The sequence below is a fragment of the Rhinoderma darwinii genome, chromosome 4 (genome assembly GCF_050947455.1).
Source record: "Rhinoderma darwinii isolate aRhiDar2 chromosome 4, aRhiDar2.hap1, whole genome shotgun sequence".
Taxonomy (NCBI): domain Eukaryota; kingdom Metazoa; phylum Chordata; class Amphibia; order Anura; family Rhinodermatidae; genus Rhinoderma; species Rhinoderma darwinii.
The window spans coordinates 264,484,960-264,773,317 of record NC_134690.1 but is presented as its reverse complement, the minus strand read 5'-3'; the positions used below and the strand labels follow the sequence as shown (position 1 = coordinate 264,773,317).

The following is a 288,358-nucleotide window of genomic DNA, read 5'->3' as shown; positions in this document are numbered from 1 at the left end:
TGGGATAGAATTATGTGTTTTTTAAGCCTTATATACTAAGTTACTACTTGATTTACTACATAATAACAGTAATTATACAGACAATACATACAGTATACAGTACAGTACTACATGGACTTTAGGTTCATATACAAATATACATGTATATTACATAGACAGATATAATGTACAGGGTATAGACATGTGGATGTGATATATGTAAACAAACAATCTTACGGATTGCATTTCTTCTTTTTCTCGTCCCCATGAGCTAGGTTTTTACATGCTCTGATTAATATCTCCAGTGTGCAGGTCTTCAGGTTATATGAAATTGCAAGTTCAATTTCTCCTGTCACACTGGCATTGTCAATACTGCCCACATCCGTGCCAACACTGTCGATGCTGGTCATACTAGACTGAAATAAAGTTCCAAAAGTCAGCAACTTCATGGTATTCAAGCCATATTAGACAGTCTTTACACTATGGGGAGAATGTATTAAGACTGGCGTTGCATACGAAAAAAGTTGGAGTACGATGCAACACATTTATTAAGAGGCGAATGCCTATAAAAACTGTGTTGCATCTTTTGGCCGTCCACCATAATCGTGGCGGAACTACTGTGGCCGTGCGCCATTTATTCTTCCTGCCAACTGTAAAATAAAAAATAAGTATACTCACCTCACCTACCTCCCCTGCGGGGGCCCCTCAGCAAGCTGTGGTTCATACAAGGTCCTGACGTCGAGCAGCGTCAGGCCCGTTATGCGACGCAGCACTCAAAGTCCTGATGCTGCCCGGCCCTTGTATGAGCCGAAGCATGCTGAGGGGACCTGGAAAGGGAAAACGGAGCAGAGAGGTGAGCATTCCTTTTTTTTTTTTTACAAGATTTGTTACCTATTTTGTAATGGGAGCTTGCATAGATTTCTGTGAAAGTGATTAAAATATGTTTAATTGATTCCATTATAATAAGTATGGCTATGTGACTCCATCTTGGATGAAGTCTCCATTTCGTATTTTAAAGAATCAATATTAGTGCTTAAGAAGTCATTGTTCCTTTAAGACAAGTATATTAATGCTGATTTTTTTCCTCCTCAACTAGATATGTGTCTAGCTTTTATCTAGAGTTCGATACGGACAAATGTGTGTTTAAAGAGGCTCTGTCACCAGATTTTCAAACCCCTATCTCGTATTGCAGCAGATCGGCGCTGCAATGTAGATTACAGTAACGTTTTGTTTTTTTCAAAAACGAGCATTTTTGGCCAAGTTATGAGCATTTTTATATTTATGCAAATGAGCCTTTCTTAAGTACAACTGGGCGTGTTTAAAGTTAAGTCCAAGTGGGCGTGTATTGTGTGTGTACATCTGGGCGTTTTTACTTGTTTTACTAGCTGGGCGTTGTGAATAGAAGTGTATGATGCTGACGAATCAGCATCATCCACTTCTCTTCGTTAACACCCAGCTTCTGGCAGTGCACAGACACACAGCGTGTTCTCGAGAGATCACGCTGTGAAGTCACTTCCTGCCCCAGGTCCTGCATCGTGTCGGACGAGTGAGGACACATCGGCACCAGGCGACAGAGGCTACAGTTGATTCTGCAGCAGCATCAGCGTTTGCAGGTAAGTCGATGTAGCCTCTGTCGCCTGGTGCCAATGTGTCCTCGCTCGTCCGACACGATGCAGGACCTGCGGCAGGAAGTGACGTCACAGCGTGATCTCTCGAGAACACGCTGTGTGTCTGTGCACTGCCAGAAGCTGGGTGTTAACGAAGAGAAGTGGATGATGCTGATTCGTCAGCATCATACACTTCTATTCACAACGCCCAGCTAGTAAAACAAGTAAAAACGCCCAGATGTACACACAGGGCCGCCATCAGGAATTTCAGGGCCCCCTACAGCTAAATTTTTTGGGCCCCCCTACCGTGGCACCGCCTGTTAACGGTACTCCGTCCAGCACTATATCATGGTACCCAGGGCGGCCATCAGGGGGGGTATTAGGGGTACTGATGTGAGAGGCCCGGCCAAACCTAATTGAAAGGGGGGCCCGGCAAACTGCCGCGACTTGCCTTTGGTAGAAAAAAACCAGGCCCCTGCAATGGGGCCCGTTTTTTTCACCAAAAGAATGTTGTGAGCTGCGGGCCCCCCTTTCAATTAGGTTTGGCCGGGCCTCTCACATCAGCACCCATAATACCCCCCCTGATGGCGGCCCTGGGTAGCATGGGGGTCGTCATGGGGCCGTCAAACACCGCCGCCCGTGCGACCGATCGCGCGCACCCGCAAACTCCTGCGCATGGGCACCCGCGACCGCCTGGAACCGCGCACCGAATTTTGAGGCAGATATTGACCTGCCCACACTATCTTGCCGCGTTTTTTGCCCGCGGCGATTGATGACAGCAGACAAAAAAACGCAGGGAAAAATGCATTTTCTGCCTCCCATTGATTTCGATGGGAGGTCAGAGGCAGAACCGCGGCAAGAAAGGACGTGCTGCTTTTTCTTTTTTCCGCGACTGGCTCCCATTGATTTCAGATTAAATCAATGGGAGGCGGTTTTGGAAGTTTTTTGGTGCTGATTCTGACGCAGTGTCCGAGTCAATATCAAGGCCCAAAAACTCTGTGAACTGGGCCTTATTGTTAGGGCTTATTCAGACGAACGTGTAATACGTCCGTGCAACGCGCGTGATTTTCACACGGACCTATGTTACTCTATGGGGCCATGCAGACTGTCAGTGATTTTCACGCAGCGTGTGTCCGTGTGTCCGCTGCGTAAAACTCACGACATGTCCTATATTTGTGCATTGTTCGCGCATCACGCACCCATTGAAGTCAATGGGTGGGTGAAAATCACGCCCAGCACTTCCGCAGCAGTATAAACTATGAATGAAAACAGAAAAGCACCACGTGCTACAAACATACAAACAGAGTGTCATAATGATGGCGCGAAAATCACGCAGCCGCGCATCATACGCTGCTGACACACGGAGCTGTTATGGACCTTTTGCATGCGCAAAACGCCATGTTTTTGCGCGCGCAAATAGCACGCGCTCGTGTGAATCCGGCCTTAGGGTAGGAACACACTAGGCATGAACACTGCGGATTTTATGCAACACATTTTATTGTGGAAAATCCGCAGCGTATCACAGTCGCAGCAGAGTGGATGAGATATGAACAAATCTCATCCACACTCTGCAAAAAAAATTGACCTGCAGTGTGGCTTTTGGCTTTTTAAGCCGCAGCGTGTCAAAGTATTCTGTGGAATCGCCGCTCCTCTGTTGTGGAAATGCTGCGGTTCTGCCGCAAAAATCACACATGAGAAAAAATAAAAAGGCACTTTTTTAAATTTATAAAAAAGTTTAGACTTGCCCCGGCCGTAGTCCTGGTGACGCGATCCTCTAGTCTTAGCGCAGCTCAGCCTTCTGTCATGACGTTTCATCCCATGTGACTGCTGCAGCGGTCACATGGTCTACAGCGTCATCCCAGGAGGCGGGGCTACGTTCAGAAGAGAGAGATGCGTCACCAGGACTACGGCCGGGGGAAGTCTAAACTTTTTTTTCCCTGCAGGATTCCCGCAGCGGACACGCCTCACGAAACCTGCACCACTACTTGGTGCGGTTTTGCTTGCAGAATTCCCTGCGGCTACCGGGGCGGATAAGCTGTGTAGTTTTACTCAGCATATCCGCCTAGTGTGTCCCTTATGATGTCGCTCCTGGAGCTGCTGCCGGTCTCTAAATAGGCAGTTGGTCCAGTAGAATTTGGAATTATTTTTTTTTGTGAACCAGCTTAAAAAAATACAAAACTTTTGTGTTAGGGCCTGTTCACATCACTGTTCGCTTCCGCTCCGGGGTTCCATCTGAGGTTTCCGTCGGGTGAACCCCGCAACGGAAAGTGAAAGTGACAGCACAGCTTCCGTCACAATTAGCGCAGTCGACTGCACTATTGATTCCGTCCGAAAACCAGCCGGAATGGTGACGAACGGAAACCATTAGCGATGTTTCCGTCACCATTGAGATCAATGGTGACTGAAACGGAAGCTGTGCTATCACTTTCACTTTCCGTTGCGGTGTTCACCCGACAGAAACCTCAGATGGAACCCCGGAGCGGAAGCGAACGGTGATGTGAACAGGCCCTAACACAAAAGTTTTGTATTTTTTTAAGCTGGTTCACAAAAAAAAATAATTCCAAATTCTACTGGACCAACTGCCTATTTAGAGACCGGCAGCAGCTCCAGGAGCTGCGCTAAGAATAGAAGATCGCGTCACCAGGACTACGGCCGGGGTAAGTATAAACTTTTTTATCAATTTAAAAAAGTGCCTTTTTTTTTTCTCTTTTGTGATTTTTGCGGCAGAACCGCAACATTTCCGCACCAGACGAGTGGCGATTCTGCAGCATAAATTGACATGCTGCGGCCTAAAAAGCCACACTGCAGGTCAATTTTTTTTGCAGCGTGTGGATGAGATTTGTTCAAATCTCATCCACTCGGCTGTGACTGTGATACGCTGCGGATTTTCCACAATAAAATGTGTTGCATAAAATCCGCAGTGTTCATGCCTAGTGTGTTCCTACCCTAAGGCCGGATTTACACAAGCGTGTGATTTTTGCGTGCGCAAAAAACGTGGCGTTTTGCGCATGCAAAAGGTCCATAACAGCTCCGTGTGTCAGCAGCGTATGATGCGTGGCTGCGTGATTTTCGCGCAGCCGCCATCATTATGACACTCTGTTTGTATGTTTGTTGCACGTGGTGCTTTTCTGTTTTCATTCATAGTTTATACTGCTGGGAAGTGCTGGGCGTGACTTTCACGCACCCATTGACTTCAGTGGGTGCGTGATGCGCGAACAATGCACAAATATTGGACATGTCGTGAGTTTTACGCAGTGGACACACGGACACACGCTGCGTGAAAATCACTGACAGTCTGCACGGCCCCATAGACTAACATAGGTCCGTGCGAGGCGCGTGAAAATCACACACGTTGCACGGACGTATTACACGTTCGTCTGAATAAGCCCTAACAATAAGGCCCAGTTCACAGAGTTTTTGGGCCTTGATATTGACTCGGACACTGCGTCAGAATCAGCACCAAAAAACTTCCAAAACCGCCTCCCATTGATTTAATCTGAAATCAATGGGAGCCAGTCGCGGAAAAAAGAAAAAGCAGCACGTCCTTTCTTGCCGCGGTTCCGCCTCTGACCTCCCATCGAAATCAATGGGAGGCAGAAAATGCATTTTTCGCTGCGTTTTTTGTCTGCTGTCCTCAATCGCCGAGGGCAAAAAACGCAGCAAAAAACGCGGCAAGATAGTGTGGGCAGGTCAAAATCTGCCTCAAAATTCTTTAAGGAATTTTGAGGCAGATTTTTTTGGCCTGCAAAAATACTCTGTGTGAACAGGGCCATACATAAACAGCACTTTCAGACACTTTACTCACTGTGTCAGAAGAGCTGCTCCCTCTCCAGTCCTCGTCAGGCGATGTCTTCGGTCCAGATGTCGTCCTTCACCTCCAGGCTCCAGAAAATTGCGGGGATCGAAGAACTCCTGCCGTCGCGCAAGAACTGGACTCCTCCCCCTCTCCTTACGCAGCTACGCTCTGGAGGAGGAGAAGAAGGAGGAGGCGGAGGCGGAGTCGGACGAGGAGGCGCTGGACGAGGAGGCCGAGGAGGAGGACGAGGAGGCGGAGGAGGAGGACGAGGAGTCGGAGGCGGGCCAGCAGGTAATTAGACTGTGCGCCGCTGTTCTTCCCAGTTGATTGGTCGCTGTACTTTTGGTGCGTGCGCACCGCATCCCTCTCGGCGGCGGGCACGAGCGGGTTGCTTTCCAGCCTTCCCCAGGTCGTTCGCGCGTGAGCGCGCGTTTGCGGTAACGAGCGCGCCGGCGCGCGCTTGCGGTCGTTCGCGCGCGCGGTCGCGCGCGGTGTTTCGCGGCAGTGTTAGATGAGAGGGGGGCCCGCAGCTCACAGCGGTGTTTGATGAGAGGGGGGCCCGCAGCTCACGACATTGCTTTGGTGAAAAGAACAGGCCCCATTGCAGGGGCCTGTTTTTTTCTAACAAAGGCAAGTCGCGGCAGTTGCCGGGCCCCCCTTTCAATTAAGTTTGGCCGGGCCCCCTACAGTAGTACCCCTAATACCCCCCTGATGGCGGCCCTGTGTACACACACAATACACGCCTACTTGGACTTAACTTTAAACATGCCCAGTTGTACTTAAAGAGGCTCTGTCACCAGATTTTGCAGCCCCTATCTGCTATTGCAGCAGATAGGCGCTGCAATGTAGATTACAGTAACGTTTTTATTTTTAAAAAACGAGCATTTTTGGCCAAGTTATGAACATTTTTGTAGTTATGCAAATGAGGCTTGCAAAAGTCCAAGTGGGTGTGTTTAAAAGTAAAAGTCCAAGTGGGCGTGTATTAGGTGCGTACATCGGGGCGTTTTTAATACTTTTACTAGCTGGGCGCTCTGATGAGAAGTATCATCCACTTCTCTTCAGAACGCCCAGCTTCTGGCAGTGCAGACACAGCATGTTCTCGAGAGATCACGCTGTGACGTCACTCACAGGTCCTGCATCGTGTCAGACGAGCGAGGACACCGGCACCAGAGGCTTCAGTTGATTCTGCAGCAGCATCGGCGTTAGCAGGTAAGTCGATGTAGCTACTTACCTGCAAACGCTGATGCTGCTGCAGAATCATCTGTAGCCTCTGGTGCCGGTGTCCTCGCTCGTCTGACACGATGCAGGACCTGTGAGTGACGACACAGCGTGATCTCTCGAGAACACGCTGTGTCTGCACTGCCAGAGGCTGGGCGTTCTGAAGAGAAGTGGATGATACTTCTCATCAGAGCGCCCAGCTAGTAAAAGTATTAAAAACGCCCCGATGTACGCACATAATACACGCCCACTTGGACTTTTACTTTTAAACACACCCACTTGGACTTTTGCAAGCCTCATTTGCATAACTACAAAAATGGTCATAACTTGGCCAAAAATGCTCGTTTTTTAAAAATAAAAACGTTACTGTAATCTACATTGCAGCGCCGATCTGCTGCAATAGCAGATAGGGGCTGCAAAATCTGGTGACAGAGCCTCTTTAAGAAAGGCTATTTTGCATAAATATAAAAATGCTCATAACTTGGCCAAAAATGCTTCTTCCTGGGAACCAGCAACCGGGATGGTGAAATGTGCGATTTAATTTTGGAATTGTTGCAGTATATTTTGACTCACAATTTCTTTGTGTTTAAGGACCATTTTTATCTACAGACCAGAGGCACTGCCATGGGGGCGGCCTGCATGCCATCCTATGCAAACCTGTTTCTCGGACTTTGGGAAAGGCAGGTTTTCCTTGGGGATAGCGCTCGGGCCGCTGAACATGTGCAGTGCTGGCTTCGGTATATTAAGGATGTCCTTTTCATCTGGCAGGGGTCCGAGTGTGGTCTGGCAGAATTCATGCAGCAGTTGAATTCCAATTCTTCTAATATCAAGTTGACCTACAAGTCACGCAAACATCAAATAGACTTTTTAGATATTCAAATTTCTGCTGATCATGATGGATTTCTTCAGACAGATATCTTTCGTAAATCCACATCAGTTAATTCACTGCTGCATGCCACATCATTTCACACTCGTTCCACTGTCAAAGCCATCCCGGTTGGACAGTTTCTTAGGACGAAGCGGATCTGCTCCACTGACACACTTTTTGAACGACAATCTGACGAACTTAAAACTAGATTTTCAGATAGAGGATATAGCGCACGTGTTATTAAAGCGGGGTACAATAGGGCCAGAAGAACGTCTCGCTGTAACTTATTGCGGACTAAAATCCATTTAACCAAGGATAATAATGTCCGCTTTATCACAACTTATAATAATCAGTGGGACAAAATCAGGTCCATTCTTGGGCAACACTGGCCAATTTTGAGATCAGAACCAGCTTTAGCACAGTGTTTGCCTATGAGACCCATGATGACAGCTAAGAGGAGCAAAAACCTTAAAGATTTTTTGACTAAGAGCCATTATGTACCCAAACATGTGAATCCCTTTAGCTCGAGGGAACCAAGAGTGGGATGTTATCCATGTGGTGACTGCATTGCCTGTCCTAATATCAGCAGAGCAAGTGACTTCGCAACCACAGATGGAACACGAACCTTTAAGATTAGAGATTATATCTCATGTAGAACTACTCACGTAGTGTATTACGCACTCTGCGGTTGCCCTAAGATTTATGTAGGCTTGACCTCGAGACAGCTGAGGATACGCACTAGGGAGCATGTGCGGGACATCATTGGAGCAAGCACCATCAGTGATCCCAAACAGCTTAAAACACTGCCGAAACATTTTAAGCAGTATCATGGTTGCAATCCAAAATCTCTCCAAATCCGCGGAATCGACCATATACACTGTGGCATCAGAGGAGGTAATTTGAGGAAGGTCTTGGCCCAAAAAGAATGTATGTGGATCGTTAAATTAGGATCCATGACACCCGGAGGTCTTAATGAACAACTTAATTTTGCACCATTTCTCTAAAGTCCCTACCCCCAACATGTTTTTATTTGTATTTTAATTTTGTGTCTTTCTATTATGGTACATAGGTGTTTGATGCATTATCTTTTGATATCTTCCTCGTGACAAGAATTCGAACCGCTGAACCGGATCTTCTATGGAAGATACACAGAGATATTCAGTTGGAATGTGCCCATCTACTAATGGCCCACAATCATGTCCTCTCTTTGTACATTATTAATTGTTTAATTATATATTTCTTGTTTTTATTCTATATTTTTGTAACTATTTATAAATACACTTGTATGATCATGGTATTCTTTGATAAAAGTATTGATCTGTTTATTATATTCTTGTGGCCCGTCAATTTAAGCACTCCCTCTTTTTCCTACTTTGATATCTTTATTGGGAGATCTATTCTTCCTCGTATCCAATTCTGCAAGTTTATACTGCGGTATTGGTCATAAAATCATTATTTTTTCACATTTTTTCTTCTTTCACTTTCTATGAGCTGTCACTTTAGTTCATTTAATTCTTTTACACAAATATATACTTTTGTACTTCACAGATCTATATAGCAATATTTATTTTTCTTTGTGTCTGTATATTTGAGCTATATAGTAACATTCCTAGAAAAATTCTTTTAAACTGATTTTAAAATATGAGGATAATGATAGGTGTCGGCATATGCCGCGGGCCATTGCCTGTGTTTTTGCATCTCTACTTACCTGTATCGCTCATGTCTGTTCCTTGTCCAATGAGGAGCGCACGTTTTCTGTGTGTTTGCCGGCGTGTGCCTGGCCTCGTTCCCGCCCCCTGTAGCGCACTGCGCATGCCTGGGATCCCTGTACGCGTCGGGGATCCTGGATGTGCGCTACGGCGCTGGGGGCTGGAAGTGGGGCCTGCCACACTTCCGGTTTCGGCAGAGTGCGTGCGCCGCAAAAACTCCTGGCATCAACAAACATTCATGTCAGCTGCTGCTTATCCTATTTAAAGCAGCAGCTCAATAGACACTACAAGCCCCTTGAGAAAGCTCATTGCGAAACGCGCATTGGGGTCCTGTGCACGGCTGTGAGACTTTCCTACTAACCACCAAATGGGTAAGATTTGTTATTAATGGAGGGAAAGGGTGGCTGCAATTGTTTTTTGAAACGACTCATACACTAGCACTCTATCATATCCTTACTACTAGTAACTACTACTGACATTGTGTCATGGCATGATATTTAGTGCTTTCTATTTTCATTTAACCACCCGTACCTCATAGCTATGTATATCTGAATTTGATATCTCTTCCCACATGCTATAAGTAGTCTGTTCATAACGTGTTTTCCCTGGAATTGTAACAGTGTCCTCATGTCCATTTTGTACCTTTTTAACATTTTTTGTACGTATGTTATTATGTGTCATTAAAGTAATATTTTAATATATGGCTTCTAAGCTCCTTTTCTTTCTCCAGTCTATAAATGTATATAACAGGAGTGCCTTATTGTTATTTGGGGAGTATGCTTTACTTGACTGCATCTAGCCCCCCCCCCCCCCATTCTTCGAATTTGCAGTAGGAGTTAAACTGTATGTATAATACGAGATAGGGGTTTGAAAATCTGGTGACAGAACCTCTTTAACCTTGGTGGGGTTGCAATTGTATGAAAAGACTATTCACAGTGAAGAAGGGGAGTGAGATAAGAGTTTGATACTTTTGGTGGGAGAGAACAAGGCAAAGGATGGTATTATACTCCTGTCTGAGAATTTGCAGGTGTTATGTCTGATGTAAGCATCTAATGAAAAATTATAATATTTCATTTGAAATGTATTGTATGTCTGTGATTGGTTCAATATGAAATATTCTCATTGTATGCTATTGGCTGAATCAGAGTTATTGTCATAATGTAAATGATTGGTTAACCTCAAGCCTACACCCTTTTTGAAAGATATTATTGTATTTGTTTGATCAATAAACGTCATAGGAGTATTTTGAGCATACAAGCAGCGTCTGCATGTCTTACTTCTCTCCGATATATCAATATAATCTATGATTTTGATCTGGATAAATTCCCTGGGGGTATCGGTTGACATACCCATTACAAATTTCAGTTTAATATATTTTTGGGCCATGATTCCGTCAACAGTTTTCCCTATAATTTATGCAACTTTTCTGGTGTGAATTATAATAAATTTGTTGGGCCGCCTTTTCGGTGAAACCATGCCCCTTTTGTAACTTTTCTATGCCAGAAAACAGCAGTACAAAGGTTGATAAATTCCCTTCTATGTTTGGGAGCAATGCAAAAAAGCAGATCTCCAGAATGTAGGCATTATCAATCTTTAAGGCTGCTTTTAGGTTATGAGGTTCTATTACAATTACATTTAAATAATCACCCATTAACTGTATTTACTTTAGGGTTATATCAAGTAAACCAGAGTAAATAATGATAATAAAAAAAGTTTTTTTTATTAATAAGTTTAAATTCTCAGCTACTACAAGTCAACATATCTACAGTAATTAGTATTAATTTTAGGAATCTAAATGTCCTTTGCTTTAAGGTTGCAATGCCTACCAGCCAAGCTTTGGTCAGCTTTGCTCTGTCAGCCAGAGTACTGAGACGCAGAGTCAGTAAGGGCTCTGACTCTGTGTCCAATCCTGAGTTAAGGCGCGGTATTTAAGCCTGGTTCTACCCTAAGGGTCCTTTTACACCGGCCCATTTTGGCCGCAACAACTAGCGCTGATCAACGAGACAGCTCGTTGATCGGCGCATGTTTGCTCTTTTCACAAGGAGCTATTATCAGTAATGTATGGGGACGAGCGCTCATTACTACGATCTCTCGTCCACATACATTTCTATCATGATGGCAGCATGTCTCCCTTGTTACACAGGGAGACGTGCTGCCGACGACGATAATATTTCATGCTGCAGAAACGATACAGTCAGCCGATGAACAAGCGTTTGTATAGCGTTTACACAGGGCAATGATCGGGAACAAGCATTCTGTGAACACTAGTTTGCCCGATAATTGTCCTGTGTCTTTGTTTGTGATTGTTTATACAGTGCTGGCTTAAACTTTGCTTGCTGACATGGCTATATCTGCACTGTTCTGGATTTGACCTCGACTCGGACTACTGATTATACCTCTGCTTGCTGATTTGGCTATCTTAGTTTTATCCTGGTGATTGGACCCCGCCTGGTTTAGTTAACTCTCTCCCTGCTTGTCCTGGGTTTTTTGGTCTGGTCATTGCCTTCAAGCCACACCTGTACTCTGACTCCACACTCTACAGATGCAACCTGGGTCCCTAGCAGTCAAGTCTATCCTGCCTCGCTGTGGGCTCTGGTGAATACCTAGGGATAGCCTAAGACTCTGCTAACCAGAGTGGTGTAGGAGTATAGGTAGGTTGTTTGCCTGTTGGTTTTTGTTCCTATCAGTAACTTAACTGAAATTAGGGAATTACCTAAATAGCAATTCCATAGCATAAAGGTTGCTAGCTTTAAAAAAAGAAATGCACCCAGCCCATATTAAAATTGTGGGGTTTTTTTTCTGTTTCACAGGGTAGAGTCCTTAGAGCCTGTCTCTTTCCAGATACAGAATTAGGCAGCTCTCCCTTCCACTAACAAAGCAGGAAGTCGCAGAACGATTTGAAGCACCAGCGAGCAGCTGAATTACATCTATCAAGTAAGTAGCTCGTAAAAAACTTGTCTTATTACAACTCTTAAACTGGGTCATAGAATTATATTTAGTTAGCAGATCCCATTGATTTGGAAGGGAACAGCCAACAAATACATTTTTGGGGTGTCTGCCTCCTAACAGCTTGTTTCCATTCATAAGTGTTTGACAACTGCATATCACCGCACTCTACTGAAATAACATGTGCATGCCAAATGTGGAGGTAAAACTGGGGAGTCATAAAACAAGCCCCAAGCTGACCATACACATAAGGTAGCTGACTCCTCATAAAGCTTGGCTTAGCCAAGCGTGCATGTTTATTTCAATGGAGAAGGGAATACATGCTGCTACTGCCAGACACCTCTAGCAGCAGGTTATCACCCATACACAACAAACGATAGGCCAAGTTGAAATCCAACTTTCCCGTTCCCCCCACATCTGCCTCGGGAGGCCCCCATACATATTAGATTATCTTCGAACTCCCAACATTAATCTAATGCGTATTAGCAGTTTCAGTAATGATAAACATTTCTGCGCTCTTGTGGATTGCTGCACATTATGAAAAAATGGAATATTGGATTTTATTTGCAGTTTACAAACTCTTTAATGTAAGTGATAATAATGAGTAGTAAATGTGAAATCAGAAATGATAAATTAGCTCTACATGGAAAATTATGAATATCTACTATACATACTATAATTCCATATTTGCAATATATGATATTACAATATAGGTAACAAATCTAGTAACTCAACTATGTAATGAATGTGTATCAAATTAATATTGTTAAATGTGACCCTTTAGATTGCTTTATAATTAATAACATAGCACATATTAGTTATTTACATATATATTATAAATACCCGTTTCAAACTCCCAAAGAACATCATCTTGTTTGGATCATCACACTCCTTTGTCTCTTGACTTGTATAATTTCGGACTTCATTTACTTCCTCTCTGGCTTTGTGAATAAGATGGTGTAGACTGCTGGACTTTTCTAGCTTTAATAAAACATATTTAATATAAATAAAGCTAATATAAATAAGATGTTAAGGTTAAGAAATCTTGAAGTAATCTGGCTATGGCATTTGTCTTTAAAGAGTTATTTTAATCTTATAAAGTGAAAGCATATCACTAGGATATGCCATCTCTTTATAATCAGTGGGGGTCCGACCTTTGGGAATGAAGTGGCCGCAGCGCTAGTTTAGCGCTGTGTCCACTTCTAAGTATTGACTGCACAAAGGCGCTCTCGACTGTGCAGAGAACTGTAACCGGTATCATTTACCTTAAATGCCGGAGTGCCACTGTACAGGGAAAAACAGTAAAGGAGACGCAGCACTAAATCAGTGCTGCAGCTCCTTCATTCTTAGGATTGGTGGGCGTCCCAGGAGTCAGACCCCCATTGATCATAAAGTGATCACATATCCTGGCAAAATGCCATCACTTTATAAGATGGGAATACCCCTTTAAAGTGAACTTTCCAAATTGCACTCTGCTGTGGGCAGCATGTTAAAGAGCGGGATGAACAGACAGATTAAAATAGAGTTTTGTGGGAAAATCATCATATCTTGGAATTAATTGATTAAAATCCGTGCTACTCCGGGTTTAGGAGTCCAGTAGGCGGTCCTACACAGTGATTGATAGGTACCCCTGTATGCACACTCAGGGTATGTTCACACGATGAGAGGCATTTACGTGTGAAAAGACAGACTGCTTACAGCTGCCTCGTTTCACACGTAAATGCTCCTCCTCGTAATTTACGAGGCGTCTGAGACGCTCGTAAATCTTGAGCTGTGCTTCATTGAGTTCAATGAAGAACAGCTCAAATTACGTGGCAAAGAAGTGCCCTGCACTTCTTTGCCGAGGCAGTCCATTTACGCGTCGTCGTTTGACAGCTGTCAAACGATGACGCGTAAATTACAGGTCGTCTGCACAGTACGTCGGCAAACCCATTCAAATGAATGGGCAGATGTTTGCCGATGTATTGCAGCCCTATTTTCAGACGTAAAACGAGGCATAATACGCCTCGTTTACGTCTGAAAATAGGTCGTGTGAACCCAGCCTCATACAGGGAAGGTTGTCAAACATTAAATGAGATTGTCTACTGGATTACTAAACCTAGAGTGAGCAAGGATTTACATAAATAAAATACAGTACAATGTGCTAACATACAATTTGCTCAATGCCTTCCACTCGATAGCCTGCTTGCCAATATGCCCTTTAACTCATACCTCACTCGCTATATTGATGGCAGTGTCTGAATGACTTCTCCTTTCTTTTCTTCTTTCTGCAGTCTTCCCATAATCTGTACTTAGGTAAAATTTATCAGTCATATCATTCTGTGACTTGGAAATTTCTAATGGAAAAAGAGAGATTAGATAATTATTGATTCACTTTAGCGGACAATGATATTCAATACACAGTGATAGTAAACAGGGCGGCTTTTTTAAATCCATAGGTGTCTTTGTATATGAAATATAAACTGCAATTGTTTTTATATTAGTCACATTTTCAGGTGTATTCCTAATCGATTGTTTTGATGTTTTCAGTGACAAATCAAGCGAACTAGCAAATTGACAGACAACAACATTCAGGAAAATGCCATGGCTGCTTATCAACTCGCATGCCCTTAGAACTCAACCAGTAGGCCTATATTAAAATGTGGCATTCAGTAGCATGGACAATCCAGCTGGATGAAACCTACAAGAAGCTGGGGATGGGGATTTATAAAATTTGGTCAAATGTATTATTATTACCAATCATGTCATTTTCACAACTACCGTAGATCATCAATTTTCCAGTGATTGCTTTAATCTACACTTTACAGTAGGAGAATGGCTGTGGCATGCGCTTTCCATGCTTCATCACTTACACTACAGTATTTATGGATCATTGGTCATGATTTAAAGACTATGTAAATCTCTGAAAGGCATTTTTTTAAAATAAAAAGGTCAACCAGTGGGATTAGTGCAACTTTATAATTAGTTTTTATTACAAATTATTTTTACTTTTTAAGATACAGCTGCTCTGTATTCTCTATACAGAGCAGCTGTATCATTTGCTAAGACCTGAATATGTCAGTCCCACGAGAGTCAGTGGGTCCTGTGTGTCTCTGGCATGCAGGATCCACCTGTAATCTATCACATCTAAATTCATAACTTAGATGTGATAGATTACAGGCAGATCCTGCGTGTCTGACCTGCTTCCACTGAACCCGTCAGTCTCGCGGGCCTGACGGGAACAGGATTTAGCGCACGATACAGCTGCTTTGTATAGAGAATACAGAGCAGCTGTATCTCAAAAAGTATTTTTTTATTTTTATAAAAACGAATTATTAAGTTGCACTAATCACACTGATTGAACTTTTTATTAGAAAAAATCCCTTTCAAAGGTTTACATAGCCTTTAAAGCACAGTCTTTGGAACCGTTTAGACACGGACTATATTCAATTAGATACTTGGAATTTTTGAATGATGTAGACGCATACTTACTTTTTACTTGGGTGGTGAGGGAAAGGAAGATATTTTCAACAGATTTATTAAAACCTTTTGATTTAGTGAGCTCCTGCAAAACAGAATTAAATTCAGACACTAACAAAGTAATCTCCAAATTTTAGTTAAGTGTTTTAGGGATTTTAACAAATATGTGTTTTGAACTGAAACTGTTGGCAACATGCTCAAATGCTTTAATAACTGTCATTATGAGTCATATTAAAATAACTAAGTGAAAAGTCACAGTACAGTGAGACAAATTCTAAATATATACATACATACTGTATATCTGGCCATATACACCATTCAGCCATAACATTAAAACCACCTGCCTATTATTGTATATGTCGCACTCATGCTGCCAAAAAAGCTCTAGCTAATTGAGGCATGGACTCCACAAGACCTCTGACGGTGTCCTGTGGTATCTGGCACCAAAATATTAGCAGCAAATCCTGCAACTCCTGTAAGTTGTGAGGTGGGGACCAACAAGGATCGGACTTGTTTTTACAGTACATCCTACAGATGCTCGATTGGATTGAAATCGGGGGAATTTGGAGGCCATGACAACACCTTGAATTCCAAATCTTGAGAAAGTGCTTCATAGGGACAGTTGAAAAAAGACATTACAGTGCGGATTTAGTAGAAAGTGTCCCCTCCATATATTACACTTATCTTATATAACCTTGGATTTGTTTTTCAGCTGCGGCCTTGTTGCCCCACCGGGTTGGTTTCCATCTGGGGGGGGGGGTGCATTTTTAGGTTTACACATAGAAGAAAAATCTGTTTTTTGTGGCGTTTGCTTGCAGTGAAAATACTGACCAGAGAGGTAAGTTTATTGGTTTGAACGCGTTTTGGGACCAGACCGATCCATTCTTCAGGGGATAAAGGACATCTTTGCATATATAAAAACATGCAATTTTTTAAACACAAAAAAAAGTGTCAAAATGCGGGCAGGAGGAAGGGGCGGGGTTGACGGAGTTACAGAAAGTGAGGGGGATATTTGATAAACATCACTAGATACATGATGAATAAGTATACATATTGAGAGGATGTAATGAAATAAAAACAATGCATAGGGTTGCTATACATAACAAAATACACAGTTTTCTAAATCAAAAATAGTACAATTGATGTCATATACAGAGAATATTATGATATAAGGAGTAGACAACATTATAATGCATATAAAAGATATATTATTATGCATATAAAACATAGCGGTTGAAAATGCTGGATTAGGGCGGAATGCTTGGTATTGTGTAGATTAAAGCACAGTGATCATTGTTTTATCAGAGTAATTTAACCCCTACCCGACATCCGCCATATATATACGGCGCTGTCGGACAGGGCTTCCCATAAAGCGCAGTGCTATTACGTTGCGGTGATAGTGCAGGCTCAGTAGCTGAGCCCGCATTATAACCGCCGGGTGCCAGCTGTATTTTACAACTGGCACCCTGATGTAACGTTCAGGACAGCGACTAGCATATGAACCAGCCGATTAACCCCCTCAGATGCTGCGTTCAATAGAGATTGCAGAATGTGAGGGGTATTTAGCCACCGGCACTCCAGAAAAGTGATTGCTGGGTTGCCGTTGGCTGCAATGGCAACCGGAGGCCTAATACTGGCCTCCTGGTCTGCCAGCAACGGAAGTCTCCTATGCCCCGCTCGGAGGCGGGCCTAAAAGGCTTCTGGTACCATCGGCAAGATGGCGCAGGCTCAGCTTCCGGCTCAGAAACTGAGGCGGCGTTATCAGCAGTAGGTGTCCACTGCATGTTACAGCGAACACCCTGCTGTAACGCCAGGAACTGGAGATAGCTCAGATTCCTGCCATTAACCCCTTAGATGCAGCGATCACTGCATCTTAGTGGTTTGTAGCAAATCAGCAGCCCTGCCATGCGATGGCAAGGCTGCAGACTGCTACTATGGCAACAGGAGGCCTAACAATGGCCTCCTGTCTGCCATTACAGAAGCCGATTAGGCCCCGACCGGAGGCGGAGCCTGATCGGGCTTCCTGTCAGTCAACAACTGACAGTTCTAATACATTGCACTACATAGGTAGTGCAATGTATTAAAACATCAATCTAAACAGTTGGACCTTCAAGTCCCCTAGTGGGACAAAAAAAAGTGTACAAATAAAAGTTGTAATAAATAAAATAAAATAAAAGTTTTGAATAATAAAATAAAACACAATCGCCCTTTTTCCCTTATCAAGTCATTTATTATTGAAAAAAAGAATAAAACCATACATATTTAGTATCGCCGTGTCCGAAACGACCTGAACTATAAAAATGTAATGGTATTTGTCCCGCGCAGTGAACGCCGTAAAAAAAAAAACAACTAAAAGATACTGCTAGAATTGCTGTTTTTTTGGTCACTTTGTCTTCCAAGAATTCAAATGAAAAGTGATCAAAAAGTTGCATGTATCCAAAAATGGTACCTATAAAATCTATAGCTCGTCATGCAAAAAACTATTTGGGAGAGAGTCTATTATTTAGTCCTTTTCCACCCAGGGTTGTCTCTCCAACCAATCCTAGGCTCTAGAGCTTTTTAGGCTTTTGGGGACACAGACGCACAAAATGGCCTCCAAGGCAACAATACAGAGAGAGTCCCGAAGTGCGTCTGCGCTGTTTCTCCTAGATAGACAACTTAAGATGGTCCATTTCAATAGTGTCCTCTGATTGGACAGGTGGTGAGCTTGGCATGGGTTGCTGGAATGTAGGAGCCGGCCTGGGCAATCTCCTGACCCGGTGAATCTCTTGAGACTGTTCCTGGATCCTCATGTCAATCCGGTTGGCTAGAAGAATGAGGTCATCTAGGGTAGGGGGCAGATCTCGAGCAGCAAGCTCGCCTTTGATATCGGAGGAAAGACCTTCCCAGAATATAGCCACTAAGGCTTCGTTGTGCCAGATCAGCTCTTCCGCCAGGGTACGGAACTGAATGGCGTACTTGCCCACGGAGGTGTCTCTTTGGTGAAGGGTCAACACGGATGCAGTCTCTGAAGAGACCCACCCAGGCTCTTCAAACACAGTGCGGAAAGATCCCAGATGGGGTTCGCCCATGCCAAAGCCTTGTCAGTAAGGAGAGAAATTATGAATGCGATCCTTCCGCCATCGGAAGGAAATGCACCGGCATGTAGACTGAAGTGGATATGACACTGGTTCAGAAATCCCCTGAAGGTCCCGCTGCGTCTCCGTCGTAATGGGGAGGCAGTGGCATAGAGAACCAGCGCTCACAAGTCCATGGCTGCGGTCAGAGCCGGACTAGGAATTAAAATTAGTACACAGGCCCACCGCAGCCGACAGATGGGCTGGAGTATATGGGACCACCTTTCAGCTATACAACACATGGGGAGATTTATTAAAACAGGTGTAAATGAAAGAGGAATAGTCCTGATAGCTCCAACTCCAACGAATCCACTGCACTGCCACGAGAATAATGAACATGCTCATTATTCTAGAGGATTCTTTTTTTTTGCAGTGCGGAAAAAAATTCAAACAGACTTCTTTCCTCTGCATGTGAATGGGGTATAAAATAGCCCATTCACTTGTAATGGATGCAGAATGTTAGTGGATTTGAAAGTGATTTAGGTGTGGAATCAGGGACTTAGTCCTAGTCAAATCTTGATTGCGTGATCATGGCCTAATACTGACGTATAAAGATTGCAAATCATACCATTATACAATGCTAAAATATTACCATACTGTAACTAAATAGTATGGTTTAGATTTTATTTTCAGCCATATACACACACACACACACACACACACACACACACACAACGCACAGATGCAACCCAGAAGCTGGACACATGCTGCATTTGTGCCACTCACACCTAGGACACATGCGCACACACACCACTAACACCTAGGACACATGCGCACGCACACCACTCACATCTAGGACACATGCGCACGCACACCACTCACACCTGGGACAGATGTGTGCGGATGTGTCTTTAGGTGTGCGTGCGCACAACTCTTACACCTAGAATACATCCACCACTCACGCCTAGGATATATGCCACACATGCACCACTCACACCTAGGATATATCCTCCACTCTCGCCACTAACACCTAAGACATATGCCGCTCTTTGTCAACCAACACGAAGGACACATTTTGAACATGCACTACTCGCTCTCAGCACAGATGCTGCACACACCACTCACATACTAGACACATACCACTCACACACTAGACACGTGCCAGACACTAGACACATACTGCACAAACTACTTACACTGGACACATACCACACACACAAATGCTAAACACATACCTCACATAGAACTTAAACACTAGACCTATACCACACATACCACTCGCACTGAAAGCAACACGCACACAAATACCACTAATACATTAGAAAACGACACAAAACTCACACAAATGCATATTTGTGCTCAGGGGGCAGTAGAAAGAGCAAGCCCATCACTGATTGGCTGATGCTCAGCCAACCAGGGTTAGGTTTGATTTGTACATGCAGACTGGGAAGGTACTGATTCTCCTTTTCCTCTGCGGCGCCATAGTCGTGCGCTAATGAGCGAGGCATCAGTGCAGAAAACAAGTCTAGAGCTGATTAGCTGTGGCTCGGCCAAAAAGCACTATACTTCATTTCTGCAGTGCTCCTTCCCATCATTGCAGAGTACCCAGAAATAAATCTCAGAAAGATGTGGTTTCAAACACCAGAAGGCAGCAGTTATTGTAATGTTGGTGCTTGTTTTCACCACTGTCTGCATGGCCGATTTTAGCTTTTCTGCTGCCTGAGGCGAAAATTGAAATGGCGCCCCCCAGATTTTGATTGACATCCCCCTGGCTGTTCTACATCACTAGCAGCCTCCTCCAACTCTTGCGGATGCGCCGTTGCCTTGTACTGGCATGCGTGGTGCAGCCAGCAGAGTACACCTCGCTGCATGGTGTGTGCCCAACTAGTACAAGGCAATGGCGCATCCGAGACAGTTGGACAGTTGGTTGGTAGTGATGTATAACAGCCAGGGGTATGTCAATCAAGCATGGAAAGGTGAGTTTGGAGGCAAGACTCTGACTCTTCAGGATAACGGCAACGCCCCATGACCCTTTAATGAGTAATTAGCACTGTAGATAGTGCCCCACATATAGCACCCCCTGTATATAGTGCCCCACATATAGCAGCCCCTGTAGATAGTGTCCCACCTATAGCCTCCCCTGTATATAGTGCCCAACATATAGCCCCCCTGTAGATAGTGTCCCATGTATAGCCTCCCCTGTAGATAGTGCCCCACATATAGCCCCCCGGGAAATTGGTGTCCCACATATAGCATCCCCTGTACATAGTGTCCCACCTATAGCCTCCCCTGTATATAGTGCCCAACATATAGCCCCCCCTGTAGATAGTGTCCCACATATAGCCCCCCATGTAGATAGTGACCCACATATAGCCTCCCCTATGGAATGTGTCCCACATATAGCTCCCCCTGTATATAGTGCCCCACATATAGCCCCCGCTTAGTGTCCCACATATAGCCTCCCCTGTAGACTGTGCCCCACATATAGCCTCCCCTATAGTTTTTGCCCCACATATAGCTCCCCCTGTACATAGTGAGCCACATATAGCTCTCCCTGAGGCCCCATGCCCACTTCAGTTTTTCCCTTCAGGGTGCTAGCCGTTTTTCTGACGGCTAGCACCCTGACCCATTCATTTCAATGGGGCCATGCAAACTTTAGTTTTTTTGACGGTCCGTTGCTCCGTTCCGATCCAAAGTAGAGCATGTCCTACTTTGGTCTGGGATTCCATGACCGTGAGGCCCATGCAAGTCAATGGGGCCGTCAAAAAAACTGAAGGCACACGGAAGGCATCCGTGTGCCGTCCGTGTGTGACGGAGCCGCTGCCTAGCAACCGCCAGGCGGGCAGTAAAACATAACAGAAATATTACACTAATCGGCAGCCACTTGTCTCTATCAATCACTGATAGAGAAAAGAGGCTGCTGATTAAAAATAAAATAAAAATAAGTTCATACTTACCCGGTCGTTGTCTTGGTGACGAGTCCCTCTTCTTCCTCCAGTCCGACGTTCCAGAATGACGCGGCAGCCTGTGATTGGCTGCAGAGGCCGCTGCAGCCTGTGATTGGCTGCAGAGGCCGCTGCAGCCTGTGATTGGCTGCAGCGGCGACATGGATGAAACGTCATCGCTGGAGGCCGGACAGGAGGAAAGTAAGTATGACATTTATTTTTATTTTTTTATTACATTAAAATTTTATTTTCCGAGCGCCAAGCATGGTACTGCCCAGGGTGCTAAAAGAGTTACCGCCGATCAGTGCAGCCCATTAACTCTTTCAGCACCCTGGACAGTACCATGCTCGGCGCACGGAAACGGAAACACGGAGTGCACACGGCCGATAAAACGGACAAACGGATCCGTCAAAAACGGCCGTGAAAACCGTGTCGGAAGTGTGCACGAGGCCTTAGTGTCCCACATATAGCCTCCACTGTAGACTCTGCCCCACACAAAGCCTCCCCTGTAGTGTCCCACATATAGCTCCCCCCACTGTACATAATGCTACTGACATTTTTAACTGGAAAAAAACTTTAAAAACTCACCTTGGGTCTGCTGCGGCAGAACGACGGTGCTGATTGGCAGGGCAGAATGACTTGCCCCGCCAATCAACGCCTTTCAACAACGGAAGTTTTGCGATGACGTCATCGTGCTGCTACCAGCATTGAAAGGTGCTGATTGGCGGGGCAAGTCACTTTGCCCTGCCAATCAGTGTCATTGTAAGGCAGGTACAATTAGTGCAGGAAGGGGTGGCGGCTGGTTTCAGTGGCATCACTGCCCCCTGAGCGGCACAGCGGGCTGCTGGCATTAATGGTTTGGTCGGCCAGAAGGCAGCCCACTGTTCACCGGCCCATCTGGCATTTGCCAGAACTGCCAGATGGCCAGTGCGGCCCTGGCTGCGGCCGTCGAGGGGTGAGTAGTCCCGAAGGTCCGCGGCCGTGGATGATACACATGGTAGCTGGTGGATGGTAAGGCCGCACAAGCACAACATATGCCTTCGTATTACGCAAATATGTAAGCCACCAGAAAGAATGAGGGATTAATCCACCTAGGTGACCTGCCAATACTGAATCATGCATCTCTTGAAGTTCATGTATTCTAAGTGGAAGTGGAACAGAAAATGTCCTAACTGGAGGTGACTTAGGGGCAAGATATTGAGAGTTTTTATTTTCAGCATATTTTATCTCTTTCGGATAAAATTGGAGCAACCTCCATGACTTAGGATCATTCAGGCACATAACTTCAAGACAAGGCATCAGCCTTAAACCTTAAAATTTTTACTGCCGGGTCTAATTGTAACAACTAAATCTAATTAAAAAAACAGTGCCCGTCTAGCCTGTCAAGGGTTCAGACACTTGGTGGATTCTTGGTACAAGAGATTTTTATGATCCGTGATAACCACCAGCTGATGTTTCACCCCTTGCACAAAATGTTTACATCCTCAAAAACCCATAATATGGCTAACAATTCCTGGTTAACGATAACATAGTTATTCTTAGCTTAGAAGTAGGTTGGTTATAGTCAACGGACCCAGAGACAAGACAGCTCCAACACCAACCTCAGAGACATCGACTTCAACAATAAAAGGTTTCTGTGGATCTGGTTGAACCATGACTGGGGTTATTACAAAGCATCTTGGTTGCTAAATAAAGAGGGGTCCATAGCTCAGCAACGAGGGGACGCACAAGTACAAAACAAACATCACCGGATTCTTAGACACAGCGGCTATTAGGTGAGGCTACTAACTCACTTTGTAGGACCTAGTGACAGGTCCTCTTTAATAATTTATGGGGTAAGAATCTCCAGTGGGACAAACTGGGCACAACTTATTCTGCACTGAAATGGCATATCTGGGGAAAAATTGAAATTTTTACTCTGCCCAATCCACAGTGCATTTATTTATGGAAAACACCTGTGGGGTAAAAATGCTCACTACACCCCTTAATAAATGCCTTGAGGGGTGTAGTTTGCCTAAATGGGGTCACTTCTCAGGGGTTTCTTTTATTGTTTAACATCAGAGCATCTACAATTGTGAACCAATACTTTGTAAGTTGCCAAATTAGGCCTCAAATTCGCATGGTACTCTTTCACTCCTGAGCCCTGTCGTATGTCTAGGCAAAAGAGTAGGGCCACATGTAGGGTGTTTCTAAAACCAGGAAACACAGCATAATAATTAAAGAGCTGTCTTTTCATGGTGGCACAAATTGGACACTAAAATGGAATATCTATGGAAAAATTGCCGTTTTCAGTTTGCAACATCCACTGCACACTAATTTCTGGATAGCACCAATAGGTTTAACATGCTCACTACAACCTTAGGTGAATGCCTTGAGGGGTTAAGTTTCCAAAATGAGGTCACTTCTGCTGGGGTTTCCACTGATTTGGTCTGACAGGGGCTTTGCGAATGCGACATGGTACCCAGAAACCAATCTAGCAAAATCTGTACTCCAAAAGCCAAATAGCGCTCCTCCCTTTCTGAGCCCAAACAACAGTTTATCATCACATATGGAGTATTGACGTACTCGGAAGATATTGCTTTAGAAATCTTGTGAAAATGAAAAATTGTTAGCTTAAACGACATCTTATTGGAAAAAAATGTAATTTCTAATTTTCACGGCCTCATTCTACTAACAAATTCAGCAAAACCCTGTGGGATCAAAATGCTCACTATACCCCTATATGAATTGCTTGTGGAGCGTAGTTTCCCAAATGGAGTCACTTCTTTGGGGTTTCCACTGTACTTGTACCTCAGGGGCTTTGCTAATGCAACATGGCGCCTGAAAACCAATCCAGCAAAAGCTGCGCTGCAAAAGACAAATGGTGTTCCTACCCTTCTAAACCCTGTCCTGTGCTCAAACAGCAGTTTATGATGACATATGGGGTATTTCTGAATTCACTGCCCAATTCTAATAAACTCTATAAAACACTTGTGGGCTCAAAATGCTCACTACACACCTAGATTAATTCCTTTAGGGGTATAGTTTCCCAAATGCAGTCACTTTTGGGGAGTTTTCACTGTGCTGGTCCCTTAGGGGTTTTGCAAATGCGAAATAGTGGCAAGAAACCAATGCAGCAAAATCAGCGCTCCAAAAGCCAAATGGCGCTCCTTCCCTTCTAAACCCTACTGTGTAGCCAAATAGCAGTTTATGACCAAATATGGGTTATTTCCGTACTCTGAAGAAATTGCTTTACAAATGTTGGGGGGCTTATTCTCCTTTATTCCTTGTGGAAATGAATTTAAAAAAAATTGACATCTTATTGGAAAAAATAAAATGTTTTATTTTCACGGCTAAATTTGAATACAGTCTATGAAACACCTGTGGGGTCAAAATGCTCACTATACCCCTAAATTAATTACTTGTGGGGTGTAGTTTCCAAAATTGGGTATTTTTTGGGGTGTTTCCCTTGTTTTGACACCACAAGCCCTCTTCAAACTTGACATGGTGCCTAAAATATAATCTAATAAAAAGAATGCCCCAAAATCCACTAGGTGCTCCTTTGCTTCTGAGGCCGGTGCTTCAGTCCTGTAGCACACTAGGGCCATATGTGGGATATTTCTAAAAACTGCAGAATCTGGGCAATAAATATAGAGTTGTGTTTCTCTGGTAAAATCTTTTGTGTTATAGAAAAAAAATGAACTAAAATGGAATTTCTACAAAATAAATAAAATGTGTAAATTTAACCTCCACTTTGCTTTAATTCCTGTGAACCCCCCTTAAGTGTTAAGAAACTTTCTAAATGCTGTTTTTAATACTTTGAGGGCTGCAATTTTTTAAATGGGGTGATTTATGCGGGTTTCTAATGTATTGTCCCTTCAAAGCCACTTCAGATCTAAACTGGTCCCTAAAAACTAGGGTTTTTAAATTTTCTTGAAAATGTGAAACATTTATGCTGAACTTATAAGCCTTGTAGTGTCCTAGAAAAATAAAAGGATATTCAAAAATGATGCCAACATAAAGTAGACATATGTGAAATGTTAATTAGTAACTCTTTTGTGTGGAATAAATATCTGTCTTATAAACAGATACATACAAATATAGAAAAATTATAATTTTTTCTTATTTTCTTAAAATTTAGTTTTTTTTCACAAATAAGCAATGAATGTAAAGACCAAATTTTGCCTCTGACAGAGTCCAATGTGTCATGAGAAAATAATCTCAGAATCGCTTGGATAGGTAAAAGTATTCCAAAGTCATTACCACATAAATTATATGTACGATTTGAAAAATGAGGCTCTGTCGGGAAGGTCAAAAGTGGCTGCAGTAGGAAGGGCTTAAAGGACCAGTGTCACGAAAAAAAAATCTTTTAGATCAATTTGATTTTAGTGTTTTATTAAACATTTTTTTATTTATTTGTGTGTTTGTGTTTTACTTTTTTTTATTTTTTCACTTTTTCTTCCCTATGGGGGCTGCCATTTTTTTTCCATCTCTGTATGTGTCGATTAACGACACATACAGACATGGAATACGGCACATACAGTCCCATAGTGAATGCGAACGGGGCCCGTTCCATCCACTATGCTGTACGCCGCCTGTGTGGGAACGGCGCATGCGCCGCTCCCACACAGTCCAAGTTGAACTGTGCGACGTCCGGCGCCATTTTCCTGTGGACCGGAAGTCGCGGCCGGACAGTAAGATTACTACTTCCGGTCGCGGCTTCCGGACTTGTGCACTTGGAGCGGCGGTAGCAGACAGAGCGGACGGACCGGAGGGAGTGGCGGCGGCAGGAGCAGGTAAGTGATTTCTATGTATGTTCGTGTTTTAGTGTGTGTTTACTACTGTATGTTAACCTACTACACTGTGTGTTAGCTCAAAAAATGGCGACACACAGTGTAGGAGGTTTGACCGTTCAATCCCCTCGTTTCTCCCGGCACTAGCCAGGATAAAGGAGGGGGGATTCTGAGAGCTCACTAGAGCGAGTGAGTTTTCTCAAATTTTGCAGCATAAAGCAATGTGGTTGCTTTACCACATGCAATGCTGCAATTTTGGGAATTGCTCCATCTAGTGACCAGCGCTGGGAAATATTATAAATTAGAATCTAATTTATAGTATTTCCTGACTCGTGAAAAAAATTAAAAAAATTAGAACAATGTTTAATCACCTATACACTAATTGTTTAACTAAAAAAAAAAAAAAAAATTTTTTCTAGCGACACTTTCCCTTTAAGATTTGTTGCTGTTTAAATAACTCAACATTTCTCACTTATAAAATAAGTTCAATTTTGTACATTACCACTGAGTTGTACACTGGAGTAACTTCAGAGAATGGAGGTGGAGTAGGTGGAACAACAGATATCTTACTAAAACATAAAAGTTGAAAAATACAATGCAACAATTTAACATGAAGTTTTAAACATTTTAATAAAAAATACACAATGATAATTATTTAGCGTAGGAGTAGAAATCTACAATTAAACTACATTTAATACATTTAAAGTATTTAACAGTCACAGAGGTAGGGTTTTCTGCTGCGAGTGCTATCTGCTGCTAGGGAAGCTCCTGAAGTCCATATAAGGACAGTGATGTCAGGAGCTTCCACAGCGCCGGAGCCCCCAGGTCAGAGCGCTAGATGTTTTTCCCCAGGACGTCCTTATACGGACAGTTACTTCAGGAGTTTTCCCAGGGCCAGTCCCCGGGCGACTATCCCACTCTATGACATACAGTGGGATACATTTGAGCCTTTCGTCTGAGGTATATGTTAGGAGTCGTAAACCTCCAACGGAAGGCTAAAATATGTTGTGAATGGGGCCTACGGTACAAATTCTCCAGCAAATACAGGGAGTTTTTAAAGGCAGTACTCCATGGGAAAATAATGCAAAATAGATATTTTTCAAAGGAAAGAAAACTGTCTCTCCAGTGCCAGGAAGTGTATAAATATAGCCAGACTTACATGGAGTTTTCCCCTCCTTCCACCCCATCTCCCTCAAAAAAAAAACAAAAAAACAAGGCTTGGATAAAAAAAATGCCAAAACCCAGGAATTCATGAGTTCTGTATAGAATGATAGGGTGCGTAGCTCTGTAGTTAGCACTAGGGTCCTGAGTCCTGATAAAACCATAATCTTGTACAAATAAAACAGCTCAAAAGTAAAATGGAGAGTGCTTCATAGTGGAATAGGGAAAAAACAACAACAGAAGAAGGTTGTTGGAGCGTGAGTTCTGCTCACCTTTTAAGACCCCTGTACATGCTACATATTTTGTTGCAGAAATCCACACACAGCAGAAACAAGTCCATTCAGACGAATGGAACAAATTTTCAGACGCAGAAATTTCTGCAACAAAAAACAATAATGTTACTTCGGATTTCAGCCCTTTTACATTGAAAAGCGTGAAATCCGGAGTAAACATCCAGGACAGAATCAGTGTTTAGAACACGTACCTACAGAGGCTTGTAATATGTAAGCAGCTGCCTTCTCAATCCTCCAGACACTGGAAACTGTGTTCATTGGATCAATATAGCAAATACCAGAGGAACATTTTTTTTTTGGGTGGGGGGGCTTCGCTGATATCGATTTTCACATAACACGGAAGATGCGTATTATCGTTTTAATTCATTTACTTTTAGTGCATAGGTGTACAATAAGAAACCAGTCCGTTCTGCAAGGTAAGTAACACCATATCATATGGTGTTTTATTTGCAGTGAAGATGAGACCGGTTCAGTCCCGAAACCCATTGATTACTGTACACCTATGTAGTAAAAATAAATAAACTGTTTATAAGCACCTCCAGTGTGATGCGGAATAGATTTTACCAGCATCTCCAGAGTCCCCAATTTTCCAGTATTTGCTACATAATCTGCATGGGGCATCTATGTTGTTTGCTTTTCCTACACTAGAAAAATGTCCTTACTATTTGTGTATGCTCCTTTACACTCGCGGAGTTTTTCAGCATACAAAGGTTGATGAGAGATTTAGGCCTCCTGCACACAGGAAGGAAATTCTGTAGAATTTCCGTCCAGAATTTTCACATGGAAATTCTGCAGTGTATTACAGTAGCAGCAAAGTGGAACAAATCTCATCCACACACTGCAGAAAGAACGCAGAAAACACATGTGGAAATTGACCAGCGGTGTGGATTCTCAATCGGCAGCATGTTAAACTCCGGATAGCAATTCTGCAGCATTTCTGGTCAGTGTGCAGGAGGCCTAAGTAATTGATAAGTATGTGGATTTTGTGATGTAGAAGTCCAAGCATTGCTTAACTTCTCCATCAACTTATGCAGTCCTTAAAGCTAAACTTCAATAGCTAAAGACAGAAGTCAGTGGAGGTTATTCTAAACTATATATTCTTTTCTTATTTATTGAAGCATTAGTTTTCACAGATGTTTTTTAAAAAAGGTTATTACTCACCTCATCTTTTGATAGGACTTAATGAGTTTTGCACCCGTTGTTTCATGCTTCCCTGCAAGACACATGATACTACATCATATTTTTTAGTTATTTGAAATAATAGTATACTATACTATATTGGAAATTCCTCCTTTGATCAAAATTTACAGTTAAAGAGTAACTTTTACAAATAATTTATTATGTTTACATCAATTTCAACATATTACTTGTTGCGTTCTTCATTCATATACATAACTGCTTTCAATACCCAACTCCGTTCTACGTGCGCAACTGTCATCTGAGCCAGGGGTGGGATCTTCCAGATTCTACTAAACCAGATGGTACCATTTTTTTTGTAAAACAGAAGCTCCCAGCATATCCTCATCATTGTTCAGGCCCTACTGTCATTTCACGCCATACAAATGTAAATGGCATGGGCTAACCTGACTGCAATTGATCTGTGTACTGAGCTGTACTTGTGCTAGTGCTGTATATCTAAACTGAGCTTGGTGCTGTATTTATGTAATGAGCTTGGTTCTGGTGCTATATTTATGTCATAAGCTTGGTTCTGTTACTGTATTTATGTACTGATCTTGGTTCTGGTGTTGTATTTATGTACTGAGCTTGTTTCTTGTGTTGTATTTATGTAATTAGCTTGGTCATGGTGCTGTATTTATGTACTGATCTTTGTTCTGGTGCTGTATTTATGTACTGATCTTGGTTCTGGTGCTGTATTTATGTAATGAGCTTGGTTCTGGTGTTATATTTATGTTATAAGCTTGGTTCTGTTGCTGTATTTATGTACTGATCTTGGTTCCGGTGCTGTATATATGTACTGAACTTTGTTCTGGTGCTGTATTTATGTACTGAGCTTGGGTCTGGTGCTATATTTATGTACTGATACATATAGAGGGGAGAAAAAAGGAGAGGAAGTGGCGCTCCTCTAAGGTGATATTGTTTCGTGGATGGCATATACACCTAAAAAAATATAATTTACTCACCTAGTGCAGTTGTGCTGTAGTAGGCACAACACTACTGCATTGCATCCGTGAGTATATGTAGTATTGATGCTGGCCGGTTGCTACCCACTGCGATCCCTTGGAGGATAAGTGCTTGGTTCAGGGATGAAGATGTGGTTAGGAGAATAGGAGAAAAATGCATGCAGTGTTCTGGTCACAGCGCCAGGCTGGTAAGTATTGCTTAGATGTATTTTTGCATGCATTTTTCTCCTATTCTCCAAACCATATTTATATACTGAGCATGATTCTGGTGCTGTATTTATGTACTGAGCTTTGTTCTGGTGTTGTATTTATGTACTGTGCTTGGTCCTGGTACTTTATTTATGTACTGAGCTTGGTTCTAGTGCTGTGTTTTTGTTATGAGCTTGGTTCTGGCACTGTTTCTATGCCTTAGACTTTAATCTGATACTGTATCTTTACACTAAGCTTTTGTATTTAGGAGTTGTGTCAAAAAGCTGGAAGATTTGACGAAACGTGCTGCCCACACCACACCCTGCTCACAGTGCACAGCCTAAATAAATGGACTGTGGACACACTATAGTAGGCTACATATATATCTATATGCAATGGGCAGGGGTGTAGCTAAAGGCTCATTGGCCCCGATGCAAAAGTTCTTCTTGGCCCCACCCAGACTTCTTCTCATGGCCAACGGCCCCCAGCTTTCAGCTGCATCGCTGGGTCTCCTAAATGACTCAACGGTGCAGCACTAGCAACCAGGGTTGTCGCTAAGGTCTTAAAACGTCAGGGGCAATAGCCACAATACATATGTCTCGCCCAAAAAAATGTGTGTGCATGTATGTATATGTGTGTATACATATATATATATATATATATATATATATATATATAAATATGAGACAGCATATTTATAGCACTATGACCCTATAGCTATGGATAAGATTAGATACAGTTGCTCAGCAGACTTTATCACATATGATAGGCTTAGATATGGGGCCCAGCTTGCTGACATTGCAGCTCTAGTGCTGAACCCAGGAAAGGTAAGTATAATAATTGTTTTGCTTTTTTATGTGTTACAAAAAATGTTTGTGTTTGTGTTTTTTTACAGATTCGGATGTTGGACTTCTTTGGATTAGAGGACTACTTCGATGACGGCGTTTTTTTAATTCTCAATAAAATTGTTAATGAGGGTTGTGTAGGTTTTTTTAATTTCAATAAAATATTTTTTCTATGTCCTTGTATTTTTTAAACTTTATTAATACCACCTTAGTAATGGCCGATTGATAGCGTCCATTACTAAGGCAGAGTTTAATGTTAGCCGGTTAAAAAGCTAGCACTAACCCCCCATTATTACCCCGGTACCCAGTGCCACCAGTGGTAGCAGGAAGAGCCGGCTGTGATCTAGTACACGACCATCTGTAGTGATGGCAAGGTAACGGGGCGGCCGCAGGCTAGAATTATTAGGCTAGGAAAGGCCAGAAACAGTGGGTCTTTCCTCCCTGGTAATGTTAGCCTGCTGCTGCTATGATGTTGTATCTGGCTGGTTATGAAAAATGGATGAACCCCACATCATTTTTTCCAATTATTATTATTATTTTTTTTAAATGACCTGGGGTCCCCCTTCCATTTTCATAACCAGCCAGATACAACATAGCAGCAGCAGGCTAGCATTACCAGGGTGGGAAGGCCCACTGTTTTTGGGCTTTCCTAACCTAATAATACCAGCCTGCGGCTGCCCCGGTCCCTAACTATCACTACAGATGGTCTGGTTCTGAATCGTACCCAGCTCTTCCTGGCACCCCTGGTGGCGGTGGGTACCGGGATAATAATAGGGGGTTAGAGTTAGCCTTTTTTACTGGCTAACACTAAGCCCTGCCTTAGTAATGGACGCTGTCAATCAGCCAGCGGCCATTACTAAGGCGGTAATAATAAAGTTGAAAAAAAAATACAAATAAACATAAAAACATATTTTATTGAAATAAAAAACCCCCGTTAACCTTTTTATTGAGAATAAAAAAGGCCGTCATTGAAGTAGTCCTCGATTCCGATGTAGTCCAACAACCGAACCTGTACAAAAACACAAAAAAAAGATTAGTAACACATGTGGTAGGCTTAGATACAATGTGTGATCCTGTCTGATGGGCCCTGTACAGAAGCCTAAAACATGGTAGGCTTAAAGGGATTGTCTAGTCCCTAAAGGATAGGCCATCAATAGCTGATGGGTTGGGGTCCGACTGCCGAGACCCCCAGCAATCAGCTGTTTTGAAGGGGAGGCAGCGCTTGTACTAGCGCTGCTTCCCCTTCATTCCGGTCACTTGCAAACTATGAATCGCGGTGTGTCGACGTGTATAATAACTTTTTATAGATGTGGGGCGGGGGGGGGGGCTGCAGGTCCCTCTGGCTTCCGGGCCCGGTCGCAATTGCGACCGCTGCGACCCCTATAATTATGCCACTGGTAATGGGTGAGTTTAAAATAACAAGTGTTGGTACGAGTGTATGCTTATGTTATTATATACATAGTGTGGCAATCCAGTTAAAAATTCTTAACAGGGAGCCTCACAAGTCTGGAAAGTTTATAGTATATTACTGTTATGTAAAAAAATATTTGTTTAGAGACCACATTAATGTACAGTATATTTGGAATATTGTAATTGCTGAATTTGTTTATTAGAGTAGGCATAATTAACCCCGCAACGTTTATCTTTGTCAGTCAAGTATGGAACCTGTTTGAATCCAATCCCTGATCTGATCCCTCACAATGCACTGCAAAGTAAGTAAATTTTCTTAAGGAGGAGTTAAGTAACTTAAATTTGTATGTAGACTTTTATATACAACATTTAACACTATGTCATTTTAAGATCAGCATACTTCGCTGATTCATTATTATTACATCTTTATAGCAGCTGGGGGTCTATTGAGTTTCAAATCATCTGCATAGACAGAATGGTTAAATTGTGGCTGACTTCAGCTGCCACTGGAGGGAGCGTATTGCATACTGTTTTATTATTGAGTTTAATGTATAAATAGTATATAGTAAGCTCCTTAATTCCCATAGGTGTGAATAAACACAACCAGAATTTTATTTTTTAATTCAGTCTAAGCAGGGGATTTGGAGCTCAGTATTGAGCTCTCAATATTGGCTAGAGGTTCAGTAAAATTAACCTCTAGCCAATATAAAAATAAATTAAGAAATAAGCCAAAACATATTTATGGACCTATTTAGATTTAAAAATTAAAATTGTGTGCTAGGGTGGACATTCGTTTCAAACATTGTAAAATGTCAATTAATTAAGAGAGGAGTTCTCCTTTAAAATGTTCCATGTTTTTTACGTTTTTTAAAGGAGTTGTCTAGAATAAGAAAAACATGACTGCTTTCTGAGCTGCAAAACCACACAAAACCTGTGGACATTTTTTCTAGTCCGGGACAACTCCTTTAAGTTCAGTCCCCATGCCTCATCAATCAACTTATTTTTTCTTGGGGGGGGGGGGGATGATACTATAAGAGTCAAAAAATAATGTAACAGTCAGAGTAAAGTATATAGCCATAAATGCAAGTCACACTGTGAAGTGCCAAAGCCAGAGTGGTGAAGTAACATGAGAATAGTGTAGTGTGACCTGAAATACAAGCTCAAGTACTCTAGTGGAACTATTTTCTTTCATGTCACTTTCACATGTCAGATGATTGTTTCTAGGTGGATTTAGGTACATAGAAAGGGCAAGGAGGCTTGTAAGGTACTGAACACGTTTTTATCTATCTCTTTTTTTTGCAAAAATATACTTTAGATGCAGAATCTGTAATACATTTTAACTGTATATACAGACTATCTATTTATCTATATATACATATACACTTTTCAACATTTAAATTGCAACACCAAGAAGGAAAAGTTTTGGAATTGTGGAAATCACAGGATTGATAGACATGTTAGGCCTGATGCACACGACCGTGTTCGGTCCGTGATATACGGTCCGCATGTCGGCCGCATGTCCCGGACCGTACAAAGTACAGGGAGCCGGGCTCCTAGCATCATACTTATCTATGACGCTAGGTGTCACTGCCTATCCACGTAACTACTGTCACACACTAAAACATGATTACAGTACGGGACAGTAGTTCCGCGGACAGGCAGTGACCCCTATCGTCATAGATAAGTGTGATGCTAGGAGCCCGACTCCCTGCACTGTGTTCGGTCCGGGACATGCGGCCGACATGCGGACCGTATATCACGGACCGAACACGGTCGTGTGCATCAGGCCTTAATGATATGCAAATTATAAAGAAATGGAAACAAAATATTCCAAACATCTTGATTTATTCAGTATCGAGTATGAGCGCCACGCGCAGAAATACACGCACTTACATGCCTTGGCGTGCTATCAATTAAGTTATTAATAGTTGTCTGAGGAATGTTATGCCATGCTTAATGCACTTGGGCACGCAAATCATCAAGATTGTCTGCTGGCAGCTCCCTTTGCAATTGCCGACCAATGACGTCGCAGATGTGCTCGATGGTAGACAAGTCCGGAGATGCTGCAGACCATGGTAGCACGTTTAGGCCACGCAGGCTGATCACAGAAGCACGAGCAACATGCGGCCTGGCTTTGTCCTGTTGAAAAATGGCTTTTGGGACACTGGAGAAATGGCCGTACTGCTGGTTCTGCGACCAAATCAATGTAACGTTTAGCTATGTTGCTGGATTCACACGAGCACATTACGTCCGTAATGGACAGAACGTATTTCAGCCGCAAGTCCCGGACCGAACACACTGCAGGGAGCCGGGCTCCTAGCATCATAGTTATGTACGACGCTAGGAGTCTCTGCCTCGCTGCCGGACAACTGTCCCATACTGTAATCATGTTTTCAGTACGGGACAGTAGTTCCACGGAGAGGCAGGGAGTCCTATCGTCGTACATAACTATAATGCTAGGAGCACGACTCCCTGCAGTGTGTTCGGTCCGGGACTTGCGGCCGAAATATGTTCCGTCCATTACGGACGTAATGTGCTCGTGTGAACCCAGCCTTAGTGCTCCTCAAATGAAGACTAGAGGGGTCCGGCTGCCGTATATTATGTTACCCCACACCATAATCCCAGGTGTAGGTCCGGTGAAACATTCCCTTATGAATGCCTCTTCATGGAGTTGCCCACATGGTCTCCAGACCAGTCGTCGCCTAAACAAAAGCGTGACTCATTGCCGTCTTGCTGTGTACCATGATAGCCTTTGAGAGTGGTGGCGTGTCTTCAATGAAACACCTGTAGATGGACGTCTTGCTCGTAGCAAAATGTTGTGCCAACACGTTCTGATAGTTTATGTCGACACTGGTTGCCACCCTAGGCTTGGGATGTGTCATGAATCACTACGCGCCATTCTTCCAATCAGACGATTCCTCCATGCAGAGGTTCGCCTCCACACACCTCTTGCTGTCATTCCAGTTCGTTATTATTTTCCCAACCTCTGGAACAGTGAACAGTGCTGACATCTCAGCCTAGGGGCATTACGATCTGCCGGAGTGATAAACCAAGGTCTCTCAGTTAATGAATTCTGTCCCTCTCAGTTTGTGACAAGTGGCAATAACTGGCACGTCGATGAATAAGAGGCATCGCACAATCACCCCACACCACTTGATCCGATTTTTGAGGTTTCATGTAGCTAAAAAATGTTGCTTTCAGGGCTGGTCCTCTTAAAGAAGATGGCCTGTATGTAAGGTATATAATAGAACGAAAAATCTGTCACAGGATATCTGTTTTAGATAAAGTGGTGATCTACTCAAAGAGGTGTTTTTTTGGAGTGATTTCAATGTACACATGTATCAGAGCTAGTCATCTCATTTAAAGTGTAAGTTTAACAAAAAAACATTTGATTTATGTAACAGATACAAAATCCCATGTAACATCACTTCAATAATTTTCCTGTGTGATATCTCCTTCTGCTCCAAATTATGTCAGCGCTGCGGAATATTTTGGCGCCATATATGTAAGAGAAATAAATAATAAATGTCTTCCTGTCTGCATCTGTCAATCAAATGTCATCACTCTGATTTTAGTGACCATGGAATCTAGTCTCCATACCTACCAGTCATGGTCAACAGCAATTGAAATTGAAGCTGGGGGACGACGACAGGTTGTAATGTCCAATAGGGTTTTGGAACCACTGGGCTACTCCGCCGTAAAGAAGTAGCAGCTGGCCAGATAGGTGGGATACAAACACTGGTAAATGGTACCTTGATGGCAGCTGGACACAGACAGATTGCAGGTAGCGGATACAAGCGGTTGCTGGATTACTGGAAGCAGGCTGGTGCCGTATTACTGGACTCAGGATACAGGACTGGTCACGAACACAGGACTCAGGATACAAGACTGCTCACGGACACAAGTCTCAGGATACAGGACTAGTCACGGACACAGGTTTCAGGATACAGAACTAGTCACGGACACAGTATTCAGGAAACAGGACACGGAACCTTCGCAGGCTAACACTGGGTTAGTAACAACATTGGTCAGGCACTGGCAAAAGGGGCAGAGTCACTTAAAAGGGCCAGGATGTGCAGGGATTGGCTGGCGACATTTTTACTGGTGCACGCACTGGCCCTATAAGAAATAATACTAGCATGTGCATGCACCCTACAGGCATAGTCCGCGAAAGGAGGCAGAGATCGCACCGGCGTGTCTGGGAAGGGAGATGCCAGCTGGAATACACAGTCCTGCAGTCGTGAATGCCGATAAGAGGGGGATGCTGGTGGTCAGTTGCCGCAGGCATAACACAGGGCACAAGCAGGAATCACCTACGAGGCCTGAAACAGTTAAGGAACATGGCTCCCAGTCTTGAGCTTAGTTGGTAGGAAGTGTGTTTGAACCATGGGACGGAATGAATATATGTAGAGGATAAAAAAGGTGATGATGTGCATAGAGTGAGAGGTTCTGTTAGGACTAATGTCCACGACTGTCCCATTCACCTGAAATCCATGCACATGCTGCGGAAACAGTCAAATTTAGATGTATGGAATGGACTTTTAAGTCGCAGAAATTTCTGCACCAAATCTTCTACATGTGAATTAATCCTCAGGTTGGCAAAGGGGAGTTTTGTGGGAGAATTAAGCTTTAATTGTTTCATTTATTCATGTGAATAATGCTGGGTTAAGATAATGCAGTAGGCTTACCTACAGTACAGTCATATAGAAAACCACAGAAGGCACTTTATAGTATCATAGCACATAATATATACAGGGAAGGAAATAAGTATTTGATCCTTGCTGATTTTGTAAGTTTGCCCACTGTTAAAGACATGAACAGTCTAGAATTTTTAGGCTAGGTTAATTTTACCAGTGAGAGATAGATTATATTTAAAAAAAACAGAAAATCACATTCTCAAAATTATATATATTTATTTGCATTGTGCACAGAGAAATAAGTATTTAATCCCTTTGACAAACAAGACTTAATACTTGGTGGCAAAACCCTTGCTGGTAAGCACAGCAGTCAGACGTTTTTAGTAGTTGATGATGAGGTTTGCACACATGTTAGATGGAATTTTGGCCCACTCCTCTTTGCAGATCATCTGAAAATCATTAAGATTTCGAGGCTGTCGCTTGGCAACTCGGATCTTCAGCTCCCTCCATAAGTTTTCGATGGGATTAAGGTCTGGAGACTACTCCATGACCTTAATGTGCTTCTTTTTGAGCCACTCCTTTGTTGCCTTGGCTGTATGTTTCGGGTCATTGTCGTGCTGGAAGACCCAGCCACGAGCCATTTTTAATGTCCTGGTGGAGGGAAGGAGGTTGTCACTCAGGATTTGACGGTACATGGCTCCATCCATTCTCCCATTGATGCGTTAAAGTAGTCCTGCCCTTAGCAGAGAAACACCCCCAAAACACAATGTTTCTACCTCCATGCTTGACAGTGGGGACGGTGTTCTTTGGGTCATAGGCAGAATTGCTCTTCCTCCAAACATGGCGAGTTGAGTTAATGCCAAAGAGCTCAATTTTAGTCTCATCTGACCACAGCACCTTCTCCCAATCACTCTCAGAATCATCCAAATGTTCATTTGCAAACTTCAGACGGGCCTGTACATGTGCCTTCTTGAGCAGGGGGACCTTGCGGGCACTGCAGGATTTGAATCCATTACGGCGTAATGTGTTACCAATGGTTTTCTTGGTGACTGTGGTCCCAGCTGCCTTGAGATCATTAACAAGTTCCCCCCGTGTAGTTTTCGGCTGAGCTCTCACCTTCCTCAGGATCAAGGATACCCCACGAGGTGAGATTTTGCATGGAGCCCCAGATCGATGTCGATTGACAGTCATTTTGTATGTCTTCCATTTTCTTACTATTGCACCAACAGTTGTATCCTTCTCACCCAGCGTCTTACTTATGGTTTTGTAGCCCATTCCAGCCTTGTGCAGGTCTATGATCTTTGTCCCTGACATCCTTAGAAAGCTCTTTGGTCTTGCCCATGTTGTAGAGGTTAGAGTCAGACTGATTAATTGAGTCTGTGGACAGGAGTCTTTTATACAGGTGACCATTTAAGACAGCTGTCTTTAATGCAGGCACCAAGTTGATTTGGAGCGTGTAACTGGTCTGGAGGAGGCTGAACTCTTAATGGTTGGTAGGGGATCAAATACTTATTTCTCTGTGCACAATGCAAATAAATATATATAATTTTGACTATGTGATTTTCTTTTTTTTAATATATAATCTATCTCTCACTGGTAAAATTAACCTAGCCTAAAAATTCTAGACTGTTCATGTCTTTGACAGTGGGCAAACTTACAAAATCAGCAAGGGATCAAATACTTATTTCCTTCACTGTATATGAGATCCTATATTACAATCCTGTGTTTTGCAATGTAATTTTGATAGCAAACTCTATATAGACATTGAGCCAGAAGAAAATGCTGTCAGAATTGACCAATTTTTGTCACTGTGAATACTAAAGCACTAGAAAGTAGGCTGTAATTCCAGATCAGTACACGTTAAATACAACATTTACAAAAGAAAGGTTTAGTAGCTTTACAGATACGTTGCATTTCTTAATAATGATCAAATAAATGTAACATAAAATAAAAGAATAAAGACAATTATTAACAAGGTAACAAAAGTTACTACTATATATCTGCTAGTTAATATATAACCACTGATTATTTCTATATGTAATCTGTAAAATTATGTCCATATACACTAGTGCCGGAACAGAAGTATTGACCATATTACATTATAAAAGTTATCATTCTTTTTCCTCAATAAATAAACTTTGTACAGTTACACTTAATCATTTCTATTTTATCTACCCAATTTATCTTACAGGAACCACACAGTGTAAGGCTAATCTTACTTGTTAATATAAGGTAAAGCACTATATAAGTCAAGGTGTCAGTACTAACATTCAAAATAAGAATTTTTATCTTATTCCCACTTTGGGTATTCTCACAGTGGGTATGCAAGCTTGCAACAGAGAAGTAAGTTAAAACTCTTGGGCCCTAATGCTAAATCAATCATGGGCCCCGCATCTACCATTTATAATATTGGTATCTTCTTATTTGGCGGATTGGCACCCTCAGGCACCAAAGCCTGGGTGCAACTGCTACCTCTGCACCCCCTATAGCTATGCCCCTGTCTGAAAAACAGAATGAATATGAAAATCTGTATCAGCTTATACTTTGTGATTATAAAAAATGTAATGATCTTAGTGGTCTCAAGCACGCGGCCCGCGGGCCCAATGCGGCCCCTGAGGCTGTCATCTGCGGCTCGCGGGACACAGAGCCGCTAGGCTCTGCTCCGGGACTCTGTGGAATTCCCTGACATCGCTGTCCATATATGGACAGTGTTGTCAGGGTCTTCCCCAGAGTGAAGTCCCGGGCAGAGCGCTAGTATAGGCTCTGCTCCGGGACTCTGTGGAATCCCCTGACATCGCTGTCCATATATTGACAAGCGATGTCTGGGGCTTCCCCAGAGCCAGAAACCCTGGCAGAGCGCTAGTATAGGATCTGCTCCGGGACTCTGTGGAATCCCCTGACATCGCTGTCCACATATGGACAGCGATGTCTACGGCTTCCCCAGAGCTGAACAGTGATGTCTGGAGCACAGCTGGAGTACCAGTAGGAGCGCTAGTAGCGCTCTGCCCGGGACTCGAGCTCTGGGGTTGCCCCTGACATCTCTGTCCATATATGAACAGTGATGTCAGGAGCAGAGCTGGAATCCCAGGCAGAGTGCTAGAAGCGGCTCTACTCCGGGACTCCAGCTCTGGGCAAGCCCCTGACATCACTGTCCATAGATGGACACTGATGTCTGTGGCTTCCCCAGAGTTCCGGAGCAGACCCTATACTAGTGCTCCGCTCTGGGACACGGGCTCTGGGGATGCCCCTGACATCACATTCCGGTCCAGGAGGATCCGCTGATGTCACTATATATGGACAGTGACGTCAGGGGCTACCCCAGCAGAGGAATCCCTGGCCAAAGCGTCAGCAACGCTCTGGCTGGGGATTCCACTCCTAGAGGGAGCCCCAATGGAGCTATCTACAAGGGGTGTGTGTGGCATTATCTACAGAGAGCACTGTGGCAGCATCTTCAAAGGGCACTGTGGCAGCATCTACAGAGAGCACTGTGGCAGCATCTGCAGAGGGCACTGTGGCAGCATCTGCAGAGGGCACTGTGGCAGCATCTGCAGAGGGCACTGTGGCAGCATCTGCAGAGGGCAATGTGGCAGCATCTACAGAGGGCACTGTGGCAGCATCTACAGAGGGCACTGTGGCAGCATCTACAGAGGGCACTGTGGCAGCATCTGCAGAGGGCACTGTGGCATCATCTACAGAGGGCACTGTGGCAGCATCTGCAGAGGGCACTGTGGCAGCATCTGCAGAGGGCACTGTGGCAGCATCTGCAGAGGGCACTGTGGCAGCATCTACAGAGGGCACTGTGGCAGCATCTACAGAGGGCACTGTGGCAGCATCTACAGAGGGCACTGTGGCAGCATCTACAGAGGGCACTGTGGCAGCATCTACAGAGGGCACTGTGGCAGCATCTACAGAGGGCACTGTGGCAGCATCTGCAGAGGGCACTGTGGCAGCATCTGCAGAGGGCACTGTGGCAGCATCTGCAGAGGGCACTGTGGCAGCATCTGCAGAGGGCACTGTGGCAGCATCTGCAGAGGGCACTTTGGCAGCATCTGCAGAGGGCACTGTGGCAGCATCTGCAGAGGGCACTGTGGCAGCATCTACAGAGGGCACTGTGGCAGCATCTACAGAGGGCACTGTGGCAGCATCTACAGACGGCACTGTGGCAGCATCTACAGAGGGCACTGTGGCAGCATCTACAGAGGGCACTGTGGCAGCATCTACAGAGGGCGCTGTGGCAGCATCTACAGAGGGCACTGTGGCAGCATCTACAGAGGGCGCTGTGGCAGCATCTACAGAGGGCACTGTGGCAGCATCTACAGAGGGCGCTGTGGCAGCATCTACAGAGGGCACTGTGGCAGCATCTACAGAGGGCACTGTGGCAGCATCTGCAGAGGGCACTGTGGCAGCATCTGCAGAGGGCACTGTGGCAGCATCTGCAGAGGGCACTGTGGCAGCATCTACAGAGGGCACTGTGGCAGCATCTACAGAGGGCACTGTGGCAGCATCTACAGACGGCACTGTGGCAGCATCTACAGACGGCACTGTGGCAGCATATACAGAGGGCACTGTGGAATTATCTACAGAGGGCACTGTGGAATTATCTACAGAGGGCACTGTGGCACTAACTACGGGTGGGTGTGTGGCAGTATCTACAGAGGAGACTGTGGCATTATCTAGGGGTGTGAGGCATTATCTACAGAGGGCACTGTAGCATTATCTACAGAGGGCACTGTGGCATTATCTATAGAGGGCTCTGTGGCACTATCTAAAAAGGGCCTGCCTAATCTTGACATTTGTGGGTCTGCCAAACGCTGCCAACTGAACAGCCGGACTGCATTTAGCGACACTTAAACTGGAAAACTGGATTGTTTAAATAAGCACGTGGAGAAATCTCGCAAATTTACGTTAAGTTTAAACCTAGCAGCATTATTATAGTAATGTAGTATTGTTATAGTAATGTAGTATTATTATAGTATTGTAATACCGTATTGTTATAGTAGTGTAGTAGTATTATAGTAATGGAGTATTATAGTAATGTAGTATTATAGTAATGTAGTATTATTAGAGTAATGTAGTATTGTTATAGTAGTTCAAATAACTAATTGATTAACAATAATTTAGTATTGTATCAAATTTAAAAGTAATGCGGCCCATCAACATTTTTTTCTATATGTGGCCCACTTACCCGGCCGAGTTTGAGACCCCTAATCTAACATGACTTCTAGCAGATATAATTTATTTTCCTGATATACAGTATCTTAATACCTGTATTAATGCTGTAGAAGATATGATTTAGAATTATAGTAGAAAAACCCCAGCACTCTGTAGAAATAATGGACGTAGAGGTAGATTTTCTCCAATTATTATTTTTTTTTTCAAAGTAGTTGAACGCTTTTGTTGTTTTTTGTCTTTTGTCAGGCGATTTTTAAGAGGACGTTTCGGCCTATACAAGCCCTTTGTCACAATCGCAGTTTTATAATACAGAAAAATAAATATAACATAAATAAAATAGCATGATCACTCATATTGATATCGAAATGATATAATTAATTTCAACATAGTTATATATTAAGACATCATGCAAAAAAAAAAAAAAATTATGACAAGAAGTTTCAATGACAATAAGGGTATTTTCAATGTAAAACAGCTCCTGATTTTCAGACTTTTTTAAGCCACTCACGATTTTCGCAGCGTTTTTGGAACTGTTTTCAATAGAGTCTATGAAAAACAGCTCCAAAAACGTCCCAAATAGTGACATACACTTCTTTTTCGCGGCCGTATTTTTACGCGGCCATTTTTCATAACGTAAAAAGAACGGCCCGTCGGAACAGAACGCCGTGTTTCCCATTGAAATCAATGGGCAGATGTTTGTAGGCGTTCTGCTTCCGATTTTTCTGCCGTTTTTCGTGCATTTACGGCCCAAAAAACGTCCGAAAATAGGCCGTGTGAACATACCCTAATATGAGATTTTTCATAATTAAGATTTTCAATGACAAATGCAGAGAACATGAGTTTGTCTGCTTAAAATATTTATAGCGGATGTCATCATAAGTTATGAGCATTGGCGGAGTTCAGAGAAGGAGAAACTCTATTTAACCCCTTCGCGCTCAGCGATGTACTATTCCGTCTCGCTAACCAATACATTTCGCGCTCAGCGACGGAATAGCACGTCGCGGGAGTAACAGCCATTTCGGCCGTCTTCCTGACACATGCAGGAGCTGTGACGGCTGCTGTCTCGTACAGCAGCTGCCGCAGCTCCTACAGCGGGGACCGATCGCTGTGTCCCCGCTGATTAACCCCTTAAAAGCCGCGTTCAATACCGAACGTGGCTTTTTAGGGGTTAAGCTACACGATAGCGGCCGGCGATGGTGACTATGGCAACCGGACACCTAACAATGGCGTCCGGCTATGCCATCGACAGAAGCCTAGTGGGTTCAGGACCCACTGCGCTTGCTGTCAGTGAGTAGCTGACTGCTCTAATACACTGCACTACGCATGTAGTGCAGTGTATTAGAATAGCGATCAGGGCCTCCTGCCCTCAAGTCCCCTAGTGGGACAAAGTAATAAAGTAAAAAAAAAGGAAAAAAAAGATGTGTAAAAATAAGAAAATAAAAGTTTTAAAAGTAATAAAAGTAAAAATCCCCCTTTTTCCCTTATCAGTCCTTTATTATTATTAAAAATAGATAAATAAACAAATAAACTATTCATAATTGGTATTACCGCGTCCGTAACGGCCTGAACTACAAAATTATTTTGTTATTTATCCCGCGCGGTGAACGCTGTAAAAGAAAATAATAACAAACCGTACCAGAATCACAATTGTTTGGTCACTTCACCTCCCAAAAAATGGAATGAAAAGAGATCAAAAAGTCGGAAGTACCTAAAAATGGTCCTGATCGAAACTACAGTTCGTTACGCAAAAAATAAGTCCTCGCACGGATTTATTGATGGAAAAATAAAAAAGTTATGGCTCTTAGAATAAGGTAACACAAAAAGTGAATGATTTTTTACAAAAAGTATTTTATCGTACAAATGTCATAAGACATAAAAAAAACTATAAACATCTGGTTTCGCCGTAATTGTATCGCCCCGCAGAATAAAGTGAATATGTCATTTATAGCGCACGGTGCACGCTGTAAAAGAAATAGAATGAAAAAACAATAGTAGAATTGCGTTTTTTAGTCACCACGCCACTTAAAAATAGAATAAAAACGGATCAAAAAGTCGCATGCACCCTAAGAAAACTACAATGAATTCCTCAAGGGGTCTAGTTTCCAAAATGGGGTAACTTTTGGGGGGTTTCCACTGTTTTGGCACCACAAGACCTCTTCAAACCGGACATGGTGCCTAATAAAAAGGAGGCCTGAAAATCCTCTAGGTGCTCCTTTGATTCGGAGGCCGGTGCTTCAGTCCATTACCGCACTAGGGCCACATGTGGGATATTTCTCAAAACTGCAGAATCTGGGCAATAAATATTGAGTTGCGTTTCTCAGGTAAAACCTTTTGTGTTATAAAAAAAATGGTATAAAAAGGATTTTCTGACAAAAAAAATATGTAAATTTCACCTCTACTTTGCATGGGATTTGGTGCACCCACTGCTGGACCAGGGTTACCACCTCTACCTGGATAATTTTTATACCAGCTTCCGACTCTTCAACTGCCTCGCTTCCAGAAGTACTGCGGCATGCGGCACTGCTAGAAGAAATCTGAGAGGCCTCCCTAAGACTCGCTTGGGCAAACACTCAGAAGGGGTGAGAGCAGGGCACAATCCAGCAGCAACATATTGTGTGTCAAGTACAAGACAGGAGAGATGCCACACCAGTACCCATGTACCTGTACGAGGTACCAGTACAGAGACCCCCAAACCAGACTGCATCCTGGACTACAGTAGGTACATGAGAGGGGTGGACTTGTCAGATCAAGCCCTGAAGCCCTACAGCGCCATGCGGTGTGGTATAAGAAGCTGGCCGTGCACATCATACCGATGGCATTATACAATGCGTACGTGCTACGTCGATGTACAGGCCAGAGGGGAACTTTCCTGGAATTTCAAGAGGTGGTTATCAAGAAACTAATTTTTAGGGACCAGGAAGGGGGGGCACCCAGTACTTCTGGAAGCGAGGCCACACGCATCGTACCAGGGCAACACTTTCCAGGAGAAGTTTCCGAAGGGAAAAAGTCAAAAGAGGTGTAAAGTCTGTTATAAGAGGGGGATAAGGAAGGACACAATATATCAATGTGACAAGTTCCCTGAAAAACTAATGCTCTGTATGAAAGAGTGTTTTAAAATTTATCATACATCCCTTGATTTTTAATCTACGCCAGTTTTACTTACCCTGATGCACTCCGCACAGCTTACCCCCCTCATCTTTCCATTCTGAGCCCTGCTGTGTGCCCAGGCAGCTGTTAACAGCCACATGTAGGGTATTGCCGTACCCGTGAGAACACACATTACAGTTTATGGGGTGTATGTCTCCGGTCAAAATGCTCACTACACCTCTAGATGAATGCCTTAAGGGGTGTAGTTTTAAAACGGGGTCACTTCTCGGGGGTTTCAACTGTACTGGTACCTCAAGGGCTTTTGCATACATGACTTCGCACCAGAAAATCCCCAGTAGGCCAAATGGTGGTCCTTTCCTTCTGTGCCCTCCCATGGGCCCAAACGGCAGTTTATCACCACAAATGGGGTATTGCGGCACTCAGAACAAATTGGGCAACAAAATGGGGTATTTTGTTCCCTGTGAAAATAAGAAATTTTGATGAAAAATTACATTTTATTGGAAAAAATGTCATTTTTTAAATTTCACAGCCCAATTCAAATACGTGCCGTGTAAAAACTGTGGGGTCAAAATGTTAACAACAACCATAAATGAATTCCTTGAGGGGTGTAGTTTCCGAAACGGGGTCACTTTTGGAGGATTCCTACTGTTTTGGCACCTCAACACCTCTTCAAACCTGGCATGCTGCCAAAAATGTATTCTAATAAAAAAGAGGCCTCAAAATGCACTAGGTGCTTCTTTGCTACTGGAGCTTGTGTTTTAGTCTACGAGCGCACTAGAGCCACATGTGGGACATTTCTAAAAACTGCAGAATCTGGACAATACATATTTAGTAGTGTTTCTCTGGTAAAATCTTCTGTGTTACAGGAAAAAAAATTAATACAATTGAAATTCAGCAAGAAAAATTTAATTTGTAAATTTCACCTCCACTTTGCTTTAATTCCTGTGAAATGCCTAAAGGGTTAAATAAACTTTGTAAATGCTGTTTTGAATACTTTGAGGGGTCTAGTTTTCAAATTGGGGTGTTTTATGGGGGTTTCTAATACATAGGCCCCTCAAAGCCACTTCAGAACTGAACAGGTACCTTAAAAAAAAAGCTTTTGAAATTTTCTTAAAAATATGAGAAATTGCTGTTTATATTCTAAGCCTTGTAATGATGCCAATCTAAAGTAGACATATTGGAAATGTGAACTAGTACTATTTTGGGTGGTATAACCATCTGTTTTACAAGCAGATGCATTTAAATTCTGAAAAATGCTATTTATAAATGCCGTTTTAAAAACGGATGAATTTCATTCATATATTTTTTGCCCCACTTCCCTCTGTAGGTAATGCCACACACCTCCCTCTGTAGATACTGCCACAGCCCCCCTGTAGGTAGTGCCACACAGCCCCCCTGTAGGTAGTGCCACAAAGCCCCCTGTAGGTAGTGCCACACAGCCCCCCTGTAGGTAGTGCCACACAGCCCCCTGTAGGTAATGCCACACAGCCCCCTGTAGGTAGTGCCACACAGCCCCCTGTAGGTAGTGCCACACAGCCCCCTGTAGGTAGTGCCACACAGCCCCCTTTTAGCACACCCCTAGATGGCACCCCCTACCTTCCTGTAGATAGCGCCACCGTAGGGGACCGTTCCAGGAGAAGTCCCTGACTTCAATGTCCATATATGGAGAGTTAAGTCAGGGACTTCTCATGAATCTGAATCACTGACGCCTCTGAAGTCCCTGACGTCACTGTGTCCATATCTGGACAGCGAAGTCAGGAACTTCTCCTGGATCGGAATTACCAGCCACAGAACACCACAAAAACACTCCCACCCCCTTTGGGCAGTGGGGTAGGCAAGGGCAGCAAAATCTTAAATGGCACAGGGGGTCGAATGGGGGCTCATTTGAAAGCTCTTTTCAATACAAAAACAATGCTGCAATCGATTTTGAGATAGGATTTTTTTTTCGCTGAGATATTTAACCCCTTTAGGACACAGCCTGTTTTGGCCTTGTGGACACAGCCTATTTTTTCAAATCTGACATGTGTCACTTTATGTGGTAATAACTCCGGAATGCTTTTACCTATCCAAGCGATTCTGAGATTGTTTTCTCGTGGCATATTGTACTTTATGTTAGTGAAAAAATTTGGTCGATAAATTCAATATTTATTTGTGAAAAACTTCAAATTTTAGCAAAAATTTGCAAAAATTTGCATTTTTCTAAATTTAAATGTATTTGCTTGTGAAACAGATAGTAATACCACACAAAATAGTTACTAGTTAACATCCCCCATATGTCTACTTTATGTTTGCATCATATTTTTTTCACGTACTTTTATTTTTCTAGGACGTTACGAGGCTTAGAACTTTAGCAGCAATTTCTCATATTTACAAATAAAATTTCAAAAGGCTATTTTTTCAGGGACCAGTTCAGTTCTGAAGTGGCTTTGAGGGCCTTATATATTAGAAAGTCCCCATAAATCACCCCATTTTGAAAACTGTACCCCTCAAGGTATTCAAAACCACATTCAGAAAATATTTTAACCCTTTAGGCGTTTCACAGGAATTAAGGCAAAGTAGAGGTGAGATTTACAAATTTCATTTTTTTTGCCGAAATTCATTTGTAATAAAAAAAAATCTGTAACACAGAAGCTTTTACCAGGGAAACGCAACTCAATATTTATTGCCCAAATTCTGCAGATTTTAGAAATATCCAACATGTGGCCCTAGTGTGCTAATGGACTGAAACACAGGCCTCAGAAGCAAAGGAGCACCTAGTGGATTTTGGGGCCTCCTTTTTTTAGGAATATATTTTAGGCACCATGTCAGGTTTGAGGAGGTCTTGTGGTACCTAAACAGCCGAAACCCCCCCCCCCCAAGTGACCCCATTTTGGAAACTACACCCCTCAAGGCATTTTTCATGGGGTATAGTTAGCATATTGACCCCACAGTTTTTTTGCAGAATTTAGTGGAATTAGTCTGTGAAGATGAAAATCACCTATTTTTCTGTGGAAACATAGAATTTTTTCATTTTTACAAGGAATAAAGGAGAAAAAGCACCCCAAAATTTGTAAAGCAATTTCTCCCGATTACGGCAATACCCCATATGTGGTCATAAACTGATGTTTGGACCCACAGCAGGGATCAGAAGGGAGGGAGCGCCTTTTGGATTTTGGAGCGCAGATTTTGCTGGATTGGTTTTCAGTGCCATGTCGGGTTTGCAACGCCCCGGAGCGACCAAAACAGTGGAAACCCGCCAAAAGTGACCCCATTTTTGAATCTACACCCCTCAAGGAATTTTTCTAGTGGTATAGTGAGCATTTTGGCCCCTCAGGATCTTTTTTAGAGCTAGGGTGACCAAAAAACAGCGATTTTGGCGCTTTAAATTCTTTATTTATTACAGCGTTCACCGTGCGCAATAAATTACGTTTTAATTTATTCTGCCGGTTGGTACGATTACGCCGATACCATATGTGTATAGTTTTTTTTTACGTTTTGCAGCGTTTGCACAATAAAATTAAGTTTCTATAAAATAATTTATTTTCTGGGACACACTATTCTGAGCCGTAACTTTTTTATTTTTTCGTCAAAAAAGCTGTGGGAGGTCTTGTTTTTTGCGGGACGGGTTTAGTTTTTATTGGTACCATTTTGGGGTAAATGCGACTTTTTGATCACTTTTTATTCTATATCTTGGGAGGGGTGGTGACCAAAAAATAGCGATGCTGACAGTTTTCCGTTTATTTTGTTTGCGGCGTTCACCGTGCGGAAAAATTAACATTATAGTTTCATAGATTGGGTCGTTACGAACGCGGCGATACCAAATATGTGTACTTTTTTTTAACGTTTTCATTTTTTCCCTATAATAAATGACTTATTATAGGAAAACAAAACCTTTTATTTTTACACTTTTATAAAACATTTTTATTAACTTTTTTTTACTTTTTACACTTTATATTTTTGTTTATTAACTTTTTTTTAACTTTTTACACTTTCTTTTTTTGACCTGCAGCTTTGATCGCTGCTAGAATACATTACACTACCTAGGTAGTGTAACGTATTCCAACTGTCAGTGTGACGTCACAGTCACTCTGACAGTTGGTCTACGAGGATCAGCAGAGGCTAATCCTCATAGGCTGACATACATGGCAGACCTGGGGGCCGTTGTCTGGCCCCCGGGTGCCATCACATGCATCAGAAGCCCCCACGATTGCATGGGGGCTGCTGATGCGCTACAAACCCGCTACATGCGGAGATCGCAATCGAGCCCCGCATGTAACGGGTTAATTGCCGAAATCAGCGGTGATGAGCCGCTGATCGGCAACACTGGAGAGTGTCAGCAGTCGGGGACAGCTGACGATCTCCAAGTTCCCGATGCACACTGTCGCCGACAGTGTGCATCGGGAACGGCACAGTGACTTTCTGTCACTCTGACAGGAAGCCTATCAGGTCCAGCCGAAGGTTGATCCTGATGGGCTTCCGTCCATGGCAGACCCGGAAGCCATTGTTTGGCTTCCGTTTGCCATACTAACTATGTTAGAAACCCCTAAAATTCGGCGATTGCACCCGATCGCCGAATTTAAGGGGTTAATGCGCCGAAATCAGCGGAAAAGGACCGCTGGCCAGCAAGAGGGGAGTGTCAGCTGTCGGCGACAGCTGACCTCCTGGTTCCCGGTGCACACTGTCGCCGACAGTGTGCACCGGGATTAACTCAGTAACTGTACGTCCTCGTGCGGGAAGTAACTTCCCGCAACGACGGACAGTTACGTCCTGGTGCGGATAGGGGTTAATTCAATTTATCATCTTCATTATCGGCTACCGCCGGTGTTAGCATTACCCAAAATGTACCGCGCGGGTAAAATCCTAAATATGTGTGGGTGTGTTTTTGTGAACTTCGGAATCTCACATCAAGGTGACTTTAAATTACGTATTATTACAATCGGCCTCGGCGATACAAAATGGACCTGGTCTACGATTGTAATATGATTTCATAGGTATACATTTCGGTAGTCGCTTGTGAATTTCAGAGAGCGCTAATTCGGAGAGTAATTTTCATTTTTGTACATTTCTATTGTCATATCACAAAATGCATTTGACCGAAATGGAAAGAATCACTTGATTGATGATGAGAGGGTATGGCGAAGAAAAAATAAGATCCTATCGAGAGTGATCCTTTCCGTTTCGGTCAAATGCATTTTGTGCAAATGCAATGCGCTTTCAGAAATTCACAAGCGACTACCGAAATGTGTACACATGAAATCATGTTACAAACCGTAGACCAGGTCCATTTTGTATCACCAAGGCCGATTGTAATAATACGTAATTTAAAGTCACCTTGATGTGACATTCCCAAGTTCACACACACACGCACGCACACGCGCCCACACACATTTAGGATTTTACCCGCACGGTACATTTTGTATAATGCTAACACCGGCAGTAGCTGATAATAACCTTGTTAAATATCTCAGCGAAAAAAAAAAAACTATCTCAAAATCGATTGTGGCATTGTTTTCATATTGAAAAGAGCTTTCAAATGAGCCCCCACTCGACCCCACGTGCCATTTAACATTTTGCTTCCGCCTCCACCCCAACGCCCCCAAGGGGGTGGGGTGTTTTTTATTTTGCGTTAACAGGTAGATTTTATGACCCCGATTAAATCCCACCAAATTTCAAAAATCTACCTCGAGCCGTTCAAAAGTTATGAGGGTGTTCCGGAACTTTTGGTGGGCACTTTATAACCATGTTGAAATTAATTATATCATGACGATATCAATATGAGTGATCATGTTTTTTTATTTATGTTATATTTTTCTGTATTATAAAACAGCGATTGTGACAAAGGCCTGGGATAGGCCGAAACATCCTCTTAAAAATCCCCTGACAAAAGAAAAAAAAACAAAAAAACAAAAAGAGTTCAACAACTTTGAATTTAAAACAAATAATTTTAAAAAAATTTACCTCTACGTCCATTATTTCTACAGAGTGCTGGGTTTTTTCTACTATACTTTATTGTGGGATATCCATCCCGAACCCTCATAGCACCTGAACATTCCTGTCTAGGAGTGCAGCCCATCATTCTTTCTATGATTTAGAATTAATCATGTATATAAATATATTACCTGCAGATGGAAACTTTTTTTCTCTTTCTTCATAGAACCATTCGCCAGTCTTTATTTTAACTTGACTGTAATATATAGGAAAACAGTATGGATGTTATTAATGTTATATATATATATATATATATATATATATATATATATATATATATATATATATATATGTACTTGCTAAAGTAATCATGGTAATCATGGGCCGGGTTCACACGGGTCTGATACGCTGCGTAAAACTACACAGCGTATCCGACCTAGAACCCAGAAAACATTCAGTCTGAAAAACCGCACCACTCTGTAGTGCAGTTTTTTGGGCGGAATTTCTGGTGTGGAAAGCCGCGCTAGAAAAAAAACAACCTTCATACTTTGACGTCCTGCAGCCCGGCCTCCTGGGATGATGTTTCATCCCATGTAACCGCTGCAGTCTGTGATTGGCTGCAGCAGTCACATGGGATGAAGCTTCATCCCTGGAGGCCGGGCTGGACGCAGGAGCAGAGAATTCTGGGTAAGTATACTTTTTTTCTGAGTTGCGATTTTTGTGGCGGAATCGCAGCATTTTTCCGCCGCCAAAAAACAAAAGCTTTTGTTGCGGGGTTGACCTCCCCATTGAATTCAATGGGAAAAACCCGCAAAAGAAAAGCAGCAATTCCGCAACATAAATTTACATGCTGCAGATTAAAAATCAATTTATGAATGCTGCAAATTTTCCGCAATGAAATCCGTTGCGGAAAATCCGCAGTATTTGCGCTACGTGTGGACCTGGCCTAAATGTCCGCATATCAAGCAAGGGTCAAATTTTACTTCTTTACATGCTGCCTAATTCTAGAGCTTTATCATTTTTTTTTTTCGATTTACTAATAGATTTATTTATTCCTCATCGCTTATATAACGCCAACATATTCTTCAGTATTGTGCAGACATTGTCACCATTTTTCTCAGTCCCTCTCCCTAAAGGGGCTCACAATCTTATTTCCTTGTCTCACATACTGTCTAAACTAGGGACAATTTTATAAGAAGCCAATAAACCTATTAGAATGTTTTTTTAATTTTTAATTAATGTTTTGGGTGGAAATCATCTTTATACTTTCATTAATTTGTCTAAGCAGAATTAGGCCTCTGGTAGCATTCTTTTATGTTTCAAGAGCTGTAACAGTATTCTACCATTTGCGTGAATTACAGAATATAAAAATAATTTTTACAAGGTTTTCAGCAAGGTCTTCATCATGTGAAAAGGTATTTGTGGTTTGTTTTTTTGAGCAAATTTATGATGCAGGCTCGGTTTTTTGTCCTGTTTACGAAAAGGCCCGATGTAGGACATGTAAACGAGCGCCGATCAACGAGACATCTCATTGATCGGCTTATTTGCCTCTTTCACAAGGAGCTATGTATGGGGAGGTGCACTCGTATCTAGGAACGTTCGTCCCCCATACATTTCTATCATGTTGGCAGCACGTTTCCCTGTTTACACAGGGAGATCGGCTGCCGACAACAATAATAATTTCGGCATTTAAAATACATTGGCTAATCGTTGCCCTGTTTATACAGGGCAATTATCGGGAACGAGCGTTCTATGAACGCTCGTTTGCCTCATAATTGGCCGGCGTAAAAGAGCCTTTAGATGGAGGCAGATTTTTTTTGTACAATGGAGATCAAAGGTAACAGGATGCATCCTGTTTTAAAGCTACATTTTCTTCTAATCTTGAAAAAATAACGTAGTATCCTTTTAAGAAGGTGCAAAAATATGGTATGAACAGTGCCTTATTTAAGCCATGGGAGCATTAAGGTGTATACACGTGCCGGTTTTGAGAGAAAATCACAGCAAAAAAATCCGTAAAACTATCATTTGTGAATGCACACTAAGTCCTTATTTACACGAGCGTGTTAAACGTCCGTGGGATGGCCGTTGAAACAGCGGCCGTCCCACGGACCTATGTAATTCAACATGGCCGTTCACACAGCCGTTGTTTCAACGGACCGTGTGAAGGGTCCGTGGGAAAATAGGACATGTCCTATCTTTTCACGCATCCCTCCATAGATTCTCATCTATGGGGGATGCGAGACATCGCGTCCCGCAGCGCCGAGCACAGATGCACCTCCGACGTAAAAAACGATCGTTTTTCATGTCCAAGGTGCTCAATGCTCGTCTAAATAAGGCCTTAAAGGGAAGCAATGTAATTACTCATTAGCGATAAGTAGGTTTAAAAGTTTAATCAGTAACAGGTGAAATGTACCAGGGTATATGCACACACAAAATCAAAAACGTCTGAAAATACGGAGCTATTTTCAAGGGAAAACAGCTCCTGATTTTCAGAAGTTTTTTTAATCAAAGTCGCGTTTTTCGTGCCGTTTTTAATGGCAGTTTTTGGAGCTGTTTTTTTATAAAGTCTATGAAAAACGGCTCCAAAAACATCTCAAGAAGTGACGTGCACTTATTTATCACGGCAGTTTTTTTACGCGGCTGTTTTTCAAAACGGCCGCGTAAAAAACGCTGCGTCGGAACAGAACGCTGTTTTTCCTAAAAATCAATGGGCAGATGTTTGGAGGCGTTATGCTTTCGATTTTTCAGCCGTTTCTCGGGACGTTCACGGCCTGAAAAACAGCTGAAAACACTGCGTGTGAACATACCCTAAAGCATATGCATTGGTGGAGCATACGTAAGGCTATGTTCATACTTGGGTTTTGGCTTCCGTTCATAATGGAAGCACCAATGCTCTGTGAAATCGATTGTACGATAAATACAACCGGGGCCCGACAGAACCTATTGACCCACAGTGGGGTCTGCTAGGTTCCTGTGGGGTGTTTTCTACTTAGATGGTAAAATAGCACTACATGCTTTGCTATTTTTCCCATCAAATTTCATGGAATCTACCACTGAGGCTCCGAATGGAGTTTTTTTATGCAAAAGTGAAAAAAAGCTAAACAATACACGGGGAACGTACTCGCCAGTACATAATGCTGATACATGTACAGTTTGGTATTTTTGAAGGTATTTATTTTATGTTGCTGCTTTGTAGAAGGAAAGGACTGTTCCGAGAGGAGGTGGCATTGAAATTGTCCTTACGATTCACTAAAATAGAAAAAGTGTCTGAAAAACCAGACAAGGTGGATTATTTTTTTTACTGCGTAACTGTTTGGGTATGTTCACACAGCATATATACACGGCAGAAAAATACGAGGCTGATTTCAAGTGGTTGATTTCGATTTCTGATTTCGGTGAATCCATCCGTTTTTGGAGTTGATTTTCTTAGCATATTTGATTTTTGCAAATATTTTTGAAGCGTAATTTGAGGTGTATTTTCAAAGCAGTTTTTTGTAGTGTTAATGGAAATTCAGCTTGTAAAATGTTTCAAGAAGGCGTTTTTTAAATTAGCAGTGTAAAAATACGCCTCACATAAACTACACAGGTGTATTTCCTATTTAAATCAATGGAAAGCTGTTTGCAGGCATATTTCAAGTGTATTTTGACCGTTTTATGCTTGGAAGTGAGCCTAAAAATAAGCCGTGTGAACCTAGACTTACTGTGCTGTGTTATAATTTATAAGGCCGGATTCACACGAGCGTGTGCGTTTTGCGCGCGCAAAAAACACAGCGTTTTACGCGCGCAAAAGGTCCATAAAAGCTCCGTGTGTCAGCAGCATATGATGTGTGGCTGCGGGATTTTCGTGCAGGCGCCATCATTATGACACTCTGTTTGTATGTTTGTAAACAGAAAAGCACGTGGTGCTTTTCTGTTTTCATTCATAGTTTTGACGCACGGAAGTGCGTCTGTGTGACGTGCGCGGTTTTCACGTACCCATTGACTTCAATGGGTGCGTGATGCGCAAAAAACGGGCAATTATATGACATGTCGTGCGTTTTACGCAGCGGACATACGCTGCTTGAAAATCACGGACAGTCTGAACGGCCCCATTGACTAACATAGGTCCGTGTGACGCGCGTGATTTTCACACGTTTCTCTGAATAAGCCCTTAGAGAGACTGTACCTGAGAAACCACAGAATTGAGTTACTATTGGTAAAGTAACCAGCCTTTAGTAAACATAGTTCAGATCACAGAATTTGAAGAGGTTTTTTCTTCACGTGAGGGATAAGAGAATGATTTAGCTGGCACCACCTGAGAGATAAATCCTCATTTTCCTCATTATACATATTATATCATTATTATAAATTTTGTATTAAAATGTTCAGCTGAATGCAAGAAGAGATTAATTCAATACCCATAAGCATTGCAGACAGTACACTTCCATACAATACTGCAGCGGGAAACCTGGCATTCCTGGCACACTCGGTGACTGCAGCCATTGCAGACAGCTCCTCTGTTCAGCAACCGTCCAAGGGCTTTCTGGCATCGGGCACATGATCGCTCTTGGTATTCTCGGCTTGAACTTTTTGCCCCTTTCCATCGAAGTTGTTGTAAATGTGTTTTCAGTTTCCTGCGTCAGTCAGCAAAAAAAACAGACATATAGCTGAACACTAGGAATGTGTCACCATATTAACCACTTATTAATACAATTTGCAAAAGTGAAAACCAAACCTTCCAGTCCTGCGTTTACTATTAATATCATTGATAAGAAGCTGTAAGGGCTCATGCCCTGTGCACAGTGCCGGTACAGCATTTCCCCACGGCTTCTTAGTACAGCAATACTTCTAGCGGAGAATACTTCTGGACATACCGTACATACGGAATCCAACAGGAAAAAACTCTGTATAGCTCTTCATGAAATCGGAGGCATACAGAGGTACAATAGAGGCGTCATGCAACTTTATGGCTGCCCTTTTACGGCTCCATACATGAGTGGGCACGAGTAACAATGCAACAGTAAATGTACAACTAAAGGATAACACAATTCAAATAGATTTTTCTACAGCATTTGTAGGCTGAGAAACTAAGGCTGGCTTTATAGGTTACAATTTTTCAAAGTTATGATGTTCAATGTAATTTTTCATGTATTTCATTTAGGATAGTTAGTCATTGTTTGCACACAACAATTTTTCAATTAATAGCGATTTCTTTGCATTGGTACTTAAATTCTACCATTTAAAACAACCTTACAATCATGTTTACACGATTAACCTATCTAATGAGCAAAAATAGCATGTACAATCACTTATCACACCAATAATTGCCAGTCGGGGAGCACATTAACACGCTACTACAATTGTAAGTTACGATTGAACGTGATGGTATCATACAAAAAATTGCAAAATGTAAAGCCACCTGTAATGACGGGGGGTAGGGAAACGGACAAGTGAGCCCTAGTCTACCCACCACTCTGTCCCTGCCTACTTGCAACGACCCGCCCTAGGCGACGGGGTACAACTGGGCGGCGGTCCCTGCGCTCAGTAAGTGCACGACAAACACGACAAACATACAAGGGAATACAAGCAAGGGAAAGGGGCAGTTGCCCACGGGAACACCGTGAGCAACCAGAGTGGTGAACGAGCCGAGTCAAGCCAGGAGTGTGCGAGGTACCAAACGAGGAGCAGAAGAGTAGTCAGTAAGCCAGGGTCTGTATGGAGCAGGATCAAAATAGAAGGAGCTGTAGCTGGGCCAGGAAACCACACGAAAAGAATCACAAGCACCGAGGGACAGGAAGGGCAGGCTTAAATAGACTGAGGGCGGGAGCTAGCTGAGTCTGGCCAGGTTGCGATAGGCTCTCCCACTCCTAAGCCTGCCAGCCTGAGTGGTGGAAGCTGGAGTCAGTCTCAGGGATGTAGATTCAGGTGCTGACTGATTAATTATGGGAGTTAACCCCGAAGCTGTGCCTGGCAGATCCTTTACAGTACCCCCCCTTTTATGAGGGGCCACCGGACCCTTTCTAAGTGGACCTGGCTTACTGGGGAAACGCAGGTGGAACCTCGTGACCAATACCCCAGCGTGAACATCCCGGGCGGGTACCCAAGTCCTCTCCTCGGGCCCGTATCCTCTCCAATGGACCAGGTACTGGAGGGAGCCTTGGACCATCTTGCTGTCCACAATCTTGGCCACCTCGAATTCCACCCCCTCAGGGGTGAGGACGGGAACAGGAGGTCTCCTCGAGGGAGCCAAGGACGGGGAGCAGCGTTTAAGGAGGGAGGCATGAAACACGTCGTGTATACGAAAAGACGGGGGTAACTCCAGCCGGAAGGAGACAGGATTGAGGACTTCAATGACCTTATACGGCCCAATAAACCAGGGAGCAAACTTCTTGGACGGGACCTTAAGACGCAAGTTCCTAGACGATAACCACACCAGATCCCCGACCATAAACAAGGGCTTAGAAGAACGTTTTCTATCAGCCTGAGTTTTTTGTACGCTCTGGGACGCCTCTAGGTTCTTCTGAACCTGGGCCCAGACTGTGCACAGTTCCCGATGAACGACCTCTACCTCGGGATTGTTGGAACTACCAGGTGAAACGGAGGAGAACCGTGGATTAAACCCAAAATTACAGAAAAAGGGGGAGACCCCTGACGAGTTACTGACCCGGTTATTAAGGGAAAATTCGGCGAGGGGAATGAATGAGACCCAATCATATTGACAGTCAGAGACAAAACACCTTAAATATTGTTCTAGAGATTGATTAGTCCTCTCAGTTTGGCCATTGGTTTCAGGATGGAAGGCAGAGGAGAAGGACAGATCAATCTCCAACTTCATACAGAAGGCTCTCCAAAACAATGAAACAAATTGTACCCCTCTGTCCGAAACAATATTGACAGGGACCCCATGGAGACGCAGGATGTGTTTGACAAACAAGGTAGCCAACGTCTTGGCGTTGGGTAGTTTCTTGAGGGGCACAAAGTGGCACATCTTACTGAAGCGGTCTACTACCACCCACACCACCGACTTTCCTTGGGATGGAGGCAAATCGGTGATAAAATCCATGGAGATATGTGTCCAAGGTCTCTGGGGAATGGGCAACGAACGCAGTAAGCCCGCTGGTCGGGACCTGGGAGTCTTGGACCTAGCACAAACCTCACAAGCGGCGACGTAGGCCTTAACGTCTTTAGGCAACCCAGGCCACCAATAGTTTCTAGTAATGAGGTGTTTGGTACCCAGGATGCCTGGATGACCAGATAGTGCGGAGTCATGATTTTCCCTAAGTACCCTTAGCCGGAATTGTAGGGGAACAAACAGCTTGTTCTCAGGAAGGTTCCCGGGAGCTGAACCTTGATCAGCAGCAATTTCAGAGACTAAATCAGAATCGATCGAGGAAATGATTATACCTGGAGGCAAAATACAAGCAGGATCTTCCTCCGAAGGTGGGCTGGCCATGAAGCTACGCGACAGTGCATCAGCCTTAATATTTTTAGACCCAGCCCTATAGGTAACCAAAAAATTGAATCTGGTAAAAAATAACGCCCATCAAGCTTGTCTCGGGTTTAGCCTCCGGGCAGATTCTAGGAAAACCAGATTCTTGTGGTCGGTAAGGACCGTTACCTTGTGCCTAGCCCCCTCCAGGAAGTGGCGCCACTCTTCAAATGCCCATTTAATGGCTAAGAGTTCGCGGTTGCCAATATCATAGTTACTCTCAGTTGGCGAAAACTTCCTGGAGAAGTAGGCACAGGGGCGGAGATGGGTGAGGGACCTGGTACCCTGGGACAAGACAGCCCCCACTCCCACCTCAGATGCGTCAACTTCCACGATAAATGGCTCCATTTGGTTGGGCTGAACCAGCACCGGGGCCGAGATAAAGCACCTCTTAAGGACCTCAAAAGCCTGGACAGCCTCAGGAGGCCAGTGGAGGAGATCAGCTCCTTTGCGAGTGAGGTCCGTAAGAGGCTTAGCGATGACCGAGAAGTTAGCAATAAATCTCCTGTAATAAATAGCGAACCCCAAAAAACACTGTAACGCCTTCAGGGAGGCAGGTTGGACCCATTCCGCCACAGCCTGAACCTTGGCGGGGTCCATGCGGAATTCATGAGGAGTGAGGATTTGACCCAAAAATGGTATTTCCTGTACCCCAAACACACATTTTTCGGTTTTGGCAAACAGTTTGTTTTCCCGAAGGACCTGGAGCACCTTCCTGACATGCTCAATGTGGGAGGACCAGTCCTTGGAAAACACCAGTATGTCATCAAGGTACACTACAAGAAATATCCCCAGGTAATTTCTCAAAATCTCATTTATGAAATTCTGGAAGACCGCAGGGGCATTACACAACCCAAAGGGCATGACGAGGTATTCGAAATGGCCTTCGGGCGTGTTAAACGCAGTCTTCCACTCATCCCCCTCTTTGATGCGGATAAGGTTATACGCCCCCCGTAGATCCAACTTAGAGAACCATTGGGCCCCCTGATTCTGATTGAAGAGATCAGGAATCAAAGGAAGGGGATACTGGTTCCTTACCGTGACCTTATTCAGGCTACGGTAGTCAATGCATGGCCTAAGACCACCATCCTTCTTCCCTACGAAGAAGAAGCCAGCACCTACCGGAGAAGTAGAGGGACGAATGTAACCCTTGGCCAGGCATTCCTGGATATACTCTCTCATGGCTTCACGTTCGGGACAAAAAAGATTAAATATCCTACCCTTAGGAAGCTTAGCTCCTGGTACCAATTCGATAGCGCAATCGTATTCTCTATGAGGAGGTAACACTTCGGAAGCCTCCTTAGAGAAAACATCAGCGTGTTCGCCTCCTCAGGGGGAGAAATAGAATTAACAGAAAAACATGACGTAAAACATTCATTACCCCATTTGGTTAGCTCCCCAGTATTCTAGTCAAACGTGGGATTATGCAACTGCAACCAGGGAAGGCCTAGAACCAAATCGTACGATAATCCCTGCATCAACAGTACAGAGCACTGCTCCAAATGCATGGAGCCAACAAGGAGTTAAAAAACAGGGGTATGCTGTGTAAAATAACCATTAGCAAGAGGAGTGGAGTCGTTACCCACTACCGGGACAGGTTTAGGCAAATCAATCAGAGGCATAGCAAGAGACATAGCAAATTCCACAGACATGATATTAGTAGAGGACCCTGAATCCACGAAGGCACTGCCGGTAGCAGACCTGCCACCAAAAGAGACCTGAAAGGGAAGCAAGATCTTAGTATGTTTCCTATTTACGGGAAATACCTGTGCGCCCAAGTGACCTCCCCGATGATCACTTAGGCGCAGAAGTTCTCTGGCTGCATTCTTACGCTTAGGACAGTTGTTCACTTGATGCTTGTCATCCCCACAGTAGAAGCAGAGACCATTCTTCCTGCGGAATTCTCTACGTTGTTGGGGGGACACGGAGGCCCCGAGTTGCATAGGTATCTCTGAGTCTTTTGGGGAGGAACGAAGCAACGGAACTTCGGGAGGCATCATGGGGGAGTCGGAGGAGAAAACACATAAACGTTCACGTTGTCGTTCCCTGAGACGTCGGTCAAGTCGTACCGCTAAAGCCATAACCTGGTCTAGGGAGTCAGAAGAGGGATAGCTAAGTAGCAGGTCTTTCAGGGCATTCGACAGACCCAACCTAAACTGGCACCTTAAGGCAGGGTCATTCCACCGAGAAGCTACGCACCACTTCCTAAAGTCAGAACAATACTCCTCAACAGGTCTCTTACCCTGACATAAGGTCACCAGCTGACTCTCGGCAAAGGCAGTCCTGTCAGTCTCGTCATAAATAAGTCCGAGAGCAGAAAATAAACAATCAACGGAGGAAAGTTCAGGGGCGTCAGGAGCCAAGGAGAAGGCCCACTCTTGGGGCTCTTCCTGGAGCCGGGACATAATTATACCCACCCGCTGGCTCTCAGAACCTGAGGAATGAGGCTTTAAACGAAAGTAAAGCCTACAACTCTCCCGAAAGGAGAGAAAAGCCCTCCGGCCCCCTGAGAACCGGTCGGGCAACTTGAGGTGGGGTTCAAGAGGTGAGGTGAGGGGAACTACCAAGGTAGCATCAGGCTGGTTGACCCTCTGAGCCAGGGCCTGGACCTGTAGGGAGAGACCCTGCATTTGCTGAGCCAGGGTCTCACGGGGGTCCATAGTGGTGTCAGGGACCAGGGTAGACTAGGTATGGGCTTGTGATTATGTAATGACGGGGGGTAGGGAAACGGACAAGTGAGCCCTAGTCTACCCGCCACTCTGTCCCTGCCTACTTGCAACGACCCGCCCTAGGCGACGGGGTACAACTGGGTGGCGGTCCCTGCGCTCAGTAAGTGCACGACAAACACGACAAACATACAAGGGAATACAAGCAAGGGAAAGGGGCAGTTGCCCATGGGAACACCGTGAGCAACCAGAGTGGTGAACGAGCCGAGTCAAGCCAGGAGTGTGCGAGGTACCAAACGAAGAGCAGAAGAGTAGTCAGTAAGCCAGGGTCTGTATGGAGCAGGATCAAAATAGAAGGAGCTGTAGCTGGGCCAGGAAACCACACGAAAAGAATCACAAGCACCGAGGGACAGGAAGGGCAGGCTTAAATAGACCGAGGGCGGGAGCTAGCTGAGTCTGGCCAGGTTGCGATAGGCTCTCCCACTCCTAAGCCTGCCAGCCTGAGTGGTGGAAGCTGGAGTCAGTCTCAGGGATGTAGATTCAGGTGCTGACTGATTAATTATGGGAGTTAACCCCGAAGCTGTGCCTGGCAGATCCTTTACACCACCCTAATAATTGTAAATATTGGAGCATTTACAATTTTCATTCCATGGTTTAATAGAGAATTAATGATTAGACCAAAACTGAAAAGAACAACTCGAAGTTCAATGGATGGATGTGATTCCTACATTAAAGGGGTTTTCTAGCTGAGAAAATTGATGGCCTATCCTCAGGATAGGCCATCGATAGCTGATGGGTCTGGGTAAAGCTCCCGGGAACCCCACCGATCAGCTGTTTTGAAGGAGCCGCAGCGCTTGTACGAGTGCTGCTTCCCCGTCATTTCTTCTTGCTTACTGTGAATGCTCGACACACATGTAGCGGCGATTCGCAGGTATTGAAGTCTTCTTCTCCCATTGAACTGAATGGGAGAAAAGGCTACAATACCTGTGAATCGCCACTAAATGCGTGTCACACATTCACAGTAAGCAAGAAGAAATGACAGGGAAGCAGCGCTCTTACCAGCAATGCAGCCCCTTCAAAACAGCTGATCGGTGGGGGTCCCGGGAGTCGGACCCCAACCGATCAGCTATTGATGGCCTATCCTGAGGATAGACCATCAATTTTATCGGCTGGAAAACCCTTTAAGCAAAGTTTTGATAGTCTGATGCCTGTGGGTTGTGAGAGATGAGAGATATTATCAAGGACTTCCCATGGGTCCTACACTATTTCACACACAATATATGAATATGGTTGCAGTTATATCATTTTTGGACAAAAAAGAAAACATTTCAAGCGATGACCCTTCTATTAATTTTATATGTGTTGTTAATCCTGAGAAATTAAATTAATATCTACAGTTATCGATTTTCTAGATTAAAATCAAACAGTTAAAATGATTAATCGCAGACTTAACATGTGGCAATTATATTTATTCTTTGGATTAGTCACTCCATCATCATTTCACTGTTATATAGTTGCTAATGCTGATCTGTTCAGGTTTTAAAATATCCAATGACCTCCACCTCCAAAGTAGTCACCAGTACGATTAAAGTCTAACTACCCACTTTGTAGGTAAACTCTTTAACCAGTAACTAAAGCTCTTGTAACACACTGCGACATGAATACTCCTTAGAATTGAACTCCCCATAGAAGACTAATACCCATCTACTGGTTGATAATAATACTTGAGTAATTTACAATCTTAGATTTAATGCAAAATTTTGTGCAAAATTTCCAAGTGACCAAAGAGGATTACCTTACATTTATCTGTACTTAGGGCAATGGCTACTTCTACTACCTATAGTCAGTAGTATCTACAACTCCTTGACAATTATTAGCGAATCTGTAGTGGAAGTAGAAATACAGATAAACTTTATAGAGCTTTGGCTAATAAATCCCAGGAATATCAGACATCGGAATAGGAGTAGTCACTTTACCTTATTCTATCTTCCTCTGCTTTTTGAAGAGTCTGGTCTCGATACAGGACCTCCAGCACCTTCTCCCTCTCAATCTCCTTGAGAAAGCTTAGATTGAAATCAACAGCCATCTTCTCTGATGTCCTGAGATATCTCCACCTGCTATCGACCACTGGTACTGCAGCACTTCTTGCTTGGATTGACGTCTGGCTTAATGTTGCATTGTCTAGGGGAGCATATCCGCTGGGTAGACAAATATACGAAGCATTACGTCCACAGCATCAGTACAGACAAGACAAATTAATCTCTGGCCTGTGTCATCTAACTACCCTGTCACATGGAATGACACTGGACTCGTAGTCCACAGCAAGACCCTGATTTTCTGTCTTTACTTGCAATATTTTTAGGCCTTTAGATAACAGGAACAGTAGCAGGTGTTTTCAGCCAAATGCCAAGCATATTCTGTAATTCTAAGAGAGAAGATGAAGCTTTTCAGAGGGGAGAAGAAAGCACAGTAGTTTCATGTTGTTAACTTAAGCGTATTTCTGCTCTTAAATTGAGCTACATAATGCAACTGTGGGAAACGTAACCACTTATTCGTGATAATGTGCCAAGAATATAATGATATAATGTTCAGCGGCTAAGTGGAGCCATTCAATCGACACAGCTCGCAGACCAACTGAAAAGGCTTTGCTTTCAACAGTCTGCGCTGTAAAAGTGGGAAGTCAATCCACTCTTCAGTACTGACGGTGCAGATCCAGGATTATTCAGCAGCTACAGTGTTATTGCTTATAGAAGACAAGCAAATATGTTCTGTAATAAGGTCCACTGCATTGTATACAGAACAATCTGCAAAATATTATTTACACAACGACGTGATCTTCACAGTATATAGCGATCTAAAGATCAGGATTGATAGGGTTTAGGTTTTGTTGCCTATAATAGCAAATTTGGCCTATAAAAATATCATCTATATGAATGTACCATTGAGGTAGCCACTGTGGTTACCAAGAGACCAGACTCCAGACTCAGAGCCCCATATTAATTTAGACCAGTATATTAAGTCAGACCCTAGATGCCAAGCCCAACCTTAATTCAGATCCCAGACCAAACCCCCACATTAATGCAGGCCCCAGACTCAGAACCCCACACTAATTCAGACTCCAAACTCAGACCCCCACATTAATTCAGACCCCAGATCCGGGACCTTCACAACAATTCAGAACCCCACATTAATTCAGACACCAGACTCTTACATTAATTCAAACCTTTGGGGAGTCAGTACGTGCCTCCCGAGGACAAGAGTGGTGAGTAAATTTTTTTTAGCACCGATCGGGGAAATGGGGTCCAATCTGAGGAACGGTGGTCTAATCTGGGCACGACTACATCTTCCGTCTACAGTTCATTTACCGTCTATACTTGATTAAATGCAGGGTGGGACCTCTTGCGTGCACCTCTTACTCCGGCGCTCTTTAGATTAAGATTAGAGTATAAAATGCCAGACCTAATAGAGTCCCCCCCACTGTGTGTACATAACTTAATATTCACCTTTTGACTACAAGCAAACATCTGCTTGTTGCCATTTGAGCAAGCACAAATGGTTCATAAAACCCCACAAAAAACTGACCTACATACTGTGTGTGAATCTAGTCTCAGGGTATGTGCACACGCTAGCTGTCATTTACGTGTGAAAAGACAGACTGTTTTCAAGAGAAAACAGCTGCCTCGTTTCACACGTAAATGCTCCTCCTCGCATTTTGCGAGGCGTCTGAGACGCTCGTAAATCTTGAGCTGTGCTTCATTGAGTTCAATGAAGAACAGCTCAAATTACGTGGCAAAGAAGTGCCCTGCACTTCTTTGCCGAGGCAGTCCATTTACGCGTCATCGTTTGACAGCTGTCAAACGACGACGCGTAAATTACAGGTTGTCTGCACAGTACGTCGGCAAACCCATTCAAATGATTGGGCAGATGTTTGCCGACATATTGCAGCCCTATTTTCAGACGTAAAACGAGGCATAATACGCCTCGTTTACGTCTGAAAATAGGTCGTGTGAACCCAGCCTTACAATGAAAATTCAATTTGCTATGTTCAGTGGCCATTTTATGTTTTCATTATATGAACATAGCTATGAAGACAATGTTTTGGCACCATTATAAGCTATTACATCACCATTATAAGGTCCCGTAGTGGATTTGTTCCGGATTTTCCCTCCAGATTTACGGCGAGGGGAATCCGTAGTTTAAGACTATTGCAGGCAAATGGATAAGATTTAAAAAATCTCATTCACATGCTGCTGAACTTGTCCCACACAGAGATCAGAGCATGCTGCGGGTTTTGCATAACCTGTGCAGATTTTGCTGCAGAAACGCTGAGGATACGCTGCAGACAATCCGGGAATCTTTTGAGGATGGGCGATTCAGATTAGTCATTTCTGAGCATCCACAATTAATTTTAAGTGCACTATAGGATACAAAGCTTAAAGTCGTTGTCCATTTTTTATTTTATTTATAGAATAGTAATGCATACTGATGACTTAGGCCCTGTTCACACGGTGCGTATTTAACACACGATTTAAGCTTCCCATTGACATCATTGCACACCACGCATTTTTTTACGCTGGCATTTCAAAAACACGTTGCATAAAAAAAGGAGCGTCAGGTCAATTCTTTGGTGCCGAAAATGCGCTTAATTCCCATAGTCAAAGGGAGTCCTAAAAACCTCCTTATGGCCATCTGGGCTGTTCCCAGAGGGTAGTGCAGCCTTGCTTGAAGCCGCGCTGTCATCTAGGGGACAAACGTCGATATGGCGACGTGTCCTCCTCAGTTATAATACCAAATTATGTATTCCTCCTTGGGGAAAAATACTCCTTAAAAATACTAAGGGGCTTATTTTTACGCTGCTGGACAAAATGTATAGCGACCTCTGACAGCACAGCCCTCAGTGCAGCTCCATAAGTAGGAGCAAAGACAATATTAACCCTCAGTGATTCAGTCTGTTCCAGAGAGGGGGGGGGGGGGTGGCCCAGTCAAAACTTTGTAATGGGGCCACCAAAGTGTTAAAACGGCCCTGTGCCCAATAGTGAACTTCCTCTCCTGGTCTTCAGAGGAGGAACTTAACAGCACAGATTCAGTCATTTTAACTAAGGGCCTTGGAGAAGCAGCATAAAGACACTTAGTCTAACGCCTGATCCACACAAACGTTGTATACGTCCGTTTGCTGTGCGTGAACACGGATCTATGCAACTCAATGGGGCTTTTCACGCAGAGAGTGTCCGTTGTGTGAAACTCACTGCATGTCCTATTTTGGTGCGCTCTTTGCGGATCATGCACCCATTGAAGTCAATGGGTGCATGAAAATCACAGACAGCACACGGACGTCTAAAGAAATGCAGAGAAAAAAATGAATAAACAAATGTGCACCAACACTGACAACAAAAACTGATGTTACTTGGAACACACACTGATGGAACACGGAATTGCAACGCATGAAAAACGCTGCGCTTTTTACGTTCGCAAAACTGACACGTTCGTGTGAATCAGGCCTAAGGCCTCATTCACACGACAGGGTCCGAGTGTCGGCCGATAAAATCGGCCGTTTTGGGCCGTTTTTCCCGGCCGGTTTGCATCCGTTTTGCATCCGTTCCGGGCCGTGTTGCCGTTTTTAACGGCCGATTTTGACCCGTTTTGCATCCGTTTTTTTCCCTGTCCGTTTTAAAATCGGATGAATTTCATTTAACTTTATTGACACACACAGCCCTTTGTAGATAATGCCACACAGCTCCCTGTAGGTAATGCCACCCAGCCCCCTATAGGTAATGCCCCCCTGCCCCCTATAGGTAATGCCACCCTGCCCCCTATAGGAAATGCCACCCTGCCCCTTGTAGGTAATGCCACCCTGCCCCTTGTAGGTAATGCCACCCTGCCCCTTGTAGGTAATGCCACCCTGCCCCTTGTAGGTAATGCCACCCAGCCCCCTGTAGGTGATGCCACCCAGCCCCCTGTAGGTGATGCCACCAAGTCCCCTGTAGGTGATGCCACCAAGTCCCCTGTAGGTGATGCCACACAGCCCCCTGTTGGTTGCACCCATCCCGCCCCCCCCTACATTCCAGGAGAAGTCACTGACTTCAATGTCCATATATGGACAGAGTAGTCACTGACTTCTCCTGGAGAGGAATTCCCTGCCACAGGTCGGGAATTACAATTCAGAAGTGAGTGACGTCACTGTGTCCATATATGGACAGTGTAGTCACTCACTTCTCCTGTAGCGGAATCTCCGGCCATAGAGTCGGGGATTCCGCTTCAGAAGTGAGTGACATCGCTGTGTCCATATATGGACAGTGTAGTCACTCACTTCTCCTGTAGCGGAATCCCCGGCCATAGAGTCGGGGATTCCGCTGCAGAAGTGAGTGACATCGCTGTGTCCATATATGGACAGTGTAGTCACTCACTTCTCCTGTAGCGGAATCCCCGGCCATATACTCGAGTATTCCGCTGCAGAAGTGAGTGACATCGCTGTGTCCATATATGGACAGTGTAGTCACTCACTTCTCCTGTAGCGGAATCCCCATCCATAGAGTCGTGGATTCCGCTGCAGTAGTGAGTGACATCGCTGTGTCCATATATGGACAGTGTAGTCACTCACTTCTCCTGTAGCGGAATCCCCGGCCATAGCGTCGGGGATTCCGCTGCAGAAGTGAGTGACATCGCTGTGTCCATATATGGACAGTGTAGTCACGCACTTCTCCTGTAGCGGAATCCCCAATCCCCGGCCGGGGATTGGCGATTCCGACTCCTACTGGGAGCAAAAAAAGACCCTCCTCCTCCTCACATGCACTCTGCACTATGAGGAGGAGGAGGAGAGAGAGCACGAGCGACGGAATACATGGCCATCACTCGGGACACATTCCGGTGATGGCCGTGTATTACCCGGCCCCATAGACTTCTATGGGAGTGGGGCGGCCGGGTGAAATGTCGAAAATAGGGCATGTCCCATTTGTTGCACCCATCCCCCCCCTACATTCCAGGAGAAGTCACTGACTTCAATGTCCATATATGGACAGAGTAGTCACTGACTTCTCCTGGAGAGGAATTCCCTGCCACAGGTCGGGAATTACGCTTCAGAAGTGAGTGACGTCACTGTGTCCATATATGGACAGTGTAGTCACTCACTTCTCCTGTAGCGGAATCTCCGGCCATAGAGTCGGGGATTCCGCTTCAGAAGTGAGTGACATCGCTGTGTCCATATATGGACAGTGTAGTCACTCACTTCTCCTGTAGCGGAATCCCCGGCCATAGAGTCGAGTATTCCGCTGCAGAAGTGAGTGACATCGCTGTGTCCATATATGGACAGCGTAGTCACTCACTTCTCCTGTAGCGGAATCCCCGGCCATAGAGTCGGGGATTCCGCTGCAGAAGTGAGTGACATTGCTGTGTCCATATATGGACAGTGTAGTCACTCACTTCTCCTGTAGCGGAATCCCCGGCCATAGCGTTGGGGATTCCGCTGCAGAAGTGAGTGACATCGCTGTGTCCATATATGGACAGTGTAGTCACGCACTTCTCCTGTAGCGGAATCCCCGGCCATAGAGTCGAGTATTCCGCTGCAGAAGTGAGTGACATCGCTGTGTCCATATATGGACAGTGTAGTCACTCACTTCTCCTGTAGCGGAATCCCCATCCATAGAGTCGTGGATTCCGCTGCAGTAGTGAGTGACATCGCTGTGTCCATATATGGACAGTGTAGTCACTCACTTCTCCTGTAGCGGAATCCCCGGCCATAGCGTCGGGGATTCCACTGCAGAAGTGAGTGACATCGCTGTGTCCATATATGGACAGTGTAGTCACGCACTTCTCCTGTAGCGGAATCCCCAATCCCCGGCCGGGGATTGGCGATTCCGACTCCTACAGGGGGCAAAAAAAGACCCTCCTCCTCCTCACATGCACTCTGCACTATGAGGAGGAGGAGGAGAGAGAGCACGAGCGACGGAATACATGGCCATCACTCGGGACACATTCCGGTGATGGCCGTGTATTACCCGGCCCCATAGACTTCTATGGGAGCCGGGCGGCCAGGTGAAATGCCGAAAATAGGGCATGTCCCATTTGTTGCACCCATCCCCCCCCTACATTCCAGGAGAAGTCACTGACTTCAATGTCCATATATGGACAGATTAGTCACTGACTTCTCCTGGAGAGGAATTCCCTGCCACAGGTCGGGAATTACGCTTCAGAAGTGAGTGACGTCACTGTGTCCATATATGGACAGTGTAGTCACTCACTTTTCCTGTAGCGGAATCTCCGGCCATAGAGTCGGGGATTCCGCTTCAGAAGTGAGTGACATCGCTGTGTCCATATATGGACAGTGTAGTCACTCACTTCTCCTGTAGCGGAATCCCCGGCCATAGAGTCGGGGATTCCGCTGCAGAAGTGAGTGACATCGCTGTGTCCATATATGGACAGTGTAGTCACTCACTTCTCCTGTAGCGGAATCCCCGGCCATAGAGTCGAGTATTCCGCTGCAGAAGTGAGTGACATTGCTGTGTCCATATATGGACAGTGTAGTCACTCACTTCTCCTGTTGCGGAATCCCCGGCCATAGCGTCGGGGATTCCGCTGCAGAAGTGAGTGACATCGCTGTGTCCATATATGGACAGTGTAGTCACGCACTTCTCCTGTAGCGGAATCCCCGGCCATAGAGTCGGGGATTCCGCTGCAGAAGTGAGTGACATCGCTGTGTCCATATATGGACAGCGTAGTCACTCACTTCTCCTGTAGCGGAATCCCCGGCCATAGAGTCGGGGATTCCGCTGCAGAAGTGAGTGACATTGCTGTGTCCATATATGGACAGTGTAGTCACTCACTTCTCCTGTAGCGGAATCCCCGGCCATAGCGTCGGGGATTCCGCTGCAGAAGTGAGGGACATCGCTGTGTCCATATATGGACAGTGTAGTCACGCACTTCTCCTGTAGCGGAATCCCCGGCCATAGGGTCGAGTATTCCGCTGCAGAAGTGAGTGACATCGCTGCGTCCATATATGGACAGTGTAGTCACTCACTTCTCCTGTAGCGGAATCCCCATCCATAGAGTCGTGGATTCCGCTGCAGTAGTGAGTGACATCGCTGTGTCCATATATGGACAGTGTAGTCACTCACTTCTCCTGTAGCGGAATCCCCGGCCATAGCGTCGGGGATTCCGCTGCAGAAGTGAGTGACATCGCTGTATCCATATATGGACAGTGTAGTCACGCACTTCTCCTGTAGCGGAATCCCCAATCCCCGGCCGGGGATTGGCGATTCCGACTCCTACAGGGAGCAAAAAAAGACCCTCCTCCTCCTCACATGCACTCTGCACTATGAGGAGGAGGAGGAGAGAGAGCACGAGCGACGGAATACATGGCCATCACTCGGGACACATTCCGGTGATGGCCGTGTATTACCCGGCCCCATAGACTTCTATGGGAGCCGGGCGGCCGGGTGAAATGCCGAAAATAGGGCATGTCCCATTTGTTGCACCCATCCCCCCCCCTACATTCCAGGAGAAGTCACTGACTTCAATGTCCATATATAAACAGAGTAGTCACTGACTTCTCCTGGAGAGGAATTCCCTGCCACAGGTCGGGAATTACGCTTCAGAAGTGAGTGACGTCACTGTGTCCATATATGGACAGTGTAGTCACTCACTTCTCCTGTAGCGGAATCTCCGGCCATAGAGTCGGGGATTCCGCTTCAGAAGTGAGTGACATCGCTGTGTCCATATATGGACAGTGTAGTCACTCACTTCTCCTGTAGCGGAATCCCCGGCCATAGAGTCGGGGATTCCGCTGCAGAAGTGAGTGACATCGCTGTGTCCATATATGGACAGTGTAGTCACTCACTTCTCCTGTAGCGGAATCCCCGGCCATAGAGTCGAGTATTCCGCTGCAGAAGTGAGTGACATTGCTGTGTCCATATATGGACAGTGTAGTCACTCACTTCTCCTGTTGCGGAATCCCCGGCCATAACGTCGGGGATTCCGCTGCAGAAGTGAGTGACATCGCTGTGTCCATATATGGACAGTGTAGTCACGCACTTCTCCTGTAGCGGAATCCCCGGCCATAGAGTCGGGGATTCCGCTGCAGAAGTGAGTGACTTCGCTGTGTCCATATATGGACAGTGTAGTCACGCACTTCTCCTGTAGCGGAATCCCCAATCCCCGGCCGGGGATTGGCGATTCCGACTCCTACAGGGAGCAAAAAAAGACCCTCCTCCTCCTCACATGCACTCTGCACTATGAGGAGGAGGAGAGAGAGCACGAGCGACGGAATACATGGCCATCACTCGGGACACATTCCGGTAATGGCCGTGTATTACCCGGCCCCATAGACTTCTATGGGAGCCGGGCGGCCGGGTGAAATGCCGAAAATAGGGCATGTCCCATTTGTTGCACCCATCCCCCCCCCCTACATTCCAGGAGAAGTCACTGACTTCAATGTCCATATATAAACAGAGTAGTCACTGACTTCTCCTGGAGAGGAATTCCCTGCCACAGGTCGGGAATTACGCTTCAGAAGTGAGTGACGTCACTGTGTCCATATATGGACAGTGTAGTCACTCACTTCTCCTGTAGCGGAATCTCCGGCCATAGAGTCGGGGATTCCGCTTCAGAAGTGAGTGACATCGCTGTGTCCATATATGGACAGTGTAGTCACTCACTTCTCCTGTAGCGGAATCCCCGGCCATAGAGTCGGGGATTCCGCTGCAGAAGTGAGTGACATCGCTGTGTCCATATATGGACAGTGTAGTCACTCACTTCTCCTGTAGCGGAATCCCCATCCATAGAGTCGTGGATTCCGCTGCAGTAGTGAGTGACATCGCTGTGTCCATATATGGACAGTGTAGTCACTCACTTCTCCTGTAGCGGAATCCCCGGCCATAGCGTTGGGGATTCCGCTGCAGAAGTGAGTGACATCGCTGTGTCCATATATGGACAGTGTAGTCACGCACTTCTCCTGTAGCGGAATCCCCAATCCCCGGCCGGGGATTGGCGATTCCGACTCCTACAGGGAGCAAAAAAAGACCCTCCTCCTCCTCACATGCACTCTGCACTATGAGGAGGAGGAGGAGAGAGAGCACGAGCGACGGAATACATGGCCATCACTCGGGACACATTCCGGTGATGGCCGTGTATTACCCGGCCCCATAGACTTCTATGGGAGCCGGGCGGCCGGGTGAAATGCCGAAAATAGGGCATGTCCCATTTGTTGCACCCATCCCCCCCCCCTACATTCCAGGAGAAGTCACTGACTTCAATGTCCATATATAAACAGAGTAGTCACTGACTTCTCCTGGAGAGGAATTCCCTGCCACAGGTCGGGAATTACGCTTCAGAAGTGAGTGACGTCACTGTGTCCATATATGGACAGTGTAGTCACTCACTTCTCCTGTAGCGGAATCTCCGGCCATAGAGTCGGGGATTCCGCTTCAGAAGTGAGTGACATCGCTGTGTCCATATATGGACAGTGTAGTCACTCACTTCTCCTGTAGCGGAATCCCCGGCCATAGAGTCGGGGATTCCGCTGCAGAAGTGAGTGACATCGCTGTGTCCATATATGGACAGTGTAGTCACTCACTTCTCCTGTAGCGGAATCCCCGGCCATAGAGTCGAGTATTCCGCTGCAGAAGTGAGTGACATTGCTGTGTCCATATATGGACAGTGTAGTCACTCACTTCTCCTGTTGCGGAATCCCCGGCCATAACGTCGGGGATTCCGCTGCAGAAGTGAGTGACATCGCTGTGTCCATATATGGACAGTGTAGTCACGCACTTCTCCTGTAGCGGAATCCCCGGCCATAGAGTCGGGGATTCCGCTGCAGAAGTGAGTGACTTCGCTGTGTCCATATATGGACAGTGTAGTCACGCACTTCTCCTGTAGCGGAATCCCCAATCCCCGGCCGGGGATTGGCGATTCCGACTCCTACAGGGAGCAAAAAAAGACCCTCCTCCTCCTCACATGCACTCTGCACTATGAGGAGGAGGAGAGAGAGCACGAGCGACGGAATACATGGCCATCACTCGGGACACATTCCGGTAATGGCCGTGTATTACCCGGCCCCATAGACTTCTATGGGAGCCGGGCGGCCGGGTGAAATGCCGAAAATAGGGCATGTCCCATTTGTTGCACCCATCCCCCCCCCTACATTCCAGGAGAAGTCACTGACTTCAATGTCCATATATAAACAGAGTAGTCACTGACTTCTCCTGGAGAGGAATTCCCTGCCACAGGTCGGGAATTACGCTTCAGAAGTGAGTGACGTCACTGTGTCCATATATGGACAGTGTAGTCACTCACTTCTCCTGTAGCGGAATCTCCGGCCATAGAGTCGGGGATTCCGCTTCAGAAGTGAGTGACATCGCTGTGTCCATATATGGACAGTGTAGTCACTCACTTCTCCTGTAGCGGAATCCCCGGCCATAGAGTCGGGGATTCCGCTGCAGAAGTGAGTGACATCGCTGTGTCCATATATGGACAGTGTAGTCACTCACTTCTCCTGTAGCGGAATCCCCGGCCATAGAGTCGAGTATTCCGCTGCAGAAGTGAGTGACATTGCTGTGTCCATATATGGACAGTGTAGTCACTCACTTCTCCTGTTGCGGAATCCCCGGCCATAACGTCGGGGATTCCGCTGCAGAAGTGAGTGACATCGCTGTGTCCATATATGGACAGTGTAGTCACGCACTTCTCCTGTAGCGGAATCCCCTGCCATAGAGTCGGGGATTCCGCTGCAGAAGTGAGTGACTTCGCTGTGTCCATATATGGACAGTGTAGTCACGCACTTCTCCTGTAGCGGAATCCCCAATCCCCGGCCGGGGATTGGCGATTCCGACTCCTACAGGGAGCAAAAAAAGACGCTCCTCCTCCTCACATGCACTCTGCACTATGAGGAGGAGGAGGAGGAGGAGAGAGAGCACGAGCGACGGAATACATGGCCATCACTCGGGACACATTTCGGTGATGGCCGTGTATTACCCGGTCCCATAGACTTCTATGGGAGCCGGGTGAATGGCCGAAAATAGGGCATGTCCTATTTTTTGACGGCCAGGTTTCCCGACATCCCTGGATAACGCGCAGTCCATGTGACCGCTGCAGCCTGTGATTGGCCTGTGATTGGCTGCAGCGGTCACATGGGCTGAAACGTCATCCAGGGATGTCGGGCCGGATGTCAAGAGAGGGACGCGTCACCAAGGCAACGGCCGGGATGCCGGACTGGAGGAAGAAGCAGGAAGTTCTCGGTAAGTATGAATATCATTTTTTTTTTTACAGGTTGATGTATATTGTGATCGGAAGTCACTGTCCAGGGTGCAGAAACAGTTACTGCCGATCGCTTAACTCTTTCAGCACCCTGGACAGTGACTATATACTGATGTCGCCTAGCAACGCTGCCGTAATGACGGGTGCACACACGCAGTCACCCGTCATTACGGGAGCTCCATAGACTTCTATGGGCTGCCCGTGCCGTTATTACGGCCTGAAATAGGACATGTTCTATCTTTTTCAATGGCACGGGCACCTTCTCGTAAGCATACGGGGAGGTACCCGTGGCCAATTGAAGTCTATGGGCCCGTTATTTCGGGTCGTAATTACGACCCGTAATAACGGGAGTTTTTACGGTCGTGTGCATGAGGCCTAAGAGAGAGAAGAGAATAACAGAGAGTTAAAAAACTATTTTGTATTGCGACTACAACATCCTAGTTATCACTGTTTTTATTTTATGAATAAGGGTCTTGATTGATAGAACAGAAAAATATATTTAAATGATAAAAATGTCAGAACTTGCTTAAATACCTTTGAAAGTAAATATTCAACAAACACTTCCACTTTATTCATGATTTATAATATTTAATATTTTTATTTTGGGACATTTCTACCGACTCCAACTCCACCCAATACTGACCCAAACTCCACGACCCAGTCCACAGCCCTGTAGAAAATGGTATCATTTTCTATTATATAAATAAAAAACGTAATGAAAAAACAGGCAAGCCCTCTAAAGTGAATATCGTCTTTGGGTCCTACATTCTGTGCGGATTAATTTCTTAATATATATTTTAAAGTTGTCAGAACTCTGCCTGGACATGTTAAATGATAAAATTTTGGATGCCTGCAGCAACTAGCTTTGGAGCTTACTGAATGCTGTTTATAGCCATTTTCAGTACACTTGTCTGTATCACTTCTCTGGTTGTCGTAACAGATCCCTGGAACTGTGGGCGACCTGATAATACAAGTTTAGTCGGTATAAGGCCGGATTCACACGAGCATGTGTCAGCAGCATATGATGCGTGGCTGCGTGATTTTCGCGCAGCCGCCATCATTATGACACTCTGTTTGTATGTTTTCATTCATAGTTTTTACTGCTGTTGTGCGAATCACGCGCTTCACACGGAAGCCGTGTGCTGCACGTGATTTTCACACACCCATTGACTTCAATGGGTGCGTGATGCGTGAACAACTCACAAATATAGGACATGTCGTGAGTCTTACGCAGCGGACATACGCTGCGTGAAAATCACGGACTCTCTGAACGGCCCCATTGACTAACATATGTCCGTGCGAGGCACGTGAAAATCACGCGCGTTGCACGGACGTATTATACGTTCGTCTGAATAAGCCCTAACTATGGCACATATAGCCTGGTACAGGTCCCACCACATGTAACAATTTTTTAAGGACCTTTTAAGAAGATATTTTAACTTGGTTAAATCTGTTCCTGTATGTTTCTTAGCATAAGATTATAGATGATTCAGATAAGTAAAGGTTAATGGGCTCTCTGCCTCCACCATCTAGTAGAATCTGCATCCTGTATGGAGAGATAAGAGGCTGTAAATGAGGGTTCTGCTGCTGGATATCCTGTAAAATGGGATCACTATAGATAATAGTTTGTCCGTTACATTGTGGCAGGATGTTGTTATATTCTACAGAAAAAACTGTCAAGCTTTCTGATCTGCACAAAATCACAGATTAGCAGATTCCACATTTCTTTTTTCTGATTGACTTTTATGTGCTTCTCTTTTTTTCCATGAAGCTGTTTGTAAAATCTGATTTCTGAACAACTTTATTTTTTTAAAGACTGGAATAAATTGCAACAAACATCTCAGCTTTAAAAAAAAAAAAAATCATAGCACGTAAAGCCAGCCATATTCTTTCTTTTATACTTTTTCTCTTTAGGATCAACTCTTGGCTTTGGCTAACAAAAACAAAAACAAAAAATGAATGCATTAAAAACGGCAACAAACTGGGATGTGTGAGCCTGTCGTATGGCTGTCCATATGCCCATGTAAAAGATTTGCTGCTGATTAGTTAAAGCGGATCTGTCAGATATTTATGTTTCCCTGTCTGAGGGCACCATAAAGAAGTAACATAATTTCTGCCTAAATTAATCTGCCATAGTTTAGGAGTATTTAGTACTTACACTCGCGTTTCTGACACTACAAGCGTAAAGCGGCTCTGTCCACAGATTATAAGTGCCCTATCTCTACATAATCTGATCGGCGCTGTAATGTAGATAATAGTGGTTTTATTTTGAAGAACGATAATTTTTTAGCAAGTTATGAGCAATTTTAGATTTATGCTAATTAGTTTCTTAATAACCAACTGGGCGTGTTTTTACTTTTTACCAACTGGGTGTTGTACAAAGGAGTGTGTGAGGCTGACCAATCAGTGACCAATCAGTGACCTACACTTCTCATTGTTCCAGCCCAGCTTCTTTCACTGCACAATCACACTGTAACAATGGGCTGGAACAATGAGAAGTGCATAACGCTGATTGGTCGCTGATTGTCCATCCACCCTAAATAGCTGTTTGCTGAATTCTCGTTTGGCCTAGCTATTTCTCACATACACATGCACGATCGGTTCGGCCGGAGCGTGAACGTGTCCTCAATGCAGAGAGGGGAGTAATTAAGATGGCCGGCCGGTCCTGCCGAAATTGGTGAGTTCAACTGTCATTAGTTTAATGTGTATGGCCACCTTTAGAGTCATGCTACCTTTGAGTAAATCAAGCTAAATTGTTTCTATTGTAATTAGGACAACAGGGTGAGTGTTAGTTGGGTTGCTAAGTCACAGCTTTATGATGCTTCTTCAGTGTAAGGTAATGTTCACACGCAAAATTTAAAACGGCTGTAAATGACTAAGCTGTTTTCAAGGGAAAAGAGACTCTGATGTTCAGCCGTTTTTGTAGCCGAAAACTTTTTTTTAGGCGCTTTTTGGAGCGGTTTGTCCATTGACACAATGAAAAACAGCTCCATAAACAGCTCAAGAAGTGTCATGCTCCTTCTTTCTACGAAGCGTCTTTTTATGCGCTGTTTTTTAAAACAGCGGCATAAAAAAAATGCCCCGTCTGAGCTAAACACAGTTTTTCCCATTGAATTCAATGGGCAGATGTTTGTAGGCATTTCAGTAGTATTTTCCCAGGCGTATTACGAGGCGTTTACGTCCCGAAATACGCCTGAAAACACTGTGTGTGAACATACCCTAAAACTGCACAGTTCACGACTTTAAAACTTACAGTACGTTGTTATTTCTTTTAACAAGGTAGCTCCATCCTCTCAGCCTTGTTATCTTACTATGAATAGATAGTATTATGGCGAGCAGTCTGGCAGCTATTTATACTTACGCACAAACACGTTCATATTGAGTGGCCTGGCCAAGTTTTTTCAGTTATTGAGTGAAACACATTTTGATTATTTTTCATTACATCACACCATGACTTTAGTGGTTATTATCAGAAAAAGCGTGGTGAAAGACTTGAGAACGACCCTCCACTTGTCACGGGTCGAAACGTTGCCATTTTTTTACTGGATGTTTGACCAATAAAATAACTTATTGATTGAAACTTGGGAGACGTGTGCTGCTGTTCACCACAATTTTTCAGAAGATTACATTACGTCAGACTGGGTTTGTCTGATTTTACAGCGTGACACCGCTCCTGATATAGGGATTTGTGTTGCTTCAAATATTGTATTTTTTGGTTTAGTGGTTATTATGTCTTAATTCAGACATTTGGGAATTGATGGTGCCAAAATCCTCATTAAATTTGCTAACAGTCTGCATTTAATGCATGCAGTAGAAAAAAAACCTGCGCAGATTTTAGTCTGCGATATGGAAAAAAAAATCTGTGGGAATAAGTAGAATGCTACTTATACTTCTGGATTACACGCAGTAAAGTCGGCAGATTTAACCATTGAACGGGCCTCCGATTTCTGCCGCAGATTCTTTAGTAAATGGAGCCTAAGGGCCTGTTCACATCAGCTTTTGCCTTCAGTTTTGGTTTTCGTTCATCTGTTCCAACAGAGGAACAGATAAACGGAAAGTATCGTTCCCGTTTGCAACGCCATTGATTTCAATTGTATTTTTTTGTTTCAGTTTGCGTCTGTTCCACTAGGTTTCTGTCTTTTTTCACTGAAGCAATAGCGCAGCACACTATCCTATTGTTTCCGTGAAAAAAACTGAAACCTAGCGGAACGGACAACAGCTGAAACAAAAAAAATACAATTGAAATCAACAGTATTGCAAACTTTCCGTTTGTCTTTCCGTTTATCTGTTTCTCTGATGGAACAGATGAACAGAAAGCACAAATGGAAGGCAAACGCTGACGTGAACAGGCTCTGACAGGGCTCATAAGACAACTACTCCTATTAAAACAGCTGTCCAGCAATCGGCTAATTATCGCACAATTAAAAAAATATAATAATAATTATTGTAGAAGATGCTCTCTACAGGAAGCCATAAGTATTATATAAGGGGCACTACAGAGCGCATTGAAATGGCTTTACTAATAATTTGTGAGACATAAGATTAGAAAGAAATATCTATCAGAGTTCAGCATAAATTTCCAAAAAGAATACTAGGAATATTAAAGCTGAACTATGATTGTCTTCTATATGCAAGAAGGAGACTGTAAGATAGTTCTGATACATGAGCTCCAAGATTGTTGAGGAGCAGGTGGTTGAGGGCACTGAGTGGCACGCTGGCCCTTATGGACTAGTGGAAAGAATAGTACTGCCAGTGGGGCAAGATGTGCCACAAAAGGGAGATACAAAATATCTTCATGTGGCACACTTTGGAACGGTGAGTCATAGCTGGGAGAGGCCTTTATGAAAGTCTGGACCAGATGGATTTATTGGATTTCATTGTTGTATTTTTAGACTCTGGCCTTTAGTTGGCTAATATTCATGATGCCTTAAAGACTGGCTAGACAAACAATTGAAAAAAATCGTAGATAACAATTCCATAGCACATCCTTATTACCAGGAAAGTTTTCATATCACAGGCCTGCAGTGGCAGAAATGTCAAACTCACAGTTGTTGCCCTGCAAATCTTAAATATAGACTTATATTTCGATGTAAAATTCAGGAATCACTCTGGATAATGGATTTTAGAATGTGAAACAATACATTGCAACAAAGTACAAAAGCTGGTTACCCACCACATAGTAAAGACGCGAAAAGAAGAAGACTAGCTCAGGCTAGGTGACACTGAGATGAAACACATCATAGTCCTGCATCCGCAGTGTTTTAGTCCACTAGACCATAAGATAGGCAGTTGAACACACACAGAAGATAAACGCAGCAATAATAAAATGGTCCCTGACAATTTCCTACTATAACAAAAAGCAAACCATAGCACATGTAATATAAAATAGCATTTATAATATTTCCCATATAAATCAATAGGGAAAAACACCATAAAATGCTTCGATTTATAATACAAATCAATGCATTATTATGTGATTGGGAATTCATAGCTGATAATGGGTGCACATCATTACTCATCCACGAATCTGCGGCTTCTGGTCGCCCACTTGGTTGCCCGCCTTTGAACCCACTCAAGCTCTACTTTGTCTTTCTTGTATATTGTAAACTGTACACAATATTCCATCAATATAATATGTGAAAAGGCTTCAGGTCACTGAGGTCTAAAATAAGTTTGATGAAACACTGATGTATATATTGCACAATTTGGTGAGCCGTTTTATGTGTTAGGAGATTTATACCCGAGGCTCCTTATATTTATTACTACAACCATCTCCGATATAACTAAAAACTCTGCAACACAACAGCCTCAGCCAGAGTATAAGGAGAATCTATAAGTGATGACGTCATCGATAAGCACTTACTATACACTGCTCTGTCGGCATCTATATATTGTGAGTTTTATTGGACTATAAAGCGCAGATATGATGCAGCATACATTAAAACAAGCTATTCCTATTCAATGAAGCCTTAAACTCTACAGAAACTGTCCTATTTTCATCCTGTCGTGCATGTTCGGCAACCATTAGAGAATGATAATTCTTACCTTCTTGTCAGTAGTATTAAGAGAAAGTAAAGGTATTTAGAACAAGACAACTTTTTTTTCTTACTGTGGAAACAAGTACGTCATCGCCTTTCCTTCCTGCTCAGTCAGTACGACCCCAGGGGACTTCATTAGCTGCTCTAGTAATGAAGTCACAGCAAGGTCTGAGGAGTCTTATCACATGGACAGAGTCTTCCTGTCAGCATACACCACAAACAGGGCAAGATCCATCTATAATCAATGTGAACCTTGACTCTAGAGCTGCTTATACAATAGAGACCCTTGATTCTGTATTGAACGTGAGAGCCAGACCACAGCTATTCTGAGCGGTAGCTATATTATGGTTACAATACATCAGGGTTTAGACTGTGACCTTTGTCTTGCTGCAGTTGCAGACCATAAGAAAGCATAAACTTGTAAGAATGTGGGTCACTAAATATATTTATTCTGCATTTGTACATACGGTGTGTTTATGCTATTCACTTTTTCTTTATATGTAATGTGTCGCTGCTTTTCTCCCCTTGTGAGGTGATCCAAAATAATGTTATATTGCATATTTTATGTTATGTCCTACTGTATTCTTTTGCATTGGCAAGTTCAGGTAATGATGGCTGTCAACCGGTCTTCTTTTTCTTTTTTTTTTTAAACATTTTTTATTGGTTTTCCAACAAGCATAGTACAAGTTAAACAAAACTGTATATTTAACAATCAGACAGATGACATATTCAACTCACGCAGGAGCGTACACTCTGTAATGTTTGAGACCTTGTCCCTCCTCCGCTTAACAGTAGTGTTTATATTCTGTCTCCCTTCCTTGGTAATCCTGGAGTCGGTGCGAGTTAGAAAGATCAGCATTTATTGCGTTATCACCTCCCTGAGCTCCTGCTCGTGTTGCATTTACCCCTCTACATCAATTCCTTAATTCCACTCTCCTCTTATCCCCCCCTATCTTTCTTCCTCGCCTATCCATTATGCGTTTCACCCCATCCTTATCGCTGTACTTTTAAATTCCCCAAATTCCCTTTAATGTCTTCTGTGAGATACCAGGATGTGTATTGGAAATTCTCCATCACCTCCCTTATTTCCCTTGCCGGTAGTTGCTCTATAAATGGTCTCCACCTTTAAAAAAAACTGAGGTCTTTTGTTTCTTATGCTTTGTCGCTTCTATTCTGTCTGAAAACATGCAGACTCTCATTTGTTGGGTGACCTGATGTATTGAAGGGATGCTGTTTTCCAGCCAACATTTCAACAAGCATCTTTTGGCAACGAGAAATATTATATGAATCAGGGTGGGAACATGTACTGTCGTCTCTGCCGCATCTGTATTAATTGAACCGATGGAATGAAAAAGCAACAACATAGGGTCCGCTGGTACCATTCTGTCCCAGAGCGACTGCACGTAGCCCAAAACTTCCACCCAAAATTTTTGTGTCTCTGGGCATGACCATATGCCATGGTATAGATCAGCGCCCAATTGATTACATTTTGGACAAGCATGCAGTCTCTGTGGGCTGGCCGTCGTTGAGGGGATATTGAACGCATATATTGCCGCATGGATAAATTTAAAGTGTGATTCCCTCCATACCTCATTCACCACCCATTTCCGCACTATCTTCCAGCCCTCCAAGAGAGGGGTTTTAATGTCTTGTACCCTCAGAGTGCGTCTCCAATACGCAAATTGAGCCCTCGGTGTTACCCGAATGTATAGATCTCGCATGTTTTTATATAACATAGACAATGATGTTCTATGTGACTCATCTCCAATCATTTCATCAAAGACATTGTCTATCATTTCTGGTTCCAAATTCCTCACCAACTTTGTGCAAAACGATTTAACTTGTAAATATTGGAGAAAATGATTCGAAGAGATCCCAAACTTTTCCACCAACTCCGACAATGTGCTCAATCGGGGTTCTGAGGTATGGAGTATGTGACCCACTGTCATTATTCCCCGTTGTTTCCATGCTGTGAATAAAGAACTAGAGTGCCCTGCTGGGAAGTCTATGTGCGACCATAATGGCAAGTACTTGGATAATTGAAATGATAGCCCCATCTTTTTCTTCACCTCCTTCCAACACATAATAGTGTCGCGTAGTAACACCGATCCTTTGATATGTTTAGGGAGCGATGCCAGTTTGGTATGTAGCAGTGAGATGAGATCATGAGATCCCGCTAATGCCCTTTCCAACTCATAATTTGAATAATGGCTAGATTTATGCAGCCAATCCACCACATGTCGAAACAAGCTGGCTATATTATATCCCCTCAAATGTGGTATATTTACTCCACCTTGCCATTGGTAGCCCTGTAGTTTGGCCATTGCAATTCGCGGCCTTTTATTTCCCCAAATAAATTTTAGAATGGCCGTGTTAAAATCTCTAACATCCTTATGCTTTAATAAAATGGGCAAGGTCTGCAGCGGGTACAATAATCTCGCAAACGATATCATGACTAAATGACATCTACCGAATAGTGAAAGTGGCAAATTTGCCCATCTAGTAAGTTCAGTTCTTATCTTCTGAAAGAGCGGTTTATAATTTAATTTATACAGAGTTTCTGACGTTTGCCCTATCTGAATTCCTAGATATTTTATGTGTGATGTCGCTATCTTGATACCTGTCTGTTGAATTTCTATTCCGCCCCTATGACTTTGTTGGGATAATCTTAGTAATTCGCACTTCGTCTGATTAATCTTAAGCCCTGCAAAGGAACCATAGTGTCGAATCATTTCAAAAACCTTCTGTAGATGTTGTGCAGGGTGCGACATAAACAGGAGAATATCATCTGCGAATACTGCTGATTTTACCTCCCTATCACCAATGTGTATACCAGAGTACAGCCCGTCTCTTTCTAAAGCATGAATAAGGGGTTCCAGTGCCAGGTCGAATAGCAAAGGCGATAGGGGACATCCCTGTCGTGTGCCCCTATGCAACGCGAATGTCGGCGACCTAAATCCCGTTGTACAGACGGCCGCAGTGGGATCTGTGTATAGCGTTCTCAAATACTGCCTAAAGTTCCCCTGCACATTGAACTTGTCCAGAACCATGTTTAGCCATCGCCATTCAACATTATCAAAGGCTTTCTCTGCATCTAAAACCACTAAGGCTGGTTGGTCGAATGACGACGGCCAAGCTTTAATCTCATCCATTACCCCCAGGACCTTCCTGATATTGACTACTGCAGCTCTTACTTTGATAAAACCTATTTGTGAGGGACCCACTAACTGGGGCATCAGGACCGCCAATCTATTTGCCATTATCTTCGATACCAATTTAAGATCCTGGTTTATTAGTGAGATGGGTCTGTAAGAGCCCGGCTGCGTGTGATCTTTTCCTGTCTTGGGCAATACTTTTATGTACGCCATGTTTGCCGCTTTTGGGATGTGAGTTCCCTGCATCAACGAATTGAAGTATGACAACAGCGTTGGAGCTATCTGTTCCAGCAGTATTTTATAAAACTCTGCCGGATAACCATCTGGTCCCGGAGCCTTGCCTCTTGGTAGCCCCCTAATTGCCATCTGCAGCTCTTCCATGTCAATTGGTGCATTAAGACCGTCTAATTGCTCTGTGGACAATGTTGGCATAGATATTTCGGAGAGAAATTTACTTCCCTGCGCGATGTCCGGCGCCTGTCCCTCCCTATATAATTTCTGGTAGTATAGTTTCAAAATGTCATTGATCTTCCTAGGGTCAGTTTGTAAATGGCCGTTTTGGTCCTTTAATTTTGTGATATGTGAGCGGGGTCGAAAGCCTCTTGATAATCCTGCTAACATCCTCCCCGCCTTATTCCCGAACCTAAAAAGCTCCGCTTCATATATTGATCTGCCATATTTCTCCTTTCTATCCATCCACTCCTCAAACAATCGTTTGGCCTCCACCCATTGATTCTGCTTATCCGGTGTCGGATCTGCCTGAAAATTAGAGTATGCCCCCCTGAGCCCGTCACTATATTCCTTATATTTCTGAAACGTCAGTTTTTTTTTGAATGCCGCATAAGCAATGATCTTCCCTCTCAATACCGCCTTAGCTGTCTCCCAATATAACGCATAATCTGTTCTGTGAGCCGCGTTATCCCCATCGTATTCTATCCACCAACCTTTCAGTAGTTCTTGAAAGCCTTCATCATTTGCTAGCAATGTCGGAAATCTCCAAATGAAATCCCCCCCTTTAGGATATGCGTCAGTCAGCAGTAAGCTCACTGGGGCATGGTCCGAGATGACCATATTGTTGATTTCCACCTGCTCCAGCCTCTGCATTAATTGCGAGCTCAGAAAGACATAGTCCAATCTGGACCATGATTTATGTTGTGGCGAAAAGTATGTGTATTCCCTACCATCTGGATTCATGTGACGCCAACTATCTCCCAACAATGTGGGTTGTGCAAAACTCGGCAATATGCCGTCCGTTGCAAGTGGTTGCGTGTGAAGATTGCGCTGCCTGTCTTCTGCCGGGTCCATTACCGAATTAAAATCTCCCCCCACTATTTTCAATACATTTGTGTCTGCCAAAATTTTTATTTGCAGATCTTGGAAGAATGTGCGATTACTTGAGTTGGGGGCGTACACATTATATATGCTTACTTCCCCCATCGGAGTATCTAGTAAGAGCTGTATAAGACGTCCCTCAGAGTCCACATGTTGCGCGTGTACTGTGGATACTAAATTTTTATGAATTAGGATCATCACTCCATTTTTCTTATTATCTGCCGATGATCCATAGACTTCCCCTACCCACCACTTCCGCAAACAAAAAAAATCCTTGTGTAATGGCAGGAAGGAGGTGAAGGGAAAGTGAGCCCTAATCTACCCACCGCCCTGTCCCTGCCTACTTGCAACGACCCGCCCTAGGCGACGAGGTACAACTGGGCGGCGGTCCCTACGCTGGCTAAGTGCACAGGAAGACAAACAGGGAACACACAAGGGAAGGGGCAGTAGCCACGGAACGCCACGAGGAAACGGGGCGGCGAACGAACAGTCAGGACCAGGACGAAGTGAGTACACCCGAGCAGGCACGGAGACAGAAGCAAGCCAGGGCAAGCAAGCAGGTCAAGCAGAACTGCAGCAAGGCAGAAGCACGGCAGAAGCAGGCTGGAGCAAGCAGCAGTGGGGCCAGGAATCCAAAAGAATTACAAGCACTGAGGGAGAGCACAGGGCAGGTAATAAAGGGCAGGGGGCGGAGCTAACTCCGAGAGACCAGGCCGCGATAGGCTCTCCCACTCCTGAGCCTGCCACCCTGGTTGGTGGGAGATGGTGTCAGTCGAGCAGGTCTGGCCTCAGGTGTGGATTGATTAATCCCAGGAGTATAGCTAGATGAAGTACCTGGCAGATCCCTAACAGTACTCCCCCTTTTATGAGGGGCCACCGGACCCTTACTAAGGGGACCCGGTTTAGTGGGGAAGAGGAGGTGGAACCTCCTGATCAATACCCCAGCGTGAACATCACGGGCAGGTACCCAAGTCCTCTCCTCCGGCCCGTATCCTCTCCAATGGACCAGGTACTGGAGGGAGCCCTGGACCATCCTACTGTCCATAATCTTGGCCACCTCGAATTCCACCCCCTCAGGGGTGAGAACGGGAACAGGAGGTATCCTCGAGGGGGACCAGGACGGGGAGCAGCGTTTAAGGAGGGAGGCATGGAAGACGTCATGTATGCGAAAGGATGGGGGGAGCTACAGACGGAAGGATACAGGGTTGAGGACTTCAATGATCTTATAAGGTCCAATAAATCGGGGAGCAAACTTCCTGGACGGGACCTTAAGGCGCAAGTTCCTGGACGACAACCAGACCAAATCCCCGACGACAAACCGGGGGTTAGCAGAACGTCTACTATCCGCCTGAATCTTTTGTGCGCTCTGGGACGCCTCTAGGTTCTTCTGAACCTGGGCCCAGACGGTGCACAGTTCCCGATGAACCTCCTCTACCTCAGGATTATTGGAACAACCAGGGGAGACGGAGGAGAACCTTGGGTTAAACCCGAAATTACAGAAAAACGGGGAGACCCCTGACGAGTTACTGACCCGGTTATTCAGGGAAAATTCAGCAAGGGGAAGGAATGAGACCCAATCGAATTGACAGTCAGAGATGAAACACCTTAAATATTGTTCCAGGGATTGGTTGGTCCTTTCCGTTTGGCCATTAGTTTCGGGATGGAAGGCGGAGGAGAAGGACAGATCAATCTCCAACTTTTTACAAAAAGCTCTCCAAAATAAGGAAACAAATTGTACCCCTCTGTCAGAAATGATATTGACTGGGGCCCCATGGAGACGCAGGATGTGTTTCACAAACAAAGAAGCTAACGTCTTGGCGTTAGGTAGCTTCTTAAGGGGCACAAAGTGGCACATCTTGCTGAAGCGGTCGACTACCACCCACACCACCGACTTGCCCTGAGATGGAGGCAAATCGGTGATAAAATCCATGGAGATATGGGTCCAAGGTCTCTGGGGAATGGGCAAGGAACGTAGTAGGCCCGCAGGTCGGGACCTAGGGGTTTTGGACCTAGCGCAAACCTCACAAGCGGCGACGTAAGCCCTAACATCTTTAGGCAACCCAGGCCACCAATAGTTTCTGGTAATGAGGTGTTTGGTGCCCAAGATGCCAGGATGACCAGATAGAGCGGAGTCATGGTTTTCCCTGAGTACCCTCAGCCGGTATTGCAGGGGAACAAACAGTTTGTCCCCAGGGACGTTCCCGGGAGCTGCACCCTGATCAGCCGCGATATCAGAAGCTAAATCAGAATCCGTGGCAGAGACGATTATACCAGGGGGTAAAATACAAGCGGGATCCTTCTCGGAAGGAGGATTGGCCATGAAACTACGTGACAGAGCGTCAGCCTTAATATTCTTGGACCCAGCCCTATAGGTAACCAAGAAATTAAATCTGGTAAAGAATAGTGCCCACCGAGCTTGTCTAGGATTAAGCCTCCGGGCCGATTCAAGGAAAACCAGATTCTTGTGATCCGTAAGGACCGTTACCTGGTGTCTGGCCCCCTCCAGGAAGTGCCGCCACTCCTCAAAAGCCCATTTAATGGCTAGAAGTTCGCGGTTACCAATATCATAGTTACTCTCCGTGGGCGAAAACTTCCTAGAGAAGTAAGCACAGGGGCGGAGATGGGTGAGGGAGCTGGTACCCTGGGACAAGACGGCCCCCACTCCCACCTCGGAAGCGTCAACCTCCACAATAAATGGCTCCTCTTGGTTGGGCTGAATCAGCACGGGGGCCGAGATAAAGCACTTCTTGAGAGTCTCAAAGGCCTGGACGGCCTCAGGGGGCCAATGGAGGACATCGGCACCCTTGCGGGTAAGGTCCGTAAGAGGCTTAGCGACGACCGAGAAGTTGGCAATAAATCTCCTGTAATAGTTGGCGAACCCTAAAAAACACTGTAACGCCTTAAGGGAGGCAGGTTGGACCCATTCCGCCACAGCTTGAACCTTGGCAGGGTCCATGCGGAATTCATGAGGAGTGAGGATTTGCCCTAAAAATGGTATCTCCTGTACCCCAAAGACACATTTTTCAGTCTTAGCAAACAGATTATTCTCCCGAAGGACCTGGAGCACCTTCCTGACATGCTCCACGTGGGAGGACCAGTCCTTGGAAAAGACCAGTATGTCATCAAGGTACACAACAAGAAAATTACCCAGGTACTCTCTCAGGATTTCATTAATAAAATTCTGGAAGACAGCAGGGGCATTACACAACCCAAAGGGCATGACCAGGTATTCGAAATGACCCTCGGGTGTGTTGAACGCAGTTTTCCACTCATCCCCCTCTTTGATGCGGATAAGGTTATATGCCCCCCGTAGATCGAACTTAGAAAACCATTGGGCTCCCTGAACCTGATTAAAAAGATCCGGAATCAAAGGAAGTGGGTACTGGTTCCTTACGGTGACCTTATTCAGGTTACGATAATCAATGCACGGCCTAAGACCACCATCCTTCTTCCCCACGAAGAAGAAGCCAGCACCTACAGGAGAAGTCGAGGGGCGAATGAAACCCTTGGCCAGGCATTCTTGGATATACACCCTCATCGCTTCACGTTCAGGACATGAAAGATTAAATATCCTACCCTTAGGAAGCTTGGCACCAGGCACCAAATCGATAGCGCAATCGTAATCTCTATGGGGGGGCAACACCTCGGAGGCCTCCTTAGAAAACACATCGGCGAAGTCCTGAACAAACTCAGGAAGCGTGTTTACCTCCTCCCGGGGAGAAATAGAGTTAACAGAAAGACATGACATAAGACATTCATTACCCCATTTGGTGAGGTCCCCAGTATTCCAATCAAATGTGGGATTATGCAACTGCAACCAGGGAAGACCTAATACCAGATCAGACGATAATCCCTGCATCACCAGTACAGAGCACTGCTCCAAATGCATGGAGCCAACCAGGAGTTCAAAAACAGGAGTATGCTGAGTAAAATAACCATTAGCAAGGGGGGTTGAGTCGATACCTACTACAGGGATGGGATAAGGTAAATCAATACAAGGCATCTTTAGAGACATAGCAAAATCCACAGACATGATATTAGCAGATGAGCCAGAATCCACGAAAGCACTGCCCGTGGCAGACCGGCCAGCAAACGAGACCAGAAAGGGAAGCAAAATTTTATTGCGTTTCACATTAACGGGAAATACCTGTGCGCCCAAGTGACCTCCCCGATGATCACTTAGGCGCGGAAGTTTTCCGGCTTCTTATTCTTGCGCCTGGGACAGGTGTTCAGTAGATGCTTGTCGTCCCCACAGTAGAAGCAGAGACCATTCATTCTGCGAAACTCTCTACGTTGTCGAGGGGACATGGAGGCCCCGAGTTGCATAGGTACCTCCGAGTCCTCCGTGGAGGGGAGAGGAGACGGGACCTCGGGGGGAATCGCAGAAAAGTCAGAGGGGAGCACACTGAAGCGTTCTAGCTGACGTTCCCTGAGACGTCGGTCAAGTCGTACTGCTAGGGCCATAACCTGGTCAAGGGAGTCAGGCGAGGGGTAGCTAACCAGCAGATCCTTTAGGGCGTCAGATAATCCTAACCTAAACTGGCACCTTAGGGCCGGATCGTTCCACTGAGAAGCTACGCACCACTTCCTAAAATCAGAACAGTATTCCTCAACCGGTCTCCTACCCTGACGTAAGGTCACCAGCTGACTCTCGGCTAAAGCAGTCCTGTCAGTCTCGTCGTAAATGAGTCCGAGGGCAGAGAAAAAACGATCAACAGAGGAAAGTTCAGGGGCGTCAGGAGCCAAGGAGAAGGCCCACTCTTGGGGCCCTTCCTGGAGTCGGGATATGATGATACCCACCCGCTGGTTCTCGGAACCTGAGGAGTGGGGCTTTAGGCGGAAATACAGTCTGCAACTCTCCCGGAAGGAGAGAAACGTCTTACGGTCCCCTGAAAACCGGTCAGGTAACTTGAGGTCGGGTTCTAGAGGTGAGGTGAGGGGTACTACTAAAGCAGCGTCACCCTGATTGACCCTTTGGGCCAGGGCCTGGACCTGTAGGGAGAGGCCCTGCATCTGCTGGGTCAGGGTCTCAAGGGGGTCCATGATAGCGTCAGCGTAGGAGAAATGGTAGACTAGGTAAGGGCTTGTAATTATGTAATGGCAGGGAGGAGGTGAAGGGAAAGTGAGCCCTAATCTACCCACCGCCCTGTCCCTGCCTACTTGCAACGACCCGCCCTAGGCGACGAGGTACAACTGGGCGGCGGTCCCTACGCTGGCTAAGTGCACTGGAAGACAAACAGGGAACACACAAGGGAAGGGGCAGTAGCCACGGAACGCCACGAGGAAACGGGGCGGCGAACGAACAGTCAGGACCAGGACGAAGTGAGTACACCCGAGCAGGCACGGAGACAGAAGCAAGCCAGGGCAAGCAAGCAGGTCAAGCAGAACTGCAGCAAGGCAGAAGCACGGCAGAAGCAGGCTGGAGCAAGCAGCAGTGGGGCCAGGAATCCAAAAGAATTACAAGCACTGAGGGAGAGCACAGGGCAGGTAATAAAGGGCAGGGGGCGGAGCTAACTCCGAGAGACCAGGCCGCGATAGGCTCTCCCACTCCTGAGCCTGCCACCCTGGTTGGTGGGAGATGGTGTCAGTCGAGCAGGTCTGGCCTCAGGTGTGGATTGATTAATCCCAGGAGTATAGCTAGATGAAGTACCTGGCAGATCCCTAACACCTTGTCTACCATATGAGTCTCCTGAAGTAAGGCTATATCAGCCTTCAGCGCATGCAAATGTCACAGGACCATAGATCTCTTGTGTGGGGATAATAGCCCTTTAACGTTCCACGTTACTATTTTCATAAAACAGCTAACCGTATTGGGCTATGGTGGCAAGATGAGTATCTCATATCTGTTCCCGAGATCGACCAAGTCCAGCAAGCTGGGAAGGTAGTTTTATGACTAATTAGCCCCTCTATAGCTACATTATATACCACGATTCTTCTGTCTTTTAATGGAAAACCAAAACTTTTAACAATTACATAACTTTCCCTTTTATCCTCAAGGGCCCCCTGTACCCCCAAACCCGTAATTTTCAGCACTTCACTTTTTTCTGACACGGTGCTGACTCCCGCTCTCCTACCTAAATAATTCAAGTCCTCTGACCAATTAACAAGATTCTATACCAACTTCACAACATTTAGCCATTTCCCCAGTATCTTTCGTCTCGCTTTATCATATATCCGCATATATCTTCTAGAGTGTAACTGCTGTATAGTGTTATTATCATGTCATACGGGTATAATCAATTGGATCATCATGTGTGCTTACCCATTGTCCATCTATAGCACATCATCAGGTTGTCTGCAAAAGTCCCATTTATTTGGAATCTAGAGTCCTTATTTCCCCGCTCGCGGAGTCTGTGGCAATCTCTTTTCCTTTGCTGGTTGACTCTTCACCGCAGGGGTTTGGGACTGTATGGGCACCTCCTTTTCTGGTACTGTTCTTGTACCCGTCGGCTGAAGACTCTCCTGGAGCAAATCTTTGAAAACTTCCTCCGCTTCCCGATGATCTGTGTATATCTGCATGGTGCCACTTGGTGTCGTGACTTTTAATATTGCTGGATATTGTAGCTGGAATTTCAGTCCCCTGTTGTGGAAAGCAGTGCAGATCTTGCTGAATTGCTTGCGTTTTTTGGAAACTTCAGCTGAGCAATACCCAAACATCATGACTGATACTCCATTTAGCTTTGTCGGTCCCTGCCGCATTTTGTAGGATCGCAGTAGGGCTTCCTTGTCTGAGTAGTCCAGATATCTTACTATAACTTGTCTGGCTCTCTTACCAGCTCCTGGCTGTGCCTGTAGATGCTGACGGTCTGGGCCCACTCTATGCGCTCTTTCAACTTTGCAAGGACCATTCATGTTTAATACCTTTGGCAAATCATATTCGCATATGCGCTTCAAGTGTAGGGCCGGTATGTTTTCCGGAAGGCCTACTATGCGTAGATTATTTCTTCGGGACCTGTTCTCCAAGTCGTCAAATTTAAGTGCCATCTTCTGCTTCTCCTCTAGTAGTTCCTGAAGTGTCCCATGGGTATCGGCTGCTTCATCTTCTAACATTGAGATGCGTTGTTCCATTTCGTCTAGACGTGCTCCATGTTGGGTGAGTTCACTTTGAAATTGTTGTAATGAAGCCGATATCGTAGTCGCTAGAGTGACCTGTATATCTGGCGTTATGCGTTTTGCCACTTCCATGGCCAATTTTTTGTAGTCGATCACTGGTGACATCGTTGCGCCAGAAGCTGATCCCATCCCGTCATCATCCGAGAGTTGCTCCTCATGATCCGAGGACTGACCTGTGGTCTGCTTCTCCTTGTGGGTCACAGGCGGCATATTGTTACCAAGGGCGTGTGTTTGCGCAGTGTCCCTTGAAGCGTTCAGGGCAGCTACTGTATGCGCTCTGAGAGGCGGGATCGTGTCGGAAAGTTTCGTCTGTCACTTCCCAGTAGGTATCTCGTGCCTGCGGATTTCGGCGGCGTCGATATATGTCTGTTTATGTTAAGTCGTTTACTCTGTTGCCGTTTTGTGTTTTCGCGCCTTTATTTTTGCCAATCTTTGTGTGTCTGTTCCCGTTGTCTCTCTTCCCCTGTCTGCGTCATTCAATGTCGGGAGTATTAACGCGGGAACACGGGGCTGTTACTGTTTCCCCGCCGATCTTATCCAGATCCTGGGCCTGTGTTCCCCCTTCTATCCTGTACTCCTAGATAATCTGCAGTGGGATGTCAGCCGTGCTTCAAGATGGCGTCTGCCTCCCCCAGATAAGCCTCTTGTATCCGTTCTTCTCAACACAGCTGACCTCTGTCAGCTTGCTTATAGAGATTTATTCTCTTCTGCCGCTCTCCGGTGCCGTACCTGCGTTTTATTGAATGCTACTGCCCCTGTGTCTTCTCTCCTCCCCGTGCCGTGTCCTTCAATGTCGGGCGTCGTCACGCGGGGGTGCAGGGCTGATACGGCGCCTCCGTTGGTCTCGCCCGAACGCTGTCCTGGTGCTCTCCCGTCTGCTCAGCACCAGCAGGTTGAGGTATGATTCTGATCGTGGACGATGTGAAAGTCGGTCTCTTTAGGTAGTTTAGCATGGAGCGTTCTCTGCACCCTCCTCACATGTCAGCGCCGAAACCGGAAGTCAACCGGTCTTCTAATTATTTTGCATCGCATGGATGCCCTTTTGTTAGGTGATTGTCGCGCCATAACAGCAGGGAAGACAAGACCAGCGTGGCTACTGGTCTTATTGCTGCATCCTCACGCTGATGGCTGAGGGTTCAGTGCGTGGTCTACGGCCCATAAAGGCGGACGTGCTCCTGTAGAAGTGAAATAGCACAAGTGAGTGTTGGAGAGGGTGTGGAGTATTGGCCGGTGGATGGGCAGGAGCCTCCCTTCAAGCAAGCACACAGTATGGCTGGGTTCACGCGACCTATTTTCAGACGTAAACGAGGCGTTTTATGCCTCGATTTACGTCTGAAAACACGGCTCGAATACGTCGGCAAACATCTGCCCATTCATTTGAATGGGTTTGCCGACATACTGTGCCGATGACCTGTCATTTACGCGTTACTGTCAAACAACGACGCGTAAAAAAAGACGGCTCGTCAAAAGAAGTGCAGGACACTTCTTGAGACGTAATTTGAGCCGTTTTTCATTGATTCCAATGAAGAACAGCTCCAAATTATGGCCGTAATTGACGCTCGCAAAACGCGAGTACATGCAATTACGTCTGAAATTACGGAGCTGTTTTCTCCTGAAAACAGCTCCGTCATTTCAGACGTAATGGTCATTATCGTGTGCACAAACCCTAAGCCGGCAAGCGTTAGAGGCCTAGTGCAAAGTCTGAACTTAAAGGGAAGGTGTCATGATTTTTGTTTTTTTATTATATTGCTTTTAATATAATGTAAACAAAAATGTTATTTATTTGTGTTGTCACTTTCTACTTTTTAATGTATTCATACTTTTACTTCTCTATGGGGGCTGCCATTTTTTTTTCCCATCTCTGTATGTGTCAATTAATGACACATACACAGATGGAATACGGCAGCACAATGCATAGGACACAATGAACGGCAGCCGTTCATTGCTTCTGCTATCTGGGTCTGTACTGCGCAGACGCAGGTCAGAGTCACACAGCAGAGAAGCTGGTTTGTAGGGAGATAGCAGGCGCCATTATGAAGACGAGCTGCACTGCAGGTAAGGTGTCTCTGTCTGTCGCTCTCTCTCTCTCTCACAGACCCTCGCTCTCGTGACCCTCGACGGCCCCCCCAGTTGCTAGATGTATTGTTAGTGTGGACGGTGTGCGGAGCTAAGCTTGTCAGATGTAGTAGAGCTGAGTGTGTGTGTCTGTGTAGTAGAGCTGAGTGTGTCTGTGTAGTAGAGCTGATTGTGTGTCTATGTAGCAGAGCTGAGTGTGTGTCTGTGTAGTAGTGCTGAGTGTGTATGGATGTAGCAGTGCTGTGTGTATGGATGTAGCAGTGCTGACTGTGTGTATGTGTGTAGCAGTGCTGTATGTGTGTGTCTGTATGTAGCAGTGCTGAGTGTGTGTATGTATGTAGCAGTGGGGACTGTATGTATGTGTAGCAGTGCTGTGTGTGTCTGTATGTAGTAGTGTTGAGTGTGTGTGTGTGTGTATGCATGTAGTAGTGCTGAGTGTGTATATGTATGTAGCAGTGCTGACTGTGTGTGAATGTGTGTAGCAGTGCTGAGTGTGTGTGTATGTGTGTAGGAGAGTTGTGTGTCTGGATGTAGCAGTGCTGTGTATGTATGTAGTAGTGCTAAGTGTGTGTGTGTGTATGTGTGTAGCAGTGTTGTGTGTGTAGCAGTGCTGTGTGTGTATGTGTGTAGCAGTGCTGACTGTGTGTCTGTATATAGCAGTGCTGAGTGTGTGTGTGTATGTATGTAGCAGTGCTGACTGTGTGTGTATGTGTGTAGCAGTGCTGTGTGTGTCTGTATGTAGCAGTGCTGACTGTGTGTGTATGTGTGTAGCAGTGCTGTGTGTCTGTATGTAGCAGTGCTGAGTGTGTGTATGTATGTATGTATGTATGTATGTAGCAGTACTGACTGTGTGTGTATGTGTGTAGCAGTGCTGTGTGTGTGTGTGTGTGTGTGTGTGTGTGTGTGTGTAGCAGAGCGGAGTATGCACGGGCACCGCTGATACTTCATAGCCGCTTATCAGCTGTTTTGAAGAATCAGTGGCGAGCACCCCCTCACACACACACAAAGCCCCCCAAACATGCAAAATCAAGTGTAATCAAGCGTTTTTTGATGCGGTTTTTGGCACGTAAAATGTGCAAAAAAAAACGTGTCAAATACACGCCGTGTGAACTGTAAAGTCATTCACTTCACTTTCATCATTCTAAGGGTATGTTCACATACAGTGTTTTCAGCCGTTTTTCGGGCCGTAAATGTCCCGAAAAATCGGAAGCAAAACGCCTACAAACATCTGCCCATTGGTTTCAATGGAAAATACGGCGTTCTGTTCCGACGGGGCGTTTTTTACGTAGCCGTTTTCCAAAATGGCATGTAAAAAGACGCCCGCCAAAAAGAAGTGCATATCACTTCTTGGGACGTTTTTGGAGCAGTTTTTCATTGACTATAGAAAAACAGCTCCAAAAACGTGCGTAAAAAACGCTGCCAAAAATGCGAGTTTGATTAAAAAATGGCTGAAAATCAGGAGCTGTTTTCCCTTTGTTTAGTAAGCTTGTGAACATACCCTTAGCCTTTTGGTGTGTCCTATAGCTTCTGACAGCTGCAGAATCACACCCAAAATGGCAGCCGGACACTGCTTAGCAATTTGAAGACACATTTTCCTGGCTTGTAGGAGGGGGGGTGAGATTCCCTCCCACATTTATGGTAGCTGTGAGTCAGGTTGCTTTGCCTTATTCACCTTGCTGTAATTTTGGGAAGTGCTCCCTCTGGTGGCCAACATAAGAAAACATGTCAAATTATTATTTCATTTTTAATACTTTCCACCATGTGGAAGAAAAAAAAAAACCCGCCAAAAAACGTAAAAAATATAATAGTAATAGGTAACTTACTTAAAAAAAAAGGTTTGATTCACTACGCATTCCCTTTAAAGAGGATGTGCCCCATGGTCAGGGAGGAGTGCCCTCGACTGTCCTACAAGTGGTGAGCCAGCTAGCCATCACGGTCTGCCTACCCGAACCAGGTTATGAAGTTGTACCACTGAGCCTCTCTGCTGAGAATTGTTTTGTTTTATCTGCTGTGGCCGCATGTACATCAGCCTGACTACAGGATTTTGTCTGCCATCATCCCGGCGCCTGATTTAATCTTTTCTAAGACTACCTTGTGTTGGCCACACCTTACAGACGCAAACGTAAGTGCAGTTTACATTAGATGTAATTTGTTTTCCAGAACAATACTAGATGGCATGAAGCGGTTACAAAGCACTAAAACGATGTCAGGTAAGTAACTACAGGCCAGCAGCTGGCAATTCATAGTATGACACTTAAGGAGGCTCTGTCACCAGATTTTGCAACCCCTATCTGCTATTGCAGCAGATAGGCGCTGCAATGTAGATTACAGTAACGTTTTTATTTTTAAAAAACGAGCATTTTTGGCCAAGTTATGGCCATTTTTGTATTTATGCAAATGAGGCTTGCAAAAGTACAACTGGGCATGTTGAAAAGTAAAAGTACAACTGGGCGTGTATTATGTGCGTACATCGGGGTGTGTTTACTACTTTTACTAGCTGGGCGTTCTGATGAAAGTATCATCCACTTCTCTTCAGAACGCCCAGCTTCTGGCAGTGCAGATCTGTGACGTCACTCACAGGTCCTGCATCGTGTCGGCCACATCGGCACCAGAGGCTACAGTTGATTCTGCAGCAGCATCAGCGTTTGCAGGTAAGTAGCTACATCGATTTACCTGCAAACGCCGATGCTGCTGCAGAATCATCTGTAGCCTCTGGTGCCGATGTGTCCTCGCTCGTCTGACACGATGCAGGACCTGGGGAAGTGACGTCACAGCGTGATCTCTCGAGAACACGGCTGTGTCTGCACTGCCAGAAGCTGGGCGTTCTGAAGAGAAGTGGATGATACTTCTCGTCAGAAAGCCCAGCTAGTAAAAGTAGTAAACACGCCCCGATGTACGCACATAATACACGCCCAGTTGTACTTTTACTTTTCAACACGCCCAGTTGTACTTTTGCAAGCCTCATTTGCATAAATACAAAAATGGTCATAACTTGGCCAAAAATGCTAGTTTTTTAAAAATAAAAACGTTACTGTAATCTACATTGCAGCGCCGATCTGCTGCAATAGCAGATAGGGGTTGCAAAATCTGGTGACAGAGCCTCTTTAAAGGAGCTGTTCCACGACTTATTTTCCTCCCAGTTGGTCTGAAATATTAATGAAGTTGATCGTTTAACTTGTGAAAATCTTCCTAATTCTGGTCTTGGCAACTTTCCACTTTTCCCTAATATACCCCGTGGATGGTCACTGTTCAGGGCGGGCTGCACTCCATCTGCTGTTTCCAACAAGTCCCAAGTACACTAGTATTGACATGCTACTGCAGAGAGAAAGCCAAATGCGAATCTTCACCCTCCAACTTCAGAGGGATTAATAATGCACCAGTATTATGAATGAGGATCCAGCCCCTGAAAATTAGAAACTGTGCATGCGTGTCCACCAACTAAAGCATCGCTGGGTGGATAATCACAAACATTTACTCTGCGATCCACTGGGGGTGCCAATCAATACAAGTAAGAACGATATCTCAGCACATTAAAACATTTTTAAATCAGTTTTAATTTGGTTATACCTTATTTTATAATAAACAATTACTTTATTACAATTTTTAAAAGTGGGATAACCTATTTAATAAGTATAAGAGTTCTTTAACCCCTTAATGACCAGCCTATTTTAGACCTTAATGACCCAGCCATTTTTTACGTTTTTCCATCGTCACATTCCAAGAGCTATAACCTTTTTATTTTTGCGTCGACATAGCCGTATAAGGTCTTGTTTTTTGCGGGACAAGTTGTACTTTTTAATAGCACCATTTTGGGGGACATATTATTTATTGATTAACTTTTATTAACTTTTTTTTGGGGGGGAATAGAAAAAAACCTGAAATTTCGCCACTCTTTTTCGCGTTTTAAATCAACGGCGTTTACCGTGTGATATAAATAACACAATAACTTTATTCAGCGGGTTGTTACGATTGCAACGATACCAAATTTGTATAGTTTTTATATGTTTTACTACTTTTACACAGTAAAAACACTTTTTTTTCAAAATTATTTGTTTTTGTGTCTCCATATTTGAAGAGCCGTAACATTTTTATTTTTTCGCCGATGCGGTCATATGAGGGCTTTTTTTTTTGCGGGAAGACTTGTAGTTTTTATTGGTACCATTTTGGAGTAGATGCGACTTTTTGATCTCTTTTTATCACATTTTTTTTAAGTCAGGATTCACAGAAAACAGCAATTTTTCCATAGTTTATTATTTTTTTTACGGCGTTCACCGTGCGGGTTAAATAATGTAAGAGATTTATAGTCGGGGTCGTTACGGACGCGGCGATACCAAATATGTGTAACTTTTTTACTTTATTTTGTTTTTTTAATAGTAAAGCATTATGTATGGGGAAAAGCTGGGTTTTTCATTTTTTTTCAAATTTTTTTTTTTAAATTAACTTTATTAAACTTTTTTTTCACTTTTTTACTAGTCCCACTAGGGGACTATAATATGCGATTCTCCGATCGCTATTATAATACACTGCAATACTTTTGTATTGCAGTGTATTACTGCCTGTCCGTTTAAAACGGACAGGCATCTGCTAGGTCATGCCCACGGCATGATCTAGCAGGCATTCATTACTGGCAGAACTGGGGGCCTTTATTAGGCCCCCGGCTGCCATTAGAGACACAGACACTCGGCGATCGTATCGCCGGGTGTCGGTGGGGAGAGAGGGAGCTCCCTCCCTCTCTCTAAAACCACTCAGATGCGGTGCACGCTATTGAGCACCGCATCTGAGGGGTTAAACGGGTGAGATCGATACTAATATCGATCTCAGCCGGCAGAGCAGGGACGCTCCCAGCCCTCAGCTGCCTCTAGCAGCTGAGAGCAGGGAGATTTGACGCTCCCTGCTCTGTTTACTTTATCCTGATGCAGTGCCGTAAAAAGACATATGCATCAGAATAAAGCCCGTTAGTGGCCGCCGTTAAAAGGCGTATTGGCGGTCACTAACGGGTTAATACTTGTGTATAAAAATACGGATCACATACGAGCGCACAATATGGATCGTTTCTTCTTGTACTGTTTCTGTTTTGTATCTGATTTTGTTCCGTATTTTATTATGACTTGTTTCTTTTTCTTCCATGTTTGTTCCATTTTTTGTTAAAAGGATTAACTTTTTTTGCTGTTTTTAGAATAAATACAAATGTAACAAAACTAAACAAATATGCACATGTGAACTATGCAGAAACAGAATATACATTTTTAAAAGCAGTCCTTTGACTTCTGTGGGCTAAAATCGGTACCAATACGGATCCATTGGAACATGCTGTATATTGAAAAAAAAAGTGCATAAAAAATGCGAGTATGAAAAAAATAAGAATGGGAAAAAAACATTTAAAAGTATTGGCACCTTTTTTTTCAATAAAAAAAATGGAATTAATACAGATCTGATATTCGGAAGTGTAAATGTGCTCCAAGTATACCAGGCTATTCTGTTCTGACCGGTACACTTGAGGGAAATGTTCAAACATACCTGTCATACTTCCTGGGCCATTTATATAGGAGATCTTCAAGTTACTGCTGCTTTTTATTACAATGCTTTAGTCTCCTATACCTCAATTGATGACTGCTGAAAGGACGTAAGCAGATAGTGGAATTATCATGTCATCATTGAGGGTTCACATTCAGTCATACAGCACAGATATATTCTGAGGGGATTGTGTACTCAAGAGACCAGACAAGTCCAGGTTCTGAAGAAAAAAAAGGCAGCAATCCAGCGCAGAGGAGTTTTAATAGGAAGCGCAGTTCCAGGTTTATTTCTGAAAATTCTTTAAAAGATGTATGTCTCAGATGCAAAGGTGGTTAGCTATATTGAATAGTGGCTACGCGTTTTGAATGAATGCAACGTCGTTACTCATGGCTTGTTGTCAGCAAAGTTATGTCAAATCGAGGTTTATATCCGGTCATTTACAGGTGTGACAGATTACGGTCCAGAAGAGATCCATTGGAACGCAAATCAATTCCGGAGATTCACGTCAACATCCAGGATATATGGTGGTGTATACCGCGACATCAGGTAAGTAAATTTGAACTAAAGTATAAGAAGGGAGAAATTTAAAATGTATAATAGTTTGTCACGATAGTCGCGGTTTCAAATGATCCAATATTATTATAAGCGTATTACTGCAAATCCTTGATGACCGGATGTAAACATCGGAATGGATACAAAATTATAGAACAGAAGAAAAAAGGCTAAAAAATACATAGTTATAAATCACAACTTATCAACTTTAAAATCATTGAACTGGCTGGAACAAACATTGTTATTTATAATGACTATAGAATTATTAGAACAGAGTGTAAGTCTTGAACAGATGTTTGCGGTTATTAATCAGAAAGATGTATTCAAAAATTATTGAATATTAATCCACATTCAATAATAATAAAAAAAGGCCCATGCGGAAAAGCTACCTATAAGTAATTGATCTGCATTTTTGACTGTTTACTCTCTGAAAATGAAAATCCCGCCAGTAAGCGACTATTATAGGGGTACTAGTCTACCTATGTTCAGTAGTGGAACATTAACTCTTTCCTGAGGTTGAGGCCTTTAGGAAACTTAGTTTTGAGCCTGTAGATCCAAAAAGCTTCTCTGTCTAATATTTTGTGTCTCCGATTGCCTCCTTGGATCGGGGTATTGACCCTCTCTATAGCGTAGCACCCTAGTGTTATAACTGATTTATTATGATATGTAACAAAATGTTTAGCAGCATTGGAGATGTTAATAATGTTGGGATTTCTGATGTAGCCGAGATGCTCCAAAATTCTCGTTTTAAATTTTCTGCTAGTACATCTGACAAATATCAAATTGCACTCAACGCACGCAATGATGTAAACCACCGATTCGCTGTTGCAATTGATGTATGTCTTGATTGGAAACGTCTTGGCAACCTCAGAATCATGAAACACTTCAGTAGGTTTTACATATGAACATATTTTGTAGGGATTGGAGCCACATCTAAAAAACCCCTTGTGATGCAGCCAAGTAATCTTAGTCTCACTGGAGGAAAACATAGAGGGAGAGAGTGAATTGCCCAAGGTCGGGGCTTTACGTGACACAATGCGACAGCCATGCCTAAGAATACTCTCCAACTGATCATCATCAAAATGGGTAAGTATTTCAAAATTATCTCCCTGATTTCAGTGAACTGGTTACTGCACCGTAGGACCAAAGTAGGTTAATTTGAGTCAAGATTAGTTGGTGATTTTGCCTCAAATAATAAGCGATCTTGTATTTTTTTTAGAGACTATGGAAGTCGCTCTTTTGAGAGCCCAGTCAGCATAGCCTCTTTTTTGGAGTCTATGACAAATTTGTTGTTGTTCTATCCTGTAGCAATCTTCACTGCTGCAATTCCTTTTCGCTCTATACATTTCCCCAATTGGAATGGATGAAATAGTTTGCCTGGGATGACTTCTTTTGGCATGTAGGATGGTATTCCCTGAAATGGGTTTACAAAACGTTTTGGAACAAACCCGTTCACCTTCTATTCCCTTTAATTCCAAATCCAAATGGTGTCTCTATCAAAAGTGTAAGTGAATCTGAGATTATATGAATTATCATTGAGATAATTAATGAATGCCGGTATCGCAGATACATCCCCTTCCCAAATGAAAAGGAGGTCATCAATGTATCTGCCATACCAATTGATGTTGGTCCAAAAACAGGTTCTGATCTGTTTTACTTTAGACTATTCCATTTATAAGAATTTGCTGATTTTCTATACGGCATGTAGCATCTTTGCAATAACCCATTATCTTACATCTGTAACCTAAGTAATTAGCAGAGCAACATCAAATTACAATCTCATAAAATATTGTCATCGTGCATAAATTATTCAGCCTACTCCCATCATCCTCAAAGTAAAACTGGTTTGTACTACTTCTTACACTCCTACCTACAAGTACCTAGCTCTACACATTAATGCCCCATGCGCATGACCGTAGATTTCGTCAATAATTGTGGACCGTAATTATGGACCCATTCACTTCTATTGTTCAAGGATACCTTCCCGTATATTTACGGGCCGTAGAAACCTTCCGTAAAAAATAGGACATGTCCTATTTTTTTATTTTCCGGACCGTGCTCCCATTGTAAAGGATCTGCCAGGCACAGCTTCTGTGTCTACGCCCATAGGTAATCAGTCTGCACCTGCTTCTATGTCTGTGAGACTGACTCCATCTTCCACCACTCAGGATGGCAAGCTTAGGAGTGGGAGAGCCTATCACAGCCTGGCCAGACTGAGCTAGCTCCCGCCCTCTGTCTATTTATACCTGCCTTTCCTATTCCTCCTTGCTTGTGATTCTTCTCGTTTTGTTTCCTGGCCCTGCTGCAGCTTCTTGTACTATTTGTCCCTGTTTCATACTGACCCTGGCTTACTGACTACTCTCCTGCTCTGCGTTTGATACCTCGTACACTCCTGGTTTGACTCGGCTTGTTCGCCACTCTCCTGCTCTGCGTTTGGTACCTCGTACACTCCTGGTTTGACTCGGCTCGTTCACCACTCTTGTTGCTCACGGTGTTGCCGTGGGCAACTGCCCCATTTCCCTTAGCTTCTGTGTACCCTTGTCTGTTTGTCCGTCGTGCACTTATTGAGCGTAGGGACTGTCGCCCAGTTGTACCCCATCGCTTAGGGCGGGTCATTGCAAGTAGGAAGGGACTGTGTGGCGGGTAGATTAGGGCTCACTTGTCTGTTTCCCTACCCCCATCATTACATAATCACAAGCCCTACGCTCAGTAAGTGCACGAGACAAACATACAAGGGAATATAAAGCAAAGGGAAAGGGGCAGTTGCCCACGGCAACACTGTGAGCAACAGAGTGGTGAACGAGCCAAGTCAAACCAGGAGAGCACGAGGTACCAAACGCAGAGCAGAAGAGTAGTCAGAAAGCCAGGGTCAGTATGGAGCAGGATCAAATAGTTAGGAGCTGTAGCTGGGCCAGGAAACCACACGGAAAGAATCACAAGCAAGGAGGAACAGGAAAGGCAGGTATTAATAGACAGAGGGCGGGAGCTAGCTGAGTCTGGCCAGGCTGCGATAGGCTCTCCCACTACTAAGCCTGCCAGCCTGAGTGGTGGAAGCTGGAGTCAGTCTCAGAGAGATAGACTCAGGTGAAGACTGATTACCTATGGAAGTTAACCCCGAAGCTGTGCCTGACCAGATCCTTTACACCCATATATCTAGTCTACCCTGGTCCCTGACACTACTATGGACCCCCTTGAGACCCTGGCTCAGCAAATGCAGGGTCTCTCCCTACAGGTCCAGGCCCTGGCTCAGAGGGTCAACCAGCCTGATGCTACTATGGTAGTGCCCCTCACCTCACCTCTTGAACCCCACCTCAAGTTGCCTGACCGGTTCTCAGGGGACCGGAAGACTTTTCTCTCCTTTCAGGAAAGTTGTAGGCTCTATTTTTGCTTAAAGCCCCACTCCTCAGGTTCTGAGAGCCAGCGGGTGGGTATAATTATGTCCCGGCTCCAGGACGGGCCCCAAGAATGGGCCTTCTCCTTGGCTCCTGACGCCCCTGAACTTTCCTCTGTTGATCAATTCTTTTCTGCTCTCGGACTCATTTATGACGAGACTGACAAGACTGCCTTTGCCGAGAGTCAGCTGGTGACCTTACGTCAGGGTATGAGACCTGTTGAGGAGTATTGTTCTGACTTTAGGAAGTGGTGCGTAGCTTCTCGGTGGAATGACCCTGCCTTAAGGTGCCAGTTTAGGTTGGGTCTGTCGAACGCCCTGAAAGACCTGCTAGTTAGCTATCCCTCTTCTGACTCCCTAGATCAGGTTATGGCTTTAGCGGTATGACTTGACCGACGTCTCAGGGAACGACAACTTGAACGTTTTTGTGTTTTCTCCTCTGACTCCCCCATGATGCCTCCCGAGATTCCGTTGCTTCGTTCTTCCACGGAAGACTCGGAGGTACCTATGCAACTCGGGGCCTGCGTGTCCCCCCAACAACGTAGAGAGTTCCGCAGGAAGAATGGTCTCTGCTTCTATTGTGGGGATGACAAGCATCAAGTGAACAACTGTCCTAGGCGTAGGAATAAGCAGCCGGAAAACTTCCGCGCCTAAGTCATCATCGGGAGGTCACTTGGGCGCACAGGTATTTCCCGTAAATATGAAACGTAATAAAATCTTGCTTCCCTTTCAGGTCTCTTTTGGTGGTAGGTCTGCTACCGGCAGTGCCTTCGTGGATTCAGGGTCTTCTGCTAATATCATGTCTGTGGAATTTGCTATGTCTCTAGCTATGCCTTTGACTGATTTGCCTAAACCTGTCCCGGTAGTGGGTATCGACTCCACTCCTCTTGCTAATGGTTATTTTACACAGCATACCCCTGTTTTTGAACTCCTTGTTGGCTCCATGCATTTGGAGCAGTGCTCTGTACTGTTGATGAAGGGATTATCGTCCGATTTGGTTTTAGGACTTCCCTGGTTGCAGTTGCATAATCCCACGTTTGACTGGAATACTGGGGATCTTACCAAATGGGGTAATGAATGCTTGATGTCATGTTTTTCTGTTAATTCTATTTCTCCCCCTGAGGAGGTGAACACGCTACCTGAGTTTGTTCAGGACTTCGCTGATGTTTTCTCTAAGGAGGCTTTCGAAGTGTTACCTCCTCATAGAGAATACGATTGCGCTATCGATTTGGTACCAGGAGCTAAGCTCCCTAAGGGTAGGATATTTAATCTCTCTTGTCCCGAGCGTGAAGCCATGAGAGAGTATATCCAGGAATGCCTGGCCAAGGGTTACATTCGCCCTCTACTTCTCCGGTAGGTGCTGGCTTCTTCTTCGTAGGGAAGAAGGATGGTGTTCTTAGGCCATGCATTGACTACCGTAACTTGAATAAGGTCACTGTAAGGAACCAGTATCCCCCCTCCTTTGATTCCTGATCTCTTTAATCAGGTTCAGGGGGCCCAATGGTTCTCTAAGTTTGATCTACGGGGGGCGTATAACCTTATCCGCATCAAAGAGGGGGATGAGTGGAAGATAATTCACTGTATTTCAAAGATATATTCAATTGTTCTCCCACAACATAACAATTTTAAAGGATTCACTGGTGTGATATGAGTAAAATATAACATTTATTTATAACTCTCTAAAAACAGGGGTACAATCACCACTGTGAAAAAGCCCCACCGTGTGTATAAAAACGTATTAAATAGTAAACACTGAGTTCTAATTCAATTGTGAACCTACTATAGCTCAGTGTTAAAAAAGAATATCAATACGGAATCAGCATTTGAAAAGTGGGCATAACAATAGTCTTGACCCTAATTCACACTAGAGTCCGTGATAACCGCACCGGAAGCTCCTAGTGTTGAGGTAAACAAACAATGCTAGTGTTCCCTATGCTAAAAAATTCCTATTCACAACCGACCCTACGCGTTTCAATACTCATCATCAGGGGTCTGTAGCTTGGTCACTCTGGCCGGGATGCCAGCGATATTTAGTTCAGCAGCAGGTATTCTGCTGTACACCACGGAAGCATGCTCGCATAAATATCAGCGGCATGCTTCATTCTGGGACTCTAAGTTATTTAAAGCATCTGACTCCTCCCCCTGTCCTCGGCACCGCCAATCGAAACAGCCAATCACACTCACCAATCGAATTCGTGACACCTGTCCATGTGACTCCCGGCCATCTGCTGACAGCCAGGAACCAACATCGACCGCATCAATTGCCGAACGCGCAGTAGAGGCCACAAACGAAACCACGGTCGTGTGCATGGCCCCATAGAAATTAATGGGGCCGCAATTCTCCCGTGGATTTTCGGGGGAATTGTGGCCTCAAAAGCACGTTCGTGTGAATGGGTCCTTAGGTTCCTTTCTCCTCTACTGCATCAGAAACAGGGATTAGTGACTTGGACACTTGAAATCATGAGCTCCAGCAACCATCATTCTATATTACAGAACCTCAGTAAGAGCTCATGTATTGTAGAACATTTAGGCCCCATGCACACGAACGTGCTTTTGCGACCGCAATTCCCCCGAAAATCCACGCGAGAATTGCGGCCCCATTCATTTTTATGGGGCCATACACACGACTGTGGTTTCCACGGTCCGTGCATGGCCCAGGAGCCTGGACCGCAGAAAGAACGGGAATGTCTTATTATGGCCGTGTTCTGCGGTCCAGCATGAAGCCCGCGTGGCTGATTCTGGACCGGAATTCAAGGCCAGAGTGTTACGGACGCTCTGGCCGGAGATTCTGCTCCTAGAGGTGGCCACTAACATTACTGTACATATATAGACCAAGACGTCAGGGACTCCTCCAGGAGAGGAATCCCTGGCCAGGGCGTCGACAATGCTCAGGATGGGGATTCCACTCCTAGGAGCCCCAATGGAGCTATCTATAGGAGGAGGTAATATCTACAAAGGGGTGTGTGTGGCACTACCTACAAGGTGGTGTGTAAAGGATTACAGCATCTGCAGGGGGCACTGTGGCATCATGTAAAAAGGGGCTTTCCAATCTTGACATTCTACTTATAATGGAAAACTTGATTGTTAAAATAAGCACATGGCGTAAACTTGCAAATTTCCGGTAAGTTTAAACCTAGTGGTGGTATTATAGTAATGTAGTATTATTATAGTTATGTAGTATTATTATAGTAATGTAGAATTGTTATAGTAGTTCAATTAACTAAATGATTAACAATCATTTGTATTATATCAAATTTAAAAGTAATGCGGCCCGTCCACTTCACATTTTTTCCATGTGCGGCCCATTTATCCAGCAGAGTTTGAGACCCCTGGCCTAGGATATACTCTGCAGGTGGGACATATTGTATTGTATTGTATTCTGATTCATACTGAATGGCCTACATCAGGTAGGAGGTGCTGTATACTACTCTATTGTACCCTGCATTGTTCTTAACCCCTACCCGCACGAATCAGTAACTATACGTTATCACGGGAGGTTACATCCCGCACGAGGACGTGTAGTTACTGAGTCGTTCCCAGTTCAAACTTTCGGTGACATCACAGTCCATCACCGCTGATTTAGGCAATTAACCCCAATCGCCGCATCTAAGGGGTTTGGAGCAGATTGGCAGCCCCCAACAATGCGATTTCGGGGGCTGTCGGCCGGACAATGGCCTCCGGGTCTGACATGTATGGAAGCCGGGGGCTGGTCCTCATAGGCTTCCTATTACGTCACTGTCAGTGTCAAACTGACAGTTGCTAGTGTAATGTATTCTAGCAGCGATCAGAGCTGCAGGTCTTCAAGTCCCCTAGTGGGACACAAAAAAAAAGAAAGTGTAAATAATTTTTTTTTTTTAAAAGTGTAAAAATAAAAGTTACAAAAACTGCTTTTTTCCTAAAAGTCTTTAATTATAGAAAAAAAAATGGAAAAGTTAAAAAAAAGTAAGAATATTTGATTATTTTGTTACGTTATTTTTCCCGCATGATAAACACCGAAAAAAAATAAAAAAAATGCAGTTATCACTATTTTTGGGTTACCACCCCTCCCAAAATATAGAATAAAAAGTGAAAAGTGAACCCCAAAATAGTACAAATAAAAACTAAAACCCATCCGGCAAAAAAAAAAATAAAAGCCCTTACACAGCTTTTTTGACTGAAAAAAATAAAAAGTTATGGCTCTCTATATATTTTTTTTTATAATAAATTGATTTTATTGAGCAAATGTAATAAGGCTATATACATATGGATCACCGTGATCGTATTGACCCACATAATAAATTCAAATTGTCATTTATAGCGCACGGTAAACGCTGTACAAAATAAAGAATTTAAGTTGCCAAAATAACAGTTTTTTGGTCATCTTAGCTTTAAAAAAAAATAAAAAAATTATAAAGAGTGATCAAAGAGTTGTATGTACCAAATGTCACATAGCGGGTAGTGGACCCACTAGGCCGTACCGCTGTAGCGGGGAGGCAGCTGGCCAAACAACAGGAAACCCCAGAAATACAATGTCCCGCACAAGGATACCTGGATAGTCCAGACTGTGGCCGCAGCTCTGGCACTGATGGAGATGGGTGCAGCAGATAACGCCAAACGTGGCAGATGACACAGGTGCCGCAGGTTGCACCAGACGTGGCGGATTCCTCTGGACGTGGCGGATTCCTCTGGACGTGGCGGATTCCTCTGGACGTGGCGGATTCCTCTGGACGTGGCAGATGACACAGGACGTGGCGGATTCCTCTGGACGTGGCAGATGACATAGGACGTGGCACGACTCAATACTAGAGGCATAGCACAGGGGGAACAGGTAACAAGGCACGTGTAACAACTGGAACGGGAAACACTAAGGGACCATTTGCAAGACAGACTGGGAAAACTAACAACGCTCAGGCAAGGATCAGAAGGCCTGGGGCCTTCTTATAGACCAGGAAATCGTGGCAGTTGATGATGATGACGATTTCCTTTAAGGCCGGGCACGAGCGTGCGCGCGCACCCTACGGGATAAAGCAGACCGGAGCGGAATTGAGCGCTGGCGTCTCCTAGGAAGGAGATGGGGACCAGCGCTCACGGATCCATGGACGCTACACCAAAAATGGTACCAATGAAAACTACAGATTGTCTCGCCAAAAATAAGCCCTCACACCGCTCAATCGACCAAAAAATAAAAAAGTTATGTCTCTCAGAATGTGGTGAAACAAAACAATTTTTTTTTAACAAAGTTTTTTCTTTGGAAAAGTAGTAAAATGTTAAAAAAAACTATATAAATTTGGTATCACCGTAATTGTACTGAGCCTCAGAATAATGTTGTCGTTTTTACCGCACGGTGAAAGACGTAAATTACAACCCAAAAACCGTTTTGCAAAATGGCCGTGTTAAAAAAAACGCTCGCAAAAATGAAGTGTATGTCACTTCTTTAGCCGTTTTTCATTGACTCTATAGAGAAACCGCTCCAAAAACGGCTGTAAAAAACGCGAGTTTGCTTAAAAAACGGCTGAAAATCAGGAACTGTTTTCCCTTGAAAACAGGTCCGTATTTTCAGACGTTTTTTAGTAAGCATGTGAACATACCCTTAAGGGTACGTGCACACACAAAATCAAAAACGTCTGAAAATACGGAACTGTTTTCAAGGGACAACAGCTCTTGATTTGCAGCCGATTTTTAATCAAACTCGCGTTTTTGGAGCTGTTGTTCTATATATGCGCCCTTTTATTTGAAAATGAGGCCTAAAAAAATTCCCCTGTTGGAACAGAACGCCGTATTTCCCATTGAAATCAATGGGCAGATGTTTGTAGGCGTTCTGCTTCTGTTTTTTCAGGCGTTTTTCGAGGCGTAAATGCCCCGAAATACGCCTGAAAACACTACGTGTGCACATACCCTTAACCCCTTCCCAACATCCGCTGTATATATATGGCGCTGCCGGGAAGGTGTTCCCGCAAAGCGCAGTACAGTTACGTCGCGGTAATGGTGTGGGCTCAGAAGCAGAGCCGGCAACATTATCGCGGGGTGACAGCTGTATTATACAGCTGGCACCCTCCTGTAACTGCCAGGACCGGAGCTATTCTCCGATCAGATGCTGCGCTCAATATAGTGACGCAATCGCTGGGTTGCTGTGGCAATCGGACGCCACAAAATGGCGTCTGAGTCTGCCTTGTACGGGAGCCGATGAGGACCCGCCTGCGGCGTGTCCTTAAAGGCTTGCTGTCAGTGAATAACTGACAGCGCTAATACACTGCACTACGTATGTAGTGCAGTGTATTAGAGTAGCGATCGGGGCATCAGGCCCTCATGGCCCCTAGTGGGACAAGTAAAAAAAGTAAAAAAAAGTTAATAAAAATGTGGTAAAACAATAAAAACACACACATTTCAAATAAAAATAAAGCTAAACTGACTTTTTTCCCATAGTAAGTCTTTTATTATGGGAAAAACCGTCAAAATTAAAAAAACTATACATTATTGGTATCGCCGCATCCGTAACGACCCAAACTACAAAACTATTATGTCATTTATCCCGCACGGTGAACGCGGAAAAAAAACCCCATGAAAAACAACCCGAGAATCTTTGTTTTTAGGTCACATCTCCTTCCAAAAAATGCTATAAAAAGTGATCAAAGAGTCACATTTACTCCAAAATAGTACCAATAAAAATGGCAATCCGTCCCGCAAAAAATAACTCACTGACACCGCTTTGTGCACGCAAAAATAAAAAAGTTATTGGTCTTAGAATATAGCGACAGAAAACAAATGATTTTATAAAAAAAGTGATTTTATTGTGCAAAAGCTGCAATACATAAAAAAACTATATAAATTTGGTATCGCCATAATCGTATCGACCCGCAGAATAAAGCTAATATGTAATTTAGGGCGCACTGTAGATGCCAAAAAAAAAAACAATAAAAAACTATTCCAGAATTGCTGGTTTTTGGTAATTTCCTTTATCAAAAAATGAAATAAAAAGTGATCAAAAAGTACCAATAAAATCTACAGCCCGTCTCGCAAAAAACAAGCCCGCACACCTCTCAATCAACTGAAAAATTATGGCACTAGTAATGCGGTGATGAAACATCTCAATGCGCAGGCCGGAGGGGAACATTCCTTCAGTTTCAGGGCCCTAGTATTTAGGAACTAGGAAAGGGAAGGGACATAGCACATCCGCTGGAAGGGAGGGTGCCCGTATTATACCAGCGCAAAACTTTCCCAGCAATATTTCCCAAACTACGCAGGAGAAAAAGTTCCCAAAAGGTGAAAAGCGTTACAAAAGGGGGATAAGAAAGAAAACTGTTTATCAGTGTTACACCGGCCTGTGCATAACGGATTGCTTCACATCGTAACACACATCTATGGATAATTGTATTATTTACCCCATTATTATACCCTCTTATTATGCCCTGATGTACTCCGCACTGATTACATATACCCTGATGTTCTCTGCACAGATTACATATACCCCTGATGTACTCCGCACAGATTACATATGCCACCACATTATAAACTGAAATACCAGCAAAACCCCAAACAGAACTATTACCAAGCAAAATCCATGCTCAAAATGGCGGTCTTTCCCTTCTTAGCCCTACAGTGTGCCCAAACAGCAATTTATGGCCACAATTAAGGCATTACCATACCCGGGAGAACCCGCTTAACAATTTATGGGGTAAGATTCTCTAGGGGCACAACATCTTGTGCGGTGAATGGGCAGATCAGTGGAGAAATTGCAATTTTCACTTTGCACCATCCACTGCGGATTCATTTCTGAAAAACACCAGTGGAGTCTAAATTCTCACTACACCCCTTGATAAATGCCTTTAGGGGTGTAGTTTCTAAAACGGGCTCACTTTTGTTTGGTACATCAGTGGTTTTGCAAATGCAACATGCTGTTTGCAAACCATTCCAGCAAAATCTACGCTCCAAAAGATAAATACCGCTCCTTTTCTTCTGAATGCTCCCATATATGTAAACAGCTGATTATAACCACATATGGGGTGTTACCGTACTCGGAAGAAATTTCTTTACAAATGTTGGGGTGCTTTTTCTTCTTTATTCCTTGTAAAAATGAAAAATGTTGATCTAAAACTACATCTTGTTGGAAAAAAAAATATTTTTCATTTTCATGGCTTAATTCTAATTAATTCAGCAACAAAACCTTTGGGATCAAAATTTTCACTATACCCCTAGATGATTCCTCAGGGGGTGCAGTTTCCTAAATGGAGTAACTTTTGGGGTGTTTCCACTGTACTAGTACTACAGGGGCTCAGCAAATGTGACATGGCGCCCAGAAACCATTCCAAAATCCAATGGTGCTCCTTCCATTCTGAGCCATACCGTGTGTCCAAACAGATGTTTATGACCACATGTGGGGTATTGTTTTACTTGGGAGAAATTGCTTTACAAATGTTGTGGTGCTTTTTCTCCTTCAGTCCTTGTGGAAATGAAAAAAAAATACCTAAACCTACATTTTCTTTGAAAAAATGTAGATTTTCATTTTTACGGCCTACTTCCAATAAGTTCTGTAAAACACCTGTGGGGGTCAAACTGCTCACTGTACCCCTAGATAATTTCCTCATGGGGTGTAGTTTCCAAAATGGGGTCACTTGTTGGGGGTTTCCACTGTTTTGTCCCCTCAGGGGCTTTGCAAATGTGACATGGTCACCGCAAACCAATCCTGCTAAATTTGAGTTCCAAAAGCCAAATGGCGCTCTTTACCTTCTCAGCCTCGCCGTGTGTCCAAACAGCCGTTTATTACCACATATGGGGTATTGTTTTACTCGGGAGAAATTTCTTTACAAATTTTATGGTGCTTTTTCTCCTTTAGTCCTTGTGGAAATGAAAAAAAAAATAACTAAACCTACATTTTATTTGAAAAAATGTAGATTTTCATTTTCACAGCCTACTTCCAAAAATTTCTGCAAAAAACCTGTGGGGTCAAAATGCTCACTATACCCCTAGATAATTTCCTCAAGGTGTATAGTTTCCAAAATGGGGTCACTTGTTGGGGGTATCCACTGTTTTGTCCCCTCAGGAGCTTTGCAAATGCGACATGGCCTCCGCAAACCATTCCTGCTAAATTTGAGCTCCAAGAGCCAAATGGCGCTCTTTCCCTTCTCAGCCATGCCGTGTGTCCAAACAACCGTTTATTACCACATGTGGGGTATTGTTTTACTCGGGAGAAATTGCTCTACAAATGTTGTGGGGCTTTTTCTACTTTAGTTAATTTGGAAATGAAAAAAAATTAGCTAAACCTACATTTTATTTTAAAAAATGTAGATTTTCATTTTCATGGCCTAGTTCCAAAAATGTTTGCAAAAAAACTGGCTGGTCAAAATGCTTGCTACACCGCTAAATAAATTCCTCGAGGGGTGTAGTTTCCCAAATGGGGTGACTTTTGGAGGGTTTCCACTGTTTTAATTCCACAAGGCCTCTTCAAAGCTGACATGGTGTCTAAAATATATTCTAATAAAAAGGAGGCCCAAAATCCACTAGGTGCTACTTTTGCTTCGGAGGCCGGTGCTTCAGTCCAGTAGCACACTAGGGCCACATTTCCTAAAACTGCAGAAAATGGGCAATAAATATTGAGTTGCATTTCTCTGGTAAAACCTTCTGTGGTACAAAAAAAATGGATTCAAAATGAACTTCTGGAAAAAAATGTCTAAAGGGTTAAGAAACTTTCTAAATGCTGTTTTGAATACTTAGAGGGGTGCAGTTTTTAAAATGGGGTGACTTATTGGGGGTTTCTAATATCTAAGGACCTCAAAGCCACTTCACAACTGAACTGGCCCCTGTAAAAATAGCATTTTGAAATTTTCTTGAAAATGTGAGAAATTGCTGCTAAAGTTCTAAGCCTTGTAACGTCCTAGAAAAATAAAAGGATGTTCAAAAAACAATGCCAATCTAAAGTAGACATATGGGGATGTTAATTAGCAACATTTGTGTGTGGTATTACTGCCTGTCTTACAAGCAGATACATTTAAATTGAGAAAAATGCTAATTTTTGCAATTTTTCACTAAATTTTGGTGTTTTTCACAATTAAATACTGAATGTATCGGGCAAATTTTGCCAGTAACATAAAGTCCAATGTGTCACGAGAAAACAATCTCAGAATTGCTTGGATAGGTAAAAGCATTCCGGAGTTATTACCACATAAAGTGAAACATGTCAGATTTGAAAATTGAGGCTCTGTCAGGAAGGTCAAAAGTGGCCAAAGAGGGAAGGGGTTAAATAGGCTCTGTCCCCAGATTATAAATGCCCTATCTCCTACATAATCTGATTGGCGCTGTAATGCAGATAACAGTGGTTTTTACTTTGTAAAACGATCATTTTTGAGCAAGTTATGAACAATTTTAGATTTATGGTAATTCGTTTTATAACCCCTCAATGACCGGGCCTGTTTGGACCTTAAAGGGAATGTGTCGCTAGAATTTTTTTTATTTTTTTTTAGTTAAACAGTTAGTGTATAGGTGATTAAACATTGTTCTAATTTTTTAATTTTTTCATGAGTCAGGAAATATTATAAATTAGATTCTAATTCATAACATTTCCCAGCGCTGGTCACTAGATGGAGCAATTCCCAAAATTGCAGCATTGCATGTGGTAAATCAACCACATTGCTTTATGCTGCAAAATTTGAGAAAACTCACTCGCTCTAGTGAGCTCTCAGAATCCCCCCTCCTTTATCCTGGCTAGTGCCGGGAGAAACGAGGGGATTGAACAGTCAAACCTCCTACACTGTGTGTCGCCATTTTTTGAGCTAACACACAGTGTAGTAGGTTTACATACAGTAGTAAACACACAGTAAAACACGTACATACACAGACCTAACTTACCTGCTCCTGCCGCCGCCGCTCCAAGTGCACAAGTCCGGAAGCCGTGACCGGAAGTAGTAATCTTACTGTCCGACCGCGACTTCCGGTCCACAGGAAAATGGCGCCAGACGTCGCACAGTTCCCACACTGACGGCGTACAGCATAGTGGATGGAACGGGCCCCGTTCGCATTCACTATGGGACTGTATGTGCCGTATTCCATGTCTGTATGTGTCATTAATCGACACATACTGAGATGGAAAAAAAAATGGCAGCCCCCATGGACAAGAAAAAGTGAAAAAATAAAAAAAAGTAAAACACAAACACACAAATAAATACATATTTTTTTAAATAAAACACTAAAAGCAAATTGATATAAAAAATTTTTTTTTCGTGACACTGGTCCTTTAATGACCAAGCCAGATTTGTCAAATCTGGTATGTCTGACTTTATCAGAGAATAACTCTGTGAAAGTTTTGAATATCCAAGTAATTCTGACATTGTTTTTTCGTCACATGTTGTACTTTATTTTAGTGGTAAAAGTAGACTGATACGATTTGCGGAAATTAATTAAAAAATAGAAAAATTGAAGAAATTTTGTAAAAATTATCATTTTTCCCTATTTTTAACTGCAATATGTCACATATGTACACACACTCTGTACAATTTTTTTTATTAAATATATATTTCCATCTCTTTACTCTATTTTGGCAGCAGTTTTGAAAAAAAAGTAATAATTTTTGAGCAATTTAAAAGACTTACAAGTTTAGAAATAATTTTATAAATTTTGAAGTACATTTTGTTTTACTGCACCAAGCCAGGTTTTCAGAGGCTCATAGGTGTCAGAATGGTGGAAACCACCACAAATGACCCCATTTTGAAAACTACACCCCTTAAGGTATTTATTAAGGGGTGTTAAGTATTTTGACTCCACAGTTTTTTTGTAAGAATTAATGCAAAGCAGGCGTAAAAAAATATAATTTAACTTTTTTCATAAAAGTGTCAGTTTGAAGACCGATTTCTTTGTAAAGCGACCATGAGAATGAAGAAACACACCACAAAATCTATCACCCTGTTTCTCCTGTTTTCAAAAATACTCCCATTGTTGCCCCAATCTGCTTATTAGACGTGTGGCTGGGCCAAAAAGAGAGGGAGCACCCTTAGGCTTTCAGGGCACAATTGAATAAATTCTAGGCCCCATATCATGCATTTAGAGGCATTGAGCTGCCTGAACAAAAAAAAAAAAACACGCAGAAATGACCCCATTTTAAAAACTAAACCCCTAAAGGTATTCATCTAGTGGTGTAGTGGGCATGCGGACCAAAAATTTTTTTAAAGGAGGAAATAATGGGTATCATTTCAGACACTATGGGTATATAATGTTTTCTTCAAACTCTTATTACGTTTCCACATGAAATAGAGGAGACGTGGTAGAAGGTTATTTTGTTAGAAATATGCCACATTAATAAATTTGTGCGGCACAGAATAGAAGTGAAGCCGTGTATTCATAATGGATACATGTTGCTATAGACGTATTTGCCTGTACTTATGACTATGTCTTGCTGAAGAAGCAGTTGGTGCCATTATGATGTCATTGTGGACAGAATTCTGTCCTAATATAAAATCAGTCAGAGAGGAAAAAATAAACTGTACTGGAGTGACGGGCAATATCTTCAAACAAATGGAGGAAAATGTATCCAACTATGTTGCAAACTCGAGTCTGTTCACTAGATAGAAGAACACCTGCAGGGCTGTCAAGACAAGGTTTTTTTTTTCAGTGACTGGTTGTACAACGTCTCTTTAGCTCCATCAATCCTTATGAGGGACGAATGTGCCAAGTGACGCGGTACACCATAACAGACCCCTGCCCGGCAAGGTAGGAACTGCTATGTGCACAAAACAACCAATCACCTACAGAATATATAGAGGGGCAGTGTCCAAAACCATCTATAGAAACAGTAAAGGATCACTAATCCCCAAAATGATGTCAGTATTTCCAGAAGAACCGTAACAAAGCCCATGGTGTATTGATAAGGAACAGCTCAATTATTAGAGATCCTCCAAATAAAAAAAAAAGATCATGCCCGTATCACGGTACAGAATTAGGAATGTAACAGCTGTATGTGGCAGGACATAGTCATAAGAACAGTCAAAATAAAAAAATTGTGGATGTGGGATTTTGTACTGGACAATTAATTCCAGGACTTGATCACCCACAAATAAATAAAAAAAATCATAAGGGGTAAAATTAGTTTCACGGTCTGAACAAAATGTGCTCTACAACCTCTCCCACAAGAAATAATCCCTACTTGGAAAGCACACAAACTAAAAAGAAAATATAAAGAAATTGACTCCCTAAAAAGACACCCCACCCATTTTTATTTTTTTTTGTGTTCAATTCTAGTAATTTGCAACCAACCGTGTGAAAGGTTTTGAGACAGGGGTAGTTACAAAGTGGTCGTTTTGATGGACACATGGGGCAATAAAAGCGGGTATCCCTCCTCCTGCCATGCCTGCTACATACCCGACACCTTCTTTGGGGATATTTTTGGGTCTCAGTGGAAGGAATAGGGTGTAAAAAGTGGCGCTCTGAAAGCCTGCGCACATCCTCAGATTCGCAGGATTGTGCCGGTATAGTGGACTCAAAAAGGAGATGCTCAATGACCTTCTTCTGAAATTGAAGGAAAGTGAGCGTTCCTTGGGCTTTTTTGAAAATAACAAAACTGTTATAGGTAGCAACCTGGATGAGGTAGATTGCTACCTTTTTGTACCAGGCCTTATTTTTGCGCTTCACCAGGTAAGGCTGAAGAACCTGGTCGGAAAGGTCTGCACCCCCCATAAATTTGTTAGTCTGTTACACAGACAGGTTTCTGCTTTGCAGTGGTAGCCCCCCCCCCCTCCGTAATTGCCACAGTGGTGTCCGTGTGTACTGTGGACAGCATGTAGACATCCTTCTTGTCGGCCCACTTCACTGCAAGTAATTCCTCACTTGCGAGGGCCATGGATGTTCCTTTTCCCAAACGCCTGGACACCAACTGTTGTGGGAATCCCACTCTGTTCTTCCGTACTGTCCCACAGGCCCCTGTATTTGCAGCATGGAGGGCTTTATAAAGGGGAACACCAGTATAAAAATTGTCTGCATAGACGTGGTACCCCTTGTACAGAAATGGCTCCATTAGGTTCCACACAATTTTGCCAGAGGTACCAATAGTTTCTGGGCAGCCTGGGGTATGAATTTGGCGGTCCCTGCCTTCATAGATTTTGAAACCGCAGGTGTAACCCGTTGTGTTCTCGCACACTTTGTACAATTTCACCCCATATCTGGCTCGTTTGGAATGGATGAATTGACGAAAGGAAAGACGGCCTTTGAAGCTCATGAGCGATTCATCTACAGACAAATTTTTATCAGGGGTGTACAACTTTAAAAATAAATCATTTAGAAGGGTGATTAATGGCCTTAATTTATTAAGCCGATCATAGGCTGGGTCACTTCTTGGGGGGACTTGGGAATTGTCTGTAAAATGCATGTATCGCATTAGGGCCTCATAGCGGTTTCTGGACATCACTGCTGCAAATACAGGGGTAGCGTGGACAGCACTACAAGTCCAGTAGGACCGGACAGATGGTTTTTTAACCAAACCCATATTGAGGGTAATGCCTAAATTTTTTTTTATTTCTGGGACACTTGTGGGGCTCCACACTCTTGAGTAAATAGACGCAGGCTTTTGCAGCACAAACTGCCTAGCATACAGATTAGTCTGCTGGACTATCAAGTCTAGGACCGTATCGCGTACAAATAAATGAAAAAAATTATAGGGGGTAAAATTTTGGACGTCAACACTAATTCCTGGGGTCGCTTCAAATTGGGGTACTTGGGGGGAAAATGATAGTGCAGGATCCCACATCACGGGAGGGACTGCAACACTCGGCCCTGCACTTGACACCTCTACAGTGACTGACGTATCTACCACCATAGGACTATGGGGTTCAGCGGTAGAACTAGAATCGTCACTGTCGGGAACAAATTCTGAAGCGATGTCTGTTTCGCTTTCAGAATTTTCGGAACATAGCAAGGCGTAGGCTTGCTCCGCGCTGTACATTCGCTGAGATATTATATTTATAGATATGTGTGTGTGTGTGTATACATATATATATATATATGCTCTATAAGTCCTAACCCTAAAGTAAACCTAAAAACGACACAAATGTTTTAATTTTTTTATATAAGAGACGTAAAAAAAATGCAATAAAATAAAGCCCTAATGTAGTATTACGGCCCTAAACACTAACGCTAAACTAGCCCTAACCCTAAAGTAACGCTAAACTAGAACTAACCCTAAAGTAACGCTAAACTAGCACTAACGCTAAGCTAGCGCTGACACTAATATATATTTTAGATATTATATATATATATGTATATATTAGAAAGATGATTTGCTTTTTCACTTTTTTTCTTCACAGCACAGGACTTAGACTGATTTCTCTCTCCTCTCAGAACAACTACAATGGGAGGAGAGAGAAACACAGCCCATGTCCTGGCTGTGTTATGAAAATAACTGTCAGTGATCTCTGTGATAGGTTTTATCACAGAGATCACCTGATCAGGGACCAGTCACAACGGTCCTTGACTGTTGCTGTGCCAGCTGATGACACAGGTAAGTTATGCACAGCGCATGCGGGCGCCATTTTGGGGGGGGGGAATCGGACGAGGGGGGGGGGATCAGACAAGGGGGGGAATCGGACGGGGGGGGGGGGGATCGGACGTGGGAGGGGGACACTAATTACCCGTTCTCTCTCCTCTCTAAGGAGTTATTCCATGAGAGGAGTGAGAAATGGCAACGATCTGCCGCTTTACCGTGAAATAACGATTCACGGCGATCACGTGACCAGAGACCACTCGTTATGGTCTCTGGTCGTTGCTCCGAACTCTCAGCTACCTCCGGTAGCTGAGAGAACGGAGCTCTGACCTTTCGTTTCGGCGCTACTTTAGGCTAAAGCGATCACGTGAAAAGGCGTCGCCTTAGCCTAAAGCCCCTTAGTGACGAACGTGAAAAGGCGTATTGTTGGTTACTAAGGGGTTAATGCCCAACTGGGCGTTGTAAAGAGAAAAGTATGACGCTGAACAATCAGCGTCATACACTTCTCTCCATTCATTTTTAGGTGTAATCACAGCACAGCGTGATCACTATGTGCTGTCACATACACCCACATTAGTGTTGGGAGTGTGAATAGACATCGCGTCCTGGCTGAAAGCGATGTCTATTCATTCTCAAGACACTTCAGTAATGTTAATGTGGCTGTATGTGACAGCACAGCGTGATCTCGCGAGATCACTATGTGCTGCGATTACACCTAAAAATGAATGGAGAGAAGTGTATGAAGCTGTTTAGTCACTGATTGGTCAGCCTCATACACTCCTCTGTACAACACCCACTTGATAAAAAGTAAAAAGACGCCCAGTTGGTCATTAAGAAACTAATTAGCATAAATCTAAAGATGCTCATAACTTGCTCAAAAATAATAGTTTTTCAAAATAAAAAACAATTGTTATCTACATGACAGCGCCGATCAGATTATGTAGGAGATAGGGCACTTATAATCTGGTGACAGAGCCTCTTCAAGGTGTAGCGCTTGTTTTTAGCCGTTTTTTTCTCTTTTTGTAAACAAATTTTGGTGGGGGTGCCCTGAGGATTTTTTTTTCCAGGGTTGCCTCGAGCCTGAAAAGGTTGGGAAACTCTGATCTACATTATACTTTGAGGTAAAGCATTGAGAAAGGCCGCTGTACAGACACACACATCGTGATGTATAATTGTAAAGATAATAGGGGCGGGGCAGGTGACGCACCCCTCGGATTGTCTCTGGCGGCGTCAGCATCGGTCGAAGTGCACCCTGGGAATATTCCCACTTTTGTTTCGGCGCTTGCTCCCGGTATCATAATATCACAGCACTGCGCTGAGGAGCTTTTACCGCGCTTCAGAGGAGAACGCGCCATTACCACACGCCAAATGCTCCTCTCCGTTGAATCAGCCACCGCCACACCCACTACGTCCTAGCTGCAGCAGAAGGGGGAGGGAGATTGTCACGTGATAGACTAGGGCGTGGCTCTCTTGCGCGTCTGTGGCAACCGGCGGTAGGCAGGGTCGGTAGTGGTCTCCAGGTGCCGGTGAGTGCGGGGAGGCCGGAGTGTGGGCGCCATGGACGAGTTTCAGACGGCGGAGGAGGTGAGTGCTGTGCCGGACGCTCTTTCTTCGGAGGTCTCAGCGGGACGGGACGAGTATAAGGCAGCAGCATGACAACTTTCCCCTTGTGTTTCCCCCTTCCTCCCGACGCTTGGGTTATTATGTCCTATTGCGGTCTGCGGCCCTGTGACAGGAGACAGTCCTCACATGTGGCGGCAGTATAGACCTCTTATGGTGTACTCCCCTGGAGAGAGTGGGGTAACCCAATGACAATGCGTTTTATTATTGAACAGAGATGAATACATGTGCACAGGCCTTTATGTAGTTTGTATTGTGGATCAGCAGTGCATGTCCTTTACAAGTGGCCTGCACAATGGGGTATGGGCGCTACATTACAATACATGCCCAGTGATTGGCACTGTTCATGTCACAGGGTGGGGATTCATGGTTGGCACACTTTTGTGTATTGCAGCATTGGCAGCTGCCATGCAGAGTCTATACATGTAGCACTTTGTAATGCCATAATACAGACAGAGACGGGAATCGGATGCTTTGACGGTTTCCAAACGTAGTTATTCAAAGTGGTTGCCTGCCCCTCTTCATACATCCTGTTAGGGCATGTTCACATGCGGCAGAAATACTTAGAAATCAGTTGCATTTATCTGAATGTTTGCTTTTTTTTGTAACTGGGGCATGGGTTTCTGCTAGCCCCATTTAGATGAATTTTGACATCTGCAGAAATTTCTGCAGCAAATCTGCTGTGTCTGAATATATCCTTAGAGGTGAGAGCTTCTGCAAAACATGGGTGGTCTATTGATTTCAGTGGGTGCCATGTAATGGAATTACATAGGAGAAAGCTGTAATACTGTTCTCCATCGCTATGAATGTGACGGCGTTGTACAGCATACGGATCGGCCATCTATTTTTTTTTTCACCGGACAACGCCTTTAAAACTTTTGACAAGTCTCTGATGTGTCAGAAGTCGGATTGTAATGACCGTTAACCTTTGAAGCGTAACTGGTGACTTCTAGCAATAACCACTAATCATGAAGGGTCATCACATGGTCGGGACCTGTCAGATAGGATATGGTTGACCAAACAGGACAGCCCCTCTAAGTCAGACTGGTTGTTATGGATATACTGTGTGACCACCATGGTCAGTTAGTCTGGCCTCAGCAACCAGGCTGTGATTATTCAGGTCAAGTGACTTGACGCTACGCCAAAAGGCTGAGGAAGGACAAAAGGCTTGACAGTATTAATGAGATTGTAGAATTCTAAGCGGAGAACGTCTTTATGATCTTAGAAACTTATGGATGTTTCATAGAAACTAGAACTAAGGCCTCATGCACACGACCGTATTTTTTCCCACCCGTAAATGCTGGCGTAAATACGGGTCCGGTGTCACACGTATTCGACCCGTTTTGCACCAGTATTTACGAACCCGTGCCCGTAAATATGGGTCCGGTGTCACCCGTATGCCACCCGTATTTACGGGCGCGTTTTTGGCGGCAAAATAGCACTGCACTAATCGGCAGCCCCTTCTCTCTATCAGTGCAGGATAGAGAGAAGAGACAGCCCTTTCTGTAATAAAAGTTAAAGAAATTCATACTTACCCGGCCGTTGTCTTGGTGACGCGTCCCTCTCTTCACATCCAGCCTGACATCCCTGTATGACGCGGCAGTCCATGTGACCGCTGCAGCCTGTGATTGACCTGTGATTGGCTGCAGCGGTCACATGGCCTGAAACGTCATCCAGGACGTCGGGCCGGATGTCGAGAGGGACGCGTCACCAAGGCAACTGCCGGGAGACCGGACTGGAGGAAGCAGGAAGTTCTCGGTAAGTATGAACGTCTTATATTTGTATTTTTTACAGGTTGCTCTTTATTCTGATCGGTAGTCACTGTCCAGGGTGCTGAAAGAGTTACTGCCGATCAGTTAACTCTTTCAGCTCCCTGGACAGTGACTATTTACTGACGTCGCTTAGCAACGCTGCCGTAATGACGGGTGCACACATGTAGTCACCCGTCATTACGAGAGCTCCATAGACTTCTATGGACTGTCCGTGCTGTTATTACGGCCTGAAATAGGACATGTTCTATCTTTTTCAACGGCACGGGCACCTTCCCGTGAGAAAACGGGAAGGCACCCGTCGCCAATAGAAGTCTATGAGCCTGTTATTACGGGTCGTAATAACGACCCGTAATAATGGGAGTTTTTACGGTCGTGTGCATGAGGCCTAACTGCACGGAAGTAACTACCAAATTTGTAATGTTGTGAATCCTGTAAAACAAAAGTGTAGTCATGTATGATGTTGGTTGGAGATGTTGCATGTTATGTCATGGCCAGGTAGGTTACTTTTGTAGGACATGATGCCTGAAGGAGTAGGGCTTATTCACACGAATGGATCAAAGATGGGCGCTTTTCATGGCTTATTTGCACTCATGCGGGATCCGATTTCACAGATCCCTAATAGACTTGAGTCTATTGAGGGATCCATGAAAACGGGCAAAAAGAGGACATGTACTATTTTACTGGCCGTTCACACAGTTCGTTAAAAAGACAGCCCCGCAGAAGTATATCCATTTTAATGCAGCCGTGTGATGGCCGTTAAAAACCTGTCTGTCACACGGCCGATTATCCTGTGTGTGTGAATAAGGCCTAAGGATTTGTGTATGGCTCTGCAGCTTCCCATGTCTTTCTTCTCCCAGTGTTTTTTTTGCTCGTGGCCATTGCATCTAATGCAAGGACCGGAATGTATAGAGTGCCTACCGGCAAACGGAGCCCTTGTTTCCCAACCACCAAAATTAAAATATAAAGTTTTAATTGGTATAGACGACCATCAACAGACTACATAGAAGTTAAAATTCCTGGTCCATTGCTGATATGCTGATAGAGATCATCAGCATAGTGCAATGTGTGGTTATTCAAAGAAGCAAGGTGCTAAGGGCTGCAGACCGCAGCACCACGTTGTAAGTTAAATTACTAAGAGACCAGCAGGACCAGAGTTAAAAATTCAAAAGAGCCCCCCCGACATGTTTCGCTACCGACGTAGCGTCTTCAGGGGTATAGGGGCTAGTGACAGCGGGCGGCGGAATCCACATACCTATATATGCAGTAGGACCGTGGGCAAAAAAATCTCAAACGAACACCGCAGTTTTATTCTCTCCCATTGTTTTCAATGGGAGTTTTTTTTTTTTTTTCACGAGTGGTCAAAAGCTGCCTGGTGAAAAACGCCTCTGCGTCCCATTGAAATGAATGGGGGCGGTTTGGGACGTTTTTTGAGCTGATTCCGATTGGCAGTGTTCTGATTGGCAGCTTTTGGCTTTTTTTTTTTAGAACGGCTTGCTCTTGGTTTGCACCGTGCTCTGCATTGTTACTGTCCTTGGTTGTATTTGTGATACCGTGGTTACGTATACATGGAGTGTGCTTTGTTTACAGTTACTATAGACATAATAGAGCTGCTTGTCATGCCAAAACAGCAATAAAGGATTATAATAGTAATAATAATGTTTATCTTCCTAATATGATTCAGTAAAGTTGGGTTGTCTGCCTATTCCCACCTCCAGAATCGGGGCAGCATTTTTTCTTAACTCTGATAGAATATATTAAAGGGGTTTTCCCATAATCACTATTTATCACCTAACCACACGATATGTGATAAATATCTGCTAGGTGGAGATCTGACCGCTGGGACCCCCCACCAATCACGAGAACGGGCATCTAAACCATGACCATTGTTTGTTTTTAGATTGATAAGCTTTTAGGCCCCATGCACCCGACTGTAGATTTTGTCCGTAATTATGGACCCATTAATTTCTATGGCCGACGGACACCTTCCCATATATTTACGGGACGGTGTCCGTGCTGTAGAAAGGCTCCACAAAGGATAGGACATGTCCTATTTACTTTTTACCGACCGTGCTCCCATACTTTATATGGGAGCACGGGCCGCAAATTAACCTTGTTTTGATTGGCTGTTTATTGTTTGGGTTCCCATGTAAAGCTTTATTATATATATTTTTCTTTTTCAGTCCTCATTTGTTGTAGATGAAGTGAGCAACATCATTAAAGAGGTCAGTTGACGCCATTCTGTAAAACCATGTATGTTAACTTGTATCAATGTTCCTGATATGTAATACATGTGTCATGTTTTACTTATATGTTTTGTACCCTGTCGTGATGCTGAATGTTCTTTGTGTAGTCCATAGAAAGTGCCATTGGTGGAAATGCTTATCAACACAACAAAGTCAATCAGTGGACTACAAATGTCGTGGAGCAAACTCTGAGCCAACTTACAAAACTGGGGAAGCCATTCAAATACATAGGTACGTTCCTTTGGCATACTTTATCACAGGACTGGTAAAATCTCAGGTAGCCGGTGTGGCTAGAAACTTGCTGATGGGGCCTAACTTATTGGGTTGTTTTTATTTGATGTCTGTGCATTACTGCTGGGCAAGTAAGAGAGTCAGTGGCTTAAGTCAGGTTTACTTGGTAAACAGTAGGCAAGACACACAAGAATATAGACTAGCAAATCACATGAACTTTGGTTTGTGAGGGAGCTGTATGGCTTCGTTCACATCTGCGTTAGAGGCTCCATTTGGGGCCTCCGTCACAGATCAGGTAAAAAAATACCAACAGACACCATTCCCAGCAGAACTTCTAGTTATTCCTTAGTTTGCAAATGACTTCTAAAGCTACATTCACACGAGCGTGTCCGATTTGCGTGTGCAAAAAAACAGACCGGGTTTCCTGCATTTCATATCCGCGTGCGTTCCGAGTGGCCTCAGTGTGCTTTGCGTGTGGCATACGTTTTTTTCACGTCCGTGATTCTCCTCTGCAAGCATTTCCTTATTTTTATTTATTAGCATTTCTTTAGCAACTGATGTGTGAAACACGGACAGCACGCGGATGTCGTCTATGTGCTGTCCGTGGTTTTCACGCACCCATAGACTTCAATGGGCGACAAGGTCTGCAAAATTGGACCAATATAGGACATGCAGTGAGTTTCACGCAACAGACACAGGCTGCCGGAAAAGTCACGTATGTCTGAATAGCCCTATTGATTTGTTTGGGTCCCTGGGCTGTCCGTTATTTCAACGGACCGCACACGGACGAGGAACACGTCTGATCCGAATGAGCCCTCATTGCAGTGGATAAATTGAATAGAAGTTGCCTTTGTACTGATTTCTTTACAATCTTATTATGTTTTTAAGTGTTATAAAGCTTCACACATGTCAGAGAATCGTATCCATTAGCATTTTAGTCCAGAGATCACTTCACTGTATATATTATATTTTATATACTTATATATTGTCTTTTTCCCCCCAATAAGTTACCTGTGTGATCATGCAGAAGAATGGTGCAGGTCTGCATACAGCGAGTTCATGTTTTTGGGATAATTCAATGGATGGTAAGTTTAATTTCAAACTTCAGTCATGTCTAATTTGGGTTTTACAGCATTTCTTATAGCTCAGAACAGCAGTCACAGTGCTGCCGTGCACTGAGCTTGAAGTTCTCAACAGCCCTGCTTGTTCAGTGTCTGCACCAAGCTTACTCAGGCACTGCACACTAATCTGTTAGGATTGTGTCTTGATAAATTGGTCCATGTTTTCAGTAAGATCCAGTGAATGTATTCTGGATACTTACATGCAAGGAGGGCAGGGGAGGGTTATAATTGGCTGTACTAGTATGGAGCCTATATGATTGCTGGATACACTTGGCTAGCAAGCATCTTGAAAGTTTCTTACATGTACCTGCCTTCGATAAATGCATTATACAGTGTATTTACTCCTTCGTTGTTTCTTTGCAGGAAGCTGTACCGTGAGATGGGAGAACAAGACTATGTACTGTATAGTCAGTGCCTTTGGACTTGCGATTTAACCATTTTCTTGTTGGTTCCAGTCATTACATAGTTTTATCGTTCTACATGTATTTTGCTTTGTACACACTTGTTTGCGTGTTTTTGTTTTTTTCTTTCCTTTAATTCACGTTTCTTTATTATGATTAACACCTTTTTTGTCCATGTATTGAACCTCTATGTAATTTGAGGTGCTACAACCTGAAAGTGCCACTATAAAAGTTTCTATAAGTTATACCTCTGACACACTAGTCACTTGTCATACTTTTAGCTAGTACAAAATAAATTATTGGTTGAAACATTTTATTTATTTATCATTTATATTTTGTTAAGTGTGGTGCCTTGACTACGCTGATTTATAGCTACCACTTTCCAAATATTGAGACATGTGGTAGCAATTGTGGAGTTTAACAACTTCGCTACGCCAGTTTTATGCCATGAACAATTGTACCTTTTAAGCTGGGTTCACACAGTTTTTTGCAGGAGGAAAATCTGCCTCAATATTCAGTTTGGAATTTTGAGGCAGATTTTGCTCTGCTTGCACGCAGCGTTTTTCGCCCGTGGCCAATGAGCACCGCAGGCAAAAAAATGCAGCAAAATACGCTTTCTCTGCCTCCCATTGATGTGAATGGGAGGTCAGAGGCGTAAACGCCCGAAGATAGGGCATTTCCCTTTTTCCCACGAGAAATCAATGGGAGGCATTTTCCGGCGTTTTTTGGCGCTCGTCAAAAAACTCTGTGTGGCAGTTTCTTCCGCTCTCACCACGTTAATAAAAACTGGGCAAATCTTAGTGGAATGGGGCAGGGCCACCCACGGCCCAACACATTTACTATAAATTTGGCCAGAAACTGGCGTCAATTATAGTGTCAATCTAATAATAAATTCCCCCCCAAAGTGTCCTACAGTTATAGTTGCCAAAAATAATGGGAGAGTGAGTAACGTTCGCTTGTGACCGTTTCTTTGGTAGTGACAATGGGAGAAGCTTTATCCTCTACACATATTTAATATCTTTTGCACACTATCAGAATAAATTTTGCTAATATAATGCTAAATGGCATGAATTGTGGAGGGGAAGGGGTAGTCTGCTCCTTTCTCAGATAAGTTGCAGTTGTCACATACCGGGGGAGGCGAAGTGCTGTGAGACTTGACAGGAGAGTTGCCTTTTCGAAGCATACACTCATTTCACATGTGCAAACTGCAGACCTGGGATAAAATGCTGTTTTGAACAGATGGTTTTTTTTTCAGAAATGTTTCCATTTATGGTCTAGCCTTAGAATAGGCCATAAATGTGTGATCATCAGACCCCCACATATCCGCAAATATAAAAAGGCCACAGCACTTGCTGGAAAATCTCTGACCCTTCACTGTTGTGACACGGCAGCGCTTCTATGTATGCGGCTGCGCCAGTTACTAGTGTTCGGCTCCAGTTACTGCAATTCGGCTCCATTCAAGTGAATGGTACTAGGCACAGCCATATGCACCAGACACATTGCTTTCGTACAACCGTGAAGGGGATTGCAGCGCATTACATCCTGCTGAATAGTTTGTCCCTATCCTAAGGATAGACCTTAAAGAGGCTCTGTCCCCAGATTATAAGTGCCCTGTCTTCTACATAATCTGATTGGCGCTGTAATGTAGAGAACAGCAGTGGTTTTTATTTTGAAAAACGATCATTTTTGAGCAAGTTGAGTAATATTAGATTTATGCTAATTTAGTTTCTTAATAGACAACTGGGCGTGTTTCTTTTACTTTTTACCAACTGGGTGTTGTACAGAGGAGTGTATGAGGCTGACCAATCGGTGACTAATCAGCGTCCTACACTTCTCATTGTTCCAGCCCAGCATGATCCGCAGCACAGTGTGTTTGTGCAGTGAAAGAAGCTGGTCTGGAACAATGAGAAGTGTATGTCACTGATTGGTCAGCCTCATACACTCCTCTGTACAACACCCAGTTGGTAAAAAGAAAAAACACGCCCAGTTGTCTATTAAGAAACGAATTAGCATAAATCTAATATTACTCATAACTTGCTCAAAAATAATCGTTTTTCAAAATAAAAACCACTTATCTACATTACAGCGCCAATCAGATTATGTAGAAGACAGGGCATTTATAATCTGGGGACAGAGCCTCTTTAAAGAGGCTCTGTCACCAGACTTTGCAACCCCTATCTGCTATTGCAGCAGATCGGCGCTGCAATGTAGATTACAGTAACGTTTTTATTTTTTAAAAATGAGCATTTTTGGCTAAGTTATGACCATTTTTGTATTTATGCAAATGAGGCTTGCAAAAGTCCAAGTGGGTGTGTTTAAAAGTAAAAGTCCAAGTGGGCGTGTATTATGTGCGTACATCGGGGCGTTTTTACTACTTTTACTAGCTGGGCGTTCTGACGAGAAGTATCATCCACTTCTCTTCAGAACGCCCAGCTTCTGGCAGTGCAGACACAGCTGTGTTCTCCAGAGATCACGCTGTGACAGCACTCGCTTCCTGCCCCAGGTCCTGCATCGTGTCGGCCACATCGGCACCAGAGGCTACAGTTGATTCTGCAGCAGCATCAGCGTTTGCAGGTAAGTAGCTACATCGACTTACCTGCTAACGCCGATGCTGCTGCAGAATCAACTGTAGCCTCTGGTGCCGATGTGTCCTCGCTCATCCGACACGATGCAGGACCTGTGAGTGACGTCACAGCGTGATCTCTCGAGAACACGGCTGTGTCTGCACTGCCAGAAGCTGGGCGTTCTGAAGAGAAGTGGATGATACTTCTCGTCGGAACGCCCAGCTAGTAAAAGTAGTAAACACGCCCTGATGTACGCACATAATACACGCCCACTTGGACTTTTACTTTAAACACGCCCACTTGGACTTTTGCAAGCCTAATTTGTATAAATACAAAAATGGTCATAACTTGGCCAAAAATGCTCGTTTTTTAAAAATAAAAACGTTACTGTAATCTACATTGCAGCGCTTATCTGCTGCAATAGCAGATCGGGGTTGCAAAATCTGGTGACAGAGCCTCTTTAAATGTAAATTCCTAGAAAAGCCCTAGAATTAAATCAAGGCCCTTAACCCCTTAATGACCAGCCTATTTTGGACCTTAATGGCCAAGCTATTTTTTACGTTTTTCATTCGTCGCATTCCAAGAGCTATAACTCTTTCATTTTTGCGTCGACATAGCTGTATAAGGTCTTGTTTTTTGCGGGACAAGTTGTATTTTTTAATAGCACCATTTTTAGGTACATATTATTTATTGATTAACTTTTATTAACTTTTTTTTTGGGGGGGAATAGAAAAAAATCTGACATTTTGCCACTCTTTTTTGCGTCCTAAATCTACGCCGTTTACCGTGTGGTATAAATAACACTAACTTTATTCAGCGGGTTGTTACAATTGCAACGATACCAAATTTGTATAGTTTTTGTATGTTTTACTACTTTTACACAGTAAAAACACTTTTTTTTCTAAATTATTAGTTTTTGTGTCTCCATATTTGAAGAGCCGTAACGTTTTATTTTTTCGCTGATGCGGTTGTATGAGGGTTTTTTTTTTGCGGGAAGACTTGTAGTTTTTATTGGTACCATTTTGGAGTAGATGCGACTTTTTGATCACTTTTTATCACATTTTTTTAAAGTCAGTATTCACAGAAAACAGCAATTTTTCCATCGTTTTTTATAAAAAAAATTACGGCGTTCACCGTGTGGGTTAAATAATGTAAGGGTATGTGCACACACACTAATTACGTCCGTAATTGACGGACGTATTTCGGCCGCAAGTCCCGGACCGAACACAGTGCAGGGAGCCGGGCTCCTAGCATCATAGTTATGTACGATGCTAGGAGTCCCTGCCTCGCTGCAGGACAACTGTCCCGTACTGTAATCATGTTTTCAGTACGGGACAAGTAGTTCCACGGAGAGGCAGGGACTCCTAGCATCGTACATAACTATGATGCTAGGAGCCCGGCTCCCTGCACTGTGTTCGGTCCGGGACTTGCGGCCGAATTACGTCCGTCAATTACGGACGTAATTAGTGTGTGTGCACATACCCTAATAGTTTTATAGACGGGGTCGTTACGGACGCGGCGATACCAAATATGTGTAACTTTTTAACTTTATTTTGTTTTTTTAATAGTAAAGCATTTTGTAAGGGGAAAAGCTGTTTTTTTCATTTTTTTCAATTTTTTTTTTCAATTAACTTTATTAAACTTTTTTACTAGTCCCATTAGGGGACTATAATATGCGATTCTGCGATCACATTTATAATACACTGCAATACTTTTGTATTGCAGTGTATTATGCCTGTCCGTTTAAAACGGACAGGCATCTGCTAGGTCATGCCAGAGGCATGACCTAGCAGGCATACACTACAGGCAGACCTGGGGGCCTTTATTAGGCCCCCGGCTGCCATCGCAGACACAGACACTCGGCGATCGTATCGCCGGGTGTCGGTGGGGGGGGAGAGGGAGCTCTCTCCAAAACCACTCAGATGCGGTGCTCGCTATTGAGCACCGCATCTGAGGGGTTAAACGTGTGAGATCGATACTAATATCGATCTCAGAGCAGGGACGCTCCCAGCCCTCAGCTGCCTCTAGCAGCTGAGAGCAGGGCGATTTGACAGCTCCCTGCTCTGTAAACTTATTCCGATGCCGCGACGTAATAAGTCTATGGCATCGGACTTACCTGCAAACGCCGATGCAGAATCAAATGTAGCCTCTGGGGCCGATGTGTCCTCGCTCGTCCGACACGATGTAGGACCTGGGGCAGGAAGTGACGTCACAGCGTGATCTCTCTCGAACACGCTGTGTGTCTGTGCACTGCCAGAAGCTGGGCGTTGTGAAGAGAAGTGTATGATGCTGATTTGTCAGCATCATACACTTCTATTCACAACGCCCAGCTAGTAAAAGAAGTAAAAACGCCCAGATGTACATACACAATACACGCCCAGTTGTACTTTAGAAAGCCTCATTTGCATAAATATAAAAATGGTCATAACTTGGCCAAAAATGCTCGTTTTAAAAAAAAAAAACAAAAAAACTTTACTCTTATCTACATTGCAGCGCCGATCTGCTGCAATAGGAGATGGGGGTTGCAAAATCTGGTGACAGAGCCTCTTTAAGGACATAGAATGGAACATGCTTGTACCACTGTAAACTGCATACTGAAGGACAACATACATTGTTGTTCAGAAATGTTTTTTGATTTTTCTTGTTTCGTCTGTTAACCCCTCAATGGCCAGCCTATTTTAGACCTTCATGACCAAGCCATTTTTTACGTTTTTCCATCGTCTCACTCAAAGGCTGGATTCACACGAGCGTGGTGTTTTTGCGGACACAAAAACGTGGCGTTTTGCGCGCGCAAAAACCACTTGACAGCTCCGTGTGTCACCCGTGTATGATGCGTGGCTGCGTGATTTTCGCGCAGCCGCCAGCATAGAGATGAGGCTAGCCGACGTGAGTTACTGTCCAGGGTGCTGAAAGAGTTAACTGATCGGCAGTAACTCTTTCAGCACCCTCGACAGTGAATTCCGATCACCATATCGAGTAACCTGTTTAAAAAAAAAAAAGAGGTTCGTACTTACCGAGAACTTCCCGGCCGTTGCCTTGGTGACGCGCCTCTCGACATCTGGCCCCACCTCCCTGGATGACGCGGCAGTCCATGTGACTGCTGCAGCCGGTGCTTGGCCTGTGATTGGCTGCAGCTGTCACTTGGACTGAATTGTCATCCCGGGAGGTCAGACTGGAGGAAGAAGCCGGGAGTTATCGGTAAGTCAGAACCTTTTTTTTTTTTAACACGTTCATGTATATTGGGATCGGAAGTCACTGTCCAGGGTGCTGAAACAGTTTAACTCTTTCAGCACCCTTGACAGTGACTATCTCCTGACGTCGCGTACCGGAAATTTTTTTGCCGGGTTCGGCCGAACCCGGTGAAGTTCGGTTCGGTTGTCTGGGTTCGCTCTTCTCAAAGATACTCCGTTTGGATGTTTGTAAACAGAAAAGCACGTGGTGCTTTTCTGCTTACATTCATCCTTTTGACAGTTCTTGCGCGAATCACGCAGTTCGCACGGTGCGTGATGCGTGCAAAACGCCGAAAGAACGGACATGTCGTGACTTTTTTTCAGCGGACTCACGCTGAGGAAAAATCACGGACATGTCTGCATGGCCCCATATACACATATAGGTCCGTGCAACGCGTGTGCAAATCACGTGCGTTGCACGGACGATTTTCCCGAAAATCACGCAGCCGCGCATCATACACGGATGACACACGGAGCGGTCAAGTGATTTTTGCGCGTGCAAAACGCCGCGTTTTTGCGTTCGAAAACGCCACGCTCGTGTGAATCCAGCCTTACACAGTGAAAACACCACTTTTTTTCAAAATTATTTGTTTTGTGTCTCCATATTTGAAGAGCCATAACTTTTTTATTTTTTCGCCGATGCAGTTGTAGGCGGGCCTTTTTTTTTTGCGGGATGACTTGTAGTTTTTATCGGTACCATTTTGGAGTGGATGCAACTTTTTGATCACTTTTTATCACTTTTTTTTTTTTAGGCTGGATTCACAGGATACACACAATTTTTGCAAGTTTCTTTTATTTTATTTTTTTACGACGTTCACCGTGCGGGTTAAATCATGTAAAAACTTTATAGTCGGGGTTGTTACGGACGCGGTGATACCAAATATGTGTAACTTTTTAACTTTATTTTGTTTTTTAATAGTAAAGCACTGTGTAAGGGGAAAAAGTGGGTTTTTCATTTTTTCTTTTTTTTCACTTTTTATTAAACTTTTTTTTTTTTTTTTTTTTACTAGTCCCACTAGGGGACTTCAATATGAGATCATACGATCGCATTTATAATACACTGCAATACTTCTGTATTGCAGTGTATTATGCCTGTCTGTGTAGAAATGGACAGGCATCTGCTAGATCATGCCACAGGCATGACCTAGCAGGCAATACACTACAGGCAGACCTGGGGGCCCTTATTAGGCCCCCCGGCTGCCATAGAAGACAGACACTCTGTGATCTTATCGCTGGGTGTCAGTGGGATAAGAGGGAGCTCCCTCCCTGTTTCCAAAACAACTCAGATGCGGCACACGCTATTGAGCGCCACATCTGAGGGGTTAAACGGGTGAGATCAATATTAAAACACTATGGGGCTGTCACTAACTGGTTAATCAAAGTACTGGTGGTTTAGAGGTAAAATGCCAAATTTTTTCTGTTGCCGTTTTTCCTCTGAAATAGTTAGGTACGTTTTAAAGAGGAGCTTTCATCCGTCGTGGCATGTCTGTTTTTTGGAAATACTTGTACGCCCCATAAAATGACAATGCTGAAGCATCTTTTCTTAGGGTATGTTCACACTACAGCGGTCGTAACGGCTGAAATAACGGGGCTGTTTTCAGGAGAAAACAGCCCCGTCATTTCAGCCGTAACTGCATTTGTGCAGGCGCTTGAACGCTGCGTCCAATACGGACGTAATTGGCGCTGCTTTTCATTGGTGTCAATGAATAACGGCTCCAATTACATCCCAAGAAGTGACAGGACACTTCTTTGACGCGGGCGTCTTTTTTACGCCCCGTCTTTTGACAGCGTGGCGTAAAAAAAAAAAAATGACCGTCTGAACAGAACATCGTAAGACCCATTCAAATGAATGGGCAGATGTTTGCCGACGCTATTGAGGCGCATTTTCGGACGTAATTCGGGGCTAAAACGCCCGAATTACGTCCGTAAATAGTGTGTGTGAACATACCCTTAGAATGCTGCATTGCACTTCTCTGTTATTTCTCATGGAAATGTCTGAATAAGTTGACAACTTGGGCGTATCAATTCCTCTTTTCAATGGAGGGTGTCCCTACATACTCCCGTCAGTGCAGACATAGTTTCCCTGTTGGCTAGGTGAATGGGAACACCCAGTTATCAATTTGTTTGCTCATACGTTTTTTGGAGGGTTAACCGGAATGGTATAACACAGAATTCTAAGAAATGCATTGCTATTTTAGTCCTTACGTCCGTGTGACAGCTGTTAAAACAACGGTCATCGCACGGACCTATGCAATTCAATGTGGCCATTCAGACATGCGGTGTTCTTCACGCACAACGTGAAACTCACTGCATGTCCTATTCTTGTGCGTTTTTTGCGCATCAGGCACCCATTGAGCTCAATGTGTGCGTGAAAATCACAACACTAATCGGTGTGCTGTCCGTGATTCACGCACAAAGTGATGAGAAATTAAGAGAAAAAAATAATATCAACAAATGTGCACATAAAGACATCAACAACTGATGCCACATGTAACACGCACGGATGTCAAACGGTACTGCAACGCATGACAAACGGGTCTGCGGACGCAAACGGGCGTGTTCGTGTGGTTAAGGCCTTAGACAATGCAAGTATAATAAAACAGACGTTAGTAGCGCTGACTGGTCCTCTAATGGTGTCGCAATGACTACATGGTGTGCTAGAGGTGCAGATAAGAAATGTCACTCTGTGAAGAAGGCCTAATGCTCTGTAAAAGCTTTGAGACCATTAGTATCCCTCACACAATGACAATCTTCCGCTGCCAGTCTCTACATGGTTTTACAAGAGTATCAGTGTCATGACATATCCGTCAGAAACGTTCCATTCCCAGGTCTTGGTAGAGAGGTGACTGCGATTACGTTGACTCTAATGAAGTAAGTGTGAGTTATGGAAACTTCCAAGTGCTCTGTGGTTGCTGTAGCTCCCTCACTCTTCAGTTAATAATTATTTACATAAAGGTTAATAGTTTATTAAACACTAAGGCTTCGTTCACATCTGCGTTCGGACGCCGTTCATGGATTCCCCTGAAGGAAAGCTCAAACTAGGGTTGTCACGATACCAGAATTTGGACTTTGATACCGATACCAAAACAATATAGATTCGTGTAGTATTGTGATACTCGATAACAAAACGATACTTTGCCAACAACAATAATAATAATAATAATAAAAAAAGTTCATCCATTTTCCGATGTGAGGCGCGAGGTGTGATGAATTTTGGACCTCCATATGCCTGACATTAATAGTAATAAACCCCCATCACGTTCCTCACACTCATAATGGACAACGTTGGGTTAATGTGTGAGGTGCATGATGGGGCTAATTACTATTAATGAGAGGCACATGGAGGTACAAAATATATAATGCCTCGTGCCTCACATTAATAAGTGAAAGAAAGCAGTTTTTATTTTATAAATATCATAAATGATGCTATAAACACAGTGCAGGGAGCCGGGCTCCTAGCATCATACTTATGTACGATTCTAGGAGTCCCTGCCTCTCCGTGGAACTACTGTCCCGTACTGAAAACATGACAGTTGTCCTGCAGCGAGGCAGGGACTCCTAGTGTCATAGTTAAGTATGATGCTAGGAGCCCGGCTCCCTGCACTGTGTTCGGTCCTGGAATTCCGGCCGAAATACGTCCGTCCATTACGGACGTAACGTGCTCGTGTGAATCCAGCCTAAGGGCCAAGTCTGTATATTCCCCTGTTAGGCTGGGTTCACACAACCTATTTTCAGACGTAAACGAGGCGTATTATGCCTCGTTTTACGTCTGAAAATAAGGCTACAATACATCGGCAAACATCTGCCCATTCATTTGAATGGGTTTGCCGACATACTGTGCCGACGACCTGTAATTTACGCGTCGTCGTTTGACAGCTGTCAAACGACGACGCGTAAATATACAGCCTCGTCAAAAGAAGTGCAGGGCACTTCTTTCAGACGTAATTTGAGCCGTTCTTCATTGAACTCAATGAAGTGCAGCTCAAAATTTACGGATGTCAGAGAAGCCTCACAAAATGCGAGGAGGAGGAATTACGGCTGAAACGAGGCAGCTGGTTTCTCCTGAAAACAGTCTGTCTTTTCAGACGTAAATGCCTCTCGTGTGCACATATCCTAACAGGGTCGTCACGAGCTTTTATTTATTTTTTTTCCACGATGTGTGTCTCATAAAGTACAAAACAACACCACAGCCAGACCAAACCATAGCTGGCGCTGGTGACCCAATACGGCGTCATACAAAATGTGGACAAAAGTATTGGGACACACCTCTTATTACTGAATTTAGTCCCATTGCAACAGGTGTATAAAATGTAGCACCTAGCCATGCAGTCTGCCTTTACAGACATTTATGAATGAATGGGTCGTTCTAAGGGTATGTTCACGTGCTTAACAAAAAACGTCTGAAAATACAGAGCTGTTTTCAAGGGAAAACAGCTCCTGACTTTCTGACTTTTTTGAGCAACTCGCGTTTTTCACGGCCGTTTTTGGAGCGGTTTTTCAATAGTCTATGAAAATTGGCTCCAAAAACGTCCCAGTGTCCTGCACTTCTTTTGACGAGCCGTCATTACTACGCGCCGTCTTTTGACAGTGACGCGTAAGATAAAGGCTCGTGGGAACAGAACATAGTAAAACCCATTGCAGGCAATGGGCAGATGTTTGTAGGCGTATTAGGGGCGTTTTTTCAGGTGTAATTCGAGGTGTAAAACGCCCGAATTAATTCTGAAAATAGGCCGTGTGAACATACCCTAAAGAGTTTGCTTTATTCAAGCGTGGTACTGTAACAGGATGCCACCTTTGAAACAAGTCAGTTTGCGAAATTTCTTTCCTTCTAGATCGTCCACACTAAACTGTGAGTGGTATTATTGCAAAGTAGAAGCATTTAGAAACCAATGCAACTCAGCCACGAGATGGCAGACCACGTAAAGTGCGGGGTGGACGAGTGCTGAGGAGCATAGTGCATAAAAGTCTTTAACACTCCTGCCACGATTACTGCAGCGTTTCAAGCCTCCTCTGACATTAACAGCCGCACAAAAACAATGCGCCATGGGCTCCATGGCATGGGTTTTCATGGCCAAGCAGCTGCATGCCAGCCTTACATCACCAAGAACAATGATGAATTGGTGTAAAGCACGCCGCCACTGGGCTCTGGAGCAGTGGAAATGTGTTCGGCCGAGCGACAAATCAACTTCTCTATCTGGCAGTCTGATGCACGAGTCTGGGTTTGGCGAATGCCAGGTGGACGTTACCTGTCTGACTGCATTATGCCAACTGTAAAGTTGGTGGAGGAGGGATAAAGCTATGGTGTTTTTCAGGGGTTGGTTGGCTTAGGCTCCTTAGTTCCACTTCAGGGAAATCTTAATGCTTCAGCATACCAAGACATTTTATACAATTGTATGGAAAACATTAAGAGGAAATAGACATGGACCGCACAATCCACAATGTATACGTTGATCTGAGCCGCTAGCCATAATTTATAAACATGAACATGAGGTTCTTTGTTAACATTTTGATCAAACTGTATAAGCCTACTTGCCACTTTACGGCAACCACTTTCAAAGTGGGTCGCTACTCTAACGGTTGCAGCACCGAATGGCGGCCACCGCCACCACAGCTCCGATCCTGCAGAGGGAGCAACCCAGCAGCCCAAAAGCACCCATTATATCAGACCGTGCCAAGCCTCCTTGGCTGTGGGCTACGTCCCCCCACATATGGAATAAGCTCACCTTACCATGCGCCCCCAGTGGCCAACTGAAAGCACAAGCAAGAGCAGAAACACTTATGAGGTAATTCCTGGATTAAATTCAGCTGGGTTTTTTTTCAAATGTGTGGCGTGCTGGTGCCAAGTAAGGGTATGTTCACACGCACTATTTACGGATGTAATTCAGGCGTTTTACGCCTGGAATTACGGCCGAAAATGCTGCTTGAAAGCGTCGGCAAACATCTGCCCATTCATTTGAATGGGTTTTACGATGTACTGTGCAGACGGTAATTTTTTTTTACGCGCTGCTGTCAAAATACGGTGCGTAAAAAAGATGCCCGCGTCAAAGAAGTGCCTGTCACTTCTTGGAACGTAATTGGAGCCGTTTTCCATTGACTCCATAGAAAAACAGCTCCAATTACGTCCGTAATGGACGCTGCAAAAAACGCCTGCACATGCCATTACGTCTGAAATTCAGGAGCTGTTTTCGCCTGAATTTCAGCCGTAACGGACGTACACGTGTGAACATACCCTTAGGCCTTATTCACACGAACGAGGTCGCCGTGAAGTGGCAAGTGGGCTTATACAGTTTGATCAAAATGTTAACAAAGAACCTCATGTTCATGTTTAGAAATCATGCCTAGCGGTTCAGATCAACGTATACATTGTGGATTGTGCGGTCCATGTCTATTTCCTCTTAATGTTTTCCATTTTATACAATTGTATGCTTCTAACTTTGTGGGAACAGTTTTGGGAAGGCCCTTTTCCTGTTCCAGCATGACTGTGCCCCATCGAGCACCTTTGAGATGAACTAGAATGGAGATTGCGAGCCTGGCCCTCTCGCCCAACATCAGTGTCTGACCTCACAAATGCTCTTCTGGATGAATGGGCAAAAATTCCCACAGACACAGTCCATAATCTTGTAGAAAGTCTCCCCAGAAGAGTGGAAGCTGTTTTAGATGCAATAAACTCCATATTAATGCCTAAGATTTAGAATGTGATGTCATGAAAGCTCCTGTAGGTATAATGTGTAGGTGTCACAATAATTTTGTGTATAAAGTGTATATCACAATAAAAGTACAGGAGAGGATGATTCCATTTGCGGAATATATTTTAGTGTGACTTTGTGAAACCTAGACTTTTTTCATTTTATGCCATAATAACACCAAATAAGAAAAAAAAACTTCTATGAAAATGGTACATCAGGAAAAAGCAAAAAGTACTTGAATTGCACGCGCACACGCACCCCTCCTTATACTGCCAGGTGTAGGGGGTGGGGAGTCCTCATGGTGGCTTATCTTGCTACGATGATGTAAATCACTTTTATAATTATAGCTTTTCACTAGAGAACATCAGGAACAGAGACTAGACAATAGAAATTAAATCTAGGAATATTATTAGCTTAGTAACAACACATATCATGGGCAAAGCGTGTGCCAGTTACCCATGATTCCTCACAATACATCAGGTGCTATTCAGGATGATGTATGTAATCCTCGGCAGGATGGAAATGACGTCACTAGGATGCGGGGAGGGCTGCGATGGGTGCTGTCCCTCCTCCATGGTGCTGACTAGTGCCCTCATCTATACACCTGGCATTGTGGAGACACCCCCACCACATCCTGATCACAAAGAGGCGGGGGAGATGATCCCGCACTGCCATGCTCTGGCCTAGGGCTGCTGAGTGCTGCCTTGTATCCCCATCTTCTGTCTGGCATCATAGATCTTCATCACCTCTCCCTGGCACAATGACACTGACAGACCCCCGATTGTGCTGACTGCCTGGTACTGAGAAGTCATCATCATGATCTACCAAATCCCGGTGATCTCCTGCCTCAGCCTGCTCACACTGCTGCTCTGCTGGGATCATGGGGGCTGCAGGAGGGTCTCCCAGGGCTCCCCTGCCCCACAGCTGACGGATCTCAGGTCCCAGATCTCCGGGGTGGAGGAACTCCTGGAGGAATTCCGCAAACAGCTGCAGCAGCAGAGGCAACAGCAGGAGCCAGGGCAGGAGGCAGAGGACTGGCCGCAGGAAGGGCACCGGCACCGACAGCACGGTAATGGACGGGATGAGGAGGAGGCTGCAATGCAACAACAGCTGCAGGAAGTGGCCGTGCGGCCCTCCGGAGACTCCGGGGAGGATCTGTGTAACTTTAACCAGCTGCAGGACTACATCATCCGCACGAAGGATTCACTGGAGGCCGGGGCCACCTTCCTGAAGGCTCCGAGCGAGGTGTACAGCTGGAAGCAATGCCTGGAGGTGTGCTGCTCCCTGCCGCGGTGCTCTGCCGCAGTGGTGGAGAGGTCAAGCAAGGGCTTCAACTGCTTCCTCTTTGACTGTACCCAGCGGGGGCACAGTGTGTGCCAGTTCTCTCCGCACAGGGACTACAGCAGCTTCACCCTTACAGGCCGCAATGCCTCCTGGGCTTCTCTGCGCCCTGTGACCAGCAGCCTGGGTAAGAGGTCAAGACTTACATAATAGTGCCCCCCTTGTATGTAAGGTCATTACCCTTATTCCCAATCCTAAAACCTCGTACCAAGTCATTTTCCACCTATAACTGCTATTTGGTGAAATACGGTGCCCAAAGAGTGCTGCAAAAATATCCAACTTTGTTCACACTGCATTTGCTGTGTACGTTTAATATATATGCCGGGATGGCTCCTGACGTACATGTTAAACGTATCCATAGGCTTCTATTTACCTGACGGAGGCCCTTTTGGCCTCCATATGTTCATTTTAACATGGGAGCCTATGGGTGACATATGCCACTGTATTGCATGCGTCACAGGCATTCATTTAACATATACGTTAAATAGATGCTATATTAGCCTATGGGTGACAGATGCCACTGTCACTGCCTCCGTTTAACATATACATTGGAAGCTTTTCCCCGCGTATACGTCAAACGGAGATCAAACACCCACACGGGCTCAATCACCCATCCAAAGGTCAAAAGTATATAGACAACTTATTGTCACATTCATATGTGCTTGTTAAACATCTAAGGCTTCGTTCACATCTGTGTCGGGACTCCATTCATGGGTTCCATCGGACCTTTCCGTCAGAGTCATGGACGGAATCCAAACTGAAACAAGCGGAAACCATAGGTTTCCATTTGCATCACCATTAATTTCAATGTTGATGGATCCGATGGAAATGGTTTCCGTTTGTCACCGTTGTGTAAGGGTTCCTTTGTTTTGACGAAAGCAATACTGCGCTATTCATTCCGTCAAAACAACGGAACCCTTACACAATGGTGACAAACGGAAACCATTTGCGTCTGATCCATCACCATTGAAATCAATGGTGATGCAAACGTAAACCTATGGAAAGCCCCAACGGAACCCATGAACGGAGTCCCGACGCAAATGAGAACGACGCCTTATTCAAAGCCATGTCCTCTGACCCTGTCCCTTAATGATAGAGTACCTCAAGGAAGGGAGGCAGTTCCTACTCCTTGACATACTATTATGTGGAGGTGATTGCGTTGGCATTGCCAGTGTGCCCATGTGATCAGCAGTAATATATAACTGCACTCCCACAACAACTGCCGGGATCAGAGAAAACTCCAATCAAAGCTTTTAAACTCTTAAGTGCTTCAAACAAACCTGATAGGAGCACAGATCAAGACAACAAGGCTGGCGCCTGCAGCGGGCAGGGTGTGTCCTAACAGTTGCCTTTACATACTTTAATAAAAAAATTCCAAAATGCTGACATTTCACGTGACATTTCAGAATAAGGGTATGTTCACACGCTGAGAGGCAGTTACGTGTGAAAAGACAGACTGTTAACAGCTGCCTCGTTTCACACGTAAAAGCTCCTCCTCGTAATTTACGAGGCGTCTGAGACGCTCGTAAACCTTGAGCCGTGCTTCATTGATTTCAATGAAGAACGGCTCAAATTACGTGGCAAAGAAGTGCCCTGCACTTCTTTGCCGAGGCAGTAAATTTACGGGTCGTCGTTTGACAGCTGTCAAACGACGACTCGTAAATAACAGGTCGTCTGCACAGTACGTCGGCAAACCCATTCAAATGAATGGGCAGATGTTTGCCGACGTATTGTAGCCATATTTTCAGACGTAAAACGAGGCATAATACGCCTCGTATACGTCTGAAATTTGGCCGTGTGAACATACCCTAAGCTGGAAGAAGAAACAATGACATCAGCATTCCAAAAAGCAAATCTTTTTATCGTCCCATAGTACAGACACCAGCAACGTCTTGGCTCTAAGTGAGACTTTTTCAAGCTATAAAAGAGGCTCACTTAGAGCCGAACCATTGCTGGTGTCTGAACTATGGGACGATAAAAAGATTTGCTTTTTTGAAATGCCGTCATTGTTTTTTCTTCCTGTGAATCCTTGTGTGGGCCCATAAAGACGGTCAGTTGCATTCTTGCATCCCCATTTAAAGTGATGGTGGTGCTGTTCCCATCCCTATTTCTACAATATTTCAAAATAAGCAGTCCTATGTGTGTACATGAGGAATAACACTATTTATGGCCATCGTAGGACTTGTATTCTGCATTGTTTAATAGTCCCCCGTCCCCCCCCCTCTGCAGGCTCTATCTCTAATTCTCAGTTTTCTCTGAGCTAGTGGGAAGCTGGTGCTACACATTTAGTGGGCAAGTTTCCTCCTGGATTCTATCAAAACCAGATTTGTCTATAAGGCCCCATGCACACGGCCATGCCCATAATCACGGACGCATTTTCGGAACGTGCTCCCGTACTTGGTATGGAAGAACAGCCTGTAAAATACAAAAGAACGGACATGTTCCATAATTTTCGGGAACATTTCTACGGCACAGACACCCATCTGTAGCGATACGGAAAGGTGTCCGCGGCCAATAGAACTGAATGGGTCCGTAATTGCGGACAATTTTTACGGTCGTGTGCATGGGGCCTAAGACAGTTGGTGAAGCATGATTCAGCACTCTAGAGAACTAGTTTTCACTTCTCTGGGGTTCCATGGTTGTGTGCTTCATGCCACTCCATCTGACAACTCCGCATTGTGCACGGTGATCTCAGGCTTGTCAGTGACCATTTGGTCATAGATGCCCAGCCAAGCATGAATAGTTCTTGCACTGAAGGTGCTTTTAGATGGACTTTGTAAATCAATAATGGAAGTTCTAAGAAAGAACATAGACTTTCATAGACTTTCATATGCTGAGGGCTTCAGCACTTGATGGTACCCTTTTCACATAGAAAAGGGATTGATTTGACCATTGTTAGGCTGGGTTCACACGAGCACATTAACGTCCGTAATGGACGGACGTATTTCGGCCGCAAGTCCCGGACCGAACTCAGTGCAGGGAGCCGGGCTCCTAGCATCATAGTTATGTACGATGCTAGGAGTCCCTGCCTCTCTGCAGGACAACTGTCCCTTACTGTAATCATGTTTTCAGTACGGGACAGTAGTTCCACACAGAGGCAGGGACTCCTAGCATCGTACATAACTATGATGCTAGGAGCCCGGCTCTCTGCAGTGTGTTCGGTCCGGGACTTCCGGCCAAAATACGTCCGTCCATTACGGACGTTAATGTGCTCGTGTGAACCCAGCCTTAGTGTCAGTGAGGTATCCCACGATATATAGCCAGATTTAAGGTTCTCTTTGTTGGGACAACTATGTGACCAGAGCTTTGAAGAAGCTTTAGAAATCACCCCATTCTTTTATTTAGGTGCTGAACAATGTAACGATGCTGATTTGGGTAGTAGAACAGTGAATGAAAGATAGAACGCCTGTCCCATTGTAGGATATCTGCAGCGAAGTATGGGGCATTGTTTATTAACATATTGCTTGTCCATATAGGCAGTTTAGGGAGTTCGTCTTGACATACCACAGGATCCCGTTGCCGGACGTTTTTTCTCGATCACACCATTCTCAGTTTACTCTCGACACCATTGCATAATAAAACCCCAGACGTTTTTATACCTGTCTCGGCTGATCTAGTTCCGATGACCATGTCTCGTTCAGTCACTCTCTTTTTCCACTGTAATGTGGATTCACACTGAAACTGATTCACAAAAAATTGCTGACTCAATTTTACGGTGTCAGATTTCCATATAGGGAAGCTCCAATTGTGAAAGGGCAGATGTCTCTTATAAAGTGGACATATGTAAAATTAATAATATATGGTACATTCACCAAAAAAAAAAGACGAAAATGTGGTGAAAAAATAATTATTCATTAGCGAGTTGTTTGGAAAATAGTCACTGGTGTCTAACGTTTTTTTTGCTTTGGTGTCTAGGAAAGTTATTTTTTGCTGTGCAGAAGAAAAGTAAAACTGTCTCCGAGCTTGGTGTTGGTGTGAGTGGCCCATAAAGTCTAGAGTATTTGGTCTAGTCCTGCTATTGAGTCCACTCTGCTAAGCCAGAACTTGATAGGCAGCACCCATATTAGTCCACGTGGATGTCTAGTACTGTATCTGTACACTGATCACAAATGGTATATACATGTATATGTGGTTAGGTTGCTACATCTAGTAGGGTTAAAGAGTTTGTTCACTTGTAGACATCTATTTTTTATTTTTAAAGGGTAACTAAACTTTCAGAAAACTTCTGACATGTCATAGCGACATGTCAGAAGTTTTGATTGGTGGGGGTCTGAGCACTGAGAGCACCCACTCGGGTGAGCGCTGAGCCGTTTGTTTTTTGTTTGGCTTTTCTCGGAAAGCTGAAGTAACGGTGTACAAACTCAATAGGGAGTCGGAAACCCCCACCAATCGGTAATACTAAGCGGCAGAAGCGCCCGTGTGAGCGCTAAGCCGCTTAGTTTCTGATTGGCTTTTCTCGGATAGCTGAGCAGTTGGTGTACAGGCTCAATAGAAAGTCTATGAGCCCGTACTCCAACTGCTCGGCTTTCTGAGAAAAGCCAATCAGAAACCAAGAGGCTCAGCGCTCACTCGAGCGCTTCTGCCGCTTTGTTTAAACTATCGGTGGCGGTCTCGGTGCTCAGACCCCCACCGATTAACACCTCTGACATGTTACTATGACATGTCAGAAGTTTTCGGAAAGTCTAGTTACCCTTTAAGTATAAAGCCATCTGCCCCAGTTGCTTAGAGAACTTTGCCCATCAGATGATCATGGCTGCTGGTTTACCTTGGGCTCACCATCCAGCTACACAGAACTGGTTTACGAAACAACTTTAACTACATAAACCCTATTATAATATCCGCACACAAATGCCATATCTTGATTATAGACAAATAACCCCCATATAGTGACAAACCCACAAAGCTAACGTTTGGGTTTATCTACTGCTGGGTTCTCTGGTCCTGTTGTGGTCCAGTCTGACCTTGACTACTCCGCTTCTTGGTTTAGGCTCAATTTTTCATATGTGCGCCTCAAGGATAACACTTCACGTACTAAATGTCTTAACATCCAAACGATGCCTTGAAAGTATAGTCTTCTAAATTCAGATAAATGAGATTGATGTAGTACAATTACTATGGATGATACTTGATACAATATCTCAATTCAACATGTTTCCATCATACAAACAAAACAGTCAATTAGTAGTTTATGAAACGAACATTACCTTCCTGAGATTAACCAGATGGCATAGCAGATGGTGATGTGCCCCATACACAGCACATCACTGTATATAATATGCCCACTGATGTACAATACAAAATATGTTTACAATATGTTTCTAGTATTATCTTTACTTGATAGTAAAGATTTACAAAGTTGTGAGATGATGATAAATAAATTTACTGAAATGATAAATGACTTTGTTTCATTTTATGACCATAGACTGGCAAGTGCAAAGGGAAAGTGGAATAGTTGCTCATAGCAACCAACCAGATTGCTTCTTTCATTTTCAAAAGGGCCTCTTGAAAATGAGAGCTTAGACCTGATTGGCTGCTATGGGCAACTTCTCCACTTTTGCATTGCACCAGTTTTGATAAATCTTTCCCAAAGAATTTTCCTTACTTTTTCTGTTTCCTATACTGCATGACTAATGCCTCATGCACACAACCATTGTGCCACTCGGGCCGTTTTTCACGGCATCCGAGTGGCACCCGATAGTCTTCACGGACCCATTCACTTTAGCGGGTGAATCGGGTCAGTGATAAATGGTCCGAGTCTCCGATCCAAGGAAAGATAGAACATGTCCTATCTTTCCTCGGATCACTGACGGAACTCGGACGGCACACACGGTCGTGTGCATGAGGTGTAACTGTATTGTCAGGGGCCTTCCAGGTAAAAAATGCTCTCCCTACTGGATAATATATGATAATTTATCTGCCCTGATTTAGCAACAGAATATATGGATTGTTTTGTCTAGTAGTGTAGGTGTCAATATTTACACAGTGTGTAATAAATCTCCTTTACTACTTTAGTACTCCTTCACTACCTTTTATGTATTTAAGGCTTCGTTCACATCTGCGTCAGGGCTCTATTCTGACATTCCGTCTGAGCTTTTCGTCAGAACGGAGCCCTGACTGACACAAACGGAAACCATAGGTTTGTGTTTGCATCACCATTGATTTCAATGTTGACGGATCCGGTGCAAATGGTTTCCATTTATCCCAGTTGTGCAAGTGACCTGTCGTTTTGACGGAATGAATAGCTTACTTGACTATGGTATTGCTTCCGTCAAAACAACGGAACCCTTGCACAATTGAGACAAACGGAAACCATTTGCACCGGATCCATCACCATTGCAATCAATGGTGATGCAAACAGAAACCTATGGCTTCCTTTTGTGTCAGTCAGGGTACCGTTCTGACGGGAAGCTCAGACGGAACGCCAGAACGGAGCCCTGACGCAGATGTGAACGAAGCCTTAAATACATAAAAGGTAGTGAAGGAGTACCGAATTAGTAGTAAAGGAGATTTATTACCCACTGGGTAAATATTGACACCTACACTCCTAACTTGGAAAATGTCTGCCTATATGTCAAACAATATTAACATATCTGATTTCAAAGATGAATATTCCTCTTCCAGATACTGACAAACCACCATATAGCAATGCAGGACAAGACGTGGTACTTCAACTGCCTGTAGATTGGGTTGTACTGGATGGACGTGAGAGCAGTGATGACCATGCCATTATTCGATATGAGTGGACTCTGCTTCAAGGGGACCCTTTAGTAGACATGAAGGTATGATTCGAATTTAATTTGGGCATGTCTAACACTTTAGTCTCACACATTGAGCCTCATTTGTCATCTGGCCTTGAAGCAACCAATCAGAGCTCAGTTTAAGAAATATAATCTGATCTCTAATTGGTTGCTATGAGCTATAAAGCCAGTTTTTCTGTTAGGCAGTGTTATTCTAAATCTACTCCAGTGTATGATACATTGTCTTAGGCCCCATGCACACAACCGTATCCGTGATTACAGGCACGGCCGGCCGCGGACAGTCATCCGCATTTGTGAAACGTGCTCCCATTATAAAGTATGGCAGCATGGTCCGTAAAATAAAAAAATAGGACATGTCCTATTTTTTCCGGAAGGTTTCTACGGCCTGGGCACCTTCCCGTAAATATACTGTATATATAGTAAAAATAATGGAATGACCCTGGTAAGCTGCAGTGTTTTGGGTATTTTGGCTGTTCAGAGGATTCCCAATTGGTATCTGTGACAATATACAGGATAGTTATCTTGACCTGTGTTAGAAGTAGGCATAAGCGAAGTTCCCGAATTTTGTTTGGTCCGATTCGGTTGAATTTGTCACGAATGGAAGGTGACCTGATTAACCTGAAAAGTCGTCTATGAAACTCTAAGGTAATCTAGGACTGTATTTAACCCCTTTTAAGTTCTTTAATCCCAAGACAGCATTAGTAATGTCAAAATGACAGCAACGTATATGGTTATGGGTAAACAGATGGTAGCCAGTTGTAACAAACAGCCTGTTTTACATACCACTGCACCAGTGGCGTAACTACCGCCTTAGCAGCCGTAGCGGCTGCTACGAGGCCTGCGGCATGAGTGGGCCCATGTCGCCCGCCGGCACGGACCCCCACCATGGCTGGAGGCTCCGCTAGCAGCCGCTATGGCTGCTACAGCGCGATGCCACTGAACACTACGGCAGAGCAGGGAGGTATCTCCCCGCTCTGCCATTAAACGGGTTGTTCCTACATAAGACATGTATCCCCTATCCTGTGAATAGGGGATACATGTGTGATCGCTGGCAGCGATAAGGAAAACGGGGGACCAAAAGTCTCCTGAAGTTCTCCATCACAAACCTCGGACTTCCGGGGTCTGTGTTGGCACCTCCGTAGAAATTAAAGGAGCGCCGGTCGTGCTTGTGCGCTTGCGTGACCAGCGCTCCTTTCATTTTTATTGAGCTGCGCAGACTCCGAAAGTCAGAGATTAGTCATGGAGAACTTCGGGGGACTTTCAGTCCCCCGTTCTCCCTACCGCTGCCAGCGATCACACATGTATCCCCTATCCTGTGGATAGGGGATACATGTCTTTTGTAGGACACACTGTACGTCGGATTTTTTTGGGGGGTTGTGGCTGTACGGCGTTACCTACATGGGGGGGGGCTTTATGGCGTTACCTACGGGGGGTGCTGTATGGCGTTACCTAAAGGGGGGGGCTCTCTATGGCGTTACAGGGGGGGCTTTATGGAGTTACCTACAGGGGGGGGGCTGTATAGCGTTACCTACAGGGGGGGCTGTATAGCGTTACCTACAGGGGGGGCTGTATAGCGTTACCTACAGGGGGGGCTGTATAGCGTTACCTACAGGGGGGTTCTGTATGGCGTTACCTACAGGGGGGTTCTGTATGGCATTATCTACAGGGGGGATGTATGGCATTATCTACAGGGGACTCTGTATGGCGTTATCTACAGGGGGTCTCTGTATGGTGTTATCTACAGGGGGTCTCTGTATGGCGTTAGCACCATACAGCCCCCACTGTAGAGAACGCCATACAGAGTCCCCCCCTGTAGATAACGCCATACAGCTCCCTCTGTAGATAGCACCATACAGCCCCCTCTGTAGATAGCGCCATACAGCCCCCTCTGTAGATAGCACCATACAGCCCCCCCTGTAGAGAACGCATAAACTTAGTATGCCTGCCCACATCGTGTTGTTTCTTGATCGTCCTGGAGAGTGACGAATCAATGGCTTTTTAGTCTATTTATTTGAAATATATTGTCGTTGAACACGGGCACTGTATAACTGCTTGACGCAGAATAATATGCCAATTTTGGGTGTGCTACTATTAGCAATTAGGTATATGCAAAACAAAGAGTGACGTCACTTCCGTGAAATCTGTATCTTCTAGCAGCGGCATGCTGTCAGCACCACAAATTAAATTTAAATCTATGTATTTAAAATAAAAATTACACTCGGACACAGACTGAAGTTTAATAGAGCTGTATAAATCCTTGACAAAACACAATATGGCGATTATTTTTGGCACTATTAGATATATGCAAAACAATGAGGTGACGTCACATCCGTGACATCTTTTTCAGAAGGCAGGGGCATGGTATCAACACCAGGATTAAGAAAATTTGTGAATGATATGATAAGGATGGGTGATTTACAAATTAATGTAAGAACTGTATAGCTGCAGCAGCGCTCACTCACAGCAATGGCTGCCTGTGCCTGCCTAACTACCACACTGACACTGACTGACTCTTATCTCCCTCAAAAATCGAAATCTCTATGAAATTATTGTAAATCTAACTATCTATTCTCTTCTCCCCACTATGAAAACACACTCACTGACACTAATCCACTATCCTTCTGCATTCTGTGTTTTACTATCTCTCAATATCTGTCTGACGTCCTCTCGGTATCCCACAAAACTGCATTTCCTGGTTGGGCTGTTTATAGTGGCTAGTACTCATATGACTGTCATCCACTGAGTCACTCACACCTTTACCCCCCATAATTGGCTGTGCTAAAGGGAGGTCTACTTGCAAGGAATAATGGGGAAGCCCACCGGGCCACCTCCCGAGGTCATGTGATCTTGCTTCTCTGACTAATTGTCTTCTAATCTGTAAAATGGCGGTCGCCGTTTTGAGCAATTCGTGCTGGACGAAAGCTAAAAGTTTAGATTCTCTGAAATTTGTAACAAATTTGATTTGTAAAAAATAAATTCGCTCATCTCTAGTTACAACATCAAATTATAGGTTTGCGAAACTCCGATTTTATCATAGCGACAACCACTATTGGCATTCATTACAGTGCACATAGCAGTTGTCACACCTAATTGGCATTTGAATGCACATTGTACTCTGTTTTATTTCTAAATGGATAACAGCCTGCCTTCTTTTTAGCTATACCTATTCTTATATTTAAGTATATTCCTGTTTGCTAGTGTCTGCAAACATTGTTTAAATCTATGTTCAGCAGTAACTGGGAAATATATAGCCATCAAAATATCCAATTTCCATTGAATTAGACATGCGAACAAAGACGCTACAGATGAAAATGTACAAGACCAATGAACCATAAAGAGCAGAGCGGATTTGCAACAATGGTTCCTTATGCTCTACCTGGAAACATCGTCTATATGTTATGAGATATTGCTTTGCCTTGGAAAACATGAGCAGTCCAAATATAGTATTTGAACGTACTATTGTAGCATAAATTCTTCTGAACCAAAATAATTGTGCACATTAGGGATGGATAGGCTATCATTTTGGTCATTGGTGCATGTACAGACACTGAAAATATATGCACATCCATACATATCTGACAATTTTTACATGATGTCTACTTGTACTTGTGTTTTTTGAGGCTTTTAAAAGGTAGATTAAACAAAAACCTTTTGAATTCCATGGAGAAAAGTAATACTCGGGGCATGCTGTGTTTTGAAAAGACGCTATTGGTCACAAAAATGCAACCCAAAATGCTATGTGTGTAGAGATATTCATATGTGCATCTAAACTTACAGCAAACATCTGGCTGCAGCATTTTTAGATTGAAAAACTGTGAAAAAGGCACCTAAACGTTGTTTGTGATTTTAACATTAATGGGAAATTCAGCTAAAAACATTAAAGGGGTTGTCTGGGCATGGGGCGTTTTTTCATACTAATGACCTATCCACAGGATAGGTCATCAATATATGATCGGTGGGGGTCCGACACCTGGACCCCCACCGATCAGCTGTAAGAGCAGACATGCCGCTTTTTCCCCCTCAGTTTTTAGGCGCCAATTCCGATGCGATTTCCGCATGAAAAAAACTCAGTGTGAACTAGGCCTTAAACTTAGACAACTTCAATATAGACGAGGCAGGCAGACTCACCAAACTGATCACCGTAGTTCATTATGTATGATAGATTGGGCACATCTTGGGCTGGGTTCACACCTACGTTGTGCTGTTCCGTTGTTCTGCTCCGTCAGAGGAGTAGAAGGGAATATCGGAGCCAACAGTTGCCGACGGAACCTATTGACTTTAATAGGTTCCGTCAGCTTTCCGTCTGGGTGTCCGTGATTTTACCGGACACAATAGCGCAGCATGCTACGCTATATTTCTCCGGTAAACCCTGCCATATCTGCGACGTAGGCCCCTAATGGAGCCTGTGACACAGATGTAAATAGAGCCTTAGAGACTTTTCTCTTCCTTACTCCACCTCTTGTTGCACTTTGGCACATTTATGATATGCCCCCTTTCCGTTAATCCATGCTTCTTCTCTAGACGCTTTTCAAAACTGTCCAGTTAGGCTCAAAAAGTGTCTAAAACACATAATAAATGTTGTGCAAGGCATGTACGCCAGTATTTTCTTCTGCCACATTTATCATAGTAATCTCCCCCATTGGTTCTGTTTTGGTTTCATTTGCACTTCAAGAAAAAAAAAAGGTAAAGTAAAAAAATAAATAAAATGTGTTATTCCAAAAGGTGAATATTTTGTAGTAGACATTTAGGCATTGAAGGCCTTGGTCACAAAATGGTTAAAGGATACCTGTGAGCAGATCCCCTACTAGGTTTCATTTGGTAGAACTCCCAGGAGAAAAAAAAAAGGAACTCATTGTTTTTTCTATTCAGAGAAGCATATGAGAAAAAAACACCAGTTAATACCCCATACCCAGAGCATTCTGCCTTTAAAAAAAACAAAAAAGAAACGTCACTGACCCAAAAAATGTGCCTAAAGGCCATAAAAACAGCGCAAACAAAAAAAGAAGCGTTGTTTGTAGTGCATTTTATATTTTACTATAGACTTTCAGCTAACATCTGGCCGCAGTCAGACTACTTGTCAGGGAAGAAAAAAATCACCCCAGACACAGCCTGCAGGGCTGGATTAAGGTTAGCGGAGGCCCCTGTGCAAAATAATTGGTGGGGGCCTCTATCCCACCTCTGGAACCTGAACCACGTGACTCCTTATAGCAGCCACATATACCATAGGAGAGATGGCCACGCATTCGCAGGGCACTTTCCACTAAAGCCTATGGGAGTTACGGAGATAGCCAAGCCAGTGACTAGCTTACACGTATGCATCTCCACCCCTTCTCGGTTGGATGGGACTGCCAAACAGCCTTCAGGGGATACCCGTATTTCTAAGAGAAGTGGGTCCCAGAAGTGAGCGGTGTATAAACTACACATAAATTCTGACTAGCAGTGACTGGTGGAACCGTCCTGGCAAGTGGTAGAGGTACCGTAGTACCCCAAGGTGGTAGAGGCACCAGCGCATGTGCGGATAGCATTCTGCAACGGAAAAATTCTACGCAGAAATTTAAACCATTTATATGTTGCAGATTTTGTTTTAACCCATAAGAATACAAGGTGTAAATTTCCGCAGCAGATTTTTCTGCTACGGAAATTTACGCCACGTGTGACCTCACCCATAAGGTATCCAGAGCTTTAGGGCATGACCACACGTGGCGGATTTCCTCCGCAACTGTCCGCATCAATGCCGCACAGAATCTGCGTTGCAGATTCTGCTGCGGATCTGCACAAAATGTGCAGTACATTGATGCGGACTAGCTGCTGCGGACTGCGGTAAAAGTGCTTCCCTTCTCCCTATCAGTGCAGGATAGAGAGAAGGGACAGCACTTTCCCTAGTGAAAGTAAACGATTTTCATACTTACCGGCCGTTGTCTTGGTGACGCGTCCCTCTTTCGGCATCCAGCCCGACCTCCCTGGATGACGCGCCAGTCCATGTGACCGCTGCAGCCTGTGCTTGGCCTGTGATTGGCTGCAGCCGTCACTTAGACTGAAACGTCATCCTGGGAGGCCGGACTGGAGACAGACGCAGGGAGTTCTCGGTAAGTATGAACTTATTATGTTTTTTTACAGATACATGTATATTGAGATCGGTAGTCACTGTCCCGGGTGCAGAAACAGTTACTGCCGATCGCTTAACTCTTTCAGCACCCTGGACAGTGACTATTTACAGACGTCTCCTAGCAACGCTCCCGTCATTACGGGAGCCCCATTGACTTCCTCATTCTGGCTGTAGACCTAGAAATACATAGGTCCAGCCAGAATGAAGAAATGTCATGGTAGTAAAACCAATACGCTCCGCAGCACACATAATATCTGCGGACTTCATTGCGGAATTTTGACTCTCCATTGAAGTCAATGGAGAAATTCCGCCATGAGTCCGCCACTGCTCCGCAACAGACAGAGCATGCTGCGGACACCAAATTCCGCTCCGCAGCCTATGCTCCGCAGCGGAATTTTACGCCTCGTCTAAACGAACACTGCTAAATTAAAGTGTAAGTCAATGGACAAACGGCACCGCTGCGGATTAACGCTGCGGAGTGTCCGCAGCGGAATTTAAGTGAAATTCCGCCACGTGTGAACCCAGCCTAATAACTGGTGGTATACAGTAGCATCGGAAAACACTTTATGCTATGGGAAATGTATAGCAATTGTAATATAAAAGAGACCTAATCCTAGGCACATTTATGAAAACTGTAGCAAAATGAAATGATTTAGAACAGATTTGCCTGGTAAATGTTTGGTGAATACACAAAAGTATACGTAGTGATACATTAACAGACGCCCGTTAAGAAGAACAGATGGCAGATGATAGGGTCATGTGTTGGTAGAAACATAGCCGCTAGACCTTGTACAAATAGCGGCAATATCTGATCATCTAATCTGTCACAATTGCTGCTTTAATATTTCCATTATTTATCCAGTTTCATCACCAATGAAATAATTACAACCAGCCATACTCAAAATTGTTGGTTTATGTTGTTTTTATTATTGATTTGGTGGAAGTTTAAGGAAAGCACAGATGCTATAAAAACAGTGGAACATTTTAAAAGTTGTCTAGGAATACTAACCAGACAGCCCCCTAACCGGATTATCAGGATTTTATTAACTTGGCCATAAAGGCCCATTTTTCTAAAATTTAAATATGTTTGTAATGTTTATTAAAGATGTTGCCCCATTTTCCCCTTTTTTCTTATGCCTCCGTGTGTGTATCAGACATGTCACCTCACAGCATTGATCCCATTAAACCTGGTATAAAGCACATACGGTATTCTACTGTAAGATCATTGCATTAGTAGTCAAATATAGCAGTAATGTTGGGATGTTGTACTCTGCTGCCTTGCCGTCATTGAAGAAACCATGTATTTGTAGAAAATTATGGTCATATGTATGTGAGCTGAAAGGCTTATTCCATTTTTCGCAAATAAATGTTTGATTTTTTTTTAACAATGAAAACTTAATGGACTGTAATGGACGAAACGTATTTCGGCTGCAAGTCCCGGACCGAACACACTGCAGGGAGCCGGGCTCCTAGCATCATAGTTATGTACAATGCTAGGAGTCCCTGCTTCGCTGCAGGACAACTGTCCCGCACTGAAAACATGATTACAGTGTGTTCGATCTGGGATTAGCGGCCGAAATACGTTCCGTCCATTACGGACGTAACACGGTCGTGTGAATCCAGCATAACAATACTGAAGTGTTTAGACAGTGAATAGACATTCCACGGGATGTCTATTCACAATCTCTGCACTTCGTTACTCTGTCTGTGGTAGTTACAGCAGAGGAAGCGTGATCTTGCGAGATCTCGCTGTAAATGACAGGTTACAACGAGATCACGCTTCCTCTGTTGTAACTACCACAGACAGAGTAACGAAGTGCAAAGATTGTGAATAGACATTCCGTGGAATGTCTATTCACTGTCTAAACACTTCAGTATTGTTAATGTGTTAGTATAAGACAGCACATAAGGATCTAGCAGGATCCCTATGCGCTGAGTAAATGAATGGAGAGGAGTGCATGACGCTGATTGGTCAGCGTCATACACTCCTCTGTACAACGCCCACTTGGTCTAAAGTAAAAATACGCCCAGTTGGGCATTAAGCAACTCATTAGCATAAATCTAAAATCGCTAATAAAGTGGTGAAAACAGATCGTTTTATTAAATAAAAACCACTGCTGTCACCTACATTATAGCGCCAATCTCCTTATGTAGGAGATAGGGCACTTATAATGTGGTGACAGAGTCTCTAAGTATGGATGTGAATATGGATGAGAATAAGAGGCTTCATTTTTTTCAAGCTTCCTTGTCTTCTTTTTATAAAATACAGTCTCGATGCAATGAGATGACAGTAGATCATGCCTGAATGAAAAACAGATGTACAAAATATGTCTTGGCGGCATTGACTAGCTTTATCTCCATATTCAGGGCGCTATTAAATATGGGCCTAATATAGACAGGAAATACACTTTCGTGAGAGAGGCCTAACAATTATTTTACTTTATGTTTATACTGCTCTAAAAGATAGAAACAGTACTGCATGTATTGTTTACCCTGAGGTCTGCAAAAAAGCTTTCAGTAAGACTTCATTCGCACGAGCGTGTCCGATTTGCGTGCGCAAAAACGGACGGTATTTCCTGCATTTCATGTCCGTGTGCCATCAGTGTGCCTCCCATTCCGCATCAGTGTGCTTTGCGTGTGTCATCCGATTTTTATACCCGTGATTCTCTTCTGCAACACTTCCTTTTTTTATTTTTAGGCATTTCTTTAGCAACTGATGCGTGAAACATGGACAGCACACGGATGTCGTCCGTCTGCTGTCTGTGTTTTTCACTCACCCATAGACTTTTATGGGCGACAAGGTCTACAAAAATGGACCAAAATAGGACATGCAGTGAGTTTCACGCAACGGACATTCGCTGCGTGAAAAATCAGACATGTCTGAATAGCCCTATTGACTTGCATTGGTCCGTGTTCTGTCAGTTATTTCAACTTACAGCACACGGACGCGGAATACACTCGTCTGAATGAGCCCTAAAGGGAGGAGATCTGCACTTTCAGGCGGGAGGCAAGATCCTTTAGGAACAGGTCGGTTGTTATGAGCAATTACACCTTTTTATCTGTTTGTATACTGTACACAAGGCCCAGCAACTTTGTGTCTGTTCAGTAATGCCAATAACGTAAATTCATATCATTTTTCTAGGAGTGATTACAAGAATTGGATACAAATGTCTACAGTTACTAACATGTGGTGTTTCTATAGGTTCCTCAACCAGGTACAATGAGGCTTTCCCATTTACAAGAAGGAGTTTATACCCTGCAACTGACTGTAACTGATACATCTGGTCAGAAGAGTTCAGACAATGTATCCGTCAGCGTCCTCCCTGAAGAACATCATAAGTCAGGTAGGTTCTTACATATTATTGATGAAAACAACAGCCCCAAAACAATCCTATACATAGTTAAAGAGGTTGTGCACTATGTATAATTCCTTCCTGTTGGAAAGTTCCCCCAATGATAAGCAGGTGACTGGGTGTTCTGCTGCTGAAACTCCCAGCATATTTCTGTAATATTTGGGGGAATCTGGCAGCAAGTGTTTAATTTTACTGCAGCGCCACCACAGGTTAAATGAAGCATTATACAGTGCCCAATTAAATTAGTGGGCTGTACGTGTAATGCAGGGATGTGTTGGGTCCTCCAGATCACAATTAATGTAAGAGCATCTAGTTTTTTTGCTTCCGACAGAGGTATACATTGGAAAGGAGTCTTAACATATACATCCAAAAAGAAGGTAGCAACATCTCCCATTTATAGGCATACAGTGGGATATGTCGCCCCATGGGCATATATATGAACTGTGACGTTAGGAGCATTAAGATGCCAAAATCCCGAATTGTGTGTTGGTGGTGTTGTATGTCCCCCCTCCGTTTTCTAGTGGATGTATCAAGAAAGTGGTGGAGGAACTGGCTAGGTACCCGGAGGTGCCGTTACTAGTGATGGGGGATTTTAACGCAGTATTGAATACCAATATGGATAAATTCGGCATGACAGGGGGAGGTGTAACAGCTTTTGGCCATCTGGTTGCTGAAATGGGTTGGCGGGACATATGGAGGGATAAACATCCAAATAGCTTTCAGTATTCTTGTGCGTCTTCCACATATCAGTCTTTATCCAGGATAGACTTAATCTTGTGCTCACCGGCAGCGGTACCATTTGTAGCCCAGATAGAATACTTGCAAAGAGCGTTATCGGACCATTCTCCTTTGTTAATGAAGGTAGAGACGGAGGGGAGGACAGGGCGGGGGCAAGGGTGTTGGAAACTTAATGCCTTTTGGCTAAAGCTGATAGACAATAAACAAATTTTAGACCTCATAAAGGAGTACTTTCAGTTCAACTCAGGAACGGTACCGCAAGAGATACTGTGGGACGCGATGAAGGCGTGGCTGAGAGGGGTGTTCATCCAGCACATTTCAGCAGTAAAAACACGGTCTAGACAATTAGGAGAAGCGCTGTTGGAAAGGGTAGAGGAGACAGAAAGGCTGCATATAATAGATAACACAACAGACACATTGAAGCATTGGGTGGAGGCGCAGCGGTTGTTAAAGCAACATCAGTTGGAGAGGGCAGATAACAAAAGGATGTTTTTAAAATGGCAATATTATGAGGAGGGGGAAACCACTGGACGGTTACTGGCAAGGATGGCGCAGGCTCAGAGGGAGAATAATTACATACACACCATTAAAGGGGAGGGGGGGAAGTTGGAGACTGATACAGGACAGATTTTGAAAGTGTTTCAGCAGTTCTACTCGGATTTGTATGCCTCTAGGGCAGAGCACACGCCTCAGCAGCTGGAAGAGTATATAGGGGAGATAGAATTTCCTAGGTTGGGGGGGGAGGAGAGAGGGACATTGGAGGAGCCAATATCTCTGGAGGAAATACAGGCGGCTATAGGGATACTAGCCAGTGAAAAGGCGCCGGGGCCGGATGGTCTTCCGGTGGAAGTTTTTAAGGAATATGGGGAGGAGCTTGCGCCGCAGTTACTGGCCACTCTTTTAGATAGCTTCAATAGGGGGCGGCTTCCAGAAACAATGTATGAAGCGACTATAGTAGTTCTGCCTAAAGAGGGGAAGGATCCTCAACTCCCGGGCTCTTATAGACCAGTTTCACTGCTGACGGCGGATATTAAAATCATGGCGAAAGTATTGGCGCTTCGACTAGCTAAAGTAGTAGCTGGGGTGGTACACGGAGATCAGGCCGGTTTTATGCCATCCAAATCGACGGCGGTGAATCTGAGACGGCTGTTCTTGAATCTACAAGTTATGCCGGATAATCGTGGGGGGAGAGCCATAATGTCCTTAGATGCGGCCAAAGCATTCGATTGTGTGGAGTGGAATTATTTGTGGTCAGTTCTGGAAAAAATGGGATTTGGCCCTAATTATATAAAATGGGTAAAATTGTTGTATGTAGCCCCGACAGCAAAGATAAGGGTGAATGGGGTGTTATCGGATCGGTTTGCGCTGGAGCGGGGAACGCGTCAGGGATGTCCATTGTCCCCATTGTTGTTTGCGTTGGCGGTGGAACCCTTGGCGTGTGCAGTGAGACAACATGAACATATTCAGGGGTTGAGATATGGGGGGGTGGAGGAAAGAATTGCATTATACGCAGATGATATGCTGCTATTCATGGCGGATACCGAACGCACATTACCGTTAGTGATGGCCCTAATTAAGCGGTTTGGGAAATATTCAGGACTACTCATTAATTGGTCAAAATCGGCCCTAATGCTCATGGACCCGGGGGATATCCAGAATGGGGAAGAGGAGGTGGAGGTACCTGTGGTTACGGAGTTTAAGTATTTGGGGGTGAGGGTGACGGCGAAAGTACAGGATTATATGTCCCTTAATGTAATGCCACTGTTAACAAAGATAAAAGCCAAAGTAGAGGCGTGGAATAAGTTGCCCCTATCGGCTCTGGGTAGGACAAATTTGATTAAAATGATCCTTATGCCCCAGGTGTTGTATGTCCTACATAACTCACCGGTATGGATCCCCAAATATTGGTTCAGGAGATTGCATAACCTTTTTAGGGACCTAGTATGGAAGAAGGGGGTACCTAGGATTAAACTGGAGAAATTACAGCTGCCAAAGGAGGAGGGGGGCCTGGCTGTTCCCAATGCTTGGGTGTATTATTTAGCTGCCCAATGTCAACATTTCTGGGGGTGGGAGCAGGAAGAGACATGGGGGTCCAGTGCGCGCATCCTATCATATCTGGGGGGGGGGGAGAACCCGTTGGCAGGACTGGAAGCGCACAGATATAAACAGATGGCGAGTACCAGACCCACTCTGCTTCTCATACATAAGGTGTGGTGGCAGTGCAAGCAATTGCTGGGGATAGGGGAGTGCACTAAATATACACCGCTCTGGAGAAATGCTTATTTGGGGGAATTGGGTAAATTGGAAGGGATGCAGGGGTGGGAGCAGCAAGGCATAATACGGTTGAATCAGTTGTACGAGGGAGACATACTCAAATCTTTTCAGCAAGTAAGGGAGGAGTTTCAACTGGACTCCCGCATGTTCTATCAGTACCTGCAGATTCGGCACGCTGTGCAGACACAAGCGGCCAGTGTGGACCTGACAATGCATGCCGCGGGGGTGTTGGAGCATATTGCAAAGGCAGTAACATCAAAAGGATTAATCTCATTGGTTTATCGCAGGTTGTTGGTGGAACATCTGGGAGATCCTATGGCACCAGTGAAAGCTGCATGGGAGAGGGATGTGGGTCCTATTACAACAGACCACTGGGAGGCGGTATTGGCAGCAACATGTACCTTGTCCATTAATGTAGCACAACGAAGATCGCAGTTGTTTCTGATACATAGGGTGTACAGGACCCCGTGGGTGCTGAAACAAATGGGATTAAGAGCGGATGTAAAGTGCCCTAGGTGCCCGGAAGAAAAAGCAGACATCCTTCATATGTTCTGGACATGCGGGAGGCTGGGGAGTCTGTGGACGGAAATATTGGAACTAGTGGGGAGAGTGTTTGAGGTACAGATCCCATGGGATCCTGTAGTAATGCTGCTAGGGTATGTTGGAGATTTGGGGGGAGATAGGATGTCAGGGTTGGCAATTGCTAAAATACTGTATCAAGTTCGGAAAGGAATTGCAAAGCACTGGCTGGATGCGGAGCCACCATCAAAACAAGAAATCATAGGGGCACTTAACTCACAGGTTCTGATGGAGTATAGGATATACTCCAAGAGGGGGTCCAGGGTCAAGTTCGACAAACAATGGGCTAGGTGGATTGATCAATCTGGGTATGCTTCTGTGGAGCTAATGACAATAAGGCAACAAGTGCAGGTATAGAGCCACTGAGGGGAGAGGATTGGAAAAGTGGTACTGAGGAGATCGGCTGGGGGGGATACAGGGGGGAGTTGGGGGGAAGGGAATGTTTGGTTAAATGTAAAGAATTGGGTCTGTCGAAAATTGCTTGTACACTGTATGAGAACGTACAATGACCTGTAATAATGTGGAGTTTTGTTGAATAAAATTGAACTGATTAAAAAAAAAAAAGATGCCAAAATCCCCAGCAAGATCGTCAGCAATGCTCTGACTGGGGATTCATCTACTGGAGAAACCCCTGATATCACTGACCATATATGGGCAGTGATGTCAGGGGCTATAAATAACGGAATTCCGGGCCAGAGCATAGTAAACTCTCTAAATATCATCCTATAGTGTCTTTATTCACTAAACATCTGCTATTTTGTGAATATGAAACACCATTTGATAATATTTAGAGTGCTTTTTCCTCTGCTGGTGCCTTCAGAGCGGTAGACACTCTTTGTAGACAATCTCTACTCTGGCTAATAGATGAGGGTCCTGAATGGGGGATCCTCTATTAACTAAGAATTCTCTGATAGGGTATTTGAAAGTGGGTATAAAATAGGGCCTTGTTATTTTCCAAACAGCGACCATCCGACTCTCCACCAAACGCAGATATCGGGGAAAAGAAGGATCGGCATGTTGAATTTCAACATGCTCAATCTTTTATTACCAAGGGAGATAAGATGCTGTTAGATGTGTCTGGCAGCAGCTTCTTGGCCTCTCCCCTTTGACATAAACATGCGTTTGGCTGAGAGTGCATGTTGATTGTGAAGACATAACTGTTTAAAGAGGATCTGTCACTAGTTTAGTAATGCACAATTTCCTAGCTAATCTAATAGGCGCTGTCACACTGATAATGCGAGTGAAAATTGTGTCCCAAAAAGTATAGTATTTAAAGTTATGAACTTTTTTCTAAATATGCAAATGAGGCTATACTAGACAAGTGGGTGTCAACACCAGCAATTCTCCTGAGGTGGAGCTACAGTACCTCACAGCCTCTGACACTGTCCTATCAGCATGAAGCTGCTTCACACAATGTCAGAGAGTGAGGCTGGTGGGAAGGGGGATCACTTCAAATATCTATATCTCAGACTGTGGACCACCTAGAACAGTGGTTCTGGGGGCATATGAAAGAAGAGATCGCAGAATCGCAGCTGTGAAACAACCGGAGATATCACCAATTGAAAACACAGTCGGGAATGGAAGCGGTGTACTATATGATCACACTGTGTTGCTGGGCAGGAAAGGGGAAAAGCTGTATGCTGATTGGACAGCGTCAAACAGAAAAAATTTACACCGCCCAGAGTGAAAAGAAAGTCACCTCCTATTTGGCTATTAGAACCACATTAGCAAATTTGGAAAAATGCTCAAAATTTTGCAATTAATAAACGTTTTTGAAAAAGAATTACACTGTATTTATCAGCATCATTGTTTCTATTAGATTAGTTAGGAGATAGGGAATTAATAAACTGGTGACAGATCCTCTATAATGTGTATGGCCACTTTAAACAATACAGTCAGCCCTCTAACGCAGTTCTGCAGAGAATTTGTACTAGTTTTACTTACCCTAGTGAGGCTCATAAACTAAATTCCCTATCTGTATATTTTTGGAGTGTAGGAGGAAATAGTAGTACAGGCAGGAGACCCAAGCAAACACGGGGAGATCATACAAACTCTATGCAGATGTTGTCCTTGGTTTAATTCAAACCCAGGACTCCAGTTCTGCAAAGCAACAGTTCTAACCACTAAGCCACCCTCGTTCTGTGCCGACCATTGTAACTTGTGACAATTACTCTATAGAAAACTATTAATTGGTTTGGAAAAAAATGAATGAAAAATAATCAGATAACAATACAGATCAAGTTCTTACAATTAAGAGTCAAAGAGCTGCTGGCAGCTGGCGAGTCACTTTTTATGTTGAGGATAGGAACTATTTAAAAAATAAAATGGACTCATCCTCAACTGATGTCCAAAGGAGCAGCTTGTCCTGGCATAGGTAGAAAGCAGTACAGTGTATAAAGCACAGGCAGAGAACAGGACAATACATGTAGTACTGTACTTAACCTCAGAGAGGTGCTACAATCAGTGCAGGCACTTCAGTAATACAGCCCCAATGTGATGCACTTTACCAGTAAAATGTCCACACTGCAAATCGGCATTTCCAGACTTTGCCAAGTGTAGGCCACTTGTCCCTGACACATGCAGGACCTTCTGGCTCGGAGGGTTGAAGAATAGGTAAGGGACACCTAAGTGACAGAAAGCATATACTCAGGCTTTAAAAAATATATATTAGTAGGTTTAATTTCAGTCCTATTAAAATTTACTGTTCACATCTGTGTACAGATACAGATATCAACAATAAGTGTATTAATAATGTATTATAACATAGAGTAGTCTTCTGCACTATATTTTCAGTCCAAAATTATGGCAACTTGATGGAAAGGAATGTTTTCTTTTTTTTTTAACATTTAATTTATTGCATGATGCATACTAATGGAATGTCTTCGTTTTTATCCATTATTTTTTCTATTTAATGGATCAGTTTTTTCCTACTCCACATGCAGATCACTAAAAGGAAATAAATAAACAAATACAGAAAAAGATAGATCTGTTAATAACAGATGCCAAACTAAATCGAACGGAAGGTAAAGTTTCCATTAGCCAGATACGTAAAGAAAATACTGAAACTTTACCTTCCATTTGTTTCAGTTTGTCATCCGTTCTTGCATCCGTTTCTGTTAAATTTGACGGATAAGTTAAAACTGGAAGAGCCAATGCAGATGTGAACATAGCCTAACAGGACACATTATACTCCTGGACTGTCAGGAGTCTCTGACATTGAGGAGATCTCCTGGACTCCTGGCAAGCAAGCAAGTTTCCTACAAAGGAGGCTGGTAGTCGCCAATTGTCTGAACGCAGATGTGAACTGAGCCTTGTGTAGACCAGGGCTTCTCAAAGTGTTTCTACTGGGGTCTCACAATCAGAACACGATGAACTGACTTTCGGGCCTTACCAGTGGTCAGTGTACTGGCCAACATTTAAAATATTGCTCATTTTATCTTTTATTTGTATCCTGAAAGCAGTAAAACATTAAAATAAGCACAAAAGGTATCAAAGCTGTTGTTAAACCAGAGATTGGTGCAGTCAGAGAATGACCTATGCAGCTTATAATCACTTCTGTCAATACTTCTACCCCAGCTACGGCTGACCAACAATTGAGGGATACCTTACTGCTGTAGATTGTCAGTGTAATAAAGATCCGGGTTTATGTGGGCCCTTGGGCGACACAGACTTAGTAGGCCCCTTTGCGAAGGAATTCCCGGCGGCAGTAAAATGGCAGAATACGTCACTTTTTTTCCCTCATAAAATTTAGGCCCCCAGTTTGTACCCCCATAAATTTAGTGCCCTCTGTAGATAGTGCCACACAGCCCTCCTCCCGAGTAGTGCCATACAGCCCCTCTCCCAGGTAGTGCCACACAGCCCCTCTCCCAGGTAGTGTCACACAGCCCACTTCCTGGTAGTGCCACACAGCCCCCCTCCCATGTAGTGCCACACAGCCCCCCCTCCCAGGTAGTGCCACACAGCTCCCCACCCTGGTAGTGCCACAGAGACCCACTCCCTGGTAGTGCCGCACAGCCCCCCTCCCTGGTAGTACCAGACAGCCACCCTTCCTGGTAGTGCCACACAGCCCCCCTACCTGTAGGTAGCGCCTTTGGGGTTCCCTCTAGGAGTGGAATCCCCAGCCAGAGCATTGCTGATGCTATGGCTGGAGATTCCGCTTCAGAAGCCCCTGACATCACTGTCAATATATGGATAGTGTTGTCAGGGGCAACACCAGAGCCATAGTTCCAGGCAGAGCACTACTAGCTCTCTGCCTGGGACCAGGGGGCGTAGCTAAAGGGTCATGGGACCTGGTGCAAGAATTCCGCTTGGGCCCCCCTACCCCTCCCCAATACCACCAGACCCCTGGGCACGCTTATGCCCAGCAGCCTTGCCCGACAGACCCCCATGAATGCCCCCACAGTATAATGCCCCATATAGCTGCTCCCACAGTATAATGCCACCACACAGTATAATGCCCACCATAGCTGTCCCCAACACAGTATAATGCACGCCATAGCTGCCCTCCACACAGTATAATGCCCTCCATAGCTGACCACCGCAGTATAATGCTCCCCATAGCTGCCCCATTCAATATAATGACCCCCATAGCTGACAACCACAGTATAATGCCCCTATAGCTGCCCCCCACAGTATATTGCCACCCATAGCTGCGACATACAGTATAATGCCCCCATACAGTATAATGCCTCCTATAGCTGCCCCATACAGCATAATGCTCACATACAGTATTATACCACCATAGCTGCCCCATACAGTATGTCACGGTTTGTGGGTCTGTGGACCCCCTAGGCCGCACCGCCATAGCAGGGAGGCAGCTGGCCAAACAACAGAGCACCCCAGCAATACAAAGTCCAGCGCAAGGGTACCTGAATAGTCCAGACAGTGGCAGAGGCTTTAGCGCGGATGGAGGTGCGTGCACCAGGTTGCTCCAGACGTGGCGGATGACAGCAGGTGCAGTAGGATGCGCCAGACGTGGCAGACGACAGCAAGAGCAGCAGGACACGACTCCAATCACTGACAGGCTCAGGAACAATAACACAGCACGGGATACAGGAAACAGGTGGCAGGGCACGGGAACAACGTGAAAAGGTTAAACACTAAGGGACCATTTGCAAAAACTAACATGGGAATACTAGTAACATTCAGGCAATGAGCAAAGGGGCAGGGCCCTTCTTATAGTCGAGGGTGATCATCGGCTAATTAATAATCATTTCCATTACGGGATTCCTACGGGACACAGCGGACCGGAGCGGAAGTGAGCGCTGGCGTCTCTTGGGGTGGAGATGCGGGCCAGCGCTCACAGATCCATGGCTGTGGCCGCCGGGGGGTGAGTAATCCTGACGGTCCGCGGCCATGGATGCTACAGTATCCCCCCCTCTTACACCCCTCTTCTTGGGGCCAGAGTTAGAGAGGAACTTCTTAATGAGGGCAGGGGCATTGAGGTTCTCTTCTGGCTCCCAGGACCTCTCCTCTGGACCAAACCCCTTCCATTGCACCAAATAAAAAGTTCTTCCTCCTACTTTTTTGAAGTACATTATCTCCTTAACCTCAAACACATTGGAAGAACCGCTGGGAGCAACTGCAGAGCTAGACGTTTTTGTGTAGCGGTTGAGGACCACAGGCTTCAGGAGGGACACATGAAAGGAGTTCTGACGGTAGGAGGCAGCCGAAGCTTGTAGGAGACAGGGTTGATTTGCTGTAGGATCTCAAAGTGTCTGAGGAACCCTGGGGCAAACTTGTATGAAGGTACCTTTAGACGGATATTCCTTGAGGACAGCCAGACTTTGGTACTCAGAGGATACCAAGGCGGCTCTCTTCTTCTAGTATCTTTTGCTTCATGTGGTCGACCGCCAGCAGAATAGAGGACCGGGTTCGCTGCCAGATCTGTAGAAAGTCCCAGAATGCAGAGTCAGCTGCGAGAACCTGGGACCTAGCTGAAACAGGAAGAGGAATTCGTAGATGTTGGCCGTATACAATGAAGAACGGTGTAGAAGCAGTAGACTCACTTGTGTGGTTGTTTTATGAGAACTCGGCCCAAGGAAGAAACTGTAGCCAGTCATCATGCTGCATGGAGATGAAGTGTTGTAGATAATTCTCCATGATTTTGTTAATCCTCTCAACGACTTGACCATTGGATTGGGGAAGGTAGGCTGACGAAAAGTCCACCTTCACATCTAAGAGTTTACAGAGGGCGCTCCAGAATTTAGAGGCAAACAGAACCCCCCGATCAGACACAATAAGAAGAGGCAAGCCATGCAAGCGAAAGATGTGTTGGATGAAGAGGTCAGCCAGTCGAGAAGCAGAAGGTAGGCCGGTCAGCGGAACAAAATGAGCCATCTTCGAGAACCGGTCCACCACCACCCAGACCGTATTGCATCCAGCTATATGCTGCCAGGGAGTATTGGGCACAGGCAGAGGTTGGAGCAGACCAGCAGGTTTGGGGTGAGCAACCTTGTTGGCAGCGCACACAGTGCAGGATGAGACAAAGTCCACAATATCTTTGGGCAGCGTGTGCCACCAGAAATGCCAGGCAATCAGATCTAGGGATTTTACGAGCACCCGCATGCCCAGCCAGTTTGGAGCTGTGCCCCCAGCGAAGGATTCTCCTCCTGTCTGACAAGCGCACAAAAGTCCTCCCCGGAGGGATATCCCTAACTTGCAGTGGGTTTACAGAAAAAATACAGGACGGATCAATGATACATTGCGGAGAATCCACAGTGTCCTCTGTCTCAAACGACCTGGACAAGGCATCGGCCCTCACATTTTTGACAGCAGGACGGTAGTGGAGCACAAACTGGAACCGGGCGAATAACAGCGACCAACTGGCTTGATGGGGGTTCAGCGGTGGGAGCCGACTGGAGATAGGTGAGGTTCTTGTGGTCGGTATATATCAGGATGGGGTAAGCTGCGCCCTATAGTAGATGTCTCCACTCCTCCAGAGCCAATTTGATGGTCAGCAACTCCCGATCCCCAATAGAGTAATTGCGCTCTGCAGGAGAAAAAAAGTTTAGAATAATAGCCACATACCACTGCCTTCCCTTCGGAACCTCTCTGGAACAGAAGTGCACCTGCAACGAAAACTGTCGAGATACTTCAGGATGATGAAGGGTTGAGGCTGACGTGAAGGCACTCTCAATGCTGTTAAATACACATTCTGCCTCTGGAGTTCACACCTTTTTGGTGAGGGTAGAAAAGGGAGCAGTCAGTGAAGAGAAGTTTTGGATAAACTGCTGGTAGAAGTTGGCAAATCCCCAAAAAACGCTTTATGGACCTCAAGCCTTGAGGACGTGGCCATTCCAGGACGAACTTTACCTTCTCAGGATCCATCTTGAGACCTTGATCCGAGATGATGTAGCCCAGGAAGGGTAGAGAATTCTTCTCAAACACACTCTTCTCCAGCTTGGCATACAGGGCATTCTCCCTTAATCCCAGCAGAACTTGACGGTCATGAGTCATTGATGAGTCGTCAGGAAGGGAGAAAAAAATCTAAATGTCATCGCGATATACCACAAAACAGACAAAGAGGAGATCTCGGAAGATGTCATTGACGAACTCTTGGAAGACCGCGGGAGCGTTACAGAGACCAAAGGGCATTACCAGGTATTCATAGTGACCGTCTCGGGTATTGAATACCGTCTTCCATTAGTCACCCCGGCAGATCTGGATCAAGTTGTAAGCCCCACGCAGGTCTAGTTTAGAGAAAATCTTGGCTCCTCGTATGCGGTCAAATAGTTTGGAAATTAGTGGCAACGGATATTTGTTCTTGACTGCGTTTTGATTCAGGCCCCGGTAGTCGATGCAAGGCCGAAAAGATCCGTCTTTCTTCTTGACAAAGAAGAACCCGGCCCCGGTGGTGGATTATTGTATGAAACCCCTCTCCAGATTCTCCTTGATATAGGCAGACTTAGACTCAGTTTCTGGCAAGGAGAGGGGGTATACTCGTCCACGAGAAGGGGACACATTAGGAACCAGTTCAATAGGGCAGTCAAAAGCCCAGTGTGGGGGCAGCGTCTCAGCCTCCTTCTTGCTGAAGACATCCGCAAACTGAGAGTAATGAGGGGGTAATCATGCCAATGACAGAGGCAGAGAAGACTGGGCCGGATGGATCTGCAACAGACAGCGGTTGAGACACTTGGAGCCCCATTGGAGAACCTCTCCGGAATTCCAGTCCAGGACTGGGGCATGTAGTCGAAGCCAAGGCAGGTCCAGCAGCACAGGGTTGACGGCTTTGGGCAGGACAAGAAATGCAATTAGCTCCGAATGAAGGGCTCCAAATTGGAGCTTCAGCGGTTTGGTCTCAGATACAATTGGATCAGGCAGAGGCAGTCCATTCACTGAGGCAACAGCCAAAGACGTCTCCAGAGGGACTGTGGGCAACTGGAGAAGATCCACTTTTGGATGAAGTTAGCTTCGGATCCAGAGTCCAGATAGGCAGATACCCGGTGCGTCTTTTCGCCGGATGCTATGGTCACGGGATGGATAGTTTTGAAGAGTTTTTTCTTCAGCGCCGTATCGCCTTGGGTTGTCTCTCCAACAAATCCTAGGCATTTGGAGTCCTTTCGCTTCTGAGGGCACAAGCGCACAACATGGCCTCTGAAGCCGCAATACAGACAAAGTCCCGAAGTGCGTCTGCGTTGTTTCTCCTGGACAGATAATTTGAGCTGGTCCACCTGCATAAGCTCCTCTGGTGGAACAACTGGTGAGGGCAACAGAGATTGCTGGAAAGTAAAAGCCAGCCTGGGAAGTCTTCTCTCCCGACGAACCTCCTGGGATCGCTCCTAGATCCTCATGTCAATCCGGGTGGCGAGAAGAATGAGGTCATCCAGGGTCGGTGGCAGATCACGAGCGGCAGATCATGAGCGGCAGCTCGACTTTAATCTCGGAAGACAGTCCCTGCCAGAATGTAGCCACCAAGGGCCAGGGTGCAAAACTGAATGGCATGCTCGCCCACGGGTCTCTGGTCCCTGACGTTCCCAGATAGGATTCACCCATGCTAGGATCTGGCACTGGTTCAGAAATCCACTGCAGGTCCTCGCGTCTCCGTCGTAGTGAGGAGGTAGTGGCAGCAAGAATCGGGATTTAGCACAGGTACTGACAGGAGTTGTAGCAGGAGGAACAGCCGGAGCAACAGGAAAGGATGCTGAGATGACTGCAGCTTGTGCATCCGGCCGATGTGTAATGGCGTTCACCGCCTGGAGGAGTTGGTCCTGTCGTAATTGGCAGACTAGCATATCCACCTGCATGGCTAGTGATGTCGTCACGGTCTTTGGTTGACCAGCGGCGTCCATGGCCTGAGCGTAGTGTCACGGTCTGTGGGTATGTGGACTCCCTAGGCTGCTCTGCCGTAGCGGGGAGGCAGCTGGCCAAACAACAGAGCACCTAAGCAATACAAAGTCCAGCACAAGGGTACCTGAATAGTCGAGACAGCCGCAGAGGCTTTAGCACGGATAGAGGTGGGTGCAGCAGGTTGTGCCAGACACGGCGGATGACAGCAGTTTGTGCCAGATGTGGTGGCTGACAGCAGGTGCAACAGGTTGCGTCAGACATGGTGGATGACAGCAGGTGTAGTAGGATGCACCGGATGACAGCAGGTGCAGTAGGTTGCGCCAGACGTCGCGGATGACAGCAAGAGCAGCAGGACAGGACTCCAATCACTAACAGGCTCAGGAACAATAACACAGCACGGGATACAGGTAGCAGGGCACGGGAACAGGGTAAACACTAAGGGACCATTTGCAAAGACTAACATGGGAATACTAACAACGCTCAGGCAATGAGCAAAGGGACAGGGCCCTATTTATAGTCCAGGGTGATCATGGGCTAATTAATGATGATTCCCACGGCACACATGGGACCGGAGCGGAAGTGAGCGATGGCGTCTCATGGGGAGGAGATGCGGAACAGGGCTCACAGATCCATGGCTGCGGCCGCCTGGGGGTTAGTAATCGCAACAGTCCGCGGCCATGGACACTACACAGTATAATGCCCCCATAGCTGCCCCGTACAGTATAATGCCCCCCATAGCTGCCATATACAGTAATGCCCCCATTGCTGCCCCATACAGTATAATGCCCCCCATAGCTGCCCCATACAGTACAATGCTCCCCATACAGTTTAATGCCCCTCATAGCTGTCCCATACAGTATAATGCCCCCATACAGTATAATGCCCCTATTAGCTGTCCCATACAGTATAACGCCCCCCCATACAGTATAATGTCCCCTCAGCAGCTACCATATGAGGCCCCCTTCTCATACCCAGTATAATGTCCCCATATGTATGTACCTAATAGAAAAATAATAACATAATTACTTACCTATCCCGGTTCCCACGACGGGTGGAGGATCCTTTTCCTCCTCTGCACTGTGCTGTGTGTGACTCGGTGCAGACAGGCGCGATGACGTCCCTACATCGTGCCAGCCTGCGCCGAGCCGCTCGTGGCACAGTGAATGCTGGAGCCTTGCTTTTGAACATTGAACCCAACTGAATGTGCGTTCTGCGGAAGCAGTTGCGACCGTTGTGACCCCTATAGCTACGCCACTGCCTGGGACACTGCTCTGCTCCTGACAACACTGTCCATAACTTGCCCAGGTTCGCCGGGTGCTGACGCCGGCCCTGATAAGGATCCCCATCTGTTCCTTCAAATTGAATATATTGCCATCTAGTGTCATAAGCATGAACTTCACTTGCAATGTAAAATAAGATCACCATCTGTTCTTTCCAATTGAATATAGCGCCATCTAGTGTCAAAAGCATGAATTTCACTTGCAATGTAAAAAAATACTTGTTTACTTGTTTATTTTTCTCCATTTTTCTGGAGTGGGTTCCATTACACACTAGGGATTCATTTTTTATAAATTGATGAGCTAATTTTCCCTATCGACTCTACTTTTTATGGTTCCCACCTAAAGGTAGGGGTCGCAAATTTAGGTCATATCCTAATGTCCTCCATGTACTGACAATGGATTGCTATTAGGCCCCATGCACACGACCGTAAAAAACCTCAGTTTTTGCGGACCGCAATTGCGGTCCGCAAAAACGGACCCATTCACTTTCATTGAACACTGACACCTTTCCGTAGCACTACGGAAGGGTGTCAGTGCCCTGGAAATGTTTCGGGAATTATGGAACATGTCCGTTCTTTCGCATTTTGCGGGCCGTGCTCCCATACTTTGTATGGGAGCACGGCCCGAAAATGCGGCTGTCAGTCAGCGGCCGGCCGTGCCCGCGATCGCGGGCCGTGATTGCGGACACGGTCGTGTGCATGGGGCCTTATAGTGTGACCCATTTCTGTAACAACTTTTTCCATTATTCTTTTCTGTAGATAATCTATTAGGGTATGATTTTTATGTATGAGATTATGTGGCTTATCTATTATATACTAGTCCTTCTCAATGAATTAGAATATCATCAAAAAGTTAATTTATTTCAGTAATTCAAATCAAAAAGTGAAACTCCTATATTATATAGATTCATTACACACAGAGTGATCTATTTCCAGCATTTTTTTATTTGAATGTTGATGATTATGGCTAACAGTTAATGAAAACCCAAAATTTTGTCTCTCTGAAAATTAGAATATTAAATAAGGTCAATTAAAAAAATTATTTGTAATACGGACATGTAGGCTTATCAGTCGGTGGCACTGCTGAGGTGTTATGGAAGCCCAGGTTGCTTTGATAGTGACCTTCAGCTCATCTGCATTGTTGGGTCTGGTGTCTCTCATCTTCCTCTTGACAATACCCTATAAATTCTCTATGGGGTTTAGGTCAGGCGAGTTTGCTGGCCAATCAAGCGCAGTGATACTGTGGTTATTAAACCAGGTATTGGTAATTTTGGCAGTGTGGGCAGGTGCCAAGTCCTGCTGGATAATGAAATTAGCATCTCCATAAAGCTTATCAGCAGAAGGAAGCATGAAGTGCTCTAAAATTTCCTGCTAGACGGCTGCGCTGACTCTGGACTTGATATAACACACAGTGGACCAACACCAGCAGATGACATGGCTCCCCAAACCATCACTGACTGCGGAAACTTCACACTGGACCGCAAGCAACTTGGATTGATGCCTCATCACTCTTCCTACAGACTCTGGGACCGAGAGTTCCAAATGAAATGCAAAATTTACTTTCATCTGAAAACAGGACTTTGGATCACTGAGCAACAGTGCAATGCAGACTAGCTGAAGGCCGCTATCAAAGCAACCTGGGCTTTCATAACACCTCAGCAGTGCCACAGGCTGATCGCTTCCATGCCACGCCGCATTGATGCAGTAATTCATGCAGAAGGAGCCCCGACCAAGTATTGAGTGCATATACTGTACATACTTTTCAGTAGGCCAACATTTCGGTATTAAAAATAATTTTTGAAATTGGGCTTATATAATATTGTAATTTTCTGAGAGACTAAATTTTGGGTTTTCATTAACTGTTAGCCATAACCATCAACATTAGAAGAAAAAAATGCTGTGTGTAATGAATCTATATAATATAGGAGTTTCACTTTTTTAATTGAATTACTGAAATAAATTAACTTTTTGATGATATTCTAATTCATTGAGAAGGACTAGTATATATATATATATATATTTTGTATATTATTCCATATACGCCAATTCTCAAAATGGCCATTGCTGGCTTTGTGGACATGCGCGAGGCGGGTGGTCATCTGCGATGTCGCTTCGGTGCATTATGACACTTGGTGCTGTGCTTCTTCACTCTACCCACTTCCGGACGCTGGAGCAACGGGGCAACGTTGCTGGGCTACCGACCGGCCTCTCGCATGTGCCATAGTAGAGAACCCAGTGAGGTAATTTGCTTAATAAGGAGTCCAGCTGGATTAGTATTATATAAACTCCTACTGCACACTGATCCAGCACCCTCTGACGAAGCCAAGTGGACAGTGTAAAGGCAGTTACTATGGCATATGGTGGGTGAGGTTGACTCATGTATTGAGCATGTATTTGTCAGGTATACTATTATGTAATATTTTTTGGGGCAACTTTGCACATATATCTTATACGTGATGTTTGGCATGGTACTATATATACAGCAGTTTCAGTGGATATGTAAAAACCACCATTTTGTGTCCTGCCTTATATATCACACTGTCCTGTTTGTGTGGAAGTTTATTGCATTTGATGGTTTGTACAACTATTTGTAAAAGAATTAATAAAGTATTATGTATTTATTTTTTGCTATATTCCTTGATATTTTTATTTTATAGCATTGAGGGAAATATCATAGACTTTTGTATGGTGTTTTGGTTCAAGGATCATGATTAATGAGATTAGATCGATCTGATTGACGATACGGTATGATTCTTTTGGTTTAATATTTGTTTACGACTAGGGCTACACTTCGCCTTTGGCTGCAACACAGCCAAAGATCGCTGTGTCGCCCTGCCTGCATCTCAGGTAATGAGTCAATGTGGCTACATTGCGACCCGTGGGTTGCCGCGACCGTGGCATGACAGTCACAAGAAATATGGATCTTTAGGGTGGTAACGATTCGTTCTGTTGAAAAGAAAGGGTTTATCCAAACTGGACAGCCCCTCTCCATTTGTCCTATTAGGGCACCTGGATGTCATAGTGGGGAAGTTGTTGCAAAGAGCAGCCCTGTTCTTTCTCACACATTTCCCTGGTTTTTGGGTAACTGATGATAGTGCAGGAATGCTGTTTGGGCAAAATGAGTAAAATAATGAGAAAATGGCATTCTGTACTCTGTCTATGGAGTATCAGCCACTGTTAGACTAACATACAGGCCACTAAAGCAAGAGATTCCCATAAAATGTGTATATTCAGGAATAACATATAACTGCAAAATTGTTGCTGTTCTGCTCAGCACCTTCGGAGAACTGCAACAGAGACCAGCTCCCTTTCTAGAGGACTCAGGGTCACCCATTTATTTGTACAGGTATCAAGTGATGACACATTTCTCCCACGGAGGTTGCATATCGGATCTCGACACAATAACAACAACGACGGTATATTAGGGAGTTGCCATTTATGCTATTTCATAATATCTTATTTCATTGGACTTGCACATTTAATGTTATACTGAGGTGTACTCAAGTTTGTATACTTCCCTAATAAAAAATATCAAAACTGCCATTGTGCTTCTATTTAGTGGTTGAATGTAAGCTAACAGTGACACGTGAACTTCCCCTGCTGCCTCATTTTTATGGTCCTGTTCTTTTCTCTCCCAGCGTCCACATCCTGTAGCGGCGCTTGTTCCCGCTACCAGTTTATCTGTGATGACGGCTGTTGCATAGATATCACACTGGCTTGTGACAGAGTGGTGCAGTGTCCGGATGGCTCTGACGAAGCTTTCTGCCAGAACCGTGAGTCATTCTGCACCCACACTGAGAAATATCAAGTCATGGGCTCAATGATTACATCTGTTTATGAATTATGCAAAATGCATTGACTGATATGTTATACAGTTCTGTGCCTTGCTACTGCAGAACATAAAAATACAGCTGTTGCAGACCTTCTTTATGAAAAAGAAAATGTAGATTCATATTAAGCAATTAACAAATGGTGGACAGGAATCTCCCCTTTTCTCTTAAAAAGAGGTTCTGCAGTAGCTGAGGTGTGTATTATAATCACTCAGACAAGTGCTGCCAGTTATTGCTGATCGTAGGGATCCCTAGGGTCAAACCCTCACAGATCACACCTAAAGAAGACCTGTCAGCAGGTCCTAACATCCAATTTACATGTATTACATTTAGCCCTCTCCCTCCCTATTTCCAGCGCTCTTTTTGTTCTGCCTCCCCCCCTTTCCTGAGTAATGATGCTCCGTACATTAGGCGCTCGATATGCTAATTCACTGTAGTTAGCCAATGGGGCGTAAACTACAGTGAATCTCCCTGGGTGGAGCCATCTTCACTGCCTATGAGAAATGTGTTTGAGTAGAGGTCTTCTCGCTAGGAAAGGCTATCATAAGCTGCACTGATTGGACTGCATCAGAGGCAGTGAAGATGCTCCACCCATGGAGATTCATTGTAGTTCACGCCCAGTTGTCTAACTATAGTGAATTACCATATGGGGCACCTAAAGTATGGAGCATAATTAGTCGGGATTACTGGTACTGTATGCAAATTGGATGTGAGGACCTGGTAACCAGTCCTCTTTAAGGATGTTCCCTTCCTAACAAAATAGATTCCTGCTATTTCTGTTATGATTCTCACCAAAGAAGTAGATCCTCTAAGCTGCTCGGCTTGGGGCTGGCAGACTAGGGTGCGTAGTCTAATGAATCCCCCCTTTCTCAACCCGTAATCCCCACAAAGTGTATGGACTTTTGCAGTTGGATTCCCAGGTAGCGAGGGGTCATCAATGGATTTGTATTGAAAAATCAGACAAAATCATAGTCAGGAGTCAGGCTAGGAGTCAATAGCAGGGGTAGGACTCTAAGGAAGCAAGAAACAAATCCAAAGGACAAGACAGGAGCGTAATCAAGGGAACAAGGTCAAGGTCAGGTACATAATCAGGAACTGAGTCAAATAGCGATAAAAACAAAAGCCAAACAAAGCTTGTACCTTGATCTTCTGGTGAGAATTGAAGGCTGGAGTCCCCTTTAAATAGGCCGCCAGGACTGCGTTATCTAGGAGTGCAGGACTGCAGCAGCAGACAGGTGCAGAAGAAGATGCGTCCGGTTGCCTGGCAGCTGGATGTTGAGATGCGTCGCCGGAACCAGGCGACGAGAGTAACAATTTCCTTTGTTTTACAATCACTGTTTAATCTGAATAGTGATAATGGTGATTGTCTCAGGAACACGTTCTATGTAGATCAGAAATGATGACATTTCACTAATAGTGGCCATTGCTATCTTCTGGTCAGGTGGTAGCGATATTCAATACATATAATCCAGCCTAAATGAATGTTTCTTATGTCGCTTCACCCTCTCCCTAACACTATATATGTAATGATGGGGGTAGGGAAACAGACAAGTGAGCCCTAATCTACCCGCCACTCAGTCCCTGCCTACTTGCAACGACCCGCCCTAGGCGACGGGGTACAACTGGGCGACGGTCCCTACACTCAATAAGTGCACGACAGACAAACAGACAAGGGAACACAGAACCTAAGGGAAACGGGGCAGTTGCCCACGGCAACACCGTGAGCAACAAGAGTAGTAAACGAGCCGAGTCAAACCAGGAGAGTACGAGGTGCCAAACGCAGAGCAGGAGAGTAGTGAACAAGCCGAGTCAAACCAGGAGAGCACGAGGTACCAAACGCAGAGCAGGAGAGTAGTCATCAAGCCAGGGTGAATACGAAGCAGGGACAAATAGTACAAGAAGCTGCAGCAGGGCCAGGAAACCAACAGAGAAGAATCACAAGCAAGGAGGAACAGGAAAGGCAGGTATAAATAGACAGAGGGCAGGAGCTAGCTCCGTCTGGCCAGGCTGCGATAGGCTCTCCCACTCCTAAGCCTGCCATCCTGAGTGGTGGAAGATGGAGTTAGTCTCACAGACCTAGAAGCAGGTGCAGACTGATTACCTATGGGCGTTGATAAAGAAGCTGTGCCTGGCAGATCCTTTACAGTACCCCCCCTTTTATGAGGGGCCACCGGACCCTTTCTAAGTGGACCTGGTTTATTGGGGAAACGAAGGTGGAACCTCCTGACCAATATCCCAGCATGAACATCCCGGGCGGGTACCCACGTCCTCTCCATAATCTTGGCCACCTCGAATTCTACCCCCTCAGGGGTGAGAACAGGGACCGGAGGTTTCCTCGAGGGAGTCAAGGACGGGGAGCAGCGTTTAAGGAGGGAGGCATGAAACACGTTGTGTACTCGAAAAGATGGGGGCAACTCAAGTCGGAAGGAGACAGGATTGAGGACTTCAATGACCTTGTACGGCCCTATAAACCGGGGAGCAAACTTCTTGGACGGGACTTTCAGGCGCAAATTTTTTGACGATAGCCACACCAGATCCCCGACCATAAACAAGGGGTTAGCAGAACGTCTTCTATCTGCCTGAGTTTTTTGTATGCTCTGGGACGCCTCTAGGTTCTTCTGAACCTGGGCCCAGAGTGTGCACAGTTCCCGATGAACGACTTCTACCTCGGGATTGTTGGAACTACCAGGTGAAACGGAGGAAAACCGCGGATTAAACCCAAAATTACAGAAAAAGGGGGAGACCCCTGACGAGTTACTGACCCGGTTATTAAGGGAAAATTCGGCGAGGGGAATGAATGAGACCCAATCATATTGACAGTCAGAGATAAAACACCTTAAATATTGTTCTAGAGACTGATTAGTCCTCTCAGTTTGGCCATTAGTTTCAGGATGGAAGGCAGAGGAGAAGGACAGATCAATCTCCAACTTTTTACAGAAGGCTCTCCAAAACAATGAAACAAATTGTACCCCTCTGTCAGAAACAATATTGACAGGGACCTCATGGAGACGCAGGATGTGTTTGACAAACAAGGTAGCTAACGTCTTAGCATTGGGTAGTTTCTTGAGGGGCACAAAGTGGCACATCTTACTGAAGCGGTCTACTACAACCCACACCACCGACTTGCCCTGAGATGGAGGCAAATCGGTGATAAAATCCATGGAGATATGGGTCCAAGGTCTCTGGGGAATGGGCAAAGAACATAGTAAGCCCGCTGGTCGGGACCTGGGAGTCTTGGACCTAGCACAAACTTCACAAGCGGCGACGTAGGCCTTAACGTCTTTAGGCAACCCAGGCCACCAATAGTTTCTGGCAATGAGGTGCTTGGTACCCAGGATGCCTGGATGACCAGATAGTGCAGAGTCATGATTTTCCCTAAGTACCCTTAGCCGGAATTGCAGGGGAAGAAACAGCTTGTTCTCAGGAAGGTTCCCGGGAGCTGAACCTTGATCAGCCGCAATCTCAGAGACTAAATCAGAATCAATAGAGGAAATGATTATACTTGGAGGCAAAATACAACCAGGATCTTCCTCTGAAGGAGGGCTGGCCATGAAGCTACGCGACAGTGCATCAGCCTTAATATTTTTAGACCCAGCCCTATAGGTAACCAAAAAGTTGAATCTGGTAAAAAATAACGCCCATCGAGCTTGTCTCGGGTTTAGCCTCCGGGCAGATTCTAGGAAAACCAGATTCTTGTGGTCAGTAAGGACTGTTGCCTGGTGCCTAGCCCCCTCCAGGAAGTGGCGCCACTCTTCAAATGTCCATTTAATGGCTAAGAGTTTGCGGTTGCCAATATCATAGTTACTCACAGTGGGCGAAAACTTCCTGGAGAAGTAGGCACAGGGACGGAGATGGGTGAGGGACCTGGTACCCTGGGACAAGACAGCCCCCACTCCCACCTCGGACGCGTCAACCTCCACGATAAACGGCTCCATTTGGTTGGGCTGAACCAGCACCGGGGCCGAGATAAAGCACTTCTTAAGGACCTCAAAAGCCTGGACAGCCTCAGGAGGCCAGTGGAGGAGATCAGCACCTTTGCGAGTGAGATCCGTAAGAGGCTTAGCGATGACCGAGAAGTTAGCAATAAATCTCCTCTAATAATTAGCGAACCCCAGGAAGCACTGTAACGCCTTAAGGGAGGCAGGTTGGACCCATTCCGCCACAGCCTGGACCTTGGCGGGGTCCATGCGGAATTCATGAGGAGTGAGGATTTGACCCAAAAATGGTATCTCCTGCACCCCAAACACACATTTTTCGGTCTTCGCAAACAGTTTGTTTTCCCGAAGGACCTGGAGCACCTTCCTGACATGCTCAATGTGGGAGGACCAGTCCTTGGAAAACACAAGTATGTCATCAAGGTACACTACAAGAAATACCCCCAGGTAGTCTCTTAAAATCTCATTTATGAAATTCTGGAAGACCGCGGGAGCATTACACAACCTAAAGGGCATGACGAGGTATTCAAAATGACCTTCGGGCGTGTTAAACGCAGTCTTCCACTCATCCCCCTCTTTGATGCGGATAAGGTTATAAGCCCCCCGTAGATCAAACTTAGAGAACCATTGGGCCCCCTGAACCTGATTCTAGAGATCAGGAATCAAAGGAAGGGGATACTGGTTCCTCACAGTGACCTTATTCAAGTTTCGGTAGTCAATGCATGGCCTAAGACCACCATCCTTCTTCCCAACGAAGAAGAAGCCAGCACCTACCAGAGAAGTAGAGGGGCGAATGTAACCCTTGGCCAGGCATTCCTGGATATACTCTCTCATGGCTTCACGTTCGGGACAAGAGAGATTAAATATCCTACCCTTAGGGAGCTTAGCTCCTGGTACCAAATCGATAGCGCAATCGTATTCTCTATGAGGAGGTAACACTTCGGAGGCCTCCTTAGAGAAAACATCAGCTAAGTCCTGAACAAACTCAGGTAGCGTGTTCACCTCCTCAGGGGGAGAAATAGAATTAACAGAAAAACATGACGTCAAGCATTCATTACCCCATTTGGTAAGATCCCCAGTATTCCAGTCAAACGTGGGATTATGCAACTGCAACCAGGGAAGGCCTAAAACCAAATCGGACGATAATCCCTGCATTAACAGTACAGAGCACTGCTCCAAATGCATGGAGCCAACAAGGAGTTCAAAAACAGGGGTATGCTGTGTAAAATAACCATTAGCAAGAGGAGTGGAGTCGATACCCACTACCGGGACAGGTTTAGGCAAATCAATCAAAGGCATAGCTAGAGACATAGTAAATTCCACAGACATGATATTAGCAGAAGACCCTGAATCCACGAAGGCACTGCTGGTAGCAGACCTACCACCAAAAGAGACCTGAAAGGGAAGCAAGATTTTATTACGTTTCATATTTACGGGAAATACCTGTGCGCCCAAGTGACCTCCCCGATGATCACTTAGGCGCGGAAGTTCCTCCGGCTGCTTATTCTTACGCCCAGGACAGTTGTTCACTTGATGCTTGTCATCCCCACAGTAGAAGCAGAGACCATTCTTCCTGCGGAACTCTCTACGTTGTTGGGGGGACACGGAGGCCCCGAGTTGCATAGGTACCTCCGAGTCTTCCGTGGAAGAACGAAGCAACGGAACCTCGGGAGGCATCATGGGGGAGTCAGAGGAGAAAACACCAAGACGTTCAAGTCGTCTTTCCCTGAGACGTCGGTCAAGTCGTACCGCTAAAGCCATAACCTGGTCTAGGGAGTCAGACGAGGGGTAGCTAACTAGCAGGTCTTTCAGGGCGTTCGACAGGCCCAACCTAAACTGGCACCTTAAGGCAGGGTCATTCCACCGAGAAGCTACGTACCACTTCCTAAAGTCAGAACAATACTCCTCAACAGGTCTCTTACCCTGACGTAAGGTCACCAGCTGACTCTCGGCAAAGGCAGTCTTGTCAGTCTCGTCATAAATGAGTCCGAGAGCAGAAAAGAAAAGATCAACGGAGGAAAGTTCAGGGGCGTCAGGAGCCAAGGAGAAGGCCCATTCTTGGTGCCCCTCCAGGAACCGGGACATAATTATACCCACCCACTGGCTCTCAGAACCTGAGGAGTGGGGCTTTAAGCGAAAATAGAGCCTACAACTCTCCCGAAAGGAGAGAAAAGTCTTCCGGTCCCCTGAGAGCCGGTCAGGCAACTTGAGGTGGGGTTCAAGAGGTGAGGTGAGGGGCACTACCATGGTAGCATCAGGCTGGTTGACCCTCTGAGCCAGAGCCTGGACCTGTAGGGAGAGACCCTGCATTTGCTGAGCCAGGGTCTCAAGGGGGTGCATAGTAGTGTCAGGGACCAGGGTAGACTAGGTATATGGGCTTGTGATTATGTAATGATGGGGGTAGGGAAACAGACAAGTGAGCCCTAATCTACCCGCCACTCAGTCCCTGCCTACTTGCAACGACCCGCCCTAGGCGACGGGGTACAACTGGGCGACGGTCCCTACACTCAATAAGTGCACGACAGACAAACAGACAAGGGAACACAGAACCTAAGGGAAACGGGGCAGTTGCCCACGGCAACACCGTGAGCAACAAGAGTAGTAAACGAGCCGAGTCAAACCAGGAGAGTACGAGGTGCCAAACGCAGAGCAGGAGAGTAGTGAACAAGCCGAGTCAAACCAGGAGAGCACGAGGTACCAAACGCAGAGCAGGAGAGTAGTCAGCAAGCCAGGGTGAATACGAAGCAGGGACAAATAGTACAAGAAGCTGCAGCAGGGCCAGGAAACCAACAGAGAAGAATCACAAGCAAGGAGGAACAGGAAAGGCAGGTATAAATAGACAGAGGGCGGGAGCTAGCTCCGTCTGGCCAGGCTGCGATAGGCTCTCCCACTCCTAAGCCTGCCATCCTGAGTGGTGGAAGATGGAATCAGTCTCGCAGACCTAGAAGCAGGTGCAGACTGATTACCTATGGGCGTTGATAAAGAAGCTGTGCCTGGCAGATCCTTTACAATATATAGAGCATTTAAACATATACCAAGATGTGAAAGGTATAACTGTAAAAGTTAAAATGGCAAAGGGCCCAGATATGTCCTATAATGGTGTCAGGAGTTGGTACTATGAAAAAAGTGTAAATTTTATGTGACATTTTCTCATTCTTAATGTCAAATGTCTCTGTAGAATGAGAATAACAAGTCATGAATATGCTAATGTCACAGCTCTAATCCAAGTATCACATAAAATGTCTCATCTATTTGACACTTATGAGGACACTGCCAGCTAAATTTTCCTACACTCCTTTCTCATATTGGGTAACGTTAGATTATTATTATGATTTAGATCAATAAAAATCACATAATGCGCACATACAGTTTGCTGTATTTTTACCACTGACCTTTTGGCTTTGGGTACTGATGTTCATATTTCTGGTTTATAACAAGCCGTTTATATTTAATGTAGTCAGTTCTGGTCGTAAGACGGTGATTCACATATCTGACAAGACGAACAACCGTGCAGACTCTGGACGTGAGATTGACAAGGTAAAGGATTCTGCTGTGGATAAAGCAAGAGTCACGGGGCAGAAGACTTCTGTGTCCTCCAAGACAGAAAAAAATCAGACACTTCTTGAGGAACTGAATGGAGATACTATGCTCAAGTCAGGTAGGACATTTTATACCGTAAAGAGGAATCCAACAAAAACCGTATACTGCGCTTGGACTTCCCCGGTTGGATTCCCAGGTCGCAGTCTCCAGAATAGTGGAGGCAGGTACGGTGTAGCAGAGCCAGGAACGTAGCGAGGGGTCAATGGATTTGTAGCAAAAAGATCAGACGGAATCATAATCAAGAGTATGGCTAGGAGTTGATGCCAGGGGTAGAACCAATTGAAATAAGGGACAAATCCACAGGAGCGTAATCCAGGAAAAACGCAGAGGTCAAGATCAGGTACATATCGGGAACAAAGTCAAATAGCAGTCTAAACAATAGCCAAAGTTTTTTTTTTTACATGGAAGCCAATGGTTGACGTATACGCACTGAACGCCTATACAGTGGCATACTTCAGAGGTATACGTTGGGAAATCCTTGATGTATATCTCTGACGTGCACTGTGAACGCAGTGTGAATAGACCCAAACGGCTGTAGCTTTGACTTACCATACAGTAGTTTTCTTTCCTTAATAACATAGTTACATACCGCATTTTTCGGACTATAAGATGCACCCAGATTTTAGACAACTGAAAATAAGAAAAAATTTCATATTTTACTACTTTTACAAAGAAAAAACGATCTGTTAAAATAAATTTAGTTCTGTTTCACCACATTCTGAGAGCCATAACTTTTATATTTTTTCATCGATTGAGTGGTGTGAGGGCTCATTTTTTGCGGGACGAACTGTAGTTATTATTGGTACATACAATTTTTTTTATCACTTTTTATTACATTTTTTTAGTTCTAAGGCGACCAAAAAACAAATGATTCTGGGGTTTTACTTTTTTTAGTCAAATAATGCTATATTGTAATAGTTTGGACTTTTACGGACGCAGTGATGCAAATTTTTTTTTTTTTTTTTTTTTTTTTTTACATTGTGCTTGGGGAAAAATGGGAAAAGGTTTTTTTTTTATTTTTAACTTTTAACATTTTTTTTACACTCCTTTGAACATTCTTTTTTTTTTTCTAGGACATTACAAGGCTTAGAACATAAGCAGCAATTTCTCATATTTTTAATAAAATGTCAAAAGCCTCTTTTTATTAGGTACCAGTTCAGTTCTGAAGTGGCTTTGAGGGGCCTATATATTAGAAACCCCTATCAAAGACCCCATTTTAGAAACTAGACACCTCAAAGTATTCAAAACAGCATTTAGAAAGTTTATTAACCCTTTAGGTGTTTCACAGGAATTTAAAGCAAAGTAGAGGTGAAATTTACATATTTCATTTTTTTGTCAGAAAATCATAGTTACATAGTTAGTACGGCTGAAAAAAGACACATGTCCATCAAGTTCAACCAAGGGACGGGAAAAGGGAAGGAAAAATTTCTACACATAGGAGCTAATATTTTTTTGTTCTAGGAAATTATCTAAGCCTTTTTTAAAGCCATCTACTGTCCCTGCTGTGACAGCTCCTGCGGTAGGCTATTCCATAAATTCACCGTTCTCACAGTAAAGAAGGCTTGTCGCCTCTGCAGGTTGAACCTTTTTTTCTCCAGACGGAGGGAGTGCCCCCTTGTTTTTTGAGGGGGTTTTACAAGGAACAGGATTTCACCATATTTTTTGTATGTGCCATTAATATATTTATATAAGTTAATCATATCCCCCCTTAGTCATCTTTTTTCAAGGCTAAATAGGTTTAATTCTTTCAATCTTTCCTCATAACTTAAATTCTCCATGCCCCTAATTATCTTCGTTGCTCTTCTTTGTATTTTTTCCAACTCCAGGGCATCCTTTCTATGAACTGGAGCCCAGAACTGAACTGCATATTCTAGATGAGGCCTCACTAATGCTTTGTAAAGTGGTAATATTACATCCCTGTCCCGTGAGTCCATGCCTCTTTTAATACACGACAATATCTTGCTCGCCTTTGAAGCAGCTGATTGACATTGCATGCTGTTATTGAGTTTATGATTTACAAATACACCCAGATCCTTCTCAACAAGTGAATCCGCCAGTGTAGCTCCCCCTAGGACATATGATGCATGCAGGTTGTTGGTACCCAGATGCATAACTTTACATTTATCTACATTAAACTTCATCTGCCAAGTGGACGCCCAAACACTTAGTTTGTTTAAATCTGCCTGCAATTCACAAACATCTTCCATAGACTGAACTATATTACATAGCTTGGTGTCATCTGCAAAAATAGAAATAGTGCTATTAATCCTATCCTCTATATCATTAATAAATAAGTTGAATAATAGTGGTCCCAGCACTGAACCCTGGGGTACACCACTTATAACTGGGGACCATTCAGAGTAGGAATCATTGACCACAACCCTCTGGATACGGTCCTTGAGCCAATTCTCAATCCAATTACAAACTATATTTTCTAAACCTATAGTCCTTAATTTACCCATTAGGCGTCTATGGGGGACAGTGTCAAATGCCTTTACAGAGTCCAAAAACACTAAATCCACAGCGGCCCCTCTGTCTAGACTTCTGCTCACCTCTTCATAAAAACAGATTAGGTTAGTTTGACAACTTCTGTCCTTAGTAAAACCGTGCTGGCTGTCACTTATAATGCTATTTATTGTCACATAATCCTGTATATAGTCCCTCAATAGCCCCTCAAACATTTTCCCCACGATGGATGTTAAGCTTACTGGTCTATAATTACCCGGGGAAGACCTAGAGCCCTTTTTGAAAATAGGCACCACATTTGCACTGCGCCAGTCCCTTGGCACTATACCAGTCACTAGAGATTCTCTGAATATTATGAAAAGGGGGACAGAAATAACTGAACTAAGCTCTTTAAGAATTCTAGGGTGTAACCCATCTGGTCCCGGGGCCTTGTGCACATTTATTTTATTTAATTTAGCTTGCACCATATCTACATTCATCCAATTCAGTATATCAACTGATATATTAACAGCACTGGCACCGGCTACATCAGCTGCTCTTTCTTCTGTTGTATATACAGAGCTAAAGAAACCATTTAGTAACTCTGCCTTCTCTTGATTCCCTGTGATCAACTCCCCATTACCATTATCTAGGGGTCCTACATGTTCAGACCTTGGCTTTTTAGCATTTATATACTTGAAGAATTTTTTGGGATTTGTTTTACTATCCTTGGCCACCTGCCTTTCATTTTGTATTTTTGCTAATTTTATTACATTTTTACAGATTTTATTAAGCTCTTTAAATCCTTTTTGTTAATTTTTTTTCTGTAAAACAGAAGGTTTCATCGGAGAAACGCAACTGAATACTTATTGCCCAGATTCTTCAGTTTTGAGAAATATCCCACATGTGCGGTAATGGACTGAAGCACCGACCTCAGAAGCAAAGGAGCACCTAGTGGATTTTGAGGCCTCCGTTTTATTAGGCACCATGTCCAGTTTGAAGAGGTCTTGTGGTGCCAAAACAGTGGAAACCCCCAAAAAGTGACCCTATTTGGCAAACTACACCCCTCAAGGAACTTATCGAGGGGTATAGTGGGCATTTAGATCCCACAGTTTTTTTGCTGCATTTTCTGGAATTAGGCTGTGCAATTGAAAATCAAATTTTTCCGATAAAAGGTACGAATTTTTAATTTTGACAAGGAATAAAGGTGAAAAAGCACCCCAACATTTGTAAAGCAATTTCTCCCGATTACGGCAATACCCAATATGTGGTCATAAACTGCTGGTTGGACAAACAGCAGAGCTCAGAATGGCAGGAGCGCTATTTGTCATGTAGATTTTGCTGGATTGGTTTTTTGGCGCCATGTCGCATTTGCAGAGCTTCTGAGTTACCAGTACAGGGGAAACCCCTTAAAAGTGACCCAATTTTGGAAACTAGACCCTTGAGGAATTAATTGTAGTTTTCATGGGGTGCATGCGACTTTTTGATCAGTTTTTACTCTATTTTTAAGAGGCGTGGTGGCTAAAAACAGCAATTCTACTATTGTTTTTTATTCTATTTTTTTTACAGCGTTCACCGTGCGCTATAAATGACATTCACTTTATTCTGCGGGGCGATACGATTACGGCGATACCAGATGTTTATAGTTTTTTTTTATGTCTTATGGCGTTTGCACAATAAAATACTTTTTATTAAAAAATCATTCACTTTTTGTGTTGCCTTATTCTAAGAGCAAGAACTTTTTTATTTTTCCATCAATAAAGCCGTGCGAGGACTTATTTTTTGCGTAACGAACTGTAGTTTCGATCAGAACCATTTTTAGGTACATGCGACTTTTTGATCTCTTTTCATTCCATTTTTTGGGGGGGTGAAGTGACCAAAAAATTTTCATTCTGGTATGGTTTATTATTATTTTCTTTTATGGTGTTCACCACGCGGGATAAATAATGAAATACTTTTGTAGTTCAGGCCTTTACGGACGCGGCGATACCAATTATGTATCGTTTATTTATTTATTTTTATTAATAACAAAGGACTGATAAGGCAAAAAAGGGGGATTTTTACATTTATTACGTTTAAAGCTTTTATTTTCTTATTTTTACACAACTGTTTTTTACTTTATTACTTTGTCCCACTAGGGGACTTGGGGGCAGGAGGTCCTGATCGCTATTCTAATACACTGCACTACATGCGTAGTGCAGTGTATTAGAGCGGTCAGCTGCTCACTGACAGCAAGCATAGTGGGTCCTGACTTTGTCAGGACCCACTAGGCTTCCGTAGATGGCATAGCCAGACGCCATTATTAGGCGTCCGGTTGCCATAGCAACCATCGCTGCTCGCTATCATGTAGCGGGCCGTCGATGGTGGTTTAACCCCTAAGAAGCCAAGATCGCTATTGAACGCGGCTTCTAAGGGGTTAATCAGCGGGGACACCTCGATCATTTCCCGCTGTAGGAGCTGCGGCAACTGCAGAACGAGACAGCAGCTGTCACAGCTCCTGTATGTGTGGGGAGGACAGCCAAAATGGCCGATCCTCCCGTGACGTACTATACCGTCATGGAGCGCGAACGATGTGGTTACCATGACGGAATAGTACGTCAAGGAGCAAGAACGGGTCAAAACGTAAAGGGAATGTGTCGCTAGAAAATTTTTTTTTTTTTTTTTTTTAGTTAAACAATCATTATTTGAGTGATTACACATTGTTCTAATTTTTTTTATTTTTTCACAAGTCAGGAAATATTATAAATTAGATACTAATTTATAACATTTCCATGTGCTGGTCACTAGAGGGAGCAGTTCCCAAAATTGCAGCATGGTCAATGTGGTAAAGCAACCTCATTGATTTATGCTGCAAATTTGGTAGACACACTCGCTCTAGTGTCCTCACACAATCCCCCCTCCCTTATTCTGGCTAGTGCCAGGAGAAGGAGGGGGTTGAATCTTCAAACCTCCTACACTGTGTGCCACCATTTTCTGAGCGAATGCACAGTGTAGGAGGATTAGATACAGTGCTCAGCAGACAGTATTACACGAACATACACGAACATAATACACACATTACATACACAAACATAAATTACCTGCTCCTGCCGCCGCTGCCGCCTCCGCTCCTATTCCTTGCGCCTTCGCTTCCTTGAACATATGGCCGGAAGCCGCGGCCGGAAGTCGTCATCTGACGGTCCACATGAAAATGGCGCCGGATTTCGCTCTGCTAACGAGCTTAGTTTTGGTCTGTGTGGGAGCGGAGCATGCGCCGTTCCCACACAAACGGCGTACGCTGCAGTGAATGGAACGCCTCCCGTTCGCATTCTCTATGGTGATGTATGTGCCGTATTCCATCTCTGTATGTGTCGTTAATCGACACATACAGAGATGAAAAAAAAATGGCAGTCCCCATAGAGAAGTAAAAGTAAGAAAAAAAAAATAAGTAGAACACAAATAAATAAAATTTCTTTTAATATCACACTAAAAGCAATATTATATATATGTATATATATAAAAAAAAAAAATTCAGGACACCTTGCCTTTAACATGATGTGGTCACGATTGCCCAAGTGCTCACGACCCTCCACATCTGATATTGTGTCTGGTCTATTAGATAAGACCAGATCCAGCACATTATCTGATTGGTTTATTAAACAACTTAGTGAAATAATTGTCTTGAATTGTGTATAAAAACTTCCAGCTTTTAGCACAACCAGCGGCCTCTATGTCCCAATTAATATCAGAATAGTTAAAATCCCCCATAATAAGGACCCTATTATTATTTACTGCCGTTTGTATTTGTTGCAGCATTTCATCCTCAGCCTGTGTCCCTATGTTTGGTGGCTTATAACAAACTCCAAGCAGTAGTTTACCGTTATCAACCGTTCCATGAATATTTACCCATAATGACTCCACACTGTCACAGCCTCCCCCAATGTCTTCATCCAGGACTGGTCTTCAGCTGGATTTTACAAACAGACAAACCTCTCCACCTTTTTTATCTTTTCTATCCCTTCTGAATACGGTGTAGCCCCCCACATTTGTTACCCAGTCATGGCTTTTATCCAGCCGGGTTTCTGTTATGCCCACTACATCATAATCCATGTCAGTCATTAGAATCTCCAAATCGTGCGTTTTACTTGCAAGACTTCTTGCATTCGCCAGCATACATTTGATCTTACCGACACCATTAATTTTCTTAGGTCCGTATTTATTCCTAGTCTCCTCCCTATTCGGCTTGCTAACCCCAGCCCCCACTAAATCCTCATTAAACCCTTCTGTATCCCACTCCCTATTTACTCTAACCCCACTCGTGTATCCCCACCATCCCTCCCCCAGATCCTAGTTTAACCCTTTAGTGACCAGCCTATTTTAGGCCTTAATGACCAAGCAATTTTTTACGTTTTTCCATTGTCTCATTAAAGAGATATAAAACTTTTTTACTTTGCGACGACATAGCTGTACAAGGTCTTGTTTTTTGTGGGACAAGTTGTATTTTTTAGTAGCACCATTTTGGGGTACATATAATTTATTGATTATGTTTTATTAACTTTTTTTTGGGGGTGGTTTAGAAAAAAAAACAGCAATTTCGCCACACTTTTTTCAGTTCTAAATTTACACCGTTTACAGTGTGGTATAAATAACACAATAACTTTATTGAGTGGGTTGTTACGATTGCAACGATACCAAATTTGTATAGATTTTTTTATGTTTTACTACTTTTACACAGTAAAAACACTTTTTTTTCAAAATTATTTGTTTTTGTATCGACATATTTCAAGAGCCATAACTTTTTTATTGTTCCGCCGATGCAGTTGTATGAGGGTTTTTTTTTTGCAGGACGACTTTTGGTTTTTATTGGTACCATTTTGTAGTAGATGCAACTTTTTGATCACTTTGTATCACATTTTTGTTAAGGCTGGATTCACAGAAAACAGCAATTTTTGGATTGTTTTTATTTTATTTTTTACATCATTCACCGTGCAGGTTAAATAATGTAATAACTTTATAGTTGGGGTCATTACGGACACGGCGATAAATATGTGCAACATTTAAAAAAAAAAAATAATAAAGCATTTTGTAAGGGGAAAAATTGGGTTTTGCATTTTTTTTCACACTTAGTTTTGCTTTATTAACTTTATTAAACTTTTTTTACTAGTCCCACTAGGGCATTTCACTATTCAATGATGCAATAGCTTTTATAATACACTGCGATACTTTGGTATTGCAGTGTATTAGTGCTTGTCCATATAAAACGGACAGGCATCTGCTAGGCCAGACATAACTAGTGGCAGACCTGACCTTTATTAGGCCCCCCGGCTGCCATAGAAGATACCGACACCCTGAGATCTCATTCAGGGTGCCGGTGGGGTGAGAGAGGGAGCTCTCTCCCTCTCTCCAATACCACTCCGATGCGGTGCTCGCTATCGAGTGCCGCATCTGAGGGGTTAAACGGGCGAGATCGGTACTGATATCGATCTCGCCCGTTAAAACAAGGCTGCTCCCTGCTCTCCGCTACTTGTGGTAGCTGAGAATAGGGAGATTTAACGGCTCCCTGCTCTATTTATTTATTCCGATGCAGCGAGGTAAAAAAGCTTTTGCCTCGGAATAAAGCCTGTTAGTGGCCGCCGTAAAAACACTAATGGGCGGTCACTAACAGGTTAAAAGCTCCTCCATCCGTCTAACCATTCCTTCCCCCAGCACAGCTGCCCCCTCCCCATTTAGGTGCAGCCCGTCCTTACCCTAAAGCCTGTAGCAGACAACAAGAAGTCAGCCCAGTTCTCCATGAACCCAAACCCTTCCTTCCTGCATCAATTTCTAAGCCACTAATTTAACTCTCCAATCTCCCACTATCTTTCTAGTGATGCTCGTGGCACTGGTAGTATTTCTGAAAACACTACATTGGAGGTCCTGGACTTGAGCTTCTCTCCTAGTTCCCTAAAATTATTTTATAAGGACCCTCCATCTCCCGCTGTCTATTCGATCCGCAATATGCCGAACCCGAGCACCCAGCAGACAACCGCCTAATAATAGAATCCACTACCTCAAGCATCTGTCTGACCTTTGCTGCACTCCTACTTTCCATCCATCCTACAGCAGTCCTTGGCCTGGTTGCTAGCAGCAACGCCCTGCTGTAGCGATGCTGGCCCTGGACTTGCATCCCTAATATCAGCCAAACAGGCATATTTACTAGGTTGTGCCAATTCAGGACTATCCTCCCTGCCACTTTTTGCCCTACCCCTTCCTCTAACTGTTACCCTGCTACTAATCTCTGGATCCTGAGCTTGCCACCCTCCACCCGCCCCATCTCGCTGGCCCTAGCCAGTGTTTGCTCGGTGAGCTCTAAACTCCTCTCCAGGTTTGCAATGCTCCGAAGATGTTGCAAACTGCATATTTAGATCCAATACCTGGGCTTCCAAATACACAACATGCGTTCATCTAGTGCAGAGATATTCACCCTCAAACAACTGCTCAAGGCATGCGTACATTGCACAAGACACACACCTGGTAGCATTGTTAAAATAAAAGGATGTTCAAAAAACGATGCAAACATAACGTAGACATGTGGGGTATATGAAAAACTAACTATTTTGTGTGGTATTACTATCTGTTTTACAAGCAGATACATTTAAATTGAGAAAAATGCAAATTTTTGCACATTTTCTGTAAATTTTGGTGTTTTTCACAAATAAATATTGAATTTATCGACCACATTTTTTCACTAACATAAAGTACAATATGTCACGAGAAAACAATCTCAGAATCACTTGGATAGGTAAAAGAATTCCCAAGTTATTATCACATAAAGTGACATGTCAGATTTGAAAAAATCGGCTTCGTGCTAAAGGCCAAAACCGGCTCAGTCCTGAAGGGGTTAAACTATGGCCCTTTGTTTAAAGAGGCTGTCACCACATTATAAGTGCCCTATATCCTATATAAGGAGATTGTCGCTATAATGTAGGTGACAGTAATGCTTTTTATTTTAAAAAACGATCTATTTTTACCACTTTATTAGCGATTTTAGATTTATGCTAATGAGTTGCTTAATGCCCAAGTGAGCGTATTTTTACTTTAGACCAAGTGGGCGTTGTAAAGGGGAGTGTATGACGCTGACCAATCAGCATCATGCACTCCTCTCCATTCATTTACTCAGCGCATAGGGATCCTGCTAGATCCTTATGTGCTGTCTTATACGAACACATTAACAATACTGAAGTGTTTAGACAGTGAATAGACATTCCACGGGATGTCTATTCACAATCTCTGCACTTCGGTACTCTGTGGTAGTTACAGCAGAGGACGCGTACTCTCGCGAGATTACGCGGTAAATGACAGGTTACAACGAGATTACGCGTCCTCTGCTGTAACTACCACAGACAGAGTAACGAAGTGCAGAGATTGTGAATAGACATCCCGTGGAATGTCTATTCACTGTCTAAACACTTCAGTATTGTTAATGTGTTAGTATAAGACAGCACATAAGGATCTAGCAGGATCCCTATGCGCTGAGTAAATGAATGGAGAGGAGTGCATGACGCTGATTGGTTAGCGTCATACACTCCTCTGTACAACGCCCACTTGGTCTAAAGTAAAAATACGCCCACTTGGGCATTAAGCAACTCATTAGCATAAATCTAAAATCGTTAATAAAGTGGTAAAAATAGATAGTTTTTTTAAAATAAAAAGCATTACTGTCACCTACATTATAGCGCCGATCTCCTTATGTAGGAGATAGGGCACTTATAATGTGGTGACAGAGCCTCTTTAACTATAAACTTATCTGCAAAATCATACGTTACTGCACTCTCGTCCAAAATACATACAGCGCTCCAAATTCCCTACTTCTCATTTACACAGAGCTAATTAAATACATTATAGCTGCCTACTTGTCATAAAAATGTATAAAAATGATATGCAAGGCAGGGAATAGTAATTTATAGAGGTTAAACGTATAATGTCTATTATAGTTCATATGGATGTAATATTAACAGTGGAACATATCTGTTCTAAGATATTGTGATTTGTGCCTGTGTTTAGGAGCCATTATACAACATACAACGCTGGACTCAAGAGAAAGCCTGGAAGCGGTACCAGGTATATTGCGGATTTTATACATGATAATTTGCTTTATTGTCCTGCTATTATATTACACACATAACATTCATTAATATGTTCATATATTGTACAAGCATTACGGGGGTTTTCTAGGACATAAATATTGATGGCCTATCCTCAGGATAGGCCATCAATATTTTATCGATGGGGGTCCAATCCCCTGGACCCCGGCCGATCAGCAAAATGGTGGGGCCGTGACGCTACCGTGTGTGCCTTCCCCTTTATTGTTTACACAGGCACAGCGCCGTACATTCTGTTGTGGATGTGCCAGGTATTGCAGGTCAGTCCCATTTAAGTGAGTCCTGTGATCAGTGGGTGTTTCGGGGATCAGTCCACCACCGATCTAATATTGATGGCCCACCCCGAGGATAGGCCATTAATATTTAAGTCATGGGAAACCCTTTACATATCACATAGAATAAGTATTATAATAATACTATGATATAATTTAAAGAATTATAATTAACTTTATGTTGTAGTTATCGTTAGACAAAGTTCTTCTGTATCCAAAATGTGAATGTAATTAAATAAAATATACGGATGTAGCAGAGTTGAATTTGTTATTTGACACATTATGATGTATCAAGTTTTAGGACTGCAGGTAAATATTAGAGCTCACGTATAATAAAATATTAGCAAATCATGATGCAGTGTGAACAGAGAGTAACATAAACCCCAATATGTATAAATAATATAGTAATTATAATCATAGTTAGTAAGGGTAAAAAAATACATATGTCCATCCAGTCCAGCCTTTTATTCTGCAATGTTGATCCAGAGGAAGTCAAAACTCCCATGAGGCAAAAGCCAATTTTCCACATCCTAGGGAAAAATTCCTTCCCCAATCCAATATGGCAATCAGAATAAATACCCTGATCAATGACCCATCTACAGTAATCTATTAACATAACTTTTAATATACTCAAGTAGGGCATTTAGGCCTCTCTTGAATTCTTTCAGCCAACAACTAGGCATACCATTGCTTCTTTTTGCGGTCAACAGACCATGGCCCCCCACACTACGTCTGTTAACAGTTACTGGGGCCCATGTAGTAAACTGATCGAACCCCTGTTACTACACTAACATCTCTGCATACTTACCATCCTTGCTCCTGAGTCGGGTCCTCGTCCGCTCTGCCAGGGCCAGTACGTTGTAAGCGCGGCGCACATAATATCCTGAAACTGAACGGTGTCAGGACCCAGTGCTGCTCCCGTAGCTGAAGAGGACCCAATTCAGGAGCAAAGAGGGTAAGTATATGGATACTGTGCTAAATCACTGCGTCTAAGCCTATCATGTGTGATACTGTCTGCTGAGGCCCTATATCTAAGCCTTTCATGTGTGCTACTGTCTGCTGAGGCCCTATATCTAAGCCTTTCATGTGTGCTACTGTCTGCTGAGGCCCTATATCTAAGCCTTTCATGTGTGCTACTGTCTGCTGAGGCCCTATATCTAAGCCTTTCATGTGTGCTACTGTCTGCTGAGGCCCTATATCTAAGCCTTTCATGTGTGCTACTGTCTGCTGAGGCCCTATATCTAAGCCTTTCATGTGTGCTACTGTCTGCTGAGGCCCTATAGCTAAGCCTTTCATGCCTTTAAGCCATTTTATTACTTAGGAAACCCTATAGAGAATTCTTAACACTTTAGTTATGTTTTAAACAAGTTTTTTTTATCTTAAATTACCTTCACATTCATAACATAGCTCTCCTTATAAAATAAATTCTCAGATATATTGTGTCAAGACTGCTTTTAGTGCCCTTATATCACACATTTTTTTGGAACCTGTTTTTGTATATTCATACATCAATACCTCCTTTTGCTTTCTTTTTTACTAACAGATTGTTACCAATATATCCTGTGATATGTAATTTACTTTAGGCCTGCGTGTCTCACTATGCTATATTTACTTCAAACCTAATATTGCAAAATTCTTTAAAAATGAGACTTGAAACATTTTTTTAAATTATACCTATATTATCATGAGTACCTCTTTTTAAAAGGTATGTAAATGAAATGGGTTTATGGCTGGGGCTACATGGAGACTTTATTTAATCCCTTCACGACAGCCATACAGCTATATACGTTCCAACTGCCGATGCCCCGTGCAGTTTTAACATATATAAATGTTGGCAGCCTGGAATGGGGTTTAATGTGTGCAGTGCTGCTTCACTGTGAGAAGCGCTGCACTTTCCTGTCTGCTGGGTCTTTGAGATGGCCGGAATATACCCCTCCTGTAGTCACAACTTCCCTGTAGATAGCGCCACACACAACTTCCCTGTAGATAGCGCCACACACAACCAGAGTGATTAAAATAAGGATGTATCTGTATTTGGTGCGTATGTCAGCCGTATGTCATTAGTATTGCATTTGTTCTTTAAAGTGTCTGTCTTTTGTCATTCAATTATCTCCCTAGAAGACAGTCCATCAGTAATACGGATTTGTAATACTGATGCAATACTGACGATATACTGATGCAATATCATCTGTAATACGCTGGTCTGAGGCCCCATGCACATATTCGTACAGTATTTACGGTCAGTAAATACTTTACGGACGGGCCGCAGCGCTGCACTTTCCTGTCTGCTGGGTCTTTGAGATGGCCGGAATATACCCCTCCTGTAGACACAACTTCCCTGTAGATAGCGCCACACACAACTTCCCTGTAGATAGCGCCACACACAACCCCCTGTTGATAGCGCCACACACAACACCCCTGTAGATAGCGTCACACACAATCTCTCTCTAGATAGCGCCACACACAACCGCCCTGTAGATAGCGCCACACACAAACCCCCTGTAGTTAGCACAATCCCCCTGTAGATAGCGCCACACACAATACCCCTGTGGATAGTGCAAACCCACTTGTAATGTACAGTGACGTCAGGGGCTCCCTCTAGGAGCGGAGGCCCCAGCAGAGTTTTGCCGATGCTACATCCAGGGATTCCTCTCCTGGAGGATCCCCTGACGTCACTGTCCATATATGGACAGTGACGTCAGGGGCTCACTCTAGGAGCGCAATCCTCGGTCAGAATGTTGCCGATGCTCTGGCTGGGGATTCAGCTCCTAGAGGGAGCTTAGGTAGCGCTATCTACACGGGAAGGGGGGATTGCGCTATCGAAGAGGGGAGATTGCGCTATCGACGGGAGGGATTGCGCTATCGACGGGGGCGTTGATGCTATCTGCAGGGGGAGTGTGGTACTATTTACAGGGCACTATCTACAGAGGGGTGTGGCAATATCTATATGGGCACTACCTACAAGAGACAATGTAGCACTATCAACATGGGCACTATCTACAGTGGAAGCTGTGGCACTATCTACAGTGGGCACTATCTACAGTGGGCGCTGTGGCACTATCTACAGGGGCATTGCGGCATCATCAACATTGGCACTATGGTGTTTTCAGGGGGTTGGGAGAAAAAAAACCCTAACAAATAAAGTTCATCCATTTTTTTTTTTTTTAACGGCCGTGAAATACAGATGGCAAATGGTGGTTAAAAACGGTTGGATGGCCGGGAAATGGATTCAAGTTTTGAGACACATGCAAAACAGCCATGAAAAACTGACATTAAACAGCCTTTCTTTTTTCACATCGTGTGAATATAGCCTTATAGCCCTCCTCACTCTCCCCTCACAGTGATCCAGGTTGACGGAAAGAGAAGACTAAGGGCTTATTCAGACGAACGTATAATAGGTCCGTGCAACGCGCGCGATTTTCACGCGCCTCGCACGGACCTATGTTAGTCTATGGGGCCGTGCAGACTGTCCGTGAGTTTCACACAGCGTGTGTCCACTGCGTAAAACTCACGACATGTCCTATATTTGTGCGTTGTTCGCGCATCACGCACCCATTGAAGTCAATGGGTGCGTGAAAATCACGCGCAGCACACGGAAGCACTTCCGTGTGACGCGCGTGATTCGCGCAACAGCAGTAAAAAGTATGAATGAAAACAGAAAAGCACCACGTGCTTTTCTGTCTACAAACATACAGAGTGTCATAATGATGGCGGCTGCGCGAAAATCACGCAGCCACACATCATACGCGGCTAACGTTAAGTACCTTTTGCACGCTCGTGTAAATCCGGCCTTATTGTTACAGACCTGCAACAGTGTATACTAATCCTTCTTAATGAATTAGAATATCAAAAAGTTTATTTATTTCAGTAATTCAATTCAAAAAGTGAATCTCATATATTATATAGATTCATTACACACAGAATGATTTATTTCCAGCATATTTTTCTGTTAATGTTGATGATTATGGTAACAGTTAATGAAAACCCCAAATTTAGTATCTCAGAAAATTAGAATATTATATAAGCCCAATTTCAAAAATAATTTTTAATTCCGAAACGTTGGCCTACTGAAAAGTATGTATAGTATATACACTCAATACTTGGTCGGGGCTTCTTTTTCATGAATTACTGTATCAATGGGGCGTGGCATGGAAGCGCTCATCCTGTGGCGCTGCTAAGGTGTTATGGAAGCCCAGGTTGCTTTGATAGCGGCCTTCAGCTCGTCTGTATCATTGGGTCTGGTGTCTCATCTTCCTCTTGACAATACTAGGTCAGGCGAGTTTGCTGGCCAATCAAGCAGAGTGATACTGTGGTTATTAAACCAGGTATTGGTACTTTTGGCAGTGTGGGCAGGTGCCAAGTCCTGCTGGAAAATGAAATCAGCATCCCCATAAAGCTTGTCAGCAGAAGGAAGCATGAAGTGCTCTTAAATTTCCTGTTAGACAGCTGCGTTGACTCTGGACTTCATATAACACAGTGGCCAATACCAGCAGATGATATGGCTCCCCAAACCATCACTGACTGCGGAAACTTCACACTGGACCGCAAGCAACTTCGATTGATGCCTCTCCACTCTTTCTCCGGACTCTGGGACCTTGATTTCCAAATGAAATGCAAAATTTACTTTCTTCTGAAAACAGGACTTTGGACCACTGAGCAACAGACTAGTCCTTGTAAAGGCTTAGGAAACCTTTGCAGGTGTTTTGTGTTTGCTTATTAGAGTGTGATACCATGAGTTTACAGTCTTCAACTTTTACCCAATATTCCAATTTTACAAGAGACTAAATTGTGGCTTTTCATTAACGGTTAGCCATAATCATCAACATTAAAAGAAAAAAATGCTGGAAATAGATCACTCTGTGTAATGAATCTATATAATATGAGTTTCACTTTTTAAAATTAATTACTGAAATAAACTCTTTGATGATATTCTAATTCATTGACAAGTACTAGTGTGTATTTTATATATATATATATATATATATATATATATATATATATATGAAAAATTACAAAAGTGTTTTTTATCACATTTTTAGTGATTTGTCTGCTCATAATAAAAATGTAAAACATGGAATTAATTAAACTAATCTAAAACATAAAAGCCTCATAAGTGTTGTGAAAAAAACAACAAAGTAAAAATAGTTGTGATATTCAAAGCGGTTGCAAAGATATTATCGTTTAACCCCTTCCCGACATGTGCCGTATGGATACGTCATGGAAAGCTAGTGCTTCCCGCATTTTGCCGTATCCATATTGCAAATGCTTGTCACCGACTCAGAAGCTGAGCCGGTGCCATCATCGCTGGATGTCAGCGGTATCTTACAGCTGACATCCGGCTGTAATGGCAGGGACCGAAATTAGCTTTGATCCCCGCCATTAACTCCTTAAATGCAGCGCTCAAACGTGATCGCTGCATTTAAGGTGTTTGCAGCTCATCGGAACCCCAGCAATGAAGTTGCCGGGGTTCCGGTGGCTGCAATGGCAGCTGGAGGCCTAATACTTGGCTCCCGGTCTGCCTAGCATGGAAGCTGTTCAGGACCCACTAGGTGGCAGAGCCTGAACGACTTCCGTAGCCGCCGGCAAGATGGCGCTGGCTCAGGAGCTGAGCCGATGTCATCAGCGGTGGATTTCAGCGGACATCGACCTGTAACGGCAGGAACCGGAGCTAGCTCCGATCCCTGCCATTAACCCCTTCGATGTAGCGGTTGCTAGCAGATCGCCAGCCCTGACATGCAATCAGAGCTGCCGACTGCAGCTATGGCAACAGGAGACACAATGGCCTCCTGCTCTGCCACTACGGAAGCAGATTATGCCCCTCCGCGAGGCGAAGCCTAATTGGCTTGCTGTCAGTGAATAACTGACAGATCTAATACATTGCACTATGTAGTAGGCAGTGCAATGTATTAGATGAAAAAAATACAGATAGTTGGACCTTCAAGTCCCCTAGTGGGACTTGTAAAAAAAAGTATAAAAAAGTGAAAAAAAATAAATTTTGAAAACATAATAAAAGTTTCAAGTAAAAAACACAATCGCCCTGTTCCCTTATTAAATAGTTACATAGTTTGTACGGCTGAAAAAAGACACATGTCCATCAAGTTCAACCAAGGGACGGGAAAAGGGAAGGGAAAAATGTCTACACATAGGAGCGAATACTTTTTTGTATGGCCATTAATATATTTATATAAATTAATCATGTCCCCCCTTAGTCATCTTTTTTTAAAGCTAAATAGGTTTAATTCTTTTAATCTTTCCTCATAACTTAGATTCTCCATGCCCCTAATTAGCTTCGTTGCTCTTTGCATTTTTTCCAACTCCAGGGCATCCTTTCTATGAACTGGAGCCCAGAACTGAACTGCATATTCTAGATGAGGCCTCACTAATGCTTTGTAAAGTGCCAATATTACATCCTTGTCCCGCGAGTCCATGCCTCTTTTAATACACGACAATATCCTGCTGGCCTTTGAAGCAGCTGATTGACACTGCATGCTGTTATTTAGTTTATGATTTACAAGTACACCCAGATCCTTCTCAACAAGTGAATCCGCCAGTGTAGCTCCCCCTAGGACATATGATGCATGCAGGTTGTTCGTACCCAGGTGCATAACTTTACATTTATCTACATTAAACTTCATTTGCCAACTGGATGCCCAAACACTTAGTTTGTTTAAATCTGCTTGCAATTCACGAACATCTTCCATAGACTGAACTATATTACATAGCTTGGTGTCATCTGCAAAAATAGAAATCGTGCTATTAATCCCATCCTCTATATCATTAATAAATAAGTTGAATAATAGTGGTCCCAGCACTGAACCCTGGGGTACACCACTTATTACCGGGGACCATTCAGAGTAGGAATAATTGACCACAACTCTCTGGATACGGTCCTTGAGCCAATTCTCAATCCAATTACAAACTACAGGGTGGGCCATTTATATGGATACACCTAAATAAAATGGGAATGGTTGGTGATATTAACTTCCTGTTTGTGGCACATTAGTATATGGGAGGGGGGAAACTTTTCAAGCTGGGTGTTGACCATGGCGGCCATTTTCAAGTCGGCCATTTTGTATCCAACTTTAGTTTTTTCAATGGGAAGAGGGTCATGTGACACATCAAACTTATCGAGAATTTCACAAGAAAAACAATGGTGTGCTTGGTTTTAACGTTACTTTATTCTTTCATGAGTTATTTACAAGTTTCTGACCACTTATAAAATGTGTTCAAAGTGCTGCCCATTGTGTTGGATTGTCAATGCAACCCTCTTCTCCCACTCTTCACACACTGATAGCAACACCGCAGCAGAAATGCCTCCCGATCTGACCCCCTTATACTTTTATCTTTGGGGTCATCTGAAGGCAATTGTCTATGCTGTGAAGATACGAGATGTGCAGCAACTGAAACTACGGATACTGGAAGCCTGTGCTAGCATTTCTTCTGCGGTGTTGCTATCAGTGTGTGAAGAGTGGGAGAAGAGGGTTGCGATCGATGTTAAGCTTACTAGTCTATAATTACCCGGGGAAGATCTAGAGCACTTTTTGAAAATAGGCACCACATTTGCCCTGCGCCAGTCCCTTGGCACTATTCCAGTCACTAGAGATTCTCTGAATATTATGAAAAGGGGGACAGAAATAACTGAACTAAGCTCTTTAAGAATTCTAGGGTGTAACCCATCTGGTCCCGGGGCCTTGTGCACATTTATTTTATTTTATTTAGCTTGGACCATATCTACATTCATCCAACTCCGTATATCAACTGATATATTAACAGCACTGGCACCGGCTACATAAGCTGATCTTTCTTAAGTTGTATATACAGAGCTAAATAACCCATTTAGTAACTCTGCCTTCTCTTGATCCCCTGTGACCAACTCCCCATTACCACTATCTAGAGGTCCTACATGTTCAGACTTCGGCTTTTTAGCATTAATATACTTGAAGAATTTTTTGGGATTTGTTTTACTATCCTTGGCCACCTGCCTTTCATTTTGTATTTTTGCTAATTTTATTAAATTTTTACCGATTTTATTAAGCTCTTTATATTTTACAAAGGCTGCAGATGTACCCTCAGATTTGTATTTTTTAAATGCCCTTTTTTTTGTCATGTATTGCCCCTTTCACAGAAGGTGTAAGCCATGTGGGATTTAATTTGTCGTTTATACTTGTTACCTATAGGAATAAATTTTGCTCTATAATTACCCAGAGTAGATTTGAAAATCTCCCATTTATCATTTGTCCCATTATTTGACATTAGTTCTTCCCAGTCTATATCCTGAATTGCAGCCCTCATCCTGGGGAAATTGGCCTTCTTAAAATTAAATGTTTTTGCCCTCCCAGCCTGCATTTGTTTTTTACAGTATAGGTAAAATGTAACTATATTGTGATCACTGTTACCAAGGTTTTCACGAACATTAACATTCCCAACAAGATCTGCATTATTAGAAATGACCAGATCCAACAGAGCTTCACCTCTAGTCGGGACTTCCACAAACTGGCACATAAAATTTTCCTGCAACAGGTTGAGGAAATGTCTCCCCTTTGCAGTTGAAGCCGAACCATGACACCAATTAATATCCCGGAAATTAAAATCTCCCATTATCACTACAGTACCCGCCTGTGCAGCCCGCTCAATCTGTTTATATAGCTGAACGTCCATCTCCTCAGTTATATTGGGGGGTCTATAGATTACACCAAAAGTAAATTTTTTCAGTGTTTACCTCCCTTTCTAGTTCCACCCACAAGGTTTCAACCTCCTCACAGTATTCACCCACTATTGTCTCTTTCACACTCGCCTTCATATCACTTCTCACATACAGACATACACCACCACCTTTCCTATTTGTCCTGTCTTTCCGAAACAGTGTAAAACCCTGTAGATTTACAGCCCAGTCATGTGAAGAGTCCAGCGATGTTTCAGCAACACCAACTATATCCATATTTTCTTCCAGTACCAAGGCCTCCAGCTCCCCCATTTTGCTTGCTAGACTTCTGGCATTTGTGAACATACACTTTAACTTGCCTGTCAGTTTTTTTAAAATTTAATTAGTTAAGGCTCCATTAGTTGTTCATATTCCTTCCTTTTCAAGAGGCGATTTATCAAGGCCCTAAAATTAGGGAACCAGGAAGGGTAGGGCCCAAACATATCTGCTAGAAGCGAGGGTGCCCGTATTATACCAGGACAATACTTCCCAGCAAAATTCCCCAAACTGCAAAGGTGCGGAGTGTGGACCAAAAGACGGATAAGGAAGGACATTTATCAGTGCGACACTGGGCTGTGCAGAAAGAATTGTGTCACAGCGTAACACACATCTATAGATTATTTTATTGTTTTTTTACCCCATTATTATACCACCTGACTATGTCCCTGATGTACTCTGCCCAGCTCACATGTACTCCCACATTATAAACGGAAACACCAGCAATACTCAAACAAAACTACCACCAAGCAAAATCCGCCCTCTAAAAGCCAAATGGCGCTCCCTCCCCTCTGAACCCTACAGCGTGCCCAAAAAGCAGTTTCCTTCCACATGTATGGCATCGCCATACCCGGGAGAACCCTTTTAATAATTTTTGGGGTGTGTGTCTCCAGTGGCACATGCTGGGTATGACATATTTGCCACTGAAATGGCATACCTAGGGAAAAATATAAATTTTTAATTTGCACCATCCGCAGTGCATTCATTTATGAAAAAGACCTGTGGGGTGAAAATGCTCCCTACACGCCTTAATAAATGCCTTGAGGTGTGTAGTTTCCAAAATGGGGTCACTTCTCAGGGGTTTCTTTTTATTATTCCACATCTGAGCCCTGCAATTGTAAACACATACATAAATCGCCAAATTAGGCCTCAATTTAACATGGTACTCTTTCTCTCCTGAGCCCTGTCAAATGTCCAGGCAAAAGATTAGAGTCACATGTAAGGTGTTTCTAAAACCGGGAAACACAGCATAATAATTAGAGAGTTGTCTAGTTATGGTGGCACAAGCTGGGCACCACATATTTGCATATCTATGGAAAAAAAAATCCAATTTTCACTCTGCAACATCGAATGCACACTAATTTCTACAAAACACGTGCAGGGTTAACATGCTCACTACACCCCTAGGTGAATGCATTGAGGGGTGTAGTTTCCAAAATGGGGTCACTTCTGGGGGGTTTCCACTGTTTTGGTCCCAAAGGCGCCCAGAAACCAATCCAGCAAAATTTGTACTCCAAAAGCCAAATGGCGCTCCTTCCCTTCTGAGCTCTGCCGTGTGCCCAAACAGCAGTTTATGACCATATATGGGGTATTGCCGTATTCTGGAGAAATTGCTTTACAAATGTTGGGGTTCTTTTTGTCCTTTATTTGTTGAGAAAATGAAAAGTTTTGAGCTAAAGCTGCGTCTTATTGAAGAAAAAGGATTGTTTTTATTTTCACTGCCCAATTCTAATAAAATCTATGAAACACCAGTGGGGTCAAAATGCTCACTACACCCCTAGATTAATTCCTCAAGAGGTGTAGTTTACTAAATGGAGTCACTTTTTGGGGGTTTCCACTGTTTTGTCCCCTCAGGGGTTTTGTAAATGTGGCCTGGCCTCCGCAAACACCATTCCTGCTAAATTTGAGCTCCAAAAGCCAAATAGCGCTCTTTCCCTTCTAAGCCCTGCCGTGTGTCCAAACATCCGTTTATGACCACACGTGGGGTATTGTTTTACTCAGGAGAAATTGCTTTACAAATTTTGCAGTGCTTTTTCTCCTTTAGTCTTTGTGGAAATGAGAAAAAATTTGCTAAACCTACATTTTCTTTGAAAAAATGTAGATTTTCATTTTCACGGCCTACTTCCAATCATTTCTGTAAAACATCTGTGTGGTCAAAATGCTCACTATACCCCTAGATAATTTCCTTGATGTGTAGATTCCCAAATGGGGTCACTTTTGGGGGATTCCCACTGTTTTGGCACCGCAAGAGCCCTTCAAACCGGTCATGGTGCCTAAAATATAGTCTAATAAAAATAAGGCCCCAAAATCCACTAGGTGCTCCTTTGCTTCAGAGGCCAGTGCTTCAGTCTATAAGCATGCTAGGGCCACATGTGGGATATTTCCTAAAACTGCAGAACCTGGGCAATAAATATTGAGTTGCATTTCTCTGGTAAAACTTTGTGTTACAAAAAAAATTGATTCAAAATTAATTTCTGCAAAAAAATATGAAATTTGTAAATTTCACCTCTACATTGCTTTAATTCCTGTGAAACGTCTAAAGGGTTAAGAAACTTTCTAAATGCTGTTTTGAATACTTTGAGGGGTGAAGTTTTTAAAATGGGGTGACTTTTTGGGGGTTTCTAATATATAAGGCCCTCAAAGCCACTTCACAACTGAACTGGCCCCTGTAAAAATAGCCTTTTGAAATTTTCTTTAAAATATGAGAAATTGCTGCTAAAGTTCAAAGCCTTGTAACGTCCTAGAAAAATAAAAAGGATGATCAAAAAACTATGCAAATCTAAAGTAGACATATGGGGGATGTTAATTAGAAACATTTTTGTGTGGTATAACTGCCTTTCTTATAAGCAGATACATTTAAATTTAGAAAAATGCTAATTTTTTTTAATTTTTCGCTAAATTTTGGTGTTTTTCACAATTAAATACTGAACGTATCGAGCAAAGTTTGCTAGTAACACAAAGTCCAATGTGTCACGAGACAACAGTCTCAGAGTCGCTTGGCTAGGTAAAAACATTGCGAAGTTATTACCACATAAAGTGAAACATGTCAGATTTGAAAAATGAGGCTCTGTCAGGAAGGTCAAAAGTGGCCAAAGAGGGAAGGGGTTAAAGAGGCTCTGTCACCACATTGTGCAACCCCTATCTGCTATTGCAGCAGATCGGCGCTGCAATGTAGATTACAGTAACGTTTTTATTTTTTAAAAACGAGCATTTTTGGCCAAGTTATGACCATTTTCGTATTTATGCAAATGAGGCTTGCAAAAGTACAACTGGGCGTGTTGAAAAGTAAAAGTACAACTGGGCGTGTATTATGTGCGTACATCGGGGCGTGTTTACTACTTTTACTAGCTGGGCTTTCTGAAGAGAAGTATCATCCACTTCTCTTCACAACGCCCAGCTTCTGGCAGTGCAGATCTGTGACGTCACTCACAGGTCCTGCATCGTGTCGGCACCAGAGGCTACAGATGATTCTGCAGCAGCATCGGCGTTTGCAGGTAAGTCGATGTAGCTACTTACCTGCAAACGCTGATGCTGCTGCAGAATCAACTGTAGCCTCTGGTGCCGACACGATGCAGGACCTGTGAGTGACGTCACAGATCTGCACTGCCAGAAGCTGGGCGTTCTGAAGAGAAGTGGATGATACTTCTCTTCAGAAAGCCCAGCTAGTAAACACGCCCCGATGTACGCACCTAATACACGCCCAGTTGTACTTTTACTTTTCAACACGCCCAGTTGTACTTTTGCAAGCCTCATTTGCATAAATACGAAAATGGTCATAACTTGGCCAAAAATGCTCGTTTTTTAAAAATAAAAACGTTACTGTAATCTACATTGCAGCGCCGATCTGCTGCAATAGCAGATAGGGGTTGCACAATCTGGTGACAGAGCCTCTTTAAATAAGTGCATGTCAGAAATATGACATGAAAGGGTTAATTATCTAAATCTAAAGTCCACTGGAATACACTGACTTACATACACCTCTGGATGACAGCTGTGACTCAAAATTATAATGTTGCAGTAAATCAATGATAATTTTTGGTATTATATAATGTGAATAATAAATACATAATGTATATTATGTAAATGTTATGTAAACGATATATTTATTCTATAATAATTTAATTTTTAGGCACAGTTTCATCAAAAACTGACAAAGATGCAGTGAAGAAGAGTTTCTTAATCTCAAAAAACATTCTACACGGTAATGAACACCCTGCACCTGAAGCAGGTAATTTTCTTACTATTTTGTAGTCTACTAATTCTTTGACAAATAAGGGAGTATTTACATGACCTGGTGCTAGTGTGCCATGTGGTTAAAATGTGCATAGCATAACCACGACCATTCGCGGTAAGGCGTGTGTAGTATTGTTGCACCGTTTTGCAACTCAAAAAAAAATAAAAAAATCTTATACTTACCCAGAAGTCTGTGTTTCTTCCTCCAGGCCAGCCTCCTGGGATGAGGTTTCATCCCATTTGACCGCTGCAGCCAAACACATGCTGCAGTCATAGTCACACGGGATGAAACGTCATTCCAGGAGGCCGGCCTTGATGATGTCAGAGGGCTGGTCTCCTGCGATGACGTTTCATCCCATGTGACTACGACTGCAGTGGTCTCCTGGGATGAAACGTCAGAAAAGTTCGGCAGTTTTAGGGAAACCATACCAAAGAAGAGCAGCACAGGAGAAGTCGTGGAAAAGTTGGACGCCTCTCATTCGATAAAAATAAACCCTGGTCTCCCACATTACAGACAGAGGGACTCAACACTATACCAAGAAGGAAGGACCCTTGGTCCAATTTACCCTTATAAGGAAACAACTCCCTATTTAGACTCCATTTGTGATCAGAGTGGATTCAGGGTTCAGCTATTTTAGATTTTTTAGAAATGTATTAGCCCTTTACATTATTTTGTTTCAAGGCAGAATCTAAACCATTGTTGAAGAGATCGGTTTGCTCTAAAACCTATTCTTGTTGATATGTGTGGCTTGTTACTTAGCAAATAGATGGAGCTCAGAGCGGGTGACTAATGTTTCTGCATCAACTGCTTTAAAAGTAATAAGGGAGGATGAGAGTAGTAGGTGATTGGCTGAGAGAAGAGCACAAGTGGATTGGTAAACAGAGATGAGCGCGGAGATATATGACAGTTCGGCATTGTGGAGAGCTTTGTAGACTAGGAGGTGAGTTTTAAATTGAATTGGGTAACAAGTGTAATGAGTGACAGAGAGCAGAGGCAATAGTATAACCGCTAGATAAAGAGATCAACCTGGCCTGCATTCATGATCGATTGAAGTGGAGCCAGTCCGTTTAGTGGATTGCCAGTTAGTAGTGAGTGATATATATATATATATATATATATATATATATATATATATATATATATAAAGTACAGTTAAGTTTACCGCTCAGACGGTGCTGGTAACAGTCCAATATCATTCAGTATGGGCTCTCTCCCAGAAAAATGCAGTGGACAATCCACAATCCAATGAGGGTGTGGATGGAAATTCTTATCCTTGTAGTTCCACCAAGCTCCTTATCGTCTCTCTCCACATTCAAAGAACTCCTGGTAGGAAAAGGATCTTATGTCTCTAATAGATGGAAAAAGGAAGACACATAGTGCAACACCCTCTGAAAAAAGATTGCTCCACGCCAAGTTTAATCCATACTCACAGAAGTAACAAGAAATAAAAGCATCAAGGTAAGTAAAAATCTTTAAAATTTCTAGGCGGCACGCTAAACACTCTTGCCCGACCCTGGGTTTCGCCCTTCCGGCTTCCTCTGGGGCAATTAAACTTGGCGTGGAGCAATCTTTTTTCAGAGGGTGTTGCACTATGTGTCTTCCTTTTTCCATCTATTAGAGACATAAGATCCTTTTCCTACCAGGAGTTCTTTGGATGTGGAGAGAGACGATAAGGAGCTTGGTGGAACTACAAGGATAAGGATTTCCATCCACACCCTCATTGGATTGTGGATTGTCCACTGCATTTTTCTGGGAGAGAGTCCATACTGAATGATATTGGACTGTTACCAGCACCGTCTGAGCGGTAAACTTAACTGTACTTTATATATGTCATTTAGAGTATTTGTTGGATCATACCCAATTTAGTTTTGCCTGCTCCGGTCTGAGAGAGATTTTGTGGGTATTTGAGCTAAGAGAAACCATCATTATATTAGTAGTGAGTGATAGTAGTCAAGTCGAAAAATATTCAGGACCTAGATTAGTGTTTTAGCAGAGTCAACGGTGTGGAAGGGAACAAGTGATGTTTTTTTTGGTGAAGGCAACATGATTTGGCCATGGAATGAAAGTAAGGAAAAAAGACAGATCAGAGTCGAGTATAACTCCAAGACATCAGGCCTGATGGTCTAGGGAGGATGGTGTCGTTACATACATACACATCAGGTAAAGAAGATGATGGAGGAAACAGAAGGAGCTCAGTTTTAGGGTATGTTCACACGGCCAAATTTCAGACGTAAACGAGGCGTATTATGCCTCGTTTTACGTCTGAAAATAGGGCTACAATACGTCGGCAAACATCTGCCCATTCATTTGAATGGGTTTGCCGACGTACTGTGCAGACGACCTGTTATTTACGAGTCGTCGTTTGACAGCTGTCAAACGACGACGCGTAAAAATACAGCCTCGGCAAAAGAAGTGCAGGACACTTCTTTGGACGTTTTTGGAGCTGTTTTCTCATAGACTCCAATGAAAACAGCTCCAAAAACGGACGTAAAAAACGCCGTGAAAACGGCGTGAAAACGCCGCGAAAAATGTGAGTTGGTAAAAAAACGTCTGAAAAGCAGGGTCTGTTTTCCCTTGAAAACAGCTCTGGATTTTCAGACGTTTTTGTTGACTACGTGTGAACATACCCTAAGAAAGATTATGTTTGAAATATAGAGAGGACTTGACAGCTGACAGACACTCACTAGTGTTTATTTTAGGAGAGCAGGAAATATGTCCATTTAATTGGATGTCATCAGCATAAAGAAAGCATTTGAAAGCAAACTTGCTGATAGTTTGCCCAACTGGGATTGTGTAGAGAAAAACGTGAAGTGGCCCAATACTGAACCTTGAGGAACTCCAACAGAGAGAAAGCAGAACCAGAAAAAAAACACACTCAAAGTGCGGTCAGAGAGATAGGATGAAAACCAGAGAAGGACAGTGTCCCTTAAAGGAACAGTGTCACCAATTTTTTTTTTTTATATCAGTTTTATGTTAGGGTTTTATTAAAAACGTTTATATTTATTTGTGTGTTTGTGTGTTACTTTTTTCTATTTTTACACTTTTTCTTCCCCATGGGGGCTGCCATTTTTTTTTCCATTTCTGTGTGTGTCGATTAACGACACATACAGACATGGAATACGGCAGCTCCAGTCCCATAGGGAATGCGAACAGGGCCCGTTCCATCCACTATGGTGTACGCCGTGTGTGTGGGAACGGCGCATGCGCCGCTCCCACACAGTCCAATTTGAAATGCACGCCGTCCGGCGCCATTTTCCTGTGGACCGGAAGTTGCGGCCGGACAGTAAGATTACTACTTCCGGTCGCGGCTTCCGGACTTGTGCACATGGAGCAGCGGCAGCAGACGGAGCGGACGGACCGGAGGGAGCGGCGGCGACTGGAGCAGGTAAGTGATTTCTGTGTATGTAAGTGTTATACTGTGTGTTTACTAGTGTATGTAAACCTTCTACACTGTGTGTTAGCTCAAAAAATGGCGACACACAGTGTAGGAGGTTAGACCGTTCAAACCCCTCGTTCCTCCCGGCATTAGCCAGGATAAAGGAGGGGGGGATTCTGAGAGCTCACTAGAGCGAGGGATTTTTTCCCAATTTTGCAGCATAAAGCAATGTGGTTGCTTTACCGCATGCAATGCTGCAATTTTGGGAATTGCTCCATCTAGTGACCAGTGCTGGGAAATATTATAAATTGAATCCAATTTATAATATTTCCTTACAAGTGAAAAAAATAAAAAAAATTAGAACAATGTTTAATCACCCACACATTAATTATTTAACTAAAAAAAAAAAAAAACATGTTTTGCTGGCAACACATTCCCTTTAAGCCAAAGGGATATGGAGTGTGGAGTATTGGGTGATCTACCGTGGAAAATGCGGCAGATACATCTAGAAGGATTAAAAGAGCGCAATGACCATTGGATTTGGCTGATAAAAGATCATTAGACACTTTGGTTAATTCAGTTTCAGTAGAATGTGAAGCACGGAAGCCAAATTGTGAGGGGGCCATCAGAAAGTTAGAAGTGACGTTATTGACCAGATAAGTATACATCAGATGTTCTGGAAGGTTAGAAACATGACGATAGTTAGCGGCAGAGGAGGGGACAAGAGTGCACTTCTTGAGAAGTGGGGTGAGAACGCTTAAAGGGAAAGTGTCGCTAGAAATATTTTTTATTTTTTTTTCAGTTAAACAATTAGTGTATAGGTGATTAAACATTGTTCTAATTTTTTTCACGAGTCAGGAAATATTATAAATTAGATTCTAATTTATAATATTTCCCAGCGCTGGTCACTAGATGGAGCAATTCCCAAAATTGCAGCATTGCATGTGGTAAAGCAACCACATTGCTTTATGCTGCAAAATTTGAGAAAACCCACTCGCTCTAGTGAGCTCTCAGAATCTCCCCTCCCTTATCCTGTCTAGTGCCAGGAGAAAGGAGGGGATTGAACGGTCAAACCTCCTACACTGTGTGCCGCCATTTTTTGAGCGAACACACAGTGTAGTAGGTTAACATACAGTAGTAAACACACACTAAAACACGAACATACATAGAAATCACTTACCTGCTCCTGCCGCCGCCGCTCCCTCCGGTCCGTCTGCTACCGCCACTCCAAATGCACAAGTCCGGAAGCCGCGATCTTACTGTCCGGCCGTGACTTCCGGTCCACAGGAAACCGGCGCCGGACATCGCACAGTTCAACTTGGACTGTGTGGGAGCGGCGCATGCGCCGTTCCCACACAGACGGCGTACAGCATAGTGGATGGAACGGGCCCCGTTCGCATTCACTATGGGACTGTATGTGCCGTATTCCATGTCTGTATGTGTCGTTAATCGACACATACAGAGATGGAAAAAAAAATGGCAGCCCCCATAGGGAAGAAAAAGTGAAAAAAGAAAAAAAAGTAAAACACAAACACACAAATAAATAAAAAAATGTTTAATAAAACACTAAAATCAAATTGATCTAAAAAAATTTTTTTTCGTGACACTGGTCCTTTAAAAGGCAAAGGGAAAGTTCCAGATGAGAGTAAGGTTGTCATCAGAACATATGATGGACGGTTAATATGCCATATTTACTGACATATCACTCCATTTGTTAACTCAGATACCAACATTTCTACATCAATCTATTCTGAATATATGTAAGGTGTTTTTTTCAACACAATGACAGTGTATAAATTCAGGGGGGTGCATAAGTAGGTATACATCTCTACAGGGGGAGATTTTTCAAACAGTATAAAAATATTTGGTTTCTGAAGAGCACTATCAAAAGTGGAGGCAGTGCTGTGATTGTTTGCCATGGGCAACAGACATTTCTATGTTTAGACTGTTTGATAAATCTCCCCCAAAATTCCTATTCCATTATTCAGATTACTAAGTATGGCTGGTAATTTAACAGATGAACAACCAAAGTGGATAATCAAACAATATTGGAAGACAGAAAATGCTAAAAAGGTTCAACAAAAGTAGGAAGAAGAATTTGCAACACCTCCGCCAACTAGACTATCAGTATACTGTATACTTGACAAATTTGACAGAACCGGATCCATTTGTAATGCACCAAAAAGTGGTCGACCAGTGAGTTACTACTGATTAAAATGAAATGTTAGTGGCACTGACATTTACTCAAAGCCCCAAAAAAACTAAAATGAGAGCTTCTAATAAGTTGGACATTTCCCATAGAAATTTGGGTCATCTAATGCAACTCTTAGAGCTGAAAATGTATCGACCAAGATTAATCCATGTATTATTAGAAGTCGATCTAGATAGTCGTTTACAATTTTGTGAGGCAATTTTGAATGAAGAAACACAAGCAGACGGCATTATTAGAAAAATAACTTGGTCCGATGAAGCCAACTTCAAACTTTTAGGTGTGGTTAACAGGCACAGAAAACCCCATTGCAACAATTGAAGAACAGCTGAATCAACCCGGTGTTAGTTTGGGCGGCCCTTTCATGTAAAGGGGTAATTGGACCTATCTTCTACAATACAACGGTGACCTCAGACCTGTACCTTAACATGCTCCAAGAATATGTAATACCACAATTGCAGAAGGAGCATGAAAATGAAGACTTCTATTTTCAGCCTGATGGAGCCCTCCTCACTGTGCTTTAACGGTGCGTAATTTTCTTGACGAAAGATTACCCAATAGGTGGAGACCACGATCACCAGACTATTTTTTTTCAAAGATAAGGTATATTCAAGAAAACCCACACACGGTTGAGAACATGATTTAGTTCATAAAGGCGCATGCCAAATTTACCTATTATTTAAACTGTATACCTACTTCTGCACCTCATTGTATATGACACCCTAGAGATATGATACCGACTCTCCCTCATTCAAGTTGCTATGATTTTATAGTGTCATATGTCATAACTATGCTGCCGTTTCAGTGGTATTGAAACGAATGTGTTAATCATTCAGACATCACTCATGATCTATCTTGTAGAGTGATCTGAAATGTGAAGGTATACAGAGTTTGAGTTACTTTTCCTCGAATCACATCACTGTAATCGGAGACAGGAGGATTATATTCCTTTGTGTTGCTATTCTTTCAGGTGCCATGCTTGACATTGACATTTTTCTTGGTCAGTTGAGTTGTCAGTAATTGCGGCCGTCATTGCACAGCATTTAAATCAATAACTATAAGCTGTGAAGCGTGGTGTAAAGCGTACTCCATCACTTTCTCTTGATGGTGTGACATTATCTGCAAAGTACAGAAGGTACATTATTATATAAGAAAATGAACATGTTTAGCTGTACTGCCTACACGCTCTTCAACCACTTCATCTACCTGCCAATTGTACTCCCAGGAAGAATGTGTAAGTGAATATTTTATATGCAGTAAAGTACAGTGCCATGCAAAAGTATTCAAACCCCCCCTTGGTGTTTTTCCTGTTTTGTAGCATTACAACCTAGAAAGAAAATCTATTTGAAATTTGATTTTCTGTAATCGACCTATTAAAATAGTCCAAATTGTTAGTGGAATTGAAAAAAAAAACCTGGTTAAAAAAACTGAAACGTTGTGTATTCACCCTCTTTGCTATAAAACCCCTAAATAGGTCGGGTCAAACCAATTAACCCCCTTCCCGCTGTGGCCACTTTTGACCTTCCTAACAAAGCCTGATTTTTCAAATCTGACGTGTCACTTTATGTAATAACTTTAAAAAATGCTTTTACCTATCCAAGCGATTCTGAGATTGTTTTCTCGTGACATATTGTACTTTATGTTAGTGAAAAAATGTAGTCGATAAATTCAATATTTATTTGTGAGAAACACCAAAATTTAGAGAAAATTTGCAAAAAAATAGAATTTTTCTAAATTTAAATGTATCTGCTTGTAAAACAGATAGTAATACCACACAAAATAGTCACTAGTTCACATTTCCCATATGTCTACTTTAGGTTTGCATTGTTTTTTGAACGTCCTTTTATTTTTCTAGGACGTTACAAGGCTTAGAACTTTAGCAGCAATTTCTCATATTTTAAAGAAAATTTCAAAAGGCTATTTTTACAGGGGCCAGTTCAGTTCTGAAGTCGTTTTGAGGGCCTTATATATTATAATCCCCAATAAGTCACCGCATTTTAAAAACTGCACCCCTCAAAGTATTCAAAACAGCATTAAGAAAGTTTCTTAACCCTTTAGGTGTTTCTCAAGGATGAAAGCAAAGTAGACGGGAGATTTACAAATGTAAATTTTTTTGCAGAAATTTTTTAATTAATTTTTTTCTGTAACACAGAAGGTTTTACAAGAGAAACGCAATATTTATTGCCCACATTCTGCAGTTTTTAGAAATATTCCACATGTGACCCTAGTGTGCTAATGGGCTGAAACACTTGACTCAGAAGCAAAGGAGCACCTAGTGGATTTTGGGGTCTTCTTTTTATTAGATTTTATTTTAGGCACCATGTCACGTTTGAAGAAGTTTTGTGATGCCAAAACAAGGGAAACACCCCAAAAAAGACCCCATTTTCGCAACTGCACCCCACAAGGAATTCATATTGTGGTGTAGTGAGCATTTTGAACCCACAGGTGTTTTAGATTTTATTAGAATTTGGACGTGAAAATATATTTTTTTACATTTCTCCAATAAGAAAAATGGTAAAAAAAAAAATCACAAGGAATACAGAAGAAAAAGCCCCCCTCAACATTTGTAAAGCAACTTCTCCAGAGTATGTATATACCCCATATGTGGTAATAAACTGCTGTTTGGGCACATGGCAGGGCTTAGAAGGAAAGGAGCGCCATTTGGCTTTTGGAGCACAGATTTTGCAGGATTGGTTTCTCGACACCATGTCGCATTTGCAAAGCCCCTGAGGTACCAGTACAGTGGAAACTGCCCAAAAGTGACTCCTTTAAGGAAACTACACCCCCTGAGGAATTAAACTAGGTGTATAGTGAGCATTTTGACCCCACAGGTGTTTCATAGTTTTAATAAAAACAAAGGGTCTATTGTGTATTATTTTATTACTTGAAACTTTTATTTTTACATTTGTAAACCCTTTTTTTTTCCACTTTTGTTTTAGTCCCACTAGGGATCTTGATGGTCCAACCGGTTGATTGATGTTCTAATACATTGCACAACCTATATAGTGCAATGTATTAGAACTATCAGTTGTTCATCAACAGCAAGCCGATCAGGCTCTGCCTCTGGGTGGGGCCTAATCAGCTTCCATAATGGCAGACAGGAGGCCATTGTTAGGCCCCCTGTTGTCATAGTAGCAGTCGGCAGCCCTGCCATCGCATGGCAGGGCTGCCGATTTGTTACAAACCACTAAGATGCAGCGATCGCTTTCGATCGCTGCATCTAAGGGGTTAATGGCAAGGATCGGCGCTAGCTCCGGTTCCTGCTGTTACAGCAGGGTGTCCACTGAAACATACAGCGGACACCCACTGCTGATGATGCCGACTCAGCTTCTGAGCGGGAATCTGAGCCGGCCCAATCTTGCAGATGGTCCCAGAAGCCTTTTAGGCCTCGCCTCTGAGTGAGGAAAAGGAGGCTTCCGTTGCTGGCAGACCGGGAGGCCAATAATAGGCTTCCGGTTGCCATTGCAGCCACCGGCAACCCAGCGATCACGTTGCTGGGGCGCCGGGGGCTAAAAACCCCTCGGCTACTGCGATCTCTATTGAACACAGCATCTGAGAGGTAAATCGGCCAGATCAGAGGCTAGCTCTGGTACTGGCCGTTACATCAGTGTGCCAGCTGACACCCGGTGGTGATGGTGCGGGCTCAGCTCCTGAGCCCGCACTATCACTGCGATGTAATGGTACTGCGCTTTGCGGGAAGCCCTGCCCGACAGCGCCTTATATATACGGCAAATGACGAGAAGGGGTTAACTCCAGATGTCACATAATTAGTTGAATAAGGTCCCTGTGTGCATTCAAAGTTTCACATGATCTGTCAGTAGAAATACACCTGTTCTGAAAAGGGTCCTGAGTCTGCAACACCGCTAAGGATGCAACATGAAGACCAAGGAGCTCTCCAAATAGGTCAGAGACAAAGTTGTGCACAATATAGATCAGGATTGGGTTATACAATAATATACCAAACTTTGAATATCCCACGGTGCACCATTAAATGGAAAGAAAGTGGTACAACAACAAAGACACCAACGATAACACTAAAGGAACTCCCAAAGATCCACAGAGTGTTGGTTTATGGGAGTGGCCAAAAAAAATTCATAAGAAAACAAGTTTTGAGTTCGCCAAACAGAATGTGGCAGACTTCCCAAATGCATGGAAGAAGGTTCTCTGGGCAGATGAGACTAAAATCTTTTTGGCCATTATGGGAAATGCTGCGTGTGGTGCAAACCCAACACTTCCCATCACCCCAAGTACACCAATTCCACAGTGAAGCATGGTGGTAGCAGCATCATGCTGAGGGTATGCTTTTCATCAGCAGGGACTGGAAAACTGGTCAGGAGTGAAGGAGGGATAGATGGCAGTAAATATAGGAAAATGCCTAACGAAAACCTGTTTTAGTCTGCCAGTGATTTGAGACTGGGATGGAGGTTAACCTTCCAGCAGGACAATGACCCTAAACACACTGCTAAATCTACACTAGGGTGGTTTAACCCCTTAAGGACACAGCCAATCTTCGTTTTTTTCATTTTTGTTTTTTCCTCCCGGCCTTTCAAACAAAAATTATTTGTGGAGTGAAAAAACAGCGATTATGCTATTTTTTACGGCATCCATCAAGCGGTAAAAAACCTTATTCTACGGGTTGATACGATTACAGCGATACTCAATTTATACAGTTTTTTTTATGTTTTACCACTTTTATAAAAAAAAATTGTTTTGGCTCGCCATATTCTGAGAGCCATAACTTTTTTATTTTTCCGTCAATTTAGCGTTGGGAGGGCTTATTTTTTGTGGGGCGAGCTATGGGTTTTTACTGATACCATTTTGGGTATATGCGACTATTTGAACACTTTTTTCTTAAGCCGTTCACCGAGCTGGTTAAGCAACGCTATAATTGTGATATTTAGAACTTTTACGGACGCGGTGATACCAGTTATGTTAACTTTTATTTTTTTAACATTGCTTTAGGGAAAAAAAATGGGAAAATATTATTTTTTTAACTTTTAATATTTTTCATAAGTTCACACTAGCGTTTGTATACATTTACCTCTCTTCCGTCGGAGGAAGAGAGGATCGAAAGGTTAAACAGAAAACAATGGTTCCATTAGTTTTCAATGGTAATTCTTTTGTTTCAGTTGCGTTCCGTTTGTCTCCGTTGGCTAGGTTTCATTTTTTTTTTTACGGAAGTAAAAGTGCAGTCTGCATAAACATCTAACAGAACCGTTGCATTCCGTTCAAAGTTTCGATCTTCTCTTCCTCTGACGGAAGAGCGGTAAACGTATGCCAACGCTAGTGTGAACTTCGCCTAACTATTTTTTACTTTCTTTTATTAGTCTCTCTAGGGGACTTGAACCAGCGATCATTGGATCGCTTGCATGATCTACAGCAATACAAATGTATTGCAGCATATCACTATACTGACAGTCTCCCTGCCAGAGGTATGGCTTCAAAGGAGTACACAGATGGCAGACCTGGGGACCTCCATTAGGTCCCCAGGCTGACATGACGACCATTGGCACCCCGCAATCATGTCGCGATCGATGGCACGTCGGAGAGGACCATCCCCCCCCTGATTCTAATGATTTAAATGCCGCGGTCACAACGGACGGTTGCATTTCAGGGGTTAAACGGGCGGAATCAAAGTGATATTTGATTCCCCCTGTATTACACAGCCATCACCTGCTAAGTATGGAGCGGGCTCAGCCTGTGAACCTGCTCCATTCTTCCCCATAACGGCTGTCAACTACATGTATGTGGCATGTCATTAAGGGGAAACATGTAAATGTCTTGGAATGGCCGAGTCATAGCCTGGAACTCAATACAATTGAGAATCGGTGGCATGACTTGAAAACTGCTATACAACAGCGCAACACGTCTAACTTGAAGGAGTTGGAGCAGTGTTACCTGGAAGAAAGGGCAAAAATCCCGATGTCTAGATGTTCTAAACTAATAGAGACATAACCCAAGAGACTTGTATCTGTAATTGCAGCAAAAGATGGCTCCACTCAACTCCACCATATCGATTTTCGATAAAAACATTACACAGCTCCTATTGCATAATATCGGAGTAGGAAACATAAGTTTGTAATCTTAAATAACCTCTTTAACCCCTTCCCGACATCCGGCGTGTATATATATAAATTGATAAAATTGCTAATTTTTTGATAAATTATTTTTTTTTCACAATGAAATACTGAATGTATCGACCAAATTTCACCAGTAAAAAAATCCTGTGACGAGAACATCTCAGAATCGCTTGGATCGGTAAAAGCATTCCAAAGTTATTACCACATAAACTGAAACATGTCAGATTTGAAAAATAAGGCTCTGTCAGGAAGGTGTTAAAGAATTGAAGTTTATCATTTTTAGATCCATAATTGTGTGCTAATAAAATTCATAAATTATCTTTACAAGGTTTAGAACGCTCCTATATAGAGCCATCGAGCCTTATATCCAGTGGAGGATTAAGTGTACCATGGGCCCGGGCTGTTGACACAACTTGGGCCCCCTCCTTCCCCCTCACACGCATCTCAACCCCGCCAACCCTGACACGGTTTCCGTCAGTGCCACTGACCTGACGGATACAGGATTTAGCACTAGATACAGAAGCTCAGTTTTCAGGATATAAAGCAGCTGTTTCTCAAAAAGTAAAAATAATTTTTAATAAAAAGTAATTAGAAAGTTGCACCAAACACACTGATACACGGTTTTACTAACGGAAACAAATAATGATAATAAAAAAAATTGTAACACCTCTCTTTAAAGTGTAACTAAACTTTTAAAAAAAGGCTGTCGCTTGGCAACTCCGATCTTCAGCTCCCTCCATAAGTTTACGATGGGATTAAGGTCTGGAGACTGGCTAGGCCACTCCATGACCTTAATGTGCTTCTTTTTGAGCCACTCATTGGTTGCCTTGGCTGTATGTTTCGGGTCATTGTCGTGCTGGAAGACCCAGCCACAAGCCATTTTTAATGTCCTGGTGGAGGTTGTCACTCAGGATTTGACGGTACATGGCTCCATCCATTCTCCCATTGATGCGGTGAAGTAGTCCTGTGCCCTTAGCAGAGAAACACCCCCAAAAATAATGTTTCCGCCTCCATGCTTGACAGTGGGGACGGTGTTCTTTGGGTCATAGGCAGCATTTCTCTTCCTCCAAACACGGCGAGTTGAGTTAATGCCAAAGAGCTCAATTTTAGTCTCATCTGACCACAGCACCTTCTCCCAATCACTCTCAGAATCATCCAGATGTTCATTTGCAAATTTCAGACGGGCCTGTACATGTGCCTTCTTGAGCAGGGGGACCTTGCGGGCACTGCAGGATTTTATTACATTACGGCGTAATGTGTTACCAATGGTTTTCTTGGTGACTGTGGTCCCAGCTGCCTTGAGATCATTAACAAGTTCCCCCCCGTGTAGTTTTCGGCTGAGCTCTCACCTTCCTCAGGATCAAGGATACCCCACGAGGTGAGATTTTGCATGGAGCCCCAGATCGATGTCGATTGACAGTCATTTTGTATGTCTTCCATTTTCTTACTATTGCACCAACAGTTGTCTCCTTCTCACCCAGCGTCTTACTTATGGTTTTGTAGCCCATTCCAGCCTTGTGCAGGTCTATGATCTTGTCTCTGACATCCTTAGAAAGCTCTTTGGTCTTGCCCATGTTGTAGAGGTTAGAGTCAGACTGATTAATTGAGTCTGTGGACAGGAGTCTTTTATACAGGTGACCATGTAAGACAGCTGTCTTTAATGCAGGCACCAAGTTGATTTGGAGCGTGTAACTGGTCTGGAGGAGGCTGAACTCTTAATGGTTGGTAGGGGATCAAATACTTATTTGTCTGTGCACAATGCAAATAAATATATATAATTTTGACTATGTGATTTTTTTTTATTTTTTATTTTTATATAATCTATCTCTCACTGGTAAAATGAACCTAGCCTAAAAATTCTAGACTGTTCATGACTTTGACAGTGGGCAAACTTACAAAATCAGCAAGGGATCAAATACTTATTTCCTTCACTGTAGATGCGAGTCCCACCTCTGGGACCTGCACCTATCTGTAGAACCGGGCCCCCTAAACCCCGTTCTACCTCCCAGCCACTTCCTGACTTCATGGACTTTCCGTAACCCTCAAAGTAGTGAATGGCAGTTACGGAAGAAGCGTAGCACGTGAGCTACGCTGTTTCCATAACTACCATTCTGTTCTATGGGACTTACGGAAACAGTGTAGCTCAGCGTGTTTTCGTAACTCCCGACCATGAAGTCAGGAAGTGGCCAGGGAGGCAGAAAGAGGTAGAACGGGGTTTAGGGGGCCCCGTTCTAGAGATAGGTGTGGGTCCCAGAGGTGGGACCAACATCTGACATTTATGACAAATCCTGTGGCTGTCTCATATGTTCCTGGTGGAAAAAAAAACCTTGAAGTAGTCAGACACACCTCCCTTTGTAGTAAAATAACTACTGGGGGCTGTATGGGGGAGATTATATTGCAAGGGGAGGTTAGATCGTCTGACTGACTGCAGAGGGCTCTATAGGGGGGTTTGAGTGTCTGACTCGGACGTCTCTGTGAGGGGGGATATCCTCCCCCATAGAGCCCTCAGTATTTATTATACAGCAGGGGGGGGGGGGGTTGAGCATCTGACTGCTGAGTGCTCTATAGGGGGATATTATTATCCCCCCATAGAGTCCTCTGCAGTGAGTTAGAAGGATCCCCACTTGCTATATAATGAATCCCTCCCTAGCATCGGCCGATCAATTTAAAGTTGGCTGGGCCAGGAGGCGAGTACTACACTAACCTCACCGCAAGACAACCGCCCAGCATTCCTGTTCCTCTCTGGCTGTGCATACATCAAAGAGGCGTGTTCTAACTTCTACCACTAGCAGGCATGCCTATTGTGACGCACGTCTGCAAGCCCTATCCTGCCCCTGCAAATGCTGTCCCTTCCCCAGGGCCGATTCTTGCTTTTCTGCTGCCTGAGGCAAAAATTGAAATGGCGCCCCCCAGATTTTGATTGACATCCCCATGGCTGTCCTACATCACTAGCAGCTTCCTCCAAATCTTGCAGATGCGCCGTTGCCTTGTACTGGCATGCACAGTGCAGCTGGGCAGAATACACCTCGCTGCACGGTGCGTGCCCAAGTAGTACAAGGCAATGGCGCATCCGAGAAAGTTGGAGGAGACTGGTAGTGATGTATAACAGCCAGGGGGATATCAACCAAGTATGGAAAGGTGGGTTTGGAGGCAGCACGATGTGACCCTTTAATGAGTAATTAGCATATAGTATCTGCCGTTTTAAAAGTTGATTTGATAGATTTTGCTGCATCTGAAAAAAACATACAGGGGAATGTTTGGAAATATTGTCAGGTCGTGTATTACCGCATGGTGGCAGTTCATGGGTACAAATCTACTCCTGAAAACCATTCCATCTGCCCTGCAATTTTATTATAAATATATTCTATATAATTACAGCTGCAGAACCAAGCTCTGACATATATGGCTCCAGAACCAAGCTCAATACACATACAGCTCCAGAACCAAGCTCAATACATACATACAGCTCCAGAACCAAGCTCATTACATATGTACAGTACCAGAACAAAGCTCCATACATATATACAGTACCAGAACCAAGCTCAGCACATAAATGCAACACCAGCACAAATACAGCTCAATTTAGTGAAACCCTGAAGTATAGGTTTGTACGGATAAAACTACAGCTCCCAGCATGATCCGAACAATGGTAAGGATATGCTGGGAGTTGCGGTTTCCCCAAAAAAATATCATACCACCCATCATCTCGCTGCAGATCATACAGTGACTACAGTACTGATTAGAGGCAGAATAAACATTTATATTACGTGACTCAGCGGTGACTTCATTTCAGATTCTAGTTCTTTTTCTCTTTTCCTCTCCATCCGGTCCAGACCTCTATGATTACTTCTCCAGGCCACAGTCCATTTATGCAGTTTTCCGCTCAGATGTCTTCAGCTTCTCACTTTTCAAACATTTCTGCATCTATAAACAAAGATAACATTCTCATGATGCCACACAATACGTCCCTAAACATAATAGCATAATAGTACCATACACTGCACCTCTAATTAGAATAACGCCATACACTGTCCCCGATTATAATAGCACCATACACTGTCACACACACACACACACACACACACACACACACACACACACACACACACACACACACACACACACACACACACACACACACACACCTTCCTGTAGATTGTGCACCCATATTCACCTGTAGAGTGCCCCAAATATAGCCCCCCTGTTGATAGTGCTCTACATATAGCCCACTGTAGAGCACCCTACATATAGTCCCCCTGTAGTTTGTGTCCCACATAAAGCCTCCCCTGTAGACTGTGCCCCATATAAAGCTCCCCCTCGTGTAGATAATGCCACTCACACTTTTAAGTGGAAAAAAAACAAAACTTTACACACTCACCGTGATCCCATTCCCATGCCGTCCTGGGTCAATGCAGGCCTGCTCTCATCTGAGCAGGTCTGCTGGGGCTGAGCGACGCAATAACGTTGTTGAAAGGCACTGATTGGCAGGGCAGAATGACATGCCCTGTCAATCAGCACCCTTCAACAACGGAAGCGGTTTTTCTTTTTAGCGGCGTTGATGACAGGGCAGAATGATTTGCCTCGCCAATCAGCGCCTTTCAACAAGTTGAAAGCCGCTGATTGGCGGGACAACTCATTCTGCCCTGCCAATCAGCGTCATTGTAAGGCGCTGAGTGGTCGGGCATGGAACGTACCCGGCCATTCAGCTATTATGCATGTAATTGTACCTGCGTTCTATAGACGCAAGTACAATTAGTGCAGGAGGGCGTGGCGGCGGCTGGTTTCAGTTGCATTGCCGCCACCCTCAGAGGCAGCAGGACGGACAGTGCCGCCCTGCCCCCCACATTAGCAGCGGCCCAATTCCATCCCACCCCTCCTCCCCATTAGCGGTGCTAGCGCACTGCAATGCTGATTTATTTAAAATGATATGCGGTTCGGGTGGCCATGGGCCACTTGGTAGCCGAGGGCCCCAGGCGACCGCCCGAACCGCTTATGATAATCCACCACTGCTTATACCCCGTGTATCTATTAACTTAAATGATGAAATTCGGTCTACCACAAGGAGGGGGGGCTCACTGCATACAGATTTTTACAGCTCCCATCAAACTCTGTGAATCCATCCGCAATAAGCTCCTAGTAATATCCGCATATGGCCAGAATTATATAATTTTACCCCATGGCTCAATAAGTTCTGTATCCCTATAAAAATATATTGGAAATGAATCAGTAAAGAATTTTGGACCTAGATATGTTTTTCAAAGTTGAAGTTACATTTAATGTCTAGTTAGGAGCTGGTTTTAGACAATTCTGCTTATATCATTTCTGTGTGATACTTTATATGCAGCTTTAAATTGGAATTGTGAATGAGCAAGTCCATAACAAGTACATCAACTTTAATAATTGACTGGATCTATTCACAGGTGATTTGTGGTTTATCATTAAAGGCAGGAAAACTTGTACAAGATGTGTGGCCAAATTAAATGTTTGTTTCACTCGTTGACCACACATGCGTGTAGCTGTATATCTGTTGATTTCTCATACTGTATTTGCGATTGGTTTCAGGAGCAGTTTTACCACTGGCCCTAGGTTTGGCGATTACTTCCCTGCTGCTGTTGATGGTAGTTTGTCGTCTCCATCTGGTGAGACACAAGCTGAAGAAAGCTCGTCCACTAACTTCTGAGGAGTCCGATTATCTCATTAATGGCATGTATCTGTAGCAGTTGTACCCCTTTTCTTTTCCTGCATACCTTAACTTATTGTCCATCTATCTGAGATCCAAAAAAATACTTGATAATTAAAAGGGACTGTGTCCTCATTTTTTTGTTTGTCTATGTGGTGTAAAAAAGGAAAGTAAATGTGAAAATATTACAGTATTGTTCTGTGTTTCGATAAGTGTCATCGTGATAAAGGCTAAAAAGTGTATCACATACCAACCACCGCTGATCGACCATGTAAAATTGTCTAGTACAGTGGTCTGTTACCTCTCCAGCTGTGGTGAAACTACAACTTCCAACATGCCTGACTAGTCTAGTATATTGACGTTCACTGTATCATTATGGATTACTGCTATGTAGATAAAAGGATGCGGAAGATGGCGTGAGCCCACATAAGTGTATGGTTTTAGCTGGAAACTCCACATTACAATGTCTCAAAGGCCTGTTTAGGACCCGGCTGCCCATGTATTAGGCTTTATTCAGATCCGTGCTACAATTTCCATTATTCTGCTCCAAAGGAATAGAACTAGTGCAGGAACCATCGCATGATGGAAACCAATGGCGCCCGGCGGATCCCATTGACTTTAAATGGTTCCGTTGGGTTTACGGACAAAATAGCTCGTCTGTTTTTTTTTGTGTGGGCATCCCAACTACTAAAGCGATTAGCTCACTATACACATGTAAATCAATTGGATCTGCAAGATAGCAAGAGCGTCATGTCCATTGTTTGCAGTCGAGAGGTTGCATCACATGCAAAGTCATTCCCCATTAGAGCGAGCTGGAGATCTGGAAACAGCTGAGCACACTCCCATAGGCTATAATGGAGAATTACTGCTCATGTGCGGCCACCTTTCTGCTACAACTGGAGGACACAGTATTGGGTGCGCAAAACTGGATGCACTCAGAGCAGCTCTACAGGACTGTTTATTGCAGCCAGTAGATGGTGTCCTGCCGTTTGGTCTTGATGGAAGGATTGCTTTGTTGTATTTAGCATTTACAGTACTTCCAGCCAACCTCAATACTTAAAGAGGCTCTGTCACCAGATTTTGCAACCCCTATCTGCTATTGCAGCAGATAGGCGCTGCAATGTAGATTACAGTAACGTTATTATTTTAAAAAAACGAGCATTTTTGGCCAAGTTATGACCATTTTTGTAGTTATGCAAATGAGGCGTGCAAAAGTCCAAGTGGGTGTGTTTAAAAGTAAAAGTCCAAGTGGGCGTGTATTATGTGCGTACATCGGGGCGTTTTTAATACTTTCCCTAGCTGGGCGTTCTGATGAGAAGTATCATCCACTTCTCTTCAGAACGCCCAGCTTCTGGCAGTGCAGACACAGCCGTGTTCTCGAGAGATCACGCTGTGACGTCACTCACAGGTCCTGCATCGTGTCAGACGAGCGAGGACACCGGCACCAGAGGCTTCAGTTGATTCTGCAGCAGCATCGGCGTTAGCAGGTAAGTCGATGTAGCTACTTACCTGCAAACGCTGATGCTGCTGCAGAATCAACTGTAGCCTCTGGTGCCGATGTGTCCTCGCTCGTCCGACACGATGCAGGACCTGTGAGTGACGTCACAGCGTGATCTGCCAGAAGCTGGGCGTTCTGAAGAGAAGTGGATGATACTTCTCATCAGAACGCCCAGCTAGTGAAAGTATTAAAAACGCCCCGATGTACGCACATAATACACGCCCACTTGGACTTTTACTTTTAAACACACCCACTTGGACTTTTGCAAGCCTCATTTGCATAACTACAAAAATGGTCATAACTTGGCCAAAAATGCTCGTTTTTTAAAAATAAAAACGTTACTGTAATCTACATTGCAGCGCCTATCTGCTGCAATAGCAGATAAGGGTTGCAAAATCTGGTGACAGAGCCTCTTTAAGTGTTATGCACAAGTCCGATTCTACCTGCGATAATGCAGAGTAAGGCATTATCTAAAAGAAGGGTTCTACGATTGTGACACTTCAACGCATTATTCCAGAATCCAGCAGTTTTCTAAGTCTTGGCATCTGTTCCACAGACATCAGCATCTAATGTACAACGCTAAACGTGTAGGTTAATACTTCTGAGCCAACAAGTAGAACAATAACTTACCCCCTATTTTCATGCAGCGAACCTCTCAATCATGTTACATAAAAGACAAAGACGTGTTGTTGGGTTTTGTACTTTATTTGGCAAAGCTTAACTGCGTGAACTGTTCGAGAACATGGCTTACACAGCACGTGTTGGTACACAGCAGTGAACTATAAACTGGAAAAGCTTGGATGTAGCAGAGGCTGCCAATTGTCACCTTTCTCAAAAAGCAATGGAAACTATTTTATACACGTTGGGTCTGAGCAGCATCATTCAAGTAGTCTACACCTCACTCTGATGCACTGTGGAGTCCAGAGCCATGAGACAATAAAGTACATATACTTCCTGGTGTTCAGATAAAGCTGCTGACTGCATCCACACGCTATTCTACGACAACGTCAAAAAGCGGAGGGAAGCTCAGTTCTATATGTTTAGCAGCATTTAGCGGCGACTTGACGTTATGCATTGTAGTGCCATTTGGTGAAGGTCTGAGCATTTTACAGTGATGCTGACATTCTACTTTAAATGTATCAAGTAATCGAAACAATATTTGTGCATTTTTTTTTTTTAAATAGTTTGCGATGGTGAGTATTTGCACTGCATCAGTCAAACACACTGGCTTAAAAAAAGTAACGATTTTAAATGAGAAGAAGTTTTCAAATGGGATCTACAGTTAACATTTGATTTAAAAAAAAAAAAAAAAAAAAAAAAAAAACACACTTCCATGCCAACTCAGCAGGTATAAAAAAAAAAAAGAAAAAAAAAAAAAAAGCCAAAAGAAGCTGCACTGCTGATGAGTCTGAAGAAAAAGCTTTTGGAGGTGCAGGAGAGCACCATGCCATAATACTATGTCTGGATCGGAGTGATGGAGCCGTTACAATTCATCCCTGCAGAAAGAAAAAAAAGGAATTACAAAGCTTTGTTACTGGGAGACCTGCAGATGTAAAAGAAAAAAAAGAAAAAAAAGACACTTAAAACTAAATAGAAGCAAAGCAACAAGTGAAGTAATAGCTTTCAAGTCATTTGTTATTAAACGACAGCATAAAAAGTGATGCAGCAGAAAAATATCAATGTGCAGCTTAGCGGACTGGAAGGTAAAGCGGCGGCTTGTCTCAAGTGACTTGTTTTCTTAATTGCAGCATTTGGGGCCACAGCTTTAATGCTTCATTTATACAACCGTAATTTTCATCCGTAGTTACGGACCCATTCGTTTCTATGGGCTACGGACAACTTTCTGTATTTTTACGGATGAGTGTCCGTTCCGTAGAAATGATCCGTAAAATATAGAACATGTCCTATTTTCTGTAATTACGGCACGGACTCCTTCTAGAAGTCTATGGGCACTACCGTAATTACAGACGGCTACGGATGTGCGCCCGTAGCCGTCCATAGTTACGGAAGCGTTGCTAGGCAACACCAGTTTTGCAGATTTTGCACATCATTTGTGGTTTTCTTTACGCGGATCGGTATATACGGATGCATTACGGACTGTGTTTGCGGATACCGTTCCGTAAATGCGGATAAGTTGCGGATGACTATGGTTCTGTATATACTGATGAAAATCTGGTTGTGTGCAAGGGGCCTACGACATTTTCAGTAACTGGATCTAACTGCCCATTGTCTTTATGAGATCAAAGCTAAAAATGAAAAATGTGTACAAGATATTGCAGTTTCTCGTATGTATGCTATACCTTAAGGCGGGATTCACACGACAGGGTTTCCCGGCCGGGTGCCGGCCGTTCATAAATCGGCCGGCACCCGGCTGCATTAGGAATAATAGACCCCTAATGGGGCTATTCACACGACCGATTTTTTGATGGGCCGGGAAAACCGGCCGTCAAAAAATGGGACATGCCCTATTTTCGGCCGGGTACCCGGCCGCCCAGCTCCCATAGAAGTCTATGGGGCCGGGTAATACACGGCCATCACCGGAATGTGTCCTGAGTGATGGCCGGGTCTACCATCGCTCGCGCACTCTCTCCTCCTCACAGCGCAGAGTGCATGTGAGGAGGAGTTGATGCCATTCGGACGAATGGCTACGCTGGAGATACTGTGTGGCAGGGCCGGGGTGTACAGCAGGTGGAAGGGAGCGCTGCGCTGGCTCCCTTCCCCTGCTTGTTACGGTTCCCGACCGCTGGCTGTGTTTTTACGGCCAGCGGTCAGGGCCCTTAAAACCCGAGCCATAGACTTTTTACGGCTCGGGTTTTAACTTGCTGCCCGCGCGATCGGGCAGCTGAATGTCAGGTCTCCGGCTGTCAGTGACTGCCGGGGTCCCTGAGGAGAGGATGGAAGCAGCTTTCGCTGCTTCTGTCTTCTCGGATGACATGTACACAGTGCTCAATGAACGCTGTGTATATGAATAGAGACAGCAGCAGCGGCGCTGTCTCTATTCCTCCCGGTGATCATGCGACTGGTCACATGATCGCCGGGTGCCGTTAGTGGTAGACTGCTGCTGGGTCTTACTAGACCCAGCACAGCCCAGTTAGTGACAATCGTCACTATGAGAGGGCTGATTTCCCCTGTAACTGGGGCTGCTGTGCAGCTCCAGTTACAGTGGAAAAACATAGTGTAAGGCCTCATGCACACGACCGTATTTTTTCCCACCCGTAAATACGGGTCCGGTGTTACACGTATTCCACCCGTTTTGCACCAGTATTTACGAACCCGTGCCCGTAAATATGGGTCCGGTGTCACACGTATTCCACCCGTATTTACGAGCACGTTTTTGGCGGCAAAATAGCACTGCACTAATCGGCAGCCCCTTCTCTCTATCAGTGCAGGATAGAGAGAAGGGACAACCTTTTTTGTAATAAAAGTTAAAGAAATTCATACTTACCCGGCCTTTGTCTTGGTGACTCGTCCCTCTCTTCACATCCAGCCCGACATCCCTGGATGACGCGGCAGTCCATGTGACCGCTGCAGCCTGTGATTGACCTGTGATTGGCTGCAGCGGTCACATGGCCTGAAACGTCATCCAGAACGTCGGGCCGGATGTCGAGAGGGACGCGTCACCAAGGCAACGGGCGGGAGACCGGACTGGAGGAAGCAGGAAGTTGTCGGTAAGTATGAACGTCTTATTTTTTACAGGTTTATACTGATCGGTAGTCACTGTCCAGGGTGCTGAAAGAGTTACTGCCGATCAGTTAACTCTTTCAGCTCCCTGGACAGTGACTATTTACTGACGTCGCTTAGCAACGCTGCCGTAATGACGGGTGCACACATGTAGCCACCCGTTATTACGAGAGCTCCATAGACTTCTATGGGCTGCCCGTGCCGTTATTACGGCCTGAAATAGGACATGTTCTATCTTTTTCAACGGCACGGGCACCTTCCCGTGAGAAAACGGGAAGGCACCCGTCGCCAATAGAAGTCTATGAGCCCGTTATTACGGGTCGTGATTACGACCCGTAATAACGGGAGTTTTTACGGTCGTGTGCATGAGGCCTTAAAGAAAAAAAACATAAAAAGTTCCAAAAAGGTATTTTTTGACCTTTGAGGGAAAAAAAAAAGAAAAAGTAAAGTGCCAAAAATTCATCCGATTAAAAAACGGTCAGGGAAAAAAACGGATGCAAATCGGCCAGTAAAAACGGCAACACGGAACGGATGCAAACCGGCCGGGGAAAATCGGCCAAAAATGGCAGATTTTCCCGGCCGACACTCGGACCCTGTCGTGTGAATGAGGCCTAAGTGTACCTCCAAAACTGGAATCTTCCTAGCACTCTCGATCCTCTGGTGCAGTAACTAAAGTCTCTTCAAGGTCAGCCATTTGAGACACAGACGTCTCTTAGGCCTTGTGCACACGACCGCAGTGGTGTGCACGGTCGCGGAATGTCACCCGCAAATCGCGGGCCGTGCACATGGCCTCGTGCATTTATTTCTATAAGCCTGGACTGCAAGATACGGCCATAATAAGACGTGTCCGTTCTTTTTGCGGTCCAGGCTCCAGGGCCATGCACGGACCGTGAAAACCACGGTCGTGTGCATGGGCCCATTGAAATGAATTGCGGCCGCAAAAATACGTTTGTGTGCATGGGGCCTAAGGCTCCATGCACACGGCCGTATTTTATATCAGTAATTACTGAGGCCCCATGCACACAAACTTATTTTTGCAGCCGCAATTCACCCGCAAATCTGCGGGTGAATTGCGGCCCCATTCATTTCGTGTGCATGGGCCCCATGCACACGACCGTGGTTTCCACAGTCCGTGCATGCCCCAGGAGGCTGGACGGCAAAAAGAACGGACATGTCTTATTACGGCTGTGTTTTGCGGTCCAGGCTCATAGAAAATAATGCACACAGCCATGTGCACGGCCCGCGATTCACGGGCGGCTCGCGGGTGACTCCACGGCCAGCCGGCCGACCCGAAAATCACGGCCCTGCACATCGTGTGCATGAAGCCTGACCAATTCATTTCTATTGGCCACAGACACCTTTCAGTATTTTTACATATGGGAGTCCGTGCTGCAAAAAATTATAGAACCTGTCCTATTCTAGAAGATAATTACGGCAAGGAAACCATCCGCATTTACAGAAGCGTTGCTAAGTAACATGTTGAGGACATAATTTGCAGCCTCCCTCTTTTTTTACTGATCCATACATACAGATCAAATACGGACCGTGTTTACAGACACCCTTCAGTAAATACAAATGGATTATGGATGCCTACGGATCCATATTTACTGATAGATGAATACGGTGGGGCCTTAGTGGTACTGCCTCATGCACCCGTAATAACGGCCCGCCGCATTTTCAGGCCGTGCTCCCATACAAAGTAAATACTTTGAAAAAAATAAAAAATAGGGAGACCACCAGTGAATAAAAGTACCTTTCACTACCCCATACATGTGCAGCTGAGTGCACCATGTTATAGGCACTGTTGCTGCACAGACCCTGGGGCACTTTAAACTACTTGTCTAGCCTCCTCCATTTGAGATATCGGTGCCGTTATATTTGGTGCCCGATATGTAAATTACCCCCTGTACTGTCAGTGTGGCGTTTCTTTTCATGGAAAGGGCAGGGGGGGGGCCGGTCCAATCAGCTACGGACAGTGTCAGAGTGGCTTGTGCTGTGTGATCTCGCGAGATTACACAGTCTTGTCATAAATGTCTGACCAGAGCTGGAGAAGAGAGCAGCCGCTATGGAACAGAAAAGAAAAATTGCCATTCTTTCTGCCTTCTATTCAGTGGCGTCGTTGTTGGAGCGGTTCCCCGCGTGCGTGCATGCATGCTCTCCTCTCTCTAGCTCTTGTCAGACAGCTCAGCTTAGGTCAGTCTTTAGCTACAAACATGTATTTTTATGCCTTCATGATGGCGTTCATGAAAGTGCTGGTGGCATTCTCAAAATGTGCCCGGTGTCTATGTTCAGTATATATGGGGGGTATCATTTTTTTAATTTTATAATTTAGTTATTTGTATGTGTGAAGCGTGAACATTTTCCTGGTAGCGAAAGGAGAGAGGATTTTTGTGCTGCGAAGTTGCGCAGGAAGGAAAGTTCATACTTACCCCCTTCCCCTTCTAGGCACGCAGTCCGGCCTCCTGGGATGACGCTGCAGCAGTCACATGGCCTGCAACGTCATCCAAGGAGGCCGGACTGGGGAAGCAGGGAACTCTGGGTAAGTATAACTATTTTCTTTCTTGCGATTTTTGTGGCGGCATCGCCATGATTCCCCTGTAAATATCACAACACACTGCTTTGTTGCGGGTTTAAGCACCCCATTGAATTCAATGGGTAAACCCGCAACAGAAGAGCTGCGTGTCCGCAGCATTGACATGCTGCGGTTCAAGTAATTGCACTGCAGGTCAGTTTCTTCGTGGTTTTTATGGCGGCATTTTTACGCAGTGTGGGGACGAGATTAGTTGTTCGTACCCTTAAAGAGAACCTTTCACTAGCCCTTAGCTGTGCAGCTGAGTGCACCATGTTATAGGTGTTGCTGCACAGACCCTGGGGCGCTTTAAACTACCTGTCTAGCCTCCTCCATTTTTTAGATATCGGTGCCGTTATATTTGGCGCCCGATATGTAAATCACCAGTCAGTGGGGCGTTTCTTTTCATGAAAGTCACTGGAAAGCTGTACGCGGAGTCACCGACTGTGATCTTTCGTCAGTCTATCATTTTGTAAAGCCTCCCTTTATGAAGAATGGTTTCATTGGATCGTTTGGCTCAAGTATTTTAAATTGAAAGTCAATTTCTTTTTTAAATAATATCTTATTAAACATTAGGTTATGTTTATATGTATCGGAATTGCTGCAGATTTTCCATCTGGATTCCAGGGCTGAAAATCTGCAGCGTATTTCAGTAGCAGCAAAGTGATTGACAAATCCCATCCACATGCTGTGGAAATTGACCTGCAATGTAGATTTTTCTTTAATGGTTCTGCACATTTTCTCCATTAACTCCATGAGGAAGTGAAGATCTGCTACACATGGCAAAGGTTGAAAACATTTTTGGGGGATTTTCTCAGCAAAAATCACACCTGGAGCATAAAACAAAACCCATTTACTCCTTTAAAATAAATTGAAAAAAACACAACAAAAACTACCATACTCCCCACCCTTGGCACCACCAGTGGCGTGCACCCTGGGCTGGTCTGTGTTGAGCTGGCATCCTGGGATGACATTTTGTCCCAAGTGACTGCTGCAGCCAATCACAGGCTGCAGCAACACATGGGAAGAGACGTCATCCCAGCTCAACAAAGACCAGCCGGGGGAACAGGCACTCTCCACTGAGGCAGCACCAGTAGAAGAGAGTTTAGTCTTTTTTTAATCTCCTTTGCTCTCCTCTTTATCTCCACAATGGCAGTTCCTAACGAAAATCTTCACCAAATCACACAATTTGTTGCAGACTTTCGGTCGAAATTCCCTGCGGAATCTGGGTTTGCTGCAGTGTTTTCTGCAGCGAGTCCGACCCGTGTAAACATACCCTTACACACACCAACGTACAAAGCAATGGGCAATGCCATTTAACGCTGAATTATAGCTGTGGCTGTAAGATCAAATGCGGAATTAGAAAAAAAAATATGTTGCATTAACAAAAAGCAGCGCTATTCATGATTGACAAATACGTGGAACCTCTGTCTCCCAGAAGCCATGCACATCATTTATATGTGTTGTATATTACGTATAACAAGCCATTGTCATACTGTGCTAAGTATGCTCGTGTTAAATGGAATGGAAGTAGCAGAGAGCAGTGACAGCAGCAAATGCAGTCATTCCAGTTATCTGCTAATACCCAGACCTTTCACCTTGTGTGTAATTGGAAGGAGAAAGAGTGGGGCAGAAAATCACTTCCACCTTGACCATTGCTTTTCTTTGTCTGTTAAAGGCACATAGATCACCCCCATCAGAGGTTTCATTTTGGCACTTCCGTCTTCTAATTTATCGTATTGCTCCAACATTTGGTTTCCTCCAGCAGGACCGACAGGTAGGATTAGTCTTCCGCCAGGTTTAAGCTGATCTATAAGCTGGAAAAGCAAAACTCACATTTAAATAAAATAAGATAAAATATTGTAAAATAGTATAAAGAAGGGAACATGCCGCATATTTTATGTCAGAAGTGGAGCTACCGGGGTAAATTATTAGTAAAATGCATAATGACTAGAGATACTTCGATAAGCTCACCGTTTCTCTGAAGGCTATTTTACTAAAGAGATCTATAGTTTACTAATGGAGTCTAAGGGCAGCTGTGGGGAATAAGCACTCCCTGCAGCTGTGCTGTTGACCAATTAGGCCTAGTTCAAACATTTTTTGAAGCGGAAACCGCACCAAACTCCCATTGATTTCAAACGGAGGCGGAGGCATTTTTTTTCCCACGATCTGAAAAAACGCTTGCGAGAAAAAGAGTCATGCTCTTCAGGCGTTTCCGTCTATGACCTCCCATTGGCATCGATGGGAGGCAGATTAAGCGGTTTTCGTCGGGTCTTTTGCCCGCGGCACTCAATGGCTGCGCACGGAAAAGGCTGCAAAGAGTGCAGGCAGGTCAAAATCTGCTTCAAAATTCCTTCAGGAAAAAACTGCAAAAAAAACTCAGTGTGAACATACCCTTAGGATCTCTCCTGCTTGGGCTTGCAGTGGAACTTTTGTACTAAAAAGTATTTAAGGCACTATTTCGGCCCAGAGACGAACAAGCCATAGGAACGATTTAAAAAAAAAACTTGGGTCTCTGAAACAAACGTTTACATATATTTTTTTCAGATGTTAATTATAGATGCTCGAGTATTAAAATTAGGAAGAAGAGTATTGTACTGTTGAAACACAATGGAAGAATAATTTTTCAACTTTACTGATCCAAAGAAAAATACAAAGCGCTGCCACCTGGGTGGCAGAATGGAGGTCTATTGGTATAAAGCCACATGCCGTGTGCTTTAAACCTCTGTGGAGGCACACAGTCTCTGTGGCTCTGTAGTACAGACCCAAAAACGGAGGAGGCAATTTATTAAGACTAGCGTTTCATATGCCAGTCTTTACAGAAAGAAAAATTAGAGTCAAGCGAGAAACATTTATTAAGAGGCGAAGGAATCAGTGCTTCGTCGAATAAAACATCCCGAGGCCTCCCCAAGGTAAGGGCCCAACACGTGCCTAGTTTTCTGGCGTAAATTCTATAAAATTCGTCAGGCTGCTGTGGCCTCAAAACACTTCACAAAAGTTGCAGGGCAGTGTAAAAAAACAAAAATTTCCAATTTTTCTGCCATGGAAAAGTTGATAGATTACCCCCGCTGTATGCTGCCTTCGTATGGCAACGTATTACAGTGCTATTCTCCCACTAGAAGCAATGCTTTTGAGGGAGAATGCCTCTGTAAGAAGGCATCCAATAGAGCAGTCCATAATTTTTATTTTTGTCAGATTTGTATAACGGTATAGTAGGGACCGACTCATTTCTAAGGGTGCGGTATTACGGCTCTGTACAACTCAGATGTCGTATGCATGAGCCCAAAGTTTCATGGAACTAGGACATCTTGACTGTTTCAATTGAACAGCTTCTATTTGTGTTGGCCGAATGCTCCTTGAAGAATACTTTCATCTCTCCTATGTTTCAGAGCTGCAGATACAATTCCCTAATTATCTATATTTTTTCATTACATTATATGCAGTAAATTACGTTATTTACTATTCTGGTTTGTACCATATAATTAGAAATTTTTAGAAATACTATTTGTAGCATTACAAACTTTCCGTTTCACAGGAGAAATTAACACTCAGTTGTTGGCCACCAAAGCCATACACAGATTAATATAAATGAGATCTATTGGGTATCACAAATTATATTTCAACCTCCTGTTGCTGGAAAAGGAGAAATGTGATTATTTGTATCTACTTGATATGGTTCGCTTTACAGAAGATGTACGAGGATTACGGTTACTCTTTATTTATACAGCTATGTAATGTTTCTCATAAATGTACAATATACTTTGACAGAAAGCCCATACAAATGCGAATTTCTAATTTCTCCAGTTAAAAGCAAAACATTTGTCAGAGCTGTAACATATAGTACAATTCAACTTCGTGACAGAAAACAGGACAAAAGGAAAACCAAATACGTACAGCTTGTGGCACAACCGGTGCGGCAGCTCCAACGTGAATAGCATCATATGGTGCTTCTTCAGGATGACCCATGCGACCATCCCCAACTAAGTACACAGAAAAGATTTTCATTAATACATAAACATTTAAGAGGGATGTTTCCAATTAATTGGAGGTAATAAAAGGTAATTTTCTTTCTAATATACTTTGTATCAACACTGCACCATGTTTTAGGAGCACTGGTTACTTTTGGTAAACTTAATTCCGCAGCTATTTTTGGCCTTGAGAACACATTGCGATTTTTTATTTTTTTTTAGTTTTCTCGTTACTGCATTCTGAGAGCCATACCTACAGCGTATGTTCACATGGCTTATTTTCAGGCCGATTTTGGAGCAGAAAAGCCTCGTTTTACGTTCCAAAATAAACTTGAAATAAGCCTGCACAGTTTCCCATGGATTGCAATGAGAAATACACTGTGCTGTTTACAAGGCTTATTTTTACACTGCTGAAACAAAAAACCGCCTCGTACAAAGTAGTAGCATGTCACTTCTTGAGGCATTTATGGAGCTTATTTTCCATCGACACCATGAAAAACGCCTCAAAAGCTCCATAATTTTAAGTCACTTTATTTACGTGTGAACATACCCTGAAAATGTTTCTGCAGGAGGAGTTGTATTTTTGATGCCACCATTTTGGGGTACATATAATGCATCTAAAAAACCATTGTACATTTTTTTTGGTGGGGGAATAGAAAAGAAAAACGAAAAGCAATCATGCAATTGTTTCTTGAAGTTTGTTTTTACAGAATTCACTGTGTAGTATAAATGACATTAACATTTTATATTTTTTTTTTTTAAATCAGACAAGTTTTTATTGAGAATACAACATGTTATACATCTTTTGCATTTCTGATAAAGTACAAAGGAAGCACTCAACAGGAGAAAAACAAAGCAACATCATAACATCGTGTGTTTAGTACAAAGTTCCTGCAATTACATTACACTTTGCATTTCATAATTTTTTAATTGTACCTTCATATACCTCCCCCTCCCTAACCCTAACAACCAAACTCCCCCCCTCCTCGCAGTACCTCCTCTGTTCCCTGATTTGCCAAACCCCTCCACCTCCTCCATCCTTCCTGTATTCCAAACAGCGATCCCGCCATTCTTTGAACATGTAAATGCGTCAGCCCACCTTCAAATCTCATCTAATGTGTCACATTACTATAGGTGTTTACCCATTTACTCCATTGCTTCTCATACTTATGGATTGCCCCTCTTTTCAAATATATTCGGTGTTCCAGTGATACCGTGTGGTTAACATATCCAACCAGCTCAGACACCTCCGGGGGATCCGCCTGCAGCCAATATTTTGCAATTAATTTCCTAGCGTGATACATAACTTTTTTGATAGGCAATAATTCCACTCCATCCCCTCCTTCCTCCCCCATACAACCCAATAAAAAGATCTTAGGTTCCAGTGGGAAATCTCTACCATATACTCTAGATACCATTCCTTGAACTGCTTTCCAATATACATTTAGCATCGGACAGCTCCAAAACATATGTTTTATGTCCGCCCCATCAAACATACATCTGGGACACTCTTTTGTTGTTCTAATTCGCATTTGCCATAACACCTTAGGTGTCCTATACACCCTATGCAGCAGAAAGAGTTGTGACCTTCTGTGCGCTACACTAATAGAGATTATTTTGGGCGATCCAAGTATTTCCTCCCATTCTTCATCCGCTAGTCCCTACGTCCTCTTCCCATTTACGTCTAATCTCCACAAGCGGATCTCCCAGGAATTTGGCGAGTATAATACTATATAGCACCGAAATAATCCCCTTAGTGTCCTGTGCCCCCAGCACCCTTTCCATCCCTCCCATAGTGGAGCAACTCAAGTCCACCAGCCTCTCTTGTGCCTGCGTCGCATGCCTTAGCTGAAGATATTGGTAAAACCGCCAATGTGAGAGTCCATACTCTTCCTGTAATTGTGCAAAAAGCTTGAAAGTCCCTCCCTCGTATAACTGGTGCACATATCTGATCCCTGCTTGTTCCCAATCCTGAAATCCTTCCAAAATATTAAATTCCCATAGATATGGATTACCACATAAGGGCATATAATTGGAGCATCCTGTAATCCAATATCTTCTTACTTTCCCACCAAACTTTATGTAGTAATAGTAGAGTCGGTTTCCCTCTCGCCTCCCTCCGTAATTTATGCGACTCCATGGCCTCTAATAAATCCGTTCTCTGGCCCATATAGTACACCAATTTCCCACTAGAGTCCCCTTTTCCACACCAAGTCCCTAAACAAATTATGTATTCTCCTAAACCAATATTTAGGCAACCACACTGGGGCATTGTGCACAATATAGAGAACCTGGGGCATCAGAATCATTTTGATGAGATTTGCTCGTCCCAGTGCTGACAGCGGTAACCCAAGCCATACTTTGGTCCTATCTGTTAACTTATTCATTAATGGTATCATGTTCAACTCGACAAAGTCCTGCACCCTTGCGGATACCGTAATTCCCAGATATTTAAACTTCCGTACACACGGAACTTCAATTCCTCCAACCATCAATGGCGTATCTACTGGCTGGAGTGGTAACAACACCGACTTGCTCCAATTAATTTTTAACCCTGAGAATCTGCCAAACCTCTCCAATACCGTCATTATCACTGGCAATGAATGATCTATCTCCCCCAGGAACAACAGTATATCGTCCGCGTATAGTGCTATACGCTCCTCCAGCTCCCCACAACGAAACCCTTCTATCCCCGGATGTTGTCTTACCATATTTGCTAGGGGTTCAATCGCTAGTGCAAACAGCAACGGGGAAAGCGGGCATCCCTGTCGCGTCCCCCTCTCCAGCCTAAAAGAGTCCGACATTCTTCCATTTGCTCTGACCCTAGCTACCGGCTCCCTATATAAAATAGTTGTACCCATTTTATAAAGTTCCTTCCAAAGCCAATCCGCTCCAGTACAGCCCACAAGTAGCCCCATTCCACACTATCAAACGCCTTGGCGGCGTCCAAAGACAACACTGCTCTACACCGCGCCTCCGGAGCGTCTGTCTGCAAATTTAAGAAAAGTCTACGTAAGTTAACTGCTGTAGAACGTGATGGCATAAATCCCGATTGGTCCGTCCCTACTATTTTAGTCACTACTCGCGACAATTTGTTAGCTAGTATTTTGGCTAAAATTTTAACGTCCGCGGTTAACAGAGATATCGGTCTGTAAGAGTCAGGTTGCGTCTGATCTTTCCCTTCTTTAGGAATTACAACTATAGCAGCTTCATACATTGTCTGCGGTAAGCGCCCTCTGGCGAAACTATCCTGGAAAAACCTCCAGCAACTCTGGCAGAACCGTATCTCCATATGTTTTATACAATTCAGTGGGTATACCATCTATCCCTGGAGCCTTTTCATTTGCCATAGAACTCACCGCTTCCTGCATTTCCTCTAAAGTAATTGACTCCTCCAACCCCTCCCTCTCTTCCTCCCCCAAGGTAACCCATGTCATTTCTGCCAGATATTCTGACAGAAGGTCCTCCGGATAGTCCACCTTAGTGCGATATAGTTCCTTATAAAATGATGTCAGCACACCTAATATATCCCCTGTTTCCCCCACCATAGTCCCATTTGCTGTCTGTAGCTGTTGGATGAACGCACTCTCCCGCTCCGGCCGTGCGATATTTGCTAATAATCTGCCCGTCATTTCACCCTCATAATATTTTTGTTGCAAAAACAATCTTTTATTAGCTGCCTGCTCCAGCTGGTGTTCCTTAAGCAATTTTTGAGCAGCCTTCCATTGGGCTAAGGTTTCCGGAGTGTTATTGGTAATGTGACTTAGCTCTGTTATTGTCACCCGGTCTGTCAAATGTTGACCCACCTGCCTTGTCTTAGTTTTTATGTGTGTGATCTCCCTTATATACACCCCTCTTATATTCGCTTTCATAGCATCCCATAGAATATCTGTAGGGACCGTATCCTTATTAAATTCGAAGTATTCTCTCAGGCTCATAGTTATGGTCTCCTCTCCCACCAAGCGTATCCAAAACGGGTTGAGCCTCCAGTGCATTCTCAACCCCCCTGTCTGTAAACCAGTTCGGAGCTTCAACATTGGAGAGTGATCAGACAGCGATCGCGGTAAATATTCCACCCCTTCCACACATTCCATTATTAAACATTAGGTCTATTCGGGACAGTGATCCATATGTAGATGATACACACGAGTATTGTGTAGTAGAAGGCCATTTTGCCCGCCAGATATCCGTGAGCCCAACTTCCATTATGTATTTACCAAACCTCGTCAGACAAACATCTCCCCCCCCCCCCCCCATTTGGAAATTTATCCCACCCTTTATCCATTACATTATGTTGTTAAAGTCTCCCATCAATATGGTCGGTATCATAGGCCATCCAGCCAGTTTCTCCAACACCTCTCGTATTGGGACCAGAGTACGGGGGAGGCACATACATCACCACAATTATACATTCCCAGTTAAACAATTTACAATGCACCCCGACATATCTACCTTCCCTATCCTTAAAGGAATACAAACAGCTAAACGGCACATCTCTATGAATTAGGAGGCTAACCCCCCTCGAGTATGTAGAATGAAAGGAATGGAAGCTGTGCCGTATCCACACCCTATGCACCTGTTGCACCGTATCAGCAGTAAGATGGGTTTCCTGCAAGCCCATCACTCCAGCGGACTGCCCTTTCAGGTAATCAAATATAGCTCGCCTTTTAGCTACCTCCCCCATACCTCTCACATTCCAGGACAACAAATTTACCCTACCCCCAATTCAAACTCCCTTTCCCTCCAAAACCTTTCCCCTCCCCCCACCCTAATCCCCCCAACTTTCCATAAACATACCCTCCTAAAAGGGCTCAGGCTGGCGAAGAAAACTTCACCACTTTGACCATACAGCTTCCCACTCACTTCGTAGAGACACATTCTGTTTCCCTACAGTTTTAACCTTCAGAACCAAGAACCTCCCGCTACCTCCTCCGCAATAAACAATTAGTATTTTTATGACTCCAATATCCCATTCTGCCCTTGAACTGACAGCACTTTCCACCCCTCCAACCATCAATGACATATGGACTTCAGCCCAACCTTAGACCAACATATAAATGCATAAAAACAAGGCCTTATGCCCTCATGTAACTCATCTTCCTCCTTTCATAGCAGAGTCCCCTCTTCAACCATCCGCCTGTTGATCACGCCGCCGCTTCCTCTCGATCCTGCCGTAAGCGATCTTCATGACTGTCCAGCCATCTTAGTGCATCTTTCGGATTCTCAAAGAATTGCACGGATCCCAACGCAGCCACCCGAAGCTTTGCAGGATACAGCATGGAATACTGAACCCGATGGTTCCTCAGCCGCCTTTTTATGTCCAGAAATTGCATCCTCCGCTTCTGAACTTCTGCAGAGAAATCCGGATAAAATGACACCTTCACACCGTTCACCCGAATATCTTGCCTTTCCCGGGACTGTCGAAGAATTATATCTCTATCTTTATAATGGAGCAGCTTTACCAAAACAGGTCGCGGTGGCCGCCCTGGTGGACCAGGACGCGTGGGTACTCTATGAGCTCTTTCCACTGCAAATAATGGGGTCAGCGACTCTTTTCCAAAAACCTCCAAAAGACATTTTTCAAAAAAGGAATCCGGATTGGACCCTTCCACTTTTTCAGGTATTCCCACCATTCTCACATTATTTCGTCTTAAACGATTCTCCAAATCATCAGCTTTTGATAAGAGATACTTTACATCCTCTGCCACTGCATTTACATCTCTTCTCATGGGCAGCATTCCATCCTCTAAGTCGCTGACTCGACCCTCCATCGCTGTTGTGCGCTCTGACACCTTCTGTAAATCATGGCGTATGATAGACAAATCCTCCTTAATTCCCCCCACCTGGCAGGTAAGCTTAGCCAGCGTAGTATTACTCAGGCTTACCGCCGAAAAAACATCTGCCAGCGTGGGGCCAGGCTTGTCCAATCTCTGCGTGCCGCCATCTAATCCTCCTCCTGAACTGCTTGAAGCGTCTCCTCCATTTTCCTCCTCCTCCTCTGACTCCATCTGCGCTCGCAGCGGCTCATATCTCGAGCCTGTGCGGCCAGCCTGCTCCTTCCCTCCATCTGCCTCAGGTTTCATAGGGGCCTTCCTGGCAAAGCGTTCCAGCCTGGATGCCGCCGCCCCTCTCACATCCCTGCTCTCTGCATGCGAGCACATGTCGGCGCCATCTTGCAGCCCCAGCTCACCGTCCTCTGCCGCCTTAGATTTCCTGGACCGGGTCATAACAGCCTCCGTCAGATCCAGAATTATGCCTGCAGGATCACCGCTGTCTCCTCTTTCACCACAGGTATGTCCGCGTTAGTATAGTGGAGTCTCAGGATGATTTCCAGGATATCGGCAGCGGGAGCTCCGGTTCCTGCGTCTTCTCACATACGCCGCTAGGCCACGCCCCCAACATTTTATATATTTTAATGCCAACTATATAATGTATAGTCAAAGGGGTGAGATCCTTTTTTACATCCAGAAGCAGTAAATCTGTTGTCCTGATCACATTCAACCAAGAGTTCAGGGCCCATTAACCTCCTTTAGCTGGCCATACACATTAGATGTATGCCGATTTCGGCCGACCATCTAATGTGTATGGCGGCGTCCCCAGTCTCCCCCGACGGCACATGAATTTTAACACGCCCGACCCTTTTGTTCTCAAGAAGTTAGTCTGGCAGCAGCTCTCTCCCTATTTGAAACACATGCAGATTCAGCCAAACCATGCATACACGTGTATGGGGGAGTCCTTAGGAATAGCAGTTGGCCGAATAGGAAATGTCCTTACAGTTTAGCAAAACCATAGCTTGGGCTATGTAACTGTACAAGCAGCTTCTTTTCTAAAAACTCTAAATTTGACTTTAAAAGGAGTCTGGGATTGCGGATCTAGCCACATTCTAGCTAGAGCAGTTTGTAGTGGGAGCTACATATACTGTACTTACAGCTTTCACTTCAGCTTGTGTGGAGGAGGGGGGGCAGCGGGGGACATGCAGACAGCCAGAAGGGAGAGGAGGATATCGGTTATCCTTCTCCTGTCCCTGTATAGCTTTAGATGACCCCAGGGGGGAGGGGGTAATATAGACCTATTTATGACATCTTAATTAGGGGTTGTTTTCATTTTTATTTCAACCCACGACCCCATCATTTAACCCCTCAGATGTCGCGGTCAATTCTTACCATGGCACCTAATTGAGTTTACAGAAAAATAAAGAAATATATATTTTTTCCATACACCAGGTTTTAATTAAAAAAAAAACAAAAAAAAAACGACACTTAGCTGGTATCACTACATTCGTAACAACCTGTATTTTAAAATGAATGTCATTTATCCAGCACAGTGAACGGCAAAAAGAAAAACAAATGCCAGAATAGCTGTTCTCTATTCATCTCGCCTCCCAAAATCAGAAATAAATAGGTAGTCAAAAAGTCGAATGTACCCAAAAATGGTACCATTGAAAACTACAAGTCCCCCCACATAAAACAAGCCCTCATACAGCTCTGTCAACAGCATAATAATAAAAAAAAAAGGGTTTTTATTATACAAATGTAGTAAAACATAACAAAAACATTATACATTTGGTGTAGTTAGGGCCTGTTAACATCAACGTTGCACTTCCATTGAGGGGTTCCGTCTGAGGTTTCCATCAGGTTAACCCCTCAACCGAAAGGCAACCTGAATCCTTAGCTTCCGTTTCCCTCATCATTTTCCGTTGGTCACCATTGTGACAGGATTCCGTTGTTTTGACGGAACCAATAGCGCAGTCTCTCCGAAATCAGTGCATTTGACCGACTTTCATCTAATGTGTATAGGCGTCATTAGACTATTCGCTTTTTGATTTTTCGTTTACTGTTTGCTCATTGTCATCTCTGACTAGGTCCTGTAACTCTGTTGACATGTATTGTGCAGTATCCCTGCAATTTTACCACATGACCACTAGGACGCCGTGAAGACCATTTCTAAGAGCAAAGAGTATTTCTATAAAAACGGTTTGGAGATCAAAAATAAATAAAAAGATGCCTAGATAGCCAAGAAAAAAGTTGTAGCTATTAAACCAATGCATACTAACATTTGGTAGACCGTGTGTAATAATGCAGTAAAGAGGTGGCTGACACATTAGACAGCCCATCTCCATTAAATATGGATGTAAAACACCACCTGGTTATCTAATCTAGGATTGAAAAACATGAATTTTACAGCCAGTACCATCATTGGTGAGACTATATGCCCTCCGGCAGCTGTTGAGCACATCATAAACACTAACCTCCTCATTTATATATGCATTTGAAATATCACTTACGTCCATAAACTGATAACGTAGACGCCACTTACCTAAGAGATTCACTCGACCAGAAGACAGTAATGATGGATCATCCTTTTTCACATTATTTATAGACTCATCTACTAACTCCTTTATGTGATCAATTCCTACAACTCTGCCCTTGGCTCCAACCTAAAATAGGAAAATTTTTGGGGAAAATAATGTAGCGTACATTCAATTTCATGAAACTTCCAATTTGGAGGCTCACATGCTCCTAAACCGTGAGTAGTTGAATCATTCCTACTTCAAGCTCAAGTTATAGTCAGCTGCTGAATGGTAGTAGAGGGACAAAAGAAAATGTCCTTAGTGGTCACTGACAGCATTGACAAGAACTACAATTTATCTACGGACTGTAGACTACAGACTGCAGAAACAGACTGGATCAAGTTGATGAGTTGCAAGGAATCGTCAGGAAACAGTTTTCAAAAACGTCTGCTGTAACTGAAGAATGGTCCGGTTTTCCGTAAAAATACAGTACTTTGGAGTCAGAGGCCATCCTTTGGTTTCTTTCATTTCCTGTCAAAACGTTAGGCATATTCCATGGTCAGAAATGAAAATGATATTACCTATCCTGAGGATTAGCCATCAATATTAGATCGGTGGGGGCCCAACTCCCAGCATTCCTGCCGATCAACTGACTGAAGGGGCACCGTGCTCCAGCCTGGTACTGCAGCTCAACCCATTCATCAGGAAATATAAATATTTATAGAAGATATTCATCTAGTCTTATTTGATATTATAAAATTAATCCATTTGCCCCAGATTTCCATATAATGGTTAAACATTTGACTCCTGGTCCACCTAATTTTCTTAAAGGATCTTTTTGTGTTTATTTCCGCGATCCATTCTTTCATAGAGTGTTTTGTATTTTCCTTCCAATTCTAAGGGATTTATATTTTAGACGCATTAACCAAATGGGGTATAGCGGATTGATGGTCCAAAATGTTATATCATGTGTCTAAATTTTAAAGAATCAGTTCTTGGTTCAAATGGATTTTGGTATTGAAACATCAGTAGGGTTGTGTTTCACGTGTGAGGTGTTCCCTATATTGGTATTGCATTTCTGGCTAACTGGGGATTGTTTAGCATCTATCTGATGCAGTAGGTCTGGCGTTTTGCACCAGCGTGAAACTAGTTTGTAACTAATTTCCTGGATTCCATTACATGTAGAAAAGGAGAGAGTATTTTTCAGTATCTCTGATCTGTGGGAAATTCAGCTTAGTACCCAATTCACTTCCCCATTTAGAAAAGTAGGAAGGGAAATCACCTCTATTCATAATATATGTATAAATGGCAGCGATTGCATCACTCAATGGGGTTGCACTGGGGAAGGTCTGTGATATAGCGCTTCACTAACTTTCTCCTAAGATATCCGGCAAGTAGGGTTTGATAGACTACGATTATATTGGAAGTCTTGTTCTAAAAGGTTATATTCTGGGATTTAACATGTTTTTCCTTTAAAAAAGTTCTGATCTGGACTTTTGACATTAATAACGCTAGCCCTGGTGGTCTAGTGAGTAGACACTAGAAGAGGGGGCAAATACCTGGCAGTCTAGTGGCTTACTCACCGCCCCAGGCTACTGTGAAATGCCTGGTCTCTGACATGTAGGAGAATCTGATGTATCACATTCTACCCAGCACTACAGATCAGCGTTGAGCAGGGAATGGCTGTGAACAGCCGCTCAGTTCTCTCTATATGAAATCTACCTGATCGGAAATAGTCAGGGGGATCGGTCAGGTCTCCTATGTTATGCTATTTGGGCAACATATTATAGAGGGGGAGATGCTGAGCTTCTTGTTTAGTAGAATATGGCCATTTCTAATTTTAGGTTGGAAATCCTCTTTCAATGGTAGGCTGTATCGTAACTGGCTACAAAGTGTGACATTTCTCTAATAAAAAAATATATATATATATTTTGCAATATAAATTTTTTTACCAGTCAATTTTGTCGAATGTAAACCAAGAAAGGAGTAACTGTATATAGTGACCTATATTAGATATTACCATATGTTTTACATCTATCGATGGGCTGGTCTTACCATAGGTATATATTAAATTAGTGGAGTATACGTTTACAGAAACCTGACGTTAATTTACACTTTGCTGCTTGGAAACTAAAATCCCTTTTTCTATTCCTGGTTATACCGCAGTAATCAGAATGCTGCATTTTGTTCTAATATGCGAAATGCCTATTAAAAAAAAAAAAAAAAAAAAGCTTACTTGATTTGGAAATGCCATCATTAAAACCCACAGCTAGGTGTGACAATATTAAACAAAAGTGCTGTAGTGGAACGCATTAGGCACAATGTAGCATTACCAGGAGGGCATTGAAGAGCAGCCACCTGGGAACAGCTACAGGTTTTCACTATGACAACTAGAGGTTAGTATTTGTTTGTGAAATGCCTGGCACTACACGTTGGCAGGGATGCTGCAGTCTTGCTCTAAAAGGATTACATGGAGGGAGACATCAGCTGACAGCAGGCCCTGGTGTATTGCACTGCACTCAGCAGAAAGTGGCTATTTATGTAGAGCAATGTTTGGAATCATCATGCTCCAACTACGGAAAGTCTATTAGTATAAAATGCATTGGCTCCTTTATTTATTGTTCGTAAAACGAAAGGTAACCAGATAATATTGATTCATTAAGAAATGTAAGTACTAACACAGAGTCTTCTCATTACAGATGAATTCTCTCTGAAACCACCAGACACGCGTAATCTGAAATCACGAAAACTAAAATGAAGAAATTGTTGGCAGGGGTACAAAACCAGACACAGACCATGGACAAGTGTGGCCATGGGCACTGGGCAGAATGTCAGGGGCCAATCTTTTGGCCCCTGAACATGTGATCGCTGTGACAACCAATCACAGCGATCACATGCATTTCTGCATATAAAACAGTTTGCACGCGATCGCGTGCACACAGCCCTGTGCCCACGCTGTTACCAACAGCTCTGGGCACTGGGCAGAGTATCAGGGACCAATCTGATGGTCCCTGAACATGTGGTCGCTGTGAAAACCTATCTCAGCGACCACATTTGTTTTATTTTGACTTTTCTGGCAGTAAATCTCCTGCCTCTTTTCTTCTCCTCAAACATTGTTTCAGTTTGAGGAGAAGAGGAGACTCGGGAGAATTGCTGCCAGAAGAATACAGTTACAAAAAAATACAGTTACACTCTAAAACATTCTCTGTATAGATAGATTTCTATCTATCTATACAATCTATCTATCCATCTATCTTTTTTTCTATCTATCTACCTTTCTTTTATTCTATTAGAATAGGCAGGTAGGGAGTATATAATTATATATATATCCACATATATATATAATATATATAGCAATAGCGGTTTATTTTTTTTGTTAGCGGTAGTGTAGATATATATACCAGTTAGTTTGTGTGTTTTATAAAAAAAAACAAAAAACAATTTGTTTAGTGTTAGTTACGTTATGGCGAGGAAGTTGTTTAGCGCCGAGGAGGCATACGCCATGCTGTGGTCTGAGTCGGAGACCGCATCAGAGATGGCGTCCGAGATGGAACCTGTTTTAGGTAGTGACGATGACCGCGTCACTTCAGCTTCATCTTCAGGGGACGTTGTCCCTGATGCAGTTGAAACTGCAGAACATGGAAGTGCAGGGCCAAGTAGCGCTGTAGCACGGGACAGCCTGGTCCCTCCAGTCCAGGCTCTTGTATGGGCACCTGCCCCATCTTTTGGGCCTAGAATCCACGGATTTACTGCCACTCCTGGCATAACCGTGTACAAATTTTGTCCAAATGGATTACTTCCATTTATTTATAACGGACGACATCCTAAATCTGATTGTCCACGAAACGAATTTATATGCCACTCAATATATAAGGCAGAAACCTTCATCCACCTATGCCAGAGATTGGATGCCCACCAATTTGCAGGAATGAAAAAATTTTTTGGGGCTCACCCTAAATATGGGTATTGTCAAAAAGCCCTCCATTAGGTCTTACTGGTCAACAAGACCCGCCCAAGCCACCCCAGTATATTCTGCAGTAATGCCCAGGTCTCGTTATGAGACAATAATGAGGTTCCTCCACTTCAATGACAACGCACAAACCGAATTGGTTTTCCGCAGCAATTAGTGGGGAAGCGCATGGTAAAGGGGGACTCCTGTGCTTATGCATCTGAGGAATTGCTGGCGGTCAAATTCAGGGATCGCAAAGATGTGTATGTGCTAAGCACGATTCATACCGCAGGAACAGAGGCAGTGAGGGAAAGGGGGGCATCATCGGAAAAGCACAAACCAGTGAACGTGTCCGAATATACAGTACATGGGGGGGGGGGGGTGGATTTAAGCGACCTGGTTTTACAGCCCTATTTAGTAAAACGCAAAACTAAAACCTGGTACAAAAAGGTGGCCATTTATTTGTTACAGGTGGCCATCCACAACTCATTTGTGCTCTATAAAAAAAACAGAGGCAGAGACACATACCTGGATTTCCAGGAAAAAATTATTGAAGGCCTCATTTTTGATGTTCAGGACACCAGAGAATGCCCCCAGTCTGAGGATGTCACGCGACTGACTGACAGACACTTCATCAGTCGGATTCCCCCAACACCAACCAGAAGCAACGCCCAGAAAAAGTGCCGCGTCTGCAGAAAAGACGGGCACCGCAAAGATTCCCGATATTTCTGTCCCTCATGTCCCTCACAACCAGGCCTGTGCATTGAGCCATGTTTTAAAAAATACCACACTGTTCTGAATTATTAGATTTTAGTTAATTCGTTGAAAATATATTTGCTCTACATTACTTTTTTATTTTTCCCCTGATTTTACTCCAAAGGTGAGGGAGGGAATGGGTGGGGGGTGGATGTCATGTTTGCATATTTTCTAAAGTTCATCTGCTGGAGAGTCCATTTGCATGAACCTGCAATTTCTTATTTTAGAAAACCCCAAAAAATAAATTCCCATTATACCCCTAGATGAATATTTTGGGATTTCTGCTTCAAGAGCAGATATTTTGGAAGTGTTATAGAAACTGTTGAGTTTTGTAAAACCAGCTTTGAAAAAAAGCGATTTGTGAAATAATCTTCTTCTATCGTCTGCCCTTCTACATCTCTATGTGATAATAAGGCCCACATATTTGGTATCCCCATGCTCAGGAGAAGTGGAAGAATGTGAAAGGAGGTTAATTTTGTCCGTGGTCTATACTGTGTGTGAAAAATGCTGGTATAAACTGACGCATTTGCTAAAAAATTGCTAATTTTATTTTGATCCATCTTATTCAAGAAACTTTCAGAAGAAAACTGGACTGTCTAAAAATATGATAAACCCCTTGAAGGAAACCTTGTGGGGTCTACTTGTGAATAAAGTCATTTATGGGGTGTTTCTAATGTTTCAACAGCATTAGGCCCCCCAGAAAACCGTATGCGGCTATAAAGTCAAGTGCAGAATTCCTGGACCGAAAAGGCCAAAAAGCCTCCTCCTATGCTAAGGCCTGGCACATGCCCGCACAGTGAATAAGGCACACATATTTGGTATCCCCATGCACGGGAGAAGTGGAAGAATGTGAAAGGAGATGAATTTTGTCCGTGGTCTATACTGTGTGTGAAAAATGCTAGCATAAACTGACACAATTGCTAAATTCTTGCATTTTTTTCCAATTTTTCCCACTTTAGAGAAAAAAATAAAAATGATATATACTGACAAATGCCACTAAAACAAAGCCCTATCTGTCCTTTAAAGAGTGTAAAATTCAAAGATGAACTTTATTCACCTGCTGAGTTATAGTCATCTAAAGAAGCGCATAGCAAAATTGTAAAATTCGCTCTGGTCATTTAGCTGTAAAACAGCCTAGTCCTTAACCGGTTAAAGACAATATGGAAATAAATTCATAAAACTAGAATGTTAAGTGTGCAACTAAGGAAAGAAAACAGGATGTTGTACAGCTTTTGAAAGGGTTGTCTAAACTAGACAACCCATCCTCAGGTTTAAGCCACGGCCCAAAGGGCAATGGCAGCTCAAAATACCAATGAGGACCTTATATTTGGGGATTTGCGCCATTGCTCTTTAACAAGGGAACGTTATTTATACTTTGTAGCAGTTTTATATATTAAGCCGTGATACACCATAAGAGAATTTACATTTTCCCCTTTATAGCACCATCTTATATTGTTGCAAGCATGTGAACAAGCTAAATCTGGATTCCTTTATAATGAAAAAGGTAGCGAAAAAGAAAACTCTTACCATTCTTGAAAAACATGCAGTAAGAATTCCACTTCCAGAACCTACATCCAGAGCTTTGGCACCGTCATGTAACTGATCGTGGAGGAGTTCTAATGCATATGCATGCTAAATAAAGAAAATATTGAAATGTCAGGAATAAAGAAAGATTCATGCATTTTCAGTATTGGTGCCATTTCTCTTCATGTACAGACTATTAAATAGAATGCCAAATGAAAATTACATCATGCCCATCCTCCTATTTAAAATATAGTTTCAACTAAAAGTACCATCTATTTTAAAAGTAAACCCAGTTACAGAATATTTTTTGCTAGCTTCCTGACAGATTCAGCAACATGGAGATAGCTCTACCTAATCTCTCTCACTTCTGATTATACTTACACATATACAAATAAGATAGATATCTATATATTATACACACACCTCTGACTTCCATTGAAATCAATAGGGGGGGGGGGCAATTTCGGAAGTTTTTTTGGGGACTGATTCGGATGCGTTATCTGCATCAAAATCCGTGCCATAAAACTGTGGACTGAACCTTTGAATTTATTAACCCGTAGATCCCCCCTTTCCTGTAGCTGCAAATAAGCCTTGCACAATGTTGAGGATGTATTTTGGACCTTTCCTCTCTGCCAATGTGTTACAGTTTATCAATGTTTGCATGTACATCCCTCTTTAGGTTATGCCACAGCATCACGATAGGGTAAAGGTCAGGAATCTGACTTGGCCATTTCAAAATACACATCTTTTTCAAACATTTTTGTGGTTTGGGTCATTGTCTTGTTGACATATTTGAAATCGGTTAAGAATTTTTTCAAGGAGTATTGTGGAACATCCAGGTGGTCTCAGGCAAACGAAACAAGCCACAAAGGAAAAACACACACAAAAAAAACAAAACATTGCGGCTTCATTTGCCTGAGACCAACTGGATGTTCCACAATACTTCTGGGTGTTCTATGGACAAATGAGGCACAAGTGGACAAATGCACAGTTGTATGTTTGGTGCAAAAAACACTGCAGACCAAAATCAAAACTACATCCCAACTGTAAATGGTGGAGGAAGCATCGTGGTTTGAGGCACTGTGGAACATATTAAGCAGCAAAAGAACAGTTAGTTCATGAAGAAGTGTAGGAAGCAAAAAAAATAAATGGGCAAATGTAAGAATCTGAGCGGCTCTGGCGAGAGTAAAATTTTGATGGCTACTCAATGGTCAGAGCATCCCTAAAATAGCAGGACTTGTGGGGACTACCCGGTATGCAGCTACCTACCAAAAGTAGTCTAAAGAAGGACAACCGGCGACAGGTTCATGGATGCTCAAGGCTCATTGATGCACATGAAGAGCAAAGTCTAGCAGCACATCTGGTCTGATCCCACAGAAGAGCTACTGTAGCAAAAATTAATAAAAAAATATAATGCTGGCTGTGCTAGAAGAGCGTCAGAACAAACTGCTACATTTGGGGCTGTGTAGAAGCAGACCGGTCAGAGTGCCTATGCTGACCACTGCCTACCGCTGAAAGTCTAGAACGGGCATGTGAGTATCAGAATTGGACCATGGAGCATTGGAAGGTGGTGGCCTGGTCTGATGAATCGCCACTACATCATAGCCTTTACATCATGTGGACAGCCGGGTGCACGTATGTCGCTTACCGGGGAAAAAGATGGCCCCAGGGTGCTCTATGGTAAGAAGGCAATTGAGGTATGATGCATTAAGCGATGTTCTGCTCAAAAACCTTGAGTCCTGGCATTCATGTGGATATTAGGCCCTGTTCAAAAACCGTTTTGTTTACGCTAAGGCCTCATTTACACAAGCGTGTGCGTTTTGCACGCGCAAAAAACGCAGCGTTTTGCGTGCGCAAAAGGCACTTGACAGCTCCGTGTGTCATCCGTGTATGATGCGCGGCTGCGTGATTTTCACGCAGCCGCCATCATAGAGATGAGGCTAGTCGACGTCAGTCACTGTCCATGGTGCTGAAAGAGTTAACTGATCGGCAGTAACTCTTTCAGCACCCTCGACAGTGCATTCCGATCACCATATCGAGTAACCTGTTTAAAAAAAAAAGGTTCGTACTTAACGAGAACTTCCCGGCCGTTGCCTTGGTGACGCGTCCTTGGTGACGCGCCTCTCTTGACATCTGGCCCCACCTCCCTGGATGACGCAGCAGTCCATGTGACCGCTGCAGCCTGTGCTTGGCTTGTGATTGGCTGCAGCTGTCACTTGGACTGAATTGTCATCCTGGGAGGTCAGAATGGAGGAAGAAGCCGGGAGTTATCGGTAAGTCAGAACTTTTTTTTTTTTTACACGTTCACGTATATTGGAATCGGAAGTCACTGTCCAGGGTGCTGAACCAGTTTAACTCTTTCAGCACCCTGCACAGTGACTGTCTCCTGCCGGGTTTGGTCAAAACGAGTTCGGCCGAACCCGGTAAAGTTCGGTTCGCTCATGTCTAAGACACTCCGTTCGGATGTTTGTAAACAGAAAAGCACGTGGTGCTTTTCTGTTTACATTCAGTTTGACAGCTCTTGCGTGAATCACGCAGTTCACACGGAAGTGCTTCCGTGCAACCTTCGAGGTTTTCACGCACCCATTGACTTCAATGGGTGCGTGATGCGTGAAAAACGCACGATTATAGAACATGTCGTGAGTTTTACGCAACGCACTCGTGCTGCGCAAAATTCACGCATCGTCTGCACTGACCCATAGAGTAATATAGGTGCGTACGACACGCGTGAAAAACACGCGCGTATATTACGCTCGTGTAAATGAGGCCTTAGAGTGTACATCGAGAAAGCGCCCGACATACGCTATAAATGTGCCCACAGGTCTCTATTGTTGGTCTGAGGCCAAGAGAGTGTTCTTTTGGATTCCGTCTGGCGGGTATATATTAGAATTCCGGCCAAAAAAAATAAAAAAGTATGAAATAGCGCATATATATATATATATATATATATATATATATATATATATTTTTTTTTTTTTTAACATGGTAGCATATGGATGACAGTGCCATTTGTCACCCATAGGCTCTAATGGTATCCATTTTTGGAAAGGTCACGAGAGTTCATGATGTTTCCGGATACCATAATGATCCATGGATGATGGATGCCTGTTGGGAATCTGTCACATCCTACATTTAATGTATATGTCAGAGTTTTTTTTTCTGGCATATATGTCAAATGTAGTAAAAAAAAACAAACAAGTACACCCCTTCATGGCAGCGGTATTCCCAAATGGCAGTGGCCTCTTTCAGCAGAATAATGTGTTGTGCCACACTGAAAATATGGTTTGGGGAACATAAAGTTCAAGGTGTTGTCTTTACCTCCAAAATCCCAGATCACAATCCGATCTAACGTCTGTGGGATGTGCTGGAAAAACAAATCTGATCCATGGATGTCCCACATCGCAACTTACAGAACTTAAAGAATCTGCTGCAAAGGTCTTGGTGCCAGATACCACAGGAATATTCTGAGGTTTGTGGAGTCTATGCCTTGACATGTCAGAGCTGTTTTAGCAGCACAAGTGGGACCTACACAATATTAGGCAGGTGGTTTCAATATTTTGGCTGATCGGTACGTATAAATCTGGGTAAAAGCTTTTGGATACTGACTCTGCATCCAAAAAAAAACGGCAGCACTCCAGGCAATATTTGTGAAGAAATAGTGGACTTTATTCACCAGTCTACAATGTTTCAGCCCAACTCATTTGGGCCTGTCTCAAGACGAGAGAGGCAACAATGAGCTGGTTTGAAACGTTGCAGATGGGTGAATAAAGTTCACCAATATTGACTTGAGTGCGGATATATTCTCATCCATCCTGTAGCAACTTACTTCGGTATTGTAAATCAGTGCACTAAACTGAAATGAAATATTTTAGGAAAAAAATAAAACGAGATCAGAACACATACCATGTGAGGAGCACTAATTGTTGCTTGATAACCTGTTAAGAGAACAAAGACAGAGAAGATTAAAGCATTCAAATTGGTTCTACTCAACATATAAGTCTTCAGTCAGGCCACTACAAAGGGATGACATCCTTTGTTATGTAGACATCAAATATACTGTATGGCATATTTTTAATAAGCTGCAGCCCCACTGCCAGACCCCTTGTCATCCATTAGTTCTCTCAGCAAAGGAGAAGTACTGAAAAAGCTGAAATACATACAACAGAGCTGGAACTTATCACCACTCCATCTCCAGATAGTTTGGATAGTGTAGTGGTGTAAGAATAGCGTCAGTCTTGGTCTGCTCATGATGCCATGAGGGTTGTCTGCCACTGCAGCTCAGTACAAGCGTAAAAAAGTATTGTGTATGTGCCACCCTGAGTAAGAATGTGCAGAAGTACAAACTAGGTCTATTGACTCATTTAGAAAGTCTACTTAGGCTGCAGCAGCCTGTCTGATTGTAGCGTCAAGGCTATGAAAACCTTTAAAGACTTTAAACTTTGTCATTTGTTTTTACTTTTTGAGATACAGCTTCTATGTATCCTGGATACATAGAAGCTGTATCTTCTGCTGAAACCCGAATCCGTCAGGTCAGTGGCACTGACTGCTTCGGCGACAGCGGGTCCTGCTTTTCTCTGACACGCAGGATACACCTGTTATTGATCACATCATAGGCCTTATTCACACGAACGTGTTATATGTCCGTGTGATGGCCATTAAAACAATGGCTGTCCAACGGACCGATATAATTCAAAGTGACCGTTCAGAGCCGTTGTTTCAACGGACCGTGTGAAGGGTCTGTGAGAAAACAGGACCTGTCCTATTTTTTCACGCTTCCCTCCATAGACTCTAGTCTATGGGGGATGCGTGATAACGCGTCCTGCAGCGCAAAGCACGGATGCACCTCAGACGTGAAAAACTGCAGTTTTTCACGTCCGAGGTGCGCAACGCTTGTGTGAATCCGGCCTGAGCTGAACTTAGATTTGTTCGATAATCTGTGTTTCCTGCGTGTCAGAGACACACAGGACGCACTGTCACCGAAGCAGTCAGTCCCGCTGACCTGATGGATTCGGGTATCGGCACAAGATACAGGATACATAGAAGCTGTATCTCAAAAAGTTCTTTTTTTTTATTATATAAAAACAAATTACAAAATTGCACGAAACACGAATACATTTTTCTTTTTTTTACTAAAACAATGTTTTCAAAGCTTTCCATAGCCTTTAAGTTGAAGGTTCCCTTTAGACTCCTGATTGCTGGGGGTCACATGGAAAGGACCCCCGCCGATGATAGCTTATAATATGTCTCAATGTGTCTTAAAGGTGAAGCTTCACTCTAAAGAAGTCAAAGAATTCTTTAATAAGCTTAATATAGTGAAATATGTTGAACGGACCACTAAACCTAAAAGACGTACAAAATACCTACTAAGGACATTTAACCCCTTTAGGACACAGCCTGTTTTGGCCTTCAGGACACAGCCGATTTTTTCAAATCTGACATGTTACTTTATGTGGCAATAACTCCGGAATGCTTTCACCTATCCAAGCGATGTATTACATTTATTTATTTTTTTTTAGCGTAAAGTTGACAAAAAAAACAGCGATTTTGGCGGTTTAAATTATTTACGTTTTTTACGGTGTCCACCATGCGAGTTAAATAATGGTATATTGTAATAGTTCAGCCTTTTACGGACGTAGCGATACCAATTTTGTTTATTGTTTTTACATTACTTGGGAAAAGGTTTTTTTTTTTTTAACTTTACACTTTTTTCTCTCTCACTACTAACAACTAATTCTTCTACACATTTTATTAGTCCCCTTAGTGGACTTGAACCAGCGATCATTGGATCACTGGTACAATATACTGCAATACTAGTGTGTTGCAGTATATTGTTATTTTTACAGGCTTCTGTAACCGCACGATCGCTGTTCCTGTCCGTTAGTCCCGGGTGTCAGCTGTAATACACAGCCGACACCCGCAGCGTATGGAGCCGGCTCAGCACGTGAGCCCGCGCCATACATCAACCCCCGTACCATGACGGCCAATTAAGTCATAGTGCGCAAAGGGATTAATGCCCAGCGGATGGTTCAAAGTGAAAATTGCAATTTTCCACTGATATGCCATTTTAGTGCATAATATGTTGTGCCCAGTTTGTGCCACTGAAGACAAATACCTCAAAACGTTAAGCGGGTTCTCCCGGTTATGGCGATGCCATATATGTGGGCGCAAACTGCTGTTTGGGTACGCTGCAGGGCTCAGAAGGGAGGGAGCGCCATTTTGCTTGGTAGTGGTTCCGTTTGGGGCATTACTGGTATTTCAGTTTATAATGTGGGGTCGTATGTAATCTGGGCAGAGTACATCAGGGTATAATAATGCGGTAACTAAATAATAATTCATAGATATGTGGCCGGTGTCGCACTGATAAATGGTGCCCGATCTTATCCGCTTTTGGAACACTGCACATTTTGCATAGTCATATTCTCCATTTTGGGGTACATGTGATTTTTTTTTTTTTTTTCACTTTTTATTCAATTTTTTTGCAAGCCGGGTGACCAAAAACAAGCAATTCTGACAATGTTTTATAGTTTATTTTTTTGCGGCGCTATAAATTACAGTTTTACTTTATTCTGTGGGTCGATACGATTACGGCGATACCATATGTATATAGGTTTCTTTATGTTTTGCAGCATTTACGCAATAAAATCATTTTTTTGTCGCCATAATCTGAGAGTTATCACTTATATTTTTTTGTCAAAAAAGCTGTGTCAGGGCTTGTTTTTTGCGGGACGGGTCGTTATTGGTACCATTTTTGGGTACATGCGACTTTTTGATCACTTTTTATTCTTTATTTTGGGAGTGGTGGTGACCAAAAAAAATAGCGATTCTGGGGTAGTTTTTTATTGATTTTTTTTTGGGGTGTTCACTGTGTGGGAAAAATAACAGTTTTACAGTTGGGGTCGTTACGAACGCGGCGATACCAAATGTGTACTTTTTTTAACGTGTTCATTTTTTCCTATAATGAAAGTCTTATCATAGGAAAAAAAAAGCATTTTTTGTTTATAACACAACTTTTATTTTTACACTTTTTAAAAAAAACAAAAACATTTTTATTAAAAAAATTGTAAACTTTTTTATTCTATTTGTCCCACTACGGGACATTTAGACTTGCAGCTTTGATCGCTGCTAGAATACATTACACTATCTACGTAGTGTAATGTATTCTAATGGTCATTGTGACGTGACAGTCACACTGACAGGAAGCTTAGGAGGACCAGCCTCCAGCTGCTCCTCCTAGGCTTCCGTACATGGCAACCCGGAGGCCATTGTATGGCCTCCGATTGCCTCGAAAAGCATTGACAGCCCCCACAATCACTTCGTTGGGGCTGCCGTTGTGCTTCAAACCCCTTAAATGCAGCGATCGCAATCGGTAGCCGCATTTATGGGGTTAATTGCCTAAATCAGCGGTGCTGACCGGCAAGACTGGAGTGTCAGATGTCGGGGACAGCTGACCTCCCCGTTCCCGGACACTTTCCGTTAGGACAGTGTGCGCTGGGAACCGCTCCACAACTGTACGTCCTGGTGCAGGAAGCAAACCCTCAACAGGACATACAGTAGCGGCGCAGCGGTTAAAGGAAATTTTTTTCAAAGTTCCCATACCTTGAGAAAGCCTGAGATGTTTCAAACAGAACGGCCCCCCTAAGGCTGGGTTCACACGACAGGGTCCCGCCCGAGTGTCGGCCGGTAAAATCGGCCATTTTGCCCGGCCGGTTTGCATAAAGTTTTGTATCCATTCCGGGCAGATCTGGACAGTGACATCAGCAGCAACTCCTGAAGGGGAATCCCCATGTGTTCGGGGATTCCGCTTCAGGAGTATCCCCTGATGTCACTGCCCAGATATGGACAGAGACATCAAGCGTTCTGTCCAGGAGCGGAATCCCCGAAAACACGGGGATTCCGCTCCTTCAAGGAGCTAAAGTGGGACTAGCACATAGAGCGGGGAGATACCTCCCTGCTCTGCTATAGTGGCGTCGCTACAGTAGTAGCAGCCGCAGCAGCAGCAGCTAGCGGCGCCATGGAAGGTGTCGACGGGCCAGGGCGCTTTTAAAACAAGCAGGGGAAGGGAGCCAGCGCAGCGCTCCCTTCCACCTGCTGTACACCCCGGCCCTGCCACACAGTGTACAGCCATTCGTCCGAATGGCATCAACTCCTCCTCCTCACATGCACTCTGCGCTGTGAGGAGGAGGAGGAGATAGAGCGCAAGCGACGGAAAACCCGGCCATCACTCGGGACACATTCCGGTGATGGCCGTGTATTACCCGGCCCCATAGACTTCTATGGGAGCTGGGCGGCCGGGTACCCGGCCGAAAATAGAGCATGTCCCATTTTTTTGACGGCCGGTTTTCCCGGCCGTCAAAAAAAAAATCGGTCGTGTGAATAGCCCCATTAGGGGTCTATTATTTCTAATGCAGCCGGGTGCCGGCCGATTTATGAACGGCCGGCACCCGGCCGGGAAACCCTGTCGTGTGAATGAGGCCTAAGGTCTGTGCCCTTCAATATACAGTACTTCAAACATGAAGTCTGCATAGCAAAAAATAAAAAATACCCTAATCTTAAAATGTTCTCTATACGTATATATAAAGAATAGCAATGGTTCTTTCATATTATTTACATCTGGATTTTAAGTTTAGCAGTCCCTTCAATGTAGCTCTGTGACATTGACAGATGAGGTAATAGGTGGTTACTTTAAAATGGTTTTCCACCCAAGTGTAATTTTAAGAAAAATCTGAATGTAGGATGACATGAGATATGGCATGACTGGATTGCTGCCATGCCCCTACTCTTATCTCTGCTGTCAAACGCTGCCAATCCTGCTTGGAGCTGAACAGCTGAGCCATTTCGATGAGACTGGTTGCCAGGGACACCGTGTGTAACAGCTACAGCATTTCAAATGGAGTTGCCAGGCAGCTTGTCCTTAGCAAAAAGTGTGTCTCAGATAAGTACAGGTGTCTAGCGGACAAGAAAAATGCCATATACATTATGTGTGTATATATACACCCACATCCATTTTTATTTTATTTTTTAAGAACTTTTATTTTTTAATTGCTACAATTTAGCAATAGAGTTCGGTAAAGAACCCCTAGAAAAAAGGACCTCCAAAGATGCACTTTAAATTTTGAATATCTTGCATTGTATTTTAAGATGAAAATCATGGCCAAAGTAAACTGATATAAACGCTAGGTCACAGCATGTGTGCCGCCGTATAGTGCTCCATGCATTGCCATATTATGGAGATAAAGGGGTTTTCCATAATCCTTATTTATCAACTATCCACAGGATAGGTGACAAACATCTTATCTGTAGATTGTTCGCCGCTGTGACCCCCACCGATCACGAGAACGGGCTTACCTTGACGTTCCTGGGGGCCATGGGAATGGAGCGATGGTGCGCATGCTCGACCACGGCTCCATTCATTCCTATGGGGCTGCCGAGCGCTATATTCATCACCTATACTGTGGATAGGTAATAAATACGGCTGATGGGAAAAACCCTTTAATCCTCCCCTAGATTGAGACTATTGAGAATTGCTCCATAAATACGACATCCGATGGCATATGCCATAATTGTCTTCCTGTTGGAGTCACAGAATCCCGCAGAAAAAAAACCTCTATGTGAAGTCTGAGGAGTACAGTAGGGTTCCTCATAAGTCTAGGGGTGTTATACTACAGCTCCAGAGGTTAATGAGCCCTAACAGTTAATTATTTTTACTAATACGGGAATATATAAATTCCAACTTAAGTGTATTGACGATTACGGCAAATATAATTAGTAAATTATTATACTATACATAGAAAAATGAAAAAGGAAAAGTCATCTTACCTATTGACTGAGGAGAGTCCATATAAGGATTGCATTTCGCATAATGTTTGCGGTCAGTAGCCAACATTACTTCAAATACACTGTCCGACTTTATAATTCCATTTTCTGAAAAATATTAAAAAAATTAAAAATTAAAAAAATAAATTAAAAAAAAAAAGTAGTTCCAATCATTCCCCACAGAAAAAATATATAATTTTAAAATGGGTCCCATGGAAAGTTATCAGACTTTCTAAGGCCTCGTTCTCACATCCGTCTCGGGACTCCATGAACGGAAAGCCTAACGGACACCATAGCTTCTGTTTGCATTACCATTGATTTCAATAGTAATGTTTCCATTGCAAATGGTTTCCGTTTGTCTCTGTTCAGTAAGATTTTCTTTGTTTGGTGGAAATAATAGCGCAGTCGACTACGTTATCGTTTTTGCAAAAAATAACAGAAACCAACTGCAACGGAAGCATTACCATTGAAATCAAAAGGTAATGCAAACGGAAGCTACGGTTTCAGTCTAGCTTTCTGTTCATGGGTTCCCCGGATGGAAAAGTCTAACGGAACCCATGTACAGAAGCCCGACGCAGATATGAACAAGGCCTTATATACTTTGTATTTCAATTCCTCACTTCCATATTAGCAGTTTGCAGTCAGTGAATGGTAACATTCTTGGTTTACATTCAGTTTCAGAAAGTTTGCTACAATAGCATCAAGTGATAAAAAACCTCACCGAGCTAAACACATTGGCAGCTCAAATCTCTCTCCTGTGCTAACAGTTTGGTACAATGTATCAGTGTAGATGAATCAGTCTGCCGTCTTTCACTGACCGCAAGTGGAAGGAATTGAAACACGAAGTATATTAGAATATTTTTTATATTAACTAGGGTACATGCAACCTAGACTTGGCATTGTTTTCTGTCACTTTTAGGCTGGGTTCACACGGAGTTTTTTGCAGGAGGAAAATGGGAGGTCAGAGGCGTAAACGCCCGTAGATAGGGCATGTCCCTCCTTTTTCCCGCTCGCGGGGAAAAAACGCCTCCGTCTCCCATTGAAATCAATGGGAGGCATTTTCAGCTGTTATTTGACGTTCAGGACACCAGAGAATGTCCCCAGTCTGAGGATGTCACGCGACTGACTGAAAGGCATTTCATGACTCGCATTCCCCCAACACCAACCAGAAGCAACCCCCAAAAAAAGTGCCGCGTCTGAAGAAAAGACGGGCACCGCAAAGATTCCCGATATTTCTGTCCCTAATAACCAGGCCTGTGCATTGACCCATGTTCTAAAAAGTACCACACTGTTCTGAATTATTAGATTTTAGTTAGTTAAAAATGTAATGTAGGGCAAATATTTTTTTATTTTTCCCCTGATTTTACTCCAAGGGTGAGGGAGTGAATGGGTGGGTGGGGGGTGGATGTCATGTTTGCATATTTCCTAAAGTTCATCTGCTGGAGGGCTCCATTTGCATTAACCTGCAATTTCTTATTTTAGGAAACCCAAAAAAATAAATTCCCATTATACCCCTAGATGAATATTTTGGGATTTCTGCTTCAAGAGCAGATATTTTGGAAGTGAAAGGCTATGTTCACACGGAGTATTTTGGGGGAGGAATATCTGCCTCAAAGCTCCAAACGGAATTTTGAGGCAGATATTCCTCCCCCAAAATACTCTGTGTGAATAGCAATTATCGCGCCGTTTTTCGCCCGCGGCCATTGAGCGCCGCGGGCAGAAAACACGCTTTCTCCTGCCTCCCATTGAAGTCAATGGGAGGTCGGAGGCGGAAGCGCCCGAAGATAGGGCATGTCGCTTCTTTTTCCCGCGAGGCAGTTTTACTGCTCGCGGGAAAAAGACGCCGACGCCTCCCATTGAAATCAATGGGAGGCGTTCTCGGGCCGTTTCTGCCGAGTTTTGCGACGCGGTTTCCGCGTCAAAAAACTCAGCAAAAGACCCCGTGTGAACATAGCCTTAGGCTATGTTCACACGGAGTATTTTGCAGGCGGAATTTCTGCCTCAAAATTCCATTTGGAAGTTTGAGGCAGATTTTCCTCTCCCTGCACGCCAATTTTCGCTGCGTTTTTCTCTTACGGCCATTGAGCACCGCGGGCATAAAACGCTGCGAAATACGCTTTCTCTGCCTCCCATTTAAATCAATTGGAGGCATTTTAGGGCCGTTTTTGACGAATTTTGCAGCACGGTTTCCGCGTAAAAAAAAAAACTTTGTGACCATAGCCTTATAGAAACTCTGTTGAGTTTTGTAAAACCAGCTTTGAAAAAAGGTGATTTGTGAAATAAGCTTCTTCTATCGTCCGCCCTCCTACTTCTCTATGTGATAAATAAGACACACATATTTGGTATCCCCATGCACGGGAGAAGTGGCAGAATGTGAAAGGAGATGAATTTTGTCCATGGTCTATACTGGGTGTGAAAAATGCTCATGTAAACTAACGAATTTGCCAAAAAATGTACAATTTTATTTTGTTCCATTTTATTCAAGAAACTTTCAGAAGAAAACTGGACTTTCTAAAAATATGATAAACCCCTTGAAGGAAACCTTGTGGGGTCTACTTGTGTGAATGAAGTCATTTATGGGGTGTTTCTAATCTTTCAGCAGCATTACGCCCCCCAGAAAACAGCATGCTGCTATAAAATCAAATGCAGAATTCCTGGACCGAAAAGGCCAAAAAGCCTCCTCCTATGCTAAGCCCTGGCACATGCCCGCACAGTGAATAAAGCACACATATTTGGTATCCCCATGCACGGGAGAAGTGGAAGAATGTGAAAGGAGATGAATTTTGTCCGTGGTCTATACCGTGTGTGAAAAATGCTAGCATAAACTGGCGCAATTGCTAAATTCTTGCATATTTTTCCAATTTTGCCCACTTGAGAAAAAAAATAAAATAAATTAGGTATACTGACAAATGCCACTAAAACAAAGCCCTATCTGTCCTTTGAATTTGACACCTTTTTAAAGATGAACTTTATTCACCTGCAGAGTTATAATCATCTAAAAAAGCGCATTGCAAAATTGTGAAAAATTCTCTCGTCATTTAGCTGTAAAACAGGAAAACTCCACATTTGACTAATATTTTACAACATTGCACGGTTTCTTGTATTGAGTTTTTAATAGAGAAATTATTATTCTCAGTTGTGACAAAGCTTCAATAGAGCAGTGCATTATGGGAACACAATCATTATGGATTTGAGGACATGCTGAACTTTTTCCTTGGATTTCCAGTGAAATAAGCAGTGTGTGAACAGCTTGGCTTTCATTTTATGCCAGAGTAGTGCCGTCTGTTTCCACAGGGCAAGTGGCTGAATCTTAAAAGCAGCGATATACGACTGGTAAAATAACTTCAAATCAGTACTAAACAGTAACAATTTCCAACTTTTTGTGTAGCACCTTTACGTCATACCCCATCTAGAGAGCCTCTTCCCTAATCTAAGGGCTTATTCAGACGACAGGGAAAGTCGACCGTGTGACGGCAGTTTTTTTTAATGGCAGTCACATGGCTGCATTAAAATTAATGCATGACTATAGTGCTATTCACAAAGCCGTTTTTTTTTAATGGACTGTGTGAATGGCCCGGGAAAAAATAGGACATATCCTATGAGGGATCTGTGAAAACGGGTGGAAATCGGCCGAATTGACACCCGGTCGTGTGAATATAGCCTTATACTATTTGAATCACTAAGGCTAGGGCAACATGGCGACTTTGGCGGAGACACGGTAGACCTGCCTGCATCGCAAGAAATGAAAGTAAATGTGGCTGTATTGGGAGCTACAGGTTGCCGTGACACAACAGCTGCAAGAATTCTAGCAATTTGATTTCTTGCTTCGCGCTAACTTACAGATAGCAACGCAACCTTCACTATTTGCCATGCGGGCAGCGCGACACAGCAAGCTTTAGCTGAAGTCGCCATAGACTTTTACCCTGTGGGAGCATCCCAATGATCATCTGCCAGGATCAAATTTCAGACGTGATGTCTGAATTTTCACACTTCTATTCTACGGATAGGGCAATTGTTTTGATTTTTATTATTACCGTGTTTCCCCGATAGTAAGACACCCCCGATTGTAAGACGTATCGGGGGTTTCAGGGGGGTCGGCTAATATAAGCCGTACCCCGAAAGTAAGACATATGTCTTACTTTCGGGGAAACACGGGGGTATTGCCGCCTCCTGCCCACTTCCGCGCCGCCCCCTCTCCATATGTCACCGCGCCGTCCCCTGCACTTGCTCCTGCTGCAACTGCCGGAATCGAAGCGCGCGCCGATTCCGGCAGTTTAACCCATTAAATACCGCTGTCAATAGCGACAGCGGCATTTAATGTGTTTGACAGAGGGGGGAGCTCCCTCTGTCACCCGATCGGCGCCCCCGCAAACAAATCGCGGGTCGCCGTCGGGTTTCCATGACAGCCGGGGGTCTAACAAAGACCCCCAGGTCTGCCTTCAGCATCTGCCTGTTAGGCGATGCCGGAGGCATGACCTAATAGGTTGCCTGTCAGTTTTACACTGACAGGCAATAATGCTTCGGTATACTAAGTATACCAAAGCATTATATATGCGATCGGCACATCGCATAGTGAAGTCCCCTGGTGGGACTAAAAAAAAAAAATGTAAAACAGTTAAATAAAGTTTGTGAAAAAAAAAAAAAAAAAAATTCGACAATTTTTTTACAATATAAGACATACCCCGAAAGTAAGACATAGTCGGGCTTTTGGGGATAAAAAGAAAGTAAGACACTGTCTTACTTTCGGGGAAACACGGTAGATTGTTCCCACTTACATTTTATTGAATATGTCACCAGTATACAATTGGTAGATGTCAGACTTCAGTAACCCCTGCCGATTCTTGCTAGAATAAAGTGGCAAAAGTGCCATCTCCACTGGGCTATTTTTGGGGCCACATGGTGGGCCTTTGATTATAATGGACCAAAGTGGAGCGGACGGGAAGATTAAGTGATAGCGTCACTATCATTCACCAATGTTTACATCAGTAATGTCTATCCTGGGACAACCCCTTCAATATAAAAAAAAAAAAAAGAAAACTGTATATTATTTCCATGACTACGGAAGAAGGTTCTTTTTAAACCTTTGGACAAAAACTGCAAATGATCTAAACACACCCTACAAGAGAAGATCTGGAAATGCTGGAACGCTACTTAAAGAGTTATGACCTATTTTAGATTTATGCGAATGCCTTTCTTAATGGACAACTGGGCTTGTTTTACTTTTTGACCAAGTGGGCGTTGTGGAGAGAAGTGTATGACGCTGACCAATCAGTGACCAATCAGCGTCATACACTTCTCCCCATTCATTTACACAGCACATAGTGATCTAGATAGATCACTATGTGCAGCCACATACACACACTATAACCTTACTAAAGTATCCTGACAATGAATAGGCATCACCTCCAACCAGGACGGGATGTTTATTCACAATCCTGACACTTCGGTAACATTTGTGTGAGATTTACAGCAAGGCAAGCGTAATCTCGTTTTAAATGACAGTTTACAGCGTAATCTCGCACAAACGTTACTGAAGTGTCAGGATTCTGAATAGACATCACGCCCTGGCTGGTAGTGATGTCTATTCACTGTCAGGACACTTGAGTAACGTTGTGTGTGTATGTGACTGCACATAGTGATCTAGCTATATCGCTATGTGCTGTGTAAAAGACTGGAGAGAAGCGTATGACGCTGATTGGTCCCCGATTGATCAGCATCAAACTCCTCTGTACAACGCCCACTTGGTCAAAAAGTAAAACACACCCAGTTGTCCATTGAGAAACTCATTAGCATAAAGCTAAAATAGGTCATAACTGTCAAAAATGATTGTTTTTCTAAATAAAAAACACTGCTGTAATCTACATTACAGCGCCGATCACATTGTGTACAAGATAGGGCACTTATAATGTGGTGACAGAGCCTCCTTAAAGGAACACTAAGCGTATTTTCCAATAATAATAAATATAGCATACATTGGCTAGGGGCACTTTTTGCTATATAGGACTTTATTGTGTGACAGTCATTGCTCTGCTTGCCAAGAATGAAGGGTAAAGGGGAGTAAAAGGAGTTGTGTGTTTTGACAGCTATGCGTGGGCAATTGGAATAACGCCGGCTTTCAGAAAGCCAGGTCAGGCTACCACTGCAGAGGATGTTTGGGAACGCAGCTGGAATTTGTACAGTAAGCGAGTTTTCGCCAGCTTTATTCAGCCATACTAGAATCGGAGAAAGGTAGCACAAGATAACAAGAATTCTGAACTCAACTTCATGTGGTCAGTCAAATATTCCACAGCCCTGAAGGAAAGGGACAGCTTTGAGGTTGTCCTAGCAGGGTTTTTATGATCAGGATGGTGTAATGTGTAGCACGCTTGCTGCAAACACAGCCAATATATCCTGTATAAACATCAGACAAGGTTACAGTTTATGACCTTTTTACAACATGAAAATATTACATACTGTAGGTATGGCACCTGATCAGAAATCAAGACAATGATCTATTGTACATTAGTCAGCAGAGGTAATGTTCCCACGCGGCAGCTTGGTTGCAAGTGTACAAAACCCCATTCACACACTGCATATTTTCAAGTCCATGGCATGCTCTAGAATTCACTCATTGCAATGTAAAAGGGTGAAATAAGCTGCAAAATCTGCATAACACATGGATTGTGCCACAGATTTTCTGCTGGGTGGGAACATTTATTACCTGGTGCCCATTCAGGCCAACACTTCAGAAATCAGCTCATCGCCAGTGGGCCTTCACTTCCAAAAGGGGTTGTCATGATTAGAAAACCCATTTAACTTTGCTTACCATTTAAAGGGTACCTCTAGTTAGGCCTCATGCCCACTTCAGTCTTTTCCTTCAGGGTGCTATCTGTTTTTCTCACTGATGGCACCCTGAACCCATTCATTTCAATGGGCCCATGCACACTTCAGTTATTTAAACGGATCCGTTGTTCCGTTCCGTGCAAAGTGGAGCATGTCCTACTTTGCTCAGTGATTCAGTGACCATGTGGCCCATAGAAGTCAATGGGTCAGTGAAAAAAACGGATGGCACACGGAAGGCTTCCGTGTGCCGTCCGTTTTTGACGGATCCGTTGCCATAGCAACGGCTGGGTGAGCAAAACTTCACAGACTACAGTAAACATTCATTCCTGAAGATAGGCTCATATTTTCACTCCAAAACACCCAAAAAAACCAAAGTAAGCCAAGCAGAGTAATCTCAAACTGTTCTCTATGCTCTGAAAGCTACAGAAAACAGCACCAAAAACTTCTTGTAAACTTTCTATGGGTGTTTCCTGGGACATGTGACAGGTTCAAATGAAGTTCACATCCGTTTTTTAAACTGAAAAACGGTAGCCAAACGGAAGCAAAACGTCCGTGTAAAACGGAAACACGGAACGGAAACGGAGTGCACACGGAAACAAAAACGGCCGAGAAAACGGTGATGGAAGTGTGCATGAGGCCTAATACTGACATTATATAGAAAACAGATGATCGCGCCAGAGTGTGCACAATAAGGCCTCATGAACACGACCGTAGCCGTGTGCACGGCTGTGATTTTCGGGTCGGCCGGCTGCGTACTGTCACCCGTGAGCCGCCGCAATTCACGGGCAATGCACATGGCCGCGGCCATTATTTTCAATGAGCCCGGACCGCAGAACACGGCCGTAATAAGACAGGTCCGTTCTTTCTGCGGTCCAGGCTCCCGGTAAAAACTACGGTCGTGTGCACGGCCCCATAGAAATGAATGGGGCTGCAATTCTCCCGTGGATTTTCGGGGGAATTGCGGCCACAAAAACACGTTCGTGTGAATGGGGCCTAATAGTTTTTCTTAACTGGTATAAGCGATTCTGCTTCTAAATACAGAACAGACTGTGTAAAGTTGTGCTGCCGCAAGCTCATAGCTACAGTAGGAGATAGAGTGCCCTGCTAGTGTCCGCGGCTCCCGCATCAAGAATGGCCACTAGCGCTGCAGTATCACGAGAGCTCCAGTCAAACTATACACAACTGCTTATAAAATAGGACTACATAGTTCATATTAGGCTCTGTTCACATCCATTGTTCGGCTCTGTCATTGGAACTAAATAAAAAATTACAGCACTGACGAATCCATCGCACGACGGAAACCATTTGTGCATGGCATATCCCACTGACCATGAGTTTGTTTGGTTTCTGTCATGGTCTCCATCATTTTACTGGATAAAATAGTGCTGAATGCTAATGCACACGTGTTTTTGTTTGTCTGTGTGCTATCCACAATTTTGCGGATAGCACAAGGACCCATCCATTCATATGGCCCCATGAACACGACCGTGATGTTCACGGATCGGTGAGGGGGCTGAGAGTCCGGGTCGCAAAAACTCAAGACATGTCATTTTACTGTCTCCGTATATGCGGATCAAATGATCTACTCAGGGGGTCCCACCCTTCCCTTTTTTTTTTTTGCATATTCGTGAATACTGGTGAGACACCGATGCAATACAAAAGGGTGTTGCGGACAAATGGACCACAAATACAGACAACGGTTCCCTGGTTTTCGCATGTGCAATAGGCGTAACAGAGCACCCAATGTGGATGTGACCACAGACAGTGAGACGCTCATAATGGCCATCATACACAGTGAATGAAAACATCAGTGTACAAAATACAAAGAAAAGTATTCAACATACGCATGTACATGCCAAGGAAGTGGCCGGGTCTACTGACAAAAAAGTACAACAATTAAAGGGATTATCTGGGACTTTTTACATATCGGCAACAGGGTAGGAGGTGGCATAACATAATAAACTAACAGATACTGACCCCCTGAATTGCCCCTGCCCCTGGACTGAAGTCCCGTAAGCTCCTGCAGCAGTCACCTGCCATTCATTGGTTACGTGCCACTGCAGGAGCTTTAAGGACAGGAGTGGCAGCAAACAGGACCTCATCGCTGGAGCAGGGGGAACTTAAGGGGATATCGGCTAGATCTAGGGATGCACGATGCATCGAAACTTCGATACTGTGCACCCTCAAATGGTTCGATACCGTTATTTCATGTATTTCGATACCAAACTGTGCAGCCACACAGCTTAGCATTGCAACACATGAATGTATGAGAGCGGGGCTGCGGCTGTGTGATACAGTCATTGCCCCGCTCCTGACAAACGTGCGCGCGGTCAGCATGATGTGATGCGACCAGCGCTGCACTAATGATTGCCAGCACTGAAGACAGATCATGGCGGGCGCACTGCAAAACACCCCCATGTTCGGTCTTCAGTTCCTGCGCTCACTAGTGCAGCGGCGGCCACATCATCTCATGCTGACCGCGGACCCACTTGTTGTATTACACAGCCCCGCTCTGACAGCGGAGATCAGAGAAACCGCTCATCCACGCCTCTTTTCCCCTGAATGCTGCAATCAAAGCTGAGCGCAGCATTCAAAGGGAAAATGAGAAGGGGGTGCCCCTTGGATCGCGTCAAAGGAAATCCCTGTGAAGCGATTGAGGGCCATACCATATATGGGCAGATAGCCCAAGGTCCATTAAAGGACCTCAGGGCTGTCTGACCATATTTCCTGTTAGGGCATACCTTGGTATGTCCTAACAACTGCCTGTGTACTATCCGTACACAGGCTAATGTACTGGCATATAGATATATGCCAGTACATTAAAGTTTAAAAATAAAAAAGTAAAAACAAAGTAATGTTAAATTAAAAAAAATACAAAAACACATTTTTTACAATAAATGTTAAAATAAGTCTCAATACATAAAATACACACATTCGGTATTGGTGCGCCCTTAATAACATGCACAACAAAATTTTTTGCATCATTTGTGATGTGCACACTATAAAAAAAAACAAAAAACACTTATTAACGTAAGGCACGAGGTGCGATGAATTTTACCTCCATGTGCCTCACATTAAAAGTAATTAACCCCATCATGTACCTTAGGCATTCACCCAAAGTTGTCCAATATGACAAACATGACGGGGTCAATTACTATTAATGTCAGGCACATTCAAAATTCAACACACCTCACATAAGAAAATGAGCATGTTTACTGCAATGGATACGGATAGTAAAACAGTACAGTACTGCAGGTTGTACCACAAGTAGAAGATGGCGCAAAACACCATGGACTTCATTACTCTTGAGCTCCATATCTAGAAGATTCACCCTGAAGGTCGAATACATGTTTTAGTATATGCACAGCAATGAACATTCAGTACTTCAAAGAGGCAGTTCTAAACCGAGATACAGGGAGGAATTTTACTGTATGTACATGTGGGATTTCAGCCAAACTGAACTGGCAACCGGCCCAGGCCAACAACTGGTAGTGAGTAAGTGATGGCAATATAAGCACACGTGAATTTCTAGGATACTGACAAAATCTGGGGGACTTGTCAATTGTTTTGTAAAATGCATCATATTTTAAACTGAAAAGTAAAAACCAAATTAATCAAAACGGCGCATTTGAAATTATAAATTTGGGAAAACTCGCCAGACAACTTGCTGGAGGTGCAAAATGTGTTTAAAAGACTTCAAGAATTTGGTGCACACCATGTACGCCACTTTGTTGCCACAATTTCTACCAGAATTCGGAAACGTCTTTGCCCTAACGGGAACAAGGACCATAACATAAATGAAGCCTTCTTCATATGAAGGATCATCGCCACGAGTCCTCCAGCTGCAACCACAGCAATAATGGTATTACTGGGGAAAGATGCTGGGAACGAGCAACAATATACTGCTCCGAGTCTGCCAGAGATGCTCCTTCCAGCTGCTCTCTGCTCTGGCTAATAGAAGGGGCCTCGACCAGGGACCATACTCGGTCATCCATATTGGAAAGAGGTCCGGTTGGTACTCCCAAGTGCGTGTGTCTTAATATTCCTGTAAAGAGAGCAAATCTTAGATGGACGTTTGCATGGCACATAATGCTACTGAGGAGTCATGGCCTGGCACGGCACGTGAAGAGGATGGATCTTGGGCCTAGAATGGATGGAAGAGGAGATCCCTGGGGTGGCAGCAAGCAGGTAAGTAAAACGGTTTAAGGCATATAAAGCACAATAACTCAGCCGCTGCAGCAGAAAACTGCTGTTATACGGTGCTGATTCAAATGAACGAGTGACTACGTAAGACATTGTTGCGCTGAGTCCTCCACAGTAGGACCCTCTCCGCACTATGGTGTCTAAGAGATAAGTAAACACACCCAAAGTTGGAACTTCTACCAGCTTAGCAGAAGTTTGCCTCCGGCAAAAAAGTTTCCGTTTGCTTCTGCAGATACAAGATAATGTTGATAGTGTATTAGCCTATGCAAACTCTAAAAAGTAACGCAAGCTGGTCATACACAGACGTACGTCGGTCGAACTCGCCGACCATCTAAGGCTTCATTCACATCTGCGTCAGGACTCCGTTCAATGGGTTCCGTATGAGCTTTTCATCAGGGGAAACCATGAACGGAACCCTGACCAAGACAAAACGGAAATCGTAGGTTTCCGTTTGCATCACCATTGATTTCAATGGTGACGGATACAGTGCAAATGGTTTCCGTTTGTCTCCATTGTGCATGAGTTCCGTAGTTTTGACGGAATCAATACTGTAGTCAACTACGCTATTCATGCTGTCAAAACGACGGTACCCTCGCACAACACAGACAAACGGAAACCATTTGAACCGGATCCGTCACCACTGAAATCAATAGTGATGCAAACATATGGTTTCCGGACTCATTCAGGGTTCCGTTCATTGGTTGCCGTGACGGAAAGCTCATACGGAACGCCTGAACGGAGCCCTGACGCAAATGTGAACAAAGCTTAACGTGTATCGCAATGTCCCCGCTCTCCCCCTACAGCAGATGAATGGGGAGAGGTAGGTTGGGCATGTTGAATTTCAACACACCCAATCCTTTTGTTGGTTAATAGAGAAGTTGCTGCCAGAGAAATCCGGCGAGGGCTTTCTCCCATCTCGCTATTGGAAACACATGAACGCTTGGCTGAGCAAACATGTATATGGGAGAGTGGGCAGCAGTCGCTGTCGGCCAACAGCTATCTCAGGGTATGTTCACATGACCAAGTTTCAGACGTAATTCGGGCATTTTACGCCGCGAATTATGTCTAAAAAACGGCTCCATTACGCTGACAAATATCCGCCCATTACTTTCAATGGGTTTTACGATGTACTGTGCCGACGACCTGTCATTTTACGCGTCGCTGTCAAGATACGGAGCGTAAAATGACGGCTCGTCAAAAGTGGAGGACACTTCTTGGGACGTTTTTGGAGCCGGTTTCTCATAGACTATTGCAAACAGCTCCAAAAACAGCCGTAAAAAGCCACGAAAACGCAGCGAAAAACTAAGTCAAAAACACGAGTTGCTCAAAAAACGTCTGAAAATCAGGAGCGGTTTGCCCTTGAAAACAGCTCCGTATTTTCAGACGTATTTTGTTAATCGTGTGAACATACCCTAATGTGTATGGCCAACCTAATTCGTTACATCAATTGGTGGGTGCAGATGCATCCACTAGCTTCTCTTTAGTGGCTAAAAGAGTGGAAACTTAATCTCAGTGTTACGCCATACATTGTAAGCAAAATGTCGTATCTATAATTGGCCCAACTGCTATAAGAATATACAGTCAATTATGATGCAGTCAGTGTTTTACATACAATCCGTGTATACGTATGTTACAAGGGGTTGTCACATGAAGACATCCCCTGGCCATATTAGGGCATGTGGACGCCATAGAAAGGGGTCAACTGCTTGGGACCCCCCTTTATGAGCCACAATGGAGAGCCGCACTAAATGAGCTGGTCCCGTTCTGGCAGACTAAAGCCATCCTTGTATTACAAAAACAGCCATTCAGCTGTTCCCAGCGGTGGGACCCATGGGGAGATCAGCTGATCAACTATAATCTGCTGAGGACCTAGCGGCAAATATTCAAGTTGCCTGCAGCACCACAAGAGGAGAAAAGTAGTATTGCATCTTCCCCATTCTAATCAATGAACGGTCCGGTGTAAAGTACTTAAAACGCCAGGTCCTCCAGGCCAAGAAAAACATTTTGTAGCCAGAATTGTAATTTAAAATAGGATTTCCAAACCAGACCACCCCTGAATGCCCTGCAGTCCATATATAAAAAAAACAGCTACCCTGGGAACCATGGATTTGGGGGCTTGGGTGTTAACTTGCACCCCCCCCCTCCCCCCATATTTACAGTAGTACATAAACCCTTTTCCCAAATTTAACCTCACAACTCACCCGAATGGTCGATTTACAACAGACATATTACATTTTGTAGCATTATACTCTGCGGTGGCTGAATGTAATGACAGCGGCTACACGTGGGACCCCCAGGAGTGATAGATGGGCTCATCTCTGAAGTCACCGGCCAGCAATAAGCATGTTAGAATAACGCTAGCGGATTCTCCAGCAGCCGTCATTCATAGACACATTAATTATGCACTAATGACACATCAGAAATAAAGCCCTGATCCAGCTATAGGAGCCCTGGAAGAAACAGGCCATATGAGAAGAGCCCGCAGTACCGCTGTATCACATAGAGCCGGCGGACACACACATGTAGCACGCAGCGGCAGCACTTTCCAGCACACCACGACACACGATTATTACACGCGATAAGAGCTGCACACAGAGCACTACATGTCATGTCACTGTGTTTATCTGTATGATGTGGACGTGCTGTTATCCGACTGCCCCTCGCACACTCACTGCGCAGGTTGCCGACTAGCTCGGAGTGGCTGGCTCCCCCTGACTTCCAGGCCATGGCTACACACAGCGCACGGAGCAGGTACTCTGCTGCTTTCAGCGCGGCGACTGCGCCCAGCAGTTTGCCCAGGAAGCCCAGCACCTCCAACCAGGAGACGTCATCCGCGGGCCCGCCGAAGGAAGAGGGGGCGGGGCCACTCAGAAGCTCAGGACCGTGTGGGAGCCGTGTGGCCACGCCCAACGCTGTCACACGGGACGCATTATCGACCACGCCCAGTGCAGGCATGGGTTACGTCACGGCTTCTCCCGCATGCGCAGTGCGTCGATAGTTGACCGCGTTGTTCTGTGGCGGCTTCTCTTTATCTGCCAAGAACCTTATTGGTGGTTCGTAAGCGACTCTCTATCGCCCCCGGGGCAATGGTTGGAGACGGCTCTGCAGCAAGTGCTGCTCGTTAGTAGCTGTTTGCTTCGGTGCCGGTGTTGCAGTGTACACTATACTGTGCATGCTCAAAAATAACTTATCAGGCTCCTCCCTCTGCTATGGCCGGCCCACGTATTCTCTGCAGGCTGCAAAGATGTTTCTTTTAAAAAGTTACAGTGAGGTCGAATGTGCGTGATTATAGCTTATTGAAACAGGCGGCACATCGCCTATCGCGATATTACACAATAATGCTAACATCTGTCAGACAATGGAAGACTTGTTCTGATCTAGTCCTGCTTTCACAGCTGATGGGTATGGTACAATGTGAGCTAAACAATGTGAAAACAAAAGTCCACATTTATCAAAGTGGCGTCATTTTTTCAAGCACGGGAATTTATGAATAAAGTAGCATTAAAAAGTGGCACATTTTGGCACAAGGCCTGTTTAGGGCAAAAGTTTTGCTTTTTTTTTTCATTTACCGCACTCGCCACCATTTAAAAAAGGCTAGATGAAATTTATTAAGCGTGCACCCCCTATTAAATTTGTTGCATCTTACTCCAGCGGCTGCTGTCTAAAACTGGCATGTGAAACGCCAGCCTTAGGCCCCATGCACACGAACGTGCTTTTGCGGGCGCAATTCCCCCGAAAATCCACGGGAGAATTGCGGCCCCATTTATTCCTATGGGGCCATCCACACGACGTTGGTTTCCATGGTCCGTGCATGGCCCAGGAGCCCGGACCGCAGAAAGAACGGGCAAGCCTTATTACGCCCATGTTTTGCGGTCCAGGCTCATAGCAAATAATGGCCGCGGCCATATGCACGGCCCACGATTTGCTTGCGGGTGACACTCCGACCCCGGCCGACCTGAAAATCACAGCCGTCACATGGCTACGGTCATGTGCATGAGGCCTTAGTAAATCTGGACCAATATTGTTATTATTGTTTACATTATTTTACAGTTAACCCCTTCAGAACTGAGCCTTTTTGGCCTTGTAGACGAAGCCAGTTTTTTCAAATCTGACGTGTCACTTTATGTGGCAATAACATCGGAATGCTTTTACCTATCCAAGTGATTCTGAGATTGTTTTCTTGTAACATGTTGTACTTTATGTTAGTGGGAAAACACTTAAATTGTGAAAAAAATTCAAAAATTAAAATTTTTCCAAATTTAAAGTGGAGCTAAACATTTGACAAACTTCTGACATGTCAGAAGTTTTGATTGGTGGAGGACCGAGCAGGAAGACCCCCACTAATCGCTTCTCTGTTCGGCTTTTTCCAGAAATAAATGTATCGGTGTACGGACTCAATAGAAAGTCTATGAGCCCGTACTCCCATACATCGGCTTTCTGGAAAGAGCAGAGCAGACACAAAGAGGCTGAGCAATAACGAGTGCTTCAGCTGCTTCATTCTAGTGATTGGTGGGGTTCTCAGTACTCGGACCCCCACCAATCCAAACTTCTGACATGTCACTATGACGTCAGAAGTTTGTCAAACCTTTAGCAACACTTATAAAATAGATAGTAATACCACACGAAATAGTTACTATTTTACATTCCCCATATGTCTACTTTATGTTTGCATCGTTTTTTGAACATTCTTTTATTTTTCTAGGACGTTACAAGGCTTAGAACTTTAGCAGCAATTTCTCACATTTTCAATAAAATTTCAAAAGGATATTTTTTCATGGACCAGTTCAGTTCTGAAGTGTCTTTGAGGGCCTTATGTACTAGATAGACCCCATAAATCACCCCATTTTGAAAACTGCACCACTCAAAGTATTAAAAACAGCATTCAGAAAGTTTCTTAACCCCTTAGGTGTTTCACAGGAATTAAAGCAAAGTAGAGGTGAAATTTACAATTGTAATTTTTTCTGCCAAAATTCATTTTTAATAAAAAAAAATTCTGTAACACAGGAGGATACCGGAGAAACACAACTCAATATTTATTGCCCAGATTCTGCAGTTTTTATAAATATCCAACATGTGGCCCTAGTGTGCTAATGGACTGAAACACCGGCCTCAGAAACAAAGGAGCACCTAGTGGATTTTGGGGCCTCCTTTTTAAAAAAATATATTTTAGGCGCCATGTCAGGATTGAAGAGGTGTTGTGGAGCCAAAACAGTGGAAACGCCCCAAAAGTGACCCCATTTTGGAAACTGTACCCCCCCCCCCCAAGGAATGTGTCTAGGGGTATAGTTACCATTTTGACCCCACAGGTTTTTTGTTAAACTAATTGGAATTAGTCTGTAAAAATGAAAATCAAATTTTTTTCTAAAAAAACTTAGAACATTTTAATTTTTACAAGGAATAAAGGAGAAAAATCACCCCAACATTTGTAAAGCAATTTCTCACGATTACGGAAATACCCCATATGTGGTAATAAACTGATGTATGGACCCACGACAGGACTCAGAAGGGAAGGAGCGCAGTTTGGATTTTGGAGCGCAGATTTTGCTCGATCGGTTGTAACAGCTGCCGCGCCGTTCCCCGTGGCCTCTGCTCTGGTTCCTGCGTCCTCCATTACCACATGCTCGTCCCGAGCTCCACTTACCCGATCCGGACGCTCTGCTGGTCCTGGACGGCGTCAACAAAGTGCATCCCTTACCTCCCTCCGCGGCCGTCATCCTCGATGTGCGGTTGCAGTCACTAGAGGGAGCGCCCGCTGACTCGTTCTATCTTAAAGGGTCAGCGCGCGCCTTAATTCCAAAGACTTCTTATTTAAGGTTCCTCCTTCCCTACATCCATGCTTGTTCAACCAAGTTCCCTGTGAGTTTCCCTGTGCCCTGGTTCTCTGTTTTCTTCCCTTCTGCCTTGTCTGGATTTCCCGTTGCTGACCTCTGTCTGAACTTAACTATCCTTGCCTGCCTTGACCCATTGCTTCCATACCCGTTACGACGCCTGCCGCCTGCCTTGACCTATTGCTTTCATACCCGTTACGACGTCTGCTGCCTGTCCTGACTTCTGCCTATCCATCCGACCGCCTCTACCCGCTGTGCCAAGCGTTGCCTGGGTTCCAAGCACCATCTCCCAGATGACACCGAGGATCCACGAACAAACCGGTGAGGACCGTTATAATGGTTTTCAGTGCCATGTCATATTTGCAATGCCGTGGAGGGACCAAAACAGTGGAAACCCCCCAAATGTGACCCCATTTTGGAAACTACACCCCAAGAAAACTTTCTAGGGGTATAGTTAGTATTTTGTCCCCGAAGGTTTTTTTGCGGAATTTATTGGAATTAGGTTCGTGAAATTAAAAATCTACATTTTTTCTAATAAAATGTAGTTTTAGCTCAGATTTTTTCATTTTCACAATAGATAATGCAGAAAAAGCACCAGCACATTTGTAAAGCAATTTCTCCCGAGTACAGCAATACCCTATATGTGGTAATAAACTTCTGTTTGATCACACGGCAGGGCTTATAAAGGAAGGAGCACCATTTGACTTTTGGAGTTATATCACATTTGCAAAGCCACTGAGGGGCCAAAACAGTGCAAACCCCGCAAAAGTGACCTCATTTGGGAAACTACACCCCTTATGGAATATATCTCGCGGTATAGTGAACATTTTGACCCCACTGTTTTTTTGCTGAATTTTTTGTAATTAGGCAGTGAAAATTAAAATCTACATTTTTCCACTAAAATTTTGAATTTTTTTCATTTTCACAAGGAATAAACAACAATTGTAAAGCAATTTCTCCCGAGTACGGCAATACTCCATATGTTGTCATAAACTGCTGTTTGGACATACCGTAGGGCTCAGAATGGCTGGAGCGTTACTTGGCATGCAAATTTTGCTTGATTGATTTCTCTGCACCATGTCACATTTGCAGAGCCCCTGAGGTACCAGTACAGTAGAAGCCCCTGAGAAGTGACCCCATTTTGGAAACTATACCTCTTATGGTATTCATCTAGGGGTGTAGTGGGCATTTTGATCCCAAAGGTATTTTATAGATTGTATTAGAATTAGACAGTGAAAATGAAATTAAATTTTTTCCAAAAATATATACTTTTTGCTCCCAAATTTTTATTTTTACTAGGTATAATAGGAGAAAAAAACATCACAGAATTTGTTACCCAATTTCTCCCGAGTACAGCAATACCTCATGTGTGGCCCTAAACTGCTGATTGGGCACATGACAGAGCTCAAAATGGAAGGCGCCATGTCGCATTTACAGAGCTCCCTTAGGTACCAGAGTAGAGTAGAAAACCCTGAGAGGCCACCCCATATTGTAAACTACACCCCTCAAGGCATTTATGATTTCCCTGGACTCATGACAGGGCTTAGGAGTAAAAGAGCACCATGCGCATGAGAGGTCTATTTTGGTGATTTTTACAGAATTGGCCCACAATGTCAGGGCTCTGGGGTCAAATAGTAAAACAAACCCCCAAGGTGTGACCCCAAATTTGGAAACTGCACTCAAGGCATTTTTGAAGAGGTATAGTGCGCATTTTGACCCCACAGTTTTTTTTAAAATTAGAAATGAACGCTCAGTGGATGATGCAAAGTAATAGGGTGGTATAATAAAGCGGTAAATAAATAATAATTCATAGATATGTGCCCAGTGTCGTACTGATAAATGGTGCCCAATCTTATCCGCTTTTGGAAAACACTAACGGACCATTTGCAAAGACTAACACTGGTAAACACAACAACGTTCAGGCAATAAAGGGCCCTTCTTATTGCCCTTCTTATTGGAGCTCCATCACATACCCGTTCTCAAGGAGCTGTGATTGGTCAGTTTGCTGTGACTGACCAATCCCAGCGTTCGCCGGCAGGGGACCGCTGTGATTGGTCCCCTGCCGTCTTACTGTGCCGATCAACTGTCATAAACAGTTGATGGCACAGTTCTGTCACACTGTTCTTTGACAGAGTGACAGTTTACATCCATGACGCACCAGTACGTCCCGGTGCGTTAAAGCATTTCAATGCATGACGTACCGTTACGTCCTGGTACGTCAAGTGGTTAAAAACTCAGTAGAAAACAAGCCACACTTATACAATATAGATGATAGGATCAATAATGTTATTGTCACGATGGGTGTGTGTACGCACTGGGCAGTACCGCAGCAGCGGGATAGCAGCTAGCCAACATGATACCAAGTCAATGTCTATAGTTCGAATAAGGGTACCTGTGGTAATTCAGACAGTATTGGCAGCAGGCAGACACCAGGCGCGGTATAACACAGCAGGCGTAGTATACGGAACAACACAACTCCAACTCTCTATGGCACAGGAACAAGGTAGCACGGAATAGCAAGTACGGGAACACTGGGAACTCGAAAACACTAAGGGACCATTTGCAAAGACTAACACGGGTAAACACAACAATACTCAGGGAATGAAGAAAGGGATGAGCCCTACTTATAGTCCAGGGTCATCATGGACTAATTTGACATACTTTTCAGCACACCTGAAAAGTATGTCAAATTAGCCCATGATCACCCTGGCTATAAGAAGGGCCAATCATTGCCTGAACGTTGTTGTGTTCAGTTCAGATTGTTTCTAAGTAAATAGTGATGTTTCTATGACATTAGTTTTATTCGGGAAACAGCAGAGTGAAGCGGAACAGAGCGCTGGCATCTCCTGAGGAGGAGATGCAGTCCAGCGCTCACTGATTCATGGCTGCGGCCGTCAGGGGGTGAGTAATCCCTATGGTCCGTGGCCATGGGTGTCCCAGTATCCCCCCTCTTCCACCCCTCCTCTTGGGTCTTGGGGCCAAAGCGGAGGAGAAACTTCTTCACGAGGGTAGGAGCATTGAGCTTCTCCTCTTGCTCCCAGGACCTCTCTTCTGGACCAAACCCCCTCTAATCCAACAAATAAAAAGTTCTTCCTCCTACTTTCCTGGTGTCCGGGATCTCTCTAACCTCTAATGTATCCGATGAGCCGCAGGGGGCAACTGCAGAACTAGGAGTCTTGGTGTAGCGGTTCAGGACCACAAGCTTCAGGAGGGAGACATGGAAGGAGTTGGGGATCTTGAGGGTAGAAGGTAGCCGAAGCTTGTAGGAGACAAGGATAATCTGTTGCAAGATCTCGAAGGGTCCAAGGAACCTGGGAGTAAACTTGTATGATGGCACCCTCATCCGGATATTCCTAGAGGACAGCTAGACCTTGGTACCCGGAAGAAACTGGGGCGGCTCTCTTCTCCTTGTGTCTGCCTTTTGTTTCATGCGGTCAACCACCAGCAGAATAGAGGATCGGGTTTGCTGCCAGATCTGCAGGAAGTTCATGAAAGCAGAATCAGCTGCGGGCACCTCGGACGTAACGGACACCGGGAGAGGAATTCGTTGGTGTTGGCCATAGACGATGAAGAATGGTGTGGTTCTTGTGGACTCACTTGTATGGTTATTATCAGAGAACTCGGCCCAAGGAAGAAGCTGCACCCAGTCATCATGCTGCCTGGAGATGAAGTGTCGTAGGTTGTTCTCAATGATCTGATTGGTCCTCTCGACTTGACCATTGGACTGGGGATGGTAGGCTGAGGTAAAGTCCAACTTTACATCGAGGAGTTTACAGAGGGCTTTCCAGAACTTTGAGATGAACTGAACTCCCCGATCAGACACGATGTGTAGAGGTAAGCCGTGCATGCGGAAGATGTGTTGGATGAAGAGGTTGGCCAGTCAAGAAGCAGAAGGTAGGCCGGTCAGCGAAACGAAATGAGCCATCTTCGAGAAGCGCTCCACCACCACCCAGACCGTACTTCATCCAACAGAGGGAGGCAGGTCCGTGACAAAGTCCATTGTTATATGCTGCCAGGGAGCATTGGGCACAGGCAGCGGTTGGAGCAGACCAGCAGGTTTGGAGTGAGCAACCTTGTTAGCCGCGCACACCGTGCAGGACGAGACAAAGTCCATGATGTCTTTGGGCAGTGTGGGCCACCAGAAATGACGGGCAATCAGGTCTCAGGTTTTACGGGCACCCGCGTGACCTGCCAGTTTAGAACTGTGTCCCCAGCGGAGGATTCTCCCTCTGTCTGCCAGGCGCACAAAAATCCTCCCCGGAGGGATGTCTCTAACTTGCAGAGATGTCTCTAACTTGCAGAGGGTTGACAGAGATAATGCAGGACGGATCAATAATATTTTGTGGAGACTCCATGGTGTCCTCTGTCTCGAACGACCTGGACAAGGCATCGGCCCTCACATTCTTGTTGGCAGGGCGGTAGTGGAGCTCAAACTGGACCCGGGCAAAGAACAGCGACCACCTGGCTTGATGGGGGTTCAGCCTGTCACGGAGCGGGTTAGTGGACCCACTAGGCCGTACCGACGTAGCGGGAAGGCAGCTGGCCAAACCACAGGAAACCCCAGAAATGCAATGTCCCGCACAAGGGTACCTGGATAGTCCAGACGGTGACCGAAGCTCTGGCACAGATGAGATGGGTGCAGCAGATGGCGCCAAACGTTGCGGATGACACAGGAGCCGCAAGTTGCGCCAGACATGGTGGATTCCTCCGGACGTGGCAGATGACACAGGACGTGGCGGATTCCTCCGGACGTGGCAGATGACACAGGACGTGGCAGATTCCTCTGGACGTGGCAGATGACACAGGACGTGGCAGATTCCTCTGGATGTTGCAGATGACACAGGACGTGGCAGATTCTTCTGGACGTGGCAGATTCCTCTGGATGTGGCAGATGACACAGGACGTGGCACGACTTGATACTAAGGCAAAGCACGGGAAATAGGAACGGGGAACAAGGCACGGGTAACAACAGGAACGGGAAACACCAAGGGTCCATTTGCAAGACAGACTGGGAAAACTAACAACGCTAAGACAAGGATTAGAAAGCCAGGGGCCTTCTTATAGACCAGGAAATCGTGGCAGTTGATGATGATGATGACGATTTCCTATTTGCGCGCGCTGGCCCTTTAAGGCCGGGCGCGAGCGTGCGCACGCACCCTACGGGACACAGCCGAATGGAGAGGAAGTGAGCGCTGGCGTCTCCTAGGAAGGAGACGGAGACCAGCGCTCACAGATCCATGGCCGCGGGCGTCGGGAGGTGAGTAAACCCGACAGCCCACGGCCATGGACGCTACACAGCCGTTGTGTCGTCTGGAGATAGGTGAGGTTCTTGTGGTCAGTAAATATCCGGATGGGATGAGCTGCATCCTGCTGTAGATGTCTCCACTCCTCCAGGGACAATTTGATGGCCAGTAACTCCCGATCCCCAATAGAGTAGTTGCGCTCTGCATAAGAGAAGAGTTTAGAGTAATAACCACATACCACTGCCTTGCCTCTCTGGAACAGCAGTGCGCCAGCACCAACAGAGGAGGCGTTCACCTCCAACGAAAACTCTCGACATACATCAGGATGATGGAGGGTTGAGGCTGACATGAAGGCATTTTTCAGGCTATTAAATGCGGATTCTGCTTCTGGAGTCCAGACCTTGGCGTTCATGCCTTTGTTAGTGAGGGTAGAGGTAGGAGCTGTCAGTGAAGAGAAGCTTGGGATGAACTGCTGGTAGAAGTTGGCAAATCCTAAGAAACATTGCATGAACCTTAAAGCGTAACTAAACGTTCAATCAACTTTTTATTTTCTAGCAGCATGTGTAATAGAAATATATTTTGTAATATACTTTATTAATGAATTTGGGCTCCTTTTTGTGTTATATGTATTTTAAATGGACACTTTTTTACTACATTTTATTTCTTATATTTCTCCTGTTGCTAGCAGAAATCCGTACACCGTTTGAATGTATCGGTGTACGGATTCTGCTGCCTATGAGTACAGGTGGGTGGTGGCCCCATCCTGACGTCAGATGTGCACGCCCCCATCGTGACGTCAGGAAGGTCTCTCTGCCTCTATACACTACACAGTTCTCTTTAGTGTAACCTGCAGCAGCAGAGCGCATGGAAGAGACTGTGATGAGCTCTGCTGCTTTCCGAACTATAGTGTGTGTGTGAGAGGCGCTTCAGTAGCAGAAGTGTAGGTCTGGCGCCCCTCCCTGTCCCCTCTTCCCCCTGTCCACTGTGCTATAACCGGCAGCAGCAGAGCGCAGGGAGTAGAATGACAGCTCTGCTACTGTCCAGACTATAGTGTGTGAGAGGCGCTCCAGTAGCAGAAGCGCAGGTCTAGCGGCGGCTCCCTGTCACCTCTACCCCCTGTCCACTGTGCTATAACCGGCAGCAGCAGAGCGCAGGGAGGAGAATGACAGCTCTGCTACTGTCCGGACTATAGTGTGTGTGAGAGGCGCTCCAGTAGCAGAAGCGCAGGTCTGGTGCCCCCTCCCTGTCCCCTCTTCCCCCTGCCCTCTGTGCTATAACCAGCAGTAGCAGAGCGCAGGGAGGAGAATGACAGCTCTGCTACTGTCCGGACTATAGTTTGTGTGAGAGGCGCACCAGTAGCAGAAGCACAGGTCTAGCGAGGGAGCCGACCTTGATCTGAGATGATGTAGCCCAGGAAGGGCAGAGAATTCCTCTCAAACACGTACTTCTCCAGCTTGGCATACAGGCGATTCTCCCTCAATCGCAGCAGAACTTGACGGACATGTCTCTGATGAGTCGTCGGGTCTGGGAAAAAAATTAAGATGTCATCGAGATAGACTACAACACAGATATAGAGGAGATCCCGGAAGATGTCATTGACGAATTCTTAGAAGACCGCGGGAGCATTACACAGGCCGAAGGCAGGGATCCCCAACTCAGCTCCAGTTATCGACCCATCGCTTTACTTAACGTAGACCTTAAAATCGACGCCAAATTAATAGCCAACAGACTAAACAGGCACCTAGCCTAGTACATCTGGATCAAGTAGGATTTGTGCCTGGCCAGGAGGCTCGTGATAACACGCTCAAAACCTTGGATATTAGCCACCATGCCCAAACTCAGCATATTTCCCTCATGATTTTATCTCTAGATGCTGAGAAGGCTCGATAGAATATCATGGCCCGCACTCCGCACTACCCTTCAACACATAGGGCTAGGGCCATCCCTTATCAATAAAATCTTAGCCTTTTACCAATCCCCCTCTGCAAACTGAAAATCAATGGCTCCCTCTCTGCACCCTTCACTATTAGTAATGATACCAGACAAAGCTGCCCCCTGTCTCTACTATTATATTTTTTAGTCATGGAGCATCTTATGGCCTCCATTCGGAACAGTCCAGATATTAGGGGCATTCTCATTGGTGGGGTGGAATATAAATGCTCGGCATTTGCGAATGATTTATTGGTTTACCTCACAGATCCGCACATATCCCTCCCTTCGCTGATGTCCGAGCTGTCCCGTTTTGGTGCCTTGTCCAATTTTAAGATCAACCTCTCTAAATCGGAAGCCGTAATTGTGTCTCTTCTGCTCCCCACAGTATCACTTCTTAAAAGAAATTTCCCTTTCTCATGGCCCGCTCAGGGCATAACTTATCTCAAAATTAGAATAACTACTGACCTTTCCCTACTGTTCACGAATAATTTTGTCCCCCTATTATCTCAATTTCGTAATGATTTCGCGACCTGGAACAATAAAGACTTCTCATGGTTCGGCTGTATATATATTATAAAAATGACACTTCTCCCTAGACTATTGTACCTCCTGCAAAGGATACCCATCTCCATCTCATCCTCCTGCGCATCCAACAATGCTTTGGATCCTTCATCTGGCGCTCAGGCTATCCTCGGATAAGTAGGGCGTTTCTTGCTCGATACAAGGATGCAGGTGGGGTTGGTCTGCCAGAGTGTTGTCTTTACTACCTTGCAGCTACCCACACACGTGTCCTTGACTTTTTTCATAACAACCAATCCAAGATTTGGGTTCACCTAGCTCAACAACTATGCACTTCCCTTTTAGGTGGTGTTTTATGCCCTTTATCTCATTGCAATTTATTATTGTTATTTGTAAAAGGATGTCATTCTCACCTTCCTGTTGGGGTTATGCCCCTATTGTCGTTTCCTTCTTCTAAGGAGGGATGTACTTGTTTTGAAAATCAATAAAAACTTTTAACATGAAAAAAAAATTGTTATTTATTCCATGCAGTGAACGGCGTAAAAGAAACAAAACGTAACGAACAATGCCAGTTTCTGTTTTTTGGTCACTTTGCCCTACAAAAATTGAAATAAAAAGTGATCAAAAAGTCGCATGTATCCAAAAATGGTACCTATAAAAACTATAGCTTGTCTCGCAAAAAACAAGCTCCTTCAACAAATTTTTTTTAAAGTTATGGTTTTTACAACATGGCAAGAGAAAAAGTACATTATTTTTATAAAAGTAATTTTATTGTGCAAAAAGTTGTAAAAAATACTATACATTTTGTATCGCCGGAATCGTACTGACCCACAGAGTAAAGTAAACATGTAATTTATAACGCATGGTGAACGCTGTATAAAAAAAACTAAATGACTATGAAAGAATTGCTGTTTTTTGGTCACCTTTCATCACAAAAAAAAGGATAAAAAGTGATCAAAAACTCGCATGTACCCCAAAATGGTAGCAATAATAACTACACCTCATACCACTACGTCTATGAAAAAATAAAATTGGTTAAGGCTACAATAAGTCGGGAAATAAAAAATATACATTTGTGCCGGCCCAAGGGGAACATTTCTTCTGTTTCAAGAGGAGATTTATCAAGGCCCTAAAATTAGGGAACCAGGAAGGGTATGGCCCAAACATATCTTCTAGAAGCGAGGGTGCCCCTAATATACCAGGACAACACTTTCCCAGCTAAATTCCCCGAACTGCAAAGGTGTAGATTGTGTACCTAAAAGGGGATAAGTAAGGACATCATCTATCAGTGGCAACACTGGCCTGTGCAGAAAGGATTGCTTCAGAGTGTAACACACTATGGATTATTTAATTGTTTTTTTTTACCATATTATTATACCACCTGACTATGCGCCTGATGTACTCCAGCCAGCTTACATATACCCTGTCACGGACACAGGGTTTGTGGACCCACTAGGCCGCTCCGCCGTAGCGGGGAGGCAGCTGACCAGGTCACAGTCTAAGCAGAAGTAAATGGCAGACAGTAATGCTTGGGTACCTGAAATAGTCCGGGCGGTGGTTGTGGCTTCAGCACGAATGGAGGCAGGTGCGGCAAGTGGCGCCAGACGTGCCGGGCAGTATCCGGTGAAGCGGTAGACACTTGACGTGGCAGATGACACTTGACGTGGCAGATGGTACTTGGCGTGGCAGATGGCACTTGAACGCGGGTAGGCACAGGAACAATACGGAATACAGGAACGGTAACAGGGCACGGGTAACAGCTGGAACGGGAGACACTAAGGGATCATTTGCGAGACAGACTGGGAAAGACTAACAACGCTCAGGCAAGGATTAGAAGGCCAGGGGCCTTCTTATAGACCAGGAAATCGTGGCAGTTGATGGTGATGACGATTTCCTAATTGCGTGTGCTGGCCCTTTAAGGCCGGGCGCGAGCGTGTGCGCGCACCCTACGGGACCCAGCCGAACGGAGCGGAAGTGAGCGCTGGCATCTCCTAGGAGGGAGACGGAGGCCAGCGCTCACAGATCCATGGCTGCGGGCGTCGGGAGGTGAGTAAACCCGACGGCCCGCGGCCATGGGCGCTACATACCCCCACATTATAAACTGAAATACCAGTAAAACTCCAAATTTACTACCAAGCAAAATCCACGCTCCAAAATCCAAATGGTGCTCTCTCCCTTCTGAGCCCTACAGTGTGGCCAAACATCAGTTTACTACCACATATATGGAATACCTGGGAGAACCCTTTTAACAATTTTTGGGGTGTGTCTCCAGGAGCACAAGCTTGGCACTACATATTTGCCACTGAAATGGCATATCTGGGGAAAAATTTAAATTTTTACATTGCACCATCCGCAGCGCAATTATTTAAGGAAAAGTCCTGTAGGGTGAAAATGCTCACTACACCCCTTAATAAATGCCTTGAGGGGTTTCCTTATTTCACATCAGAGCCCTGCAATTGTGAACCAATACTTTGTAAGTCACCAAATTAGGCCTCAATTTAGCATGGTACTCTTTCACTCCTGAGCCTAGTCGAATGTCCAGGCAAAAGATTAGGGACACATTTAGGGTGTTTCTAAAATAGGGTAAAACAGCATAATAATAAGATAGCTGTCTTGTTATGGTGGCACAAGCTGGGCACCAAATATTGGCATATCTATGGAAAAAAAATCTAATTTTCATTCTGCAACATCGAGTGCACACTAATTTCTGCAAAACACCTGTGGGGTTAACATGCTCACTACACCCCTAGGTGAATTCTTCAAGGAGTGTAGTTTTGTGAATGGAGTCACGTTTGGGTAGTTGCCATTGTACTGGTACCTTAGGGGCTTTGCAAATTCGACATGGTGTCAAGAAACCAATACAGAAAATCTGTGCTCCAAAATCCAAATGGCGCTCCTTCCCTTCTAAGCCCTGCCGTGTGCCCAAACAGTAGTTTATTACCACATATGGGGTATTTCCGTACTCCAGAGAAGTTGCTTTACAAATATTGGGGTTCTGTTTCTCCTTTATTGGTTGAGAAAATGAAAACTTTTGAGCTAAAGCTACATTGAAGAAAAAGCAATGTTTTTATTTTCACTGCCCAATTCTAATAAAGTTTAAGAAACACCTGTGGGGTAAAAATGCTCACTATACCCCTAGATAATTTCCTGAAGGGGTGTAGTCTCCAAAATGTGGTCACTAGTGGGGGTTTCCACTGTTTTGTCCCCTCGAAGGCTTTGCAGATCGACATGGCTTCCGCAAACCATTCCTGCTCCAAAAGCCATATGGTGCTCTTTCACTTCTAGGCCCTGCCGTGTGTCCAAATAGCAGTTTATGACCACATGTGGGGTATTGTTTTACTCAGGAGAAATTGCTTTACAAATGTTGCTTTTTTCTCCTTTAGTCCTTGTGGAAATGAGAAAAAATTAGCTAAACCTACATTTTCCTTGAAAGAACGGAGATTTTAATTTTCACAGCCTAATTCCAATAATTTCTGCAATACACATGTGGGGTCAAATTGCTCACTATAGCCCTAGATAATTTCTTTGAGGGGTGTAGTTTCCAAAGTGGGGTCACTTTTGGGGGATTTATACTGTTTTCGCACTGCAAGAGCCCTTCAAACCTGACATGGTGCCTAAAATATATTCTAATAAAAAGGAGGCCCCAAAATCCACTAGGTGCTCCTTTGCTTCTGAGGGCTGTGCTTCAGTCCAGTAGCATACTAGGACCACATGTGGGATATTTCAAAAAATTTCAGTATCTGGACAATAAATATTGAGTTGTGTTTCTCTAGTAAAACTTTATGTGTTACAAAAAAAAAAATGGATTAAATATGAATCTCTGCAAAAATAAATGAAATTTGTAAATTTCACCTCTACTTTGCTTTAATTCCTGTGAAACTTCTAAAGGGTTAAGAAACTTTCTAAATGCTGCTTTGAATACTTGGAGAGGTGCAGTTTTTAAAATGGGGTGACTTATTGGTGGTTTCTAACATATAAGGCCCTAAAAGCCACTTCACAACTGAACTGGTCCCTGAAAAAATAGCCTTTTGAAATTTTCTTGAAAATGTGAGAAATTGCTGATACAGTTCTAAGCCTTGTAACATCCTAGAAAAATAAAAAGATGTTCAAAAATGATGCCAATCTAAAGTAGACATATGGGGGATGTTAATTAGCACCAATTTTGTGTGGTATAACTGCCTGTCTTACAAGCAGATACATTTAAAGTTAGAAAAACGCTAGTTTTTTTAATTTTTTGCTAAATTAAGGTGTTTTCACAATTAACTACTGAATGTATCGAGCAAATTTTGCCAGTAACTTAAAGTCCATTGTGTCACGAGAAAACAATCTCAGATACGCTTGGATAGGTAAAAGCATTTAGAAATTATTACCACACAAAGTGACACGTCAGATTTGAAAAATGAGGCTCTGTCAGGAAGGACAAAAGTGGCCAAAGCTGGAAGGGGTTAAAGGCCTAAGAGCCTGGTTTCAAAATATTTTGCAACTTATTATGGGTATTTTTA

At 43.9% G+C, this 288,358-nt stretch overlaps 4 protein-coding genes and 1 long non-coding RNA gene across 8 annotated transcripts in view; 3 read left to right on the top strand and 2 right to left on the bottom strand.

Annotated features, from left to right (window-relative positions):
- SYTL3 (synaptotagmin like 3) overlaps positions 1-63,555 on the bottom strand; it is an 88,151-nt gene extending 24,596 nt beyond the window's left edge. Inside the window, exons 1-9 of the mRNA XM_075862441.1 lie at positions 63,329-63,555; positions 55,616-55,831; positions 51,410-51,474; positions 28,971-29,022; positions 26,858-26,924; positions 15,595-15,667; positions 14,335-14,459; positions 12,967-13,104; positions 217-395 (exon numbers count right to left, since the gene is read on the bottom strand). Of these exons, the coding sequence (XP_075718556.1) occupies positions 217-395; positions 12,967-13,104; positions 14,335-14,459; positions 15,595-15,667; positions 26,858-26,924; positions 28,971-29,022; positions 51,410-51,474; positions 55,616-55,831; positions 63,329-63,438 (1,025 nt within the window). The 5' untranslated portion in view covers positions 63,439-63,555. The remainder of the gene's footprint in view (positions 1-216; positions 396-12,966; positions 13,105-14,334; positions 14,460-15,594; positions 15,668-26,857; positions 26,925-28,970; positions 29,023-51,409; positions 51,475-55,615; positions 55,832-63,328) is intronic.
- On the top strand, positions 32,633-102,450 carry LOC142759826 (uncharacterized). Its single transcript, XR_012883202.1, has 3 exons — positions 32,633-32,696; positions 100,266-100,368; positions 101,293-102,450. It is a non-coding gene; the product is annotated as an uncharacterized LOC142759826 (long non-coding RNA).
- An 18,017-nt stretch (positions 102,451-120,467) lies between these two features.
- DYNLT1 (dynein light chain Tctex-type 1) lies at positions 120,468-126,902 on the top strand. Its single transcript, XM_075862440.1, has 5 exons — positions 120,468-120,782; positions 124,771-124,812; positions 124,941-125,064; positions 126,072-126,149; positions 126,549-126,902. Exons 1-5 carry the CDS (start codon positions 120,756-120,758, stop codon positions 126,617-126,619), a joined length of 342 nt encoding a protein of 113 aa, XP_075718555.1. The 5' UTR covers positions 120,468-120,755; the 3' UTR covers positions 126,620-126,902.
- Positions 126,903-139,586: 12,684 nt separating this feature from the next.
- LRP11 (LDL receptor related protein 11) lies at positions 139,587-223,381 on the top strand. Of its 2 annotated transcripts, XM_075862437.1 has the most exons (8): positions 139,588-140,534; positions 147,029-147,186; positions 156,474-156,615; positions 174,421-174,555; positions 182,005-182,205; positions 192,615-192,671; positions 205,812-205,910; positions 223,144-223,381. In XM_075862437.1, exons 1-8 carry the CDS (start codon positions 139,883-139,885, stop codon positions 223,296-223,298), a joined length of 1,599 nt encoding a protein of 532 aa, XP_075718552.1. In that variant the 5' UTR covers positions 139,588-139,882; the 3' UTR covers positions 223,299-223,381. The 2 variants fall into 2 exon arrangements, with proteins under 2 accessions (XP_075718554.1, XP_075718552.1); XM_075862439.1 differs by lacking the exon at positions 192,615-192,671 and having other exon boundaries at positions 139,587-140,534.
- A 2,064-nt stretch (positions 223,382-225,445) lies between these two features.
- On the bottom strand, positions 225,446-273,469 carry LOC142759822 (protein-L-isoaspartate(D-aspartate) O-methyltransferase). 3 transcript variants are annotated; one of them, XM_075862436.1, is made up of 8 exons: positions 273,007-273,469; positions 259,313-259,417; positions 253,400-253,431; positions 249,500-249,604; positions 243,294-243,414; positions 234,904-234,989; positions 232,601-232,826; positions 225,446-226,255 (listed from the first exon to the last, which is right to left on the bottom strand). In XM_075862436.1, exons 1-7 carry the CDS (start codon positions 273,287-273,289, stop codon positions 232,647-232,649), a joined length of 912 nt encoding a protein of 303 aa, XP_075718551.1. In that variant the 5' UTR covers positions 273,290-273,469; the 3' UTR covers positions 225,446-226,255; positions 232,601-232,646. The 3 variants fall into 3 exon arrangements, with proteins under 3 accessions (XP_075718551.1, XP_075718549.1, XP_075718550.1); XM_075862434.1 differs by having other exon boundaries at positions 232,657-232,826; XM_075862435.1 differs by having other exon boundaries at positions 232,608-232,826; positions 273,007-273,468.
- Between the last annotated feature and the right edge of the window lie 14,889 nt (positions 273,470-288,358).

Bases quoted from the DNA above. Each gene is read 5' to 3' on its own strand.
- LOC142759822 (XM_075862434.1), bottom strand. From the start codon at position 273,289: ATGCCTGCACTGGGCGTGGTCGATAATGCGTCCCGTGTGACAGCGTTG. The intron at 259,418-273,006 runs GTGAGTGTGCGA...AATATTTTTCAG, and splicing joins GCTAGTCGGCAACCTGCGCA to AAAATGGAATTATAAAGTCG. The intron at 232,827-234,903 runs GTACGTATTTGG...TTGCTTTTCCAG, and splicing joins CACCGGTTGTGCCACAAGCT to CTTATAGATCAGCTTAAACC.
- LRP11 (XM_075862437.1), top strand. From the start codon at position 139,883: ATGATCTACCAAATCCCGGTGATCTCCTGCCTCAGCCTGCTCACACTG. The intron at 174,556-182,004 runs GTGAGTCATTCT...TATTTAATGTAG, and splicing joins CGAAGCTTTCTGCCAGAACC to TCAGTTCTGGTCGTAAGACG. The intron at 182,206-192,614 runs GTAGGACATTTT...GCCTGTGTTTAG, and splicing joins AGATACTATGCTCAAGTCAG to GAGCCATTATACAACATACA.
- DYNLT1 (XM_075862440.1), top strand. From the start codon at position 120,756: ATGGACGAGTTTCAGACGGCGGAGGAG. The intron at 125,065-126,071 runs GTACGTTCCTTT...CCCCCCAATAAG, and splicing joins GAAGCCATTCAAATACATAG to TTACCTGTGTGATCATGCAG. The intron at 126,150-126,548 runs GTAAGTTTAATT...GTTTCTTTGCAG, and splicing joins TTGGGATAATTCAATGGATG to GAAGCTGTACCGTGAGATGG.